Source organism: Melopsittacus undulatus, chromosome 11 (genome assembly GCF_012275295.1).
Source record: "Melopsittacus undulatus isolate bMelUnd1 chromosome 11, bMelUnd1.mat.Z, whole genome shotgun sequence".
NCBI classification, from domain to species: Eukaryota; Metazoa; Chordata; class Aves; order Psittaciformes; family Psittaculidae; genus Melopsittacus; species Melopsittacus undulatus.
The window spans coordinates 18,390,484-18,655,468 of NC_047537.1; the positions used below are offsets into that span (position 1 = coordinate 18,390,484).

The following is a 264,985-nucleotide window of genomic DNA, read 5'->3' on the forward strand; positions in this document are numbered from 1 at the left end:
CCACAGGCCCCGCGATTGGCAGGGCCGCGCCCCCGCCCACACGCTTCCGCCTCCGGATTGGGCGCCGTCCCGGCATGGCGCACCCAGCCCAGCGCCCCTTCCCTTTGTGCGGCCCTGGTGCGGGCGGGCGCTCCGCGGGCCAGGCCCTGACACCGCCGAGCGGTGATGCCGGCGCGGAGCTGATGCCCCCGGTGTGAGCACCTGCGGGGAGGTGGGAGAGGGGCACGAGCACCGCGCACGCCGTGAGCCGGCGCTGCCTCCCCCCAGCCACGCTGGCCCAAAGCCAGGCCCCCCCCCGCGCAGCGCCCAGTCCTCCACGGTACGGGGCGGGGAGCTAGGGCTTGGCCTGGTGCCACTGCACGGGGTCCCGCCTCGGTCTGTGAAGCCCTCCTCCCGTAGAGCGGTTCTGGCGGGCAGGGGTTGGCATCACCCCGGGGCCGGCTCGGGGCGGCCCTGCCCCGGCTCTCATTGGACTGCGGCGAGGAGTAAACTGTCAGCCCATGTGGCGTGGCCGCCGGAGGTGGCGACTGCTTAAATAGCGGCAGGAGCTAGAGGGAGACAGTGAGGAGAGCAGAGCGAGGGCTGTTCGGAGCTGGGTACCGCGCAGCGTCTGTGTACGTCCGCAGAGCCTGCCCCGTAGCAGCTCGGTCCGGAGCTGAAGCCACTCTTCCCAGAACGAAGCCTTCCGCCGCTGTACAGGTACCGGCGGGACAGCAGATATGGTGCGGCCGGGAGAGGGGCAGCCTCCGCGGGCCGTCGCGCCGGGGAGGCTCCATCTTGCCCTCTACTCTGTGTGGGGCTGTGGGCGCGCCTCACCGGGCGTGTGGTGGTGGGCAGCGAGCTCGGCCGGGTGCCGTGGGCCCGACCTACACAACCAGAAGGTTCTGCGCCCTGCGCCTTGGTCTCCGCGTCCCGTTGCGAGGGCCGCTCTCCTGTGGCCCAGCGCGGCCATGCAGAAGAGAGTGCAGAAGAGGGGTTCCCGACCCTCATCCTGCCGCTCCGTCCGGCAAGGCAGCGGGGAGGGACGCTGAGCGGCTGCATTGTGGGGCTGGCCCTCGGCCATCTTGGCGGCGGGCGGGACCATGCCGCCGCTGCGACCCCTCACCGCGGGCCGGGCCCCGCTGGCTGCAGCCCTCACCCCCGTCTGCAGCCTGGAGCCTTCTCGCCGTTCCTCCGAGCCCCCGCGGGCCGTGCCCCGAAGCGGCTGCGAAGGACCGCGCCCGGTGCGGAGCGAGCGCGGCTGAATGGGCCTCTCTGTGCTGGCAGCGGGGGAACGGCGCTGCGCTCTCCCGCGGGCTCTCGGGTTAGAGTAGAGCCCTGGCGTGGCAGGCTGAGGAAGCCGGTAAGGGAGGAGACCCGGCTCTCGCCGTTGCGAAAGGTGCTGGTCAGTAGGTGCTAGGAAGCCATCTCTATGAAGGTGCCGCATATACTGCTGAACTTCTTTTTTCCACTTCTATATGAACCAGCTGGCCACGTGAGATAACCCATTGATCGTACACCAGCCTAGATTTGATGATACGATGCTTTCAGGAACGTGATTATTATTTATCTCTAGCTGTTTCTGCTTCTGTTTGGTTCTTATTCCACCTTCCTTTTCTGACATACGACCCTTTCAGATACTGGATGCATATTTTGGTAGCTAAGAGCTGTGTTTGGATGCTGAAATTGAAACAGGTAGTGTTAAAGCTGTGTATGTTAGCTTGCATGGGCCTTCAGAGAGCAGTGTTGGGTTCTTTGGAACGTATTTTGCCTTAAAAAACAAAAGGGAGGAAAAGCCTCAAGTCTCATGAGCAAAGAATTTACCTGCAGCCTCTAAGCTTCTTGAAATATACAGAAAATACTCGTACATTGTGATGTGATGTGGATGAATTCAGAGGATGCCCTACACAGAGGGCAGTTGTGAGGAGCTATTTTACAAACGTGATACAGTGAGACTGGAGACATAAATTTTTGTACAAATAAATTTGGGAATCGACAGAGCTGTGCTGATTCCATGAGCAAAATCTAACCTGCTTTTCTCAAATACTAGCTTCCTAGTTAAGTTGTATTCCTGCTAAGTAATGCATTCTCAGTATGAAACTCAGTACTGTTTTTCATTTGTCTGTTTCAGTTAAATCGAACCTGTGCCACACACACATTGATGTAGCCAAATGCTAAAAAAAACCCCAAAACAAACCAAAAACCAGAAAATCAGTTCTTGTTTGCTTCTATTTTGTAAAGATTTTGGGTTTTTTTTCTTTTGGAGGCAAGCATTCTAGCGCTTTACAGGTGAAGTTACTATTTAATGACAGGTTTAATTACAAAATTCGTAAATGATAGTCAGAGATTAGGAAACCTGGATTATGATGTAGTCATACTGAAAAACTAAGAAAGCAATACATTTGTCAATATCTGCGCTGAAGGAAGCTTTGGAGGATGGTTCATTTTACAATAATGGGAGCTCCGAAAAAGAGCAAAATTTGGGCTGCCTGGAAACAGGAGCTTTGAGGATTCTGCCCCACCTTGGTAACAGCCATCAAAATAACAGTGAAATAAGCATTGTTCCCTTCTCTAGGAAAGAGACTGCATCAGGCCAAACTAGATTTGGATGTTATTTGTTGTTACTCTGCAGTTTCTTCTTCCCTCCCTCTTCTCCTTTCTTCCTTCCTTAGGTGGATGTTGGTACAACGGAACAAGAAAAGTATTTTCTTCAGCAGTTGGCAAGTCAGCTATTAAGTCGGAGAAGAAATCGAGTTTTACGATGACTTTTATATTTTTCATGTCCTTCTTTTTCTTTCCTCTTCTAAAAGCTTACAAGCTTTTAATGGACAAAGATATATTTTTGTAGGAAAATAGATAAAACTACCGTAAAAAGAAAAAAAGCTGTGCAGCTGCCAGGGATGGTGGAGAATGATGACTAATACTTTTCTTCTTAATTAATTTTTGGTGGTGGATTAGTGAGATACTGAAAAATGTTTTAAATGCAATGGAGAACAGTATTTCAACTTCAGAGTAACATTGGTAATAGGATTAAGCTAACTTGATACCAATAGGTATGCAATACGTAGAGAGCAAGGTTAAGAAGGTGTAACGTGATTGGAGAAAGGAATTGGCATCAATAAACAACAGCCTTGTCAAATGGCTGATGTGGGAGGTGAGCACAGGTATAAAGTGATGAAAGTTGTTACTAGTCAATAATAAAGGGATTGTTAGTTATTACTGGCCACCAACCGAGTGAGTCAGCAACACAATTATCATTGCCAAAAAATATTGTGTAAATCCACTGAGGTGGTAGTTTATGCTTAACTGAGATGTCTGTTGGGCTGATATATTGGGGTGGGTATTTGCTTCTCCCTGCTCTTAAAAATGCAAGCTATCTGGGAAGAATTCACAGAATTCCATTAAAGCAAAACTGTGGCGTAAATGGAGGAGAAAGGGTGTTAGATGTCTGGTTGGATCCAGCAAAATACAGCCTTAAGAAAACAGAGAATCCTGTTTTTTTCCCCTCTTTATCTTCTTTGTCTCCCTTTTTTGACCTGTTGCTTTCAATAGCCTTGCTCATCAAATTCAGTAGGAACAGTCTGTTCTGTATATTTGCTGTAGTCCAATCTCCTTTAAAACAGATTAGAAATAATTTTATTGGTCTTCTACTTAGAAGTCTGCTGGTGTGCCGTGCATAGTCTAAAAATGCACTACAGAAAAAGTCTCTAATACAGTAAAATAGTACAATACACCATTTGTGGGTGATGTCAATCAGCTTTAAAATGGTTTTCCAGCTTATTGTCTGTGAAGAAGGATCAAAAGCATTGTTGGTATCCATAACATAGGCTGGTTTGGGTTGGAAGAGACCTTAAAACTCAGTAGTGCCAATCCCCTGCCATGGACAGGGACATCTTCCATTAGTGCAGGAGGTCCAAGTCCTGTCCAACCTGGCCTTGAACGCTGCCAGGGATGGGGCAGTCAAAGCTTCTCTGGACACCCTGCGCCAGTGCCTCAGCACCCTCACAGGGAAGAGCTTCTGCCTAAGAGCTCATCTGAGTATCCCCTCTACTGATTTAGAGCCATTCACCCTTTTCCCATCACTAGTTGCTTTCATAAATCTACTAGATTCACTGTTTAATCAGGGAGGACTTAATGATTTTTCCTTTTCCTACTGTTGTTTTTCATAGTAAAATATCTCTGTCAGCTGCTAAATCTGTAATTTACACATTATTTTAGATGTAGACATTTGGAACTCTTTGTCAAGTCTAAATCTCTACAGTTCTTGGTGTATAAAAATCCTTAACTTGTGGCTGCTCTTACCCATTCACCCAGCTAAAATTAACTTCTTGGCTCTTCTATACTTTGATGACCACAGCATCTTTTTCTCCACCTTTGACACAGTCTTACTCAACTACATTCATGAGATGTTGGCAAAAATTGCTTTGCTGATAAATTCAGTCATTTCACTCTCTTGGAAGAACATTTTCTCAAGGTTTGCTGTACATGGATGGAGTTTTTCTGATGCTGATACTCCAGGGAAAGAGATGCAGGATGGGAAGGAACAATCCCAGAAGTAATCTAAATCTTTGTCTCTAAATTGGAGAGACATTGATTTGATAGATGGACTACTTGGTGGATAAAGAACTGGCTGGATGGCAGCATGCAGAGTTGTGGTTAATGTCTCAATGTCCAGCTGGACACGATTAATGAATGGTGACCCTCAGGGATTGGTGTTGGGACCGGTCTTGTTCAACATCTTTGTCAGTGACATGGACAGTGGGGTTGAGTGTGCCCTCAGCAAGTTTGCCAATGACATCAAGCTGTGTGGTTCGGTTGATACACTGGAGGGAAGGAATGCCATTCAGAGGGATCTTGACATGGTTATGAGGTGGGCTGATGCCAACCTCATGAAGTTTAACTATGCCAAGTGCAAGGTCCTAAACCTGGATCAGAGCAATCCCAGGCACAGCCACAGGTTGGGTAGAGAAGAGATTCAGAGCAGCCCTGAGGAGAAGGACTTGGGGGTGTTGGTCAATGAGAAGATGAACATGAGCTGGCTTCAGTGTGTGCTTACAGCCCAGAAAGCCAACCGTATCCTGGACCACATCAAAAGAAGCGGTCGGAGGAGATCCTGCCCCTATACTCCGCTCTTGTGAGACCTCACTTGTAGTATTGTGTGCAGTTCTGGTGTCCTCAACATAAAAAGGACATGGAACTGTTGGAACAAGTCCAGAGGAGGCCGCGAGGATGCTCAGGGGCTGGAGCACCTCCCATATGAAGACAGGCTGAGAAAGTTGGGGCTGTTCAGCCTGGAGAAGAGAAGGCTGCGTGGAGAACTCATAGCAGCCTTCCAGTGTCTGAAGGGGGCCAATAGGGATGCTGGGGAGGGACTCTTCATTAGGGACTGTAGTGATAGGACAAGGGGTAATGGGTTGAAACTTAAAACAGCAGAGGTTTAGATTGGATGTAAGGAAGAAATTCTTTACTGTTAGGGTGGTGAGGCACTGGAATGGGTTGCCCAGGGAAGTTGTGAATGCTCCATCCGTGGTGGTGTTCAGGGCCAGGTTGGATGAAGCCTTGGGTGATATGGTTTAGTGTGAGGTGTCCCTGCCCATGGCAGGGGGTTTGGAACTAGATGATCTTAAGGTTCTTTCCAACCCAAACTGTTCTATTATTCTAATGTTTCAGTCCCCTGAAATACGAATCATATTTCTCTCCCTAGAGATCATCATCCAAAGAGCAGAGACATAAAATAGAATCATAATCACATTATCATCTTCCATGTCTCTCTTCTCACACTTAAATTGTAAGTTTTGTGCCTGAGATCCATTATTTCCCTGCCCCTAGTGCCGAACCGCTGTAAGTATAACAGTTGTGGCCCTTGACTGCATTTTCCATTCACAGTGGTAATGCCAGTAACAAAGCTGACTTACTGGACTTACCTGAGTAGAGAAGCTGAGAAGCTTCTCTTCAGAGCAGAGTGAAGTGGGCCTATTACTGCCAACTTCAGTTTTGGGGATTAGTTTCTCAGCAAGAGCCTTTGGCTAATGTTTCTCTCTTTAAATGAACAACCAGAGTGGAATGGAACTTCTTTTGTCTGGATTTTTAGCATAAGACTGAGAAGTCCAAGATGCCCTTTTGGGACCACTTGCCTGCCTCCTCCCAGAAGGGATGGACTGGATGAAGTAATCATCTCTCCTACTTCAGTGTTGCATGTTGCATAATTCAAGTTACTCCGCAGATGTGAATCAAGATAACTGCTGAAGGAAATAGGAAGGTTAAAAGAAATCAGGCAACAACTTCTGTGGTGTTGTGTCCTGGCTCAGCTACACCTCAGCTAACCAGAGGACTTCACTTTCCCTCAGCACACCCCAACCTCTTCCAGCTACAAGAATGTTTTATGCCCGAGCAATGTATGCATAGAAGAGAGGTTTGTTTCTTACTCAGAAGCATTGGGAACTCCTGAAAGAGGCTGCAAAACCATGCCTAAATGAAACGCCTTGGGTTGGAAAAACAACGCTTATTTTAAGAGTACACATTAGTGCTGTTTAGTGAAGACAATCACCAGCAGCACTTAAGCAGAGCCTGCATGGGACTATGGAGCATAATACGAGATGGAAGGCAAATTTTGGGTCTTCTGTAGCTAAGTCTTGTCTTCAAAGTTGTTAAGGCAGACTCTTAGCTACTTGAAGACCCAGTTTTCTTTGCGTTTTTTACTTGTTAAAATCACAGGCTGGTTTGTGTTAGAAGGAACTTAAAGCTCCTCCAGCTCCAACCCCTGCCACAGGCAGGGACCCCTTCCACTGGAGCAGCTGCTCCAAGCCCCTGTGTCCAACCTGGCCTTGAACACTGCCAGGGATGGGGCAGCCACAGCTTCTCTGGGCACCCTGTGCCAGAGCCTCAGCACCCTCACAGGGAAGACCTTCTGCCTAAGAGCTCAGCTCAGTCTCCCCTCGGGCAGGTTAAAGCCATTCCCCTTGGCCTGTCTCTACAGGCCCTTGTCCAAAGCCCCTCTCCTGGTTTCCTGTAGCCCCTTTAGCATTGGGAAATACTCTAAGGTCTCCCTGGAGCCTTCTCTTCTCCTGACTGAAAAAGTCCAGCTCTCAGCCTATCTCTATAGGAGAGGTGTTCCAGCCCACACATAAGCTCTAAAGCATAATTTATGTATACTTACCAGAAGGATTATTTAAGGAAGTACTGTAAATGCTTTCTACTGCTTTTGTTCATGAAACTGCACTTTTATTTATATGTCTATAGGTATAATCTCAATAATCTATATGTACATATATGTATAAAAAGAACCCCCATATATATGGGGCTTCTCCCCTCCCCTTGCCTACTTAGGATGTACCAACTATAGTTTGAACTTAACTGAAACATCAGGTTAACTTGCCTTCTCTCTGCTTAGTTGTTAATATATTTTAAATGTAATAGAAAAGAAATGTGTTAACTGTAATACATGAGCTAGCATTTGATGCTGTGATCTGTATAGGTGGCCTGCTGTGCTATGTGGCATGATGTTTGACATTGGGGTTTTAGAATGCAGTTTTCTTGGGACAACAGCTAAGGTATTTCATCCCATCTGGACTCCGTAGCTATTCTGCCAACTCTTCTTTTTCCTGGTCCTCTAAATGTATGGTAGTGCAGGGTGCAGTTGGAAAATTTTTATATGTAAAACTTGCTTCTTGTTTCAGGTATTTAAAATAATGCTAAGTTGTATTGCAATCTTTGTGGGTTTGTGTGGGTTTTCTCCTCTGTGTGGTAGGGTTTTTGGTGTTTTTTTTTGATTGATTTTGGGGGTGGGGTATGTGCCTGTTCGGTTTTGTGTTTGTGTGGTTTTAGTGTCATGTTGTTGCCTGTCCATCTGTCCCCCCCAACTTTATGATTATTAATTCTTAAGTTAGCATTTAACTTTGTAATGAGTGTAGAACTTGTTTTGCTACCTCTTAGGTTTGCCTTGTAATTATGTATTTTACTGTATGTATTTCATCATTTCTCCACCCACCTCTGCTCCAGCATGTTAATCTTCCTTCTCTGCTGACTTCACAGCGGCTCTGCATATAGTAGAGCCAGACCTGTTAGCTTTGTAGTTGTCGTGTAGAAACTGGTGGTTCTTGGAGCCTGACACTCCTTCAGACTCAGTTTTCTCATCCTCATTGACCCCACATACATTATGGTCTGTTTGATTGTCTTGTTTTTCCTTTCTTTTTGTTTTTGGTTTGGATTTTGGGGGGAGGGGAGAGGGTTGTGGTGCCTTTCTCATCTCAGTAGAGAGTCCATGGGCTGTTCCTGTGTGGGTGTTTCTCCTGCAAATGTGCTTGTTTGTCACAACATGTCAGAAAGGAGAGACACATATACCCTTCTGCTCTGTGTGAAATCTTACTAGTCTTACTGCTTTGTGGATCTCGGCAACAGGGAGAAGTTAAGAGATGGAGGACGTGGTGATTGCAGGCATAGCGGGAAAGCTGCCAGAATCTGAGAACTTGCAAGAGTTTTGGGAGAACCTGCTTAATGGAGTTGATATGGTCACAGAGGATGATCGGAGGTGGAAACCAGGTGAATGCTTATTGTCTCTTCTTTTGGAGCTCTGAGTTCTGACCATTTGAGAGGAATTATCCTATGAAAGGATTTATTGGATGCAAAACCCTCACAGAGTTGAATTCAATTCTGATTTATCAAGAAATCCAGGACCAGAACACTTCCATGAATGTTACATCCCATGCAGTAGCAGCTTATAATATGTAGCTTACTTCCAAATTAAAGAATACTAACAGAGCAGCTAGGCAGCGTTAATCCTGTACCAGTTGTGATTGCTATGGCAGCAAGACAACTCTAATGTTTTTCTGGGCTCAGAAGTAGCACAGGCACTCCAGTCCTGTCATTTGTGGCTTTTTACAAGGTTCTATTTTGTCTTGATTGTCTTTCTGAAGCATTTGGCATATGTCTATCCAATTCAAGCTAGCAATTTGCAGAAGTAAAAGGTAGCTTTTGTTTTATTTCTAACTGGTGACTGACTGGAACCACTGATTTGACTCTGTTCATGTGCTCAGTACAACCTTCCAAACAAAAATGCTTAAACCAGATAAATGTCTTTTGCTGCCATATCCAGGAGAGTCTTAAAAATTACAGTTGTTTTTGTTAATGGAGCATTCTCATTTTCAAATGAGATTGAAAGGTAGGCAGGTACATATTCATGCAGCACTCTGGGTACTGCAACAGGGAAGTGAGGTTTCATGGGCAGTCAAGAATCAGCTGTGGTTATTCTGTACTTTGTCTCAGCTGGTAGCTACTTCAAAACCCATGTATTTGCTTCAAAACTGGTGTGTTCTGTGACTGTGGAATTTTTCTTCTCAGGAATGTATGGACTGCCCAAGAGAAATGGAAAGCTCAAGGACATAAGCAAATTTGATGCATCCTTTTTTGGGGTTCACCCCAAACAAGCTCATACAATGGATCCTCAACTTCGCTTGCTGTTGGAAGTTTCTTATGAAGCTGTTCTGGATGGAGGTAAATAGCTGAGGGGTTGAACTGGGAGAATTGTGCTGTAGTGTCTCTGATCAGCAGGTGCAGACCTGCACCTCTGTGGTGGGGTCTCTTGACAACAGAAAACTGTCACATTAGAGATGAGACCAAAGAACTGATATAGGGATTAGAACAAAGCTGTTTTCTCTGGAACCCTAGCTAGGAAGTCTGTGCTGACTGCCAGTGAATCTGTACCTGCATCATACGGTACAACCAGTATGGCAGAAACACTTAAACAGTCAACAGTGCTCAAGCTTTTATATATTCTGGTCTATTCAAATATTGCATAATAGATCCCTTTGTTAAAAATGTATTTTTAGTGCAAAAGGAAGATGACTTGGCTAGAAATCTGATCCATGGCCTAAGGGAATGGCAGATGGCCTGGTGTATTCCTGTCTATTGGCCATGTTCATAGAAAATTTGTGGTATTTGATTCTGTTCTATGGAAGTTTTGTTGAGGAATTGTACCTTCAGAAATAGGAGCCTCTTGTCTCCATCACTGCTAGTTTCTTGAGCTTCTGAGTCACTTGCCCACTGAGCCGAAAAGATTATTCTTCATGTTAATCAGTTTCACGACTGAACATAAGCATATGGGGAAAAAGTTGGAACCACCTCACTAATACTGACATATTAAAATGAATACTTGCTCCTCTGCTGCTGAGTCTGTCTGGAAGCTTGAACATTCTGCTTGTCTCCAGGACTCCTGAAGTACAGAGAAGAAAGAGCAGAGATCGCTGCAAGTTGAGCTTGCAATGCAGTTTTTTAGAGCAGAATTGCTTCTTGTTCCGCTTTATATGCGGATAGAGATAGATACTCATGTGCTCACATGACATTCCAAGTGCTTTAGTTTTTCTCCCCTTGGACCTGCTTCTTTTTTCTGTACTGTAAGTCAGATGTTAGCCTACCTGATCAGCATTTGTGTCTCTCATAGCCTGTGCACTTTTTTTATACAAGGCTCTAGCAATGCCCAGGTAAGCTGAAAAGCTGCTTCTGGTATGGCAAAAAATCAGTATCAAGGTTCTGGTGGACTCTGCAATAAGACTTGTAAGGTCTGCAGTTGAAACAGGTAAAAGGTAACTATAGGTAAGGGAACAATGCTGTAGAGGACTGTCAGAAAGTTGGATTAAGAAGGTCATGAACAGGCCAGCATACCTGATATCTCCCCAGTTTGCTCCTCGTAAGTTTGTCTGCTGTAATTTACCACCTTCTATCCCTGTAGGCATTAATCCGACCACCCTACGTGGCACAGACACAGGTGTATGGATTGGTGCCAGTGGGTCAGAAGCTGCTGAAGCCTTTAGCCAAGATCCAGAAAAGCTTTTGGGGTACAGCATGACTGGCTGCCAGCGTGCTATGTTAGCCAACAGGATTTCCTACTTTTATGACTTTACAGGTAAGTGCCTCAAGTCTTCAATACTGATCAGCAGTTGTGATTTGAGTGTGATTGTACCACAGTTTTCGTAGAGGGGAATGGATATGATGATGTAGATCCCTTTTGGGATGAGAAAATAGCATTCAACTGTTGTAAGGAGGCACATGAGAAGCAGAAAATATAACTGTAATAAGGCTCATTGTAAGGCTTTTTTTGTAGCTCAGTTGCTTCTGAAGGGTATAGCTAGCATTCATCTGAAAGATGATGTCAGGCGGCCTTCATAAAAAGGCCTAGTTTCTTTCCAGCCTTCAGACTGCTATTTGGTGTGAAACTATGTACAAGTCGGCTGGCCCAGAGACAAACTGAGTGGAAAAGTTGACTCTTCTTGAGTAAAGTTGAAGAAGTGGGAGATCCACCAAAATTAAGTGAGTAAAGGCAGTGGGCATGACTTGAGTCATGTGTGCCATTGAAGAGTGGAGGGATTGGATTTGCTTTTCAGAGCAGCAGAGAACAGAGATAATGGGAAGGGTAGCACCAGGAAGGGTGAGAGATTTTTCTTGGTGGGAATGGGGAAATGGATGAGATCTCTCTGTGAGCCTACAATATCTCTGTTTGATGGAAACAGAGATGCAAGTTTAAAAAATGCCATTAAAGCCATATTGTTTACAAGTTTTTTCCACCTTTCTCATCCCTCGTGACATGATAAGCAGGCAGAGGGTGATGATTCTTGTCTCCCATTTTATCAGCATTACTTGTTGCATTCTGAAGCAACTACTTATTTAATATATTTTGAGTACCTTTCTCTTGTGATGTCATCCTGGAGCATGTGGAGAGCAACTCTATGAAATAGTAAAACCCAGGTTTTTTGTTTTCCCTTTCTGTTCCCTAAGGACCAAGCATAACCATTGACACTGCCTGCTCCTCTAGTCTCATTGCTCTGGAAAATGCATATAAGGCAATTCGTCATGGATGGTGCAGTGCAGCCCTAGTAGGAGGGGTCAATCTTTTGCTGAAACCCAACACTTCTGTGCAGTTTATGAAACTGGGTATGCTTAGTCCTGATGGTGCCTGCAAGGCTTTTGATGCTTCAGGTAAGGCATTAGTACCAAACCTTGTCATGTTGTATGAAAGGAGCTTGCTGTGGAGTCTCTGACCAGATACTCTCATAGTACAGCAAAGAGCTGGCCTTGTAGTTTTTACTAGGTACACTGTTCAGGACATATCCTGGACCTGATCTGGTTGTGTGTTTTTTGAACCTGGAAAACTAATTGTGAGGAAGAAACCTTATGGCTCATTCTTCAGGCATTGGGGATAGCAGATAGCTGTCTCTTGATGGAAAATTCTTACCATTGTTTGTGATGAGCCATGAGCCTTTCTAGGACATTTTGGTTTTTTTTTAAGACATAGGTGTCATGCTCTCAACGTGGTCTGTTGTAAGCAGTAGCTCAGGAATGAGAACCTTATTGCATAGTGCTTTGCAGTGTTTCTTAGAGCATAGCAGAATTAGTGACTTATTGTTCTCTGCTCTCAGGAAATGGATATTGTCGCTCTGAAGCAGCTGTTGTCGTTCTCTTGACCAAGAGATCTATGGCTAAACGCATCTATGCCACTATAGTCAATGCTGGAAGCAACACTGATGGCTTTAAGGAGCAAGGTAGGTCTTGAGCCTCTGATACCTACACAACTGGTCAGGCTAGAGTCTTTGTCATGAAAAATGGGCTGTTGTGGGGTTTGTTGTCTTAGATGTTGGAAGGGGTTTTGTGTTTTGTTTTACGGGGGTCTTTTGTTGTTTGTGGTTTGTTTCGGGTTTGGTTGTTTTTTGGTGTTTTATTTTTTTTTGCTCATGCAGAGTTCAGAACCCTGTTTTGTAAAGAAGGTGAAGGAGACAAGTGGTGATTTCTATGGCAGGAATAACAGGAATGTCCTGTTGCTAGTTTAGCCTTCCCCAAGATACCTCTACACTGATAGAAGAAGTGTGGATGAGGTGCGACTGTAAGGCTCTTTCTCTACTGCTGGCCTACTTGTATGGAGACACCAAATTCCACATGTTCTGCTTGATGTAGACATTTCCTAGTGTTCTATTAAGCAGTATCTTTCCACACTAGTCTTAATTCATTGGTTAAGGTTCATTTCTGGTACCTCTGATCTGCTTCCAAAGAGCCTGAGAGCCTTACTGGGTTTGGTACAAAGGACATTGGTGTAAATCCTGCAAAAGTTTCTCTATGGGTTTTTTGGACCTGGTAGCAGTTGAAAGGGTGCTAAAATCAGCACAAGACACATCTGATACTAGAGGAATTCACAGCAATTTTGGTCCTAGGTGTGACATTCCCATCTGGAGACATGCAGCAGCAGTTGGTCAGATCTTTGTACAAAGAATGCAATATCAGACTTGAAGACGTGGAGTATGTTGAAGCACATGGGACAGGCACCAAGGTCAGCATGGTGCCTTTGGGTTTGGGGTGCTTTCTTCTCCCTTATTTTCTTCCCTTGCATCACTTGCCACACTTCTCCATCAAATTATTATTTATTTTTCCAAAATTAACATATGTCTCCCTTCTGTCAGTTACAAGAATATGTACTGCCTCACCACTTCTGGATCTTAACCTTCCAGATCTCTCTTTTGTGATGTGTCTCAGAAGTGCTAGCTGATAGTTGTCCTGATTCTCTTCCTACTAGGTTGGAGATCCACAGGAAATAAATGGCATTGTAAATATCTTCCATCAATGTAAGAGAAAGCCACTGCTGATTGGATCAACCAAGTCAAACATGGGTCATCCAGAGCCTGCCTCTGGGCTTGCTGCATTAGCCAAGGTAATGGGTGGCTTGAGAAGAAAAATTTGTGGAGGGAAGGAACACAACATTAAGTGGGGGTTTTAATGTTTGTTTGTTTTGAGGAAAATTTGCACTTATCCAGGATAGGATTTTCAATGGTAATGAGAGGAACTCGGCTGATTCTCCTTAATGATCTGCTTGCTTCACCTTCAAATACTTCTAAAAGCTTAGGTTCTGCAAGCTCGACAAAAATGCCTGTGTGGCTCTCTGCTGTGCATCTGCCCCATTCCCCACTTCAGTTCCCCTTTTCTACTGAGTTCTACAGGAGCATAATTATACTCAGAATAAAGGCTTTGGGGTCACTTTATTGATTATACTGTATCTTCAAACAGAACTCTGCTGTAAGTTGTTTGGATTTGAACAGTGTACAGGTAGAGGGATTTAGATATTTGGAGTAGTTGGAAATGACTGAAGATGACAGTCAGTGTGGCCTTTCAGTGCCAAAAGGGTAGCTGATTCTTCTGACCATCTGTCAGGCATGTATCGTCTCTCCCTCTTCTCTCTTACATTGGAAGAAAGTCACATGAATTCTCAGGAATGTGGCTACTAGCTTACTAACTATTGCTGTAGGCAGACAATAACCTATTTACTCTGGCTGTTAAACTGCTTAGCAGAGCGCTAGGTAATAGGCTTATAACCAAGTGTGAACATTAGCAACAGCCTTAGAACCACACAAATTGAAGTCACGTACCTGGCCATTGCTAGGATTTTAGTCTCTTTAAAGTGGTTACTGTGATGTGAATACATAAAACTTGTTATGAATAGACTCCTGTGCAAATCATGGATACAGCAGTGTCTGTGTCTCTGTAGAGGAAAGTTTACTTTAACACCTCTTATCTCCCAGACTGACAACTGAATCGTAAATAAACCTCTCCATCCTCCATCCATACTGTTGCATGTCGTAAACAGTTTGTTTAGTGCAGTTCTGTTGTGATCTGTCAGGACAGGACCATAACTCTGAGATACTGTTTCCCCATCTGTGTTTCTTAGGGGGTGCAGGACTGCAAAGACAAGGACCACAATTTCTTTTTGAAGACTTCTCTGACACCATATTTTCTCGCTTTTTTTCATCAATTTTCTCACTTAACTTTGTATCAAAACTTACAGCTACAGGCAGGAGCCTGTGTGGCACCCATCATGCCTGCTATATCTTTTAGTTATGCATTTTATGAAGTTATGTTTAGGTCTTGTTGCCACATCTGGGATCTTGAAAGCACCTGAAGCTTTGGAGGGATATTGAAAACTGTCTCTCTTGTTGATTGTTTGAAAGTTGGACAGCACTTCCTAGTTTAAAGTTTGACAGTTAAATCAGAATGGCAGATCAGACATCCTTGGGACCAGGCAAGAAACTACACCAAGCCTACTGTCTCTTAATGTCTGCAGTTTCTGTAAATATGCTCTTTTGTAATTCCATAAAACACTCTCATATGTGAGAGGTCAGTTAGGAAAATGGACCTTTAAAGTATCTGATTTCAGACTTGAAGAGAATCCATTAATTACGTGGATAGGTAGGAAAGAAACTAGAGTTTGCCAAGGCCACTTTACTTAAAATTCTGGTAAGGGAGGTGAAAATTCACCTGCACCTTTGAACTACTCAACCTGTTCAATTACTTGCTGTAAAGTAAAAGCCTCTTGGTTGGGTATAGTAGGTACTGCCTCAGTAACATCAGTGCTGCTGTTCTCTGAAGCATTCCTTTATCCAAACACAGAGAGCTGCTTTAGTGTATGCTACATGATCATTTGTACTAAGCCAATAACAACAAATAGATGTTTGTATAAGAAAATATGGAGCACAGAACACTGTTTTTTTTCTTGCAGGTCATTCTTTCTCTGGAACATGGGCTGTGGGCTCCGAATCTTCATTTCAATACCCCAAACCCAGATATTCCTGCCTTACAAGATGGCACTTTGGAGGTTGTTTGTAAACCAACGCCAGTGAAAGGTGGCCTCGTCTGTATCAACTCTTTTGGCTTTGGAGGTGCTAATGCTCATGTCATTCTGAGGCCAAATGAGAACAAACGGCAGCCTCTGGAGACTTTCAGCATTCCAAGACTGGTTCAAATTTGTGGCAGAACTCAGGAAGCTGTGGAAACATTAATTCAGGAAAGCAGGAAACATGGAAGATGCAGCCCATTTTTAAGCATGCTCACTGATATCTCTACAGTTCCTGTATCCTCCATGCCCTACAGGGGCTACACGCTGGTTGACAGTGAGAGTGACATAAAAGAGGTTCAGCAAGTTCAGGCATCAGGTAGACCGCTCTGGTACATCTGCTCAGGTAGGTGTGCTCACTGATGTGCTGCATCCCTCTGTACATCTGAGGCTTGAGCAATGTGATTCTGTGCTCTAATGTTGTCCTCCACTCTAGCATGAGGAAGTTTCTTGCAGCCCTGCAATATGTCTAGGAAACTCACATTTCCTGTATTTTATGTAATCCTTCCAACTTTGCTATCTTCTGCATGATAGCAAAGTCCAGGAAAATAAAAAGCAGTGCCTAATTTAGAGGGTGTACATTGTTTTGCTCTTAAAATTCTTTTGCTGCCAAAGCAAGTGTGTGATGTCTGCTTCTCCTTTTATGGAGCATTACTACAGCTCACTTTTCTCCTTGCCTGTCCTACAGGCATGGGATCGCAGTGGAAAGGTATGGGCCTGAGTCTTATGAAGTTGGACTTGTTTCGCCAGTCTATATTGCGCTCGGATGAGGCTTTGAAGAACACAGGCCTAAAGGTTTCAGACCTGCTTCTGCAAGCTGATGAAAACACTTTTGATGACACTGTCCATGCATTTGTTGGACTAGCTGCTATTCAGGTAAGACTCAAATGACTGGTGGAGGGGCTTATGGACTCAAGCCATATAAGCACACTGTGGTAGTGTTTGACCAATAATACCTTATAGTGGTTAATGGAAGCTTATTTTGTGCTTCTGTTTGAATCCCTGTCTAATAGGAGGGAGTGTCTTGCACCCTTGACGGTTTAGGGCTCTGTCACTTGCAAGATACTTGGACTAATACTGATCTGGACTGATCTGCATGTGTATCTGTGTGTGTGTGTGGGGCAGTTTCTCCTGTTAAGAGACTGTGGGATGTCGGAGCTTTATGTAAACGTTTATGCCAAGGAATGGGCTTCCATTGAATGCCTTCTGAAGTCTGTTCTGCTGATGAGCTAAATGATACTACATGAAGTCTGGTTTAATTCTGAACGTCAGTGTGGGATTAACTGTTTTTTCAAAAACTAGAGGCAGAGCTTCTGAAGTGACCTGGAAAGCTTGTCTTGCCTCTTTGTACAGATATGCTTTTGGCAGACTCCCATTGTTGGAAATAGCTCCTTAGTGGAAAGCTACATGTTGGAGACACCCAAACAGTACTGCAGTTACACAGCAGTTCTTTGGGTTTATTTGAAGTGAGGCTGGAGCTGAAGTTCTTTAAAATAAATAAATAATAAAAAAGAATGCAGCAAGACCAAGAAGAGTATCTGTACCAAAAAGCCATTTTGTAATGCACTCACTACTGCTGTGTGCCTTTGAGTCCTGACACCTGCTTACTCTGGCATGGGATCACTAATCCTACTGTTCTCTGCAGATTGCCCTGATTGATTTGCTGAAGGCTGCAGGTCTGCAACCTGATGGGATTTTGGGCCACTCGGTGGGAGAGCTAGCTTGTGGCTACGCAGATGACTCCTTAAGTCATGAAGAAGTCATTCTTGCAGCTTATTGGCGGGGACGATGTGTTAAAGAGGCCAAATTGCCCCCAGGAGCAATGGCTGCTGTTGGTAGGTATACCCTTACCAAAAGAGTGATACGGGAAAGTACATCTGGTCTCTGTTGCGTGACATTGGGATAAAATAGGGCTTTGAAATGTGTTGGTGAAGACAGTCATGTATGTAAAAGTTTTGCTGCTGTTGCCTCCTCTTTTTCTTCTGATGTAGAACAGGTTATTAAATATTTAAGTTGATATAATGATAGTAATCTCTGACCTGGAATACAGCAGCATTTTGGTATTTCATCTAAAACTTAAGTGGAAATGGAGAGATTTATTGATAAATGACCAATGACAGAAGCCTGATAAATAATCATGTAAAGAGAGGTGAAAATCTGAGGCACCCAGTGGTTTTGGCTTTTATATACATGTGTGTCTGTATATACACACACTTAATTTTCCTTTTTTTCTTAAAGAAAGATAGATACTGTCTGCAAGAGCAATGAGACATGAAACCATTAAGCTACTATTCTGTCATGGGCAACTGGCTAGTGGAACTTAATGCTGTTAGAATTTACCTGGCCCTACTAGAACTTGGGAAGAAGCTTTCTCCTGAATAAGCTTTGCTCAGTGTTTCTGTAAATCGTGTGGTTTTGCCCCACTGTTGGGTGAAATTTTGAGCTTTGGGCCCAGCAGTTTTATTTTGTGGCATGGGTTCATGGTGACTTACATGTTTAAAACCAAATTTTCATCGATAGCATGTTGTGCTGTTTCTTATTATTGGACACAGTGGTAAATAAAAACTGAAACACTTAAAGAGAAAAGTTGTTGCAGGTCTAATGCAGTATGTTTGACTAGATCACTTATGATAATCCCAGACTACTTACTTTAATTAGTGTTAAAAAGGGCTACCTACCTAATTTAGCTTTTTTTCCCTTGATATCAAATACATGACACTGTTATCACAGAACTTATCTCAGAGTGCTGCATCTTACATTTTTAATAATATGCTGTTGAGTTCAAGTTGTTACTCCTGTGACTTGTATCAGTGTACTACAGGACCAGATGCTGCACATCTGGTTATGCTAGTTTAAACTGCTAAGTTTTTCTGTGTCTCTATGAGTCAATCTTGCATATTCTCTCTCCTGTTCTAGCTCAGATTGCTAAAGAACTAATTCTGTAGCTTCTTTGAAAGTGTGTGGGTTCCCACCCCATTCCTTGATGGGATGGTACAAAGATACAGTCCTCTGTTCTTGTGCTCAGTATCACAGTGATAAATGTCATATTAAAGCTATGTCCGCCTTAAGAATCCTTCCCAGTTTTGCAAAATGCTGAGTTAAGTGCAGTGACTGTGCAGTTAAGATTGCCTCCCCTTATGAGGCTCACTGCTAGAAGCACTTGTGTTGTCCTGAGGTCTTCCTTCTACAGGTCTGACATGGGAGGAATGTAAGCAATGCTGTCCTCCAAATGTGGTACCAGCCTGTCACAACTCAGAAGATACTGTTACTGTTTCGGGGCCTCTGGTGAGCAAGGAATTAATACTGTGCACACTGAAGTTGTGGTTGGGACTCTGTGAGGTTCTGGTTTGAAGAAAGATTGAAACTTAGTTAAAGCTCTGCTCCTTACAAAGGAGAGTTGGATTAACACAATGGGAGGGGACATGGTGCTTTGTATAAACTTAAACATGCAAATCTTCTGTGAGAGGAAGTAATGATAGTACCTCAGTAAGCTAGTAATAGAAGATCTCTTTACACTGAATAGTGTTATAGCCATGGGCATGCTGACATTATTGTAAGGCTGAGAAGGGCAATAATCTCATCCCAGATATGGCTTCCCTTAAGTGACAAGTGATGAAGGCCATGAGGGGAGTACAGTGATTCATACAGAGCTCAAATACATTGTGAGCTTTTGTTTTACATCACTTATCTTCTTCTTCGTAGGAGTCTGTGAATGAGTTTGTAGCTAATCTGAAAAAGAAGGGTGTGTTTGCAAAGGAGGTGCGCAGTGCTGGAGTCGCGTATCATTCCTATTACATGGCATCTATTGCACCAGTGCTGCTCAATGCCCTGAAAAAGGTAATGTTGCCGAATTATGGCTCACATAGCTTGCGCTCGTGCATTTGGGTTTGGGTGTACGTGATGCTGAGCTTACGGGGCTTATTTCTTTGGGAGAAGAACAAAATCTCTTGAAAAGCTTGTAGACCTCAGCGAGACCTGAGGTTTGAAGTCCTGTGGCCTCAAGTAGAAGGGTATCCTGAGCAATCAAGCTGGGAAAAGTGGCCTGTGAAAAGGAGGGGCTGCTTGATTTTTGCCTTATTGTCATCCATAACATGTAAGTGTTCCTCCTGTCCCCCTTCCTTGTCTGTCTGTAGGTCATTCCACACCCTAAACCTCGTTCAGCACGATGGATCAGTACGTCTATCCCCGAAAGTCAGTGGCAGAGTGATCTGGCTAGGAGTTGCTCTGCAGAGTATCATGTGAACAACCTAGTGAATCCAGTGCTGTTCCATGAGGGTCTGAAACATATTCCAGAGAATGCTGTTGTAGTAGAGATTGCTCCACATGCTCTTTTACAGGTATTATATTTGTGTTGGTATGATGTTACATTGATACGCTGCTGCAGGAAGGAGATTGAGGGTCTGAGGACTAGGGGATAAAGCCACTTTTCCTCTTCCCCCTCCCCAGTTCTGGGAGCACTTTTTCCATCCAGTACTTTTGAGTGTCTCCCAGTTCTAACATTTTCTTGATGGGGTGTGGGGGTGGGACAATGGTTTATGTTACTATTAGCAAAAAAAATAAATTGTTGCTTTATTCATTGCCATGCATTTCAGATAGTTGATAGTTAGCTCTCTGAAAGGTCCAGTGAGTAAGAAAAGCACTTCCTTGTTTAGATCTAATGGAGAATGTGTGCAAAAATTGGGGTAGGGGAGAGATTAAAGACTAACAGGCCACCTCTCTGCAAAATTTATAATCACTGTCTGTACACTGAATTGGTTTGAGATTCTTGGTTTAGAAGTTGGTGACTGGGAGTAGCATTTTCTCCTATTTTCCAGGCCAAGTAGCCTGAGATTACAGGAGCTTTCTTTCTTCCTAAACTGCTTTCCCCTGATGATTAGATCATTATTCCTTTCTCCTCACACTGTAGGAATTGATCTTTGTGGAATTAGCTTCATAGTAAAGGACACAGAACAGGAGGTGCATTAGGATGCACTTGCTCTACAAGATCAGTGCTGTGATCTTGTGCCTGTCACTTAAGACTTCGGTCTTTTTTATTTGGTATGTGGCATGCAAGAGGACAAAAGTCTTAAGCAGAATCATAGTTGTGAATCAAGTTTTATAGTTATACAGTGCTTCTGAGTTCCAGTCAGGGTATATTTATTATGTCATGTTAGTCTTATTTATGCTTTGAAAGTGACTTGAATGGAGAATCAGAGCAAAGCTTTTAAATTAGGCAGATCTTTTTCTCAATAAAAAGGTTATACACTTCATGTTAAAATGATTATACAGTCTGAACTCTAATGGAAGTGACTAAAGACTACATGAGGTGGGTTTGAGAGTGATCTGGTTTTCCAGATCTCATTGAAACACCATGGTAGCAAATTGAAGAGAAGTTGTAAGTTGGGTCAGATGTTCAAGGCTGCATATTTTTATTTTAATAACTGTCACTTAGACAATGCACTAGAATGTTCCAGACCGCAAGGGGCTGCTGGGATTAAGGGTTTAAGTTGGGGAGGGGGGGAAAGGTGTGAGTGGGAGGCTTGAGGGGATGATCTTGCAGTTCTCAGAGTGCAGATTTTGATTCCACTTGACAATCTGCTTGAGAAAGGGAGATTTGTGTTTTGGCAGAATTTCACTAATGCTGCATAGGTTCTGCTTTACCAGATGCACTACTTTTTGGGGTGCTGGGGGGGGTGTTGTGCTGCCTTCCTCTTCCCTACTAAAATGGTGCACATTCCAGCACCTAGCACACAACTCTTGGCACAGAAACAGAAGTGGTTTGAGAATTATAGAGAAAAAATCAGAAACAAAATAGTAGTGATGCCTTCCCCCAGTGATTATGGACTCTACTTGACCAGGCTATCTTGAGGAGATCTTTGAAACCGACTTGCACCATTCTGCCTTTGATGAAGAAAGACCAAAAAAATAATTTGGAGTTCTTCCTAACACAAGCTGGAAAGATTCATTTAACTGGGTAAGGAGACTAAGGGAGGAGGGTGAGAGGGGTATCAGATAGAGGAGAGACATAAATTCTTTCCTAGCATGCATGTTTTCACAAAGATTGAAATACTCCATTCACAAACTTGGAAAATGGAGTTTACGTTTGTGCTTTACGTGTTTAACGTTCTTGCTTATGAAGTATTGCCTTGGGGTAGAGACTGCGTGGGATGGGAAGATGCCTTTTAAAGAGGAATCCCATCTTAGGGGCCTAGGAACCTGGAACTAGCTTTGGAAATAAGCTTGGCATCTTGCAGACTGTTAGAATTACAAATTTAGCTGCAATAAGCGCTCAGGGTGCTCCTGGCAAAATCTCAGATGTGGAGCCCGAGACCAATTACTGTCTGATCTCTAAAGTACTATGATTGGTTTCTGCACACCCCTGTTCCCCCATACACATTGTCTTGATCCGTTTTGTCTTCCTAGGATAAAGGTTCTTGGAAATAACTTGTTCCCACCTGTGGAATACCCTGTCCCAGTGGGGACACCCCTTATTTCTCCATACATCAAATGGGACCATAGCCAGGACTGGGATGTTCCAAAAGCCGAAGACTTTCCAGCAGGTTCCCAAGGCTCTGCATCTGCTTCAGTCTACAATATTGGTGTGTTTGCCTGTCTGTTTTGTTTTCCTGTTTTTCCCACTTTCCATCTGCAGTTCTTCTGTAAAACTAGGAAAAGGGATACTCATAGCAGCATTTTTAAGCCATCTTCTTAATATTTTGTTTGAATTGAAAAAGACTGGATGTGCTTCTGAAATGGTATGAAAGAATGTGAATAGAGCAGGAAACAGTTATGATTCAGGCTCTCAGTAGTTTTAAGAGCTATGTGTTGCCAGTTAGTTGGGGGAACACTTAGAACCTCTTACAGACATTGAGGGGAAAATATCTCTTTATTAAGGTGCCTTTATTATTTTCATTCTGCTCTTTATTCTTTGCCAGATGTGAGTCCTGACTCTCCTGACCACTACCTGGTTGGTCACTGCATTGATGGTAGAGTCCTGTACCCAGCAACAGGATACCTAGTACTGGCTTGGAAAACTCTGGCACGGTCTGTTGGCATGGCTATGGAGCAAATGGCTGTTATGTTTGAAGACGTCACAATTCACCAGGCAACTATTCTTCCCAAAAAGGGTGAGTGAGGAGTGCTGGTACAACTGCCAAACTGTAATAAAGGTGGTGGCAGGGGGAGAAAAGAAATACAAGGGGAAATTGAAGAGAAACACAGGAAGACTATAGAGAATGTGACATAACTAACCAAATAAATTCACTTCTTTTGTTCAAGTAGCACATGTTAGGGTCATATTTATTACATGTTGTGTGTGTTGAGTCTAGAAATGGTGAAAAAGAAGGTTCTGCTTGAGGTTGGTAGCACTGAATGATCTCATAATCCTGTCTTTTTTTCCATATTTCTTGCAGGATCAGTACAGCTGGAAGTAAGACTCATGCCTGCTTCCCACTCTTTTGAGGTGTCAGGGAATGAGAATTTGACTGTGAGTGGTAAGTCAAAGAAGTGTGAGTGCTCTGTCCTGTTAAAATCCATTATGTATGAACATTTGGTGATTCTTACTCTTGCCACTGTACCCACCAGGGAAGATTTTCCTCCTAGAAAGCACTGCTCTGAAGAACTTCCATAACCAGCTAGGTGACTTTAAGACTCAAGCCAACAGGAGCTCAAAGTCTGGCCTCTTAAAAGACGACATTTATCAAGAGCTGCATCTGCGTGGATATAATTATGGACCAACTTTCCAGGGTGTTCTGGAATGCAATAGTGAAGGTGAATTTACTTTCTGTAGAAGAATGATGAGCATGATTATAGTAATGATGAATATTTGATCTTTTAATTCTGTCAGTTGTCCACCTGACCGTGCGTTGTGTGGTAATTACACTTTGTGTGATGATGGAGAAAAACCAAGAGTTCTGACAGAACACTGGGAAAACTGTTATCTCCAATGTAGAACTGACTGTTGGAGGTTACAGGGGAAGCTGGGTACATACCTCGGACTGTGATAAGCAGTGACTTCTGGCATTTGCTGAGTGATAAAATCACAGTGATGTTTCCCTTTACTCTTCTGCAGCAAACACAGGGAAAGTTCTGTGGAATGGGAACTGGGTGACCTTCCTTGACACCCTGCTACACGTGATGGTCTTAGCTGAGAGGGGGCGCAGTCTGCGCTTACCCACCAGGATTCGCTCGGTGTGTATTGATCCAGTGCTGCATGAAGAGAAGGTGCTCCAATACCAGGACAATGTAGAAGGTAACGTTTCTCATGCTCTAGCTGTTATTAGTTGGTTTGACTGCTGTGTGGATCAGTGTATGACTTCTTAAGAAGCAGGATGTACTTTGAGGGGCACCTCTTGGTTTCCAAGCTGTTCTGCAGCTTCTGTAAAGCCTGACATAGCACTGTTGAATAAAACGCTTGTAGTATTTGGTGCAAACTTATATTTCTTTCTTGTCTTTCAGCTCTTGATGTTGTTCTGGATCCCTGTCTTGGTAGCCTGACAGCAGGAGGTGTTCAGATCAACGGTCTACATGCTTCTGTTGCACCACGGCGACAGCAGGAACGAATCCCTCCCACCCTGGAAAAGTTCTGCTTCGTGCCCTATATCGAGAGTAACTGTTTGTCTTCCAACATCCATCTTCGTGCCTACCTGGAGCACTGCAAAGGTAGAGTGGGATTGTTTTCTTGTCACGCTAGGGGAGACTTCCACCCTGACAAATACATGAACAGCTTCTCTCAGACTAATTCACAATATCCAAGAAATAAAGTGTTGGTCTCTGCTGAAGACTTCAGCGGGAGTCCTATGTCTGTACACTTGCTAGAAGCCAAAAACTACTTCTAGCTGAAGTAGAAGGACAGGGCTTTGAGCAACCTGGTCTAGTGGAAGTTATCTCTACCTGAGGCAGGGGAGTTAGAGCTAGATGATCTTTAAGGTCCCTTTCAACCCCAACCCAAACCATTTTGTGATCTCCAGAATGTGGGTTAGGAGTAAAACTGTGGGGAGGGGTATCCACCCATCTATAACAATCAGTGTGGTGTCAAATGGCACAGCCCCCTCTGTAAGCAGAAGCACACAGATCATCTCTCAGGAGGAGCCCAGCCTAGCTGCTTCAAACACTGACAGGAGAGCCTACTTACTCAAGGCTTTAGCTTGTTTGTTTTGTTTTCCTCTGGGACCAGCTGAGATGCGTAAGCTTACATGTCTGTTCTCATTTAGCTGTGGGTATAACAGCATATCCAAGGAAGGATAAAGTGGTTTAGTGAGGCATGCCAAAAAAAACATTGTTTGCTGCAAGAATGGGATGAACTTAGTCTATTGTGAAACTGGTAGCCTAATACAGTGATCTTTGGATGGGGAGGCATCCACTCAGCTCATCACTTTGACTTTTCATCAAAGGGGAGGAGGGAAGTTACTAATATTTTGGCAGTTTTACTCTAATGATGAATTTTGTTACATCTCGAGACAGCAATGTTGTCATTCTGTATTGGTAAAGTGTCCTCACACTCATCCTTTGATTTGGCAATAAATTTTAAAGATTCCTCTTTTTCTTCAGTGTCCAAATACTGCTCCCAAAGTTCTTTATGTATGCCATAGTGGAATTCTTATTTTCCATATTGCTATTTCTGATCTTGATCAGGATAAGTTCTTTTCTATCTAGTTATAAAGCAAAAAAGCATTTTAGTATTTTTGCTTCTGTGGAAACTTAACAATGTCTTTCCACGACTCCCTAAATCAGAAGTTTACTGTTAGTTGCCTTCTTTGAGTCAGAGTCTCGCCACAGGTAATTTTGTGGTTTATACTGTCTTGCCATAAAGCCTCCTGTCTGGGGCTGAAGCTATTGCATGATACATAATCATATGAATGTTCTAGATCATGCATTGTCTTTGTGATTGGGCTAACGATAGAATATTCTGTGATTTGTGGTGCTGATCAGCTGGTGTAGCAAATGGAGGCAAAGAGGGAAAGAAAAATCTTCAGAAAATTTGATTCTTTGTTTTATTTCCCCTTCTATTCCATAGATCTTATCCAGAACGTACAGGCTAAGGTGGCGGTGCATGGAGTCAAATTAGTCATCCCTGGACTAGAAACTGCAGTAGCTGCTGCAAAGTCCTCACCCGTACAGAAAGGCCTTCAGCATATCCTTGCTGAAATATGCCGTCTGGAACTGAATGGAAATCTCTCTTCTGAGCTGGAACAGATTGTGACTCAAGAGAAAATGCATTTCCAGGATGATCCTCTTCTCAATGGGTTGCTAGATTCTTCAGAGTTGAAGACTTGCCTTGGTGTCGTATTGGAGAACATGACCAGTCACAGAATGAAGATAGTAGAGGTTAGCTGGAAGCCTGGAATGGAATCATAGCTAGTGTTTTCAGGCCTTACTCTATCGTGATCATGTACTTCTATTGTTCCAGTTGTAATTCTGGATATCATTCATGTTTCAACTTGATTTCTCCTTTCTCTTTTCTCACAGGCTTTTGCAGGAAGCGGACATCTCTTCTCTCGCATCAAAAGTATTCTGAATGCTCAGCCCCTGTTGCAGGTGGACTACACTGCCACTGACCGTGTCCTGAAAACTCTTTCAGATAGTGAAACAGAGCTACAAAATGCTGGAGTTTCTGTTAGCCAGTGGGATCCATCTTGCCCTCCCTCTGGAAATCTGGCCAATGCTGACCTGGTGGTATACAATTGCTTAACAACTGTGGTAGGGAACACCACTGAGATTCTCTCTAACCTGGCAGCTGCAGTGAAAGAAGGAGGGTTTGTTTTGCTACACACTCTTCTTAAAGGAGAAACTCTTGGAGAGATTGTCAGTTTCCTTACAAGTCCAGATCTACAGCAGAAACACAGCTTCCCGAGTGAGGTAAGCCTCCTGGTAGGGAGATAATTTCTGTGGATAGTCTGGAGTCTTCTGCTTGCAGATGCTTTTGTGATGAAACTTGAGTAGACATTATCTACATAACTTTCCACTGAGGTCCTCTGCAGAAAATGTAATAAACCCTTCTTCAAAATAGTTGTGAATTTCCACACATTAGGTTGGGAGAGTAAACTGAGCTTAGTCAGGAAAGCTTTTCTTAATGCCTTGAAAATAATTCCTTGTCATTTGTATATCTGTATAATCTATGAAAACACTGGCCAGAACAATTCCTTTATAGCTAAAATAATGTGCAGCATTTTTGGGTGGGGTACAGCTTTATCCCTGTAGGATCCTAAAATCCTCAGTGTCAGAATATCTCTCTTCCTTTTGGTATCACTGCTGGGAATGAGATGTTACAAACCAGTGAAGTTCTAACACTGAAGTGCTCTCACAAAGGAAGGTTTTTCTCATGTTTGGTTTTCTTTGTTTTTTTGGGGGGGAGTTGGGGGTTTTTTGTGGGCTGTTTTTTGTTGTTGGCTTTTTGTTGTTTTTTTTTTTCTTTTTTCACTTCCTTCCTTGCGTTTCTCCCCACTTTATCTGGTCCCATAATGAGATACAGCAAAATAAGCCCTTGGGATGTGGGGGGCAGCTGCATGTCCACTTTGTATCTGTGAACCAGTACATCATGCAGGTGAAGTAATGCCAATGCTGGCACAAGAGAGGAAGGTTGACTGGCTAGGGTAAGGGTAGGAACTGGGACATCACCTTCTCTTGGCAGCTGTTAGATTAAGCAGTAATGGGAAATGGCCCCTCTACGGAACACATGCATTCTTCCCAGTTTGAGAGGCTGTAGCCTCCCATCTCTTAGAATCATAGGTTAGGGTTGGAAAGGACCTTAAGATCATCTAGTTCCAGCCCTCTGCCATGGGCAGAGACACTTCACACTAAACCATGTCACCCAAGGCTCTGTCCCACCTGGCCTTGAACACTGCCAGGGATGGAGCATTCACAGCTTCCTTGGGCAGTCCCTTCCAGTGCCTCACCACTCTCACAGTAAACAATTTCTTCCTTACGTTTAATCTAATCTAAACTTCCCCGGTTTAAGTTTGAACCCTTTTGGAGTAAGAAGAGAGTAGCACTTCTAATAGTTTAACTTTTTTTGCCTATAATTCCGAAGTGTGGTAGTTGGATTTCGAATGTTTCAACTACCTAGTTTTCAGCTGTTCACTATTTGCAAAGGTTTTGAAAAGAAAAGGGTTTCTCAGCTTTGTATCTTACCCAGTGAAGGGTAAAAGGGTAAAAAGAAAATCCTGAGTTGCTACTGAACCTGATAACTTAAAACCTAGATCTGTCGTGTCACTGGTCTCCTATTAGCAGATCCCTTGGATAAGATACATGCAAGTTGAATGCACCTTCTCTAAGGAAAATGATATGACAGAGGCAAGTGAGCAGGACTTAATATAGTTCTTGAAGTTTTCTAAAAGTGACGCTGACCCTAGTCCTTGATACAAGGGATCATGCTGTAAAAACCTGCTGTTTTGTGCCTGGCATATGAAAAGCAAATAGATGCTTTTCTAGGAGCCTGCAGTTGTTCATTCACACAGTGGAGCTTCAGTATTTCTGCATATGCCATATGTGCATTATAATTGTTTTTCTGAAATGCCATTTAGCTTAAGCGTGTTGATGCTTCATGTTTCTTCTGTTACACTTTAGTTTTTCTGTTGCAGACAGGGCTTATGTAACATAAACTGGTAACATCTAAGCTCAGTGTTTCCACTTGTATTATTTTCTGTATTGGAATCTGTGTATTGTGTTTGACTGTGGAGGTGTACCTTACTGCTGGAATTAAATTCTAGGTACATTCAATATCCTATAGGATTTGACAGCATGGTCACCTCTTGGTTTTTTGCACACCCTGGTAGTGTGGTAAAACTAGTCCTCTGACCAGGGCTTCAGGATACTTGTACTACTGCATTCTGAGGATCTTTTAGAGAAGGAGTAGTCTAGACATGAGTAAAATGCTGTTGTGTTAATCAAATATATATTTGTACTGCGACAATACAGAACAGATGCCAAGATTTCACACAAAAGCAAGAAAGATGGATAGTGCCTGTTGTTCCTTATGAAGCCATCTTTGAGGAGACTCAACATGAAGTGTAGGTGTGACTTGTATTGTTAGTTGGCTTTCCTGTTAATTGTTGGTTTACCTGATTTGACAGGCACAGTGGGAGGGCTTATTCAGCAAAGCCTCACTGAATGTGGTTGCTATGAAGAAATCATTCTTTGGCTCAGTTATTTTCCTGTGTCGCCGGCAAGCCCCTGCCAGAACACCCATTTTTCTGCCAGTAGATGAGACCCATTTTACGTGGGTTGAATCCTTAAAGGTAAGAGTTTGTGTCTTGGGTATCTGAATTTCTAAATCATTACATTTCCTAAATAAGGTATTTAGGAATATTTGTGTGTGTTCAGTTATTTTTTTAAAATAGAAGTGACTCATCTCTGCCTTAGGATATGAGGGCTATTTCCTTTCTGTGGTTCCTAGTAAAACAGTTTGGGACTTGTCCTGTAGGAGGTCTTGGCCGACCCATCAGAGAAGCCTGTGTGGTTGACTGCCACCACTTGTGGGAACTCTGGAATCTTGGGAATGGTGAACTGTCTCCGCCTTGAAGCAGAAGGCCACAGAATCAGGTCCGTAAGCATGCCTTTGAGTCTTAGTTGGAGGTGAGCTACTTTGTGTTAGCTTCTTTTTAGTCTATAGCAAAACAAATAAAATGACAACTCTTGACTTCTAGATGTGTGTTTGTTTCCAACTTGAACCCTTCATCATCTGTCCCATCCACGAGTCCCTCTTCCCTGGAGATGCAGAACATTGTTAAGAGGGACCTTGTGATGAATGTGTACCGTGATGGAAAGTGGGGCTCCTTCCGGCATCTCCCATTGGAGCAAGGTAATGCCTTTGAGGTCTGAGGATCACAGAATCACCAAATCCCAAGGGTTGGAAGGGGCCTCGAACAATCATCTAGTCCAACCCCCCTGCAAGAGCAGGGTAACCTAGAGTACATCACACAGGAACTTGTCCAGGCAGGCCTTGAATATCTCCAGCATAGGAGACTCCACAACCCCCTGGGCTACCTGTTCCAGTGCTCTGTCACTCTCACAGTAAGGAAGTTCTTCCTGATGTTCACGTGGAACCTCCTATGCTCCAGTTTACACCCATTTTCCCTTGTCCTACCACTGGATATCACTGAAAAAATCTAGCTCCATCATGCTGACACCCAGAGCCTGAATGAACTTGAAAAGTAGTAGCTACTGTTGCTACAACTATTTTTATTGTTATTTTTAAATGGATAATTTAATCCATTAATTATATATATATAATTATATATTATATATTGATTATATATTAATAATTAATGAGCTGCTCCAGCTCAGAGTGAACAGTAGCATATTCTGGTGCTATCAAGAGGGATGAGCCCTTTAGAGTATGAGTAGTATTGCAGGCTAAGAAAGGGCTTTCTGGAGAGCAAATGGAAGAGGAGGTAGCAGTTATACAAGAATTAACTCATTCTGTAAAGTGTGTGCCTGTATGAATGTGTATAAAGTTCTTATTGTAGAATCATAGAATCAACTAGGTTGGAAAAGACCTTTAAGATCAAGTCCAACCATTACCCCAGGACTGCCAAGGCCACCACAAAACCATATTTCTCAGGGTCTCATCTACATGTTTGTGAGCACTTCCAGGGACAGTGACTCCAGTACTGCCCTGAGCAGCCTGTTCCAATGCCTGAACACTCTCTTGGAGAAAAAAGTTTTCCTAATCTCTATCTAAACCTTCCATAGTGCAGCTTGAGGCTGTTTCCTCCTGTCCTGTCACTTATTACCTGGGAGCAGAGAGTGACCTCACCTCACTACAAGCTCCTTTAAGGTGGCTGTAGAGAGCGATAAGGTCCCCTCAAGCTTTCTCTTTTCTAGACTAAACCACCCCCCCCCAAGTTCCCTCAGCCATTCCTTGTAAGAATAAGACTTATTCCCAAGAATAAGATTTATTCTCCAGACCTATCACCAGCTTTGTTGCCCTTTTCCAGTCCTGAAATTTTTCCTTCTTCTGCAGCACAGCCTCAGGAGCTGACAGAATATGCCTACGTAAATGTGTTGACTCGTGGAGACCTCTCATCTCTTCATTGGATTGTCTCCCCGCTTCAACATTTCCACACAACGAATCCTGATGTTCAACTCTGCAAAGTCTACTATGCGTCTCTCAACTTCCGGGACATTATGCTGGCCACAGGAAAGCTTTCTTCAGATGCTATTCCTGGTGAGTTAAAAATACACTAGAAGAAAATGTGTGTTTCTATTACTCTTCTAAAATTCACATCATCTCCTGAATGTTAGTTATGCACTGTGTAAAATGTCTATCAGGCGTTGTTTAACAGGAAAGCATACTTTTGAAAAGGAAGTATAACTATAACCCTGCTGCAGTATATCCAAAAACTCCTCTAAGTTCTAATTCCAGTTGCAGTCCCGTTTTTTCATGTAGCAATACTAATAAACCTTACTGTGAGGGAACGGTACTAGCCCCATTGCATATAGATACCAAGTGTGATGTGAAACATCTTGGTGGAGGTTCCAGAGAAGGACAAAGTACATATCACAGTGAAAATGTTGAAGTTTTGTGCTGCCATGCTACTGGACATGGTTTGTTTTGGGGGAAAAAAAATGTAAAGTGAAATAATCTCTGGTCTGCAAAATGAAGGTGATAATATCTTGCCTCACTGCAAGTTAAGAATTTATGCAGTGTCTATTAAATGGATTTAAATCTCTGTTTAAAGGAGAGGGGGTTGAATGTGTGCGTTTGGAGATTCTTACGGGTGACTACTAGGGCCTGATATCCTTTCATGACTTGAGATTAGTCTCTGCCTAAAAAGTTAGTGTTTGCAAAAGAATAAGGCATCACAATATATTTTTGCTGTGATCATGCTGTCTAGTTTATGTATCATTTTATTTGGAGGAACAAAATTGCCTCTGAAAAAAGTAGCTTCCATGACTTTTCTCAGATGAAAACTGGAAACTGAAGCCATATCATCAAGGATAAAGAGTAAGATTTAATGAGACCACGTCCTTTTCTGCTACTTTTGTAGTGAGAAATTAATTATGGTGGCTTACAAACTGTGTGTATAGACAAATCCCAGTGCTTTCTGTCAGGGGTTCTAATTTTTGGGGCCCACAGTGGTAGTACATTCTTGACCAAGGGATTTTTAGAAGAGAAATAGCTTTTGTAAAAGATGATAATGTTCTTTCAGGTAACTGGGCTTTGCAGCAGTGCATGCTGGGCATGGAGTTCTCAGGACGGGACCTGGCTGGAAGAAGGGTGATGGGATTGCTGCCAGCCAAGGGGCTGGCTACAGTGGTAGACTGTGACAAGAGGTTTCTATGGGAGGTGCCTAAAAACTGGTAAGTCCACTTCTGTCTTCTGGTGTGTGGTTTAGATTTGCCTTCCTGCCCGAGGCTGATGACAGCCCTAATCAAACCAGAGTAATGCACAGTGGGTACATTCCCCACTGGGAAATGATAACAGAGTTAGTCTCCTGAGCAGCTGTAGGATTTGGCTTAGATTCACTGCAGGAGTTGAGCATTATTTTTTGTACAGTGGCTTGCACAGGTTCTTATCTCCTTCTTTTAGGCCCTTAGATCAAAAAGTGTAAATGTTTCTCAGTCATGCAGCAGACTGCCACAGCTGCCTAGAGTTTCCATTGAAGAAAAGCAAATTTCATCAGAGAATCTAGTAGTCTTCTCCAAGGCTAAAGATATGTTCTGTCTTTCACTTTGCTGCTTAGGACTCTGGAAGAAGCAGCTTCAGTGCCTGTGGTTTATGCCACTGCTTATTATGCTTTGGTGGTTCGAGGTGGTATGAAGAAGGGTGAGAGTGTCCTTATTCACTCTGGCTCAGGAGGTGTTGGCCAAGCAGCCATTGCCATTGCCCTGAGCATGGGCTGCCGTGTCTTCACTACTGTAGGTGAGTACTGAGGGTCCAGTGTCACAGGGGAAAATAAAATAAAATCTATGTATATAAGAAATAATAATACATGAGAGAGGAAATTGTGTGTGTTTATATATAAAAATATGCATTTACATATGTACTTTTCCCTCCAATATGATCTCTATAACTTTGATCTAGTTTCTAGACTGAAAATGGGATACATGGTAAATACAGCTACTGGCTGCTTGAAATTTCAACAGCACAGGCAAATTTATATACCTCTGTACGCTGTATAATGAAAGTGTGGAAGAATATTAAGGCTACTTCATTTTAAATTCAGTAATAGTTGCAAGGCTTGGTCTGTTTCTAGTCCTTGGTCCAGCTCATAAATGAGCAGTAATAACTAGACAGCCTTTGTCCTAAGGTTTGACACCTTGAGAGCATGAGAGCTTTGAAACAAGCGCTTGATGGCTGCTCAGACTTAGTCCTTTGGAAAAGATATGCAGATGAAAATGGGCTCTTTCATCATTAAAAAACCAAACACACACACAAAAATGGTACTGGCATCATTCAGCCTCTCTTGTACTTTCAGGCTCCACTGAGAAACGTGAGTATCTCCAAGCAAGATTCCCACAGCTGGATGCCAATAGTTTTGCCAGCTCCCGAAATACCACCTTTGAGCAACATATACTGCGACTTACTAATGGAAAGGGTAAGAGCAAGGAATATATTTTCCTTCTTTTGTCAGCTATGCCGGATTATGCAGTTGCAGTTTCTAAAGGTAAAATGAGTCACTAAAAAGCAGGTTTAGGCTCTCAGCAGAGTTCAGAGTTGAGTTTATTAAATAGTTGCTTCTCCTTTCATTGCAGGTGTGAACCTTGTGTTAAATTCCTTGGCAGAAGAGAAGCTCCAAGCCAGTTTGCGTTGTCTTGCTCAACATGGGCGCTTTTTGGAAATAGGCAAATTTGATCTGTCTAACAACAGTCAACTTGGTAAGGTGGAGCTTTGGGAAATAGATCTCATTAGGTTTAAAGCAAACATGACAGCACAACCTATATACTATCTTAACACAGACCAGTCTTCAAATTTAGAGAAGCTTTTAGCTGGGATACTTTTATCACTAATGATTTATGTAGTTTTTCAGCAAATACCTTTTGAAGGAGCATAAAACATATAAAATAATTCTCTTCTTCAAAGACTTTGTTTAAAATCAGCGTAGGATGTGTTGCCCACGGTGTTTGAAGAGGAAATTAGGACGAAACAGCATTTATTTCACATGGCACTGTTTACCACTGTGTCTGCTACATTATAGATTTCCTAGATCTGTTTGACTTAAACTTTTTGGGATGTCACATATCCATTTGTGATAGATGAGTGCACTGTAAAACTTAGCAAATGAAGTTCATAGCTCCATAAGCTGCAGTTTTGTCTTCTGTTCTGGGTAAACTTAATTAGTGAAAGTTAATGGAATTTTTGAGATAACTGCAGAGAACCTGATCTTGAGAGAACCTTAATTTATTGTTTCACTATCTATGCCGTTTTGACTAGAATGTGATAGTTCCAGTTGGAAGGGACCTGCACATTTGAGTACCTTCTTATTGTTTCTAAATTGCGGGGCCCAGCACACAGAGCTCTATGTGAGGCTGCACCAACAGTAAATACAGCCGGACAGTCACCTCTTGCCTGGCTGGTTCTGCTGTGTGGCAAACCCCAGGATGCAGTTTGCCCTCTCAGCTGCCAGGGCACACTGCTGGCTCCTATCGAGGCTGCTGCTAACCAGTTCTCCGCAGTCCCTTTCTGCAGAGCTGCTCTCCAGCCAGTCCTCTCCTAACTCGTAATCCTCTCCAATCTTCTCCTAACTTGTGTCTGGCATTATTTGGTCTCAAGTACAGAATCTGGCATTTGTTCTTGATAAAATTCTTGTCATTGATGAATGCCCAATGTTCCAGTCTATCCAGGCCCCTCTGCAAAGCCTCTTGTTTCTCAGGAGAGTCAATAGCACCTCCTAGTTTTTGATGGCATCAGGGGCAAGATTTAACTTGATTTCTCCTGGATGGCAAAACAAATTCAAATGTGCTTAGTGAAAATTGACAAGTATGTTTTTCTGTTGTAGAATGATTGCATATAGCAAGTGTTGACAGTCTCTTTACATTTTGAGAGATCCTAGCATTTTGGAATACTTCCTGTGCGGAAGAATTTCCTGTGGAAATGGACAAGGATGTACATGGGAGTTCTCACTCCTCTGTGACTAACTCAGCTAGACACAAAAATGTCCTTTTCAGTATCAGACTGACCATGTTATAGCTTGTCCTCTTCATACACAATTTTTGTGAGTAGAGTTTTTGTTAAATTGGTCTGCTTGTAAGAGAACAACCCAACTAATACAACATTTAGAGTGTATATGCAAGAATGAGTTTGGGAAATGTAGAATGCTAGCAACTAACTGCTTTACTCCTGAGTCTTACTTTACTGACCTATAAAGAAACGTTTCTGAAGCAGATGACAGACTGTTTTGAAATGTCAGCCAGCATCAGGTCATAACCAAGTTGCTTTTTCTAGGAATGGCTCTCTTCCTCAAGAATGTGGCATTTCATGGGATCCTACTAGATGCAATCTTTGAGGATAATCAACAGTGGGAAGTAGTATCAGAGTTGTTGAAGAAAGGCATAAAAGATGGTGTAGTAAAACCCCTGAGGAGCACAGTCTTTAACAAAGAAGAGGTAGAAGCTGCCTTCAGGTTCATGGCACAAGGAAAACATATTGGCAAAGTTATGATCAAGGTAATGAGATAATGACTCTGATTCTCATCCTCTGTATGTGACTGTATTGGATATTTTGGATCCAGCTCCAGGTGAAGTTGAATAACTGGGACAGCACAGGGTGGTTATTTCTACTGCAGACATTGTAACGGGTGTTCCTGGGGTGGCTGGAGGAGCCCAGCCCAGAGCAGGTGGTTCAGGGGTGACATCTGGGGGCAGCTCATCTGAACTATGTTTTCTCTGCAGGTCCAGGAGGAGGAACTGGAATCTCCTCTGAGAAGGTCTGACCCGGTTAAAATCTCTGCCATCTCCCGAACCTCCTGTCCACCTACCAAGTCTTACATCATCACAGGCGGCCTAGGAGGATTTGGGCTTGAGTTGGCACAATGGCTAGTTGAGAGAGGAGCGCAGAAGCTCGTACTGACATCTCGTTCTGGCATACGAACTGGTAAGCAAAACAGGGAATATGACTGCCTTTCAATAGATCTGAGTTTGTAGTTTCTTTCCATTTTGAAAGTGTCCTATCAGCAACTAATAGTGTCTTGATTTCTTTTTCTTTTCTCTCATGTATGTATTCTCTCACTTAAAACAAGCCCCTTTAGTGCCAAAGGAGGAAGTATCTTTTAACTTCTTTTTCAACTACTTCCTTCCTCTTTTTATTTGTTTGTTTATGCTTCTGAATTCTATCAGCCCATTTTTTCCCTTACCCAGGATTTTTTCTCCAGCCTTACTTTCACCCCCTCTACAAAATGTCTCTTGCTACCTCACTGACTTGTTGCATAGCTGTAGCATGGGAGATCACAGGCCACAAGGAAGAACCACGCAAAACTGTCGCTCAAGTTTTGTGTGGATGTTTACTCTTGCTCCTTCAGATAGCTGATCTGTAAAGATGTGCCCTATTATGTGATAACATCAGGAAGCATTTTTATTCAGTTTTAAGCCATTAGTTTGATTACAGTTGCAGAATTGAGATTTCTTAGTAGTGGTAGCCTTTTCACTCTTTCCTCATACAGATTCAGTCCACATAATCCTCTGTCTCTACAGATTTCTTTCCATTGTTAAGTTCACAATTGTACCACTTGTTCAAACACATAGATCAGCTGTTTCTACTTCATAAGTTCCAGTTGTGCTACTATAATCTGTTGCCTCATTCTAGTTGTTTTGTCCAGTTTTCTGCTTGCAGCTGAATTGGGTATTATTTATCTATTCAGTTCTTATCTAGTCAGAAAAGAGTAAGGAGCAGGTTAACCAAAGCCTTATGGTTTGAATGCTCCATCCCAGGCACTGTTCACCTTTATTTTTATAGGCTATCAGGCTGAACGTGTTAGGCAGTGGAAGGCACTGGGAGTCCAGGTATTGGTATCTACCAGTGATATTGCAACGCTAGAAGGAACACAGCAGTTGATAGAAGAAGCTTTGCAGCTTGGTCCAGTTGGAGGCATCTTTAATTTGGCTGTGGTAAGTGACTTGAAAGGACTTGTAAGAGAGAAAGAGCAGCCATTCAAGTGGCTTTTTTACTGAGGGCAGTCAGGCTTCATACAGTTTTAGATTGCATCTCTGTGTTTCAAACGACACTTTACTTTGGCCTTACCTGGTGACTAAAGGCTTAAGGGTCTGGCCCCTTGACCTGGGAAGCAACTTGTATGTGGCCAGCTATTTCAGTTGACAGATGTTGCCTGAGACCCCTGGGGACAAGAAAAGTCCCACACAGAACTTGACAGCTGAAGGCTGCAGTGACAGTACTGAGAAAAGCAGACTTACCAAAAGCCATGTTGTCCTAGTCATTTTGGGGCATTCAGGGTGCGTCCATACTGTAAAGTTACACAAAAGCATTGTGTAGTGATACCCTCTTGTATCTCGAGCCCTGTGGCCAATTTAAATGGAAAAATGCACTCTGTTTCTTTTTCTCCCTTCCTCCCAGGTCCTGAGAGATGGTATGATTGAAAACCAGACCCCAGAATTATTCTGTGAGGTCAACAAGCCCAAGTATTCAGGCACCCTTCATTTGGATAGGTAAGTGTCTGTAGAAGGGACAAGTATGTACTGCTTTCATGGTCACAGAGCTGATAAAACATAAAGCAGTTTTAAAAGTGAAGTCTTGCCCTAGTCTTCCACAGTGACAGAGTTAGCAAGCTTTTCTGATGAAGCTTCTCTCTCCTGCTCTACTCCAAGGGTGACTCGTAAGAAGTGTCCAGACTTGGACTATTTTGTTGCGTTCTCCTCCGTAAGCTGTGGCAGAGGAAATGCTGGACAAAGTAATTATGGCTTTGCCAATTCTACCATGGAGCGTATCTGTGAGCAGCGGCATCATGATGGACTCCCAGGTAAGATGACTTTACTGATTGCACAGAATCATCTTTCTCTCCAAACATCCAGAGGAGAAACAGCTCACCAGAAATTTGTGCCCTTATCTGGATGTTCAGTGTTGAAGGCTGTTTCCTCTCCTGGCTGTTACCCTGAGTTATTCATGTGTGAATGAATACTGACCATTTAACACAACAAAAGAAATGCAGGCCTTCACTTAGCTGGTTTTTAACTCCCTTTTGTTGCTGCCTCCTGCTTTAGTTAGTTGTCTAGTGTGTTCTTCTGATTTCTTCTCCAGGCCTAGCAATCCAGTGGGGAGCCATTGGCGATGTGGGCATCCTTCTTAAGACAATGGGACACAAAGAGATTGTGGTTGGAGGAACCATTCCACAGCAAATCAGTTCATGCCTGGAAGTGCTTGACATCTTCCTGAATCAGCCTCATCCTGTCATGTCTAGTTTTGTCCTAGCAGAAAAGGTCTCTGTGAAAACTGAAGGAGGCAGTCAGCGGGATCTTGTAGCAGCTGTTGCTCACATTCTGGGTAGGTGCTCTCCGACAAGCACTGCTGGGCAGTGTTTATCATCTCAATGCTTTTGGAAATCAGTGATGCTGCTGCAGATGCTCTAGTCAGCATCTCTTCCTGACTTCCTGTGCTGTGGGGGTGGTGGGGAACTGTTTGTTTCTTTTACACTGCTGCTTCTCTCCAATAATGCATTCATTTCTTGACCTTAGTGTATTTTACAGACACACACACACACCTCACTATCTTGGGTTTTCTTTAGAGTGGACTGGCACCTTTCTCGAAATGGAGAATCAACATGAACAGCCCTGAAGAGCAAAATTCTGGGACAGCACATAATAGAGCAAATACATGACTAACTTTGAGTACTATTGCAGCTTTCAAACATTCACCTTGGGATGTCCTTATGCTGCAAAAAGTAGCTTAGTGTATTCTCTAATCAGCTGTCATTCCATGTGAACATATAGTAACCATAGCTTTACCATGTGTTACAAGAAGTGCCATGTTCTCCTGGCTGTTTTGAACTTTGTGAATTTTACCATTGTCCCCTCTTCTTGTGCTGAAAGTGAATAATCTCGGTCAACTGTTGTCTCTTTTGTGGACAGAAGCATGTACTGCTTCTTTATTTTCTACCAAAAGAGATACTGATACATTAAAGACAGTCTCCTGAGTATTACTGAAGGGACTGTGGGCAGTCAGGCAAGTCTGACTTCTCAGAACAAAAGTGGCTTTCAGAAGTCATGGGAAATCATCTGTACCAGCTATAGTGTTAGTTTGGAAGGAGATTGTGTGAAGATAGAAAAGGGGGAAGCTAGTAAGAAGATTAATGGTGGGAGCATTGCAACATGGGGCACCAGAAGGTGAAGGTGGGGAGGAAGAGCTGTAGATGCAAGTGCTGTTTTGAGAAGACTTTTACAGGTAAGGAAAGGGTAAGAGAGACTTGAACAGTGTGAAAATTGAAGAGGAAAAGGAAATGAAGACTAGAGGAATTGCCTTCTCCAATGTGATAGACATCAAGTGTTGCAATCAGCCATCATTGATGGTTTTGTCTCCTGCTGTAGCTGAGGGTTAGTTGTGTTAGGTGTAGAACTGCAGTTTCAATTAGAGCCTGCAGTAGGTGAAATTCCTCTAGGTGTCTGTCCTGAACTTGGTCTAGAGCTGTAGTGACAAAGTTCACACCTATTTAGCTGGGACTGATGTATCCCCTGTCATCCCTGTCATAAAAGCTGCACACATTTAACATGTACTCTAAAGACAAGATCCTATATGAGTACACTAGGTGTGGGTTGTAGAAGAGGTGACTTGTTGAAAGCATTAGATGATCCTAAAATGTAATTCTCTAGCTGTATTTTATTCAGGTTTCAGGAGAAAGGAGGAGGTTGAGAAGAAAACTGCAAGAGGCCTAACAGCTGAAAAGAAATTGGCTTTTTATTGGTGTGCTCTTTTTTTCCCAGGTGTCCGTGATGTGAGTAGTCTGAATGCTGACAGTACCTTGGCAGACTTGGGCTTGGATTCCTTGATGGGTGTGGAGGTGCGCCAGACGCTGGAGAGAGACTATGACATCATTATGACCATGAGAGAAATCCGACTTCTTACAATCAACAAACTGCATGAACTTTCTTCCAAGTCCGGGACAGCAGAGGGTATAGTGCCTGCATTGGGATTGCTGACAGTCACCTGAATGCAAATAATTAAGCTTCCAATCAGTTTCTTTTGGCTCTAGTGACATAAGCCTCAAATAATGAAATAAGGTTATAGCTGAAAGGCTTTTAAGTGACAGACATGTCACTGAAGTGCACTGGGGTCAGGCCCATCAATTCTGGGGGCAGGGTATAAGAAAGAGTGTGAAATCCACTTTCTTGCCTGGCTTGTATGTGCCTGTATGAGTACTCCTCTGCAACTGTGTGCAGGATGCAATTTGATACCTTTTACCTGTCTAAGGAGTAGACAATGTAATGTCATGCTTACTGTAAGCTAAAAGCATATGCAGTTGCTGAAGATTTCTGTCTGTGCCCTGATGATTTAGCGAGCCAGTGGGCTAATCCAGAGCAGCTTTAAGATTCTCCTTCAGGACTATGAGTGTGTGACCAAGACTGATCCTGAATCTAGTTGTATTTTTCTGGTGTGCTTCCCTTCAAAGAGCTCAAGCCATCCCAGCTGATGAAGACAGGCCCAGGCAAACCTCCAAAACTAGATTTGAACAACTTGTTGGTGAACCCAGAAGCGCCAACAGTCACGCGCCTCAATGATGTTCAGAGCACAGAGCGCCCTCTTTTCCTGGTTCACCCCATTGAAGGATCTGTTGCAGTTTTCCACACTCTCACCTCCAGACTTCATATGCCCTGCTATGGGCTCCAGTGCACAAAAGGTATTTCAGTTCATCATCTTGAATTTGTAAAATAACAGTCTGATTTTTGGTTGCCTTATAGAGATAGCTTTGCTTCTAGAGTCTTAAACTCTGTGGTTAAATTATCAGTACCTATAGCCTGCACAGGGTCATGTCAGACTTCCCCAAATAACAAGAGAAGTACTGGGTTAGATTATGTATGGGCAAATGGAATAATTGGATGTTACAGTCTCTGCCAGCAAATAAACATGCAGGAGAAAAACAAGGCATGGTGTTCTACCTGTCTTTGGAAAGCAGCAACATTACTGTTGTTTGTCTAAAATGTTAAGTTGCTAACCATAATTCAGAAACTGACCTTCAACAAAATAGCTTGTATGTTTCCACCTGTCCGGCAGTGTCTTTCACTGGAGTCTGTTTCTAACTTGCTTCTGTGTTCCAGCTGCTCCCCTGGACAGCATACAGAGCCTGGCAGCCTATTACATTGACTGTATGAAGCAGATACAACCCGAAGGACCTTATCGCATTGCTGGGTATTCCTTTGGTGCCTGTGTAGCCTTTGAAATGTGCTCCCAACTGCAAGACCAACAAAATGCTTCCCATGCACTCAACAGTCTGTTCCTTTTTGATGGGTCTCATTCCTTTGTGGCAGCATACACTCAGGTAAGAGACACAAAGAGAATCTGTTGTCTGGGGATCATCCTGCATCAGGGCTCACATTCTAAGATCCTGCTGCTCTAGATATGAATCATCTGAAAAGCTGACAGATGTCTTGACAGGGGAGTTGGGAGACAGCTGTAGGTAGTGGATGCTTATGAATGGCTGAAGGATGGAAGCATATGGGGGGTGGTCTTCATTAACTGGTGAGGGCTAAGACACAAATGTTGCTCTTGCTATGATGAATTGTAATATTAGTATGTTTCTGGAAGATCCTGGAGCCTTCAAGACAAGATCCTTGTGTTAAGGGTGCTAGGAAACCTTGCTTAAGCATTCCCTTACATTTCCATTGTACTGTCTATAGTATACTAGGCTCTTGGCAGTTGCCACCAGTGGATCTGTCCTCATGGGATCTTTATTTTGCACCCTAAGCTTTTTCCCTTTCTATTTTTTTTCCTCCCTCGCCTTTTCCTGGTTCAAAGCCATTTGTTCTGTAATTGTTTTTTATCATGTTCACATTTTGTTCTTCTCCTACAGAGCTACAGAGCCAAGCTGGCCCAAGGAAACGAGGCTGCATTGGAGACTGAAGCATTGTGTGCCTTTGTTCAGCAATTTACAGGCATTGAATATAATAAGGTGATGTTGGTTTGTTTGTTTTTTTTTGTATCTTTATGTTTCACAAGAGGGCTGTTGTTTTCTGTTTAAACGATGGATTATCAGATACTGAGACTAATGGGAAAAAAATTCATATTTCCAGCTGCTGGAGGTTCTTCTACCCCTGAAAGATCTGGAGGCTCGTGTGAATGCTGCTGCAGACCTCATCACTCAGACACATGCAAACATCAATCGTGAAGCACTCAGCTTTGCTGCTGCTTCCTTTTACCATAAACTGAAGGCTGCTGACAAGTATATACCAGAGTCTAAGTATCATGGGAATGTGACACTGATGCGTGCAAAGTCTCACAGTGAATATGAAGAAGGACTGGGTGGAGACTACAGACTCTCAGAGGTCAGTCTGAGGCCAGCTGATGACTGTTGGGGTTCTCTTGATACTTGAGGGAGAAAAAGAAAAGCATGGAAAAGCACCCTTACTGTGGGAGAAAGGATGAAACCAACCTGAAAGAAATTACAATTCTGCAGCTATTGTGCTCTAACAAGAACTTAAAGTCCCTAGAAGCAAATGAGTTGGCTGGTTCCAGGCATTTTCTCAGGGTAGTGAGGGCAAGAAGGAGGTCTACCCTCTCTATTAGAGAAGTGTTTCTGTAGCTGGTTCCTGCAGCTCTCTGTCTAGACTTCAGATAATAAAGATGTTAAGAGTAACTTGGCAGAAGTAACTTTTAGTCTCCTTCTGTCTCTGTAAACTCCTAAAGTTTGTCTACTGCTTGAGGGCAGACTTCTGAAGAGCAACTGTCAGACTTTTGACAACAGGGGTCTCTCTTCAGCTTTTAGCTTTTGGGGACCACTTTGAAGTTTATATGGGGGTTTCCTGTGAGCCTTTTTCAGCTCATGGTCCAGATAAGGTCAATGGTCTCTAGCCCTGTTCATGTAAAAGGGATTGTATTGTACATTTATTGTACAATATTGTACAGTTATTGTACAATACCAGGGAAAAGGGAGAGAGTTTTGGAACACCTGCTTCTGGTATCTCTTGTCTCTTCATACTTCTAAGTTATACTCATTATTGAGACTAGGTTAACTCATATGTTATTAAGAGGTACATAATGACCTTAAAGATTTTATGGTGGTGGGAGAAAAATTAGACCAAGGGGAAGCTTATTTGATTTTCCTAAGGGCTTGAAGTAGCTATTTTATCATTCTTTGATATTGTAGGTAAATTATTCAGTTAATATCAGGCTGGCTTCTTGCCCAGCTTATATTTGAGTGGGTCACCTGTCAGGCTGTCAAATTATCATGCTTTAAAACTGATTCCAAGAAATGCCCTGCAGCTGACTTATAGAAATGTGTCACAGTAAAACTGGTGCTGTTTTTAATTGAGTTTGACGGAGATAGTGTTGTAAACTGTGAGTGACTTAGAAGACCGCCAAACCCAAACCAACTACCTGATTGTATATGTGACTGTAAAGCTTTTCTTTTCTGTATCTGTGCAGGTATGTGATGGGAAAGTATCTGTCCATGTTATTGAAGGGGATCACCGCACCTTGTTGGAGGGAGATGGCGTTGAATCAATTATTGGGATCATCCACAGCTCACTGGCAGAGCCACGTGTCAGTGTCAGAGAGGGTTAACGTCTGCTTGTTTACCACCAATGGTGAAGAAAATGCCAACAACATTCTTTGTTATGACAGACCCCAAGGAACTCTTCCTGTTGTTCAACATCTCATCTGCTCTGCTGCCAGAACTGGGAAGTCCAGCTGAACTTGATTTCCTTCTCTTGCTCATCTTTTCCTTTCCCAACTTTCATGGGTTCTCTCTCCTTGTTCTCTTTGTATGCTTTGTTTTCCCCTGGTATCCCTGTCTGTTACTCTAGTGCGACAACTCTATCACTGTGCACTGCTGTGAGGGTTGCCCATCTATGGTTGTTCCTACACCCTTGGCAGTATGAAAAACAAATTTAGGAATAGACTTCTTGTGCTCTATATTGTTTTTGTCTTAACAGTATTCCAAAGCATATGTGATAGCACTTGTTGACCAAGCCCAGTGAGCAGGGAGAAGAGCTGCAGCTTATTTCTGAGATACCTTTTTGTCTGTGAAGAATCTGTCTGTGGCTATGTCAGAAAGAGAATTCCATTAAGGCTTTTGTAACTTTTTTTTCATTTGATGTATTCTAAGTATTTATTATGTCAAACCAGAGACTTCTTACTTGGTTTTAATTTATCATGGGTTATAGAAGGAAAGAAACACCCTTTTTGGAGGGGAAAGCTTATTCTACAAGGGGAAGTTGCCTATATGTTAAACCAAAGTGCATCTTTGGAATAGTGTGGTTTCTTTTTCTTCTGTTTTCTTTTTCCTCTTTCTCCCACTGCCCTTCCCAGTTCAGAAAGGAAAAGGTAGTGGTGAGGAAGGCAGGGTTCTTGCCATCATCCGCTTTTTTGGGAGCGGGAGGGGGGAGTGTAGGATGGATGCCACTGTATGGAACAGTCTTAACACTTGGTCTGATAAAAAGAAGGCAAAGCTATCCGTAGGCAGGTACTTATATTTGTGCAAGGTTCTGTGCTCTGCTCTATCAGAACCTTAGTAAAGCATTAAGACTATTGCTTTACCTTTTTCCTTCCCACCTTCAGTCTTGCCACCCAACCAGACATTTGGAGTGGGGGTAAGGGTGGGATAAAGTTCTTCAATGATAACTTAACAAATCATTTTACCCCTGTTCTTCCATAACCAAAGTTCAGGCAAACATACCAGTATGTACCCAGAGCCCCCCTGTATATTTTATTTAGCACAGGGTCTTCCTAAGCCTTGTGTGTTCATTTTCCTCTCAGTAATGAGACTGGAGATCCCACAAAAGTTAGCTAAGTAATCAGTTTGATGGCATGATTTTAAGACATAGTACCTTTTTAAAGGAAACTTGCATAAAATCCAGTAAACTTATTGCCTTTGCTATGCTGAATCTGTCCTTTCCGAAATCAGTAAATCCTTACTACACTGATGATACAGAGGAGATGTGGGTAGCAACAAAGCCCCAACTAGGAGGAGCTATTATGTCTCTCAGAACTGCTATAAGTCCCCAGTTCTCTCCATCTTAATCCCCCAGTGAAGTGTCCTGGTAGTACAGGAGCATTTCAGTGACAGGAATAGATGGCTCTTCACTGCATGTTCTGACCTAGTGTTTTGCTTATGCCACCCTCTGTTGATAGTGGCTGGGTTAACTGGTTTTAGTTTAATAAAGTGTTTCTTCTGTGAAATCTGAAATAAAACCAATATAATGTCACCTTAATTTCCAAAATAAGTCTTGTTCTTTTTTTTTTGTTTTGTTGTTTTTTTTGTTTGTTTGTTTTTTAAATATGTTTTGGTCTTAACAGTGTCCTTTTGGCTTTCCTAGTATTAAACAGAATTGATCACTGGTTGTCTTTTTCTGTTATTCTCTACCACCATTTTTTTAATCCTGTGTTGCATCTACAGTCTCTCATTTCTTGGTATAAAGCAAAACCTCCTTCTGGCACATCAGAGTTGGAGTCTGTAGAAATAATAACAATAATAAAGAAGACTACTTATTCTGGAGCATGGCTTCTTGTTGCCATGATTTCGCACACACCCACGAGATTGAAGTGGAAACTCCCACATTGTAATCCTGACTCCACTACTGTGGTTTTAGAATCATAGAATTATAGAATAGTTAGGGTTGGAAAGGACCTTAAGATCATCCAGTTCCAACCCCCCTGCCATGGGTAGGGACATCTCACACTAAACCATCTCACCCAAGGCTTCATCCAGCCCAGCCTTGAACACTGCCAGGGATGGAGCATTCACAACCTCCCTGGGCAACCCATTCCAGTGCCTCACCACCCTTACAGTAAAGAACTTCTTCCTTAGATCCAGTCTAAACCTCTGCTGTTTAAGTTTCAACCCATTACCTCTTGTCCTATCACTACAGTCCCTAATGAATAGTCCTTCACCAGCATCCCTGTAGGCCCCCTTCAGATACTGGAAGGCTGCTATGAGGTCTCCATGCAACCTTCTCTACTACAGGCTGAACAGCCCCAACTTTCTCAGCCTATCTTCATAGGTAAGGTGCTCCAGCCCCTGGTCATCCTCGTGGCCTCCTCTGGACTTGTTCTAATGGTTCCATGTCCTTTTTATATGGTTCTGCCTGAGTTTCTGCATTTATAAAATGGGACTAATGGCATCTACCTTAAAGTCACTGAGAGTGTTACGTAATGGGTATAAATGCTGTCAAGTTATTAGGTATGACTAGGTGTTAGGCAGTAACAGAAGGAGGGGAAGTGGCTAATATGTGAGGGTGAAGTGCCTTATAGCCACAAAGAATCTAATATTGAAGGGTGGCTGTGGGAACTGGGCATATGTGCATGCTCTGGGACTTCATTATATCTATTGCATATTATCTATGCATATCTTGGCACAGGATACCGTGTAACTGAAAACAAATGTGGTTGGTTGGTTCGTTTTGAATTTTAAGTACTGGCAGTTGAAGTGAGCCTGAACAAAAACAGCGTTGAAAGAATTCTACTTGCCTTGGTTCAATTGAAAAACCTAGAAGGAAAAAGGTTCCAGTATCTGAAGGGGGCCTATAGGGATGCTGGGGAGGGACTCTTCATTAGGGACTGCAGTGATAGGACAAGGGGTAATGGGTTGAAACTGAAACAGCAGAGGTTTAGACTGGATCTAAGGAAGAAATCCTTTACTGTAAGGGTGGTGAGGCACTGGAATGGGTTGCCCAGGGAAGTTGTGAATGCTCCATCCGTGGTGGTGTTCAGGGCCAGGTTGGATGAAGCCTTGGGTGATATGGTTTAGTGTGAGGTGTCCCTGCCCATGGCAGGGGGGTTGGAACTGAACGATCTTAAGGTCCTTTCCAACCCTAACTATTCTATGAGTCTATGATTAAACTTTAAGCAGACAAACTACAATAGTTCTGTGCTAAAATGTTTCAACAAATCTAACAAATGGGAGGGAGCAAGGACTTACACTGTTCCAGCCCTTGGCGTAGGAGGTGGATGAGTGTTCTGTATAAAGATAAAAGTTCATGGTCTCATCTAAGCAAAGCTTGAAGATAACTGGTTTAGTAATAGAAGTTCCTCAAGGATTTTTTTAACAGTCTATATGATCTCAATGTTGCTTTGGTTGTTACTTGAAAAGGTTGGTTTGGGTTTGATTCCCTCCCCCCCCATAATTGTTTAACTGAGCTGCTGTCCTGTAGCACATTCTGTAACTGGCTGCTGAACACAGTGTGCCGAAAAGAAAAACCTTCCTAGTGCTGGCACTGCTTCTTGTTTCTCACCCGTCCATCAGATAGGCAGAGGTGGAACAGTAATACACATCCTGCAAAACTGAAAACTACAGTTGTTTGCCTTGAGAAGGGCAGAAGTCAAGTCCTTCACATCTACCCTTCTATATGCAATTGCAGTGCGGGTTTCTCTTGTCAACTGCTACTCACTTTCCATTCTCCTTTTCAGCTAGCTTCTCATAGGCTTCTCTACACCAGGCTGGGCTTAATCTTGAGACCAAAAAACACAGTGCCCTATTGGCCCTGTAAACTTAGTAGGTTCACAAACACATTGCTGCTCTGAAATCGTGGGCAGTATACCTTAAATCTGCAATATAGCCTTAATCGGAAAAATAGGAAAGCTATTCTTTTGTTTTCTTTTCTACCATTTCCCTGAGGAGAAAGAAATATGCCTGTCTTGCCAAAGACAATGCCTAAAACATGCAAGAACTGGTGACCAAACAGCACGACCAGAGAAGCTTTCCAGTGCTGAGGGGGAAGTCAAGTATAACCCAAAGCATTTAAGGCAGAGCAGTGATACAGGAAGCAGGCGGTTTCCTCCTGCCGTTCGTTACTGTCGCTGAAGATCAGGCCATTGCCAGCAACTCGGCTCAAAAGAAAGGAAGGAAAAAAAGCCAAACCCCAAACAAATTCTGGAGCAGCTGCTTACGAGATGGGGGTGGGTGAAGGGGAATTAGAGAGGCCGCATGTTTAAAATACCAGTATGGGTTGTTTATGCCTCTGGAAGTGAAGGCAATGGAAGATGGTAGCGCGCCCCCCCCGCGCCACACCCCGGCCCTGCGGACGCCCGGACTCTTCAGTGCGCGGCCCCTCCTCGCAGCGCCGCGGTTTCCGGAGGGGACGCCGCCGCAAGCGCACCGCGGAGCCGACCGGAGCGAGATGGCGGTGGCACCGTCCGGCCGGCGCCGTGCCCTGACGGGGCCCCGCGATCGCGCCAGCCCCCGGGCTTCAGGCGGCGGCGAGGGGCGGCAGCAGCCGCAGCCCCGCGGCCGGTGAGAGATGCCGAAGCTGCGCGGAGAGGCCTTCTGGAGGGAGACGTTGCGGAGCGCGCACTACGTGGTGGCGCCCATGGTGGACCAGAGCGAGCTGGCCTGGAGGCTGCTGAGCCGCCGCCACGGAGCCCAGCTCTGCTACACGCCCATGCTGCACGCCCAGGTCTTCCTCAGGGACGCCAACTACCGCCGGGAGAACCTCTACGACGAGGCCTGTCCGGAGGACCGCCCGCTCATCGTGCAGGTGAGTGCGGCCCGGGCAGCCCGGAGCGGCGGCGGGCACTGCCGGGGAGGGCTCCGCGGGGCTCTCCTTGCCGAAAGCAGGTCGGCATGGCCGGATACACCTTTGTCATCCACCCCGTCTGTGCTGACAAATCCAGACGTTTTCCAAGTTCTCATGAGTTCAAGCCGGTCGGTGTTACCTGTATGTGTGTGTATATATATATATACCTGGTTATATGGGATGACAGAAATCTCATTTTCTTCCCCTAAATACTGCTAACAGTGCTTAGCTCATGAAGGTAAGTGTGTTTTTCTGTTTATCCCTTGTGTAGCGAAGGGGATTTGGTATCTTAACCACAGAGGCCTGGTGCACTAGACTTCTCACAGGGTTTCAGACCTCTACCCCTCATCTTTAGACATAAGCTGTAGCTGGTCTTCTGGAGTCAAGGGTTGTTCCAGATGTGACACCATTCAGGGAGGATCACAGAGTTTTGAGTAGTACTCTGAAAAAGTGAGCTCAGTGCATAGCTGTAGAAAAAAGAGGCAAGGAATATAGGACACACTTTAAAGGTTGTGTTGCTTCTGCTTCTTGAATACCTTGTGAGGTACTCACAAAGGAGAGGACTGCAGAGCTGAATGCAGGGAAAGACAGCCAGCATGGGTAGAGGAACTGTGTGGTTTCTACATGTGGAGCAGTTAAATGAATGAGGACTCTTCGCCCTGGAAGAAAAGTGTCTCCCCTGATGAGGGGAGAGATAAGAAAAGTCTGTGAAAGTAAAACTTGAAGATGGATGGGAAACAAATGTTAAATAAAGGTAGTGATAAACTTTGAAAATTATTACCGTGGGATGTAGTGGATGCTGAAAGATTACCTGAGTTTAGAAAGCAAATGAAGGAAAACTCTTGTGTTGAGCAAACACCACTTCTGCTTCCAAAGAAGACGTTTTCTTCCAAAGAACCAGTTTCTGCTGTTCCCTAGTCATCTGTTGTTGACTGTTACCAGAGCAGGATGAGGTGGACCTTTGTTCTGTCTCAGTAAAGCTTTGTGTATTCTCTTTTTCTAAGAGAGGTACTTTCTTTTGCCACAGAAAAAGACAGGTGGCAGAGTTCTAGTCTTAGAAAGCTCTAAGTCTTTTGAACACAGATCTTCAGCTCAGTAAACTGTGTTCAGGGCAGGCCTACCTGAAGAGAGGCAGTTACTGTGAGCTTGCTACATTATCTTTTGCACTGTCCACTATTGAACATAAGGCACAGAGCTGACTAGATCTTCACTTGACCCAGCACAGTAATCCTTACCGAGTTCTGCAGTATTTCTGGGCAGGTTTGGGTTTTGGTCACAGACTCTTGGAAACAGATTGAGCAGAGGTGTTTCTGAGCCCTGCCAGGCCTGTGGGTTGTGGGTTTTACTGTCTAATAATCCTCACTGATGTGGCATGGTTGGAGCTTTTCTACTGTTTTAAACATCTCAGAGAAGGAAATGCCTTTTCTTGTTTTAGTTACATAGTTTACACAGTTCTGTAGCACTTAAGTGACATCTTCTGCTCACATGTGTTTGAGTTGAAATCCATGTTATTTAAAAGCACAGTGACATTGTTTTTTGTTAATAATGAACTTAAAATCAGCTTAAAAGCATGAATGAGAATAATAGTCCATTACTGTTCTGTTCAACAAAGCAGTTTCAAATGAACCTTTTCCTCAATAAATTGATTTTTGCAGTGTTTTACATGTAATATTAATTATATTTAAGACTGAACGTTTGATTATCAGCCCAGTGTGTCTGTTTCACATTCCACACAAACATGAATTCATTTGAGAGGCAGTGGTACTTAGTGGTATATACAAAGTTTGAATTGTCTGAAGACCCAGAGACACCACAGATAACTCTTTCCTTCTGCATGACCTTTATGTATTAAATGCTATAGCATTTTGTTCTGCAGGGGATCTTAAGTGTTCCATCTGTTTCTTGGATATTACATGTCAAATACTCTATAAATATTTCTTTGCCTCTTGAATGCTCATCTTTCTCATGTTTTTATTTGAAGTTTGAGGATCTTTACCAGGTGAATGTCACAGGTTTTGTCTGTGGTGGGTTTTTTTTTGGGAAATGGTGTTTGCTGTTACTAACTGTGCATATTATGCCTGTTTTCTGTAGCAAGTAGATTGCTTCATAACTATGTCTTAATGTGTTGTCAGTACTTCAAGAAAGCTATTGCCTAATTATTCCACTTTTTTTTTGTCTTTCTCAGTTCTGTGCCAATGACCCTGAAGTGTTTGTCCAAGCAGCACTGTTGGCTCAGGATTATTGCGATGCCATAGACCTAAATCTGGGTTGCCCCCAAATGATTGCAAAGAGAGGTACGTGCAGATCTGAGTCCTGCATAAATAGAGAAATGGTACATTTCAAATGTGAATGTTGCTAGTAAAACACCAGGAAGACCAAATGAAACAAATTTTGCAACACTGCCTTTAAAATTATGTTATGCAGGAGCATAGAGTCTCCTGTTTCCTTGATACTTGCACAGAGTTTATTCACATTAGCATATAAAAGAATAACACCTACTGGATCCCTAAGAGGTATTGCAAAGATAGCTGTGTTTGAAAACCAGAACCAGTGTTTGAAAACCAGAACCGGTGTTTGAAAATCTTGAATAAGTTAGGCTGTTGAGAAGAGATTTGTTCAGTAACTGCTCATTCCTCTTCTAAAATGTCTTTCAAGGACTAATAGGAAGTGATCAGTGGTGTACAGAGCAAATAGATCTTTCAGTCTGATTGGGTTTTATCCTGAAGGGAATTTTTATACACCTGATATAAACCCCTGAAAGTTGGACTTTGAGCTGCTAGTGTCAACACAACAGCCTTAGGGAGTAGCAGTGGAAGTAGGTTGTGGGGATTCATTGTTTGTCCTGTAAATCTAGGGTGGCATGGGGGACAGAATGACTCAACTGTTCCAGTTTGGGCAGGGCAGAGCAACTCTGCTTCCAGAGGCATATGAGTGTCTGGATCTTTGTATCTGAATGTTTATGAATCTTGGTCTTCTCTACAAGTCTGTCATGTTATTTGATCATAGGTCACTACGGAGCATTTCTGCAAGAGGAATGGGATCTTCTTCAGAGAATGAGTAAGTCTTTAAAGAGGCCTCACTTTAGAGAGACTTCACTTTGAGTGGGAATAGGATGAACTCATTACTGAGAGGAGGTTTATGGGTTTGGGGGAAAGGAGGTGCAGCATGTTTCTTTGGGGAGGGTTGTGTTTGTGTTTTGCTGGTTTGGTTTGGTTTTGGTTTCTTTTCTTTCTTTCTTTCTTTCTTTCTTTCTTTCTTACTGTATTGCAGTGGCACCCTCAAAATTCTTGATAGTATCCCACTACAGACTTATTCTAGATCTGCTAAAAGACTTTAGTACCTGAAACACTTTAGGTGAAAGTTAGTCAGTGAAGCCCCAGTCTGATGATGGCTTAATGTCTCTCCAGCTCTAGAAACCAGAGTTGGAAATCCTTTATAGACTTTTTTTAGAGTCCAGAAATTCTTCCCTGTGAGGGTGCTGAGGCGCTGGCACAGGGTGCCCAGAGAAGCTGTGGCTGCCTCATCCCTGGCAGTGTTCAAGGCCAGGCTGGACACAGGGGCTTGGAGCAGCTGCTCCAGTGGAAGGTGTCCCTGCCTGTGGCCGGGGGTTGGAAACAGATGATCTTTAAGGTCCCTTCCAGCCCAAACCAGTCTGGGATTCTATGAAACAGCAGAACTCCCAGTGCCATACTTATTAACTTCTAAGTTCTCAGGAGCCAGGAGTTTTTTCTACTTGAAGGTACAGCTGCCCTTTTCTGATCAACTCAGCATACCTTTCTGTCCACACCATAGCAAGTTGTGCTTCTCTTCTAATTTGTGTAGCTTGTTTTCAGACTACTGGTAGCAGTTGTGAACAGTATTGGGGTTTTTTTTTGTTCTCTTTAATACATTCAGAATTGATTTAAAAAGCAAGGTTTTGGTCACTGAGTATAGCTAAGAATGTGCTTTCACCCCACTTCAGAGCAAGTGTCTGAATTCTGTGAAATTAGAGTACTTTAGTTTGTGTTCTCTGTGGTCCAGGGAATCTTGAATGATGTTTGGCACAGACACTGTTGAGACCCTGGAAGGCTAGACAGTGCTTTTCTGCCCAGCATGTAATGTGGTTGTTAGGGCACCTTTCTTAGAAGTGAAAGGTACAAATCAGAACAGCCTCAAGGTGAGAAGAGAACCCAGGTCATCCAGTTGGGTGAGAATCCAGGCTGTCTAGTAAGAGAGTTGTCTTATTAGGCTGTTGTATGAAAAGAGGTCAGAGCTTCCTCTTCCTCCTTCTCCGCCATCCTTTTCTAATATGATGGAGTACTCTTTTCTGCTTATGCCTGTATACACCTTAATTGTTCGTTTGAAAGGGTGATAGAAGCTACCTATCAATAGGGCTCTTAGGATTTGAGTTAGAACACAGCAGGTGGCTGTATTATACATCCAAGCTCTGGAAGTAAAGAGAATTTCAAGCGTGCCATTGCTCAGTGTTTTTCTGTTGGCTTTGTTAGCGATCTTTTCAGTAGTTTTCCCATTTCATGCACTGTGTAAACACTATGGGAGTTTAATATGGTCTAGATTTCATCCTGATTCTGTAACCTACATTTACTATTAAACTGGGTCCACAGTTGTCAAATTCAGTTGATAAGTCTCTGTTGGCCATGGACAAGACTCTACTTGTCATGACTGTTTGTGTGAAGATATGGAAAGAAGCAGAGCATCTCTTGTAGGAAAAGGTGGACAAAAGAGTATTAATGTTACTGGCAGAGTAGGAAGAGTACAATAGCCTGTGATTACAGTAAATTTGTATCAGTGATGAAGATTTGAGGGGATGGTCCTTGAAAGTGTAGGTTTTGATGTGGTGGAAGCATTAGGACTGTTAAATATTGACTATTTTATGCCTTTTTGTTAGAATGCAGATTTTGTGCTTCATATTTTACTATTACTTGATTAACCTGTGCAATAAGGATTGCAGAGGACACTACTGATTGTTTAAGCTGTGATAACTGCCTAGCATTAACTTTTCTGGCTTTTTCCATACCACACCCAGTATCTTGAGGATGTTGAAGAGAGTAGGCACTTTTCATAACATTGTGCAGCCCACTTATGTGTCTTTTCAATCTTCCCCAGTTTTGCTGGCGAATGAGAAGCTCTCTGTTCCCATCACATGCAAAATCCGCGTTTTCCCAGAAATTGACAAGACGGTGAAGTATGCACAGATGCTGGAGAAGGCTGGATGCCAGGTAAGGTAGCAGCTGCTCCCTGTACTCTTGCATTGGACACGCGACTCTTTGTAAAGCATCTTGGATTACGGTAGAGATGAATAGGCTCCATCATTTTACAAAGAGGAAAGATGGGATGCAGAGAGACTTTATATATTTGCAGTTGTAGGCAGCAGGCCAATAGTGTGATATAGAAGACATCACGATTTCAGAGTCTCTCTTGTAATCACTGCTCAGGGTGGCATCCTTCACTGTGGCTGAGCATCTCAGTCTAATGTAGTGCTGCAGGAGGCAGTGTGAGTGCATGAAATCCACAGGGCTATAATAAAAACCTAATATCAAAGATGACTGCCACTAGTGAGGAAATAGGCAGCTTTCTAGGAGTTAACTCCAGTTAAATAGGAAGAGATGCTGTGGTTAGAGCCAGTACTGACAGTATTCAGACCTTCTGCTGAGGAGCAAGCCAGATCAATATACCACAAATTCCAAAGTGAATCACAAATAGGAGCCAATAGAGGAGGAAATCTATAGGTCCTCCTGAGATATGATCTTGTCATGCTGTGGAATAGCAAGCTGAAAGAAGCCTAAGACCACGCCATGGTAGGTGAGCTGCTGACACCTCTCTGTGATACCAAAGTCATTGCGCTGTTGAAATAGCAGTGGGAATTCAGTGGCATCCGTGAAGTGTATGGCGTGAAAGGGAATTTTTGTCAGTTGGTTTGTCCAGTGGTTCATGCACATGAAAAGTAAATGTAACTTTGTGTTCTAGCTGCTGACTGTGCATGGCCGTACTAAAGAACAGAAGGGACCGCTTGCTGGCGTGGCGTCCTGGGAGCACATTCAGGCTGTCAGGTCAGTGAGCAGTGCTCATCTCGCTGGAATTCTGCTAACAGATGATGAAGGTAGATTTTAAGTGGATTGAAGAGCAAACAAGTTTATGTGTGACAGCAGTAGAATTTCTGGGTTGACTCTAATTCTCAATTTTATGCATCTGTTTTATTCACTGGTATAGAAAAGCTGTAAACATTCCTGTATTTGCAAATGGAAACATCCAGTGTCTCAGTGATGTTGAAGAATGTATCCGTAAAACAGGAGTGCATGGTGTCATGAGTGCAGGTAAATAAAATGAATTTTTACTCAGGTGAAAATACAAATACAAACTATTTCTTACTCTCTTAGCAGCCCCATATACATTCATTAAAAGCTTATGTCAGACTGACTTGGTGAACAGCTTTGAATGAAAACTGAGTGGCCATTCGCCCTCTTCTTAGACTGGCTATTTCTTACCAGGACCAGGAATCACTTAAGATATGTAAGAATTGTTATGTTGGACTTCTAGTACCGTTGAGTGGACAGCTCAAATCTAATTACTTGACAAAGGCATGTGGGACTCCTGTTGTCCTGAAATATTTTCATGACATCTGTTAATCAATGCAACAGTTTTTGAATGGATCTTGATGCAGGATGTGCATCTGCTGATTAATATTCCTGGAGATGTTTCATGTTGGGTTGGGACAAGAAAGAACTGACATAGCTTCCTACAGGAAGAGCTAGGACAGACATCAGAAAAAGCTTCCAATCACTTGCACAGTTAATGAATCATTTCTTCTAGTGAGAAGCAGTATCTGTAAGCTTAGGCCACATGAATGTTAAGACAGACATAAGACAGGACATCCGCTGTCCAAATATTTAACAACTGGGCAACAAAAGCAGTGATTTTTCTATTTGTCAATTTTTTTTAACTGTCTTTGTGTTAAGATTGGATGCCTTTCTGGAAAATGTACTTTAATTAGATATGAGCTATTTGGCTCAATTAAGAACTGTAGTCAAATGTAGTATCCTGAGGTCAGACTAGAGTTTTATGTACCCTGTGTTCCTCTTTGAGTACATGGGTGATGTGTCTGTGTCTGGCTGGTGGAATCACAACAGAGCTGATGATGCTCCAGAGCCTAGTTTTTGTTTTCTCATTCAATCCTGAAATAGAAGTTTGAGTATTTCTTTTCATTCCCTAGAAGGTAATCTCCATAACCCAGCTTTGTTTGAGGGCCGAAACCCATTGGTGTGGGAGATGGCTGAGGAGTATCTGGAGATAGTGCAGAAGTACCCTTGTCCATTGTCTTATGTTAGGGCTCATCTCTTCAAGCTCTGGCATCACACGTGAGTATCTCCAGAGAACTCTTCATGTTTTCAGGGCTCATCTTGCTTAGCAAGTATCTGGGTTTTCTAGACAAGGATTTGTTTGGCCAGAATGAGTATGCTGCAAGGTTTTCTTTCCTGGCCCTGGCTGGACAGAATGTGGGCTGAGGCCTTTACCCTTCACTGCACATCTGGAAAACAGGGCATCGAGAATGCACAAGTTGCCACAAGATAACTAGGTTGTGAGCTCACAGTATGTCAACTACCATGTGGTAATTGCCCAGATGCACATATGCACTTTGTGGCAAACACGAGTTAACTAACTCCTTGTTCAGTGTGAGACAAGTTGGCTTGCATTTGTTGTGGAGTAAGAGCATGGCCATGGGCAGTTACTGAGGAGTAGCTGATGCACTGTGTATTCATGTTAGCTTATCTCAAAGTACCTTGGTTGTATGCCAAGTATTTATTTGCAAAAGAGAAGTGGGTAGGTGTGGTTTTCTCTGGACTTACAAGAAAGAAGATAAGCTTCTACCTAAGGCAAGTGCAGAAAGAGAAATCTGTGAAAAGCTGTTATAAATATATTTTCAGTTGATCTCAGTGTAGAAATAATGAATAAAATGACTTGATGTTTGGGATTTGCCTCAGGCTTCAAGTTTACCAGCAACTGCGTGAAGAATTAGCAAAAGTGAAGACTCTAGAGGGCATTGTAGATGTCAACAGGGAGCTGAAACTACGATGCCAGGTACTAAGATGGGTCCTAATCTCCCAGAACACTGTCTGCACTTGGTGGGAACTTACCATGTATGTAATACAGTTGATGTCTGTTAGTCTCTTCATTGAAACTTTGTGGCTTACCAACCTTGATGTTGATAGTTTACTACAGTAGCAGCCCCCAAAGTCTGAACAGTTTTACAAAGGATTTAAGAGTTACAAATCTGCTTCAATTAATATCTCTTAGTAGAAGTTTTTTTGCCTATATTTAACTGTCAGTAACTGTCACTTGAAATTCCAGTTTGTGGTTTCCTGAAGTTTGAAATATTATTTAAGAGTGTTGCCTGAGAACGTCAGGGAAACTGACTGTAACTCTATACTGCAGGAAGAAATAGCTAATCAGAAAGAAGGAGAAAAGCCAAAAGAAGGGTTACCTTTCTTCCACTGGATCTGTCAGCCATACATCAGGCCGGGGTAAGTTAGTTATTTTAACATGGACAGAGACCCATAGGCCTTTCCCACCTATCCTGTCATCAGTACAGAGCCACCCAAGTCTGTTCTAGAAGCTTATATTTGAAAATAAATGAAGACTTTGGGTTGGTTTTGTTCTCATTTCTTTTTTTCTGGATTGTTGCTTTGTTCATGGGGATATTGCTCATTGTATGCATCTTCTCCTCTGCAGAGCAGAAAGAGAACCTGATGAGCAACAAATACGCTACCTGACAGTGCTTTATCATTATATCGTTATATGTAACATGGATGTTGCAGATAACTGCCAGGGTAGCAAAGATGAGAACTAAACTGTATTCTATAAAGGATGCTTTTGTTGTATGGACAGACTTTTCACATAACTTACTCCCTTCCTGTAGTGAAAATTGTGCTGAAGACAGTGTGTCTGGTACTAATTGCCAATGATAACAAAAAAGTTCACTTCTTCTGTTCCACTTCTATGGGCAGTGACACTTTCCCGTAATTTTGCCATAATTATAGAATAGTTAGGGTTGGAAAGGACCTTAAGATCATCCAGTTCCAACCCCCCTGCCATGGGCAGGGACACCTCACACTAAACCATATCACCCAAGGCTCCATCCAGCCCGGCCCTGAACACCACCAGGGATGGAGCATTCACAACCTCCCTGGGCAACCCATTCCAGTGCCTCACCACCCTAACAGTAAAGAATTTCTTCCTTATATCCAATCTAAACCTCAGCTGTTTAAGTTTCAACCCATTACCCCTTGTTCTGTCACTACAGTCCTAATGAAGGGTCCCTCCCCAGCATCTCTGTAGGCCCCCTTCAGATACTGGAAGGCTGCTCTGAGGTCTCCATGCAGCCTTCTCTTCTCCAGGCTGAACAGCCCCAACTTTCTCAGCCTAATCACAGAATCCCAAGGGTTGGAAGGGACCTCAAAAGATCATCTAGTCCAACCCCCCTGCAAGAGCAGGGTAACCTAGAGTACATCACACAGGAACAGAAAAGTTTAGAGTTTACCCAATTTCAGTAAACCAGAACAGCATCTGGGGATCACCTGCTTGTTAACTGCAGCCAATTTATGGTGATGTTCACTGTTTCAGGCCAAAGGAGAGATGCAAGGAGAACGGAGCCAGTGAAAAAGGTGTGCGAGGAAAACGTGCTTTGGAAGAGGAGGAAGATGGAAATGCTGAGCTTCTGTCAAAGAATAAACAAAAAAAGAAGCTGAGAAACCCAAATAAAAGCTTTGATCCATCTTTAAAACGTAAGTTCCATTTATTGGGTTAATGCTTGGAAAGGTGCTGATATCCCATTTGACATAAATAGCCACTGCTTATTTTCCTTGTTCATGTAGTTGTAGAAATTCCTTTAAATAGGGAGGATTACTGGGAAATTTTGGTAGTAGGAAATGTGATTCAGTTTATGTTCATTACTAAAGAAAACAAGGATTAAAGGTCACTGATCCACTATAACCATCTTTTTTAAGATCAGAATGCTTTTACAGACTAAATTTTAGCTGTCACTGGTATCTGAATTTGCCTGGGCATTTAAAGCAGTTGTCCTCCTCTCTTACACTTGACTTGAGAATTACAATTTTCCGTGTTTGGATTTAGGTTAGAGGCACTTAAAAAGTCCTTGACCTTTGCACTGTTCTTTGAAGTACTGTATTTTAATTTAAAGAAGTCTCTCTCGCTAGGGAAGTGTCAAGCTGATGCTGCTTTGTTTGGGTTGGTTTACTTTCTTCCACATAAAAATACCATTGCTGAAATCCTCTCTCTTTTTCTAGCCAAATATGCAAAATGTGATCAATGTGGAAACCCTAAGGTAAGTCAATGCCAGTGGTCCATTAGAGCATTTCTGTTAAATGGAAATTAAATGACCATGAAGTGGTCAATGGCTCAGTGTCCAAATGGAGAACAGTGATGAGTGGCATTCCACAGGGGTCCACACTGGGACCAGTACTGTTTAATATCTTCAACAGTGACATAAGACTGTGGGATAGAGGGCAACCTCAGCAGGTTCACAGATGACATGAAGCTGAGTGGTATGGTTGACACTTGTGAGGGAAGGGATGCCCTGCAGAGGGACCTGGGCAAACTCAAGAACTGGGCCTATGTGAACCTCATGAAGCTGAACAAGGCCAAATGCAAGTTCCTGCACCTGGGCTAGGGCAGCCCCTGGTATCAATACAGGCTGGGGCTGAGAGGATTAGGAGCAGCCCTGAGGAGAAGGACTTGGCTGGTGGATGAAGAGCTGGACATGAGCAGGCAATGTGCACTTGCAGCCCAGAAGGCAAATTGTATCTTGGGCTGCATCCAGAGGCACAGGGCCGCAGGTCAAGGGAAGTGATTCTGCCCCTCTGCTCTAGTGAGTCCTCACCTGAAGTACTGCATCCAGGTCTGGAGTCCTCAGCACAGGAAAGACATGGACTTGTTGCAGCAAGCCTAGAGGGGGGCTACAGAAGTGGTAGAGGATTGGAGCATCTCTATGCGGAAAACCTGAGAGAGTTGGGGTTGTTCAGCCTAGAGAAGACTTTGAGGAGACCTTATTGTAACCTTTCAGTACTGAAAGGAGACTTACAAGAAAGGTGGTGACAGGCTTTTTAGTAGGGCCTGTTACAATAGAACAAGAGGTCATGGGTTTACACTAAAAGAGGGCAGATTCACATTAGATATATGGAAGTAATTTTTTACCATGAGGGTGGAGAAACACTGACACAGCTTGCCCAGAGAGGTGGTATATGGCCCATTCCAGGAAGGATCAGGTTGGACAGGGCTCTGAGCAACCTGATCTAGAGAAAGATGTCCCTGTTCACTGCAGGGTCCCTTCCAACCCAAACTATTCTGTGATTCTGAATCCTGAGATAGGTGCATGACAGTGTTCAGTAATGCACACCTACCAAGTCCTGCTGATACATAGGGGAAAAAAGTTCATACTTGGGCAAAAGCCTCTTAACGATAAGCAGAGGTAAAGGTGCTGCACAAAACCCACTACCATAAGTAGGGTCTTTGAGATCATTTGTCTTCCTTTCCAAAAAAGTACAGTTTTACTGCTGAGGATATTTATCACTAAGAGAGTTGAGTGCATCAGATGAACTTCCCAAGATCTCCTGGAAACAAATCTCCAGACTCCCAGTAATTACACGTATATATTATACTGTGAAATTAAAAACCAACCCCCTTTTACTAGGGTTAGTGGTGGGTGGTGTTTTTCTGCAAGGATCAAGAATTTGCATAACTGGTGTAGTTACTGATGTACTAATGCAAATACTGTCAGTGTCATGGCAGTATAGCCTGTAGTAAGTGTCAGGCAGCAATCTGTTGCTTTTGCATCTATGCCCTTAATCAGAACAAGAATGAGCAGCTCATTTTTCTCAGCTGTTTTTGCTAGCAGATTCTCATCAACTTTCACCATTAGCAATGTTAAACAAATTGTTTTCCAGGTTGTGTACAGCATATGTATTTTTGAAACTTGAAATATTTTATATGTGAAAAGAGTTCGTTTGGGTCATGTTTGGTTGGGGTTTTTTTGTTTATTTCCTCCTGGGGACTATAGGTATTTCCGTGACAGGGAGATGTTGCTGTGTGAGCAGAGTATATTTATTGCTGCTAATATACCCGTGCATACAAGGGATAGTAGCAAGCATTATAAAATGCAAGCAATAATTTTGTGTTCTAGCTGAAAAGTAGCATTACAGCATGTGGTGTTGTTCCCTTTTGCAACAGTTGTAGCACCTTAAAACCAGCAGCTAGGGCTCAGTTTGGAGCTGCAGCTACAAGAGACAGTGTATTTCTTGCTGTGTGCATTGCTGGGAGAACACTGAGCACTCAGCTGGCCTGCTTTCATAAGCCACCCTGTTTAATTGCTAATCCAGCTGACACTGCTTGGTCCATCAACAGACCTGTCTGAAGCTGGGCTTAGTCTCATTTTTGTTTTGCTCGTACATCACTGTAATGGTGCAGACAGCCCTTGAAATCTTGTGACCCAGTCTATTTTATTTCCCTCCCCAAGATCATGTGTTTCTAAGCTGTGTCATGGAATTAGGGGAGAACAAAACAAAGTGTGAACCAAAGCACTGTAGCCACCCAGATTGCTAAATGCAAGTGTCAGCTTTCCAAGACTCAACTGCTGCTGTCCCCTAAGGGTCATACATTATATTTTAATATATACTCAGGTCCATTTTTACACTGCAGGTAGGGAAATAATTCCTGTGGTAACATTTGCTTTAGGCATAGCTATAGATGGTAAGAAGCATGTCAGGCACCATGCTTCACATCTACTTTTGGAGAGAACTACAAGAAGCTCACATGCAACAAATGTCAGTGCTGTTCCAAAGCACTGACGGCACTTACCTGCTTGTATTGTGCAGCTCAGGCTGCCCAGTACATTACAGATGCTGTGGAAGTTGAGTCTGGAATTTTTCTGTTTGTCTTGGTTTTAGGTAATTGTTTTTGGCTTTGGTTTTTGTTCTCTATATACAGTTGAGAGCTGGGGCTCCCCCTCATATGACATCAGCTCTGTCATCTTCATTAGACTGAGGTGTGACTGCCTAATACACAAGTTCATGGTATTTTTCCAAGGTCTGAATGGGCAGAGCTGTATTGTTGCTTATTGTTGTAAGTTGCTTATTGTAGTAAGCACTAATAATTTTATTTTGACTGATCCTAACTTCTTTATCCCCCACCCCAGGGCAATAAATGTGTGTTTAACATGTGCCGAGGCTGCTGTAAGAAAAGTGCATTCAAAGCAACAGCAGACTGCCCAGGTAAGTGCAGCCTCCTTCAAGTCACTGAGCAAATGTCTCATTTCCACGTATGTTCATTGCTTTAAGCTTTTTCTTTTGGGGGGGGGGGGGGGGGGGGGGGGAAGAGGAGGGGAGGAGCTGTTGGTGTTAAAATCTACAGCCTTGGGATGCACAGTGTCCAGACTATGAGAACCCATTCTTTGCAACTGTAAGGAATGAGCTGTTCTGTTTACCAGTGCAGTCATCTCATTTTGGGTTTGTTCGTTTGTTTTTCCCCATTCTTGCTTCTTCAGGTCATGGCTTACTTTTTAAGACCAAATATGAAAAATCCCTTTTATGGCAGAGTAGTCAAAGAGTAATTCAAAACCCAGAGGTCAGTCGGAGAGGAGACGTAGATGTGGGGGAGACTGCTGTACTGAAGGAGGCTTGTGACAGTGCAGTGTTGAAGCTTTGACAATGCCCAGTTAAAGAGCTCTGCCAGACCTCTGCTTCCCTGGGCCAAGGAACACGCCATCTCCAGCTCACCGTCAGCTGTGCAAACTTGTTCCTCAGATTTACTTTAAGTAAGTTCTTGAAAAGTTTTAAGTAAAATGCTGCTTACTCAGGGAATTACCCTGCATTTGAAATAAAAAGGGTACAATTAAATTTCTCATGCTGTGTTTTAAAGAATGAAAATGCTGCTTTTTTTGGGTGGGGGCAACCTATATAAGCTGCCATCACAATCTGCCTCTTGTATGTTCATTAACCCTTCACCTCCTGTTTTTAATATTGGGGAATAAATTTCTTGTATTAGACCAGCCTTCTGGTGTGCTAAAAACAGTAATGTCAATGACTTCTTCACTAGCAGAAAATGTGTCACGTTTGTCTGAGCTTCCACAGGCCACATTTTCAAATGCAAAAAAGAATCTAGCTGTACTTTGAAAATGTGAATGTAAAAGTACAAGATGCTGCTGTAATGAGATTGTATATTAACAATTATTAGTTTCCTACAGTACAAAACTTAACTGTCTCACATGATCCGAAGGCTGGCACAAAATGAAATCTGTAACAGAGAGGGTTGTCAGAAACTGTCAGAACCAACTTTATGAACCTTTCCCTGCTCAAGGTCTCAAACTTAAATATATGATCATTCTTTCCCTTTCCCACTGGATAAGTTTAGCCACCCAGCAGACCTGGCCTACAAACTTGGGCCCCATGTTCAAGACACCCAAACCCTTGACTATGACACCACCCTTGTAACCATTTATTAACCTGTCCAATCCTCCTTGCCTTTGGAAGGTCCTCCCCTGTGTCCTGGAGAATTGTCGGAAAGACTGAGCTCCAGAACCCCTGACCACTTCTCCCAGAGCTCTGTAGTCCTTCTTTATACTCCTCAGGCTACTACTATCTATATCCCTAGCACCCACAGTGATCACTAGAAGCGGGTAATAGTCCATGGGACTTACAAGAGCAGGCAGCCTCTCTGTAACATCCCTGATCTGTGCCCCAGGTAGGCAACACACCTCCCTTGTGACCGGCTCAGGCTGACAGATGAGCGCTTCTGTCCCTTTCAAGGCAGAGTCCCCTGCTTCTACCACCCGCCGCTTTTTGCTGGCAGCACCAGTAGAGATCTTCTGTACCAGTGCACCAACCGACTGTTCCTGGTGCAAGTGCATTTCCTCATCAGCTCCCGTGTCTGTGAGATCAAGGGCAACGACATTACCTGGCCTGGTCTACAGATTTTCAGAGCTTTCCACTTGAATTCTTGTTTGAATTAGACCATTTTTTGCTAATGCAGCTACCCTTCAGGCTGTGGCTTTTTGTAAGTCTACTGAAGCCTAAGCTGAAATTATTTCTTTGCTGTCAAGAAACTCATCAGGCAATATGAATTATGAATTTACTCATTATGCATTATGAATTTACCAAACTTCTAACTATGCAATCTCATTCATTTCTCAGAGAGAGTTTTCCCATGATAAATGGAAGACATTTAACCAAAGACCTTACAGGAACTATTGCTTCCATTTTCAGCACCTAAGTCACGAAAAGCCCAGAAAGCCAGAGGGAGAGAGCACTGCTGCGATTGAGCAGCTGTGCTAATGCAGTCCAGGAGTTCTGCAACCAGAACATTCTCTCAAGTTGTACTTTCCTCACAGTTCATCCAAACTACATCTCGAATCAGATCGGAAATGACAATACACCAGCCTACAAAACATCATCAAGCTTAGCAAAAAAGGAATAGCTTGAGACCAAACCCCAACTTTAACACAAAACTCCAAATACTCACAAGCTTTTTAATCCTGTTCTTTAATGCACAAGATAGAACAACTCATTAAAAAAAAAAAGAAAAAAAAGAGGAAAAGCATGAACACAGTAACAGGAACATCTGGAGTCAGCTGAGGCAGTTGCCAGACCAGTCAGGGCTGGATCAAAATTCTTAGCTTGCCTTATGGATCAGCTGAATGCAAAGCTGCAGTGACTTCAGAAAATTCAGTGCATATCTCCTTTTATTAACACAGAACACACACACCTGGGCTGCCACCTTTAATCCCTTTATAAAAGGAAAAGCAGAATAAATGCACCTGGAGAGCAGGCACCTAAATTGACTGTTTTCAGCTCTTCCCCAGGACTTGAGTGGTATTTTATGGCATTTATCCATGCTACCAGAAGCAACTGTTGCACATGTTGGGAAACCATCACACACTATGGCAGTAAGACTCGACGAGCAGCAGTACTTGCATGAAGTAAGAAATTTACTGCTATGGTAACACTAGACCCCAAAGCCAGGTCACACACAGGTGGGAAAAACATTAGCAAACAGGTCTTTGAAAACAGAGTCCAAAGAGAAAAAACCTGCATCCAGGTAAACGTAACACCCTAAAATAAAGGCCTGTGACTGAATACATGGAAGCAGTGCTGTGCTTTCTAGTGTAGGTGAAAAAGTCATTAAGAGTTTCTCAGAGGAAGTCTCCTCTCCCAACAGAACTCTATCTCCATAACTGCAAGCAATGGAAATTTATCTGGAATAAACTGAAAGCTCGGCACTGCTCAAAATCAAGGCAAAACTTCCAGGCCAGTGAAATTCATCTTAGATCACACATGTCCATTCAACTTAACACTATTTTTGCAGCTTTGAACCATGAAAACTAGTAGCAGCTGAAAAACTCTTAAATCAGCATCTGTGTGAATAACCTGACAACTCTTTATGGAGTGGTGGAGAAGGAAAATGAAGGAAGATGTTCTACCAAAACTGAAATGATGACCCATTGCAGGGATGCTGTTTTTAGAAAGAATTTCTTTTCAAGGAAAATTGAAGTTATAGGAATATTCATTATTATCCACCGTCAGCCCTGACCCTCTCAATCTGAGCAAGAAGTGAAGGAGACAGGGACAGTTGGTGAAGCTCAGCAGTTAGTGGGTGAGACAATGGGTACAGTCCTGGAGGGACCATTTCTTTTGGTAGTACACAAAGTTTTTCACATGTTGGTGCTCATCCTGGACTGGCTGTTTGCTGGAGTAAGATCCCCTTGGCCGCCTTCTCTCGGAGGAGACTGCAACAAGACCAACACACATCCTAGTTAGTGATGTGTAAATACCCTGCAGGGTGCTTCCTGAGAGACCACATGAAGCACAGGTGAACAACAGCAGGATTAACAGCAGCAGGAGAGCACATCCCCAACTCAAATAACGATGGCTTTCAAAAGCTTTGTCTTTACAACTTCTACAGTTACAGTTCACAACAACTGTTCCTAAAAAAGTAAAATCAGAACTCTTATTTACTGCGTACAAGTTGCTGTTGGCCCTGAAAGTTGAATCCTATCTGCCATTTAGTCATCATAGAGATTAATATACTATAGAATTTTACATGTTCTGTGGCAGATGGCCTATCTTCCCTGAGGGCGTTCTTTTGGGACTGCATCCTGGAAGGTATACTCCAAGCAATTCATGCATTTTTTACTTCCTCTGCCAAAAAATTACCTAAACCAATCTTTGTTTTGATAAAAGATATGTAACGAGTAAGCTAGAATCAACCCAAGCATGTGAACTTCAAAGGACATTTTGCATTGTATAAGCAGGTGAATGTGTTGGCCAGAAACATCTGTTCCTTATATATTTATATTTACTACTGTGAAAATCTGTCCAATCATAAGCACAATAAATCCACTTCCCCCCAGAATCTTCAATTCACCAATTTTGACAGTTTCAGTTAAAAAAAACTTAACATGTTTACATTGTCCCGAAGTCCACATTTAACACGCCCCTACCTTCACATGTATTTGGTTGCGCAAGACCGCAGCACGCAGGATCATGGCTTTGGCACGGCGCTGAAACTCTTTGCCCATTAGTAAAGACTTCTCAAAAGTTGTGCTACGCTGATCTACATCTCGAGCGTAAAGAATCTGTAACCAATACAGAGAACTGTACACAAGAGCTATGACAGGGTTCCACAGCAGGAAGTCCTTTCTGCACAAGGGAACAAACCCAAGGTATCATGGACTCTGAGTTTACACACAGCTCAGCACTGCTGAACGTACCGGTCACAACAGATGAATGCAACTTCACAGTGTTCCAGAATGGAGAGTTTCTAATCTTAGTACAGCTGTTCAGTGGCTCGGATACACTCACCTTACTGTGTGAGTCTATTCTGGCATTGATCAGTCCCTCCAGGATCAGCTGTGTAAGTTCATCTTCCAGAGCAGCCACTGTAGTATTAAAAGCAGTGGCCATCTTGTGCATATCTGCTGACACATAGGGGCTGAAGTACTAGGAAGAAGAAAATACACAGTTACCAACTGTACTCCCTGCCCTCTGGAAAACCATGGGAAAAGCAATTACAAAGATATGGCCTTTCTTACTGTTCATCCAACACTGAGGATTACAGGAACAATTACCTGAATAAGGGCACGATTTCGAATCTGGGTATAAAGTGTCCTGACATGAGGTGCAAGGTACATGTCCAGCAGCAGATTGTCCTGTGCAAACAAACAGAAACACAAGCAAAAGAAAAACAGACATCCAAATATTATTCTTATGTTCTGAAACAAATATGTGTATATAGCTACACCTTGAGGGTATTACACTACAGCAAGGCAATACCATAAAACAAGAATGAATAAATATAGCAAGCTATTTAAAAAAACTTGCTAAACTACTCCCAATTTCCATCTGCCTTATCACAAGACAGAAGACACGGAAGAGCTGAACACTCTTAGTAGCTACTTTTAACAGTCTCTGCTTCTCACTAAAGGCAGGTGAAGGGTCTGGTTCTGCACTGTTACCCTGCAACTCACCTTCATCTCATCCAGCATCTTCAGGCATGAAGCATATTTGGATTCATAAAACTTGAAGATGATGTCACGAACCTGCGGCTCCAGCTCCAAAAACAATTTGAAGGAGCTACAGGTAAAGGTGACAGTGATAAGACATTGGAACCCACCACTTAAATACCCCACAAACCCATCACTCCAAGTTGCAAGGTTACAAACGCTCACTAAGATTTGAAAATGCCAAGATTTTACTCTCTAACAGACCACACAAACCATTTTCAACAGGGCTGGGAGCCTGGAACACAAAGAAATGCAGCGCAGCATCAGAGCTATGGTGAAGGAAGGCAAGAGACTTTTGACAAACCAAGCAGTACAAGTGTTTGTCAATGCAAAACAAACTTTTAGTGGGAATAGATCAAAATGAGGACACACCACCAGAAAAAATAGGCCATGTTTGTGCAGGCACTGTGGTCTGCGCTAGCCAGCTTTTGTGTTCCCTTTCAAACTGCAGCCTTCACCAGGGACAGCATGGCCTAGGCAGGTTGAGCAAGCAACTGTCTTAGGAAAATAACCTATCATTAAGTGTGGGAAATCTTTGGGACACACACTCTTTCTCAGCACCCTCCCAGTTCTCCATCACAGATCTCAAACCCTGGAATCTCAACCTGTGAATCAGCCAATAAAATAGCAGTGTAACAACCCTTTTCTCACATCAGTTTAAAATTATTGCTTCCATGCAGTTGGCTGACAGGAATTCAGTATCACTGCAATTCAATCTGTGACACATAAATATCCATTTTCTTCCCAAGGCTGTAATTCTCTTAACCTCGTATACATCATAGTTAAATTACACCGCAAGTTGCATTAAGAATTATTAAACTGTATTAATACAACTAATGTACACCAGAACAACTGATAACATGATGGCAAATTATCTTACAGCTGCCCCTGTAGGGTTCTGCACCTCTGATTTAATATCTGATATGCACCAGTGATGGAGAGAGAAAACTGGGCTATGCATATGCTGGATTTGACATGGGCTGGAAACTGACATTGTAATAGGACAATTAACTACTGTGGTTTAGACAGTGAAATGGCACTTAATGCCAAACTGAGGCGCTGTGATTCTTTTTTCTCCTATATAAGAAAGCTATTACTCCTGAGAGAATCCACTCTCAATTCCCCTGTCCCAAAAGATGTCCAGTACATACAAACTCCTCTCAAGGCATCACTTACCTGCTGGAGATAACATTTCGTTGCAGTTCCTGACGGTCAAAGGTAGCAAGGGCACAGAGACCACCATACACAGCCACATTGCTGGGAGATAACAGCTGGAAAGAGGGCAGGGAGAGAGACAGGAAGCTGTCACTGACTACTAAAATGGCAGAAGGATGGAATTAAGTATTCTGCCCCAGGCCTCCCCTTCACACAGTGACAAGATTAGGCCCTGTTAAATGCAGTGGAACCACTCAGCACACTCTCAGGCATTCACCCAGAGCCTGAGTGACTGTCCACTGCTAGGAGAGCAGAAGCCGATTCCAATAGACAGTCTACTGATTGAACTACAGATACATAGATCTGAGATGTGAGATACACAAATCTCACAGGTAGTTCCCATGTGATCTAGAGTATATAATTTAGAGAACCCACAAACTGAGACTAAAAAAAACTCAAAACTGAAAGCCCAAGAAACCAACACAATTCACAGCACCACTAAACTACACAGGAGTGCTGTGAGAATAACTACAGCATCTGAATTTTACAGCCTAATACTTGGATGAATTACAACCCCTTTAAGACCTGCACACACCTCCCTCTTGGTCCTCACCTCAGGGAAATCACAGTGATCAAATGATGCCAGTAAGAAGCACTTTGCTGCCTGTTTGTACTTCCGAGCAGCTAGTTCAGCCAAGCCTAGGAACCAGGAAAGGTTAGTTTATGACAGCGTACAAATGAGGAGAAACTGCAAAATCCAGAGAGTCCAACAAGCCCCCAGCATGGTTGCTAGTGCCTTCAATACTGAAATGAGACCCTCAGGCAGTATCTAGTGTCCCTTGAACTACCCTGACTCACACTACCATCCTCTCTGAAGAAATTTAGGGAGAAGAAAGAAGCAGCAAAAACAAGTCAGCAGTTACATCTCATCAGCTCTATCAAATCTGCATTTCTGGTGAGAAAGTCTGACAAATCAGAGAGAAAAAATAAACCAAGTGTACACTGCCATCAAAGAACCCTCTGGACAGCTAACAGGCAGAATGATGGGGAGACAATACAGGAAGCTAAAGGATTCACTCACCTGCTGCACATTTCAGTTTGGTGAGAATTGCTTGTGTCTGGCTGTCTCTTTCTCCTCTTTGCTAAAGGTTAAGAAAAAGCAGTAGTGAGCAAATGGTATGAAAACCATTTTGATCACAACTGTCCTTGAGATAATTCATACTAATAATTAATGTGCAAATCTCAGCACCAAGATAACTTCATCTTATTTGTCTTGGGAAATATAGCAAGAACTGAGGATAGGAAGTCTGGTTTTACCATAAGTCACATTTCCTACGAACAAATCATGGGAGAAAAGCAACAACAGAAAAGAAATAGTACAGCAGCCAAGGAGACTGAATTAGAGAACAAATAGTCTGTAAGATGAAAGGAGTCTTACAGAGAGCAAGTAATGAAGGGGAAAAGGAATAAATAGTTTTACAAATTTTGGAGACAGAAAACAAAGGGAATACTCATGCAAGTTAAAAAGCAGGACCTTACTTCTGCAATTTCTGGTGTAGACTCAGCCTTGCTTACATAGCTCAGAACATGAGACCAATTCTGGAGGTAGACACTGACCTGTAGAGAGCCAGAAACAGTGTAGAACAGGCATGGATAAATGGTGTTACTTTAGATAAGAAGTATCATTACAGACATGAGAAATGTAACCAGAGCAAAGTACAGGTGGACTACATAGCAGATATCAGAAAGACACCAAGTACCACTTCCTGCAAGCCCTCCTACCTTGATGACATTGAGGCACATGTTGATAACATGTTTAGCACTGGTGCAATAATCACGGGCTCGTGAGTAACACTTGAGAGCGTTGCTGAGGTCCCCACAGTCAAGGTAATGATCCCCCAAGTCATCATGGCCTCTCCTGGAGCACAGAAATTAAAATACCAATGAACTGCGTGCTCAGAAAGGGACACAGTTAGTTTGTTCCAAACAAGTAACTCAACACACTGACCTAAGGCACTGAATGCAGTTGACATCCTGTGTTAGGTGCCTGGAGGAGCAAAATGCTCTTCCTTGCTCCAGCAGAGCCTTCTGTATCTCACCTGATACTCTCCTTGATGGAGTTTCCTTTGTAATTTTTCAGATCTGTGTCGAGTTTCTCCAGTTTAAGAAGAGCTTTTTTGCGTGTAGCTTCAACCCAAGCTGAGTCAAGAGGAGGGGGTTCAATTCCACTGTCAGGGACAGCATCAGGTGTGTTCTGCAGTTCTCTGAAAGGAAAGAGTTCGAATGGGGCTATTACGTTGCAAACTTTTCAAAACAGAGGTCTGCTAAGTTGCCCTGCTATCCTAACAGCTCTGCACACATAGAGCAGACCAAAGAGAAAACAAGGGGGGGTGGCACCAAGATCTCCAGTGAAAACAGTAACATCTATCATGAAAGCACCACAGATGTTTACAAATTCTTCTCCAAGTTATCCTGCTGATCTTTTGCAGATATTTTATTGACAAGCAAGTCATTGGTAATTTTACAGAAACAACCTTCTCTATAAAACAACTGAAAGCAAGTTAGTAACAGCGATGCAATGGAAATATTTAATGACTCTAAAGAGTCACTGAATCAAATCAAACATCTCTATATGGGACACAAGGTGCAAGTGTTTATGAGCTTTCTCCCCAGTGATACTGCAATGGCTACACTATACAGATACTATCCAACTTCTTTTTCCATCCAGCTCAGATCAACAATACTGGCACTGAACTCACATGCCAGCATTTTAAACATTCTGAGTTTTTTGGGTGGAGTTCTCTGGGTGTTTTTGCCAACAGTCCTTTTTACAGACTGCAATGAACATACTGTCACACATACATGGTAAAGACTCCCAGGGCAAAATAGAAATCAATATGCATAGGAACAAAAATAATGCAAAGACAGGGAGTGTGGATGGCCAAGTGATGTATCAAAGGCTACCCTCAACCAGCAAACTTGCTGGGGGAGGGGGACAAAACAAAAGAAGACAAACAGACATGGTTTTAATTTCTGAACACCAGAGCATCTAGAAGAGGCTTCATCTCGAAAATCTACTAAGAAAAGACAACTGTGCTCACTAATATTTGAAGCAGTTGCAAGGACTAAACTCTCCTCAATATTTACCTGTAGCCTTTTAAAATACTGAGACGTCAGAAAGAGATTATGTCATTTGTGTTAATCTTTTTAAAAAGCATGAGACCTTAGGCCTGAACACAGATATTTCACTGCTATCAAATTCTAAGGGTAAAGACAATTTCCATAAGGAACATGCTATTATTACATGCAAAGTCCCAAACTGTGGCCCACCGGTCTTAAATAAAAAAGTTCCCCAGTTTCCCATGATCTTGTAGTACCTGGTGGCCTCAGACAACTTTCTGTGTATTTCTTCATACACATCAACATTGAAAGTTCTCTGGACAAATGACAGAGCCATCTTGAGAGCTTCCACCCGCAGCTGAGGGCAGTGATCAGCAATGAACTGCAGTCGCTCAATTCTCATCAGCCCACTGTAGCTCGAGGCATACTGCTCCAAATCCTGCAAACAAGACCTGCTCTTAAAAGGTGAAGATGCAACACAAAATCAGGCTACTACTCTGTGACCTGCACAGGTTTGCCTGCAGCCCTGACCCCTCTATGGAGGGCAACATGACTCAGACAAATGAAATATCAGGCAAGCTTATTCCATTTCTGTTGTCTTCAAAGGTTAGTAATTTCCTCAGAAACATGCAGTACATCACAATTTCCCTTTCTTTATTTCAGGTGTGATGCTGTCCATAAGACATCAGCTCCCCCATTGTAAGCATCAGCTGAATCACCTTGCTAATTTATCAAGTTTCCATCATTTGAGCTGAAGTTTCCTAAACCAGACAACCATTCCAAATGTAGTTCTTCCTTGAAAAATAATTAAAAATAGTTTCCATATGACAGTTTGCATTCTTTTTTCCCCATTAATTTCTTAAAATATCTCCTCTAAGAACAAATAGTATCTTTTACTCTTGAGGAAGAATTTGAGTTTTAGATTCTGAACACTTAACAGATTTTAAGCCTTGGGGTGGAAGGGAGAAGAAAAGTACAAAATGACTAGTAAAGATACGATACAGCATGGCAGGGAGATTGCCTGAAGACAGAAGTTCACATGCAAGCAACTACAGCAGAGTGTTCAGGGCAAAGTCAAGCATTCAGGCAGTAGGAAACACCCAATGCAGGTTGCCTGCCCACATCTAATACACATCCTGTCATGTCTGACCCCCTTACCCCTGCTTGTCTAAATTAAGATACCATTACAGACGTCACGGTAGCATTTTCTAACATGAATGACCTTGCTCTGAGATTTAAACACCACCTTGTGCACTGAAAATTTGTATTTAGGATTCCTGCTTTATTTGCCTCATAACTTCAAAAATACGACACCAGCATTCTTTCTTCCACAATTTCATGCCTGATGGCATACAATACTCCTGAAATCCCCAAGTAATTTCACTTCACTCCTCAGCTCTTTGAATGTCAAAGGGTAATTATGGTCCTTCACATCAGTTACAGTGAAAAGAAAATTGCTAAGTTTTGTGGCACACTAGATCTATAGCAACAGCAAAGACAAAGGTCACAACATAATTGCTTCATCACTCTACCTTCAGAACAGACTTGAAATGCAACGAAATCAAACAAAGTATCAGGTCATAGGCTAAAAACCAAACCAAACAACAAACAAAAAAGACAAAGCTAACAAACCAAGCAAAAAAAAAGCACTAAAAAAGAGAGCTGTGCAGTACACAGTGAGTAATCATGTAACTTGTTAATGACGCACAGGGACAAGAAGAACCATTTAGCTCCAGAAGTTATGTGAGATCCAAAGCTTCCTAACTAAATGCTTTCTTTTGCAACTTTAACATCGCTTTAACTTCGTCCAGTCGAGATTTTTGTTCTCTTCTGCAACAACCATCTCTCACTGTTACAGAGCTAATACATAAAAATTGCTCAAAGTATCAAACAATCAACTAAAAATTGAAGAAAATATGAGCAAATACAGCCTTCTATAACTCTGCAGTTCTGTGGGCTTTAGTCTCCAGAGGATCAGAAAATGGAAGAACTCAATCCTGATTTATATACTTAAAGCACCTGAGCCTTGCTCCTCGAAGACCAAGCCTCAAAATACAGGAATTACGCATCTCTAAGTAATCAGAGAGGGACTAAACTATCTCAGAATGGAAACTGTCTCAAACAGGCAGCAAGCAGGAAGACACAAAGCAGCAATTCCTCCTTCATCTCAGAAAGTTCAGTAAAGGTGGGTATGTGACTAGGAGCTACAGAAGAGATCATGGCTATTCTTACCCCACCTTGCTTTGAAGAGAATCCATTAATCTCTACGTAACAATTTGATAAGGAGCAAAATGAGGGTTTTTCCAAAACCTCAAAGGAAGAGTCAATGCCCAAGAATTGTAATCCACTAGCCCACAACCAGCACATACCAGAGTGGGGTTCTCCACCACATAGTTGATATCAGGTGCATTTTGCTGATCTTCTTGTGGATCTACGTCAATCTGCATGGGTTCTACTGCACCCTAGAATTGCAAAATGAGGTGAAGAGTAGTTTGTTACATTTGGGCACAAAAAAAAAGTTATGCAATTCAATCTATTAAGAACTTGCTTAAATATACATTCATTTTTTTAAATGAAAAAACACTCCTCAGTCTTTGGACATGGTTAGGATTTTTCTCTAGCAATACCACTACTCAGCACCATGCTTTGTCTCAAACCAGCAGCACTAAGGCTCAGCATTCCCACAAAACATTTTATTTTGTTTGGTAGATTATTAGGCAAGACAGTGAAGGGGTCAATAAATCTGGTTCTACAAAGTATCTCAGGCATGCACACTAAATGCCATATGATATTGCGTTTCATTTCCTTGAACAAGTGCAGGCATTAACACTCAGCTCAAGAAGTTCCAGAAGTACCCCAAAAATCACAGGAACCTTCCAAAGGTGCTTTACTCGGTGCTTAAAAGTAGTTGTTGGGCTTTTTCGGGGGGGGAACAAAAAAAAAGATGACAACTGTTACACTTTTAAGAGTATTAAAAAAATGTAAGGAACAGAATGCAGAATGATAATTCCAGAGATCCTAACAAATACTGGGGAAAAAATTATTATCAGTTGAACTACCCAACTATCTGAGCCCAACTGGTCACACAGACTGTCTTTTGCAGAACAGCAGAATTTTTTTTCTCCCAGTACATCTGGCACTGCTTTGCACCAGTTCAGTGACATCAGCACAACTACATCAAGACAATGCCTGCAGGTCTTCCCATTTAAGAAGTAACCTGGTTAGCACTTGGATGGGAGACCACCTGGGAATACTGGCTGGGGTTAACCATGACAAAGACCAATTTACTATACAGTCCCACAAACAAAACCAGCATGCTAGCATGAAATGCTCTTCCTTCTCCTAGTCAAAAGTGTGCTGAACATTCACCCCACGTATTATGATTTTAACCCAGGAAAAACAAGCTGAATGTCTTCTTATAACATGCTGAATATGTGCAGATATTGCCATAAGCAACACCTGATTTGAAGCAAATTGTACAAGTGGGCCTTAGAAAAGACAAAAACACTTTGTCCCCACCAACACCAAATTATTTCCATGGTTTAACCGATTTTGTTGTCTGTTAAGAAATAAATTATTAAAGGGATTTGGGGTTGGGTTGGGGTGTGTGTGAGGAGGAACAGGGCAGCTCCAGATTTCAGAGCTCTAAGATTTGATCCATCTTGTATTCCCCCACAGCCTGCTCATTCTTTCAGACTGGTATGTACCAAACAGGCACATATCTCAGCACTGATGTGGGTCTCCCATAATATAAAGTAAAGCATATAGATGTCTGTTTCCTAGGTTGGTATTCTCTGCATGAAAGAAAGGGAGAAGGATGCAAAGGAGAGTTTGACTGTTCAGATCACCACCCAGGAAAACCGTGCATATGAACATTTAAGGCATCGTACATTGAGACCATTACTTTTTCCATTTTTATCTACCTTCTATCTTTTCTTATATCAGAAACACTAAGTGTCAGGGTTGGTTTTTTTAGGATGTGTTTGCCTACCATAGTAAAAACCTGATACGGGCTCCTAATCAGCATTACAGAAATTAACAGTAACTCCAGCTGGTGGAACAGAACCATTTGTGTCCTGCTGCGCTGGTAGGCTGTACTCTGCATTTCTCTTTTAACTCCCAGATAAGGAAAAACACAAGTGGGCTGGAAGTCCCACTAGGACAGACAAACTCAGACATTTTCAAGCTAACTCTTTATTTTGGAAGATGCAAAGGTCAATTAAGAGCGACTCAAGCCAATAAAATAAGGCTCTTTCCCCAAGATTTCCTAAGCCCAGCAGGGCAGCCAGTTGGAAAGCTCCTCACAAGGCCTCATACAGGCCGATTCTCCAGCGCTCCCCTGAAGTCTCCGACTGTACTCAGGAAAAGGTGTGACCTACTGCGGGGGGTGCAGTCCAGACCTGCCACTGATGAAGAAGCTGAGCTGGATGCTGAACTATCCCTCATTCTGTCCTGACTTCCTGCAACCCTGCGCCCTGACAGAGAACTTGCTAGCTGCTAAAGGAAAGAGAGACCGTTAACTCGCAAAGGGATCACCTGTTCTGTTACTGAAGGTCCAGGCTCTGTACACCGACCCTCTCTGGGCTCCTGCGGCTTTCTCCCTGTACTGCCGACTCTCAGCTCCTCTTCCAGCGCCACTACCCAGGCCCTACCTACGGCACATACAACGCGAAAATCAAGCAAGGGGGCCGCTGCAGCGGCGAGGAACGCCGCGGGCACCGGAAGACTCTAGGCTGGGCGCTGCTCACTGCGATCGGCAGCGGAAGCAACACAATGGACCCGGCGGAAGGGCGAACGAGGGCCTAGGGCCGGCCGAGAGCGGCTCCCCTTCCCGTGAGGCAGCCACGGGCGCGGAGTCCAAGGGGAAGGCCGCACGCGCCACCCCGAGGCCGCGGCAGAGCCAGGCCGCACCGCGCCACCCGGAGCCGCGGCAGGGCCAGGCCGCACCGCGCCACCGAGCACCGCGCGGGGGCAGGAACGGCCGCGGAGGTCCCGGCGGCTGCCCCGTACCTGCAAGTTAAAGACCTGGACGGGCAACGGCATCCTTCCCCTCACGGCTACCACTTCCGGTTGACCTCCCCGCCTCTCCTCCGCTTCTGCTTCCACTTCCGGCCCGCGCGGCGCCGCCAAACCGCATCCGACAGGTGAAGCCCTTAAAGGGGCCGCGGCCCTTCTCGCCTCTCCCCCCGGCGCCCCGGGCGGCGGTGTGGGAGCGGCGGGGCTGCGTGCGGCTCTCGTCGTTGTGGGGCCCGGCCGCGCTCGACGGCTCCCGCCGCCCGGGACGGCCGCCCCCGCCGGTCAGAGTGGCCCGGGCTGCCCGGACGCTGCCCTCTGTCGGCCGCAGACACCGCCCGGCCGGGACCGGGCGCTGCTGGGGAGAGCGGGAGGCGCGGCCGGGCTCCCGGCGCCGGCCCGCCCGGACCCGACGCCTGCCTGCGGGGCCATGAGGCGGCCGCGCAGCGAGGCGCGGGCCCGCGGGGCTGCAGCATGAGCCCCTGCTTGGGGCTCCGCAAGGCCTGCTTCCTGCTGTCCGTTACCGCTGCCGCCCTCGTCCTGCTCCTGCTGCCGCGGGGGCAGCCCCCCGCCGCGCCCCGCCGCCGCCCGGCGCCCGCAGCCGGGCCGAGCAGGCCCCCTCCGCAGCGGCCGGTGCCCGGGAGCAGCGCTGTGTCCGGTACGCGGACGAGCTCCCGCGGGGAGCCGGGGGCCGGGGCCGGAGGCCTCGCCAGCAGCTCGCAGCTCGTGCGGAAGAGCCGCCCTGGGACCGCGGGGGGCTCGGGCAGAGAAAGCCTGGAGCTGAAGGACATCTTCATTGCGGTGAAGACCACGAGGAAGTACCACAGGAGTCGGCTGGACCTGCTGCTTCAGACCTGGATCTCCCAGGCCAGGGGACAGGTGAGCCGGGGCAGGTGGCCAGGGCCTCACCCCGCGGTGTTCCCGAGCGGCGGCTGCGTTTTCTCCTTATGTGTGTTAAAAACCTCTTTCCTAGGGAGATTGAGGAAGGTCTCAGCCTACCTCCAAAGGGTTCATCGTTGTTTGAGGTAGTTACATGCAAGCTGGGGTCAGTGCTCCAAGCAGAAGCAGTTTGCTGAGTTTTGTATGACTGGAAAATGCTACAGGATAATGAAAGATGCTGGGTGCTGGCACATCTAAGCCCAAGTTTTGTCTAAGTAGTTCAGCGACTTAGGATTTCCATAGAATAATGTAGAATTTGTTCCCTTGTTTGGGAATTTCAGGCCATTCAAGTGTGTTAATGCTTTGCTCAGCAGCTGGAACAAGACTATGATCACCAGGACCTTTCCACCCTTTCTTTCTTTTAGCTTGCTTAACACCTGAGGATGACTCTTAGCCAGAGAGGGCAGGAAGTTGCAGAGGGAGGGAGGTATTACCAAAAAAGACAGTCATTTGTATATGGAAATGAGCTGTCTGTAGCCTTAACTGAGGGAAATAAAATCTTGGATGCTGAAATGGATTATTATTTTACTGAAATGAGACTCTTCTGTTTGCAGTGTAAAAGCTTATCAAATAAGGCAGGGGCTAAAGTTGCTGGGGTTCTCCCCACCCTGCTTCTGATGGCTACTGTGAAGTAAAATAACCAGAGAAACCTTCAGACTTCTCACTGCAGATGACAAAAGCTGGAACTAGTTTCTGAAATTCTTGAATGCGGACAAACCATTTTTGTCTTCCACAGACATTTATATTCACGGACTGGGAGGATCGGGAGCTACGTCTGAAGGCAGGTAAGCTGTGTAGTGTAGGTGCATGCTGTCTGCTAGAGCTGAGTGTTGTCTCTGTTGTACCTGCCCTAGTAGCTGTTCTTTCATGCTGTGCAAGCAATTAGGGAAGTTAAGATAGAGAAACCTTCTCCTTTCACAGGAGAATATGCTGCTCCTTCTTACAACCTGGACAAGATGCCTGGAACTTCCTGAATACTGGTTTCCCCTTTGCACCCACTTTCTTCTTGTTAGTAAGGTTAAGTCTATCTGTTCCAAAGTTATATTAGCTGTTTCCTTTGCATACGGTCTCGTGGCACATATCCTGTGCTCACATTTTTATGTTCTCTACAGCCCACATGCCATATGCATAACCCATAAGACCTGTCCTGCAGTTTACTCTCCATTTGTGTACCATATGCACTGAAGATGTAGTGTATTTGTGCCAAATGTGCCCTGCTTTTGTAGTCTTTTCTGGACTACATATGCTTCTCAAACCTGAAAGAGCTGATCTCTGATTTTCTAGGGGATCATATGATCAACACCAACTGTTCTGCTGTCCATACCCGGCAAGCTCTCTGCTGCAAGATGTCTGTGGAATATGATAAGTTCCTGGAATCTGGGCAAAAGTAGGTGAAACACATTGTTCTGATTGACTTCGTTTCTTCCAGTTCTGTATTCACAGGAAGCCTGAATAACCTTCTCCGGTCCAGTAAGAAGTGCAGTGTTAGCTAGAATGTGGTAATGAGCAGAGGGAAGAAGCACAGTATGAAGCTGTGTTTGTAAACCATCATTATCTGAAACATGGAAAAGATGATAATCTAAAGAGGGTTATTCATTTCAGCCTCTTTCCAGAATTAGAATCTGTGGGTGCTTTCATCTTGCAAAGTTTGTCATTCAGGACAATGGGAAATACTTTTCTGCTCCAACCATGGAAGACTAAGACTCAGCTGTTAAACCTATAACTCATTTCTTTGCTCTGCATAACTTTCTTATTTTATTTTATTTAAAGATGGTTTTGCCATGTAGATGATGACAACTACGTGAACCCTCGGACTCTCCTGCATCTCTTATCTGCCTTCTCACACAGCCAGGATGTCTACGTGGGGCGACCAAGCCTGGACCATCCAATTGAAGCAGCTGATCATGTCCAAAGTGATGGATCAGTAAGCAAACTTTGCAGTTAGTCTGAAAGACATCCTGACCTTCTAAGCTTTTAAAACCTTGAGAGTTTGTAGGATTCCCTGATAAAAACAAGTTATATAATCTGCAAGCAACAAACCTGGTGGTTTTTCAGAGGTAGGGTGCTGGGTTAAATGAATCTTCAGTCTGACCTCCTGTACATATGTACAATAGGTTTGTTTCCTGGGTGGATGTCTGTTTCTCTCCTTTACTCAGGTATGTTGATGATCTCCAACAGTATGTGATATCCAATAGAGCCTTGGGTTTCCTTCCCTGTTCAGTCAAATGGGAAAAGCTGATCATCAGTAACTACTGTGTGTTTTTCTTATTCTTCTTCAGAAGACAACCGTGAAATTCTGGTTTGCCACAGGTGGAGCAGGATTCTGTATCAGCAGAGGTCTTGCCCTGAAGATGAGTCCCTGGGCCAGGTAAGCACTGTTCCTAGCTGACTTCCATCAATATGTGTATGTTAGGTTTTAAAGCATACTTCATCTCTTGTGCTCCATCTCACAGCTTGGGTAATTTCATCAGTACTGCAGAGAGGGTGCGTCTTCCTGACGACTGCACTATTGGCTACATCATTGAAGGGCTGCTGGAGGTAAAGCTGCTGCATAGCCCATTGTTCCATTCCCATCTGGAAAATCTGCAAAGACTGCAAGGTGAATCTGTGCTGCAACAGGTAGGGAAGCCTCATGTTCTGTTCTTATAATTACATCTCAGTCTGATCAGAAAGAGTACTCTCCACAGACTTAGCACTCTTCAGCAAAGAAGGATGTCTGCAGACTTGCTCTGTGCCATGGGAGCTGTGTCCCATCCAGTTCATTCAGTTAGGTAAAAAGCACACTTTCAGCTTAGCCAATTAGGTCATACAGCAGTGCCCTCCTTTGGGGATATATTCTGCTACATTGAGTCCTGATATGATGGTTTCTATCTCATTCTGAACTGTGGCTTTCCATGAGTCACAATAGAAGCAAGTATAGAAGGGGGCAGGATTTAGTTTGCCTGCTATAAAAGAAAGTATTTGTGTCTTTGCCTAACAAAATCTCAGTTTTAATTCATGCTGTTCAAAACGACTAGTGTAGCAGCTGTAGCAAGTACCTCTTCAACAACTAAGACATAGTGAAATGTCTGATAATTTTTAAGAATAATTTGTCTGAATCTCAAAAAACAGAATCAATGTTTCAAGAAAAAAAAAGTATTTTTAATTGCTTGGATACCTTTGTACTCATGGGCAGTAGATGGAGCTGTAAGGCTATTCAGAGGTTTTGCCTTTTGCTGTTTGGCACCCTGAACAAACAGGAGTGTGGTTTTGCCCCTGCAAGCTGCTTGGCTACATTTTCCTGGGAATTGTATTAGGCAGCAGAAGCATACACTTAGGGCCAAATTCCAGCAGCATGTAATCTCCTTCACACTAGTGAATTTAACTGTAGGCTGAGTACAGCCTTGCATTGATGACCATTGTTCCCCTGAGACTGTAACAGCTGACCCAAAATCCAGAAAATTTGCAATCAGAAAGAAACTGTAAGTCATCGTGTATCTGGCACCTGAAGATTTCTTAATGCAGTGCTTCTGTGGTAGAATAGCACCAAATTGGAGTTTGAGTTCTAAATGTTGCTGCCAGGTTTGTCACGTGGCAGTCCTTCGCGTGCCATTTAACAGCCAAATGTTTCTGTTTTCCCTCTGTACTAAGACACTACTGTTGCAGATTTCAGGCAATGGCCAGTGAGGATGGACATATGTTACTTAGTAAATATACAGATATTAGTGGGATTAATGCCCTTAGAAAGCTGCTTATAACTCATCTTGGCCTTCAGAACAATGCAACTTTCAGCTCCTTTGTTTATTCTTCCACGTTGCCTTAAGTGAGCAGTGGTCCATTTGATAGCTACTGTTCAGTGCCAGTATTGCTTTTATTAAAACTAAACACTGTTTTTCAGATGTAATCAATAATTCAGACTAGACAGGATCCTTGGAGTCTTTCCTTATACCTCATGAATAATCCTACTGGCCCCACTGTTCTCTGCAGCAGTGTTAAAATCTTGACATTTTATTTGCTTTTACAGGTAACCCTAAGTTATGGAGACCCTGAGAACAAACACAATGTTGTGAGTGTGGGAGGAGTGTTTGGCCTTCAGCAAGATCCAACACGGTGAGTGTCCACTTCCAAAACAAGTTCTCCCTACCTTGTTCACATTTATCAACTGTAAGATGTTCAGACCCACTTCTGGGGTTATTTTCTCATGTCAGCTCTTGTTGTGCCAGAGGCAGATAGACCCAGTCTCTCTGCTCAGACTGCTGCACATTCAATGTTAGTATGCTCCCTGTATGGCGAATTCCAATCTAATTTTTTTCCCCTCTCTTCATAGATTCAAATCTGTCCATTGTCTACTCTATCCTGACACTATTTGGTGCCCTGCTAAGAAGATGTCATAATTCTTGTCCAGTCATTGACACCTGTATCTTACATAGTTTGCATAAGACGGGAGTTGTGGTGGACTTTCTGTGGTGGTTTTTCTTCTTCTGGAAGACAACCGGGGGTATCTACAATGGAGGTAGACAGACTTTATTTCCAAAAGCAAGGTGTTCAGCTGCAGCCTGGGACATTCCAAGAAGAATCCTTGTTCTTTTGTCTAGCGGCTCTTTGCATAATGACTACAGTCATAAGTGTTTGAGGCACTTCACACTTCCGTCTGATGTCATGTGAATCTGTGCTTGGACACACGCTAGGCAAATGCAGTACTTGCAATGTTAGCATTCTTACTGCTGCTAGGGGCTTTTAGAGGCCACTGTCTTGAAGCTGGAGTGCTATAGCAGACTGTAGTCCCCATGGTGACAAGAGGGGAAGTTTACACTCATCTTTCTTGGGAACAGAATTATTTAAGAGCTTCTATGGCCTGACATATTAAAACTCCAACTGTGGGCCAGAACAGGGTCTGTAAACACCAGAAATCCTGGAATCACTAGGGTAAAAAGGGCTGAAAGCTTTAGTCATGGGAAAACTTGTGTAAGGGTAAGCTTACTCAGAACTGGGTAAGAGTTGCTTGCATGCATGTTTTCCCCTGTAGTCCATGTGTACCTCCCATGGAGGTGATTGTCAGACTCATCTCTTACCAGCTGAATTGCAGTGGTTGTTGATTATGATGGTGGTCTGCCAGATCCAAGCCTATTCCCTTGATATTTGATCCTGAAGTATTTGCCAGACTACATGGTAATCATCTCTCCTGTGTTGCCCACAGCCCATGGTATGAGCTAGAGCACGCTCACTGGCTGAGGAGACGCCTTGTTTCTGATGCTGTGTAGTGTCTTCTGCTGTCTGTGAGGGAGGTGGAATGCTCAATAGCAATTAATGCCCTGAGGAAGTTTTTGATGGTATCATTTGAGGACCTTTAATTGTATGACTGTGATTACTCTAGTTTGTTCAGATAATCTGTTGATTACCCTAAGGTCTAGATCAGTGTTTATTCAATGTTTCAATAAACAGTTCATGCCGGCCCTAACAGGAGACTGTACAAGCACAAAGGTGGAAGATCAGTGCTGCTGCTTTTTAAATTAAGTAACCTTAGTTTAGAAAGTGGAAGAAATTGAGCTACATTTGTTTCCTTTGCTGTTAGCCCAAACTTCAGCCGTGTCAATCCTACCTGACATGAAGAACGGTATAGAAAATGACTCTGCAAAACCTCTATTTATTCGCACAAACTCTTCAGAAAATACTTGCTAGATTAGTGCTAGAGTCCTGAGGCTAAGTTAATGGGTGAATAATAGAATGGCACTGTGCAAACTGGAACTGTGGTCAGGGCTAGAATGTGGACCTAGCAACAGTTTCAGATTTCTGAGCAGCTGAGCTGTGGACTTCAGCTCATTGCTTTATGTGCTGCCATCTGAAAAGTGGTGTCATGTAGGCAGAGGCCTGCAGTGGATCCAGGTATGAAACTGAGCAGTGGTGGCAGTGCCCTGCCACACACTGCTCCCCACACTCTGTTTTTAACAGAAACTTGTCAGTGCCTACCTGGGTACAGTGTCCTCTCTGCATGATTTTAGTTAATTCCACTGAGGAGCAAACAAGATGATGCTACTTGCTCCAGTCCTGCAGCTTATGCTTAAATTTCTCCTTCATGTCAACTAAGGTGACCATGAGGTATTGGAACAAGAATGCTGCAGGGAATTGGCTCCAAGTCCAGCTTAGTATGGTGGCTGTTCCAGAACAGTTACACCTGTAACTCTAACAGCCTGTTCAGAGGAGGACCTGTGGAAGGCATTCCAGGTTGTGGAATGTTCTACCTCATTATTATGTCTTCTGCTCACTAGAATTGAGGTGTCCTGTGGTTTTAATGATTTGTTGTTAATGGCTCTGGAGATTCCTGGTATCTGCAGAAACTTTTTCCTTTTCCTAAGCCTTGTCTTCAACAATGTTTGCAACAATTCTTGTTTTCAGTCTCCTGTAGCAGAAAGCCATGAAACTTCGTGAGTTCTTGATAAGGTTTTGCCTTCAAACACTGATTCTGCACTCTTCTGTTGGAGCCTTTCTTTCTCTTCCACTGGTAGCAGCTCTTGTAAGGTATCACAGCCAGCATGGACTAGGTAGTGACTATGGCAAACTTGAGTTCAAAAATGACTCTATGTGGATGACAGCAGAACTGAATAGTACAAGTTGCAAGCTGTAGTCACTGGTCACCCTGATATACCTAGTTCAAAGAGCTGCCATACTCTAAGCTGGTAGGGTGTTTCTTAAACACAGAAATGACCATGTTCTCCGGCATGGCAATACAGAACTGTTCAATCTGTCAAACTTCTAAGGTTTCTTGTGTTGACAATGCCTTAGGCTGTGTGGATACATTTGGGTACAGCTTTTTAATCAAACTACTGTCTCATACATAAAGTGATTCTGCAAAATAAATATTTAAATATGTCAAAGGCTGTTTTGTGATATTTCTTTACATATTCTCTATTCCAAAAGAGGACCATAAACCCTGTAATCCAGAAAGCTACATCCTCCTGCCAGGCTCTTGTGATGCCAAATGGCCAAAAACTGTGTGAGTTACATGACTTGGATGTGCACAGGAACAAATATGGATGAGAAGAATCTTGGCACAATCCAATGATTAACAGAGTAAAGTAAAAGAATTCAAATAAGAACTAAGTTAAATTGTAAACTTGCCTCTGCACTTTCCTATTCTGCTTCTGCACTTACTAAACACGTTGCAGGAGCTCGTAAGAGTCCTCAGAAAGCAATGACTGGATTGGGTAGTATTACAGACCTGTCTGATTGCATTGTGTAATTGTGCTCCTCTGCAGTTACACAATGCCAGCTCTACATCAGGCGCTGCCACTGCCATGCTATCATTGGAAATAGACCGTGGGGCAGTAGTTTATCTGTGACCTCTTGGCTAGCTGTAGCCTGTTTGTCTGTTGTGCCCCCTAGCACGTTGCTGTTGTCACGCAGGTGCTGCATGAGAAGTCATGCATCCCCAGATCCTCGGGCACACAGAGCCAGTGTACTTAGCGCTGATGTTCTAGGCTGCAACTCGAAGTGGGCAGAGAAGTCCTCTGGTAAAACGTCTGTTTTTCTGCGGTATCCCAATGGCAATCAGAGCCTAGAGCGCTGACCCCTGCACCGCCACCTCCTGCTGGGCGGGCGCAGGAACGGCTTCTTCCTGCGTCCTCCGGGAGCTGCACCAGAGCGGAGCCGCGTTCTGTCCCTCCCAGTACGGGGGGCAGCGCCCGGCACAGCAGGGCCTCCCCGTCCGGCCAAAGCTGGACCGTGGGGGCCGGGCCTATCAGGCTTCTGAGCTCTCGGGCCCCGCCTCGGGCTGGCGGGCCCGCCCCGGCCGCAGTCCGCTCTCGTTCCGCAGCATGGAGCCGCAGCTCGGCTTCCGCGGGCGCCGGGCCCTGGTCACTGGAGCTGGGAAAGGTGACGGGGGCCGGGGCCGGGGCTGGGGCCGGGGCTGGGGCCGGGGCCGTTTCCCGCAGGGATTCGGGGCTGACGCCGTTTCCCCGCAGGGATCGGGCGCGCCGTGGCCGTGGCGCTGAGCAAAGCTGGGGCCCGCGTGACAGCGCTGAGCCGCACAGCGGCGGACCTGGAGAGCCTCGGCCAGGAGGTACCGGCCGCCCCCGCCCGGGGACCTCCCGGGACCCGTCCAGGGCCTTCCCCTGACGCGACACGGCCCCAGCCCCTGTAACCTGGCTGGGCCCCGCCGCGCCTCCCGCTGCCCTGTGGCCGCCCGGCTCACGGGGGCCGCCCTCGCCGCAGTGCCCGGGCATCGAGCCCCTGTGCCTGGACCTGGCCGACTGGGACGCCACGGAGGCGGCGGTGGGCGCGGCGGGGCCCTTCGAGCTGCTGGTGAACAACGCGGCCGTGGCGGTGCTGCAGCCGTTCCTGGACGTGACGCGGGAGGCTCTGGAGCGGTGAGTGCCGCGGGGTCCGGCCAAGCCTCAGCCAAACCCGAGCGCCAGAATATGGCAACGCTGTGCAGAAACTGGTGTCTCCTAGAAAGAAAGCAGCTGTGCAACGGCACCAGACACACACACGTTTAGAAATGCTGGCGTTCCCCTGCGGGATGAAGCCGTCTGGTCGCTACTGCTTGTGTCTCTTTTTCTTTACTGTATTTCACACTTCTCAAAATCACCTTGCTCCCTGTAAACATTAAAAGGAAACCAAGTAAAGCACTGCCTAGTCCAGCTACTGAATAGCCAGAGCCTGTACTTTGATCCTATAGAAGGTGGTGTGTGCACACCATCCAGCCTGCAGGGGACACAGGAGCACCTTTTGCTGTTAATCAAGCTCAGAGCTTCCAGTCTAGCTGCAACCCAACCTCTGCTAAACCGAAAGGCAGTTGTTAAGATAATTCAGATATAGAGAAGACAGAGCCAGGTAACAAGAGTATAAAACTGTTATGGTGTGAAATTAAATTTGCTTGCTGCAATAACATGGTATCTGTTTCTCAAAAGACCCATAGTTCCAGTCAGGGGGCTAAGCTTTAGGATACAGGATGTGGTGAGTCTGCTTCCTTCTGAGAAGATGGGTCGTGCTTTGTCCCTGTTGCAGGTCTGTAATCAAGGATTCATTTGTGACTAGACTATAAAATGTATGTATTTCACTGACTGCTCTGCAGAACTAGCAGATAAAAACCTGACCAAGGAAGGCCCGTGTGACCCGTCCTACAGATTTTAATGCTCTATGAAGGGTTTGATTGACCTAGGAAGAATCGTTGGCTGAGGACCAGAGCTCCCAGTTTAAGCTTCAATAGAGGAACTACATCAGGCTGCTCAAGACCAGAGTCTGCTGGACTAGCGCACTTCCCGCTGCATCCGGTGAACATTTTGCTGCTGGGAGCTGCACTTTCTTGCTGGCCGCTCAGCTGTCATTCCTGCCCCTGTTCTAGAGTACCACCAGTGTTTCCAGGACAGCAGCAGCACTTGGTCTCTGCTGCCTTCCAGAACAACTCCTCTCTGACCTGCAACCACTCTGCAACTTTTCAATTTGATTTATTTGTAGGTCTTTTGATGTGAATCTTCATGCTGTGCTTCACGTTTCCCAGGTGAGAAAGAACTGTCGCTGCAAGTGTTTCCATGAATAGCAGTGACTAAGCTGTTCTACATAGCGGGGATAAGTGTCCTCTGTGGGGACTAAAGGGACTGTAATCCAAAGTTAACCCAACAATTTGCCCTTTGCTCTTGCTTAGACTCTCTCTTTTAAGTGGAAGGCAGGGAGGACTTACTTCCTCCAGATGTTTTTGCTCTTTTGGCTACCATAGTAGCCAGCAAGATTCCTCCTGAATGAAATAATGATTTCTCCTGTTATGATTCTAGCATCTCTGTTTTCTCCCCCTGCTTCCAGATTGTGGCTCGGCAGATGATTGCACAGGGGGTGGCAGGTGCTATTGTGAATGTCTCGAGCCAGGCGTCTCAGCGTGCTCTGCGGGATCATGCTGTGTACTGTACGTACATGTGGTTTAGCAGCACCCCTCATATTTCTGGCTGAGCTGGAGCCCCACGGCCACCAAGCTGCTGGCTGCCAGCTCTGGGTGGCGAAATACTTGTGTGTGTTCCAAACCAAGTGCTATGCACTTAAATGCCTTGTGTTCTTCCCTTCTCTTGAAGGTTCCACAAAAAGTGCTTTGGATATGCTGAGCAAGGTAATGGCAATGGAACTAGGACCCCACAAGGTAGGATTCCTTCTGAGACAAAGAAAAGTGTGAAAGCTGAACCTGAGCTCTTCAGAGCAGCCTGGTTAGATTGTTGCTCTTGCTTGATCCCAGATTCGGGTTAACACTGTGAACCCCACAGTGGTTATGACTGACATGGGGAGAATTAATTGGAGCGACCCTCAGAAATCTGCTGCCATGATTAATCGAATTCCACTGGGAAAATTTGCAGGTCAGTGGTATAATCTGTTGTATCCAAGCCTTCCCTCTAATTGACATCACAGCCATAAGTAACTTGCTTTTGTGGGAAAAGCTGCAGCTCTGCTGGATGGCTGTGGCTGAATTCCTGAAGCAGTTGATGAGGACAGGATGAGAATCAACCTTATCTCCTCTCCTCTAGAGCCCTCTTATGTTAGGAGAAGTAAAATGCACAGTATGACTGGGAGGGGAGCATAAGCACTTGCTTTGAACTAAGTACACTTGATCACAAGAAGGACTTCTTGATGTCCAGCTCTCAGCCACACTGCCCTGTATGCTGTGTCAAGCAAAGGCTGGGGGTGCAGATATTTGCCTGCTCCCATTATGCCTAGAGGCCAAAGCATAATTTTGGGGATGTTTGTTTCTCTAGTACAGTTTGAGGGGTGCATCAGATGTTCTCTGTGTTTGATTCCAGAGGTGGATGATGTAGTGAACAGCATTCTCTTCCTGCTGAGTGACAAGAGCGCTATGACAACTGGCAGCTCACTGATGGTTGATGGGGGATTTCTTGTGTCCTAAGATGACACCTGCATTTCACACCTGGCCTTAATTTCCATACTAGTACTTCATAGATGTAAACTGCATAGGAAACAATGACACAGACCCAGTCTTCCTGGAGAAGAGGGGCAGCAGGCTGGAAGCTTTATGAGAAGGGTGGCAGAAAACTACCTTTAGAAGATGGCTGTATAATAAAGATCACGTACACCGTCATGGAGAATGTTTATTGCACCAAATAAGGTTTTATCTTGTCACTCTACATGATGATTAGAAATTGGACCTGTCTTTCTTCCAACCCTATTCCCCCAAAACAACCCTTGAGAAGCTCTCCCTGTTCCATCCAACTCCATAGAGCTGGCCTGCATTTTCAATGGGAAGGGAAAGAAGAAGCTAGCAGACTCCTCATTGTTTCCTTTGCTGTCTTTAGTAGAAAAAAAAATAAAACAGAGGCAACAACCACAGCCCTGCTCTGCAGAGACTGGATTAAGAGGGGGGAGGCCCTGCTAAAGACTGATGGGGGGGGAGCAGCACCATGCTCTCCCAGTGTGTATACACACAGAAAGGCAAGTACATCGATTGCACGGAGCTGTTTCATTCAGTGAGTTTAGCTAGTACCCAATAAAGCACCTAATGGTTAGTTCTTCAGCTTCGTATCTCATTTACTTCGACTCCTTCCCAGGCTGGTTGTGATTTCTTTAACAGTCTCAGGCACGTATCTGCTAGAGCACCTATTTGTTACCTGTTGAATACAGCAGGCTGGGCAAAGAGAGACCCTACCACTCTCCCAGCTGCTCTTATCATACAGCACCATCATATCAGCTTCCTCCCCACTCCCACAAGGATCTTCACCACCTGTTTCACCTGCAGGTTGTAGCCAGGTGTTTCCAGGACAGGATAGATGTCTCAGCCCTTTTAGCTTGGGGGTTCAGGAGAGCCAAAACAGCCTATTGCCCCAAGAAGCTACTTTGCCTTCCCCACTGTTCCTCCCCTGGGGGCTGTACAGCCCCAGCTAGTCTCCTGCCCCCACTGCCCCTTCACATCAACACTGACGTTAAATCAAAGAGACATTTAAAAAACACTGACTTCGTACATGATGAAGGGCCCTACACATCCCAGCCCCCTCCAGAAACACCCAGCTAATATGCAATCTGTCAGAGGACAGCAACATGCTGAGCCAGCACCTCGGCCACAGCCCTCAGAACACAGTACACTTCTTGCCAGGCTTCTTCACAGGCGGTGGGCAGAGCACAGCCCGGATGGCTTCATCAAACACTGTCTTCAAGCCCCGCTGCGTCAGGGCAGAGCACTCCAGGTACTTTACTGACCCTATGGGGAAGAACAAGAGCTGCAGCTCAGCCACTCCAGTCTGACCAGGACGTACTGTCCCTCAGACACTCCAAAGTAAAAGCTCAATGCACAACTATCTGCCAGCGCATAAGACTCACCAATCTCCCGAGCCATGGCCAAACCTTGGGGGTAGGTGATGGGGGCCAGTTTCTTATCACGTAACCTTTCAATGGTGTCTTTATCATCCCTCAAGTCCAGCTTGGTGCCCACCAGGATGATAGGTGTATTTGGGCAATGGTGTCGGACCTCAGGGTACCACTGAAACAAGAGAGGCATGGTAAGAAAAGTAGCTGTAGTGGTAGCTGCAACAATGAGGATGCATTTAGGATTAGGAATGAGGTTTTTGCTACTATCTGACACAGTGGCAACACCTGAACAGGATACTTGGATACTTCTGCCTACAGTTCTGAGCACGTTCTGCAGGAAAAGACTGGTGTAGATGTAATTATGAAGGCGCTGCCAGTCAACTCTGCACAGAGTTCTTCCCCTAACTGCATTTTAGTTTCCAGGACACCCTGCATCTTCTTTAAGATGCAAATTCAAAAAGGCTAAAAATCATCCAAAGAAGTAATGAATAAGAAGTAGACCTCTCTTAAAGCCTGCAGACTATGACCTTTCCTTATCAAAACACAACTGCCAGAAATTTTGGGCTGGTACATGTGGAGGGGTAGGGGACTCAACTGATCTTTCCGTTCCCCTGTTTCACCCAGAAGTGGAATACTTTACCTTGGCTCTGACATTCTCAAAGGAGGCTGGACTCACAAGGGAGAAGCAGATCAAGAAAACATCCTGTGTGGAAACAAGATGGTCAGCCACGTAGAAAGAAACAGCTAAAGATTATGAAGGGAGGATGGACAGAAAGCCCAATAGATGACAACCTCCTCCCATAAGCAAGGGTTGTGGCTATAAGAAATTCTTCCCCATTAAGGGTGATAAACTAATTAAGAGAGGAAGAGAATGGACTTTTGTGAGTGTATGATTTCATCTTCTTTTACAATATTGGGCCTTGCATGTTAAGCACCTGTGGCCACAAATACCTTAACGCTGCTACAGGCCTCATCCCTGGTAGGGGAGGCAGGGAAACACTACTACTGCAGCCCAACAGTGAGCTGTGCCACTGAGAGAATAGGAGTATGGCTTGACTGCACAGCAGCCCCACACTGTTCCTTTCACATGAGCCTTCCTATGGCATGCATAACTTCAAATACCATCATGAAGCAAGGACTAGAATACGACAATCTCTTAGGAGAAATTCAGCTGTGATACTCCTTAAACAACCAGAATGAAGGCTGCAAAGGAAAGAAGCCTGCCTGTTCTTGGGAACCTCCCTGACTCCAAGAGGGAGCAGTTAAAAGCCAGTCCAAGCTCAGCACTCACCGTCTGTGGATAGGAAAGAGGCCGCAGTCGGTCATAATCCTCTTGCCCTGCTGTATCCCAGAGGCCCAGATTCACTGGCTTTCCATCTACCATGACATTGGCAGAATAGTTATCAAACCTGCCGAGGAAGAGACCCCATCAGTGACAGTCTGGTTGTCACTCACACATCTCCTTACGTAAGATCCAAGGGGGCAGTGAATCAGGAGAGGACACTGCAGTGTAGTTGCAGTGGGGCTTGTCTGCCTTCTTCACATACACAGCCACCCTACCAGCACCCTCCTTGTGTTAGAAGTTCACAATCTGATTTGGGACAGCCTCCCCCCACCTACAAAACCAACTTCTACACACCTCTGCATGCAGAGCAGAAAACAACTGAAGCCCAAGGCCATTACTCACACAGTAGGGATGTATTCCCCAGGAAAGGCATTTGTGGTGTAACTGATCAGCAAGCAGGTCTTCCCTACAGCTCTGCAGGGGGCAAGAGCGACAAACATTAAGAAGGACACAGCAGGAAGCCCTGCAGCAGCAAAACTCATCTTCCCCCATCCAAAAAGAGATTAAGTATGTAAAAAGTTACTGAGAAAACAAAGTTACCATGTAAGAAAACAAAGCTCTAACAGTCTGGAGCTGTCAGGGACTAGGCCTAAACTCGAACTGTGCATCTTGCCTGGGCCCTGTGCTCTCCCCCTCTTTTTCCCACCAGCCTCAGAACATCAAGCAAAAATTGCTCCGAGAAGCAAAAGAGTGGGAATAAATTAGGGTTCTGTGCTAAGCTCAACACATGCATAATAATCTATCAAAATGGGTGAACAGTGAGGTGAAAAAACATGTACCACCACAATTATTCAAGTTCCTCAGATACAGGAATTCTATGACAATAAATACAAGGGGAAAAATGAGTATCCATAAGCAAAACAGGCTTTAAAATTGACCGCTGTCAGTTTGGAAAGAGATCAGTGTAGATCATTGCAAACAACAGCACAGGGCTTTGCTGAAGGCTGGTGGGATTGATAAGCATGAGTTTTCCTTGGCCGTGTAGCATCCGGGAAAAGCTTAGTTACAGGAACAGAGGAGTCCCATGAGCATAAACAACCTACTTATTACTGTGAAAGCTGTGAAGTGCAGACAACCTTCCGGAGAAACAGATCACAGTGCCAGTGACAGGGAATGCTGTCTCTTCAATGGCCAAGTGAGGCTGAACAGCCAACAGAGATGGGTGTCCTCTACCCACCTCTGTGGCTGGAGTGGCATAAGAGTCCAGGGGTAAGCGAGACCCTAGTGAACCCCATAGTCCCACACCAGGATGACACAAAGCACAGTGAGAACCACCAGAGCAATCCACCCAGCCTCTCCCTGGCACCAGGTCCCATCTCTTGGAGAACAGGGAGGTTGCATAAGGAAATGCTGCACTGACTTCCCTCCTGAACCCTGACCTCTCTCCCACCAGTCAGGAAAGGCTCATGATTCACAAACCCCACACATACCCGTGACTGAAGTGTTTTGCTATCTGAGTTAATATAGTGTCTGCCCTGTCAAGATGCTCTTAAAGCAAAACTCTGGACTGCAAGCCTTCAGCTGAAGTCCAGTTCCATCACGGTGTGCTGCTGCTCTCCCCTCCACAAGGCTGGGCTCTTTTGCCCAGTGGCTTTTTCTCCTGCCCCCCTCCCTTTTGCCCTGCAGACTGGAACCTGACAGGACCAGCTCAAATGTGCCTTTGAGAGGGTTACATGCATGGGAAGCTAGAACGACCAGTCCCTGCATAAGACCAGTTCCCATTTAGCTCTCCATATCTCAGCTCTGTGCTTGGCATGGTGATCAGGAAAGCAAATAGGAATTATGAGGAAAAATAGGCAGGACAAACTAGGAAAAGTTAGGAAGCAGCATTAATCTATTGTGTGCCTTAAAAATGCATACAGGTGTGTTCTCAAAAAAAAGGCATATAAGAAAAGCCTAAAGAGCAAGGATGATGTGAGGCACATGGTGAAATCAGAGACAGTGTCGTATTTCACCTTAAAACACAAACAACAAAAGGAGGTAAGAGAGAAACCTCCTAACATCAAGATTTTTAGTGAGGACTTTGTGATGAATCAAGTGTGCACGATGAAAAAGGCAAAATGAGGGCACCAAACAACACAACGAGGAGACAGATTTAAACCCCATGGAAAGGTGTCTGTGTCCAGGCAAACCGCGAGGCGTGACCCTGAGCAGGGCTTGGGGACGAAGGCCCAAGTTTCTGAACTGAACCGGGAGAGGGACACGTGGGGAAGAACGGCAGCGGCCGCCGCGGCAGCAAGGCCCCAGTCTCGCTTCCGCTCGGCCTCTGCTCCCCGCTCCGACACCCGCGGCTGCCGGTGGGCGAGCGCAGCGCAGGGCCGCAGGAGCCGCCTGCAGCGCCGCTCCCCAGGTGCGGGGCTACGGCGAGGCCAGGCGGCCGCGGACGGGCTGGTGCAGCCCCGCCGGGCACCGGGCCGGGCCTCGCCGCCGCGCCTCCCGCTGGCGGAGCCGGCTCCCCGGTGCCGCGGGGCGGAGCCGGCCCGGGTCCTCCCTCCCTCCTTCCCTCCCTCCCGGCGCCGCCAGCCCCGGCCCGCGGAGGGTCGAGCCGCGGCCCCGCGCACTCACCCGTCGCCCACCACCACACACTTGATCGCCTGCATCTGCCCGCGATGGCGGCGACTCCGCCGCAGTGACAGCCGCGCGTGCGGGGCGGGACCGAGCGCGCCGAGCCCTGCGCCGGGGGCGGGGCCTCCCGCGGGGGGCGGAGCGGCCGCGCGTGACCCGCGCTGCCCGCACCGCCCGCGGCGGCACCGTCCCGGAAGCACGTGCTGTGCTCCCCCGTGACCTGCGGGCCTGTGCCGGTGCCCAGCACCGCAGAGCTCCCAGCACCGCAGAGCGCCCAGCACCGCAGAGCTCCCAGCACCGCAGAGCTCCCAGCACCGCAGAGCGCCCAGCACCGCAGAGCGCCCAGTACCGCAGAGCTCCCAGCACCGCAGAGCTCCCAGCACCGCAGAGCGCCCAGTACCGCAGAGCTCCCAGCACCGCAGAGCTCCCAGCACCGCAGAGCTCCCAGCACCGCAGAGCGCCCAGCATCGCAGAGCTCCCAGCCTGAGCCACCGGCTCCTCCCTCCCTGGGAGCTACTTCCACCTCGGGTCAGAACCAGGACCTGCAGCCACACTTGGCTTACCCGCCTGCAACAGCTTCTAGCCCCAGGCCAGACTAGCAGGTTCTTCATCACAGTAACACAGCAGAAGGGGCCTCCCTCCACATCAGCCAAGCATCAGTTCACCCCTGTCCAGTTACAGCAAAATGCAAAAGCTCTTTATTAAAAACAAAACAAAAAAAAAGGCAAAACCTAGTATGAAAAATCATAAACACAAACCAACCAGTCCACACAGCTTCACCCACCCCTTGCCTCTCAAAACACATACACCAAGTTCATTTCTCCCACCACAGACTCACTAGAGAAACGAAGAGAAGGCTCTCACACTGCTGCTTTGACAGAGGTCTCCACTTTCTCTGATTCAGGTCCTCCCACCCCTCCCCTTTCTCCACACCACATGAGGACATGTTGACAGGAAAAGGAAGCACCTTCTCCCAGTTGTGCTCTGAGAGCAACACCCCAGTGAGTTGGAAGCATCACTCCTCTGCAGGGCACAGCCCAGAGAACAGCTCTCAGTTCCACGGCCCAGAGAACAGCTCTCAGTTCCACGATCCCAGGAAGCCAGCAGGACAGTTCTGGTATTTGCCACAGTGGAATGAAATCCCTGATGCATTTTGGCTGAGGACTCCAGCCAGGGGCTGCAGCTCACAGCAAGGAAGCACAGATGCTGGCCCTGACCATGCCAGGTGGTGTGTAGAGGCTTACACAAGCCAAAGCCCAGCTGCCCAATAAGGATACGGACAGCCACTGCACAGTACCCCCTCGGCACAGCTGGTTACGTACAGTGAATACCTACTGCACTCCACTACCACCAGAGCCATGAGGGGTGGGGTAAAAGGGCCAACATGAGCCCTGCCAGCCACTGCACATGTGGGCAAGATTTGGTGTTTCCAGCAGCGTTGGGACTCCATGAGCAAGGTTCCACTTACAGGGAACTGTAAATGCTGCTTGCTGCCTGTCATTTACCAGGTTTCATTGTGAACAGCCTTGGCATCCAAACAAATGCTTCAGAAGGACCACTGCCCAGGGAACACAGCCTCTGGTAACCAGAGTGTGCCAACTACTGGTGCTGTACAAAAGGACACAGAAACTACTTCAAACAGTGCAGCAGTGCAGAGGAAGGGCTCCACATCAACTTGGACCCATGAGCCTCCATCCCAGCCCCAGACAGCTGTTTGCTCCTCTCCTTTATGTGGTCAGGAGGAAGATTTCTGAAGAGCAAGAGAAATTTTCTCTTTGCAGGCCTTTGTGTCACCCCACTCTGCCAAATCTGTTTCACTGAGAAAGAAGAGGCTGTACCTGAGTTGCTCACCTTCTTCCTGACAGCAGGTATCTGGAATTTTTAAGCAATGCTCTCATTTCCTAGAACTGTGGGTTCCCAAAGGGGAGCCCTGCACATACGCCATGATGGCATTCTGCAAGAAACTTGCTCTTTGGGCCTCTTCTTCCCTCATCCTGGAGATGTCAGCCTCTTTCATTCTCAGCTTCTCCAGCAGCACCGAAATTTCACCTTCTTTGTCCAGCACTGCCTCACGGTGACTACTTGATAGGGCTGCAAAAGAGCAGCAGTATTAGTAAAGAAAATTAGGGTGTCCCTAGAAATAACAGGAACAACATGCTACAGCCACAGCCAAAGGCAATGGAAACAGGATGATCAACAGGCAAATGTGAGAAGCTGCATGGGACACTGCAAGAGGGTTTGCACAGACAAGATGTTACAATTCACTGTGCAGGAAATCCAAATATTTTGCTTGATGTGCAAGCTTTGAGTAGTTACGTGAGTCTCAGTCTCTATAAAATGAAGACAAAAATCCCTGCAAGTATGTCAGGATGGAGGGTAAAATTCCCTGTTGTGCACACAGGCAGGAAGCGCCATTGTCGCTACCTGTAAGTGGAGCTAAGCTCTAGGCCCACTGTAGGGTAACTCAGCATTACCACTTGAGAAGCATGAAAGGATTCATCACCTTTCAGCTGTCTCTCCAGGGCTGCAATCTTCTCTCTCAGCCCGTCCTGTGCTGCGCGTTCAGCCTGCAGGTGTCCAATCTGCTCCTGTAATTCCACTTTCACTTTATTCACCTCTGTCACTTTCTCTTCTTCCTTACTGTTCAGGTCCTGACACAGAAAGACAAATACATTACTAACCAAACAACTTTGGCAACATGCTGTGCCCCTGTGGTGAGAATCTCTCTACTCCAGTCCGAATTACCTGCTGAAGCTCTTCTAGCCGCCTTCTGAGCCCATCAGCCTGCAGGCTCAACTGACTGGCTTTAGCTTGGGCCTCAGCAACCATCTGTTTTTGCTTAAGGCAGCAGTTCTGAGCTTCATTCCGTGACTCAGTCATCAGCCGCAGCTTCTCCTCCAGGTGTTCTAGTCGTTGCTGCTGTAAGACACAAACCAAAATGAAAATACATTTGTCCCATTCCATTCCTGCAAAGGGATTATCCCCTTTTTGTTCCCAACACAGTGAATCCTTGGTTGAGTCAACTGGCACTGAAGAACAAGCACATAACAGACTCAGCACTTCTCCCCTGCATTTAGAGGTGAATCCAAGCTGCTTTCTCTTGCCCTGGAAAACATTCTGATGGCAATGCTGCAATGCCCAGCTCGTGCCTGAGAGACACAGCCATGTCCTTGGCAGAAGCACCAACACCAGTGGCAGTGTTCACAACTAATGCTTTAGCATCATTCCCTCCATATCCTAAATGGCTCTAAACATCTGTAGGCAGCTAAGCAAGTTCTGTGCCCCACCACAAACACACATAGCAGCTTTTATTTGTTTGTAAACACAGTAAAGCCTTTTTCTTTAGGTGATGTTACACTAAGTAAATATTCTAATAGTTTTGGAGTATTTTCCTTATCCCTTGTTCTCTTTCATGGGGTGTTGACTTCACTGCCATTTTCACAAAGTTCAATTGTACAGTGACTTTTTCTATCCAGCAGCAGTAGCCACTTGCAGAAATTTCTCTGAATCCAGAGAAAGAGGAGCAGCCCATGAATGCTGCTGTAAAACAGAAGGATCGACATCTGGCTGTTAGCTTCAAACATCAAACGAAATCTGCTATGACAATATCCACATCAATTCTGTTACTACTGAAAAGCACAGAGCAGGTGGGGATGGTGGTTACATTCTGCAGACAATTCAAAGCAGATTTTTCATTACTCCTTCCTCAGAAATCACACCATTCGCAGGCCAGTGAAACCCAGGGCAGGAAGTTACTCAGCAGTTCCCCAAGACAAAAACACAGAGTAGGCAGCCAAATCACTCCCTCCCACAGACAGGTCTTGTCTTTACCTCCTCCAACCGTGCCCAATTCCGGACTTTTATTAACTCCTCCTCTGCCTGGCCTCGCTCAGTGTGTGCAGCTGCTTTGGTCTGGCTCAGCTCCTAGCACAGAAACATGACAGACAGAGAAGCTGCATCACTGCAACACTCACCAGAAAACATGAGCAGCTTCCCATCACAGGCTACAACACAACACAGCAGTCTCCCTCACTCAGGGACAGGACAAACAACTCCAGATTACATACACAGTTTCATATCCCATGATTGCCATCTAAATTCAATGAGAATTTCAGTCACATGAAGCTATGTAATGGGTGAAACTTTGTGAAGACAGCGGAATAGGAGGGGGCAGCATTGTATCTAGCTGGAGGAACAGGTAAGAAGAAATATGCTACCCTACTTGGAACTAGATGGGAAACCTGAGAAGTTAAATCCTGGTAAGAAACTAATCACTTTCAATAGAATCTTTATTTTTGTTCTATCACAATGTAAAGGTTTCCCCTTGGAACCTTCTCCTTTCTTAGTCCAAAGTAGTAAAAGTACTGAAGTAAAATTTTAGTTGGTAAACTGCCACTTTCTGTTCCTCCCAAAAGCACATGACAATTTTTATGTAAGTTAGCAACAGAAGACTCCACAGAGCTCCCCTGGCAGCCTTCTGCTGCCACCACTACCTAAGCATTCCATTGCACCTGGAATATCCATTCTCACCTCCTCCAGAGCTATCCTGATGGCCTCCAGCTTCTGGATCCTCTCCTGCATGGAATGTTCACTGGCCTCCATGTGCTGTGTCAAATGATTCACCTGTAAAGCAGAAGAAACCATTTAAGTAAGTGCCAGAAAACCACTTCTATCTCCAGGCATAGCAGCACGGCTATTTGGCACGAGAAAAACCATCCTTTCATTGACCCATCTACCACTGAAGAAAAATTTATCTCCATCAGAGCTCCACTAGGACACCGCAATATAGACAGACTCTGCCATCTGGAAACTGGGAATATTAAACAGAGATCCCTTCCAGGCCAAGATGAAAGATGGAGTCTGAGCTCTTATCTTCAAGAGGTACAAAAGGCCAAATGTTCATTTTCTACTTGTAACACAGCTAAAATCTTCCTGTCCTGTGTGTTTTCTTACAAGGCTTCAAAATCTTCATTCTATTGGTGTAATTTTATTTTTGAGACATTTCACACCTCAGTAACACTCCAAAGAGAACCTGTCACAGCCTCTTGTCCTGTCCACTCAGACAGAATCTCCCTGAAACATAACTGAGAAGGATCTAGTAAGCTGACTCCCCTTCAAGGCATCTTTATTTCAGTGAGCATGATGAGACTGCTTATTCATAACTACCTTTGTGCAAGACTGACACAAGAACCAGTCTCCAAGGCTCTAGTAGAATCACATACCACTCTGGGCTGTACTCTTGCAAGCTACAAAATCTTACTTGCTGGTAGAATGTGCTGTGAGCTCTTCAGCCAGGCTTTGCTTGCAGAAATGGCCTGTTATTCCCAAAGAAGTCTGAGGCCACTAATTTTTAAGAGCAGCTGATAACAATGACCTCCAGCAGTGCCTGTTTATCAGGAGCAAAGTGAGACTAACCTCAGGATGCTGCAGAAACCCCATTCTTACCTCCTTAACCCGAAGGGATTCCAAGTCTTCAAGGCTTTGTTTAAATCTTCTCTTCTCTGTCTCCAGGCGCTCTGCAGAACACAAGCAGGCATATCACAATTCTGGCATTATTTATACTCTATCACAAACTCTTCCACCCTGCCTCCTTGGTTGCCTTACCCACTAACTCATGGGCAATAATACCAACCCATAGGTGTCCACGAGCTCTTTCTGCTCCTCCACCTACCCTCAGCCTGCATGGCCCGCAGCTTCAGCTCTGCTGTTGTGTTGGTCAAGTCTTGTTTCACCTGGAACAGCTGATCCTGCTGAATTTTGCACTTCTTTTCCAACTCATCCACCTACAAGGAAATTATCACCACAAAGGATTTTCTTCTCCTGTTAGCAGAGAAATTTGCTGTATAGAAAAATCAGCAGAGACACAAACAAGGATCCAAGTAGAAGCATATATACACAGCAGAACTGAACAACATCCAAATCCTGCTCCTCAGCCTTGTACTTGCTCTCCTACCTGGTTTCTTAGAAGCAGATTTTTGTCTCCGGCCACAGACAAGTCACGCAACAGCTTCGCTTCCCGATCAGCAACTTCCTGCAAACAGAATCCTAATTACAGAATAGAATCGTAGAACAGTTAGGGTTGGAAAGGACCTTAAGATCATCCAGTTCCAACCCCCTGCTATGGGCAGGGACACCTCCCACTAAACCATGCCACCCAAGGCTCCGTCCATTATGAACCTGTTTTCATCATAATTCTTGCACTGATCTACACCTGCCAAATCCAACCTACCCCCTGACCACGGCTCCTCTCCGTGCCCAGCACTCACCTCTCTAACTTATCTGTCAATTTTTGTCACAGCAGCTGTCATTAACCCACTAGTATTAAAACATCACGCTCGCCTACCCCATCCAGGCTCCTCCAAATCTACACAAACCACATGTGACCTGGAACCCTGCTCTCAAACCTAAATACAAAACCAGGACTTATCCAGCTCACCTGTTTTTGCTGCTGGAGCTCCTTCAAGTGGCACTCAGCCATGCTGGTTTGTTCCTGCCTCATGGCATTCAGTAGCTCTCCCAAGTTGTGCACCTTCTGCTCAGACAGAGCCAGGGCAGCTTCAGTCATCTGCAGTCTAGACAGAGAAACACTTTCCAGAGTCCTTTCCAAAGGAGACACTTTCAGTGATCTCTCTACACCACATGGTAAAAATGTTAACACATCTTTGGCAGCAGATGAAATCTAGCTAGCTAAATCTGCACAAGGGACATGTCCACACTGACACACAACAAACTGAAATTATCTAAGACTAACTGAACAAGCCAGGCTTATCAGATTGAAGTCCAACCACCGTCATGTGGATACAGCTCTATACAATCTAACAGTGCTTTCAGGCAGCTCCACCTCATTGTTCCTGAGCACACAATCTTGCTGGTCAGGTTCCTCCCTATCTGCAGCAGTCCTCAGAGAACACTACCAAATGCCGGGGAAGCAGGTACAGGCTCTTGCCACGCTGTAAACTGTGCAAGCAACATGCCCCCATCCCAACCCCACAATCCTTTTCTTCTTTTCACCCTCTGTAATTCACTTGCTCTTACACAAATGCACTGTAATTTTACTTAAAAGCAGGCTAAATATCTAGCATGGCAAACACAATGGCCTGGGTAATTTCTGGATACTTCTGCAGAACTAAGTGACACTGTAAGCCAGCAACTTTGAAAGATTATCCCCCTTCTTAGCAGCTCTGCCCAGGACATCCCAGACAGCACAGAACAGTGGGAAGACAAAGGTTCTCCTCCTCCATACTTGGCTTTCAGTGAACTCATAATAGAGTGCTGCTCATTCAATGCTTCCTGCAGCTGGCTGACTCGTGCTGCAGACATCCTGCATGTGGGGGGAAAGCAAAGAAAAGAAAAAAGGTGGTGATTTCTGCCAGGAAATGGAGAGGGCCCAATTCTGGTATCAAAGAGTAGTAAGCATCCAAAAATACAGCTCACCTGTCACTCCTGGCTATTTCTTCTTTCTGTTTATCTATAGTGTCCATCAAATCCAAGAACTGTGAACAAGGCAAACATCAGCAAGGAAATGAAACTGCAGTAGTTTCATTTCCATTTCTCATCTTTCTCATCCTAGTGGCAGCTGAAGACAGGTCAAGTCACTCTACTGAAAGCAAGCAAACTGGACATTTGATGGGTTCATCAACACATCAGACTGAGGTCACCAAGTGTAGGGACTCTGCACCATTAGGTGTCAGAAGGAAGAGACTCATATTTCTAAGGTTTTGCACTTGGAAAATATCAAACCAGTTGCAAAAGAACCACCAAAAGCATAAATATGAGTGAAAAGAACACCAAAACTCCTCCAGAATGAATATGTTCAGAAGGGCATGGGGCATGTGTCCACACCCATACTGCCCTGGATCTGACCCCTGGGTATCCTAGCTCAAAAAAAGGACCCAATTTGCTAAACCATGCTGTCTGCTTGCCCATAAAGATGCACATGCAACTTCAGATGCACAATAATCCTGTCACTGTTTCATAAGGACACTAAGGGAAAGCATAGAATTCTAGGTGCCCCACTGGAACTGCCAACATGTAAGACTGCTGACCTGCTTGGTCTTCTCATCCTTCAGACTCAAAACCTCCTTGCTGAGTATGGATGTTCGGTTCTGGATCTCACTGAGGATACTCTGACGGTCTTGGTTGTGATTCATGGCTTGCTCTGATGCAGAGAGAGCAGATCATGCACGTTTTAATGCAACAGCATAGCAAGCACTGCTGGTACAGAGAGCACTCGGGTGAACCCCCTGGCTATCAGAAGCATCAGGATAGTAGCACTTCTCATGCTGGCCCACAGGTTGGGGTGGCATCAAAGACAGCAGCATATATAGGGTAATTAACAGCCCAGCCACAGGAAGCTATTCAACTCCAGTGATGACAACAGATGTGCTGTGCTGGCTACATCAAAACTTGGCTACTCAGAGGCAAAGAGAGTCTCAAGTTCTCCTGCATTCACACGCAACAATAATCATCAATTCAACCCTAACTCTTATTTTTCCTCTTGCTGGTGACACCTCCAACTTGGCCAGCCCCCCCGGAGGACATGAGGAAGCGGTGTAGGGCACTGTGTAAGCGCTGTTGAGAAAGGGAGGGGAGTCAGGATAGCTCTCTTCTGGAGCACTAACTGCCCTATATCCCTCAAGTGTTGAAATGGGAAAGTATTCATTTTTTTCCAGTGTAACAAGTAATACTTACCCACAGCTTTTAGGATATCACTAGGAACGTTGTTCCCAGCCAGTTCCAACCTCTTCAGGGTCTTATTGCTGCGCAGGGAGTTCAGCAAAGCTCGGCCACCCAGAAGCCCAATATTATTCCAACGCAAATCTATACAGAAAGTAAATTTTCAGCCCAGTAGTCACAAATCTGCTTAAAAACACAGGCTTCAAGAGAAACCATGCCCCTTACACATCTACAAGCATGGCCAATAATCCCAGATGGTCCCAGTACAAACACAGGGGAATACTGTCTCCCGTCTCAAGACGAACAAGAGAGGGGGAAAATGACAGCCAAAGCAGACAAGGCAAGAATGAACCTTCAGTGCAGTGAAGGGCAAGAAGCCATTACAATTCAAAAGGGATACAGATGTGTCTCTCACATTTTCATCTCATAAGCCTTCTTTTCACAACCAGAATCTGTGGATGAGGAAGAACTGGCACTAACAGCCACATGTTCCTGCAGGAAATTCTGGCAAAATTCCTTACTTAGGGCAAAGCAAGTGTGAAGTAAGTCTTAGTGTCTGGCATGAGCCATACCAACAGCATCCACAGATGGGAAGGCACCCACTCCTCCCTTTGCTAGGGGCTATTCTGCCCCAAGCACACAATTCTTCATCTCCAGAATTTGGTTCCAGAAATTCCAATTACAGCTCTCACTCTCCAAAGGCCATGGCACCATGAGCTCTACTCCCTGCACAAAGCCTGCAAAGCACTACAGACTGATGCAGATTAGGAATGATGTTTAACCAGCTGGCAGAGATCAGGGCAGACTGCAACAAAACTGAAGATATATGTGTGTGGGTTTGCAAATACAAGGGCAAACACAGAACTATCGCTCTTACCTAGCACCTGGAGGCTGGCATTTTGTTTCAGTGCCATGGCCAGTTCTCCAGCACCTTGATGGTTGATCTGGTTGCTGCGCAGATCCAGCCGCTGGAGAAAGCTGTTTGCTCCCAGTCCCTGGCAGAAAGACGAGAAGCCCTCCTCCCACATGCCAAGGTTGTTCCATTCCAATATTAGGCTAGGGAAAATCAGGCAGGATTGGAGTTCATTAAATAAAAGGAGAGTTGCAAGAGCTTGAATTACACCAGAATCACGGTACCCATTAAAACACCCATCTCTGCTCATAGACTCAAGTTTCAGAAAGCAGGATGCTGCTAGAATCCTGCATCCTCCAAAAGGGTTCCTCTAGTTCTCACTCATTCACCAGTCCCATCCCTCATGAGAAACTGCACTTGACATTTCTCCTACCTCAATCAAATGCATTCCCATCCTTTTTCTTATGCTGTGTGCCATCTAGCAGGACTAAAAGAGAGGTAGAAACAGGCTTTTACCTCCTGATGGATCTGTTTTGCCTCAGAAGTTTTCCCAAAGCCTCAGCTCCCATGGTTCGCAGGTTATTTCCCTGAAACAGAAGCCCCAGGTGATCAGCAGGCTATGACCCAGCTACCCCATAAACACCACCAGGCACACCCGCTGTAATGAGGATGTCAGTCTGTCAAAGTTGGGCTGAGTAACATTTGTCTCACACATCAGCCAGCTTTCCAGAAGAGGAAAGAATGGGAGAGGAGCAGGGGACACACGCACTGCTAGGATCACACAGGACCAGTGGTGGGGTATAAAACGCTGATTCGAGAACGTTTTAACATACTTCATTCAAAAGGGCTCGACTGGCACCAGCACAGGGGAGGAGAAAGGTACGATGTAGTTTAGGACTGTGGATTCAAGGGAACAGCTCTGCCAAAGGACTACAGACAGAAAGTCAGTCTCACAGGAGAGTGATAATCACATCTGAAGTTCCAAGCCCAGGCCAGCTGAAAGACACGGGCAAGTTGGATAAACTCTACAGAAGCACAAGTCAAACAACTAGTAACTCACTGATTAATACAGCAGCCCCAAGAAAAGCCTACATATGCCTCATCTGACCAAGCAGCAATCCATAAAAGATACACAGCAGTAACTTCCTATCAAAACTGAATAAAAATAGACAAAGATGAACTACAAAGTAACTTGGGAGAGTTGTGGCATTGTGTTAAGGAGGCAAGGACTGAGTCACCTGAGAACAAGGACTTCATGGAAATACATATCTTGTAGAACAACCGGGACTGTCTATTTCTAATTCTGATTAATCTTACACTCCTGCTGCCTTCCCCACCTTTTGATCTTAATCTTATTTTAACAGACTCACCTTCAAATCCAACAGTTTGACCGTGGTGTTGGAGCAAAGACCATGCAACAGAAGACTTACACCTGAGCAGAAAAAGACAACATTTATTTCAGAGGTGTAACCCTCTGCCTAAGCGGAAGGGGAACCATCCTTCCTAACAGCTGGCTCAGGAGTCAAAGCTCTGATTGAACACCAGATTGGTGAACGGCCACTGCTGCAGGAAAGTGCGAGTCTGAACTTTCAGGACAGGCTTTTTAGGTATTCTCAAAAAGAAGTGACCAAGTGAAGAGCTGCCGGTCCCACTACGCATCCCCCTCCGTCCCACCGCAGCTCTGAATGTAGCCCATGTCCAAATGGGCCGTTCAGACAAGACTCTAGATGGCTCACCGAACCCTGCTGCTCCCAGCAGAGACCCAGGAGAGACGTATTTCACCTCCTGCAGGATCCCATCCAATGCTTACCACCTTTAACGACCTAGCGATCAGATCTAGCAATGGCAGCTGAACCCCTGGTACCGGCACCCGCCGCCGAGCCAAGACCAACAGCAGCAGACATGCAGCCGAGGGCTCGGGACCAGCCCGAACCACGCTGCCGCCCGGCCCCAGTCAGCAGAGCCCGTCCGGGACCCGCTGCCAGCTCCAGCCCCGCCGCGGTGCCGGTGCCGCCACGAGGACCCAGCGGGGCGCAGGGACGGGCACCCCCACGGGGCCAACGTGAAGGGACGCGCGGCCCCGCTGACAAGAGCCGCTCGCTGCGGGGCCGGCTCCGGCGCAGGGAGACCCCCGCGGGCCGCCGCTCACCTTCCTCGCTGAGGCCGCAGTCACCGAGCGCCACCTCGGTGAAGGCCGCAGCACCGGGCAACAGCCGGCCCAGCGCCCTGCACGTCTCCAGCGACAAGCTCTGGGCCGTCAAGTCCAGACGGCCACGACCCGGCTCCTCGCCGCGCTCCCGCAGCCGCCGCAGCACGGACTCCTGCGGCTCCGCGCACAGCTGCTCGTAGGCCCGGCGGAACTCCTCCATGGCCGCGGCGCAGCCCCGCCCGCAGGGGACACGCACTTCCGGGGGCGGAGCCGGCGGGGCCATGGAGCGGGAGGAGAAGGCCGTCGGGTTCCGGAAGGTGTGGCGGGTGAGGCTGTCGGTACCGGGGGCTCCCGTCCCCAATCCCCGCTAACCCTCTCCTCTCCCTGCAGGAGACCGTGGGCCGGCTGCTCCACCTCCACTTCCGGGACGGGAGGACGCGAGGTACCGGGATGGCTGCGGGCAGTACCGGTGGGGGGAGGCGGGCGGTGTGGGTGGGCCCTCACCCTCCGCTTTGTCGTTGCAGTTAACGGCGACGCGCAGCTGCTGATGATGGAGATGCTGAACGTCTTTGTCCGAGGTGAGCTGCCGGTACCGGGCCCACGGTCAGCCCGAGCCGTGGTGGAGCCCCGTTCACCCGAGCTATCACAGTCCTAGAGTCCCCGAGCCCTCGGCGCTCTCCTTTCTCCCTTCCTCTGCAGAAACGGCGGCAAGAGCTGCGCGGCAGGCACAGGCCGAGGACCTGGGGAAGGTGGATGTGGAGCACGTGGAGAAGGTGCTGCCGCAGCTGGTACGTACCGGCCGAAGGACGCAGACTGCAGCTCAGCGTTCTTCTATGGGCAGTGTTCCAGGGACCCAGCAGCGCTGCACAGGTTTGCTGCTCTCTCCTTACAGCTTCTGGATTTCTAGAGGTCCCTGAAGCATCTGTCCTGCCAGCAGAAGATCTTGGTCTGACTGCATGTCTGGCTCGTCCCTGGCATCCAGCTCTAGGAAGAACAGTCTCAACTTCTTTCCCTGCCATTTCGCTTGTTTCTTCTCTTCTTTACCAACAAAGCCCTAGGCTACTGTGCAGTCAGATGCTGGGTTTGAAAGGAGGCTGCCGCGAGGTTCATTTGGTCAGTTGAGGCACTGGCTTCCATCTTGCTCCTTTAGCAGGAACCTGCTCTGCACAGCACAAGAAGATGCTGTTGCTTTCCCAGCTAACGTGAGAAACAGGTGCTGCTTCAGAGAGATGCAAAGAAAGACTTAATGGGTGGAAATATCAACCAAACTTCAGGCTCTCATCACCTCAGCAGGCAGCTGTGGCAGAAACTTTAGGGCCAGCTCCAAGCCTGTCTAATGAATAGGTCATTAACAGGAGCTAAGGCACAGGCTCTTGCCAAAAGCAGGTAACTGATCTTTATTTTATAAATAAACAGTGTTTGTTCCTCACTACTTTCCAGAATTTCTGCAGGGCTGTGACATCAAAGAATGCTTGGAACCTTTTAACCATTTGATATTCTCCTCAAGCTGCTTCCTCTCTGCTATAAATTTGTTCTCACAAAGAAACATCAATAAATTAAAACTGAGTCCCCCTCCCTCGTGTAGACTTCTTTGCTGCAATTAATCATCGAAAGTCAAGTTGCTTCAAAGACTTGCAAAGTTTCCCCCTCACCCACCCTCTTCTCCGAATCTTTGTAGGACGAAAGGAAAAAGGACAGAATAACAAACAGCATGTGTGAGAATCCCACATCATGGGCCAGCCTGGCCCCACAGGCAGCGGGGGGGAGCTGGGAAATAAGAAACCTTACACATGGAGACAGGACCCATGGAACTGAACTGCCTTTGTTGGGAAATCCGCAGCCGGCTGCAGGAAAGGCAGCTGACACCAACATGCCTGAAGGGTGCACAGTGCTGGCAGCTTGCTCTGTGATTAGCAACCGCCAGCACTTCATGCACTGACAGCTGGAGCCAGGGGAGGCTCTGCAGGTCACTGGACTCTTTCAGCCAAGAGCTATCAAGGTTACTGCTCAGGACATCAGAGTCTGGGAGACTTCAACTAAACCCACGATTTAATACACTTACATGCTCTTTCTGATGACAGTACCAGCTTCAGCAATGCCCCATCCCTCAGCACTGCAGCCTCTTTGCCAAGACAACTGTTTGTGCAGCTGTACAATGAAACCAATGAAGGAACCAACCTAGTTCAGCCTTCAGCCCCACAATCATATGGTGAAAAAAAAAGCAATAGCAAAAAATGCACGTACTACTACCTCTGAATGTCCCAAAACACCAGGGATTATTTCCGTTACGGTGAAGTGATACTGAAGCAAATCCAGCACATCAGGTATTTGCATGTATTGTTCTGTAGCAGGGTAGGAATCCTTATAGCAGCTACCTCGGTGAAAAGCCTGCAGTTTTAAACATCTGGGCATCTTGTACCCCATATAGAATTAACTCCTACCTTCTTGCCTCTTCCAGATTTCAAATCTTTCCCCCAGTTCTGACTCCTACTAACATGAAGGTCTCTAAATGCTGCTGCCCTAAATAGGCTCAAATTCACTTCTCTGACATACCTAGTCCATGTACAGCATTCTTGACCAAAGAGGATTGCTGATGTTAATAGTAAAGCAGTATTTTAATCGCAGCAGCTAAAACTAACTCTAGGAAAAGAGGAACATAAGACTTCTGGTCTAGCTGTTGAAGGTACCAATTTTTCATCCTCCTGAAAGAGAAATAGATTAAATTCCATTTGATACATGGCTGAGTTACACAGGGACAAGCACGGGCAGAACTGACTGAGGTACTGCACGTGGTTAGCGATATGAAGTCTCCTAATCCTCACCCCTGTACGTCACCTATGAAACTGACCCAGTAATGATATTGTTGCTTGTGTCCCTAAACTTTTCCTCTGTCCTCCCATATCAGGTACTTACAGATGATATTACAGGTGATAGTTATGGTGCTCCCTCTTTGTCAAAACTGGTGGAATCAGAATAGCAACATCAAATCAGCAGTACTACCTGATGTTGTCTTTGCTCTTCAAAAATAAGACTAGTTCATCAGAAAGCACAATACAACTTCCTACCAACTAGACTTCTGTTTATTCTAACCCCATCAATCTAAACCACCAGCACAAGTATCTCCACCTATCTTTAGTTATGGCTGTTAGCTGCCCCCTGATATATCCTGCATAAATTCAGCAAAGCAGCTCTAGCTACAGTCTACCTCCAGCCTGGCATAACACCTGAACAAATAGTCCTAGGTATAGGCTCAGCCCACACTTAATTCACCAAAGTAATAAACCTTAAGCATTATTTCAGTATTTTTGGTTTGCTGCAGTATGTCTCTTATAGCCTGTCGAGCGCCAGAAGGTCTTGGTTTCCACAGGAAGGATTCAGAGTAGCAGCTGTATACGGTGCTCTCGCATTCCCTGCTGCCAGTGGCCGCACACATTCCCTGTTTATGTTTGGGTGTCATAGAAGACATCAATCAACATTTTTTGCTAAAGCATTTTGCTCCCTCCCCTTTGAGCCTCCTTCTTCATCTTCCACCTTTCTTTCATGCCTCCCCCTCCCTCTGAGTTTCTTCAAAGCATCTGGGAGCATTTGGAAGTAATTAGACCTGAAGGGAAATGTTGGCCAAGCTGGGAGACAATGACAAGTGCCAGGAACCCTGGGTGCCCTTTCTAGCCACTTTGAAGTTCATTCAGATGGTACAAAGCTCCAGTTTGCTTTGTTGGAGGAAAAAAAAAAGGGAGGAAGGGAATGAGGCATGACAGGCCCATTGAAAAGGGAGCAGGTTCCTGTGAACTGACAGAGGAACTGAGTACTCGGGGAAGAAACATTATCAAAGAGACCGACAAAAAGGCCTCCTATGGCCACTCTGCTTTATTACATTTACAAATTGTGCAGATGCACATGCAGTTCAGGGAACAATTGTCTATGGTAGGGAAAATGGAAAACATATTACAGTAACATGGAACCCCAGCCTCCCAGTATGGATCACTGATCCATGGAGACAACTTCAAATAAAACACAGCACCCTTGCTACTGTGGCACTACACAGTTCACCTCCAGAGTAAGTGCAATTCTAACCAACAGTATTAAGCTCCACACATCTGCAGGAGGCAAAGACCTGGACTAGTGCTTCCCCTTGTACCTGAATAGCACTGCAGAGAACAGAAACTCTGCTGAGAAACAGTCGGACCATGGAAGGCCATAGATCAAATGTCACATGAAGAGACCCTTTTACTGGATGTTTTTTTCCCTGTCACTTTTTATTCCATTAACAGATATCTGTGTTCTTTGTCAACAAGCTTCTGGCAACTGAAAACAATAGGGGTGCAGCAGAAGAAGAGGGTCACACGAAAAGCCGATCTGACCTGTTGGAAGTCACCCAAGTACTTCCTCTTTGCTCACTTTCCAGCCATCTATACCCAGAATTAGCAGCAGCACTAACACCAACCAGCAAAAAGCAGAGAGGCCTTATTCTAGACAGCACTTAAGTATAGGTAAAACTGAATGGGACTGTATCTTGCTGCTAGAATTCAGACAGCATGAGTCAAGTTATCTCTGAAGGCAGAACTGGGAAGATTTAAAAATATGCATAGAAACAAAGTCCTTCACAGAAAGTATATAGGCATTATTTCCCTCTTAATTCTCTATTCATATTATTTGCATGCAAAAGAAGCCTTAAACCTTCCACCTTGCTTCTGTGATAATGAAGACTACAAATAGGCCTTCTACTCCTCCAAATGGTACAACTGCCATCTGAAATAGCAATTTTCTATTTATTATTAATGTTCATACAGATTAGACCTCTCCAGGGTCACCAACAATTTCTTACACATTCTGAGTAATTTCCTCAGGGAAGGGGCACAGCTGACACTGATCCAGCAGCCCAGAATGTTTCATCTCTTTCCACCTACAAAACAAACATAAGAGCATTAGAACACTTAACTGGGTAATTTGCACTGTATTGTTTCTCAATAACATGATCAGGCCAGGTTGGATGGGGCTTGGAGCAACCTGCTCTAGTATAAAGTGTTCCTGCCTGTGGCAGAGGGTTGGAATCGGATGAGCTTTAAGGTCCCTTCCAACCCAAACCAGTCTGTGATGCTATCTGGTTGCTAAGGGTCCTATACAAAGCTGTACTTGGGCAATAGTTGGATAGTACGTAGGAGTGCTTCTACAGGAGATGGAATGGTGAACGCATCATAACGTTCAGATCAGGGAACTTCATTCTATATGTTATTAACATGCATGTTGGAGCATGTTACCTTTCATACCAGATATTGACAGGTAACCTGCACAAGTGAGATATTATTTTGTACTTTATCCAGATAATCTTTACTTGGGAAAGAAAGTTCTACTCTTAAGTGGAATGCTTCAAGTATACTGAAAATAGGGAATGGTAAGGATACAGTTTCCAAAATGATCTGCATCAGTATCCCAGTACCAGTCTAAAGCAGACAAGCCACAGCAGGGAAAGACACCAACCTACTGTGTGCAGCCTTCCAGCAATCATTTCACACCTCACACTGTGCTTGCTGGAGTTGATGGCTCCACAGTATCCTCCAGAATCAAACTCTTAAAATTCTCATTCAAGAACTTATTTGCCACTACTAGCCAGGGAATTCCATATAGTTCTTCCTAGTTTTATTGACATTAACAGGACTGACTGTCTTCCTTCCACCTCCTTTGCCACTGCACCAAAAAATGAATACTGCCCATTGTTTAAATTCCGGAATCCTTCATATTTTGTATAAATTGCCATATAAAAACCACATATAAGTTATTGGTTCTGGGACTAAAATCAAGGTTGCAGTTTTCTGCAATAAAAATTCTTAATGGAAACTTGGCTGCAACCTTAACTATGCAAAACCACTACTGTTGTGCAGGGAAGATTGAAAACAGAAAGACCAACTCAAAAAATAAAGAGAAAAGTACTAAACCAGATTCTAACAGCAAAGGAAGAATGAGAAGAACTCTCCTCTGATTTCATGATACCTGGCAGCTTCAGCCATTTGGGTATTTTCCCAGGGGCCCTCCTCAGCACCGGTGGAGCTTCACGCACACTTGCTGGCTCTGGCTGCTCATCGGTCTTCTTGTCTCTTCCCACTTCTGGCTCAGACAGGGATGGAACTGTTGATTGTAAAGATGATGAAGCAGAAGAAACTAATGATTTGGACAAACATCTGAGGAAAAAAACCAAGCAAATAGAATTAATCTTTTCGTAATAGCTCCTTGTACCACCACCACCTCTAAACTTTTGAAGTCAGATTGAAAAGCTTCTTTTTCATCATAAAAGGATTTACTTGATGTAGTCACTGAAATCCTACTTTGCAAAGATGGACTCACAAAGCTGTGAAGTCAAGTATGCCAGTATGACTGCTTCAGGAGAAAATGAAGTCCTAGTATCTTCAGAGCACATTTCTTTGTATTAAGATGGGCTCATTTCATGCTTCCCATTTCTGAAATACCCATCTACAACTCTATTCAGTCACAACGTACCTGGCTACTAATACATCAGCTGCAGAAGGGGAAACAGCAGAGCTCAGCAGGTCTGACTTCAGGTAACAGTCTGTTTAAAAATGAAATCCAAACACTTGTTTGGTAACAGAGAGACTTCAATCACCACAGAATCCCATAGCTCTCGCTCAGAAAATACTTGCTGTATACTACAGTAAATCTCCATCATTTTCCCCCAGCTGGCACAGGACACTTCTAAACTGTGACAATTTCTCTCACAAGTTGAATTTCCTCATTCAGACCTCAAGATCCTGACATGTTCTTTCAGTGCTCTCTGCATCTCAAACTTTTCTGTGAAGCCAGAGCTTTAATCTGGGAGAAAAAGATTCTAAGCATAACATGGAGGTATCAAAGAATCAAAGATTCAAATCTGTTCGCCCATCTACAGCCATGTAGTATCTAATCCACTATAATAGGAGGTCTGTAAAAGTCTTTCAGTATCATCTATCTAGTTAACATTTTGAATAGCAGAATTTCCTTCTATAGACTTGTTCTTCTATCATTCTTGTCTCCATAGCAGACAATGCTCACTCCACAGCCTAAGAAATCTCACAGGAAAGGTGCTGTGTTTACATGTACGATAAAACTAACTGACCAAGCTACTTCAGAGAGCTTAAGCCATTCCCAACAGGAACATTTGCCAGCACTCGCAGGGACTGCATTATCTTTTATCAGAAGAACTCTAAACATAAGGATGTAATTCTGGATCTACTACAGGAGCTATACAGATAAACAAGAGAGGAAATTTACTCACCCCTGCACTCCTCTGATCCAAAATGTATGACAGCAGTTGGAAAGAGTTTAGCCTGCAGCAAAAAGGGAAGAGATCACTGTACACACTTTCACAGGTCACTGTGAACATTAGAGACAGGTTAGACAGCTACAGACAAATTCAGAGTTCAAGCTGAGGGCACTGAGCCATCTATAATTTGGAAAAGGCTCAACGTGTGTAGAGCACAAGGTGCTCAGGGAGAGATCATAAGACATGATCTATTCTTCTACACACAAGTGTACAGCATGTGCTCGTAGGACTGATGACCTGCCATTTGTCCTCCTCTGTCCCCGTATTTCAGGCCATTTATATTTCACCCACATTCTCCACTGCTGAGCAGACAATGTGAATATGATTAAGAATCTTCCAAGACCCGAGTGACTGATAGTAAGAGAAGGAAAATCAAGCTATGCCCTCAGAAATCTACTCTAGATGATATGATTACATTTACACCTTGTTTCTAATTGGAATTTGTCTAGTTTTCACAGCTTCCCAGGCTACAGTCTACCCTTTTATAAATCCAGCCTGAATTCCAAGTTCCTACTTGTCAGAATAACTCTGCCATACTCAAACATTTTTTTCATCCACTGAGCTCATCGAGTGACCCAGATAACTGCAGGACTGCATGCTCATTGCTTTCCACACTCAGTCCTTTCCATCGTGGCTCAGTAGCTTTACTCAACTACCTCTGCATAAATATATACTGAATAATTCAATACAAAATTTGAATTAAGTTTGACATACACAGAAACAATAACACTGTATTTCTCACCTTGATCCAATAAATAAAGAAATAGATAAAAGCAAGCAACTGCCCCTCTTCATATCATTAATGGATACGCAGGAATTGTGCAGGGCAGACTGCCTGCTCTTGAGTTTTCTTGAGCCTCTGTTGCCACCATCAGCACAGTCAGGATACTGGAATAAGGGTCCTTGGACCCAATCCAGCACAGCAATTACCAGAACTCAAAGGTTCTGTGCATTCATTCTGTGGATTGCTACCTAATACTTAGACTAAAAAACTGTGTTAACCAGAGGCAAAATGAAACATCGTCACCTCTCTTCCTGACTACAACCTTTAAATGAGTACATTGTATTACAAATTATTAACCAAAGGCTGTAGACTTCCACATACAGCATGGCCTACATCATGTTAAACTGAAGCAGGAGACTACTCCAAGTCTCCAATCAGTCGACTCCAAGTCTCAGCTCCTGCTACAGCAGCCAGGCATCTCCACATCGCTGAACTGCCATCTTAGCAGAAATCATTATTTATTAGGTCTTTTACCATTGCAGTGCTCAGCCGGCAGGGCCGGGGGTGCTGCTCCAGCCACAGAGACGGCTCGCCATAAACTTTCTTAATTAAAAAGTACCAGACACGGTTTAGAAACCCCAGAGAAAACTCTTGCAAGAGCTTTGATGTTTCCGCTGCATTCGTCTGAAGGGATCCCTCTATTTAGGAAATGGGTGCCTTAAAAAGCTCCCCCCCACACACACACATACACTCAAGCCTTTTACACACAACATCCTTTTCATGCCAGCTGCAAGTTGGAAAATGAGGGTTTTGTAGTGTGTCAGTGTTGGAATTTTTTAATAACCTCCCCTCTCTTTTTTCCCCTCCTGACCAATTATCTTGGTAAATAATTAACATTCTGAAGGAGATAAGTAAGCACAGCATCTCAGAGCTCAAAGCCCTTTAGTTCAAAGCCCTGCCCTTTTCTCTTGCTGCCGCCACCAAAACTTCCTTGTCAATCAAGCTCTGGGCACACACATCAAAGCTTCATGTAGGAATGGCCCCAAGGGGTCAGAGAAAATTCATGGCAGGGCCTGCATAAGGCAGAAAAAGAGTGAGAAACACAGACCAAGAGCTAGACAGATACACTCAATCACACAAACACACAGAATGTGCCCCAATATAAACCTCTACCCTATTTACTCACAGGTTCACAAATAACCATAGTTCTAAGTTTCAGGATCCATGTCCACAACCATTTCCCACTGCTGGCAGCACATCAGTCCAGAAGTTTCAGTTCAAAACCTTTTAATTGAAAGAAACTTAAAGGAACCTGACAGCAGCTCCCAGCTATATACAGAATCCTTCCCATGGCTCATTTCCCTGCATCCCTATCCTTTCCTAGGGGTCAGCCAACACGGCATCCCCTTCTTGCCAAATCTACATCCAATAAGTTCCTCACTTTAGATAGATGATTGGCTCATTCATACAACCCTTTACCTAGTTTTCTCTGGGCAGGATTCTCTGGTACCATCCCCATTCCAGCACTTCCTGAGGGTGCAGCACACAAGGCAGGTAGCTACATCTCACCAGGATTCAGCCAGGCCCTGACAGGACATTAACGCTGTCTGAGGGGGTTTGTAACAAAAAGGTATCTGAGCCAGTGGAATGATCCCACTGGCCAAGGCATGTCTTGGCATAAAGATGAGAAGGGCTTTGCTAGCTGCAGTCCAGGAAAATATACAAACCCAAAGCTGGAGCCTTTAGTATTCTCTAACACTGCTAAGGATGCAAGCATTACCTGAAAACTATATTCTCAAGTGAGCTGGTATTCCCTCATTTGTAGTTGTTCTAATGCATACATCCATGTCTCTAGAACTCTGCAGTTCTTCAGCTGCACAGGATTCTTATCCAAACCTGTGCATCAACACGTAGAAATCTCTTAGAGTCAACCTGAGCCTGTCAGATTGACCAAGAGATCATAGGCTGATTGAAACAACTATTCAAAAATCTCCATTTGGTTGTATGTGAAGAGTTACTACAGTATGAATGAGTCAACAGCTAGTTACTATACTCAAATATCCATCATTTATCTTTTTTTCTGCTTTGATTTCCAGCCAAAGATACAATGCCACTCTGACTGGGAAAACAGATTACCTTAATCTGTTGAATTATAATGTTCAAATCACACTGTGCAAGGCATATTTACAAAATGCAGTTTGATTATTAATTTGATTGCAACAGCATCTAGAAACCCAAGTGAAAATGGTGTCTTTGTGCAATTATATACATGTAATGAGCAGCAACGTGCAGTATACATAAAAATGTAAGAAAGCATGAGGGCTTGGGATTTTGTTTTGGTTTGTTGGGTTTTGGGGTTGTTGTTTTGTGGGGTTTTTTTTTTTTTGTTAGTTGAGGTTTTTTTGGTACAAATGAGAAAATGAGACATTAAATAACTTAAGGTCACACAGGATGGCAAGTAGCAGAAATGAAAACTAAGTGTGTAAGTCTCCAGAGTCCTATCCAAGGCCTTAATCACAGGACAGCTTCCTTCTGAAGGGATCAGAAAGTCACTGAGGAGGCAAGAAGTTGAGGAATCCAATGTCCTGCTTACTGTCCTCCCCATTCAAGGAGTACCATTCCAACCAAACAGCTCCTCAGGTTTTAAAGGTCTGAATAACACAGCATCACTGCATTACTTACAGTTGCAGAAGTTTAAATGAGAGCTTTCCGTTTCAGAAACCTGGAGACCAGCCTGCTTCTCATAAAGCCACATTTAGTCTAAAAGCATGTAGCCAAGTAACTCTGAGCTTTACTTCAGCCCAGCCAGGCACAGTTGATCAGACACCACAGTGGTGAGCGTGGTTTAGGAATGCAGGGTACCCTGCCTGCGGGGTGGTACTGGGGCTACTGCATCTTGCATTCCGTGTTAAAAATATCTACACTAGAACAACATTCCTCTGTGAATCCATCTGCAATACACAAAAGGAACATTGCTGCTTTGTTTTACTGCACCTCCTGGTAACTTGTTCTCTAGGGCACAGAAAAGATTTCAGGCAGACCCTTCCCAAATAACATCTCAACACTTCCTCCTTCACCAGGTACCTCCAGACATACACATTCAAAAACCCCTAGAACACAGCGTTGCAAGCCACATCCATCAGTACCGTGCAGTTACTCTGCTCGCTGACAGAGCGATGCTTTCAGACCAAGCAGAGACTGCTGTCTAAGGGGAACTCGCAGCTGCCAGTGAGAAGCATTCTTTCCATTAACATGATCTGAAAAGATTAGAGTGCCACAGGTCTGCTGTTAGTTTGATGTTAAAAGAAAATAAGCACTTCAAAGGAACACGCGCATGGAAGGAGAAACCCAAGCTACCAACATGAAATACTGCATAGTACACACACCCCAAACACATAAACTAGCTCTTGGAAAATTCAACTGGAAAGCCGGTGGATCAAAAGCTTTTCCAGCAAGACTGCAAAGCATTGCTGAAACAGAAATAAACACTCCAGTCATGGTCAAAGGGGGAAACTGACAAAGTGGTTGGTGTTTATAACCTGGGAACAAAGCTGCTCAATGTGGACTGCAACTGCCAAAGAAGATGGATATTTTGCAGCCAGTACAGAAGAGGTCTGATCCAGTTAGAGCAAGGGACCTTCAACATTCATAAGGCAAAGATAAGATTTGAAAGCACTACTCTGAGAAGGCTCCTTCAAAAGGAATCCATGTATAAAGAGCATTGAGACCTTGAGTTGAGCTCTGGGAGAGCTGGCCTTCACAACCAACTGCAGGAGAGGACATCTGGGCAGAATTACCCCTCCAACACTCGGTCCTACAGAAGGCCCTCACTGGGATGGAAGTGACTTGCTGGAAGTCAGCATCAGGGGCAAGGATGGACAGTGAGCAAAACAGACCGCACCAGACAAGCTACCAAAATCTGGCCAGATGGGAAAATCCTGAACGAGTAAGCAAAGGGCCAAGACTGCACACAGGAAGGTGAATGTCGTCCTCTGGGCTGGATGGATTTCACTATTAATTGCAATTTTCTTTGCTGCCGCTGGCAATACCTCCAACAGACTAACTCTGATGAAGGAATTGTTTCTGAAGTTGCATTCAGGCTCATGCCAAAAGCAGAGAAGGCTCCACACTGCTCAGATCGCAGTCGGCTTCACTGGACAAGCAAGCCAGACTTATTGCCCAAGCTGGCATTAACAAACAGGATATGGAAACAGAACCAAAGGCAAAAAAAGGAACAAACAGCTCCTCTAGATGTCTGCCCCATGGTACACGCCAGAGGAAACACTCAGCACGCTCTAAGATCTGATTAGAAGATCTAAATATTTATGTGGAAGCCTGTGATTCCTTCAGCTCCTCTGAAGACAGATGATGGCCTCCTGCCCTCTTTGCTGCCTTGACTTTTCCAGTGGCTGGCATTCTTACCTTCTACTAACTCTTTCCTAGCATTAACACAGTAATCAATGATTTTTTTCCACTAACCCACCCCAGATGTGCACTCCACAAGTGCATTTCTGGAAGGAGAAAGAAGCTAAGAAACAACTCTGAAAAGCTTGGCTAGCCTAGAAAAACACAAACAAGCAACAAGAGTTATATGGAACCCGATGCCAAGTGCTACAACAGGGATGCCTGCAGTTGATCAGTTCTAGAGAGCAGAACATTATAAAACACTTCAAGGGACATGAGGATAAGGCAGCCAGCAAAAATAGCAATAACAAAAAATCAAAGCAATGCCTTGAAGTCTTTATGGGTTCAAAAAACTTCACATTGCTGCCAATCTGTGAGCTCATTATACTGTAAATACACACATATTTTGGGAGAATTCACTTCAGACAGCTTTTTCAGCCCAAGTATCTTGGCAAACAAGCTGACAATATTTGTCTTTTTCCCCAGTTTTGCTTGCAGAGTAAAGGTTCTCCCTTCATGGGAAGTCATCATATTTAATGAATGTGGTTCCAACCTTACCAGCTTGAATGGAGTGAGAGGGCGGAGAGAGAGCAGAAGTGTTGATAATATGGTACTCCACCATCTGCAGTGACTCCTGCTATTAGCTACAGCACAAATTTCAGTCATGTCTAAATACTGAAAGTTCAAACGTGCTCACATTGCTGCCTCGGACACCATCACTTGTTCTCATTGCCTGTACCAAGGCTGTCTGCAGAATGCAGGACAACCTACCACTAACTTAGGACAGGGAAAGCCAGGCACAAGTCCATGATTCATGTCTGACACTGGACAAACAATCCCAAACAGCCAAGTCCCAGTCATATCACAGAAGCAACTCTGCCCTCTACCCTAGCAGTGATACCCTCAGGAATCATACAGGCTCCTTGACAGTAAGTTGCTGAAACAGCCAGGCTGGCAGTGATCAGTGCCCAGGACACTGTGCCTGGGCTCAAGCAGGCTCTGCCTCTGTCTCAGAAAAAGACCATAAGTTTCTAGAAAATCCTTCTGAAGTTCATCAAGAGAATTCCATACCCTTGAAGGATGCCATTGGAATTCTCTATGTACCAAGGCACTTCTCAAAGGAGAAAACAGAAGGCAATTAATTAACCTATGACTAAACTGAAGGGAATAAATAATTGGATGTTTCTCTGCCACAGTCTCACTTAAAAGTAACAAGAGTGGTCCACTTGTGCTTAGACATGACAAAGCAACCCAGAAAACCAAGGATGGACCATGCAGAAGCCACTAGCCAACCTCTATTCCCTCACTCTTTGGTTTTCTTTACTAGTTCTCATTTCTCTCAAGAGCTCCAGCACTGTATTTGGAGAACAGGAATTCAACAAGTCCCCAAGAGCAAACGCAAAAGAAACCACATTAAAAAAAAAAAAAAGAAAAAAAAAAGAAAAAAAAGGAGCAGCATTCCTGGGGCAGGGTAAGGACAAATCGCATCTGGAAGTCAGGAACAGGAATTCTAAGGTTCATACAACTTCAATTATGGCTCACAGTTACCGCTCACATACCTAGATGCAGTGCAATCTGCCCTACGATGCCTTTGTAAAACCGGACCAGAAAGGGAGCTCTGACTAAAGCACAAAGGTTTCCCTTCCACAGACCACAGGATGCCTGAAAGGGGCGAAGCCCTCACCCATGCAGAGCCCGACACCACCCAGCACAGCATCAGGACCGCAGCGCTGCGAGGTTGGGCACTAACCAGCACGACCTTCTCCTCACACTGAAGAGTTCATGGCTTGGAAGGCAACACTACAGAGCAAGTGAGAAGGGTGAGCAAGGCCTGTCCCCAGCACTGCCTCACCTGGCCCAGTACCACAAATGTCACCTCTCCTGCTCTGCCCCACTGTGATTTCTCCTGGAGCGCTGAGGCTCAGGCAAAGCAGCCTGATTAGCAACAGCCACCCGCAAAAAGGGCATCCAACAATAACACAGCTGCCAGGGACACGAAAGGCAGAGCAACTTCCGCACCCGTTTCTTCCCTGCAAAGAAAGGCCACTTCAGCCCCTGCCAAGCACTCGGATCTGCCACAGCAGAGGGAAAGCCTATCTGAGCAGAAGACATCACAGTACAGGCCCTTCACTGGCAGAAGTTAGAGATGAGAAAGGATTTACACCATTAACAGAGAGCAAAGCTTCACCCAGAACCAGCCAACCTAAACTGGGATAAGGCACCATCCTCCCAAGTCAGAGCCCTGTGGTCTCTGACAAGCAGTAGGGTAACCACAATGGTATGACAAGCTCCTGGCAGGAATTGTTTTTTTCCTGTTTGATGCTTCATCCAAATAAAATGCTTATAAACACACAAAATCATTCTTGCCATAACAGGACATGACCTGAAAGGGACGAAAGGCCCCAGGCAAGGGACAGAATGCTGCATGGCCACTGTCACTAAACACAGCTCTTCCAGTCCGCAAACCCACTTTACATAATGGCCATTTTACAACCCAGCTGCATCAAACAACTCCTTTCACACATGCTCATCTGCCTGGCCCCCAGCACACATTCCAGCAGCACAGGGGCAACTGCCCCAAAATCTCAAGCTCTAAACAGACTGTGGAGCCCAACCCCATCCAGGCACAGCATTTATTTCCCCTCCCTCTCTTCATCCCATTTTATCCTTCCAAGTTGCCTCAGCCCTTTGCAGTCTTCTCCCACCTCATCCTGAACATACATGAATTTCTCTGCTCCTCTAACAAAATAATTCCCCTGCGGTTTCTTGCCAATCCAGTGACAAATCTTCCCTTATTGCTAAACCTCTACTCTGCTCACCTCATTGGTGCACTGTTGCCAGCCTCAAGCATTTGGGTCAAACCATGCACTCATTTCCAGTGCCCAGGGCCCCATAGCCAAGGCTAAAGTCTCCCTGAATAGAACTTGATATTTTTAAAGAACAGCTCAATTACAACAATGCTTTCCTGCTCCTTGCACCATGAACTCTATTTTGCAAGTCAGCTCTGATGAACTGGGTGGGTTTTCCTAATTCTGGGGATAAGCACACAAGAGCATTTTGAAATCTCACAGTGAATGTGCATAGGTGAATAGAGGTGAATGCCTACAGCTGTGTACACATTTCCAACCATCTGAGGCTTCTGCACCAAATGGACTAAGGCAACAAACTGCACCACGAGCAGAAACTTTGCACAGTTCATATACTTAACTGCAGAAGGAGATAAAGTGAGTTCCTTAAAATCACTATGAACTTTAGCAAGGCCCCCTGGAGGAAAAGTTTACTTGGGTCCATTGGCATAACTGCATTAGCCAACTCTCAGAACTAAGTGATGTGTGTGAGCAAAACATTTACTTTCACAAAGCTGAAATTTTATGTGTCATTTCATGTGTATTAGTCCATTACCATTCAATCTATAGGATAGTTGAGTCAATATAGGAAGTGCTATTGGGTCAGGTAAGTTGCAAAGTAGCCCACTTTCAGCAGTACACAAGGATGTCAAGAACAAATGCATGCAGGCCACAGGTTCACTCAGTCCAGCCAGTATCCTGTTTCCAACAGCAACCAAAACAACCCTCAAAAACCAGATGCACAGAGGAGTATCCCTGCTCTTTGATTCTATGTGATACTTTCCCCTAATACTATTAGCTAGTAACAATTTTCAGTTCAGAAGCTTCCTGACATGGCTCAAGAGAGGTTCAAGAGAGACTCACAGTAGATATCTTCCTTGCACTTGTACAAATTTCTCTGGAACCTGTACATACTTGTAGTATGTAGTAGCCTGTGACAAGAAATTCTACATTGGTGTTCTGTTGCATGAACAGCTACGTTCTTCTATCACCTTGATGCCACACACTCCTGTCCTGGACAGAGCAAGAAATAAACCCCTTCCAGCTTCTCCTTGATATGTCATTTCTTTCCCAATCACATCTTCTGCAGACTGACAAGCCCTAGCCTACTCAGTCTTTCTCTATGCAGGAGCCATTCTACACCTCTGATGATCCCCATTTCCCTCTACTGCACCCTTCCCAGTTCCTTTTTAAGATGAGACCAGATCTGCAAATATTATTCAAGATGCAAGCAAACCCTAGTTTCATCCAGTGATGCTCTTCATTTTGTTATCTACTTTGTTCTGAATACTTTGGATTTGGAAAGAAGGTCATTTCAACTTTGACTATTCAATGATGAGCTGATGATTCATCACTGCACTCCATGGCAATGAGAATCAACCTGACAGGTCACTGAGATGCATATGAAGTTCAAATTATTTTTCCCAGCACATGCATCACTGCATTTACATACACTGAACCATGTGGCTAAGAAAAAAATGCCAAGTCATGCAACTGCTGGGAAATGTAGTAACCTCTCAAAATGTCACATTAAAATCCCTAACAAATGTGAAGCACGAGGTTTGTCTTTGCACATTTTACAAATAATTGTAATGATCCTGTATGCTTAGATTATGTTTAAAAAATCCACTTTTCTTCAAGCATACCCAAATTCTCAACACAAGCACTTTTTACACACAGTTTAGTCAGACTGCACTGGGACTGCAAGTTGCATGGAAAAAAATAATTCTTAAATCAAGTTTGGATTTGCCACCCTTTGTCTCAATCAGATGCTGCTGTTGTTCTGTGTTCACACAGAGGAAGTGGGAAAAGAGAAAAATTATTCCTTAAACCAGTCGATTTGCAGGAGAATGCCCAGCCTTCGAGCTCTGTACCTTGGACAGTCAGTTCTGTCCTAACATCAGCTCTGCACCTCTGCTGTGCAACACGACAAACACTTCAGTCTCAGGACAGACACCACACATGGAGGATGCTTGACAAGAAAACTGACCAGGTTCTCCATCAGGTTGTGATTTCTAAAGGAATCTGGAAGACTGAAAGTCTGAAAGACACCTCCGGGTCTCTACAGAGCACTAATGTAACACATGTGTATGTCTTGGTGAGCTGCTGCAAAGAATGAATTCCATACTACATGTCACAACTAGGAAACTGAGAACTTGCCACAAGTGTAATAAGCACAAGTAACAGTGCCAGGTACAGAACAAAGGCTTTAACACAGCAAATGAAGCACAACTCCTGCCATGAAGTTTCAAAGACAGGGACATGTAATTATTTCTGTGGTGTTCCACTGAACAAGTTATGTTTCAGAAGACACCCAGAGAAACATTGAATGTCTGCTGAAAAAGAGAAAAGAACAGTATTGGGATGAGGGAGGAGACAAGGGGCAAATATAGGTGAGCAGATTTTGAACTTTATTTGGAAGACAGACCAAAGCTAAGGACTAACAAGGACCGGAAACAGCATCAGAGGCTGGATGAATAGGAGGCACATACAGGTCAGCAAAGAAGGTGCCACATTCAAGTTCATTGAACAGGGAGACACACACCCTTTTCCTTGTGGAATGAGTATGGTTTGCAAAGGATTTAGAAGCTAACTAAAAAAGAAGAGGAAGACAACAGTCACAGGAGATCTCAAGGTAGTATGGACAGGCACGTGAGCAGACAGGGTATTTCCCACCAGTGACAGAGACAATGGAAGAAAGCTGCATCAGAAAAGTAATACATTGAATTCAAAGGAACAACAAAAGATCCAATAGAAAATGAACTGAGAATAGGATAAAGGTTGATTACAGAGGCAGATTGTGAGTCTTCAGCATCTAGGATGTACTTAACAACAAAAAAAAAAGGAAAGCCTGTCTTAAAGGAAAAATAAATAGTGTCAAAACTTGAAATCCATGACATTCTAGAGGAAAATATAGCATATTGGGTGGGGGACAACATCACTTCCTATAGAGACACTGAAAAGAACACCAGATATTTTGTAGGGGCACAAGTCCTAAGGCTAAAGCAGGAAATACAGAAACACATACCAGCCAAATCTTAGAAAAAGACAGAAAAAAAACAACCCATTTCATTCAGGAAACCTGTTGGTGAGAGATGTAGAGAGAACATGCTTTGGAAAGGTGAAATAAGCATTCCAAAGAGCATGTTAGAAAACATGTAAATGAACTCTAGGTGAGGGATGCGCTCAGATATGACAGCTCAGGACCAAAAGAAGAGACTGAGACAGAAGAAGGCTGTGAGTAGTGTGGTGTGTCAGAGCAGTCTGTGCTAGTCCCAGCTCCCAGGCTGCTTCCTTTGCCTCAGAACTGCTAACGAGTGCAGACCATTTTTCATTATCTGCTGTTCCTCTGAAAGTTTTCCAAATGCACCATTAGCACTGCAGCCACAGCAGCTTCCCCTTCGTGGGATTTCTCAGAATCTGAACACAAGATTTGTCCTTTGCTTTTCCCATCATGGTTACCATGTGTGCCTTGAGAGAGTGTTTTGGGTGGCAGATGTGGGTGAGATGGCTCAAATCAGAGGAAACTGGAGAACTGCCTTCATGTCCGAATGGTAAAATCTTCCGGCTCAAAGATACAAAGTGCTTTCCACTGGCATTTTCATTATTAATTAAAATATACAAAATGGCTTTGAAAAAAAAATCGTTGTTCTCCCCACCCACAGTGATATTGTCTTACCAACACAACCACAATCCCATTCCTGTTGGTGGGAGCACATCCATGCACTGCCCATTCAAACAGAGGCCATGGTCATGTAGAGCACGGGGAGGCTGGTAAAAGCAGAGAGCCCTTGGGCTGTGAAGCTGGATGGAGGCCAAAAGCAACTCCACAGCAATTCCTGAGCCACAGAACCAGAGGGCTGAGATCCCCAAGAGGCTCCAGGTTCCCTAGGAAGCTAAACCTGTCACGGGCATGGTGATAATACAAAGAACTCCAGCATCAACAAAACCACTCCCAAAACTTCAAATTTCATGAAATAATTCTTAGCAGGGTATTAGGAAGGGGAGACACTTCCCACTGTGAACACAGAGATCCACACTTTGCTTTCCTGAATATTCAGTAGTCTAAAAGCAGCTGCACATGTATCTCTTCCAAATGACCTGGTCAGGAAGTTGTGGAATTTTGAAAGCTCCATTAAAAACAACTTCAGAGGCATGCTAATCCCTACCTGATTCACCATGCTGCCTGACAAGTGCTTTCTCTGTCCCTCTCCGGCCCTACCCCTTCTGCTTCCTCAGGAAGCATCTCACTGCTGTCTGCCTGGCCCTGTCCCCTGCAGCCATCTCCACTGCCTCTTCACAAACTCCATGTTATTCTGAATAACAGCACATTAGAAAAGGGTGAGGCTGGGGCAAAGTCACTGGCCAAAATTACTCCATCAGTCTCTTAACACGTGTGATTACATAGCCAAGGGTCTCTGGCCAGAGACTTCAAGTCCACCTTATTTGATATTTGCAAAAACCCTTCAAGAATCTGGATGTTTAAAACAGAATTTGAGCCTTGGAGAAGAGTTACACACAGAGAGTATGTGTTCATGCGTGAGGTGCCTTAAAATAAATTCTCAACAATTAACAAAAAGCTCAGATTTTTGTCTAATATGGCCTCTAACTGCTGCTACAGAAATTGAAAACAGTTACACATCCAAATCCTGTCTCCCATCTCTTACTATACTAAGATACAATTGAGTATCCTAAGTTATATATATATATAAGAATACTAAGTGTGTAAGTATACTAAGTGTGTAAGTATACTAAGTGTGTAAGAATACTAAGTGTGTAAGAATACTAAGTATATATATATATAAGTAATACTAAGTATACTATACCAAGCCCTAACTAAGGTGAGTTTGCTGTATCCAACTAAGACCTTACCTTAGCTCAGCTCTTGTAATAATGTTTCAAGGTTAAACACAGTTCAGAATGCGCAAGGCAATAGCATTTGTATGGAACAATGTGACCCTCCCCAACACTGACACAATATGCCAAAGCATAGTGTTGCACAAGGTGGACCTCTTCTGGTGAGGAGCTTGTGCTCCAAAACACCTGGTTCCATTAGCCCTGGCTAAGCAGAAGCCTACAGGGATCACAACATGATACAGTTTTGTTTCAAGGTAACTAAGCACATGCAGGGGAGCAGCAAGTCATAGAGAAACACACACAGGGAGCGCTTACCTCCAAGAGCGTCAAACTTTCATCCTTCAAAATGGTTCTGGGAGGTGCAATAACTGAAGTTAAAAAACAAGTTACAAAACAGGACCACCCAAGAAGCAAAACAATAAATACAGCAGCTATGGGAGGGATTGCTGCTTATTAAAGCAGTGACGCATTCACACTGCCCACACAGGCTTCTTGCTAGGCAGAAGCACAACGTGCCTGAGTGAGCAGGTTACACCTTTGCACTCTGAGGCTGTATTTAGGGAAGAAATTCTTCCCCGGGTGCCTCAAGGCATCAAAAGATCCCATATACACCACAGCTAGGAACAGGCTTTGTAAAGTAAGGCCAAATATTACCAACAGCACACTCACACAAGTAAAATGGCAACTCTGCATCTGCAAGATGGCTTCTTACAAAGGCTCTCAAAATGCCAACTGTGGAAAAAAGAAAGAAAGGTTTGCTGAACTTCTTCAGATGCAGGGAAAAGAGGATACCCTGTAACAGCCTCTACAATGGCTGCTGACTGCCTTTTCCTTAAAAGAACACTTTTACTACTACAAATATCCTGAACAAAAAAAACACCAAAACCCCCCAAAACCTCCCAAACAAAGCTGGACTGGTTGCTCCCTAGGCAAAATTTAAGGATGCCAGTGAAGTTCTCCTAGGAAATCCAACAGCAGCTGTAAAATTTGCAGAGCTCAGCCAGGTGAGACTCTGCTAACTAATTATTAGTTCTTGTTCCATGCAAAAGTACTAAAAACAACCCCCCTCACTGTGGGTAAGCATCAATGCCAGCAGAGAACAAGGGGATCTCCACCACAATAGGAAGAGCTACTTGGTGTATGGTCTGGCCACCTTTTGTGAACTGATAGAGGCAGAAAGGTTCATCTCATTATTACAGTAGGTAAAGCTTCTTTTTCTTCTTCCTGGTTTGGGGGTTTATTTCAGATCGGGACAAGGGAGTGGCACTGGTTTCATAGAGGAAGTGTTCAAACTCATCTCAGTAACACACCATTCGACACAAGCAACAAGATATCAGGGGGGACAGTTTCCTAACTGCAAGTATTTTCCCATCAGGTGGGCTGACAGTCTCAGCCAAGTAGCCCTGGAAATAAACTCCCCTTAGTTAAGTTAATCCCTCCAGACTCCTCATCCCATTCAGGAACCCTGTAAGGATAGTGTAACCAGCTACTGCTGCTTTTCCAGAGCAGTATTACTTCCCTGGACAGCAGAAAAATCTGTTCAGAGCCATGCTCTTCTATCATGATCAGTGGTGAGGTGTTAGCTGCAGCTACATAGACTGGAGACTGAAGACTGCTCTTACCAGTTTCACTAGGATGGAAGAACCCCTGTAGAACATAACGGTCTGGAAAACGGACTCTCAGCACCACCTAAATCAAAGGCAAAGCACATCAGGTGAATTATTATGGCGGTTCTGTAACATCTCTGCTTGGCTTAGAAATTGTAAGGATTTTGAAACATCTGGAACAAAATCAAAGGAGATAGATTGCCCGCACCCACCCGTGTCACTACAGGACAGCTGATTTTATGTGGCACAACTGTTGTGCAAATCCCACAAGCAATGAACAGGGACAGAAATTTGAAGTGTCTTCCTGTAAGTAGCTCAAGGTCCTGTTATCACAACTGATTCCCAAAGTTACTCAGCCCCTGAGCCTGGACTAGCCAGAGGGACTGGGAAAGAACAAAGGCTACCTTTGGGTAACGCTCTAACTTTTCCTTTAGCTGAGCCTCCCTCAAGGATTTTGTCATCAGTGGAGCTTCTTCCAGGCGTTTCCTAGATACATGGGAAGAAGACAAGCTGTCACTTCTGTAACCAGCAGGGTTGATGAGAATGCTCAACTGTTCCATGTCTCCCTCTCAGCATTTTCCCAACCTTCTATTCCAGAATCTCATATATAGAACTACTGAGCATCAGCCACGATACTATATAACATTAATGTACAAGTTTAAAAATAAGTTCACTAGAGCAGATGCCAGAGAAGTTATTAAGAAAAGCACAGGAATGTTTGCTTACAGTACCCAAGAAGAGATGGAATTATTAATTACTCCAGGGAGCAAGAAGAGCTACTGAAGCTGTAAAACAATGTTAGCAGAAGAAATTAATGGGTATTAGCTAGTAACAGGGAAACAAGAAGAGAAGTTTCAGATCATTCAAGAACTGGCAGTGCAGACTGATGTCTTAAAAGGAGTAGTGGGTGAAAACAAAATTTAAGATGAAACAACGAGTTCAAGAAAACAATTATATATTTTCCTGTAAGTGAAGAAATAAGCTTAGACCAAACAGATTCCATGCTCAGCTTTAGTCTTTCTTCCTTGCTCACACTTAATTCTGAATAATCAATTTATGAGGCTAGATTCTGGTGAAACATTTGATCTTGTAATTCTGCACAACCATTTACAAGTTAATATCTTACACATATACAATTCGAAGTATCTTGGGAATAGCTGCTGAACAAAACAAGTATAGACTTAACCAAGCATGCCCAGACTGTCAGCTGGTACAGCATATCCCAAGATGCTCTGGAAGTGCTAGCTCCATTCCCTCTTTGTGTACCAAATGCTGATCCACATAAATTCCCAGCTCTTCATAAAGTCAGAATTAAATTCTAATTGCATTTAAAATACTGCACTGTGTCCAGCCAGTTTTTGCTAAGACTCACTAGCTGAGATCAGAAGCCAACTGGTATCAGATTCATGTGTAACTTGCTTTTATTTTTACCTTTGTCTGTGAGTGGCATATGCATTACAAGCATCAGCAAATTTGGAAATTAGGTCTTTTTTGGGTTTTTTTTTTTCAGGGTGCTGTATTCCAGTAACCCCCAACCAAATGATCCCACCTTTGTACCACTAAATACTCTAGACCTACACATCACGGAATTTTCAGGCCAATCTGTGATTTCATGTGGATTTCAACAGCCTTTAGGGAAAAAAAATCAGCTCTAAGTATGAAGCTTAACTCAGACTTGGTTAGAGTGTGAAGCAGGACTGTCCCATAGTCTCAGAGATTGCTTGTAATGTTTAAAGGAATGTTATGACCTACTTGAAATCACATACATTCATGAAATTGATTTCGTCAGGAAAATACAGACAGCAAAATGCTGCTGTGATGGGGAGGCTAGTTTATCTTAATCAGAGTTTTTAGCTCAGAAGTGGAATAAGAGTAAAATCAAGAAAATTTGACAGCAAGCTACTTGAACAGTGAGATGCGTAGTTAGTCCAGCTTCCTATACTTCTTCCCCTTCTTTGTGTGTGTTCCAAACATTCTCATGTCACTAAATTTCATTTCACTTTATTTACATTTAAGTAATGTCTCAAAGTTGGTCTTTTCTGTTAAAATATAAGGTACTTCTTAATGGCTGAAAATGCTACTAGTTACTACTGTAGTCACTGAGAGTTATTCCTATGAAGCTGGATTATTGTATTATTTTTTTTGGCCATCAAAAGTTACAATTTCTATTCATTTCATTCTTAATAAAGTTAATGTAAAGTCAGTTCAAAACAGATAGCATGAGCTCGCTGCCACTTTGGGCCTCTAGCAAGAGTACATCTCACTATAAAGCCAGTGGCTTCTCTTTCAGAAGAACAGAGAAGGAAAGAAGTAAAATATGGTGGGGTGTTAAATGGCTTTGAGTAACTCCCTGAAATGCAAAACACAGGAAAGAATTTTTCTTCTAATCCTTTCTCAGTGGGAGCCCACCCTCATTTGCCTGCGGTTCTCTGATAAACACATCAGACCCACAGACACTTTGTGATGGAAATTTCAACATCCACATGAAAACGTTATCACATGCACAAGTGCTCAACTGATTCACACAAAAACATAGGTCCTATCACAGCAACAGAACATAGCCCTTAAACTCAAACGGCATAAAAGGCAGAGATTTGCAGTGCTGATCATTAATTCATTAATTCCACACCCAGTAACTTATCTACAAGCATTTACTCAGAGATCACAGCCAGCTATAGGCACACAGTGTCACTCTGCTCAACAAAAGCAAATGGAGCAGTCTCAACTAGGCAGCAGGATGGGAACTTGCCTCTCACTCTGCAGCTGTGCCAAGCGTTTCCGCACATCATCCACTGTGACTTCAAAAAACTCATCAGGAAGCTCTTCTGGGGCAGCAGGAAGTGGTTCTAGAAGGTCCAGGTGACATACAAGTGGTTCTCGGTCTACAAGCTACAAAATAAAAATGAGTTTCAATTAGTTTCAAACGCATGGCTGTGCTTATGCTGTAAGGATCCTGGAAAAAAGGGAAAAGGCCAATATTTGTAAACTGGTGTGGAAAGCACGTCAGTAGGATCAGACTAATGATACAGAGGTTGGCAGTGTTGTCATTCTTTATTGTTGATAAAGCATGGGGCACAACTCCTCCCAGCAGGCAGCAGCAACCTATTGTCAGAGGAGTCACAGCCCAGCAGCGAGCTGCTCTCCATCATCAGTGTAGGAAGCCTAGAGTAGTACCCTCAGCAGTCATCTAATGTAAGAAGAGATAACTCCCTTCCAGGTAGTGCCTGTAGAATCCCTTCACTTACAATACAGTATTTTGCAGCTGAACCATATTCCTAGCTAGTTACAAGCTCATTACAAGTACTCAGGAATCACTCCTGTCCCAAAATCATAAGCTCTCTTTGCTCTACTCCAAAAATTTTCTCAGTACATAACCACTTCCTGACCATTCTACAACTTACAGAGGTGTCATACTTCATACTACAGAATATAAGCTGCCCAACTTTTTACCTGCCGTGCACTCCTGTCTCACATTGTATCTTCTGTTCTCTTTGCTTCACATCCTCTTTCCACAGAATCAATGGCACTAGTTCCCAACCAGGGTTTACTCCATTTCATCTCACTCTGGAGAGCAATGCTGTGTTTTGGTTAAGGCAGTTTCTGACCTGAGTTCTCTGAACTGAGTCACTGCAGGGTTTCATTGTACATGTTGCAAACTTTTAACTTGGCTTCCAGACTGCAGGAAGCTCCCCTGGATGGTGAAACGCCTTTTGCTTTGTACTTACAAAGTACTTAGCACTGAAATCAGCTGTTGATGCAGGCAAAGTGAGCAGATGGGAGGAACAGTTCACTGAATGTATTAGCTACAATAAAGGCACTTAATCCATTCCTCAGCAATTTTCCCTATGCTGCAGGTGCCGAGCAAAGGCCGCTGGAGCAGCACACAGCCTTCAGCCAGCCAAGATACCTCTTACCAGTGCTGCCCTGCCCAGCTCCCCCTTCCAGAGCCCCGCATGTCGCAGTGGGCATTGTGAGGGCAAACCCTAAGGACAGGGTCCTGGCTTAGGATTGTGGTCACACTTATTAAAAAAAACAACAAAACCCAACACCAAGACCCACAACCCCTGCAAACCCCAAGCCAAAACCCCCCTCCACCCTCCCACCCTAGGAGACAAACAGCATCTGCAGTCTCTGAAGGGAGAACATTATGTGTCCCTCCCAGTTTAGAAGAGATTTGAGACTGGCTACTATCCCTTACATCAAAAGCAGCACCTGTGTCAGTATGTGAATGTAAACCACTACCAGAGTCGAATACACAAGAGGTAGTTACACCTATTGGCTCTTGAACAATTCAAGCTCTTTAAATCACATTTAAGCACACAGCACTTGAAAAACAAGCAGCAGGAGCACTGCGGCTGCAGCCGCTGCAGGGAAGCAGCCCATGGTGGAAGAGCCCCACAAGCACAAATACTCTGACAGTTAATACAGCACTCCCACGGAGTCAGCTGCCAGCCTAACCCCAGGCTCTATGAACAAACCTGATGCTCATTTCTTCTCCCTTTATTCCCTCATATATTCTTTCAAGTCTCCCACATGTTCCATCCACTCTCCCTTCCCCCAGGCACAGGCCCCTTGGGAACAGGAGTCTCCCTCAGTTGTCAAAGGGACAACACAAATTACAAGGCAATGTTCACTCTGCTGTGGGCACTAAAGGGTAATTTGAGAAATTAAAAGAGGAGGTTGTGTGGGTGGGACCAGGGCTACTTTTAGAAAGTTGAGCAGGGTCAGCTCTAACCAGCGGGTGAAGGAGCCTTATTGCAGCTTTCCTGGGGCCGGGGGGATGCCCAGCGCTGCGGGAGGGATCCTGAGCACACAGAGCCTCCCCCTGGGAAAGGGGCTGTTGCACATTGGTCACAGCTGCTGCCCACAGCTGCTCCAGTAAGGCCAGAGGAGAATCAGTTGGGGCTCCCCAGGACTCAGGAGTACTTCAATCTCCTCAAATAGGCTGAAGTTTCATTTCATTCTGAACAGACAGACTGAAAATAGACAAAAACCAAACAGACTGAGCAAGACTTATCCTATGATCCTATGGCATGTTGTGAAGGGTGCTGGGATACAATGGAGAGAATTTCAGTGTCTGCATTAGCAAATCCTAAACTTAGCATTTAGTATTGGCTCTAGCAGGCACTTTAGCTAATCCTAACAGCAGCAGGATTCCACAGGAAAAGCATCAGTCACTGCCCAAACCACAGTAGTAGCTAAAGACTTCAGCCAAGACATCAGAAATCACGAGATAGCCAAAGATAGACATACATTCCAGTCCTAAGCATTCACCCCTCTTCCTTGCTGCGGGTGTACTGCTCCAGACCACTGCACTGTTACAAGTGTCACTCAAGCCTCACTTTCCACACACTATCATTCACCAGATGGGTCTCCTTTGCCAAAAAGGTACTAAAATGGGCAGTCAGGAACCCTCCCTCTACAGCCATTCCCCAGCCAAACAGAACTACCTAAGTGACATGATACAAAATCCACTACTTCCCAGACGTAAACACTCATTCCTGACTCCAGCTTACATCCAGCCAGATGTCCCCATACATCCCCTGCAGCCTACCTGTGCTGGCCCTGCACAGACACACACTCCTTGAGCTCCAAGTGTGTTACTTTATTCGCTTTCCCAGCCAACACCAAATGCTGGTATCGTAATTTCCAGACCAAGACAGGCTACCTATCAACTATTTAACATGAAGAAACATACTTTCCTGTATAGAAGGAGCAGATCTGTCCATGTCTAACCACACCACAAAAAAACCCAAACCATCACAATTAAGAGTAAGAATTTCCTAACATTAAATGTTCAGCTAACCCCCAGGATCAGAGTGAGAATTCTGCAGACAGCTTTAATGAGTGAGGGTTTGGGAAGATAATTCAGGTATTTTGAGATTGTTTTTCAGAGTTTCTGCAACTCAATTACAAAAGTACACAATGGGGTCTGATCAGAGAAGGGCAGCACAGTGTCTACTAAGCACTGCTTAGCACCCAAAAGATCTCTGATCTGAGGATGCAGAGGCTGCCACATCATATCACCATCATATCTCTTCTGCCATGTATTTGCACCCCATGTAATTTGCATCCTACATCCTTACAGATATAAGAAACACTCTTCAGAGAGAAAAAGGAACCCATCCATTCCTACTGCTTTACCAGTGTCTCCTTCCCTGGAGTCCAGCCATCACCCTGTTTCTTTTTCTTCATCCATTACCATTTGCTAGCTGAGGTATTCCAATTAGGCCTTTCTCAATCTGAACCTTCTTTTAATGTGTCACCAACAATCTTAAAGCACAGGCAGAACCTGAAAACTACCTTCCCATGGCGATTACAAAAAGGAGGCTCTAGGTGCACCACCCTGATTTCCAGCCCACATCCCGGCTTTCTGCAGCCACGGCCAAAGGTAACCACCTCCTGTCACAAACAGCAGTTTCTACCTCCCATTACTTAACTCTGGAGGAAAGCAAGCTCTGCATTTTGCTGGCATGTTTCTGTCAGAGATACCTTTCAGGAGCCAAAGATGCTGCGTAACAGTTTGTTCTTCATTGTTCAAAGTCTCTACCTCTATTACCAAGGTTGAGATGCAAGGTACTTTCTACCAGCAGGCTGAAGCCATCTATTCACACCAGTGTCTACCAGGCAGTCTAAGTAACTGCAGCCTCTGTGATAAAGCAAGTGCCAGGAGGAATGCAGCTCACTGGATGGTCACCACCCCAGACCTAGGGAAGCAGGGAAGCTGAGGAAAATGTCCATGTGAGTTTAAGTGAAGCAGTGGCAACTGTGTGTTCCACAGCAGCAAGCTCTCGCTGGAGACCCACCTCCTACCCACTACCTCAGGGAACTCTAATCTCATGGGGAATCTGGTGTAAAGTTACCTTCTAATAATTAATGTCCTGACATCAAAGTCAGCACGCAGCTGTCTGTAAACCATCTTTAGCCCAAGAAACGAAGGGACGCCAGCACAGATTTTATCCAGCCTCTCTCTTCAGCTTCAAAAACCACACACAGGCAAAGCATTAATGGGAAGATTCTTTTACAAAAATGGACCTTTGATGTTTAAAAATAATTTGTTTTGTTTTGGGTTTTTTCCTCAGGACTGAAAAGGGACAAAAAGCAGATGCCATGTGGCCAGCCCTGCTCTGCTGTAGCTGCTGAGAGCAAGGAGAGTGGAGGATGGCAGGAACAGAGGAGGGAACAAAATGTAATCAATCAGCAGCAAAAGCACCAGAGATCAAAGGGCTTGAAAGCAGCCGTCAAAATCACATGCTGTTTAACACAAGGGCAGAGCCCCCCCAACAGAATCCGCAGCTGCTTCCAAAGCTGCTCTCACACTGGAAGGGAGGCTGGCTCCAGAAGTGCCTCCGAGTGGTTTGAACTGGACTGCAACCCCCAGGCAGATGCTGGATTATAACAGTCCTCAGGCCACCACTGTACAGCTCTGTGCCCAACAAGCTGTAGCCAGTAAAATGATGAAATGAGTTCTGTCTCTCCTGCCAACATACGAAGAAGTACAGACAACAGGACCAGTAAAGAATCCCAGCACAAACCCTTTCACTGCTTCTTTTCAGACACAACTGAAACTCCTCCTTTCCTCCCCATAGGCAAGAGTGCAACTGAAGCAAGCAACACATTAGACTGGACAAACCACCCAGCCTACCATTCAGGGCTCCATGCGCAGGGTCTGTTCCCAAAGGTTCAGCAACACTGATGAGGTGGACCCAAACGTGTTTCTAATACACAACAATTTTCACCACTGGGTTGGCAAAGCTTCCTCCTGCTACATTTGTAACTGCTCCAGAGTCCTTCCAGGGCCTGGCTTCTGCTCCTGAACAATTCAGAAACTCATCAAGAATGAACTGCCACCACAAAGAAATCAACCAAGGCAGAATCTCCACATCAACATGAGAATATACACAAGAGTCTTGCTAAATTCCTCCTGGATCAAGGTCCCTTTGAACCTCATCAGGCACTCTTTCTTTCTACCTAAGGCTTTCCATTGTTAAATCCCAAGGCTGTATCAGAACCAGAGATAAACACAAAACTCTGATTCTAGGAGGTCCTAAAGAGTGGGAAAACATGAAGGGGATCTCTGAATGCTAAAGCCAACCATAGTGATGATATGTACAGTGAACGGACAAGAGAAAGAGCTGCTCACAGAGAAACCAGGACATGAAATTCCCAATGCACAACAATGTGGAGTAAGGTACAAATTTAAAGCCTCCTGTAGCTCATTTTATGCTGCCTGCCAGACATCCCCAACCTTGCTGAAGGCATTCAATTCCATATGGCTGCCCTAGAGAAAGCCTACTTAACAGCATTAAAACGCAATCCTGTGCTGGCATCACAGCACTCTTAAGCCATCAGTTCTGGTATCTCTACATTGGCTAAAGCATTTTTAAACAATACAGTTTTACTTCACAGACACCAACAATGAAACGAGATGTTCAACTGTCTTGCTGGAAAAAGGGTCAGAAAGAGGTAGACTTTATTTAAGCAGCAGGATATTTAAAGCAAGACAGAAAAGACTTTTATATGCAAGCAGAAATACAGAAGGAAAAGGATGGAAGCTTTCTGCTTCATCTGCAATACTATGAAAATTAGACACACAGAAGGGATGGGACTGGACTAAAAGAAAATGGTCTAGGCCTGTTTGTTTGGGATTTTTTTTCCAAGTATTGAACTCTTAGCAAGTGAGATGCAACCACAGCTGAAAAATTATATTCCTAGCTCTATACCCCTTTCATTCTACCACGTGTCACTGAAAGAGTTAAAAGGTAAGTCAGAGTGACCACAGGCAGAAGGAACTCTGAGGAAGCAGATGTTAACAACTGTCAGCATGGGATAATGCTTTTACAGTGGCTTTACTATGGATTTCTGTGTTCCACAGAAAGGCTCAGATGAGAAATCAGAGCACACCTTACAACCTACATGAATCTCTGAACATGTTTTCAGATCTTCAAAGTCATGGAATGAAGTTGCAACAACCCTATTAAGACCACTTCTGCTCCTAGGACAATCCTACAACAAGCTACAAATGTTATCCCTTTCCAGATATAAAACTAGCAAGCTTGTACCTTCCATGTGATCTGGGAGTTCAGTCAGTTACGATAAGCAGTAAGCACCTTCAGAGTATTACAAAACACAAGTCTGGTGACATCTAGTTCTGCCAAGACATCTAACTCCATATTATAGGGAAAAAGCCTTAAGTATGGAAACATCTTTTTCCTTGTAGGGGTTCAGCCTCAAGCAAGGCAGGATAAAAAAAGCCCTCATTGCAAACAAGTTTTCCCTTACCTGTTCTTGCTCCTTTTGCAGTTCTTGGCTGTTCTTAGACTTCTTTGGCTTAGAAGGGCCTCCAGGGCTAGAAGTTGTTGTTGGCAACACTGAAGATGACGTATCTAACCCAAGAAATGGTGCAGCTATAGAAGAGTCCCCCAGACGCTGTCCATCTCCAGAAAAAGGGACAAATGGGGTCGACTCAGGCTCTGAGGAAGGCCACAGCTCCTCCAAGGTGGTAGGAGATTCTCTAATTGAGTCTTGCTTGTCTGTGCAGCTGTTTAAAGACATGGCCACATCCCCATGGTCCAAGTCCTTTGGGAATGTGTTTGCTTGAGGTAGGGGAACATCCTCTGCTCCTTCACTTGAGTCTTGCCTCACTGTCAACTCATTACACTGCACCGTGGCACCCACAGCTTCCTCCTGACCAGATGAACTGCATTTCTTCATGACAACTCTTAGAGAAGACATGAAAATGAATAAATACGAATCCATTTATCCTAACAGTACTTCCCTCCCCATTCCCAACATGACCATGGCATAAAGACAGCTAGACTGAAATATCCCCTAATATAATGATCTGCTGCTTCCAGACACTCACAAAGAACAAGCTCTAGTTGCTCTGAAGTTAAGGGTGGGGGACAGGGGTTTGCGCAAAAAAAAAACCCACCAGAACAGGAACTACCAACTCCACAGGAAGAACTCTGGCTTCCAGGAAAAAGCAGCAGTGAGTCATAAAGCACAGCTTCCAATCGCTCCTGCCTCCGGGATATAAAGCAAAGAACTGGCTAGATCACAGAAAGGCTGTCATTGTCCCCTACCTCACCCTCCCAGTCAGCAGGAGGCATTGCAGGGACTGGGAGGCAGGGAAGAATGAAGTGGTAGGCAACTGCCCTCTCAGAAAGATTTTTCACTTTGAATTGTCTGTTCCACTCACAGGAAAGAAGAAAAAATAAATAAATAAAGAGGAAGAAAGAAACAAACAAGCTCCTTTAATGTGCACATGAGGGTCAGTGGCAGCGGCTGCAGCTGCGGGGAGCACATCTGGGCAGCAGTTTCTGATAAAAAGCAAATGCAACAATCCAGAGCTGTGTGACTGTCATTCCTGAGCGCTGTTTGGTTGTCACTGCTGAGCTGTCTGTTTTCACTCTGAGCTCTTTCTCTTGGGGTCCCCCCCCCAGCCTTCCTTTTTTTTTGTTTGTTTTTTTTTATTTTAAATAAAACAAATTCACCCCCAGAGTAAAAAGATAAAAATAGAGCTCAAACTTTGCTCCTCCCAACCTGACGATGGCGCTGCCTCCAGTCAGGCCAAGTGACTTCAGCGTTGTCTTCTCTAGGGCGTTTTTTCCTGCGATCTGCAACAAAACCAGAGGGAAGTAATTGTGGCAGCTGCCTCCCGGAGAGGGTGTGTAAAGTGCTCTTTCTAGAACGAAGCCTGTATCCAAACAAACATCACACAGCACCAGAAACAGCACAAAACACACTCTGCAGCTGGAAATGAGATCAGAATGCATCTGTATTCACCTGTACTGCTGTACCAAATTAACTGCTTATTAAATGATGTGAAGGGAAGACGACCTACATATTCTTTCATCCCATACATCCATCCCACTCAGATCCAACCTCAGCAAAGCATTATTTTCATGTCAGAAGTTAAATCACTGGCAACATCTCAGAGCTGACAGACAGACAATTTCATTACGTACACCTCCCATGTTTGTAACGACCTGTTCCAGAATAAAGATGATCTGTTCACAGAGGTCAGTGGGAAGTGAAGGGACAGCTAGGGAGAGCAAATTCCATAATATACACACACAAAATATTAAACAAAACATTAATAGCAAAAGATCAAAACACAGAGAAAAGCAAATATTTATTAAAATGAAGCCACTGTTTTGATTCAAGCTTTAAAAGAAGTTGGAAAGAAAAACACAAACAGGTCATTGAGCTCATTTTATGGGCTCAGAGGTCTAAACAGCCCAGTGTTACGTTCCAAGAGAGCTTTTTTCCATACAGACACGTCATGCTTTGAAAAGACCAACATTTTTCTACTTCCCCTCTCAAGAAAGTTCAAAAGAAACACTTTCCAGGTTGGAAAGCAGAGCTGAGGTTTCTTTATTTTTTAGGGACAGAAGGAGGAGAGACAGTTAAGATGACTTTGCTGACTTACCTCATCTCTCATGTAAACACAGACCGGAGAGAATTCACCATGTTGTTCCATAAACTCCCTGCAGTAAAAAGCAAAATACTGCAGCACCTGTAGACCAGCCTACTGCCCCCAAAACCAATGCACAGTAATAGCAAGAAGTGCTGTTAGCTAGCAGCCCTCTCCTCCACGTCCCATGACCCACAACCGTCACACAGAATCAGTACTAGACATTATGTAAAGAACTTGCTCCAATGCATTCACTGTTCCTTAAATGCAGCCCTGAAAGCTTAAAACCCAAGTAGAAATAATTAAAGTTAGCTCTGAAATTAGCTGCTCCTACCAGATAAATTTGAGCACATCATTCTTCATGTGCTTTAATACCCATTCTGGATCACAATTCAGTAATACTTGCTCTTTTTAATCCATTCTCTAAGTTAAGAGTTACCAGACTTTAGACTGTACTTGTCTTGAGGACAGGTCAGTTTCTTTCCATGTGTGCATCACAACAAACAGAATGAAATACTGTGAATTGAATGAAATGAAGCAAATCAGAGAAATGAAAGCTTGAACCTCAAGTTGCCTGTCTATCAGGAAAGGTGGATGATTACCATTTACGAGGAGAGAACCAAGGTAAAATGGAACACACGTGCTCATCACGCAGACCCATAAGAGACGAAACCACTTTGACTTCCACAACCTAGTTTAATTTACCTTCCAAAACTGCTTTCTGCTTCAATCCAAAAAACAATTTGGATTGAAGAGTCTTCTAAAAATTTATTGAAAATATCTGACCTTAATGAATGATACCACAAAGCAGCAAAGAGACACAGTCATTGTCAAAACTGTCTTCAAGTGTCCAAATTGCAACTGCTTCTATATAGAACAGCCTCAGAGCTGCTGAAGCTGCCAGCCAGGCAAGAGTGGGAGACAGAAAAGCAACAGTTCTCCCAGGCCTCCTGCTAAAAGGGTATACAATGCTTGTGCCCTCAACCAGTCTCTGCAGAACAGACTCCAAGCAAAGATCCCCCAGAGACTTATTTTTCTATAACTCTTGGAAGCCAGCAGGCTCCTCCTCCAGCTGCTGTTAATCCGTTACATGCATTCACTGAGGCAAGCACACACATCAAACACACTGTCATTTCTTTGATGTGATGTTCTTCAGAAGGGGAACGGCAAGCAGATTAGATTCCTTCATGTAGTGATCTGACAGGGCCTGTAAACATCTTGTGCAAGGACTGCCACACGCTGAGAGGAGGAGCAGCCTTACAATAGCTTCCAGACCTTCTCCATACCCAATTAGCCAAGATGGACGCTGAAAACCCGGGGGAAATTCCAGTGGATTTAGAATACTTCCCCTCACGCACTTAGAGCAGCTGAGTATTCCAGGAAAAGGTCTCCAGTTGGAAAGTCAAAGGAAGGACTCAGCAAAAGGCAGCAACTAGCTGACTAGTTAGTCAACTGAGTCAATACGCTGAAAAGCAGCTCAGCCCAAGAAATCTATATGAATGGCTACAGATCCAGGTGGTTTGTGACTGTCTGAGGCAGCATCTTTGCTGCTTGCTGAACTTAATCAAAAGTTTGCAAAGTCCATCCAAACATCTGAGCTTCCAGGGGGCAGGGAAGAACAGCTGTGTCTTATGAGCTGAAGCTAATAATGCTTAGCATACTGCAGCACTTAAGAAGCTTAAAAAGAGCAGCATGTACATCAGCTATTAGTATTACAATAATCTGTACCAAAAAATAAACAAAAATCAACAAAAAAACCTCCAAAGGAGCAAAACTATATAAAAAGCTCAAAATCTTAATTTTATAATTCTATATAAATGCTTATAATTTTATTATTGAGAAATAAGCAGCAAATGCGTGAGAAAGCCACACAAAGGCTATTTGCCACTGTTCATAACTGCCACCCCCACCAATCTAGCAGTTCCTGAACTGCAATGAGCAGAGAGCACAAAGTAGGTAGTAAAGTACAAGAGGGCCCCTAAACACCTAGAAAAATTGTACCTCCTTTTTTTCTACCTCTTTCCTCAATCAAAAGAAAAATCATTGTCTTCTCTCTAGTATTTACACCAAGACTGTCCCTTTTGACTTGGGTAAATGTCACAGGGTAGATGAGGTCCCTGACCATTAAAGACAAAGCGAATGGTAAGTAAGGCTCATTTGTACCACTTTAGTCAGTAGACTGCCTCATGCATTACCCCAAACTATGGTTTGATGCAACAACACGCTGAGTACAAAAACTGACATGCACCACTCCTACCCACCTGCTGCTTCCTCTTTTGGACCCTTGTTTCCAGACATGCTACACTTCCTGTCATAACTGCCTATGAGAGACAACCCTTAACTGGGTTAGAAAATTTAGCTATCTGAAAGATAATGTAGGGACAATAATATTTTTCAGCTGCATCAGCTATTTAAGCCAATTCCCTACAAAGCTGCAGAAACAATTTGAAGGGAGTTAGACAGGAGGGCAGGAGGTGAGCACTATCTCTTCAATCCCTTACTGCTATACAGAAGATGTTCCTGATCCAAACTCCCTCCCTTGGGCCAGCAGCACTAGTCATTCCTTTGACCTTGTTACAGGCAAGTCCTACTAAGCTAGCAAGAAAGGAACAGCACATCAATGGGAGGTTGGAAGAATTAGCTGCTTTACTGTGGAAACAGCTCCAGAGCAACTCCAGCCACACTATGCAAGCCTAACTTGATGAGCTAATGTCAGCCAGCTCAGCCCAGAACCATGGGTTTATGCTTCTTAGGATATTTCAATTGCAGTGTAGAACAAACAACTTTAAGTTTTCAGTTAAAGCAATTTATGCTAGTACACGTTTGTCTAGTACTAACACACACTCATCACCAGTCAATTACTACAGCTGCCAATCCAGTATTTTGCATCCTGTACCATAAAGATTGTGCTGATCTGAACCATACTGCACCATCAGCTTTACTATTGACCACTCATTTCACAGCTCTTCCAGCACCACAGCCTTGCAGACTTCCGAAGTTTTGACACAGAAAGCCACTGCCTCTTTATATGAGTATTTAATTGGTTGGAGAAACTAACAAAAATAGTTCCTATTTGCACAATAGCATAGCACAGCATTTGTACAAATGAGCAAGAGATTAAAATGCAACACAACAATTACTGGAAGGTGAGGAATGTAAGAGAAAGAACAAGCTAAAAATATAAAATCTAGGGGGGGAAAAGAACATTATCAAGAGAAAGGCAAAGCCAACTACCATAGACAAAAATGAAATTTGGAAATTCTGTCCAGAATAGAATGGCTGTCACAGCTTCAAGGCTTCATCTGCCAAGCCATGACAAAAATAAGAGAACTGTCTTTGGAGAAGAGTTTATTAGCTCTACATTTCAAAACAAAACAATACTTTTAAGTCAAACTAATGTAGACTGGACTCAAATAATAAGATTTATAACACCTGCATATATTCAACAATGTAAGACCAGAAATTCTTCCATTTAAACAGGACTTAATCAATCTTCTGAAGATTCCACATTAGCCTGCTGAAAGCTCCATATTTTCTTGAATAATCATAGAATCACGGAACAGTTCAGATTTGAAAGGACTTTAAAGCTCATCCAGTTCCAACCCCCTGCCATGGGCAGGAACACCTTCCACTAGAGCAGGCTGCTCCAAAGCTCGTCCAAACTGGCACTGAGCACTGCCAGGGATGGGGCATCATAATATATAAGTATAGTTTCTTCCTGGCCTTAGCAGTCCGTTACCAGTTCATGCCCTGAACAAGGAGTGCTACTCCAATACTAAAAAATAATGAAACTATGGAGTGTCAAATCTAAAAGAGCAAGGAAAAGGCAAACCTCTTGTGTGGTACATGAAAAACCACAGTCAAATAAATGCAATTTCTACAAATCCGCAGGACTTATCTGGATCACTGTAACTACAACTAAATACTGTCATGCAGAGTTACACCTAAATATGTATTTTCTCACTGTGTTGCTCACCTAATCTTTGCAAAATGGTTGAGAAGTTCCCACAAAGTCTGTTCACAGAGAAAGGTGTCTTGTAAACGGGAGCCATCATCCAACTGCAATGCGATCCGAACCTGTGGGAAAACACACTGAATTTATCTGAAAACTAAATGTAAACTTCCTTATCTTTACAACTTGTTTAGGTATTTCAGTGATCTGTAGAACCTGCTATCCAAAAAAACATGACCTCCTTCTAAACACTTCCTCCAGGGGATTACACTATTAAAAATGAAGAAGTGTATTCAAATGATTACTTTAGGAGTCTGGCATTTTTACCTGACTTCCCATTGGAATGGACAGCTCCTGAGCATGGAAAAGGCAATCCTTGACTATTAACCAGCTTTCCTGCACCTTCTTCCCTGACACATCCTGAACTGAAATGTATTCTGAGACAGGCCAATGCAAACGTCCCATTCAGTGTTTCTATGTGTCCCTACCAACAGTGTCAGTGCATCCTCTCACTCTGTGAGAGTGAGTGACACATGGGAACGCATGAGGGGGAGAGCAAGAGTGCAATGGGAAAAAACAGGCACCACACACTCCAGTGATCAACTGTGATTTCCTTGGTGGAATATGTTTGTCATCTGCCTCAGCTCCTACCAGTCCTTACAGGACTGCAAACTGTCATCTGCTGGAGACAGGAGTTTTTCTACATAAAGGGAACAGTGACATCATCAACAACTAGCCAACAGAACTAGTTGTTGTCATCCCACCATTAACACAACCTCCTGGTTTCTCCTATGCTGGAGACAAGTATTACATTATTCTCAGCTAGAGCAGAGTGATGACAGCTGACATCACCATTCTATAAGAATCCAGCCCAGAAATTCAGACTACCAGTTGCATCAGTTTCTGGGCAACAGTTCAAAGCTAAGCATGTCACGAAAGCCCTATTCAGTCAACTAGAAGTCTTTTTGCAAATCCCAGGCTCTATAAATAAGAGACCAATGCCAATTATCTTTTAAGTTTACAAACACATAAACAGAAGGTTAACAACTTTAACACTAGAACTGTAGTGATGGTACCCCTATATCACCCACCACCACAAAGGAGAATTTGTTCAACCTGTCACTAAAGAACTGTCTTATGGGAATTAATGATTTTTACATGTGAAAGAAATCCATCTACTTTAAAAAATATCAGGTTTGCTGAACAAACTCACAATTTATCCAAACCAGTGTTCTGGCTCTAGAGGTAAGACTGCTGCCAGTGACCACAGGAAAGCACACCTACTTCCATGCAAGTTATCTCAATAAAGAGACAATAACAAAAGGCACAGAACCAAATTCATCCCAACATTACTGCAGCCAGCCTGCATGATCAAGCCTACATCTCAGCTGCCATTGTATCAGGGCATAATACCAATGCCACCAGAGTCAGCTCTCATCACAGTTAACTGGCTGTTTTTAACTCCCTACAGTATTTGACATTCCCTGTAGCAGTGAATTCTTTTGGTCAGTTGTTCTGTACAAAGTGTTTTCTTATACTGTCTGTAAAATCCTTCCAAGTAGAATCTCTGCTCTTATTTTATGGGACAGCAACTCTGTTTAGACTTTACTCTTCACAAGCATATTTACTATATCTTCTCAGCTCCATAGAACAGCAACAAGCACTCCAAGGGAAACCTTGGAGTCACTTCTGTAGACTGTTCTGCTGAAATACAACTAAACCATAATAAGTTAAACTTTCATTGGCTCTTCTCCTTTGTGATCTAAAGCAGTGATCCCATGTTATAAACCTTCTCCTACAATGCACAGTCCTTCTCACCCCTTTCACAACTTTTTTAACTGAAAATTTTAAGCAGATGCTACCAGCTTGTGGTATTTTTTTAATGAAATATGTCATATGGAGCACAAACTTCTTTCTAAAACAAAGTTAGAACAAAACATTAGCACCAAAACAAAGTCCATGGAGGTTTTACAGAGAAAAATACAGACATTTGTGACTCCCCAAACTGCACTGCACACCCACAGTGAACTACAGCAGAGACTGCAAAACCTTTGTGCACTACAGAGTTCTCTACAGTGTTCATCAGTGTGTCTATGTGACAGGTACAGCAATTGCCTATGACAAAATACCACTAACACAATTTGACAGAGACATTGAGAGAGTAGCACTAATAGACCTGAAACTTCCTCAAAAAATGAGAAACTCCACCTGAGGAAGTCTGTAAGAAGAGAGATGACTGTCAGTGACAGACAGATTTTCATTCCCAGGCCACTTAAGTAAGACCATACACCATTTGTAGCACATTCAATGTTTATACTCATTAACACCTATGCATCATTTCAAAACTCATGTCTCCAGCTGTAAGAACGACATGCATCAAAGATTTTTAAACCTCCTAAACATGATAGTAATTCCTGCAGAACACAGCATCCAGAAGCTGTTTGCAAGTTGTACAAAGCAGGGACATTTGGCAACCCCTAAACACAATGCATGTCACAAAACATTCTAAAGCTGTGTGAATACACCATGAAGAGCAGTGCTGGGAAAGAAGCAAAAGAGAATCTTGTAAGAATGTGAGATTTAGTCAAAATCCAGAGGCAGACAACAGCAACAGAAATAGAAATTAGAAAATTTAACTGAGTTAGTAACTGAACTGCTGAGCAAAGTCATCAATGATGTTTAACTTCCTACACATTTATGACTACTAGTTTTTCATGTGCCCCAAAAGATCTCCCTATCCTCCACTTGCAGCTGGAACTCCATCAGCATGCAAACTGTAAGCAAAGACTTCCAGCTACTGAATTACCACTTTCCACCACACCTCAACCAGTCTTTGGGTGGTCTTCCACTCAAGCATTGGCCAAGTCTAACCATGCTCTTGCTCATGAGATCTGACATGATCACGTTCAGCAAAAGTGACAACTGAACTAATCGAGCACACTGCGAAAACCAACATACCATGTTTCCAGTTCCCACTCTATTAGAGACTGGCACCATCTCCAGCTTGGCATTGTTGGGCAGCCTGGCAAATCTCCACTGTAAAGAGAGATCCAACACGCTCCTCTGAAACCTAAACAAGAACAGAGCCCATGAAAACACCAGGAACCATCCTGTGTAACCTTCAGATCACTTCAGGGACTGACAACAACGAAAAGTCCAATTATTGAGCAAGATAATTCCTTGCAGGCTGATTAGGAGCCATAGAGCAGCATTCAGCAATGCAGAACTGGTAACTCAGAAAACAGTCCACAAAAAATTATTCTGCATATCAAAAAGCTGCAGTTTGTAGAGATCACAAATAAGATACTCAAATTTATGTTTCTCCTCAGGCTTTAAGAGAGAAACAGAACTGAATAGTCAAGCCTGGTGCTCAGTGTTAAATAAAAAGGTACTCTTTTTACTGCCACTCAAATAGCCTCTTGCTTATGATACCGTAAAAGATCAAGCCACAGGGTGCGACTGGAGCCCTGTCAGTCAGTGAGCTACAACTGCGGATGTGGGAAGACACCTCTGTGGAACTTACACAGCATCTCGGTATCTATTCAAGGAGCAAAGGGAACTTGGCACGGGGAAACCGGGAGAGGTTACCTGAACAAAATCCCTTTGCTGGAGAACAGCAGCCCACGGACCCTCTCTCCCCATGACTATGAGCATCCCCCTGAGCTCGGGGCCCGCAACCCCGGGCACCCCCCGTGGCAGCCCCCGCCCGGCAGCGCGCCGGGCCACGGGCAGGCCTTCGGCACCGGCTCGGCCCCTTGCCAAGGGCGCGGAGGGCGACTTCGACACCGCCGGGCCCGACCCTGTCCGGGTGCGCAGCCGCGGACCCACGCTGGGCCTCTGCCACCGGCGGCGCGGAGCAGCCCTCACTAGGGCCCGGGCAGAGCTGCCGCCGGCCCCGCTGTGACACTCACTTGAGGCCGTACTCCCCGGGGCTGCCGCCCTGCTTCCTACAGACCTCCTCGAGGATCTGCGGAGAGAACAGAGGCGTTACGGGCCGGGCCGGGCCTGCCGCCGCCGCGCCGCCGCCCCCCGGACCCACCTGAAGCAGCACCGTGCCGGGCCCCACCCGTACTGTGACCCGCCGCCCGCTGGGGGCCAGCACCGACACCGCGGCACCCCCCCCGCCCGCCGCCGCCATCTTCCCTCCCTCCGAGGCGCCGGCCCCGCGCGGTTGGGGCGGAGCTGGGCCCCGGGGCCGCCCCTGTTGCAGACCGCGCCCCGCCCCGTCGAGGAGCCGAGGCACCGGTCAGGCGGCCGCGGCGGGCGAGTCCCGGGCTGAGGGGGCCGGCCGGGGACTTCCGGGGCCTGGGCCTGGTTAAGGGTCAGGGCAGAGCCGGAGGTCGAGGGTCAGGGTTGGGGCCTGTGCCCGGGTGACCGAGGTGGGAGGTCGCGGTACCGGCGCTCGGAGCAGGGCACCGGGCACACGCTGTCCGCTCGGCCGAGGGAGAGAGCAGTGGAGCGGGGGGAACCGGAGCCAGGGCTGAGCGGTTCCCGGCGGGTTTGCAGTGTTAGCATCGGTCACACAACCCTGAAGACACAAAACGTTTCTTCGCTGTGCCTGGGCAGCGGAGCGGGCGCGCTGCACATCGAGGCACCTCAAATCTCTCTGGTCTTTACCAAGCGGCGATGGCTGCGGCCGGCTGCGGGTACCGGAGCGGTGCTCCTGGGCAAAGCACAACAGCTCCTGACGGCGACAGCCACGTTGCAGGGAGCGCTCCCCCTGCCACACAGGTGCCGCAGTCAGGACACCGCGGGTGAAGGCAAACCACAGCCCCCCGTGGCCTCCGAAGGCCATTCCTGGTCAAAACAGCAACCAACCCAAGATGTGGATTGTGCATCTCAGGGTTAGTGTTGCAAACTCAGTCGTTCAGACAAGGGCACTGCAGCTGCAGGGAGCTGAGATTATCTAATATACAACATTTCATAACCTTTCACTCTCGGCACCACCTTTTCAGTGTCGAAGGCACTCTCAGAGATTCAACTCTTTTGTTTGCTATCATAAGGAAAAAAAACCCAACCCTTAGTTTGGGTAACCACTGGAATTTATTTAGCCTAAGTTGTAACCACATGGCAAATACTTTCTCTACTTCTTCTATATTTGTCATATATGTTGAGCTTAAGTCCCCACTGCCACCCCCAGCGCCCACAAAAATGTCTGCTCTGTTTGGCTTATAAAGGAAAAATATCCTTTTAAGGGAAAGACACTTTAGTAAAAGATAACGCTTGTTTTTACCTTATCAGCAGTGTGAGAGAAAGGAGAAAAAGAGTGGAGGGGAATTCTAGTGATGGAGAGACATCCACTTGCTTATACATGTGAATTCCTGAGTCCTCCCAACACCATAGCTACTCAATTAAGTTGTATTAATAGTAACAAAGGGTGTCCTGATGTATAATGTGTTCTTTAAAAATAACACCTAAGCATGCCTTTACACTTGTTCTTTCCATTCTGTTGGGAAGTATCATCATATTACCTACACAGCTACAGCACTCAGGATATTGGCATCCCAGGCCATGTTTGTAAATCCTAAACACATTAAAATGGTTGAAGTCGGTGTATTTCACTTTCAGAGCTGGGATGGACAAGAGGTGTATAGCCAGTTACCACAGAACAGCACAATAACTCGTCAGTCATCTGTCAATACCCTGAAGTTGTCTGTGTGCACTTGTTTTTACTATTTTAGCTAAGCAGCTGTGCAGCTTTCTGAATATAAACACAACAGCTGTATACAGAGGTATTGCCACCATCCTTTCACTTGTCAGTTCTCAGCTTATGTAGTGAAGAACTTTGTTCATACTCTCAAAGTCAGTATTGTGCAGGGAGGTTCTGACCATCCTCTCACGATTCTCTTTCATAGGAGAGAGGCCCCACACTGTAGAAGAGTTTCTCCCTCAGAACAGCTCACACCAAGGTAATGACAGCACTGCCTCTGACAGCAGCTGGGAACAGCAGCAGAACAGCAGACTGCCATTATATTTTCCCCAGTATTAACTTCCAGTTTTCACCAGACCGCATCTTGTAGACATCCCAAGTCAGAGGTGTGTCTTTACATCTAATCTGATGGATTTCCCCTACATGAATTTGCCCAGCCACATTTTGAGCCCACCTGCAGTTTTGGCACCCGCAGGACCTGGGGCAGTGGATGCCACAGTCAAATTGTGTGGTACGACAGAAGTACCTAACTTTGATTTAGAGTTTCTTCCTTGGTGTTCCACAGCTTTTATCAAGAAACAATCACTAATCATTCTCTGTTTCCATCTCTGTAACACTCACAAGTCTAGAGACATGCTTCTTATCATTCTCTACCTTTTTAATTGCCTTTGCTGTAAAATATGTGAAGAACCCTTCACATATATGAGGCCTTAAGGGCAAGACTGTTCTGAAAGTTGACAGATATTTGCCTATGAAGGGTGCAACAAATATCTATGGTGTGCAAATTCATCTAAGTCTTTAAAATAAGGTTCAGACCCAAAGCTCTGCAAGTATCTCACACAGAGTGAAGACATCTTGTCCTTCCACTCATCAGTACCTTCAGAGAAGGTAAGAAGAAGCAATTCTAATGGACATGTTAACACCAGTGATTGTTCATCTGCTGAGGTGGAGCAGACATGGGATTCTAAAAGATACATTTTGAGTTACACGGAGCCCCCTGAACTGGTCTTGTTTCTGTAGGGGGGTAGCTCCTATTTGATGTCTGAAACAGGCAGCTGTTTTCTATTTTGCATTTGGAAGTGACACATCCCTTAAAGAAACGTTGCTCCTGTTAAAAAGACAACAATGTAATTTGAGCTGGACATTTCCAAGTTGTGGGATTGGAGAGATTAATCTGTTTTTTAATGACATGTCATAATCAGAAAGTCGCATGGAGGTTAAGGGTCATATTTCATACCCACAGCCACTTCTAATCTCAAATATTTATCTGAAATTAGAAGCATTGGGAGAGAAAGAAGGGGGGAGGTAACTACAACCTGGAGTTCATTAAAGTGCTACAAAGAAAGAAGAACTCATTAGGGAATAGTTAAAAATACCCTTAACAACTTGGTTTTCTGCCACTGTCAGGACCAAGTGATGCCTACAAGTCTGCCAGGTGGGCAAAACGTATGCCATGCCAAGACCTCCTCAGAACCTGCATTTCATTTGTGGTTACAGTGAACAAGCTGCAGAATGACCTTTCCCTAAAATCACCTTCCCTTCCTGGCAGCTAGTGCTTTGCTTTAGACCTGTACCCCTGGCACGATGCAAGTTTGCATTGCCACAGCCACACAGAGAATCATGCATAGATTTGCTTAATGATAAAGCATAGAATCCTCCCCCCCCCTTTTTAATTTCTTTTAAATTGATAGGAATTTAACTATGACCATCTAGAAACATGTTGTCACCAGTTCCAAACTATAATACAGAACAATAGTTACTTACCACAGTAATGACCATTCCAAAAAGATTTCCTCCCATCTGTACCAACAGTATGTGCTGCCAATTACCAGAGTCCTGGGGATGTTCAAGAGTGTTGTTCCCTACCAGAGCATTGCACAGCACATTGTGTCGTGCTTTTAATCAACACAAGACCCAAGAAACAAGTCAGGGGAGTTCAGCTGAGCCAGGGCTGCAAGAGCTGCCTACACCAGGTATGAGAGCTGGCTACAGAGGGGAAAGGTACTCAAGGCATAAGTGCTGGCCAGGACTTGGGGTATCATCCTCTCAGCTTCTGAGAGGCAAGTCCTAGAGCTGCCCTGGTCCTGACAGAACTGTAGGGAATCTCAGAACTGTCTAATTTCATTATACAATAGTATATCACAGTCCAATACATTTCAACACATATGAGGACATAATGGAACATCCTGCAGGATATTTCATTTTGAAAAGCATTAAATAGTAACAGCATCTCCCTTAACATTATTCCCAATCATTAAGAATCTCTTGCTGGCCTCCTGCAAGCCTTACCCCCACCCATAAAAATGCCCAATCTCCAGTGCCTGGAGCAGGAGTCCAATTCCTCCACAGTTTTCTTTGAGCTTCTTTCCATACCAAGCCCAAGCCATTCAATGTAGGGTGTTTCTTTTAAAAGCCTAAAACTTAGCAAACCTCTCCTTCTGAAGAACAAAATTCTTTGAAACCTATGTGCACTTGGATGTTCTCTCAAGTTCAGCATGTCAAACTGTACTGGATTTAAATATCTAGAAGAGAGCAGTCTCTCATGCCATAACCTCACATACTGTGTAATCTACACTCTTTGTAACAGCCCCTTGCTCCTTTGTGACAGGTAACACAAAAATTATGAGTGCTCTGAAGGAAATCCTGTTACCAGTGCCAGAAGTAAGGCCAAGACAGACACAATTTAAATGTCTTTGCTTCAACACTTTGGACAAAGGCCCAAAGATCTGCAACTTTAACTTTGCCCTATGGTTCTTCAGTGGTGAATCACACTCAGTTACCACTTCACACACCAACTGGTACAATGTGTTACAAGGTTCAGTAACTGCAGAACCCCCCAGTCCGTCCTGTTTTCTTGCTGCAACAAGTGGAATACAAGGTCCTGGAGTTGTTTATACCACCTGTTCCATGATCCTGGAGGACTTTGTGGTTCATCTGGTCACTTTTTGCAAACTAACCAGTTTCCAGCTGCACCTCTGCTCAGGCAGCCAGGCATGGTCTCTAACTGGCAATAACTATTGCTAGTGATGGATTGCTCATATCTGACAGCCAGTGAGGAAGGCACGTTTAGGCCAGTGTAGAAAAAGATAACAGACTTGTCCTGGGACCAAAACTGTACTGAGGAGATGTAGTGTGTGTGTGGAGTGTGTTCAGTTCAGTGGCTTTTCCTGGCTTAAAGATACTATTGGTACTATCAGCACTTAAATAAAAGAAAACATTTGGAGATAAATATCTGCCCGAGGACAGAGCTGAGATCGAGATTACGTGAGAGTAACTGAAAGATTAAGAAAAACATAACATGGCAAGCAACTTGCAAACCCCTGTGCTCTGTATGGTGGAAATTTAGAGCTAATGATACACTTAATAAAGTCCAAAGGTAAGAAGCACACTTGCAGCAGCCAGACAGCCTTAACTCCTGCTCTGCAAAATCTCTCCACTTACAATTTTAAGATGATACTATTTTCACCTTTTCTAGTCCCAGATAGATTGCATTTCCCGGTGAAGACAGCCGGGTTCCTGCTCCTCTCTGGAGGGTTGTCGAGGGGATGAGCTGCCCGTCCTGGTATCTAAAGGAAGATGGAATTATTCAGGGTGGAGCATTTTCTCTGGTTTTCCTCGTTTTTTAACACCGAGGCCTGCGATACAGACATAACTTCCCTGATGTGCCAGTTCTCACAAATGACACCGTGGAAGCTGGCCACTTAACGTGGCTTTTTCTCCAGGGTTCTTCTTGCAGCCACCTGGAATGTGCTAGCCCGGGCAGTAAACAGGGAGAGCTGCTGGGGGGGAATCCCGGAATGGGGCTAAGCACCCGGGCGCAGCCCCGGCGGCGCGGTCCATGGCCAGGGGCTAGAGCCGAGGCGAGGACCCGCCGCCCGCGCGGAGGCTGCCCCCGCGACGGGGAATGTTCCCGGTCTCCCCCAAACGTGGCCGGTAGCGCCCCCGTCACCTGCGGGGCTACCGGCTCCCCGCCGAGCCCTGCGGGCCGGGGCTGCCTCCCGCACCGACGGCGGAGGGGAGATGGGGGGGGGAGGGGGCACGTCCGCCCACGCGGAGCCGGGGAGGAGCCGCCGTCGGGGCCGCCAAAGGGGGGCATCGGGGGAGGCGGCGCGGGCCGGGGGTGCCGCCGCGGGGGCTGCCACGTGCGGGTCCTCGCGCCCGCGCGGCCCGACCCCCCCTCCCCGGCCCCCGAGAGGCCGCCGCGCGCCTCCGCCGCCCTGCGGGCGAGGCTGGCGGGCGCCACCGGCCGCGGCCGCGGTCGCGGCGCCATCAAGGGTGGCGATGGCGGCGCCGGAGGCGGGGGGCTCGGGGTGCGCCCCGACGGAGCGGGCCGCCGTGCCGGTGCGGCGCGGCTCAGACCCCCCACTCCCTCCGCCTCGCTCCGAGGGGGCGGAGGGCAGGGCAGGGCGGGGGCTGGCCGGCTGCTGCCCCACGCGGCGCCCGGGCTGGCGGCGCCCCCGGCGCGCTCCCCGCGCACTCCGTGCCCCTCTGTCATGCTCGCCGCCTGGGAGCGGGCGGCGGGCTCCTGCGCCGGCAGCCGCGCCGCTAAGCCCGCGCCTGCGGTGCTGTCCTCGCTGCCCTCGCCGCCCGCCGCCGACCCCCGACCCCGCGGGCGGCGCGGCGGGGCGCGGCGGAGCGCGGGCGGCGCTGCCCGCCGCCGGGGGCTGGCTGCTGCTGCCGCCGCGGCGAGCGGCGGGTGGCGGCGGGCGGCGATGGGCACGGCAGCCGTGCACCTCCTGCTGCTGCTCGGGCTGCTGAACGCCGGGCCCGGCGGCGAGGGCAGGAAGGGCTGGCGGCGGCGGGGCCCGGCGGCCCGCGAGCGCGGCGAGGCGGCGGCGGCGGCGGCTGAGAGCTTCCCGCTGGACTTCACGGCCGTGGAGGGCAACATGGACAGCTTCATGGCGCAGGTCAAGAGCCTGGCGCAGTCGCTGTACCCCTGCTCAGCCCAGGCGCTGCCGCACGACCTGCGCCTGCATCTCCTGCACAACGCCTCGGTCACCTGCAACGACGGCAGCCCGGCCGGGTGAGTCCCCGCGCGTCGCCGCCGCCCGCCGCGGCCGCCCGCGCCGCGCGCCCCGGCCCCGCCGCTCCCCGCCCGGCCCCGAGGGCTGTGGCGCCACCTTGCGGCGGCGCGCGGGGCGGCGGCGACAGGTGCAGCAGCGCTCCCGGGAGGCGGCGGCGCCGGTCCCGGCGGGCGCGCGCTCTGCCCCGGCTCCCGGTAACGGCGCCGCCGCCTCTGTCTGTCCGCAGCTACTACCTCAAGGAGTCCAAGGGCAGCCGGCGGTGGCTGCTGTTCCTGGAAGGTGAGCGACGGCGACCGCTGCCCTCGTGCCCTGGAGCGGGGCCGCTGTGCCTCGGCAGCTCCGGCCCCGGGCGGCTGACCCCTCTCTCCCCTGACAGGAGGGTGGTACTGCTTCAACCGGGAGAACTGCGACACCCGCTATGACACCATGCGGAGGCTCATGAGCTCCCGGGAGTGGCCCGCGACCCGTGTGGGTGAGTCGTCCCGAGGAAACAGTGCCCGAGGAACGGGACCGAATGGGGCAGCCGCGCGTGGGTCAGCATCGCCCAGCATCCCCCGGCACCCGTGCGTGTCCCTGCGCCGTGGCTGCTCCCACCCTGTGCCACGGCACGGACAGGCTCTTGTGCCACACAGGTGCTGCTGCACAGCTGCTTGGTGCGTGGTTGCAGGAGCCCGTGCATGGTGTGGTGTTAAACACGGGCACGTCCTCACAGACCTGCTGGGATCTTCAGAGCTGGGTTCAGTTTTCTGGTTGTTAAAGAGACTTTGTGTGCTTGTCACTCCTATTGGATGAGCTCGGGCCTTGGTCAGACACACGCACTTTCTCCCGTGCATATTTCCTGCCACGGGACCAGGCTTGTGATGTGGGAAGGAATTGGGTCTACTGCATGGGTTTCACCTGCAGCTGCCTGGTTCCACCTTTCCCCATATATAGCTGTGTAAACTCATGCAACCAGCTGCAGGCACTCTGTGTGAAAGCAAAAGTTTGGTGCATGTGTAAAGTATTTGTAGCATCTTCCATTATCAGATGTAGGGAGGAATTAGTGCTCAGATACCTCTGCTCCGGACCAGCAGGCTCCTGAGGTAGCAATGAGATGCTGTAAATGAACACCAAAACCTCTCCCATCACACAGATCTGTACTTGCATGTACTGGCATTCACCTGCTATGATTTGGGTTTGGGGAAAGGGCTAAATCTTAGGTGTGTGTCACTGGTTCTTTTCTGTGCTACAAGAGGCCTCTAGACCAGCTTCATACCCAGCATGAATCAGATTCTGAAAGTCACGTCTGCCTAAGGTTCAGAAACATCCTTCCACTGCCCTTAACAGTGTTTCTGCCTGGATGTTTGCTTTCTGTGTGGTAAGAGGTGCTGCATGAAGTCACAGCCTGTCAGCAGTGCCTTTCTTTTCTCTTTGTGCCCACCTGCAGGAACTGGGATCCTGTCGTCACAGCCAGAAGAGAATCCCCACTGGTGGAACGCCAACATGGTGTAAGGAGAGAATGGAGGGCAACAGGGGGATACTTAAACAGCATCTCCTGCCTTCTAGGCTGGCAAGAATGCTACAAAGACAGATTAAGACCAACACTTGTGGGAGGAAATTGCATGTTTCCTCGTTTGTTTCAGCTCAGCTCCCTAACAAGCAGCACTGGCAAAAGCTGGAGAGATTTCAGTCCAGGCTCCTTGGAGTTGTGGGGTGATCTAATGAAGAAAAACTGGGGCTAGCTTAGAGAGCCTTCTCAAATACTGCTGTGAGTGGTGGGCTGAGAGCTCAAAGAAGGGAGAAATGAGAAAGACACTAGTTTAAATAGGCATCTGTTTAGGGAGGAAGAGCAGAGGAGGGTGCTGTTATCTGGCATTCTGCAAGCTGGAGACAAGAAAAGGAAGATAATTCCTGCAAAAACCTCCAGTGGTTGCAGTCAGCATTTACACCACATTGAGAAGGTCTTCTCATTTTTCATGTGAGAAACTGAGACACAGAGAGTTTCCCTGTGGCAGGCCATCCATTGTATCAGTGGGACAGCTAAGAGCAGTCTTGGTCATTGTTCTGTCCACTGAGCTCAGTGCTTCAATTAGGTTGATAGAAGACAGAGTGTTTGTTGATTTAACTCAGTAAAACTACCAGTGTTCAGGAGAAAAGACAGTTCTGACTGTCACTAGGTGTGCCAGAAGGTAAAGTGTCTGATGGGGAGAGAAACTTCCCTTTTTCCCTCACCAGGGATCAATTTTCTGCCAGTCACCTGCCCCTTCCTCACCCCTCCTGGGATATCAATGGAACATCAGTGCTCACACAGCTCTCTCTTGCAGATTCATCCCTTACTGCTCAAGTGATGTTTGGAGTGGTGCCTCTTCCAAGTCTGAGAAAAGTGAGTGTTACTGATGGGCTGTTGCTGCCCCAGACGTCACACATTAAAGGATATGGCCAGACTTCTGTGAAGTTACATGAATGAATAACAGGCTTTTTCTTGCTGAAGGGCAGGAAAGGATATCAAGCCACTTCCAGATAAAACATCCTGATCTCTTTAGCTTGGGTTGTTTTGACATAGTTCAGAGCTGCTGCTTTCAGAGATGTTGCATCGGTGCAGTTTGTGAGGATTAGAGGAATAAAATTCCTTTTAGATGAATCTCCGGGTTCCAGCACACAGCAAAATAAGTGGTGTAGCTGAGGAACCATGGTGCGTCGCATGCAACTTTGGCTTTGCTGATCTGAGAGGCAAGTGCGGTAAATTTAGTTTCAGACTTGTATCAGGAGGATATTTGGCCTTTGAAATGAGCTGTCCTGTGTCAGGCTGTGTGCAGATTGCTCTGGGGAACAGGAACAGTTCATTTTAATACATGCAGTGCCATCAGCTGTCATTCTGATGATGATGGAACTCAAAGTCTGCTCAGAGGAGTCCTGAATTAAGCTGGGCTTCCTGCAGGTGGATTGTGCTACCTCAAGTATTTCTCTGTGTTTCCCAACTTAAGCAGGATTGGTGTCTGGGTGCAGGGATGCCTGTAAAAACACCAGGGGCTTAGTTCTCCTCTTGTTTCTTCATGAAGAATTTTCTTTGGCCAGAATGAAATTAATGTTACGCAGTGCTGTTGATGCTGTGAACAACAGGATTTGGCCCAGGCTGCCCCGTGCTGTGGCATTGAAAAGGCAGAAGGTTAACACTTCTCTTTGAGCTGGTCTGTGAGTTCCAGCCTTAAATCAGACACTGTCACTCTGTGTCTGTGGTCACTAATGCTTGCACTGGGAAGCTGACTGCTCGTGAATACCACGGATACACATTTCATCACCATAAGGGAGCTTTTTGCTCCACTGATTCTTTTAACTGTCCCTGTGAAGCAGCTGCTCTCCAGCAGACATGGTTGCCTCTTGGTGCAGCCCATGTAGGTGTAACGTTTGTGAAGCACTGCTTGACTGAAGTGGCTTTATGAGCTGGGGAGAAAGGAAGACAGGACTTTGGAACTGAGATTCCAGGTGGTAGGAAGGTGTCTGTGTTCCTTGTGTACAGAGGAAGGCACCCAGCACCCACCTTCTTGTTCTCTACATGTACCAATTCCTACGTGCTGCTGTTGGAGGGTGTGCTTGTGCTGCTCTGTATGCTCCTCACTTTCTTCAGAGAAGCAGGGGGGGAGTGTCCTTCGTTAGATGTACCTGAGATGGGTGGAGAAAATGGGCCTGGTTTTAGATTGATAACCTCTTCATAAGGTTCTTAAGCATTCATGGGGAGGAAGCAAAAGTCTTAAGCTGGGCAAGAAACAGTTCTGTTGACACTGAGCTATCTCTTCCAGATGAATATGCCTTCATGGGAGCACTGATCATTCAGGAGGTTATAAAGGAGCTGGTGGGAAAAGGCCTTGGCACTGCCAAAGTGTTGCTGCTAGCAGGGAGCAGGTAGGTTTCCTATGGTGAAGACAGGAGATTTCCACAGCAGAAGGCTGTTAGGGAGCAGGTCTCAGCAGCAAACCCTGTGTCTCTTCTCAGTTTTCTTCTTTATATGGTAAAACCAGGGATATATAAGATCAAGGTGAAAGATTTGCAGGAGGGAGGGAATGTTTCGTTCTTCCTTGCATCAAGTATGCTGGCTCCTGTCGGCCCACACCAGGAGATGTGTGCCGCTGGGGAATGGGCTTTGGACATGTGAATGGAAACATCAGACTTGTCTGACTGTGTGCTCTGAATCGTGCTGTGCTGCACAGAGCTATGGGCTGCTCAGCAGATGCTACATGGGTGGAATATAGAAGTTTGCAAAGGGGGAGTTTGTCTCACTTCAGATTCTTTCAGTTTCTGAGCAGCCAAACCTGACTGATACAAAGCACATAAATCTCCCAGAAGAATGAATAAGAAGAGATCTGGTTTCTGAGGTATCACAGTTGTTACTCAGCACTGGCTTTATTACTGAGTGGTTTGAAAAGCAAAGGAATAACTTAGTGACTACCAAGTTTGTGGTGCATTGCTGTGTAGATAGATGAAGTTGTCCATAGGGTGTCACTGCTGTGAGAGGGTATATGTGCTAGGCTGTAGCTGTGTGCGCTTCATGACTGCAGTATTACTGTTGCTGTTGCAGTGCTGGAGGGACTGGAGTGCTCCTGAATGTGGATCGAGTGGCAGAGCAGCTGGAGGAGATGGGTTATCCAGGAATTCAGGTTCGAGGCTTGGCAGACTCCGGATGGTTCCTGGATAATAAACAGTATCGCAGAACTGACTGTATTGATACTATCACATGTGCTCCAACTGAAGCCATCAGAAGAGGCATAAGGTACAATCAGGTGCTCTAAAGGGCTTTTGCAAGTGGTTAGGGTGTGGAGAAGATGTCCTCCTCCTCTATTTTCCTCCAATTTGATACTTAAAGAGTATTTATCACCTACATTAGTATTTTTTCAATTATTTTATTGGAGAAGACAGTAACTTAAAATCTAGACATGGAAAAGATTGTGTGCAATTGTGGCTGCTCTAAAATGTGATTGATGGGACAATATAGCCAAGATAGAATGGAAAGGCTGTTGTTAAGATTGCACTATGCCTTTAATTCTGTTACTGCCTTGTCTTTTAGGTATTGGAATGGGATTGTTCCCGAACGCTGCAAGCTGCAGTTTAAAGAGGGAGAGGAATGGAACTGCTTTTTTGGATATAAGATTTACCCCACTCTTCGATGTAAGTATGAGAGGAGAGATATCAAATGGATTCCAGGGTTTCCTCTGTATCTGCAACTAACTTAGAGCAATCCTTTTTCCAAATCTTTTGTCTTCCCAGGTCCAGTCTTCGTTGTCCAATGGCTCTTTGATGAGGCCCAGCTTACTGTAGACAATGTTCACCTCACTGGCCAGCCTGTTCAGGAGGGGCAGTGGCTCTACATCCAGAATCTGGGTAGGGAGCTAAGAAACACCTTGAAGGATGTGACGTAAGTATTCCATTGAGGAAAACCTGGCACATTTCTTTCTAAGAGACATTTTAATCCAGTGTTCTAGCAGCATTTCTCAGATCTCTGCAGAGTTGTGTGTTGTGAATTTGGTGGCTGTTAGTTCGTCTACAGCAATGATCTTGCTTTTTTTATTTCTGGGTATGTGTGAAGTAACTTCCAGCTTCACAACTATCAGCTGCCTTTGTTATCAATAGGAGCATGTTTTTTCTTTCCTGCCTCCAAGGCAAGGTCAGACTCCTTGCCACCATGCAGCCATTTACCTCACAGGGATGTTTTGAAAATCATAAAACATCCAAAGAGGTGATGAGACAACAGAGGAGGAACTGCTAATGTGCCCTACTTGCTTCACATGAGAGCAGGTACTCAGGAGCCCTGTTACAGATGTATGCTGTTAGGCAGGAAGTGACCCCTTTTCTTCTGGATGCTTTCCAGTCCAGACAGGGTTTATATCAGATAGTCATGGCTGTTCCTAAAATTCTTGCCAGGGACAGCAAAAACTCCACCTTCTCCTGAGTCTGGAAGGTTCTGTTCAGTAGGAGTGAGTTTGTCCTTCCAAGACCTAATCCATGTTTCCTTTCTTCCCTCAGTGCTAGCTTTGCTCCTGCCTGTTTGTCTCATGAGATCATTACACGCAAGTGAGTGCTTTTGCAGATCCCATGAGTGGGCAGCGGGGGGGATGTGCTGGTTCCCACAGCCTGATGCGGGCTCTGCCCTTTGTCGTTTCAGTCACTGGACGGACATCCAGGTGAAGGGGACGTCGCTCCCCCGTGCCCTGCACTGCTGGGATCGGAGCCTGCACGAGAGCAATAAAAATGGGAAGGCCCCTCTGAAAGGCTGCCCAATTCATCTGATCGACAGCTGTCCATGGCCTCACTGCAACCCCTCGTGTCCCACCATCAGGGACCAGTTCACAGGGCAGGAGATGAATGTGATCCAGTTCCTCATGCACATGGGTTTTGATGTTCAGAAGATGGCACAGCAGCAGGGCCTGGAGCCCAGTAAACTCCTGGGGATGCTCAGCAGTGGTAACTAAGAAGGGCTCTGCAGAGGGGCGGAGGTTAGATCAGGAGGAGACTCTGAGCCCTTCTCCCACACTTCCTAATTTTCCTTATGCTCATGCAGGCAGCCGCACGCTCACACCCATGCATGCTCAGACGTGTACACACCACGTGCTCCCACACTCTTGCACACTTAGGATGTGTCCAGCAAAACAAGAAAGGCAATTTCTTGCTTACACCATTTGACCAGAATGTTTTACCTCCAAACTCCAGGGCTCAGTTTCAGCCATTCACATCCTTTTCCTGTGTTACACAAGGCAATCTGATACAGGGAGTAGCAAAGCCATAAATAGCAGCAATGAGAATCTTCCCCAGGTCTAGGACTCTTCCCTTGCCATGAATTTTACATCATAGACTTGATACAAGTGGTGAACAAAGCAAGCACTGGATTTCTTGTGTCCAACTAGGAGTGAAGGAACAATAACCCGACTGCCTGGAGGTCAGCATCTCGCGATGCGTCATCACGTACAAGCCCAGGACACGTGCTAGGGATGGACACTCTTGTACTCAATTTACTTTCATATTATTTTATAAAATGACTTTTTTATTACTTTTTTTTAAACTAAGCAAGAAATATAAATGATATTGTTTTGTAACATATTTTTTTTAAATAACGAAGAAACCTCTTGCTACTTGGGCAATGTGGACATATTTATTTTAATATGTAAAACGCTATTTATAAGGGCTGACCAGAGAACCGTACATACGTCTTTGTAAAGTTGTATATGCTGCTCGTTTGGATGGGTTATTCTTATGATCACTTGTGCGTGGGAGAGGGCTGAGGGTGGTGTTGGTCTTCTGTATTAATTAGACTTCTGTGTTCCCCTTGCAGTATGCTTTGTCATTGTTTCTCCTATGAAGAGGTTGTAATATGGGGTCTAAGTACAGAGATTTTCACCCAGCATCTGATGTTTGCATACTTGCACAGCACTTTCAGCTTGACTCTGATTTGGCAGGTATTCCAGGCCATTGCATTTGAAGATGCAGGGACTTCTGGTTTTGCAGCAAAAGCCTCTGTTCTACTGAGAGCCATGTCTGATGAGCCCGTCTGGCCTGCCTTAAAATGGGGAGCATTTGGAACATAAAAGGCAGAGAACACAAGGCAAGCACCAACATATTTCTATTATTTTAGTCATTTGTGAACACACCCACCTTAGAACACAAAGAATCCCCTTTGATGGTAATGGGAGGAGAACAAGGGAGGGATCAGGAATGTGTGTTGGAGCTGGAAAGAAGAGAGACCATTCCTTAGGGGAAAAAGCACACGGGCAGAAGCAAGAAAGCAGAAAAGCTCTGTCCTGCAGCACGCTGCAGCTGGTACAGGCAAACCTGCAGAAGCAGCATCGGTTACATCCTCTTGGGAGAAGTTCCTGGTACCAGTGTGGTGTTGGCTGCACCCGTGTGTGGCCACAGGAAACTGGGGCCCAGTTTTACAAAGCACATCCCACACCAGTTGTCGGTTGGGAGCACCAAGAGAAGCTGCTGGGAGCACCAGTTGTTTGCAGGATGACTGTACACAAGATGATGCAACCCCAAATACAGCGCCTGCCCTGCGCTGCATCCAGTGATGTACTCTTAGGGAACAGTAAAGTTTAAACACTGGTGCTGCAGCTGGGAATACTTTCTGCAGAGCCAGTTACCTGTATATCCAAAACGTTAACTCCAGAGTTCATTTCTAAAACGCAAAGACTTTTTGGAGGAGAAATTTTCCTTGCATGTGCAGCTCCTGTGGTACAGGACATTCCACAGCACAGACGGTAACAACTGCTGCTAGAATGAAGGATTAACATCACAGAGAGTCAGGAAGGACGAGACCTGAGGATGAGAGCCCATTCACCTGGAGCTCCTGGGCTCCCTCATTGCATTTCCTGGTTGTTGTGATGTTAATTGCGCAGCTTCCACCCCAGATGAATGCAGGTTTTCTACATTTAGCACCGGAGGTCTTTTAAGGAAGATGGGAGGGGTTTTCATGAAAGAGACGCTGCGGTTACAGGATGGTGACCACACTGAGGGGAAGGCACGTTTTATCTTCTCATTCACAAAATCTGTGCTGTTCTCACACAAGTCATTCTGTAAGTTATCCCTGGCCTATGTGTGAGCCGCTGGAGTGCTGCAGTTACTGCTTTTCACCACGAGCAATCCTGGAACCTGTGTCTGTCTCCATTTGTCTCTTGTCTTAAGCCACAGCTGGATCACAAGTGATGCTGCAAAGCAGCGATTCCAGCTTAAACAGCTCCTGTCCAACCCCCCGGTCCTGGCTGCTCTGTCAATGCCACTGCTGTGTGGGGCGAACCGTGTGCATCTGCAGCACGACTCAGACCGGTGACAACTCCTGGTTAAAAGCAATCCCTGCCAGGCTCAGGTTTCCTGTTCGGTCTGTGAATCCGAGGCCAGTGTCCTGTGCAGGAGCAAGAGCCAGGGAGCAGGGTGGGGACACGCAGCTGGACACTGGATGTGCTGCATCATCTCCAAAGCCCATTCTGCTCAAGCAGAGGCTGCCGGTGCTGCAGTCACGGTCCCGTGTGGTGGTGCTGAGAGCAGCCACCCTCCCAGGGGAGCTGATAGCTTCCAGCTCTCTGCGTCCCAGGCACAGCTCAGCAAAGTGTCCTGGGAGAAGAGGGGGCAGCGTCGTTCCCACGGGCAAACCCAGGCTGCCCCAGAACTGCAGCGAGGGGCATGAATTCAAGCAGACCCTCTTTCATCAGCCCTTTACAGTATCTAGCACTGCGTGTGGCCATTCACTGGGGGTGTCACATCATCACATTCACATACAAGTATGGAAGACATTAAGCCACTATTACCGTTACCAAGCACAGGGGTCAATTCTAGTTCCCAGCTAGGAAGTTAGAGCTGGAAGCAGCACAGCTGATGGGCATCTCAAATCATTCAGAACGGGTTTAAGGCTCTGGGCCTGGCCTGGCCATACTGATCTCCCCACCAGTGCTGAGCTCTGGGGATGATCCCACTTCCACCCTGGGACTAGCACAGGGGGAGCCAGGCTGCAGGTGTGGAGTCAGAGGTGCTGCCACCAGGCAAGTGAGGGGTTTTTGTACTGTGTTGTGATTTTCATTTTCCCCATTTGGAGAATGCATCAGGATTTTTCTTTGGAGCTTTTAGAGTTAGAATTAAGAGGCTTTTGGGTAAAGACCAAGTCTGGGGAAATGTGTACCAAAATCAGCTACCTGGAAGCCTTGATGCACAAGGAGGGAGGGTTTGACACTGTGCATTGAAACCTGTGCTCCAAACCTGAGTGCAGGACAACAAAGCAATTCTATTGTTTTGTCTTGGGTTTTTTGTTTGGTTGTTTTGTTGGTTGTCTATAATCATCTTTAGTTTTGGCACTCAAGAAGAACTGGTTCCCATGTAAGAAAAACAGGGAAGAGTGTGAGGAGCTCGTGAGGATTGGTGCTCAGAACCTCCTCAGCACCATGCCCTTGCTAATGCTCAGAGCACAGCAGCGCCTTTCACAGCAGGTAAATCTATCACTGCTGCGGATCAAACAGACCAAAGTGAGTCAGCTTTTCTTGTAGCTTCTGGCTGAAATCCTTTCACAGGGCTTGTAATGCTTCCGGGCTCATGTCCCCAATCAGGGGTTGCTGAGTTCCTGCTTCTGCAGGATCACATCCCCCTTCCCCAGGGTCCCTCCACGGTGCGGAGCAGCTGCAGAACCGCCGTGTTCTGGTGACCCGGCAGTTCTGGTGACCCGGCCTTGCCGGAGGAATCACAGGAGAATGACAAGCCCCTGACGGAGCTCAGAGCTTCAGTGTTAACTAACACGGGCTCGCCGTGGCTGAGCGGGGCAGGACTCATTCCAGAACTATTAATATAGCCCCTATTTATACTTGCGAGTCCCTGCAAGCAGCACAGCAGAGCTACAGCTGCAGAGCTAAAATGGAATCAATGTCAGCCCCCAAGGAGAAAGTGATTCTCTCGGCCATTGTGAGGGGAAGGAGACAGTGAAAGGACAGAACGAGGGAGGTTTCAGACCTGAGAGTGGGGTGAGCTGCTCGCGGCACCCTGAGATCCCAGCTGGCGGCAGAGTCAGCCGGAAACCTCCCTTCAGCCGGTAAGTCTGTGCTGAGGCTGCCAGAAACGCAGCAGAAACGCTGCCCAGCGTCAGCACAGCACCCACAGCGCCGGTGGAGACAAGGCGGGGACTGGAGCTGCTGCTGCACTCATCCTGTATCTGGTGTGACTCAGGACAAAGGAGCAGAAGCCTAAAAAGAGGTTTAGGGAGGGCTTTGAGTGCACTGTCTGCTGGGCTGGAGCCATGATGGAAAGCACAGGAGGGCCATATCTGAACACTGCTGCAGTGACATCCCCTGTGGGAATAGCTCGCTTGCTGCAGATGATGTTTGGATGCACCACATTCAGCCTGGTAGCCCACAAAGGTGGCTTCAGCGCCGCGTATGGCACTTTCTGCATGTTTGTCTGGACCTTCTGTTTCGCCATCACCGTCTTCATCATCACCTGTGAATTCACACACCTCCACAGCTGCCTCACCATCTCCTGGGGAAACTTCACTGCTGCTTTCGCCATGCTCGCCACGCTCATGTCCGTCACGGCTGCGGTGATCTACCCGCTCTACTTTGTCCAGCTTGACTGTTACCCCATCAGCTGTGAGGTGAGAGACTTCCGCATTGCTGCCAGCGTCTTTGCAGGCCTCCTGTTCCTTGTGTACGCTGCCGAGGTGTTCTTAACCCGGGCAAAACCAGGGCAAGTCACCAGCTACATGGCCACGGTCTCTGGGCTCCTGAAAATCGTGCAGGCCTTTGTGGCCTGCATCATCTTTGGGGCGCTGGTGAACGACAGCCAGTATGGCAAATACGTGGCGACGCAGTGGTGTGTGGCCGTCTACAGCTTCTGCTTCGTGGTGACGGTGGTGGTTGTGGCCTTCAGTGTTACAGGTAAGACCAGCTTGCTGTGGTTCCCCTTCGAGCGCTCCGTGGTCATCTACACCCTGGCGGCCGTGCTGCTGTACGTGAGCGCAGCCGTCATCTGGCCCGTGTTCTGCTTTGACAGCAAGTACGGCTCCGCGCAGCGCCCCGCCTCCTGCGCCAAGGGCCGGTGCCCATGGGACAGCCAGCTGGTCATTGCCATCTTCACCTATGTGAACCTGCTGCTCTACATCGTGGACCTGGCGTATTCCCAGCGCATCCGCTTTGTCTCACACCTCTGAAGCGCGGCGCTGGTGCCGGCAGCAGCCAGGGGTGAGCAGGAGGTGGGCTGCAGGAGGAGGCGCTGATCAGGCACAGGAGCCACAAACTGAACTTCAAGGTCAGGACTGACCTGGCCAGCAAATGAATGAGCTGTCACGGGTGGGCTGGGAAAAGCCCATCTCCCCATCACCCAGCATCTGCCCAGCGCCTGGTGCCACAGCAAGGAATGGCACAGCCCAAAGTATGTGAAATGGCCTTTTGCCTCCAGGCAGCAGAAATGCCTCCTGCAGCAGCAGTGGGTCTGCAGGCTGCTGCATCCCAGAGCCAAATATTAGGAAAGGCACCAAAGATTTTGAAACTGTTACCAGCGCTTAACCGTAATCAAGTGACTGTCCAGGAAGTGGGAAAGTTAAAAGTTGCATCAAGGAACACCAGTTCTGGAGATGAAAAACAATCCCTCAGAGTTTGGGTTAGTCTGGGCTGTGTGGTGAGACATGAAATGATTGCGAGTTTGGGAAATTCCAGTCAGGATGTTTCTGAGAACATTGTAGCTGCAATAGTGTTTTGAAGATTGCCAGACCTTTCCTTTCCTCTGCTCTCCTCTGCTGTTTAGCACAGAAAAAGAATATCTTCAAGCATGCACCTTGGGGGGGCTGGAGGGGGGAAACGCGGGATATTCCTATTTAGCCAACACTGAGTCATTAGAGAGATTAATGTTTGTGAAATTTGGGCTCTGCTGCCAAGAAATGGTGCAGAACAGAGCCAGGCTGCACAGTGTCCATGTGTATATCGCATCCCTGTTGAGGGTGGTACTGGGGGTACCTTGGCGCATGCTCCCTCTGCTCAGCTGCCACCATTCCTTTATCCCCATGGCACAATCACATTTTCTTTACTGGGAGCTTAAAGGCGAATTCTGGGGGTGGGCAGGGGGAGATGAATGGATCTCACAGTGCTGCAGGAAGAGCAAACCTGGGGGCGGCAGCTGGGAAGGGAGAGAACCTGGATGCAACAGGAGCAAGTGGGGTTGCTCTTGGGCTGATGAAGCTCTGGGGCTCCTCAACTCCTTGTGTCACCAATGAGCAGCATTTCTCCAACCCACCCCTGACAGAACACAGCTCTAAGCCCCATGCTGCACAGTGCAGACCTTGAGCTTCATTTCTGACCCAGCTAGAACCAGAGTGGTCCCAGTTCCTATGCAGGCCTGGTTCAAGTTTCATGTAGCTGCGTGTCAGAGCAAGCTTTAGTTCTTAACCAAGCTAAAATAAAGCTGGATGGCAGATGGGTACCACACCTCCCGAGATCTGTGTGCGTCATCCTGCTCTCACACAGCTTTTCTTCCACCAGCGGTGCCCCTTCTGCTCCGTGCTGAAACCACAGCTCCGTTCATTTTGCTGTATGGAGCCTGAACACAGCCCCAGGAGTATCCACACAAGACAGGCGAGGGCTCTGCCTGCTGCTGTCTGTAGCAGTCACTCAGGAGGAAGGCCGACAGCTTCCCTCAGATCAGTGCCCTGCATGGGGCTTGACAAGCAAAGGAAAAATTTGGACAGGTTGTGCTGGGTAATTCTGCCCCCAATAAGAACCATCCTGGAGCAGTGGGAAATATCCCCTGAAAAGGGTCAAGAATCAGTATCCAGAATGAAGGGAATGCACTAAATGCCCTTTCAAGGGAGTTTTTCTCTTCTGTGATCCCCATTAAGGGCAGGAAGTCTGGAACATAATGGTCAGGGCACGACCCAAGACTATGTACTGCAGATATGCACCAGGGTGTTAGAGAGCTTTAGCTTTTGCCACCAAAGCAAACGGGGGGCTGTACAATTAGGAAATGATAGCTTGGGAAAATGAATCCCTCTGTACAGGAGGAGGCAGCTCCCAAAGAGCCACTGCCCACACCGGGAGCCTGGAGCAGTTACCATGTAGTCGGTTGAAAATACTTATTTGTTATTACTGCAGAGTGCTTGGAACCAGGCAGGTGATTGCGGCTCCTGCGGCACTGCCAGTCCTTGGGGCAGCAGAGCCTGTGTGGAGCTCCTCAGCCGGCAACATCTTTTCCAGCTGTGGATTCACTTGCTTTTTGCTGTGAAGATTCTATGCCAAGTAGGGATGACCAGCAGGGATATGACAGAATCTACTATTGACACAGGTTGATGCGAATTCCACGGTGCCGGGGACTTAAAGGTCCAAGAGAAACAGGGAAGTGGAGAATGATGGGGGTAAAATTTAGTGTCTTCACAATAAGGAGGAAATAGAATTTAACATGGAAATCATGATACCACTGACTGGAGGAGTGGAAAGACAAGTCATTGCCAAGAACAGTGTGTTCAGATTTAGCTTTCTCATCTGCCAGCCAAAGGCTGAGCAAAAAATGTTAGCATGGTCAAAATGGCAAAAAAAATAATTGTGTGGACAGCAATCCACTCTCTTAGGAGAAAAAACTACCAAAAAAATCAAAACCTCATGCTCCAGTGGTTAAAACACTCACTAACCATTGGAAACTATGAGATTACCCAACCCAGCACAGAGACAGCCGCTATCTGCTTAATGTGATTTTCACAATCAACCTTGTCACGATTCAGTTCATTAAAAAACCCTTTATTTTCAGAGCTTCTCTTCTCCCTTAACGACTCCTGACCAGGTAAGCGGCTACACAAGGGCCTCCACAGACACCCGTCCCCTCACCTGGTTTGTAAACTAATGTCAGAAGTATGTGCACTCATTTGGGATTACGGACTTGGGTCCGCATCCGATTTAGATGACTCCTAAAGCATCCGAACCTGAAATAGCGATTATATAATATAAACCTGATACTTTCACGGGTTGTGGGTTGGTGGTTCGGTTTCCCCTTGTTTTCATGTAGACTGGGATGCAGTGTCCCCAGAGCACAACGCTCAGGGATGCTCATCCACAGGAGGTGCGCTGAGATTTTGTTGTCAATAAAGGAGCAACAAAGCTGAAGGAGATCAAGGTCCCAACCGGAGCAGTGCGGTCAGGTCACCGCCTGCCAGGTGCCCGGCTCTGGCAGGGGCTGTGCCGAGATGACCGGGTCCCCTCAGCCAGGCCCTGAGAGCGGGCGCAGCACCGCGCGGTGCGTGACTGCGGTCACGGGGAACCGCTTCCCTCGGGACATCCGCGGGCAGCGGGACCGATGCTGTACAGCAGGAATGGCAGCAGCGCTTCACGGCCCCGTTACCGGGGAGTCAGGGGTACCGGCCGGGCACCCACAAGGGGCGGCCGCGGGGGTCGGACATCGAGAGCCGCCCGTGCACCTGCCTCGCCCGGTGAGCACCGGGACAAGGCCGCGCTCACCGCGCGAGGCTGGAGCAGCCCAGGAATGTCCGGGGCGGTGGCTGGGGAGGGGCCGGGCCCGCCCCGCCCGAGGCCCGCGCTGGCGCCACGCCGGAGGCGGAGGGAGGCGGCCCCCGCCCCGCCGGGACACCCCCGAGCACAGCCCTCACGGCGGCGGCCCCGGGCAAGCGGCGGCGCCCGAAGCTTCCAGAAGGCCGCACGCCACCGGCCGGCGGCTGCTGCGGGAGGACAGCGCCTCCTGACGGCGCGGCTGGGCGCACGGCCCCGCGCGGCCCCGGTAGGCGCTGAATGATGCAACACCCCGCGCCGGTTGCACCAATTGCTGGCGAGGGCAGCGCCGGAGGTCCCGCCCCTCGCTCGTGAGTGGCGGAGGGGTGGACAGGCCCCGCCCCACAGCCTCCCGATTCGCTTCGCGTCCAGGCCCCGCCCATCACCCTCCCGGCCTGCGCGGAGCGCGGCCACGTGTACGGCGGCGGGGTCCGGTTCCCGCGGCGCTGCCATGAGCGTCGGCTTCATTGGCGCGGGGCAGCTCGCGTTCGCCCTGGCCAGGGGCTTCACGGCGGCAGGTGCACGGGGCGGGGCGGGCGTGTGGTGCCGGTGCCGGGGCTGCGGCGGTGCCGGTGCCGGGGCTGCGGCGGTACCGGGGCTGCCGCGGTGCCGGGGCTGCCGCTGCGCCGGGGCTGACGCGGTGCCGTTCGCAGGGGTCCTGGCCGCGCACAAGATCACGGCGAGCTCCCCGGACACCGACCTGCCCACCGTGAGCGGGCTGCGGGTGAGTGGGGCGGCGGGCGCTGTGTGTGCCTCCCCCGGCGGGGCCCCTCGGTGACAGCGGGCCCGTTTCTCCCAAACCGCTGTAGAAAATGGGCGTGAACTTCACGGTGAGCAACAAGGACACGGTGAAGAACAGCGATGTTCTCTTCCTGGCCGTGAAGCCCCCGATCATCCCCTTCATCCTGGAGGAAGTGGGCCCCGATATCGAGGCCCATCACATCGTGGTCTCCTGCGCGGCCGGGGTCACCATCAGCTCCATCGAGAAGGTGAGCAGGCATGGGGAGGGCCGGGGTACCCCGGCAGGAGCCATAGCAGACACCCAGTGCTCAGGAACTGACCTTGCACTGGTCCCACTCCTCCGGCCCCCAGGAGTGTGTGCGAAGGACGGGAGATGCTCGTGCTTCCCAGGGCTAAACTGGTGCTGCAGCCAGGTGATTGATTGCTTTGGGTCCCCACCAGAAGATGCTGTAGGAGCTTTGTGCCAGCTCCTCTGTCACACGAGGTATATCAGGCCTTTCCCCCAGCAGAGGTGGGTCATGGCTGTGGGTTAAAGCAGGGGATTTGGGATACAGGAGTGTCTCTTTTCTCTCTGCTTGTGGTGTTCTTGCCAGGGGAGAGTCCCTCCCTAGATAGCTTTGGTGTGCCAAATATGCACTGAACCTCATTTTTCTCCTTTCTTTCTTTTCTTCTTTCTTTCTTTCTTTCTATCTCTAATGATTTTCTGTCCTAAGAAACTCTCTACCTTCTGCCCCACACCAAAAGTGATCAGGTGCATGACCAACACCCCTGTCATTGTCCGGGAAGGCGCTACAGTCTATGCCACTGGGACTCACGCGGATGTGGAGGATGGGAAGCTCTTGGAACAGCTGATGGCCAGCGTAGGCTTCTGCACCGAGGTGGAAGAGGACCTGATTGATGCTGTAACAGGGCTCAGTGGCAGTGGCCCTGCTTATGTATGTGCTCCTTCATCAACTTGGGGCAGGCCTGGGGATAGTAGTGGGCTTTGCTTGTGGGGAAGGTCCATGCAGCTTCGATTTGTGGTTCCTTGTTTTCCTCATTGCTCACGTTCATGATGAAACATGTAATCCAGGTGTCCGGTTTATAACCAGCTCAGGTCAACAACAGAAATCTGTTACCAGTTGGATAAGTCTGAAGTCCGCAGCCAGTGTGCAGTGTCCATGTTGCAAAACATGGACCTGCAGTTAGTGTGATACAGGAGCTGAATGTCTCCCATTCCCCCACTCCAGAGCGGGAAGCAGTGGGAGGGAGTCCTGGCGTGGCACCCAGGCAGTGAAGGGGAGGTTGTGAAGACAGTGAAGTCTGTAAGCAACAGGAGTCACAGCATGATCCTGGAGCCCTGGATTCTCTCCTGCCTGAGACACTCTTGAAGTAGAGACATTCACTCACTTTCTTCCTCTGTCTGGTCTCAGGCATTCACTGCCCTGGATGCTCTGGCGGATGGGGGAGTGAAAATGGGTCTTCCCCGCAGGCTGGCTGTTCGGCTTGGAGCACAGGCTTTGCTGGTCAGTATTCCCTCTCCAGAACACGTTTGAGTCTTTGTGCACATCATGGGTTTGAAGTGGTTTCAGTCCTTTTAACATATCTACTGTAAAGCCCATGTTTGGTTTGCCTGCACACAGGTTCCCAGTGAGGGGACATAGGAAGGGTCTGTAGCACTCTGCTGGTGTGTGGTATTGTGGGAGCTAGGGCCTGGGGAGCCCTGACTCATCTGCAGGCTTTTTCAGCTCTGAAAAGTGTTTTGGCAGCCTGCTAATGGCTGTCAGGGGAGCTCTGTTTGTCCCTGTGAGTGCTGGGTGCTGCTCTCCACAGTGGAGGAGTATTTGATGGTGGGTTTCTCGGTCAGCTCTAGCAACTGTTTTCCTTGCCACAGGGTGCTGCCAAAATGCTGTTGGAATCTGAGCAGCATCCCGGGCAGCTGAAGGACAATGTCTGCTCCCCTGGGGGAGCCACCATCCATGCCCTGCACTTCCTGGAGAGCGGTGGCTTCCGCTCACTCCTAATCAATGCTGTGGAGGCTTCCTGCATCCGGACAAGGTCAGCACTAGGGAGGTCCTACAGGGCCTCCTACAGAAAGCCTTGCCCTGTGCTCTCCCCATCTCTTGCTATGTCTTAACTCTCCCATCACCCCATTGCAGGGAGCTGCAGCATCTGGCAGACCAAGAGAAGATCTCCCCAGCAGCCATAAAGAAGACTCTGCTGGATAAGGTGAAGCTGGAGTCTCCTTCTGTGTCACTGGCATCTGCCAGCAAAGTCAGTCTGTTCAACAATAAGCACCCTGGCAGCAAGAAGAACTGAACAGGCTGCTATAGTCTGGCTGTGCTGAATATCAGTCTCCTCCGTGCCCTTTCTTTTTGTCTAAGGAGAACACTCGCTCTGAATGCTGGTGTCCACCATGCCTGGCTCTTGTCAGCTGTGGGACAGTGCAATGCTGTAGAAGAGGGTCTTTAACTTGTAGTGGGGTTGATGCAAACTGTCCCTGGCATTTCTGATCTCTGTTGGGCAGGGGTGATGCCATCTTCAGAGCTTCATCAAGGGCACTGCATTTGTCCGGAAGCCTTGGGTACTTGTCAGACCCGGGCAGTGTTCAAGGTGTCCCGTGCAGGGATGGCTTCTAATTGGATTTTTAAAGAGGTTTCAGAATGTCTTTCTGTTTCCAAGGCCCTATCTTGCATTTGCTGTCTGAGCCTGTGTCTTCTTACTGTCTTTATTATCTAGAGCAGATGCTGCCATGCAGATTCAGTGCTGTGCACTATGTTAGAGGCTTGGCCCTAAAGCACCTCTCAGAAGGGACCAAAGTGCCTCTGCCCCATCTTCCATCCACCTTGACTTTGAGACAGATGGTGTGAACTTCTGGACACACCCTGTTTCTGGCACTGCTCCTTCTCTCTGTCCTGGTGTGGGGAGCTCTGAGCTGCTCTCACTGTCCCTCCTCTGGTGCTAGCATTGCTTGGGTGGTTGGGCAGAGGAGAGGTAGTGAGGGCTCCCTTTTTGCTCGGTCGCTGAAACTTCTTCACCCAGGTGATGCAGGAAAAGCATTTTGGTATTGATGCAGAAGCTGCCAAAGGTGCTGGTAATGCTAAAGTCATTTTATTGCTAGGCTTTGAGCTGGTAGCGAAAGTTTGACCCTGTAGGCATGACAGATGGTACTCCTCTTCCCTCTAAACATAATAAACTGCTGCTCCAACAGAGCTGTGGCTGTCCCCAGCTGTTTGGACTGGGTGTATTTCTTGCCTCTGGCAGTGCCCACTGGGTCCTGGCTGCCCAAGGTGTGCTGCCAACCTGACTGGATGGTTTGCCCAGGGGTGGGCAGGGGAGCACACACCCCATTGTTTGTCACCAGTGCTTCCTGAGTAACAGCCCAACAGCTGCTCTGGGGTCCTGTGCTCACAGTTTTCAGGGATTTGAGAGAAGGGAAGGAGGAAATGCAGAGTATCCCAACCCCTGAGGTTTTCTAGAGGTGCCACTGCACACAGGATTCCATGGAGGCAAGTGGGTGCTGCACGTTTCTCCATTCCTCTCTCAGAAGCTGAAAATGAAGAGGAGCAGTGCAGAAAGTTTCCATTTGGCTGATAAAGTGTGATGCAGAATAAAAGGTGGGATGGCCACCCCTCTGCAGAGAGGCTTCTGGGCTGCCCCTGTGTACCCCCAGAGCGGCAGAGCTATAGATGAACTTCCTAGATGCTGTAGAGCCACAACTGAGCTGGTCAGCAGCTGGGGGACTCCAGCCGAGGGAGGACTAGGAGGGAGCCCTCAGGGCTCGCTCACATGCCCTGAGCACAGCAGGAAACAGCGGTGCCGCTCTGAATGCCCAGGGCCGGGCCTATTGATGTGGCCTTAACTCCCAGTTTCATTGCTGATGTTCCACTTGTCCTTCACTGCTGTACTCATCTTGCCTGCGCTGCTTTGTTCTAGCACAGCAGTTCAGCTGGCAGCGGTATTCCTGCGTTATGAACCCACCGTTATGGGTGCAGAGCTGGGATCACCCTGAGCAGCTGGTCCTGACTCCGGGGAGCAGGAGCCAGCGCCGGTGTTAGCGCTGCTCAGCCCGGGGCTGCTGCAAAGCACGGGGCTTGCTCAGTGCCTCCGCTGGTGCCTGGCTGCTGCTCCGGCAGGTTCAGCAGCTCCAGGATGCTGCGGGTGCAGCCGAGGAGCCGCTTCCCCCGCGGAAGACCGGAGGCTGCACCAGAGGGGCCGGGAGGTTCACCGGGGCCTTGGCGGGGGGAGCCTGCACCGGCCAAGCCGTAAACCTCCCGCCTGTCCCCGTCGCCGCCGCCCCTTTAAGGCGCGGCCCCCTTAAGGCCCGGGGCGGTTGCGTCGGGCGCTTCATGAATGGAGCCACGTGACCCAAATATCACGTGACGCGTCCGTGAGCGGCGGCAGCGGCGGCTCGCGGCGTCCCGGTCCCACCCAGCGCGGCCTCCCCGCCCGGCCCCCGCGGCCCCGTGAGGAGGTGAGAGCGGCGGGCGCGGCCCTCGGCCCGGGTTGGGTGTCTGCTCGGTCCCCGGGGCCGGGCCGGGCCGGGGCGGGGCGGTCGCGGCGGGCCCGGGATGGCGGCCGGGCCGCCGCCGGCGGCGGGTGTACCGCGGGGCCGCCGCCGCTGACTCACGGCCGGGTTCCGGGGCCGTGGCCGCCCGGCGCTGCCCGCCCCTGTCAGCCGCCCCGCCCGGTTCCCCGCCCCGCGGGCGAGCAACAGGTGCGTGGGGCCGACAGCAAGCACCTCGGGCGCGCCCCGCCCTTCCCGGTCCCGTGCACTCTGCGGACCGGCGGGTCCCCGGCGGGGCTTCCTCAGTCACCGGCTTCCTCGCCCGGCCGCGCCGCTGGCTTCCCTCTGGTTGGGTGCCCGTCTGCGAGGTGGGCAGGCAAAGGAGGGTCTGGAGAGGGTGGCGACTCACTGAGGTGTTCAGCTCCTTTCCCTGCGCAGGGGCTTGGTCCCAGGACATGCTCCATCACTCCAGCACCCATCAAGCTGATGCCGCCTGGGAGAGGGCTGGTGGCTGAGGGGATGGTGTTCCGAGGTTCTGGCCCACACCCTGCCAGAGGCTACGGTGGGTGCAGGGAACGGGCTGGGGCTGTGGGTCTGCTCGGTGCAGCCTCCTTGGAGCTGAGCAGATCCCCTGCGTGGTGGGAAGCAAAGCCCCTTTGGTGGGACTGCAGAGCAGGGTTTGGCGCCAGACTGACACAGAGTGTCAGTGTGTGCAGGGGGTCTTGCTCTCCAGAGCTGGGGATGTCTCTGATCACGGTATGTGATGTTTGAGCTGTGCGGTTAGAGGAGGGCACTGCCAAAGGCTGGAAGGGCTCTCCGGGAGCCAGCTCTTTTATGTGTGTAAGTAGTTAAATCCGGTTGGGTGGGCACATTCCTTGATGCAGAGTGGCTGTCCGAAATGCCCTGGGTCGGATGTGAGCTCACCAGGGACTCCTGGGGGGCACACGGGGCAGGCCCAGCCCTGGCTGTGTGTGTAACGGGGGGAGTCATCCAACCCGCTTGGGTTACCGGGGAGCTGCGGGCGCTGCCGTCCATGAACAGCAGACGCGCACCGGGAGAGCCGCGGCAGTCCCGGGCACACCGCGCTCGGAGCGCCCCGCGGCGGGGCCTCCCTCCCGCCAGCGCCGTGCGCCGAAGCGGGTGACGTCAGCGTGTTTACACGGGGCTCGTGGCGGGGCTCTGACGCCGGGGATGTGGGGAACGGCGCCGGCTCATGCGCGGTGCCGGCAGCGCCGAGCGGGGCCGGGGAGCGGAGGCTGAGCCTCTGCTGAGCTCGGGCCTTTGGAGCCCTGGGGATGCCTCGAGGCTGCGTTTCCTTCGTTGCCGTCCGGCGCTTTCAGCAGGGTCTTTCTTTGGGAAGCCCTCGGGAGCTTTGCCATGAGCACTCCCAAGAGTGAGGACAAGTTTGCTCTCTCGGCTTGGTGCCAGCTCTCTGGGTGTCCTGTCTGTGAGCTGCCCGGCAGCCCTGTCCGGTGCAGCACCTCTGTCTCCTTGTTTGGTTTATTTCAGCTTTGCTGTAGTGAAGGATGTTGAGTTGCTTGCCAAGCACCTGGAAATTCCTTAGTGCCACAAGGCAAGTGCCCTGCCCTGTGTTAGCCTCCTCACTGCAGCTACCTCCTCTGGATGGCAAAGTGACCCTTCCTGTGCCAGCACTGTCAGGTTCTAGCATACATCTCATATCAAGGAGCATTGTCCTTTGAGTATAAATAGCCTGCGTCCAGGAAGGCTGGAGGCTTTGAGAATAGCTCTGCCGATGTCCTGAGGAATGCTGACCCCTTTCACCTCTAATAGGTGGTAAATGCACTGCGGGAGTCTGTGCCATAGCTGCTGGAAGAGCACACATCCGTATTTGCTGACTAGTGCATCTGTTGTTTTGGCTATAACTGTATATAAGTGCCTCCTACACTTAGCAAAGCAGTGGCAAACTAAATTGTTGTTGACTGTTGGGCATTGAAGAGACAAAAGGGACAGAGGTGTTTGTAGGCTGTGCTTGCACAGGAGCCCTTGCTTCTCTTAAGGAGCTGTGCTGTTCTGGCTGCCTGAGGCACAGCCATGTTGGTTGTGCAGTGTCTGAGGGATTCATTCATTGGGCAGTGCAGTAGCCCTCTGAACTACAGCCTGAGGGGAGCAGGAATGCAGGGACAGAAACCAGAGCTTGTTTGGAGTTACTGTGTGAACAGGCCTGGGGATTGCTGTCACTGGCTCTGAAGTCCTGGAGCAGTGAAGGCGTCTGCTCTCTGGTTTTGGCTGCCCCTAATCCTTGCTTCCTTATGAGCTTACCTTGGCTCTGAAGCTAATGGAAGGAGAAGGTGGTTGTGGGCCCTTGAATTGCCTGGGACCAAGAGGGACTTTCTTGCAGAAGAGACCAACAGCTGCAGTCAGTTTTGTGTGAGTGGGAGAGGGGAATGCTGCTGCTGCACTGGCCCAAGACTGGTGGGATTCCAGTGTGCCCAAGTCCTCCTTTGTGCTGCAGTGTCAGGTGGTTCTGTTCCTTGGGAAATGTTGGGTCCATAACTGTGACTGGAACCTGGATGTGCTGGCTTTCCTGGGAAGCACAAGATGTTTGGAGAGCTGTGAGCACAGCAGTGGTGTACCCCCATCCCACAGGATGCCCAGTGAGCTGTGCTGGGGAGGCAAAGGCTTCCCCTGTGCTCCTTGCTGAACTGCGCTGGCTGTGTCCCTGGGGGCACCTATGGGCTGATGGGACTCGTGTCCTGGAGTGGGTCTGGAGCTGGAAGGGGCAGCAGAGCACCAGGGCTGCGGCTGGGAGCGGGAGGCTGCGGAGCTGGTGACGCTGAGTCAGCGTGACTGGCCCTGAGCAGCCGAGCCCGGACCCGGCTGCTGCTGCCAGGCTATTTTTAGATACACATGTCTTCCGTGTACTCAGCTCATCCTCGTGTTTTAGTTTCCCCCACCCCAAGGGAGAAACCAGCATTGCCCAAAGCCTCTGTGGGAGGGGGCTGGAAGGGCAGCGGCTCCTGCTTAGGGACAGAACCTGCCGCTTTGAGTCCGGCTCAGGGGGGTGCTTGTTGAGGCTGTTCCGGGGAGCGGTGCGGGATGTGCAGCAGTGCCGGGTGCTGCCCTGCCACAGACTCTGCTGCGGCCCCAGGGGCTAACCTGACCTTCTTCCCTTCCAGCATCTGCTTGACAAGGCTGTCGTGTTATGACGACCCCCAACAAAGGAAACAAGGCCTTGAAGGTAAGGCAGGTGGATAAAGGGCTAAAGGTGGTGGGTGCATCTGCTCCAGGCTTCACAAGTATGTGCCACCATCTCTTCCAGGTGAAGCGGGAGCCAGGTGAGAATGGGACCAGCTTGACAGATGAGGAGCTGGTGACCATGTCTGTGCGGGAGCTGAACCAGCATCTGCGGGGCCTGTCAAAGGAGGAGATCATCCAGCTGAAGCAGCGCCGGCGCACGCTGAAGAACCGGGGCTATGCAGCCAGCTGCAGAGTCAAGCGTGTTACCCAGAAGGAGGAACTGGAGAAGCAGAAGGCAGAGCTGCAGCAAGAAGTAGAGAAGCTGGCATCAGAGAACGCCAGCATGAAAATGGAACTCGATGCTCTCCGCTCCAAATATGAGGCTCTCCAGAACTTCGCCAGAACCGTGGCCCGGAGCCCTGTGACCCCTGCACGGGGGCCTCTCACCTCCAGTATGGGTCCCCTCATCCCTGGCAAGGTCGCTACTACCAGTGTCATCACGATAGTGAAATCCAAAACGGACGCTCGGTCTTAGTGAAGCGAGAGTTGCCTCAGCTTGTCTGTGCAGGGCAGTTAGGCACAAAACCAGCTTGGAACCCCCAAAGCACAAACCCTCCCCAGATGGGTCCGGGTTCCTTCTACTTGGCCCAGGACTGGCCTGCTGATCACTCCAGTTTTGTTTTGTTGTGTCCAGATTGGTATGAGCAGTGGTGATGCGTCCCTTGTCCTGTGCAGACAGAGCCTCCCGCCCAGTGATCTGCAGCCCTCGGGCGCCCTTGGGACAAGCTGCGAGATCTTGGGTTTGTAGCCAAGGAACGTCTGTGCAGTGACTGAGGGCAGGCGATGGGAAGGCTGGGGAAGGTCTGGAGGGAGGCTTTCTTCCCAGGGCTGGGAACCCTAGTTTTCAGTCACTTCCAAAGGTTTTATTTCATTACTCTTCCTGGTGGTGCATTGCGGTGCCTGACTGCCAGGCGCCTGAACCTGCTGCTTTTGTCTCCTTTGGTACCTGTAGTTGCAGTTGGGGTGTTCTGTGTAGTAGGTTTGTATTCCTTTCTCAGTGTGCCTCTGTGCCCTGACAGTGGGTTTCCCTCAGATGTCCGTGGCGTTAGCTGTGTGAACTAGCAGTGGTGGACAGGAAGATGCTGCTGTGCCCCTGCCTCTGCCCCAGCGCTGGGCCAGAGCACCCCAGGGGAGGGAGGGACGGAAGGTACCATGTCGACTGCAGGCCGGTTTTGTGCCTAATGTCTTGCACTGAACAAGACCAAACTCACTAGTTGTTCCCGTGTTTTGAGGGTATCAAGTGTCTCTAGTGTGATGGTTTACACAACCAGTTTATGTGGTTAAATAGCCCTTTATTTAAAGAGAGAAACATCATTTTAAGAGTTATTAAATTATCTAAGTTTAAAATTAAAATCAGACAGAAAAGAGAGCGTATTTATAGTCAGCTTTTTTATCTGAGAGGGCGAGAATATTTGGCCATCTGAATGGGGAAATATTCTCGGAGACTTTGCTAGTAAAAAGTTAATAAAGAAATAATTTTAAAGTTTCTCATGAACCTCCCGCACCCGTGGCTCTGAGGTTAGTTTTTATAAAGAGTTATCAGACTTTATTTATAAAACTTAGAAAAAGACAAAAAAAGAGGCAAGTCCTGTTTGATATCTTTTTGCAGTTGTACCAAAAGTGACTTATTCTTGACCTCGTTGGCTTCCGTCGTGTCCCCTCGTGTTGCGCTCTCTGTTCTCTGAGCTCGCTGTGCTGTGCTGGTGCCAGTGCCTGCCTTCGCCATGTGCTGTTGCTTTCTCGCTGCCGTTGTTTTCCCTAAACTCAACTGAGAGATGGAGTTGGCATCTCTGCATTCTCCGGGAGGATTTTGGCACACTGGCAAAGGGGCTGCTGTTCTTGAGGGCAGGAGTGGACGGCTGGTGCAGCTATTGGTGCTGCCTGTCCAGAAACACGTCTCTGCAGAGGTGTGCTGCACGAGCAGCCGGCACCGGGGCACTGTTACCTGAATGGGGAAACTGTGCTCTCCTCTCTCCAGCAGAGCTGGCAGAGGAGTAATATAAGGGAGCACTGTCCAAGTTTAGGAAGAGGCTGATGGGATTTGACTGTGGAATTGGATCCTGTGGTCAGAGCTTGTGTTGCTCTTGGGGCTTTTCTGACAGGGGACAGTGCTGGTTCTGAGTGTCTGTAGTGCTGGAAATGGAGCTGTGGCCTGGTTGCTGCCCGGCCTGGTACAGCTCCTGCTTGTGGGTGTTGGAGGAGCCCTCAAGAGCTGTGTGACACAGCTGAGGAGCTGTTTGTGGCCAGGCTCTGTTTCCTCAAACACTTTGATCCCCCCTGCCCTCCCCAAAGCTTTGAGCTGATTACTGAGTAGCTGCAGAGAAGCAGGACGTGGGGGTGAAGTCCATGTGAGCTCCTGGCTGCCCAAAGTCTCCTGAGTGGAGGGGACGGGCCAGGATGGGACAAGTGATGCTGCAGCCTTGCGGGAGGCGGTTTACTGTACTTGGTGGGTTTGATGCATTGCTCATGTAGCTGATCTGGTACTGTTGTCCTCGGGGCTGAGCAGCAGGTAAGCTGCAATGTGGCAGTAGAGGAGCAGATAGTTGGTGGGGATTTCCTGCTGGAGGAGGAGGTCAGCTTTGCTCTGACTGGTTGGGAGTTTAGGGAGAGCTGTTTTGAAAGGTTTTCCCAGTCCCAGAACTTTCTGAACGGGGAGCAGGTTAGAACATTGCCTCCAGGTTTCCCTCTCCCAGCTGAAGCATGCTGCTTCCCAGCTGTTGACTGGCTGGGCACTGAGCAGCGCTTGGAGCTCTGGGTCTAACCTTTGTCTTCCAGCTGGTGATGTGCCGGGAAGAGGTGAGACCTTCCAAAACACGATGACCTCCAGTTGCTTGGGTGTCAGTCCCAGCCCTGTCCCTCCTGGTGCCAGCCTGAGGTCAGACCTGTCCAGAGCTGAGTTCTGAACCCAGCTGGAGGCCTGGTCCTGCCCTGCTGCTGGTGAGACTGCTGCTCTGGAGGGAGACCCAGAGCCAGGAGGGCAGAGCCGGCGGCAGCGCTGCTCCCCCCCCCGTTGTTAGCGCTGCCGCTCTGGGAGCCGGTGCGGGGCCGGGTGCGGAGGGGACACGGATTCCTCGCGGGTGGCTCTGTCCGGGGAGATGTGCGGGACCCAGTGATGTCTGTGCCGGCGGTGCCCGGGGCCGTCCCGCGGCCTCTCGTGTACAGTGTTCCTGCGTGTGGCGGTTCTTGTCCAGGGGTGCTCGTCCGTTTGGTTCCCTGCTGTGAAGGTGTCGTGTTTCCTTTCTCCCGCCCCGGGGGCCGGGGGGGGGCCGTGCCGCGGGCCCCCGGCGGTTGTGTATCGTGTGGTGACTTGTGTACGGGCGCCGCTGCCCGGCGGAGCGGGCGGTATTTATTGGTAAGTTATTGCCCGGCGCGGCCGGCCGGGCGCTATTTATTGCTGTACATAGAGCCCGGCCGCCGCCGCCCTTTTGTACGTGACAATAAAACCGCTTTCAAACAGCCGCCGCCTCGCGCTTCCTTCGGCCGCCGTCCGCCGCGCCGCTGGGGGGCGCTGCCGCGCTCGAGGGGGGGGTCGGGGCTGAGGGCGGGCGGAAGCGGCCTCGCTGCCGGGCGCTGGTGCCGGAAGCGGGGCGCTTCCGGGGGGATGGCGGCCGGCGGCAGCGCGAGCCGCGCGGAGCGGAAGGCGGCGGCGCGAGCCGAGCTCCTGCAGCAGGAGGAGCAGCGGGACCGGCGGAGACAGGTACGGCCCGGCCCCCCCCCCCCCCCCCGGCCTGCCCGGCCCGCGGCCGCCCTGACCCCCTGTGCCCCGCAGGTGTCCCGCATCTGGAGGAAGCCGCCGGCGGAGCGGAGCCCCGAGGAGTGCCAGGTGCTGGGCGAGAGCGACGATATCGTCCGCGAGCTGGAGCGGCGCCGCAAGCGGCGAGAGCGGCTGCGCCGGCGGCAGGAGGAGGTGCGCGGCGGGGCCGGCGCGGGGGCGATGGAGCAGCGCGGGCCGCGGGAGGGGCTCCTGTGCCGCGTTACCGGGAAAGGCTCTGGTCCGCTCGCGGTTCACTCCCTCTGGGGGCTCGGGACTGGAGAGGGATCCCCGTGTGCTGCGAGCCTCCACCCATGACACCCTTGGGCAGCAACGTGTTCTTTGTAACATGGAAAAGACGGGGGGTGATGGGCACAAGTTATTCCCGGGGAGATCCTGGCTGGGCACAAAAGGGAAGTTTCTCAGGAGGAGAACCTCCGGTCATTGGAATGATCTCCACAGGGAAGTGGTGGATTCCCCAGCACTGGACACTTAAGATCTGGGTGGACAGGGTGCTGGGGCAGCTAGCCTAGGTCATGCTTCCCTAGGTCATGCTTAGCCTAGGTCATGCTTTGCCTGGGAAGTTTGGACCTGATGATCCATAAAGTCACTTCCAACCTAAGGTTTTGGGATTCTGTGCTTGTTTTCTCTGGAAGTCACTTCTGGTAATGGCCTGTGTCAAGCGTGCAGAGAGTGCTCTGCTCCCCACAGTTCACTGTATCCCAGAAACACGGGAACTTGCTCAGCTGTGTTTTCCAGGTATGTGACGAACCAGAGGAGTTAAGGAGAAAGGCAGTTGAGCTGGCTGCTGCCATCTGCAGTGCCAAGCACCTCGTCATCTACACGGGAGCAGGGATCAGTACGGTAGGTTTCTTTGGGGTGAGTGACGGGAGGTGTGGGAGCTTCTGCAGGGCTGTTGCGGTGTTGTTTGGGCTATTTTTGTGGTTTCTGAATGACTGCATGATGTGTGCTAGGAGCCTGGGATGTGGTGGGAGCGCACACACCATGATGAGGGAAATGGTTAGTTTGCATCCTGGGCTCAGGACTCCTGCCCAGGAGATTTTGAGGCTGCATCACCTCTGTGAGCATGTGAGGAACGTGCTGCTAAACGGGAAGATCGTCAGTCTGGCTCCATTCTTGAGCATCTTCAACTGTGTTTGGTGTAAAACCTAAAACCAAATTGACTCATTAACCTTGTCTGTGCTAATGGACAAGCAGGAGTAGCTGGTGCTACTGTAACTTAGAAATGACACTTCAAGAAATGCTCTGATAGCCTCTGGGAAAGTGGAAATCTGGGACAGAAGTGGCTCTTCTAACATGATGTATCCCCTTTACTGATACCTGAGATGGGAACCTGACTTTCTGTCCCTTTTCTACAGTCTGTGCTGATATAGGGCACGATTCTGGGCAGGGTGTACAATGTTATGAGTATTTGTGCTGAGTGAGCTGCCAGAAATTGGTCTCATGAAAGTAAGGACAGATTCAAGAATTAAATTCTGTGTAAGGAATGGTGAGTACCAAGGGTCAAAAAGAATTCTGGAGGGACTCCAGAATGGTAAAATTGGAGAAAATAAATACTGGGGGTGAAAATGGGAGCTGTAGGGTAGAACTGATGCTAAAGATAGAACATAAAAATAAGGTTTAACTACAATTAGGGAACCACTGCTCTAGAAAACTTGGAGTGAATTAAAAAGCCCCTGTCAGCGAGGAGTGTCTGGAGGCCCTGGGTGCGATCGGGTTGATGTGTTTGTGGACAAGGGTGTGAAACTCTTGCCAGGCCTCAGTTTTTCTCTCCTGATGACACAGGCAGCTTCGATCCCAGACTACAGAGGCCCTAATGGCATATGGACATTGCTGCAGAAGGGCAGGAGCATCAGGTAAAGAGACACATTCCGAGCTGTGTGGCAGAAAGCTGAGATTGAAGGAGACATTAATGGCAATTCAACTGTATTTTTTTCCTTGCTCCTTGTCAGGGCCACAGATCTGAGTGAGGCAGAGCCCACGCTCACCCACATGAGCATCGCCTGCCTACACAAGCACAACCTGGTAAGATGCTTTTGCTGCACCTCACTTTTGTTCCTCTGTGTATGGTAAATAAAGCTCACCAGGAGAAAAAAGCTTTTCATGAGGCTGCCTAACTCCTGTCTTCATGCAGGTGGCTACACGTCCACATGTATAAATCACATGTGCTCACATACCACTGAGTGTCCCTCAGGCTTGCTCGAGGCTGTAGCCCTGGCAGCTTTTCCCCTTGTGCCTTTTCTTTCACACTGTGTGCTTGCCTCTTGTGAGGCTGGGCTGGCCACAGCGTCAGCAGCACTGGCAGCTCACTGATGCTGCTGTCTGGCAGGAGGAGCTCTCATAAAGCTCTGTTCTCCAGGCTGCCTTACTTCCCATCAGTGGTGCACAGGGTGATCTGTCGTGTGTTGAGACACCTCATTTGAGTAACACAGTCAGTGCTGTGTGTGTGGTAACTGGCTCAGTGTGTTGCTCTCCTCAAGGTGCAGCATGTGGTGTCTCAAAACTGTGATGGGCTGCACCTGCGGAGTGGGTTGCCCCGAGCAGCAATATCTGAGCTTCATGGAAACATGTACATAGAGGTGAGTGGCCAGAATAGGGTGAAGTTACTGCCTGGGGGCTTCACAGGGAAATAATACAAACTATTTTATCTATCACTAGCTCAAGAAGAACTAGGAAAAGGGCTGCTCTTTGCTTAGTTAAGGCCATCAGGTTTGGGATGAACAAGCTAGCATGCACAAGCTGAAGCATTCTGTACGACTCTTGCTGTACTTGCTAGAGCTTTCTGCTTCTGTCTGCTCTTCTGCAGGCCTCCTCTGAAATCCCTCCTACGGCAAAGCTCACAGACTCCCTGTAATTCCACTTGCTGGCTGAGGTTTTCCAGATTTTCCCTAGTTAGCATCTGATCCCTGATGATCCCTTCTAGCACTTCCACTTTATTGTCCCCAAAAAGTGCTTTTCTCCTGAGAGCAGTGGCTGATTCCTGGACTCCCACAGGCTGATGGTGTAACAGGGTTTTGCTTTCGTCCTGTGCCAGGTCTGCACTTCGTGTACACCCAACAGAGAGTATGTGCGAGTATTCGACGTGACGGAGCGCACAGCCCTGCACAGGCATCACACTGGCAGGATGTGCCACAAGTGTGGGGCACAGTTGAGAGATACAATCGTCCACTTTGGGGAGAAGGGGACGTTGAGGCAGCCTCTGAACTGGGAAGCAGCAACAGAAGCTGCAAGCAAAGCAGATGTGATTCTTTGTCTGGGTTCCAGCTTAAAGGTAACTTTAGAGACTCGGTGAAGATTGTTAGCAGCATTCCCTCTTGGTGCTACACCTTGGTGCTGAGCAGTCTCCTCCCAAACAGACAACTGTAAACTCTGGTGTCAGGATTCGCCCACCATCTGTGATAGTCTCTCTTCCTCCCTCTTTCCCCTCCTGGTAATACATTCCTTTTCCTCTCGCCGATACGGGTCGCTGTTCCGCGGCCGTTGGCTGTACTCAGCACTTCTCTTTTGTGACAGGTCCTGAAAAAATACCCCCACCTTTGGTGCATGAGCAAGCCGCCGCCCCGGCGTCCCAAGCTGTACATCGTGAACCTGCAGGTGAGAGCCCTTGGCACAGAGTGGGAAGGGTGAGGGACAGACCGGCTCCGGTGTGCGGTCAGCCCGGGGGTGTGCGGGAGGTGCTGCAGCCGCGGCTCTGCTGTCGCCTCTGCAGTGGACCCCCAAGGACGACCTGGCCGCCCTGAAGCTGCACGGCCGCTGCGACGACGTGATGCGGCTGGTGATGGCGGAGCTGGGGCTGGACATCCCTCGCTATGACCGGTGAGCACCCGAGCCCTGCCCCTCACCGGCGGTGCCCGCGGGGGCCGCCGGCAGCTGCCCCACGGCCGCGCTCTCTCCGCAGGGCCCGGGACCCCATCTTCGCGCTGGCGGAGCCGCTGCGGCCTGGCGAGGAGGGGACGCACTCGCGGAAGGCGGTGGCGCCGCCGGCGGGCACCGAGGAGCAGCCGCGGAGCGAGGACGGGCAGCGGGAGCAGCCGGGGCTGGCGGGGGGGTGGCTGGGCCGCGGCTGCGCCAAGGGCTCCCGGCGCAGGAAGAGCTGAGGCGGGCGGGGCCGCGCCCCAAGATGGCGGCGGGGCGGGCGCGGGGCGGGGCGGGAGGCGGCGGCTCCGGTGGCTCTGCCGCGGGCGCGCGGTGCTGCCGGTGACAGCGCGGCCATGCTGCGCAACGGGGCGGCGGGCGGCGGCTCCGCGGCGGGCGGCAGGGCTGCGGCGCGGCCGGTGCGCGTCTGGTGCGACGGATGGTGAGTGGGGCGGGCGCGGGGCAGGGCTGTCGAGGAGAAATAAACAGTGTTGGCTGCGCTGGTGCCTCCGGCTCCTCTGTGACCGCGGCCGGGCCCGGCGCTGGGCCCCGAACGGGACCGGCCTCCCGCGGGGTGTGTGCGGCGGCGGGAGGGGAGCCCCCTGCGGGCCGTGCCCTGGTTCGCCCGGGGCTGGGTGCAGCGGGACCGGGTGCAGTGGGACCGGGCGCTGTGGCTGCCCCGGGGAGCCCGGTGCGGTCTGGCAGCGCTGCCCCGTGCGGAGACGGTGAACCCCGGCCCGCGGGACGGCTGACCCGGCCGCTGTGTTTGCAGCTACGACATGGTGCACTACGGGCACTCGAACCAGCTGCGCCAGGCGCGGGCCATGGGCGATTACCTGATCGTCGGTGTCCACACGGACGGTAAGAGCTTGGGCCCCCGCGCCGCCCCTCGAGTCGCGCAGCGGCTTCAGCCCGGCACAGAGCGGGCGGCCCTCACCTCGAGGAGCAGCAGCCTCCAGAGAGCGTCTGTTCCCTGGGCAAGCGGCTTCCCCCTTTCCCACTTCTGGAGCGAGGGTTCAGTAGCTGAGAGCTTTTGGAGTTTGTCTGAGGTGTCACCCGTGTCCTGTGCTGCAAAACCAACTGCACCTGCTGAAAATCAGTCTGGGTTTGCTGGTGCACACTGTAGAGCTGATACTCTCAGGCACATCAGTGTGTGGAGAGAACTCGTTGTAGCCCATTGGGAAGTGTTCAGAACTAGTTCTTGTGTGTGAAGACGGATTTTAAATTGGTTTATGGATGCATATTTTCTAGCATGAAGCTGTTGTTTAACAGGGGAATTTTCCCCTGGGGCTGCCAGGCTGTCCAGGTACCTCCAGGTAGGCAAGCATCTGTGTGCAGGGAGGCACCGGGTCCTTCTGCCTTCCCAGGGTATTCCAGGGCCCTTGTTACATGCTTAGGAAATGCAACTGAATTAAAATCTTTTCTGATCTAGCTGAGGCTTCCTCCTCTATCACAAACCAGCTCCAAACTGAATATAAGCCCATGATGCAGTTCACGCACCCGTGAGATGAGTGAGGCTCTTGTAGGAGAACATCTTCATAGCTGTAGTACATGCTTCTAATGGTGCTTTTCTGTTTCTTGCTCAGAGGAGATTGCCAAGCACAAGGGCCCCCCTGTCTTTACACAGGAGGAGAGGTACAAAATGGTGCAAGCCATCAAGTGGGTGGATGAGATTGCTCCAGGAGCTCCCTATGTCACCACACTGGAAACTCTGGACAAATACAACTGTGACTTCTGTGTGCACGGTGGTGAGTGATATTTTGAGGTGTTCCATTAACACAGACCCTGTGGGGCTCGTGTGCTGCAGGCTGAGGAATGTGCTGGCCAGTGGGTACCTCGTGTGCAGGGATCTGCTTCCTGGCTCCTGACCTGCTGTGGTGGGGAAACGGCTGTGTGCCAGGCTGAGCGTGCTGGGCACCCCAGGGGTGGCCACATCCCTGGGCTATAAGCAGCCCTCTCACTGGCAGAGGGGATGTGCTGTCTGACAGCTGTCCTGAGGTTGCCCTCAGCACTAGCAGAAATCTGTGCAGACCTTAACATGAAAAATGCTGTTAAAAGGTAAGTGCAGAAATGCAGTCGTGTTTATATCTACTTATCCTGGGATGAGATCAGACATGGAAAGCTTCTCTCCCTTTATCCAGCTGATAAGCTGTTCAGGGGCTTAGCTGACCATGTAGTCAGAGACCCAGTTCCTATTGGGAACACTTTTCAGTTTACAGTCACTGAAGAGCACCTGTGTTCTGGGAAACATCCTTGCCCTTGCACTCTGTCCCTTCCTGGGCCTGCTGCTTGGATTCATGCAGCCTCAGCCCTTCCCCAGCCCCTCTGGAGATGTTCTCTTGGTTTGATCAGGAGGAGTCTTTGCACTCATGTCATGGATCTTCCTCATCTGATCCCAGCGTCTGCCGTCGATAAGCCAAGTATTTCATTAAGTGTACATAAATCATTAATCCCGTGTGAGACAGATAGGCTTTTTCACGTGGACAAGCTGATTATCAAATTGTTTGTTAACTTAGTTACATGTCCTGAACACGTTTGGGGTGCGTGACCCTTCCTAGGCTCAATGAGGATTATGGCAGCAGAGCTACACTCGTGGCCTTTGCTCTGATTGCCCTGTGCTTATCCCCTCTGCCAAGTCACTCTGTACTTGCACCTGGGTGATGCCCTCATGCTGTAGTTTTGCCAGGTTGTGTTGATGCAAAGATAAGTTTTGCAATAGCTCAGCTTAATTGGGAGGGTGACAGGCACAAACCCACTGTTTGTGCCCTCTCCTGGTGCGCAGAGTTGCACTTGCAGCATGTCCTTGTGCCCCGACGTGAGGGTGTGGGGTTTAGGACTCTTGTCACCCATGAGCTGCCAGCACCTGCTGTGAACGGTCTGTTCTGCCAAATGAGAATGGGTTTTCACTTGAGAAGACTGCACTGTCACTGAGAGTGAGAGGTGGTTTTGTAGAGTGAGTTGTGAACTGTGGCAAAGACAAACCAGAGTTAACTCTGAGGAAGGTTAGCTTGATGTGGCTGTACAAGTGTCATCACTCTGGGAAGGAACCGGCTGTTGGAGGGCTGTTAAATTGCCTGGAAAGGTTGTAACATGAGCCAACAGCCAAAAGCAGTCCTGGGGATGTGAAGGTTGAGGAGCTTTTTGATAGGCTGCTGGGAGCTGTTCGTTGTCATTCAGGCAGTAATTCAGTCCTGGCTGCTGCTGGTGTCACTGCAAGGGAACCGGCTCTCATTTTCTGGGCTACCTACAGAACAGTGGGTTGGATGGCTAATGGTGATCAGCATGCAGGAATATGCTTGTCTCCACAGATGGGGTAGTCTTGCAACCATGGGATGCAGCATGTATCCCCTGTGTACACACAGGGGTTCAGTGCAGGAGTTGTGGTCTGGCTGATGTGCTGAACCTGTTCAGCTCCTGCCATCAGAGCAGCTTCTGTGCAGCAGGGTTTGGGTGCAGTTCTGAGCCTTTTCTCTCTCTGCAGACGACATCACCCTCACGATAGATGGCAAGGATACCTATGAGGAAGTGAAGGCTTCAGGGCGATACAGGTAACCTGCAGCTGCTCCCCTTCCTCCCCTGCTTTGGGCAGAGTTTCTGGGAGTTTGTGCCCTGAAGGGGATCAGATAAACCACAGCTGTCCCCAGGTTACACTTGAATTTAGCTCTGACGTGTGCCAGAGCTTGGGTTGGTTCTACCATTGTGGCTCTGGGAAGTGTTGCAGCCTGGCAGCTCGTGGGGCCTGCCTGGCAGAAGCTAGTTATGGCCTCAAAGCTTCCCTGGGGTTGGCTGTTCTGGGGAGCCTGTGCAAGGTAAGCTCTGCTTGTGTGAGCAGTTGCTGTGGAGTGAAGAAGATGCAGAGGCTCAGTGAATGGAGGCTGTACTTTATATCAAGAGCAGGTAGAAGCATAGCCCCTCATTTGGGTTTGTCAGGTGTTGTGTGGTAATGGTGGGAAATGAGGAGGAACATGTTCCTGTGGCTTCTGCTTTATCTTTGCTTGTCTCCCTGCAGGGAATGCAAACGCACCCAAGGTGTGTCCACCACTGACCTCGTTGGCCGCATGCTGCTCATGACTAAGGCTCACCACAGCAACATAGTGAGTCACAGGGCTTCGGGTGGGAGTTCAGAGTCCAGGGCATTTGCCAGGTCTTTCCTTTTGCTGTCCCAAATGGCAATGGAGCTCTTGGGCCTGGCTCCTGGCTGCAGGGAGAACTGGCAAGCTGATTATGGGCAGTGGCAGCAAAGCAACCTGCTTATGTTTGCTTAAGCCTGCCTGAGATCGCAGCGATCGCAGTCTGTGCTGCTTTGGAGAAGGGGGAGGTTGAGGGGTGGTGAAAACTTCAGTCCTTGGTGACTGGTGTGGGAATCTGGGAATGTTCCGGGCACTACAGGCCAACCTGTGGCTTCCCAGGGGTGAAGCTGCACCCTGCTGCCATGTTGATCCGTCAGCACAGTGCTGCCAGAATTGGAAAGTCCTCTTCCTTCCCACTGAGCTGCATGCTTCTGCCTTCTGCTGTCTCTAGTCTGATCAGACCTTCCTTGAGTCTTTTCAGCTCACTATGTGCTAGGTAGCTGATGTCGCCAAAGGAAAGTAAAGGAAGTAGTCACATGGTGGTTAATGAGTGGAATCTCCTATATAACAGCAGGGACAAGACAAAGGACCAGTTCAGGGATCAGGAGAGATCTAGTGTGCTGAGCTGTTAGATTGGCTTAGCTGGAATTCCAAAGCTCTCCCCATGCCATGGTGCAGTGCTTTGGCTGGCCGCAGGGATCTGAGCCCACCTCCAGTGGAGTGTCTTTGGAAGGAGGAGGGACACCGTCCTCTTAGGGGCTTGCGTTGTTGTGGGAGGATGTAGGTTTGAAATGCTATCAGGTCTGCAGGTTGGGCAAGAGCCACTGTCACTGTGTGGTGCCAGGTGGGGATCAGATGAGGACACGATTCATCTGACTCATGCTGGGACATGACTCTGGATATGAGCTGGTTTGTCAGTGTTCAGAGCCAGGGATCTGATGTGCAGCCTGAGCCACCCACAGCCATGTTCCTGGTCACGTGAGCTATGTGAGTGCTTCAACATTGTGACTCTTTATCTCCCTTCAGGATGAGGACCTAGACTATCGGAAGCACACTGACAACTTTGGGAAGGTAATGTGAGTTCTGGTCATGGATGTCTGGTTGTTGTCCTGTCCGAGAAGGATTCCAAATGTGCCTCTGTTGCAGGCTTGTTTCCCCCCCACATTTAGTAGTAACCTCAGTGTTTGCTGCTCGATAAAGGACCTGCCGTAGTTGGTGAAATAGGTGTGGCCGTGCAGGGCCAGAGGGTGAAGTGTCCTTCAGCGATGCCGTGGAGCTGCTGCACCCATTGAGCCTTTGCTGGTTTTCTGGCTTGCTTGTACGTTCTTAACCACTGCTCTTCTGGGGCCCAGGTGCCTGCAGGGATGGCCCTGGGAGAGCCTCTGTGGATGCTGCTTTCAGTGCTCATGTTCTAAAGGTGTTGCATCAGGTCTGGGATGTCTGTAGCAAGCACGTGGCTGGCATGAGTGTGCTGCAGGAATCGCGTGCCTGGTGGAGCCGTCCTGGGTCCGGCTCAGGCTGGTGCTGCCTCTCAAGAGCTGTCAGCCCCCCTCTGTCCCTGCGTGTTGGACTATGCCCGATTAACAAGCACTGGTTCTTAAAGCTCGAGCAAGGCTTTTACTCACAGGGGGTTTGCTGGTTGGGCTGAGTCATTCTCTTTGTTCCCCACCACGTTGGGGTGTTTGAGCGGCGTGAGGGGCCCGTTGCTGCAGCATGGCTGTTCCCTGGTGCTTGGATCACCAGGTTCCTGCATGGCCCTGCCACTGAGCCCCCTTTGCATGCTGTGTGTGCCTGGCTTGCCCGCTCTTGCCAGGGTTGTCTTTGTTCTTGCCAGTCTCGTAGAGCCCAAGCTTTAGGGGTCAGGCAGGTGCCCAAGAGGGTGACCCAGTGCCTGTTCCCAAATCTGATGTGTGGGAGGCTAAAACTCCACCCTCGGTTTCCTGGTGCTGGTATCGGCTCCTGCTGGAGCCAGGGGGAGGCTACTGGAGGCTGGAGAGGAGCAGAGGGTAGGTTATGTGTTACTGAGCCTTGTCTCTCCTGGCAATCCAAACCTGCCCTGTTGCTTTCCTCCTTCTTGAGCTTTCTTCTCAGCATCTCCTGAGCTGGCTGTCAGGGACGATTTGCACCGTGTTTGACAGAGCAAAAAGGGCTTTTGAGATTGCTGAACTCTGGTGCCAGGAGTGTGGGAAGTCTGAGCTGCTGAGAATTGTGATACTTGCAAATTGCCTGTGGCTGTGTCTGTGTTGTCCAAACCCCTCCTGGAGCCTGGAAAGGAGACATGTGTGGGGTGTGTTTTCCCAGGGACCAAAGGGTCACAGTCCTTGGACGGGCGTCTCGCAGTTCCTACAGACATCTCAGAAGATCATCCAGTTTGCATCAGGGAAGGAACCGCAGCCTGGAGACACCATCATCTACGTGGCTGGAGCCTTCGACCTGTTCCGTATCCTGGACTTTGTTTTGTCAGGAGAGCAGCACTGCTCTTTCAGTTTCATGTTCTCATGTTCTGAGGAGCCAGACCACGATTTTTGTCTCTTTTCCTTTTGCTTTCTTTCTCTCTCTGTAGCTGTGCAAGTTGGGGGGAGGCAGGATTCTCACTGCCTTAGTTGCAGGACACTGAGAAAGGAGCTGTAGTTGTTCTCTAGAGAGGTTTGTGGCTGTTGGAGGATGGCAGGGAGACAGGCGGATGCTCTCCCTGCTCTAGTGATCACACTCCAGGCCCCCCTGAGGCCCAAGTGCCTGCCCAGGCCACCTGGAGCAGTCTCAGAGGCACTGAGCCAGAACAGCCAAATCAGGTAGAAATCTGGACAGAGGCAAAGTTGAGTCCATGTGAGGTGGAGATGTCTGGTTTTTGCCCAGGACCTGTGGAGGAAGGAGGCGGCTGGATATGGGCAATGAATAACACAGAAATCAAATCCATAGGATTTATGTCTCCCACTGTGGTTTGTCAGTGCATCTGTTTCTGTCTCCCTTTCCCAATTTCCTGTGTTAGTTTCAGTTCCTTAAAGTGTTCTACAGATATTGGGCATGTAGATTTCCTGGAGAAGGTTCACCAGCTGGCAGAGAAACCCTACATCATCATTGGGCTACACTTTGATCAGGTCAGTGTATAATGTTGTCCAAAGACAGAGCGTCTTGGCCCCTGTTCTTTCTGTGCTTGGGAAGCTGGGAGCGGGATGTGTTGGCAAAACGGGTTTTATGCTGGGAGAAAGCGAGAGGGAAAGGGGTTGCTTTGTCTCTCTTTAACTGTGCCTGGTGCTTTATTTAGGAAGTAAATCGCTACAAAGGGAAGAACTATCCCATCATGAACATCCATGAGAGAACACTCAGTGTGTTGGCCTGCAGGGTAAGTGCCTCTTGGGTTGGTGTCTGTACCATTCCATAACTTGCCTGGAGCTCCGTGGTGGTCTCCTGTAGCCAACAGCCTCACACAGGTTCTTTGGCGTGTGCTGGGGAAGCAGAGACGGGTCACTTCAGACTGCCAGAGGAGCTGGTGTGCTCTTAGGAGGAGTCCCCTGGGCTCCTCTGTTGTTCTGGCTAACCTGAGCTATTGAACTCCCCACCTCTGGTTCAGCAAAGGCAGCAGGGAAGAAAATTCCTGGGAAAGAAATATGGGGAGGCCCAGAAGAGTGTTCCCTGAGCTATAAACTTCTGGATTTGCTATATATACTTTACCAGAAATCATGTTCTGTAGTGGAACTAAAAGATGCTGTGTGACAAGCGGTGGCTGCTGAACCTGCTTCCGTGTTCCTTTGCTTGAGTTCCTACCTCTCTAACTGGCTGACCTGCTTAAGGGTGTTCAGGAAGCAGGCTGGCTCCTGGTTTGGGGGTATTGGTTTGTGGTTTTGGGGTGAATGTGTTTGTTTTTCCCAAATCTGGACTCTTTACCTTGTTTTTCCTCTAGTACGTCTCAGAAGTGGTGATTGGAGCCCCCTATGCTGTCACTGCTGACCTGCTGGATCACTTCAAGGTGAGTCTCTGTATATAGATGGATGTGAAGATGTTGGGTGTGATGTACTTGGGGAACTGAAGTGGTGCAGTAAAACATAGGGGTGTAGAGGGGAGAAGGTCCAGCTCAGCAGAGTTACTGGGAGCGCCAGATGCACCACAAAGGCTGGTACAGGAGGGGTGGCACTGCTGATCTCCAGGCTGTGCTGCAGCAGGCGCAGTGGCAAGAAAGGTCCTTGTGCATGTTTTGGGTCTTATCAACAATTTTGTATCCTTCTCCAGGTAACACTTGTGTGTCATGGGATGACGGAGGTGGTGCCAGACAAGGATGGTTCTGACCCGTATGAGGTAAGGCACCAGCTGCTGTTGGCCGTGCTGCTTTGTCTGCATTGGATAGATGCAGCGTGGCTTCGTGTTCCCGAGCTGGGAACTTGTACTGCAGAGGATGCTCCCAAGTGAGTGCAGCACAGGTGAGCCTGGTTTTCATCCACCCTTGAGGGTGGCTGCTTGGAGCAAAGGTGTAAACAGCTCTATTCTTGCAGTCCCTCTTTGGTTTGCCTGTTTCTGATGCCTTCATGGCAGAGTGAAAAATCCTGTAGCCCTTGCTAGTCCTGGGCAGCTCCCACAGACATAAAGCTTTGCTTTCAGCAAGTATTTATCCTGCCTCCTAGGAATCATTTTGTGTTGTGCCTGGCTGGGTGCCCTAGGACCTGCCACGGCTTCTGCTCAACACTCCCTGCTGAGCTGTAACCCCGAGGGCCTGCGTGTCTCCCCAGCTCAGTCTGCTGTGTCTGTCCACAGGAACCGAAGAGACGTGGCATTTTCCAGCTTGTGGACAGTGGCAGCAACCTCACCACAGATCTCATTGTGCAGAGGATCATCAAGAACAGGTTGGTTTTCTTTATCTCCCAGTTCTGTCACATACTGTACTGACCAGCTTGCGTGGGGACTAATGAATGAGATCAAACAGGGAGAGGAGTGGTTACCTAAAGGCACAGAGTCAATAACTGGTCCTTCATCTTCCATAGCTTGGGGAGGCTGCTTAGATGTGGATGTACTGAACTGCACAGGGAAAGGAACAGCTGAACCCTGCTGTGTCAGTGTGTGTCACAGTGTGTTTTACTGTTCTTTCTCTGTCAATGATAAAATTCCCTTGCCCTATTCCCAAGGGGAAGGAGCAGGTTGCTTCTTTCAGTGCTTTGCTCTTTTAGGCCTCAGCCCTTTGCCTTCAGTAACCTTGGCTCAGTCAGTGGTAAATTTGGTGTTGGTATTATTAAGTGGTCTGTTCCAGGACAGGCCAAGCATGGAGCAGCAGTGTCTGCTGCTGGGGCAGAAACAAGCGGTGTCTGCCCAGTGTGGGGGCCTGCAAAGTGGTGGGAACAGCTGTGGGAAGCTCTAGGTGTTAGCTCTTGAAGGCAGTTGGAAGGTTACTGGTGGTTTCTGAAGCGCTTTTGGAGCAGAGTAGCAGGAGCTATGGTGCTCCCCTGCTCCAGGTGAGATAGGGATGGATGAGAATCTTACGGCATTTTGTGATTGATGCAGGCTGGAGTTTGAAGCTAGGAACCAGAAGAAGGAAGCAAAAGAGCTGGCAGTGCTGGAGGCCATGAGGAGACTGGAAGAGGAGAAGCACTAGGCCAGCACAGAGCTGGTGTGTGGGTCACAGATCGCTGCAGCCTCACCCCTTGAGAGCAGACAAGCTCTTGGAGAGGACCCCTGAATGGGACCCCGCTGCTGGTGTGCAGGGTGTGCTGTCTGCCCTCTCCTGGCCTAGCTCCTCCTCCAGTAACTGCAGCCAGTGAGGCCGGAGCCCGCTGCTGCTGCCTGGTTTCTCCTCCATCAGCCCCTTCCCAGGGGAGAGATGACAGGGGGAAAAAAAAAGTTTTAAAGGTTTTAATTCTAACCCATGTTTTAACCCCTTGATGTGCTTTTACTGCTGCCAGGTCTGGCTTTTAGCAAGAGGGAAAAGGAGCAGCTGCCCAGGCCCCAGGTTTGGCTGGAGCCTGTGCTCCTGAGCAGCCTGGGGGTGGTGGTGGGGATGGGCTGGTGTGAACTGTCACCCCAGGGACGGCCGCGGCTCTTCCTGTGCTCCGGCAGGGGCTGCACAGACACCAGCCCCAGAGCTGCTGCAGCCCCAGTTGGATCTGCTGTGCCCAGGGCCTCAGGAAGAGGCAGCAGCAGCACAAGGGGCAGGGGCACAGGCACCCCCAGGGGCTTCCTCCAAGCCCTGGTGCTGTACAGACCTGCTCAGAGCCTGGAGTCCCCCTTGTGCCCAAGGGCTTCCCAAAGGGAGGGAGCAGAATTTCAGCTGAACCCAGGGCTGTTTGTAATGTGCAGCGAGTCCCTGCACAGGGGTGCAGGGCCTGAGGAGGATGGGTGCTGAGCCCCTTCCTGCCTCTTACATTCCAGCGTGCAGCAGCAGGTGCCCTGGGCCCCATGGTCCTTCCACGCCAGTTCTGTTGTCCTCTCGGTTGTAAACTTTTGTTGCTGATCATTAATAAAACAATAGAGTTCTGTGGTATCTTTGGGCCCAATGTGGGGTCGCAGAAAGGGGCCAAGTCCTGGGCTGGAGCATCCCTGCTACAGCGGCTGGTTCTGGAGCTGTGGTGGGAGCCGGGGCGAGGCTGCTGCAGCAGCACCAGCTCTTTGCCCTAGGGCAACGCAGCCGGGGTGCTGGGCACGTTGGGGTTGCCCCGGCGCGGGGGCAGCTCTGGCAGGAGCCGTTTGCTCTCCCTGCGGGAGGTTTTTGCTGAACTCACTAGAAATGGAAGCAAACCGAGTGAGCGGTCCTGGCTTTGATGTTCTGGGCTGTCCGGACAATGGGGATACAGCATCTGCACTGGGAGGGGGTTCCGGCGGTTCGGTGGGCAGGTAACCACCGAGCGGCGGCGGGGCCCGGCTCTCCTGAGCCGGCAGAGTCGCTTCTCCAACCACCAACCCCCCGTCCCCCGCAGGTGGGCTCCGCGGCGCAGTCGTTTCACACCCCTCCCCCCCCCACCAATTCCCGTCCCCAGAATGGCACCGGGCACCGGAGGGGCGCGAGGCAGCCGCACGTTTATTGAGGGCAGAGCAGGGCCCGGGGGGGGGGGGGGGGGGGGGCGCGCCCCGCTCGGTGTACCGGCGCCACCGTCACTCCTTGAACTTCCACTCCTGGCGGCACATGGGGCAGTGCTGCTGGACCTGCTGCGAGTTCAGCCACTTGAGGATGCAGTGCATGTGGAAGCAGTGCGAGCACTGTCCCCACACCAGCGGGCAGTCGTCCCCGGGCACCTTGCCTGCGGCGCGGAGAGCGCGTCAGCACGGTACGGTACGGTACGGTACGGTGCGGCCCGGCCCCCCCCCCCCCCCCCCCCCCCCCCCCCCCCCCCCCCGTGCACTCACAGTCGGGGCAGCAGCCGTTAAAGGCCATCCGGCAGATCCCGCAGTTCTCGTCGTTCGCCACCCACAGCCAGGACGCGACCCCGTGCCAGCTCCGCACGCGCACCCGCATCGCCACCGCCGGGGCCGCGCCTCCGCCCCTCAAACACCGCCTCTTCCGCTCCCGGCGGCGGCGCAGCGCGGCCGGAAGTGCAGGCCCCGGAGCGGAGCCGCCATCATGGCCGACAAGATGGACATGTCGCTGGACGATATCATTAAGCTCAACCGCAGCCAGCGCGGGGCCGGCCGGGGTGGCGGCCGGGGCGGCCGAGGCCGGGGCGGCGCCACCCGCGGGGGTGGGCCCGGCCGGGGCGGCGTGGGAGCCGTGCGAGCGGGAGGCGGCGGCCCCGTGCGGAACAGGCCGGTGATGGCCCGGGGCGGCGGCAGGAACCGGCCCGCGCCCTACAGTCGGGTACGGGACACGGCGGAGGCTGTGGGCGGCAGCGCGGCCGCCTGCGGGGCTCGGCGGCGGCGCGGGACGGGGAACCGGGCTGGGCCGTTGGCGAGGCGGGATGGGGCGGGCGGACAGCCCTTTGTCCGCTCCGTGCGGGGCGGGCAGCGGGGCCTGTGCCCGGCGGTGCCCCGGCGCCGGTCAGCGAGTACCGGTCTCTTTGCAGCCCAAGCAGCTCCCCGAGAAGTGGCAGCACGACCTGTTCGACAGCGGCTTCGGGGCGGGGGCCGGCGTGGAGACCGGCGGGAAGCTGCTCGTCTCGAATCTGGACTTCGGCGTCTCGGATGCGGACATCCAGGTGGGGGCTCGGGAGCGGCCCCGCGGGGGGTGTTCATGGGGGGTTTCATTCATAGCCTCGGGTTAGGGCACACCAGGCACCAGCGAGAGCGCCGCAGGTCCTGCCCCCTCCCTGCCCGGACAGGAGACCCCCGGGTGAGTTAATTCTGCATCGGTGGTGAGGTTTGTGCCACCAGCCCCCGTCCTGCAGCGGCTCTGGTGATCCTGAGGGGGTGTAGTTCAGAACAGCCGTTGTTGCCTGCAGGGCACTCATGGTGTTGTAGGGTCTCTGCCATGGCACAGGGGGGAAGGTGCTGCTGTTTTGCTGAATCCAGCCACAGTGGGAGAATTGACTATAAACTGTTCAAACTCGAGGTCTGTGTAGCTGCAGCGCTGCCAGAACTGTGCTGTGTGTACAGCCGCATGCTCCGGGTGTACAGGTCCTGGTTGTGTAGCTCTGCTGAGTGTTGAGGTGTTCCATGGGTGTACCTGGGAGGAGTTACCTGTGAGGGGGTACCTGTGATACCCACTGCGTTATCTTCTAGCCAAGTAACGTGCTGTGGTCGTGTCCCTTGTTTCAGCTGTGCTTTGGGTAAGAACCTGCTGGATTCTCCTGTGCTCTGTCTCCATACCATGGCATGGGGCTCCCCTGGTGGGGAGGGCACCGGCACCAGCAACACCCGCAAATACCGGGGCTATACTGGCTCCGTCATGCTGTGAAGCAGTTTCTTTTGGAATGGTTTCTGGTCCTCACATCCTGACCAGGGAAAGCAAGCAACTGCAACGGGCAGCTGCCTTTGTTGTCAGTTAATTCATTCGGTTGCTCTGTGTGCCAGTCTGGCTGTGCCTGGGGGATCAGAAGGGAGCTTTTTGAAGTCACCTCGTTAGTGGGTAATGCACTTAAAACCTGCCCTTTACCCCTGTATGTGCAGATTTGGTTTCCATAAGTGTGTTGCTCTGTGAAGTCACCTCAGTGTGACCAGCTCCTGCGCTTCCTGCAGCCGTTGAGATCTGCTTTTTCTGCCGCTGGCTCTGGCTGATGTGTGGATGAATTTCCACTTGGGGTTCTTTAGCAGCAAAGTTGATTTAATAGCTTTGCACCTATTTGTTGTTACTCATCCTATAACGGAGCCCTGCCTCAGGTGTATGATGGCTTGCTTTGTTCCTGTGTTAGTCATGTCAGTAACATGGTTCAGCAGGTGTACAGCAGGCAGGGGTGGCTGGAAGGAGCCTCAAATGTGCGGAGCTGTGCAGTTCAGACTGAACATGGCTCTGGGAAGCTGCTGACGAGTGCTGTGAAATGTTCACCTCTGGTGCATGAGCACAGGGAGGAACAGGCCCACAGCCCTGCTGGGCATGGTGTGCTGGGGAGGTGAAGGGCGTGTGGTGCTGCCGTGGTGGCTCCACAGTGGGTCCCACAGGAGGTGACTGCTCTGTTTGGGCCGTAACGGGACAGATATTGAGCTTTTAAGGCATGGGGTGCAGCGGAACCTTGCAGAGGTGACATGTCGCGTTGACATCTCAATGTAGCACCTGCAAAACAAAATCGATGGCTCCTTTGCTGTCTCTTCATTTCCATCCTTTGGGACAGCAAATGACATAGAAGTACAGACTGGTTTGGGTTGGAAGGGACCTTAAAGCTCATCCAGTTCCAGCCCCCTACCACAGGCAGGGACACCTTCCACTAGAGCAGGTTGCTCCAAGCCCCTGTGTCCAGCCTGGCCTTGAACACTGGGCACCCTGTGCCAGCACCTCAGCACCCTCATAGGGAAGAGCTTCTGCCTAAGAGTTCATCTCAGTCTCCCTTCTGTCAGTTTAAAACCATTCCCCTTATCCTGTCAGTACATGCTCTTATAAAATGAGATTTAGTTCAGTAGAGTATGTTCTTAATCTTAAATTTTGGGGTATATTCCTATGGGCTGTGCTTTTAAATTGCACCTGATCTGGTGAAGATTTAGACGGGGGAAGGAACTTCAGCACAATGAAACTGTGGCCATCTCTGTATGTGTTCATAGGCTTTTTTTCCTCTGTGACATGGGTCTGGATTATTTTTTTAGTCATCCTTTGAGTCAGCCTCTACTAAAGGAACCACCTTTCCCTTGGATCAGTGTCCCTTGAGCCTGCTCTGCTGCTGTGAACATGTGCCTCACACATGGTGAACTTGAAGTCCCTCTTGGCTTTGCCGCCTGTGGCACCTCCCTGGTGGGCTCATGCTCCCTCTTTCACTGGTGCTTTGCCTGAGTTGTCCATAATGATTTGAAAGGCACCTCTGGTGGTGTGTGTAGGGATGGGCTGGCACCATCCTGGGCTGCGCAGTGTTCGTGGCACTGACGGATGTCTCTGCTCTTCCCCTCTTTCTCAGGAGCTCTTTGCAGAGTTTGGAACCTTGAAAAAGGCAGCTGTGCACTATGACAGGTCTGGCCGCAGCCTTGGGACAGCGGACGTGCATTTCGAGAGGAAGGCAGATGCACTGAAGGCGATGAAGCAGTACAACGGTGTCCCCTTGGATGGTGAGTGCATGGCCGTGGCACCTGCCAGCATCTGCATCCCTCCTGCACGCCTCCTGCGTCCCTCCTGTACCCCCACACCCCACTCATATGCAGCCCCTGGGCCGCTCTTCCTGCAGGGCGCCCCATGAACATACAGCTGGTCACATCACAGATTGACACACAGAGAAGACCAGCACAGAGGTGAGTCTTGAGCACCCAGTGCAGGGCAGGAACCTTCCTGGGCCCTCTCCTGTGGAATCTCTGTGGGTTAACCACCACCCACTAAATCAGCTGCTTTTGAAAACTGGCAGTGTAAACAGAGGTGGCATGACCAGGAACCGCGGGGGTTCAGGATTTGGTGGTGGTGGCGGTAGCAGGCGAGGCACTCGTGGTGGAACCAGAGGGAGAGGCAGAGGAGCTGGAAGAACTTCCAAACAGCAGCTCTCCGCAGAGGAACTAGATGCACAGCTGGATGCTTACAATGCCAGGGTAAGTGCTTCCCACAGCATCTCCTCCTGGGAAATGTGGCAGCCCAGAGCTGGCAGGATGAGGTTTTCATAGAATCCCAGCCTAGTTTGTGTTGGAAGTGACATTACAGCTTATCCAGTTTCAACCCCCTGCCATAGGCAGGAATACCTTCCACTGGAGCAGCTTGCTCCAAGCCCCGTCCAGCCTGGCCTTGAATACTGCCACGGATGGAGTAGCCACAGCTTCTCTGGGCAGAGAACATTTTCCAGGTCCTGGGACTAAGACTAGCTCCCTCTAAAGCCAGGCAGTGCCTCGGTGCAGTTTTAGGCTCTCCTCTCCATAGCACTTGGGCAGCTGCTGTTGCTGGCAGCTGGGAAGCTGTTTGCAGGACAGCTGCAGTGAGCAGTAGCTGCAAACGAAACCCCCAGGGATAATGGGCTGTGAAAAGGGAAAGCAAAAGGCAAAAACAGATGAGTCTCTGCCTTGTGGGTGAATGTAGAGAACTGGGGTCGTGTGTGTGGTGTGGGAACTGGTGAAGTCCCCTTGAGAGTGCAGAGTGGGATGAGTGGAATTGCAGATGGTGGCTGGGAGGGGGAGGAGCAGCGCAGCAGCTCCCACTTGTGCCCTTCTGTTGTGGGGCAGCTGCTCCCTGGAGCTGCTGGTGCTGCCGTGCAGCAGCGCTGGGAGCTCCAGGGCCGGCAGGGATATGGGAGCTGCCTGTGCCCGCGGTGACGGCTGCTCTCATCTCCTCTCTTCCAGATGGACACCAGCTAAAGCGGCAGGCGCAGGGAGGATGTGGCTGTGGCTCCTGGCTCCCGGCGGGGCTGTGGCCACCACCTGGGGATGGGATTTGTTTTATTTTCGTTCTGGGATAGGTTTTAAACTCCTGTAAAGGTTTTTTTTAATTCCGAGCAGACCTGTTTTGTACCGAGTTATTTTTGGGATAAATTTTACTGTTGCTGTTGGGCCGAAGTGGCTTTTTCACCTCGGCCGCAATAAACTAGAACCGTGTCTAGAGCTGTGGCTGCGGCCCCCGCGCGCCTTCCCGCGCCCCGCCCCTTGCGCGTAGGCCCCGCCCCTTCCGTCCCGCGCGCCTTCCCGCGCCCCGCCCCGCGGCGCTCTGCTCCTCCGCCCCAACTCTATGGTCGGTCCTGCCGGCGCGCGCCAATTCCCCCGGGCCAATCAACGCGCCGGGCCGTGGCCGGAAGTGAGGCGAGGGGCTTGTATAACGGGAAGTGACGGGCGTGTCCCGGAAGTGCGGGGGCGCGCGGGCGGCTGGGCGGATCCCGCGGCGGTGTCAGCGCAGCGCGGTCGAGCGGTGCCGGTAGGACGGGGTGGGGAGGGGCGGGGCGGGGGATACCGGTACCGGGGAGGGGGGAGGGATCAGGCCGTGGGGCAGCGCCTCCGCCGCGTGGGATCGGGTGGGGCCGGGCTGGGCTGGGCTGGGCCGGGCAGCACCCGCTGTCCCGGCGGCGCGCAGGGTGCGGGCCCGGGGTCCCCAGTGCCCTTGTGCGACCTTCCGAGCGCCGCGGGAAGGCGCTGTCCCGGCTGGGCCGCTCCGGGGCGGGGCTCTTGGGGAGCGGGGCCGGGATGGGGAGTCGCGGCCCCGCGGGAGCAGGGTCTGCTCCGGGCCGCCCCCCGGGGTTCCGCTGCTGGGCGGGGGGAGCCGGGACGCGGACGTTCGTTTGCCTTGAACAGGTTTTCCATAAATAGTTTGTAGTCATAAAATGAGGAACTCGGGAGGTTCCTTCCGTTCCTTCCGTGCCCGGGCAATGAGCCCGTTTGTCCCCGCGGTGCCGCAGGTTAAAGCAGCGGGAGCAGCCCCGTGCTCGGTTCCTCCTGGGGGAATCGGCCTCTCCGGCCTCCGCAGCCGGGCCAGGACGGCGGCGGCTGCTGCGGCCCCGCGGCCGCTTCGCAGCAGGTCTGGAAGTTGTAACTTCCTTTCACTGAGAGAGGAGCTCCCAGTCACGTGAAGGGGACGAATTGTTGCCTTGAGGGTTCGGGCAGTGGCCGCCCTGCTGCTGCTCTGCCCGCCCCGGTGCTCCTGTTCTCCCTTAGCGGAGATGGTTTCGCTGCCGTGCTCCGTTGTACAGACGGGCCACGAGCCGGTGGTGTCCGCGCTGCAGCCGTTACCCCGGTGCGTGTTTGCACCCTGGGGACAGGGATGGAGCATTCACACGGGGAACTCTCTGCTCAGTCTGGTGTTGCTCTTGACAGCTCCTGCCTTGCAGGTGCACTGCGGAGCAGGGCTCTGCCACCAGCAAAAGGGAAAACTAAACCAAAGCACTACATGTCCCAGCTGCTGAGTGCCCGGGGGGCAGCAGCCGGTCCCAGCATCCTTTACCCCAGTGCTGGGAGGGGATTCAGGAGTTCCACAGGATGCTCCCACACAGTGACTGGTGCAGCGGTGTTATCTGCGTGTCCTCTTGGAGCACAGATTCCTGGGTGGTGTCAGAGGCAGCGCTCACCTTGGGAAGCGTCAGCAGGTCCCACCCAGCTCCTCACCTGCTGCTGCTTTGAGGGTATCTGAGCCCCATTTATTCCTGGTCCCTCCTCCATGTTGCCGCTGTGTGCAGGGTGGCAGCGCAGCCTGGGCTGGGTTCCACAGCTCGGGCTGCTTGACCCTGCAGTGCCACAACGGCTGGGATAAGCAAACAGATCGGGTGCAATCCACTGGAAATGAACAGAAACGGCTCTGCACTGAATTCCAGCCGAGCAGCTGCCTGAGCTTCCCCTGCGCTGCGGGAAGGAGGAAGGCTGGGATGCGGGATTGGCACTTCTTGTGTCCGAGGCTGCCCCGTGGCCTGCGGACATCCGGAGCCATTGGCTCATGAGGAGGCTCGGACTGACCCGGCTCCCAGCGGTGGTGCGGGCTCTGGTCCTGGGCTGAGGCCGCTGTTCATGGCTGCAGAGAGGCAGGGCTGGTCCCCGCAGTTTTCCTCTTGGGCAGGAGATGGGGCTCTCGCATTCGCTGCTGCCGGCTCCTGGCTCCTGCGCCGTAATGCCGAGAGAATCCGTGAGGAACGGCTGGGCTGCCAGAAGCGGCGGAGGCAGGGGCGATTCGGCCTCTTGCTGTCTTCCGCAGGCTTCTGTGGCACCCGGCTCAGCTCAGAGGTGCCTCTTGCAGAGCACCAGAGGCACCAGCTCCAATGTTCAGCCACTTGGCCGAGCCTCAGGAGCCAGAGAACCACCATGCAGGGCCCCTGAGCGTCTCCTTGGTGTCAGGAGGAGCTGGCGAGGAATATCCTTCCAAACACGCTGAGGCTTGAGGCTGAGGTCCAAGAGCCAGCAGGGCCTGGGGCAGGTCAGCAGCATGTGGAAAGGCTTTCCCTAAGGAGCTGAGCTCTTGGCAGGGCTGTGGGGCACATCCCTCTCTTCCATGTTGGTGCCCTTGTGGGGCAGTTCTGTTCTCTCCCAGCAGTGCAGTGGCTGCTCGTTCACCCCCACAGGCTCTGGTTTGCTGACCTGAGCTGTAATAACAGCTTTGTCCCAGAGGCTGAAGGTTGAGGCCAAGGCCCTGATGATGGTTGTGATGTGCTGAGTTCTCTGCCATCTCAGAGCTGGTTCCCACCATTGCTGCTCCTGAGGAAGCATGATGGAAGAGCCAGACTGGTGTTCCTGTCTCCAGGGCTTCCTCAGGGAGCTGCACCCTGGCCTGGCCTGAGCTGCTGTTGATACAGGGCTTTGTGTTGGTCTGAAGGGCTGTTTTCTGTCCCTAATGGGTTTCCATTGTCTTAGATATCCTGTGAGGACCTGGGTGGTTATTGAGGAACCCATGGAGGGGGGTGGTTGTGTCTTGAGCTCTGGATCACAGGGTGAAGGCTGGAGGTGCAGGAATGCAACCAAAGAGCTGGGCCCGTGGGGTGTTGGGTTTGGGGGTTGTTCTGTGCCCTTTGTGGCACGGTTATTGCTAAATACCTGTGGTGGGAGGGGTTACCCCAACGGAGCTGCTGTGCAGGAGGAAGCTGTTGCTGGACTGTTACACCCGAGGTTGGTTATGGATGAGCAGTGGTTCTGGGTGAGACCAAAGTGTGCATTTCTCAGCCCCGCAGGGCAGGACACTGGAGCTGCTCTTTCAGCTGCCAGAAAGCAGCACTCACGCCATGGCTGCTCCTGTGTGAGCATCATCCAGACTTGTGCCAAGCCCCTGTGATGACCCCATGATGTGTCACACCAGCCCCCACCTTTGGTGATAAACCTTACTCAAGCTTTAATACCCAGAAATACCAGTTGCATCCATTGCAAGTGTCCTGCCCCCAGACACACCAGGAGGCTGCCAGCCCAGGACAAGCCTGTTCTCAGGTCTAACAGTGGGCAAGGGGCAGGAAAGGAGCCCCAGGAGCTGGGATGTGCCTCACCCCAGAACTGGAGAATTTGGATCTTTTCAGTTGGAAAAGACCTTTAGGACCATCAAGTCCAACCATTAACCGGCAGTGCCAAGGCCACCACTAAACCTTGTCCCGAAGTGCCACATCTACACATCTTTCAAATACTTTCAGGGATGGTGACTCAACCACTTCCCCGGGCAGCCTGTTCAGTGCTTGATAACACTTTTAGGGAAGAAGTATTTCCCAATACCAGCCCTAAACCTCCCCTGGTGCAACTTGAGGCCATTTCCTCTTGTTCTGTCACTTGTTACTTGGGAGAAGAGACCAACCCCACCTCCCTACAACCTCCTTTTTGGTAGTTGTAGGAATGAGAAGGTCCCCCTGAGCACCTCAATGTCTCTCTTTTAGTGAGGAGCCCAGAGCTGAACACAGGATTCAAGGTGCAGCCTCACCAGTGCCCAGCACAGAGGGACAGTCCCTGCCCTGGCCCTGCTTGCACTGGTGCTGACACAGGCCAGGATGCTTGTGGCCTTTCTGGCCACCCAGGCACGAGCTGGCTCTTACTCAGCTGCTGTTGACCAGCACTGCCAGGCCCTTTCCAGTGGGCAGCTTTGCAGCTGCTGTTCCCCAAGCCTGGAATTGTGTGGGGCTGTTGTGACCCAAGTGCAGGACCCAGCACTGAGCCTTGCTGCCCTCAGCCCCTCAATCCAACATCCTGGCAGATGGGCTGGTCCCAGTTCTCCCACTGCCTTTCCTTTCTCCTGTGTTTGCTGACACATCAGCTGTAGCCTTCTCTTCTGCAGAGATGTGCAGAATTTCACCTCCTGTGGCTCATTCCCTCCTTTGCCATCCCCAGCAAAACAGGCAGGATATTTATGGCAAAACAAGCGAGTGGGGTCGGGGAGCAGCTCCGGTGTGACAGTCACTGCAGGTGCGGGGAGAGGCGGCTGTGCCTGGGGTGTAGGTCACACATCTGCCTGTGTTCAGGTGCACTCTGTGTGTTGTGCTCATACCAAATGTTGCAGTTCTTGATCCGTGTGGAGGCCAGATGCTGCAGCAGCAGGTGCAGCCCTGTGGTCTGTTGTGAGTTGTTTGTTGGCACGTTGCTCCAGGCAGGAATACTGAACGGGTGCGGGAATGCCAGATAATGGCAGAAACACCTGGATCTGTCAGCAGGTCACTGGTTTTGTTTGCACAGGCTCCAAAACTGTCACTGGAAGTGTTTTAAGACTTCCGAGGGTCCAGGCTGACATTTGCTGTTGGTGCCGCTGGGCTCAGAGCCCGCGGGAGCACCAGGAACCTCCATGGGTGCCGCTGCCTTGTGCAGTTCTTTACCTGGGTGCTGGCATTGCCCCCGGCACCCGCAGCCGGTGATTCCTGGTGGGAGCCTCCACAGCCGAGCCAAGCACTGCGGTTTCGATGTGTTCCCTGCTCCATTGGAGACACGGAGCTTCGGGAAGGGCCGAGCGGGGGATGCGCCGGGCAGGAGCCTCTCGCTGCTGCCTTGGCACCCAGCTTGGAGCAGCTCCGAGGCACAAGCTGTGAGCTCCGGGCTGCAGCAGAGGCTCCCAGCACTTGTGCCAGTGTTGGGGCAGGGCTGTTCCCAGCTGGAATTGTACGTTGTAAAGAGCAGAACTGAACTGGAGTTGTTCTGGGCTCAGGTTTGCTACGAGATTACCTGCTTATCTCGTGGAGCAGCGCATCTTCTCTACGGCTTTGCGTGTTTACTTGTTCCAGCTCATGAGTAAAGCATCGAGGTTGAATTTTCCCCTCTCTCTGTGGGCTGAACATGGGCTGAACATGAGCCCTGGACTGGAGGAGCCTGCAGCGGCTGCACCAGGGCCCTTGGCAGGGCTATGTCCCTGCAGTCACGGTGCTGAGGAGGCCTGGCTGGAGCAGGTGGGTGCAGTTTCACTTCTCCTCCCCACTGCAGTGTACGTGGTGTGTGTGAGGATGGCAGAGCAGGAGCCCACAGCCGAGCAGCTGGCCCAGATCGCAGCTGAAAACGAGGAGGACGAACACTCTGTCAACTACAAGCCCCCTGCCCAGAAGAGCATCCAGGAGATCCAGGAGCTGGACAAGGATGACGAGAGCCTGCGCAAGTACAAGGAGGCGCTGCTTGGTGCCGTCACTGTGAGCGCAGGTGAGCCGAGGATGTGGCTGTGCCTCGCTCAAGCTGCAGCTCCATCAGTCACCTCCTGCCTCTTCCCTGCTCCCAGCCAGGAGCATAAAGATGTGTCCGTGCTCCCTGGGCTGATCTCCAGCCCTTGGAATAAGGTGCAGGAACTGCAGGTGTCACACTGCCCTTAGAGGGGGCTGCTCATGGGGCACTGTGGGCTGGCCCCACACAGTGGGGACCCTGGCCAAGGGGGACATTCTTCTCACTGGTTTTCCTGCTCTTTCTAGAAGAGCCCTGGTGGAAAAGGGTTTGTGTTGGCTGGTTTTAAGGAAGGGTGTTTAACAGCCTTTGCACTTGTCTTCTAGATCCCAATGCTCCAAATGTAGTGGTGACCAAACTGACTCTGGTCTGCACGACTGCCCCGGGCCCTCTGGAGCTGGACCTGACAGGTGAGCCAGGGAAGAATTCCAGCCCTTCCCACGGGAGAGCCACTTGGAGCAGAGCCTGCGGAAGCCACTCCCTGTCAGGAATGCCTGTGCTGCAGGCATGAAGGGTTTGTTCCACAAGGCCAGGCTGGGGCCTCCGCAGCCTTGTGCTGAGCAGCCATCCCACACCAAGGGCCATTGCCTGCTCCTGCAGATACTGTCCTCAACACCCCATAGCTCAATACAGAAGTACCCTGAGCAACCCTCTCCCTTCTCTGTAGGTGACCTGGAGAGCTACAGGAGGCAAGCATTTGTGCTGAAGGAGGGTGTGGAATACCGGATAAAAATCTCCTTTCGGGTAAGAGCTGAGGTCTGAGAACAGAAGAATGAATGAACGCTGGGATGCTGCAATCCCAGAGGGATTGTCTGACCCCCCAAAAAGGGGGTGATGGGAGAAGCAGTCTCCTGCTGTGGTGGGGTGGGCCATGTGCTGAGGAGGACTGAGCCTCCATCTTAGTGGAAGATGTCGCTGCCTGGGGCAAGGGGTTGGAACTGGATGAGCTTTAAGGTCCCTTCCAACCCAGACCAGGCTGGGGTTCTGTGGATGTCTGCACAGTCCTTGCTTGTCTCCCTGCAGGTTAACAGGGAGATCGTGTCAGGGTTGAAGTACATTCAGCACACGTTCCGGAAAGGAGTGAAGAGTAAGTGCTGCTCCGAGGCGGGTGCTGCTCATGAGGGGTTCTGCTCCGTCTGCTGGGGGGGCAGCCAGTCCCAGGCACCACAGGGTGATGTGTGAATGCTCCCGGTCTGTGCGGGGCAGCAGCACCCACAGCACCCGGTTGGACACGCTCCTGCCCGGGGAGCAGCTTGGTGCTGGCGGAGGGGGTCGCTCCCTGCAGCAGGAGCTGTTCCTGGAGCAGAGCTATGGATGTGGGTGACTCTTCAGTCCTCACAGCTTCGCTATGGCCTGTAGCTGTGACAGGCCTTGCATCTGCTTTAGCCTTGCCCCAGGTGCAGGGGAGGCTCTAAACCAGGCGCTGTGCTCCACTCTTGTCTTCCTGTAGTTGACAAGACCGAATACATGGTTGGCAGCTATGGCCCTCGAGCAGAGGAATACGAGTTTCTGACCCCCATGGAAGAAGCCCCTAAGGGCATGCTGGCCCGGGGCAACTACAATGTCAAATCCAAGTTCACAGATGATGATAAGACTGACCACCTGTCCTGGGAGTGGAACCTGACCATCAAGAAGGAGTGGAAGGACTAGCCCTTCCTGAGGCCAAACCCCAGAGCGCGTGAATCAGACAGTGGCTACCGTAGAAATTCCCCCCTGTACCAAAGTGCTGACATTGGATCCCTCCTCCCTTCCCCCCACCCCGTTATGATTTGACCAGAGCTCAGTTTTGTATTGTGCCCCCTCCCCAGAGAATCACTGAGTGCATTGACCAAACCCTGCTGTCTGCATCTGGTCTCCAGCTGCCCGGCCTGGGCCGTGCTGCTGGGGCAGGGCTGGCCCCCTTCCTGCTTCCCACCTGCCCATATCCCAGTAGGTGCTGGAGGGGAGACACCTGTGCCCTCATAGCTCCTGTGCTTGGCCTCCTGTGCACAGCTCAGGGTAGCTACTGCCTCCAGTAGCTGAAGGACTTTGATGCCAGGCCGCTCCTGACCCTGTGTGTTGGCTCAAGTCATGCCCAGCCTGCCCCTCCACCCTGCTGGTGGCTGGGAGCTCTGGCAGCTTCATTTGTGGATGTTCCCTGTAACCATGATGCCTTAATGTGTAACATGGATCCTCTAGGGAGGGGGCCCTGCCCCTGTTACACTTTTAATCATGTCCCCTGGTTTTGGCATGGCGCTCATCTCGGTCACGCCCCTCATGGGTTATTAGGTAAGAGTCACAACTTCCCGCTTTGCTGCTGGTCCTTCCTCACTCGAGATGGGACATCTCCAGAGGGAGGGTGGTGGGTGACAAGGGCACGGGAGGCACCGGCTCTGCCATCACTCGCATCCCTTCCCGTCCCCTCACACCCCGGCAGCCGCAGCAACTGCGAGCACTGAGGTTCCAGGCCAACGCCCACCCTCCTGCCGGCTCTGGGCTGGGGATGGACTCGGCTGTTTCTGCAGCTGCTCCTGACACGATCAACCAAGAGCTTGTGATGGACAAGCTCCAAAGCGGTTAATGCCTTATGTATCTGTTCTGCCTTTACAACGTGTGCCTGGCCTGGCGGCAGTTATTGCCTTCACACTCCGATGCCGCAGTGGTGCCCGGGGCTGCGCTGCCAGTGCCTGGGGCAGAGGAGCCCTTTGGGACCCCTGGGCTGGACAGGCCCGTTCCCGCTCTGCAGCCACCTCTTGGGATCCAACCACACTGAGGCTGTATTAGAACCGGGACCAAGTACATGTGGCTTTCTCGTAGCTACGTCTCTGCCTCTAACTCCCCCCTGCCCTGCCCCTAGAGAGGTTTTTGTTCATTTGATTTGGTGCAATTGTCTGTAAGTCCTAGACCCGGGTTAACAGGTTTGGAATCATCGTCTGCTTCTCCTTTTATGACAGTTAAATAAAACCTTTGAACTGACTGCCCACCATGCTCTGCTTCTGCTCTGGGGCTGGGGGTGGGATTCTGCCAATGCCCAGGGCAGGAGATGGTCCTGGAGATGGGCTTGGGGAGTGTGAAACGGGACCAGGGAGAGGCCCTGCTGTGGCACGAGGAGGGCGTGGGGCAGCGGCACCTCCGGGGCGGTGTGTGCTGAGCCCCGGCTCCCGGGACATTCCTGCACGCCCCAAGGAACGGAGTGACCGGAGCGGGAGGCAAAAGTCCGCAGGTGTTTGCGGTCGGGATAAGGGAAGTGCAGGCAGGAAAAGCTCTTTATGAGCCCTGCAGCGCTCGGAGGAAGCGGCCGCTGCTTGTGCGAGCCTCGGGGCCGGCCCCGGGAGAGCAGCTGCAGCCGAAGGGCACGGCCCGGGCCGGGAGCCGCGGCAGGGCCGAGGCACGGCCGGAGCGGACCGGATGTACCGGTACCGCGCACAGAGCGCGCCCCCGTCCCGGCCCCGCCCCCGCCGCAGCGGGGCCCGCGCGCTCCCGGTGGGTCCGGCCCCGCCCCCCGCGCGCCGTGACGCGCCCCGCGGCGGCACGTGCCGCGCGGCTTTCCCGCAGGAAGCGCCGCCTTTCACTTCCGGGTCGGGTCAACCGGCGGCGGCCTCGGGCCAGTCAGAATCCACCACGCGCGCCTGGCTGTGCGCAGGCGCAGTGCGCGTCGCGGGGCCGCCCCAGTGCCACGTTCGAGGGCGCACGGCCGCGCGAGGCGGCAGCGCCGACCAACCGCGGGTGACGCAGCGCGGGCAGCAGCCAATGGCGGCTCGTGGGCGGGGAGCGCGGCCGGCAGCCAACCCGCGGCGGCGGGCGGGGGGCGTGTCCAGCAGGCCGACCAATAGGAGCCGCGCAACGGCCGGATCTGGCGCGCTGGGCCAATGGCGGGCGGCGGCGGCCGGGGAGGTGGCTTTATAAGGCGGAGGCGGTGCCGCGAGCGCACGTCCTGGCCCGGCCCGTTCCGACCCCGCCGCCGCCATCAGCGCCATGGCGCGGCTGTGTGCGCTCGCGGCCCTGCTCTGCCTCCTGCCGCCGTGTGCCCGCTCCGCTGCCCCCGAGGAGGAGGACGGGGTCCTCGTGCTGCGCGCGGACAGCTTCGAGCAGGCGCTGGCGGAGCACCGGTACCTGCTCGTCGAGTTCTGTGAGCGCTGGGACGGGGGGGGGGGGCACTGCCCGGGCGGGGGCTCTGGGGCCGCATTGTCCGGGTTGGAGGAGGGGCCTGGGTGGGGGGGCCGCGGGGAGCGGGGGGACCCTTCCCCGGAGCGGGACCCGCCGGCGCTGACGCCGCGTCCCGCAGACGCGCCGTGGTGCGGGCACTGCAAAGCGCTGGCGCCCGAGTACGCGAAAGCGGCGGCGAAGCTGAAGGAGGAGGGCTCGGAGATCCGGCTGGCCAAGGTGGACGCCACGGAGGAGGCGGAGCTGGCGCAGCAGTTCGGCGTGCGCGGGTACCCCACCATCAAGTTCTTCAGGAACGGCGACAAGGCCGCTCCCAAGGAGTACACGGGTGAGCCGGGAGCAGAGGGCAGCAACGTGGCGCTGGGTCCGTGTCCCGGCCCCGTGCCCCCAAGAGCACTGCTGTGCCCAGATAAGGTCCACTGGGGCTGAGCGGTGGCCGTGCTCAGCAGGTGCTGTTCTGGGGCGGTGGGAATGGGGCTGCTGCTGCAGGCTCCTGTGCTGGGGCTGGGGATATCCCTCATGTGAGGTGCAGCAGATGGATAAGCTTTGTGTAGGAAAGCGGAGCAACCCAAGCCTGGGTTGTGGCTTAGTTTGGCTTTACTTAAACAATGAAGCTTCCAGAACTGCAACAAAAGCTCAAGTGGTTGGGAAAAGGAACCAGGGATGTAAACTAGAGGTGTGAGGAAGATCAAGAGCAGCAGAATCCAGCTAAACCAAACCTTGTGCTCAGCCATGAGCTGACACCTGAGTACTGGTTTGGAAAGGGAAAGGTGAACCACTCACATGGAAAGCCTGCTCCTGTTGGAGTGTGGTCATACTGGTCAAAGTTTAAGAGCATGCTTGGCCTGGAAGCAAGGGAAGGATGGATTCCAGGGGGCCCCTTGTACTTTGCCTTACCTGCTGGGGATCAGCATAATCGCTCTGGGAGTGAAAGGGAGAAAGTGGTGTAAACGCTGCCTTGGTTCTGCTGATGCCGGGGTGGGGGTCAGAGAGAGCCGGGTGGTGCAGAAGTGAGCGGGTGCTCCTGTCCCCACAGCTGGCCGGGAAGCCGATGACATCGTCAGTTGGCTGAAGAAACGCACGGGCCCGGCCGCAGCCACACTGAGCGATGCTGCTGCCGCTGAGGCGCTGGTGGAGTCCAGTGACGTGGTTGTGATCGGCTTCTTCAAGGTAGGGTTTGTGCTTCCATCCGGGAAGCTATTGCCTGGGCCCCAGAGCGGAGGGAGGCTCTCCCTGTGCTGTGCTGCCCTGCCCTACTTGATCTTCCAGTTCTCTGGCAGGTGAGCCCTGGGATCTCTGTGCTGTGCTTTGGTGTGTCCCATGTGAAACACCTCTCTCTGTTCTCCAGGATTCAGCATCAGAGGCTGCAAAGGAGTTCTTGCTGGCAGCTGAGGCTGTGGATGACATTCCTTTTGGGATTTCCTCCAGTGCTGATGTCTTCACCAAGTATGAGCTTAGCAAGGATGGCGTGGTCCTCTTCAAGAAGGTACTGGTTGGTGCAGAGTAGGAGCACCACTCTTGAGTCTTCTGCCTCTTCTTACCTTCTCTAATTAGTCAGATGAATCCATATCAGTCTGGCTGTTTCCAAGCCTCAGAGCTGGGCAGGGGCAGAGGAGTGGAGCCTTCAGTCAGCAGAGAGAAGCCTCAGCAGCTCCTGGCCTTCCTGAAGCTGCTGGGCTCTGGGTCCAAGCTGTTGCTTCACTCGAGCCGTTGTTTCTCGGCTGTGGCTGCAGTGCAGTAAGAGCACAATCTTTAGAATACTGGTGGCTGTAGGCAGTGGTCTCCAGCAGAACAGCACTGAGCTGCTCCATGTTCACCTGTGGCTTAGCAAAGCTGCTTTAAGTTGTACTCGAGATCGACCTCTGCTGTAGGCAGTCGAAGCTGCATCCAGGAGTTCTGTGTCTGGCAGCGCTGTGGGTTCTGTGGGAAGTGAGTGATTCCAATGGAGTTCCTAAGAGGATTTACAGCTCCAGCTGACTTAGGCTGGGGCGGTTGGATTACGTGCAGGGGGATCTGGCCATCTATAGAGTCAGAAATAAACTTACTCATGCCTTTTACTATCAAAATCCAAACCACTTGGATGAATTTCTAGCTTGGAGAAGACAAGTAGATGTTTCTTAGACTTTGTGGTACCACGCACATGGCTGCAGTGGGCAGGGTAAAGCTGCTTTGGCTTCAGACTTAATAAATCTCATCAGGCATTGTTCTGACCAGTTTGATGTAAGACAGGCTGAAGAGTTGAATAAATTCCTGTCACTCTTTGTTCAGCTAAAGTAGCATGCTTGATTCCAATACACCTGAATTTGCACTTATGGTGCTAGAAGCTTGCAGACTTCAGCTCTCAGACAGGGGCCCCTAAGATTAGTGTGGCTGAGGGGGCAAGTGAATGACCTGCTGTGGGGTTCAGAACACCAGGGCTTTGCAGCTCAGAGAGTTGGGGTGAAGGGAACAGCATTTGGTTCCTGGCTGACTCACTGCCTTTATCATGCTCTTACGTGTAGCTTTCTGTAAGTGACCTCCCTGCATGCTCCATTCATGGCCAGCACTGGGCTGAGACTGCTGCTTGCAGAGCTTCTCATCCTTGGCTTGCAGGTGCATTTGGAATGAAAAGCAGTTCTGTACCTGGCATCTCTGTCAGGTGTGTGGGGAGTGGGAGGACCTGTGGTCCAAAGGGCAGTTCAGGAGCTGCTGGGTCACTGCAGGAGTGCTCTGCTCAGTGTGGAGAAGATGAGATGTGGATGCTGCCTCCCTGGTCCTGTTTTGGTGCCATGTCATGAGAACTGTCAGATAAGTCTGTCACATTAAAGGGGTCTTTACCCCAGTAAGGGGTATTCCACCCCAAACGAAGGTGGAAACGAGCACCAATTCTGACAATACCAGGGCATAAGAAATAGTTATTCTGCCTCCAGTTCTGTGTTTGGACTCTGGCAGCTGGTCACGTTTGGATTGGCATTCTCCTCTTGCTCCCTGTGGAAGCTGTGCAGACTTGCAAAGACCCTTGAACAAGTGCTGAATGTCGCCTTAGCACCTTCAGAATACTCTGAAGTGTTTACAGAGTTGATCTCCAGTGTGGAGGGTGTTGTTCAGCCTCAGCTGACACTGCTCTGCTTCCTCCAGCAGGAGGTTACCTGAGCCCAGGCTCTCACTGTGCCAGTACCTCAGTGCTGCCCAGGCACGGGACTGCCCAGGCACGGGACTACCCTGTCCCTGCACATCCTCCTTAACCTTGATGGGCCTTCACAGCTGCTCCCTGTTTGGGCTGCCAGGGAGCTTCCGAGAACCCTACCCAGGGCTGCAGGTGATGTCCTGCTCTAACCTGGGCCCTGGCACCTCTCCTGGCCCGTGTTAAACAGGTGTCCTTGTCTCTAACAGCAGACTGGAACAACCCTGCAGAGCTGAGTCAGTGCTGCTCTGGGCAGTGACCATGGGCTCAGCTGTCACACTTCCCATAGCACTGGTTCAAATGTGTGTCTGCTCTGGCATGGCTGATTCCTGCTGCAGAAGCTGCCTGTGCTCTGGGAGCTGCTCACTGTGGAGCATCTACCTGATGTCTTCACAAAGCTGAGGCTCAAGTCCTTGGACCTGTTTCAGATGTTGCTGCGTGACTGTGCAGAACAGCGCCAAGATTAAGCTGTCTTGTAGCTGCTCACTTTCTGCTGCTGGGGGGTGGTCTAAGGCTTTGCTTGACAGCAAGATTTATACTGTGATCCAGATGTTATGTGAACATGTGGTGATCTTGTTAAGAGCCAGAAGTCTGCTCTGAGCAAGTGCAGCTGAGATCTGCTGGGGCAGTGACTCTGGTGTGATCCGTGTTGGATCTGAAGTGTTCTAATGCAAGAATTTCTGGTTTTGCAGTTTGATGAAGGCCGCAACAACTTTGAAGGGGATCTCACGAAAGATAATTTGCTGAACTTCATCAAGTCCAATTCATTGCCTCTGGTCATAGAGTTCACTGAACAGGTTGGTCTCTAGATACATGGTAAGGCCTCTTCCCATTGCTACCATGTGAACATACCAAAGCTTAAATTGCAGATTGTGTCGTATCTTGGAGCTGACACTAGTCTGGGGTTATGGAGGAGTGTGGAGAACACAAGGGAGTGGAGTCAAAGCTTCTGTTCAAAGTCTTCCTTTAATCTGGAGGCTCCTATGGCCTGGTCAGAATAGCAGAGCCAAGCTGGTCTTGACACCAGTTTGCCTCTTCCAGAAATAAAGTTTGTTTTCTGTTCCTCAGACTGCTCCTAAAATCTTTGGAGGGGAGATCAAGACTCACATCCTGCTGTTCCTGCCAAAAAGTGTGTCTGACTATCAGGAGAAGCTTGACAACTTCAAGAGTGCAGCTGGGAACTTCAAAGGGAAGGTAAGATGGGTTTCTTGCATTATGAGTAAAGCTGCCACCTCCTGCAGAGGAGTGCAGCACTGTCTGTTGCTATCTGTTTCACAGTTGTGGAGCAGGACTTGTAGCAGCTCTCACTCTACCTGTGCCTCATGGTGAAGGTGACTGAGTCAGTGGCTTGCACAACTGCTGAGGCAATAGCAATCAAATCTAGACTTTTCTTCTCATGGATGTAAATCAGACCCAGCCCTTAAATCAGGGCCAGGCTTTGCCCATACTGCAGCTCCAATGTTTGCTCTGGCAGGGTGCCCTCTTCATGGGCTTGGAGAAGAAAGAGGGGCCAGTTCAGCCACTACCTGTAGGAGTGTGTGTGTACTGTGTTGTTAGCCAAGAGGTGCTCGTCTTCACCAACTGCCTTTGACTTTTTCCTCCAAAGATCCTCTTCATCTTCATAGACAGTGACCACAGCGACAACCAGAGGATTTTGGAGTTCTTTGGCCTGAAGAAGGAAGAATGTCCAGCTGTGCGCCTGATCACCCTGGAGGAGGAGATGACCAAATACAAACCCGACTCAGATGACCTCACAGCTGACAAGATCAGAGAGTTCTGCAATAAGTTCCTGGAGGGCAAAATCAAGGTAAGGAAGAGAAGTGCTGCTGGCAAAACTACCAGGGCATGAAGGCTGCAGGACAGGGAGCTGGCACCCGAGTGCAGTCAGAGCTGCCAGCAGTCTGGAAGGTGTGAACTTGTGCAGTCCAGTTCAGAGCTTTCAGCTCTCATCTCCGGAAGAGGCTTTGTGCAGCTCATGCCAGAGGTGACTGGTGAAACTCGGTCCTGTGGGAATGGCAGCAATATTCCTTCCTTCCTATGGAGCTCAGTGGCAGTTCTCTGCACAGCAGCACCTGATATTCCCACTGGCTCAGGATGGGGAGGAGACTTTATGTAAGAGAAGAGGAAGTGACTGCTTCAGTGCTTGCTCACAGCCTGTGATTGGGGTGCTTAGGTGGGTGGTTAAGCTCCGGGTTGCCAGGATGATTGCGTGTGCATTCCGGTAGCTGTGTGGCTATCTCTGAATTTCACTTCTTATTCCAGCCGCACCTGATGAGTCAGGATCTTCCTGATGACTGGGACAAGCAGCCTGTCAAAGTTCTAGTTGGGAAGAACTTTGAAGAAGTTGCTTTTGATGAGAATAAGAATGTCTTTGTGGAGTTCTGTGAGTATCTTTCAGCAGCTGATTCCAAGTAACTGGCATGAAAGGAGTGCCAAAATTCCCCATGACCAGGATTAGGGAGGAAGCACCCTACAGGATCTAAGCCACAAAGGGGGTGCCCTGGCTGAAAAGATATGTGTGAACTGTGTGGGCACTTGGGGGGGCTGGTGGTCACTCATTAGGCTGCTGGTGCTAACTGGGTTTCTGTAATTAACAGATGCCCCCTGGTGTGGTCACTGTAAGCAGCTGGCTCCGATCTGGGACAAGCTGGGAGAGACCTACAGGGATCATGAGAACATTGTCATTGCCAAGATGGATTCAACAGCCAATGAAGTGGAGGCAGTGAAAATCCACAGCTTCCCCACACTCAAGTTCTTCCCTGCAGGCTCTGGCAGAAATGTAAGGAGGCAGCTGACCAGGGTGGTGTAATGAGGGAGCACCAGGAATGCTTAGCTGCCTGCTGGAGCTGGCTTGGATGAGCCTTTGGGAGGCCTCTTCACTCTGTCAGGATAGAACACATCAAGTCTACAGGACGTCAGAGACCCTGTGTGGGAGCTGGGCTGTAGGAAGGAGTTTGGTGAGGGTGGGAATGGGGAAAAGAGGGAGCATAGAGGATGGTGTGCTCATCTGCAGGCTATTCTTTCCTCGCAGTGATCTCTGAAGTCTAGTGCCTGAGCTGTTTTCCTTCGTCTCATATGGGTGAAGGTGAATTTTTAAATTCCCTTTTGCTTGGCATGTTGACTTTTGCTCAGAGAGAGAATTCTCCTCCCCAGGGCTGTGGTTCTGTAGGTGCCCATAACCATTATCCTGATGTTTTTCCCTGTGTAGGTAATTGACTACAATGGGGAGAGGACGCTGGAAGGCTTCAAGAAATTCTTGGAGAGTGGAGGTCAGGATGGGGCAGCAGCTGATGATGTGAGTAATGTGAATGTGGTGGTAATTCCTGGCCTTCAGAACAGGGATTGTTGGTCAGACCTGGTGCTGGGCTTCTGTCCTCTGTCCCAGATAAGGTTCTGGGTGGTTCTGTGGCAGGAAAGTTATTGTTAGTTATCACCTGCATCAGATTTTCAGTTGTAGCCTGGCTGTCAGTGGCTCGTAAATGACACCTCTCATTGGCAGCACTTCAGTTGGGTGTGAAATAAATGCTTTTCAGAAGCCTAAACAAATGTGTGGAAACAGTTGGTAAAGCTGTAAATGTTCACAGGCTGTCCCTGGCTGTTGTGCAAACTGCTGGACTACTTCGGGGACTTGTTCTTTACTGCGAAGTCCTGGTCAGCACTTGAAACTTGAGCAGTAGGATGCACATTACATGTCCTGTGTATCTAGGGTTGAGGCTGTTACAAGTGAGCTACCAGCTTCCAGGGGGTTCTAATACTTAATGTCCCAAATTCAGAGCTCTTGGTGGAAGTCTCTGGGTGTTTAACATGGCAGCAGAGAACAGTGAACAGAGCAGATGTACTGTTCTAGGATCTGCCTAGTGCACCAGAAACCAGCAGCTGTCTGTTACCTGTTACAGGATCTGGAGGACCTGGAGACGGATGAAGAAACAGACCTTGAAGAAGGTGATGATGAAGAGCAGAAAATGCAGAAGGATGAATTGTAAACAGAAGACTGATCGACATCACCCAAAAAATCAGACACTAAATTGGCTGCTATTATGCAGCCCAGCGAGTCAGAACCATTGAGATTTAAAGCAGAAGGTGAATGACTGAAAATCCAGGGATTGGCTTTTAAAGTAACACTTTCCCCTCACTTGTCTGTACACTTGACTCTTTTCTGTTTGGCTTTTGAGAAGGGATCTGTCACCAGGGAGCCAGCCCTGCTGTGCTCCTCCTTAGTGGGATGTACTTTTTTGTACACAGCTTTTGCTTGAAGTATTCTTCTGGGTAGAAGCTGATTGAAGCCGCAGCACGAGCTCAGTGGCTCAGCATCCTGGAGCTTTGCCACTAACATCTCCCAGGAAAGCTTTTTTTTCCTTTCCTCTTGTTTCTTTTAAAACTACAGCCTGCAGCTGATTTCTGCACCTGGCAGGGTCCTTAATGCTCTCAGCAGCTCTTCCCTGGAATTGGCCTTCAGTGTAGGTAGGCAAGAGGCAGTAGGCTGATGGCAGCCTGGTGAGAGGTGTATATGCAGGTGCTTCTCTTCATGCTGGCCAGATGTTTCCTTTCCCTTCTGCTTTAAGACACTTGGAGATGACTATTCTGATCACCTGGAAGGGTGGAATACTGTGCACTGGCTGTGGCAGGCTCTGGGGTGGAGGTGAGTGCTCGCCAGTGCAGGCGAGACCTGGTTCTGTTGCCATCCTTTGATCAAATGCAAGACTTTGCAATTACTTTCCATGCATTACTTGGAGGGGGTCGACAGGTGGGTGGTGTGGGAGGGTCTGATGAGCCAGATCAAACAGGACACTTGCAATTATTGGGGTTTGGGGAGGAACTTGAATAGGGGAGAGCCTCAGAGGCCTGAGCTGCATCAGGCTGGTTCTTAGCGTTCTGCTACAATAACATTGGAATTCAATTTGTTGGCCAAATAAAGTTGAGATTTTAATACTACTCTGTCTTGTTTGGAATATGGCATGAGTGTTACCTGAGCTTGCCCTATAGGAGGATCAGATCCTTGAGGGACTCTGCCTGAGCAGTGTGAGGCTGTTTGCTTTCTCAAAACTCTACCCATGGTTTTGAGAGAAAGGGCACTTCCAAACACTTCCAGTGTTGCAGGTGCCTTCTGGTGACAACCTAAAGCCACTTGTATTGTGTCATCTGTAAAGGGGAAAAGCTTCAGGCTGGCCATGTCCTGTCCAGGTTAGACCTGTTCTATTAGCAGTGATCAGACAGGGGCTTGGGCCAGCTGGCCCTCACTGCTCCTGAGCAGTTACTCAAGGACTCTGCCTATGGGGGGACCTGGGGCTGCCTGCAGCAGTGCTGCTCAGGCTCACATGACCCGTGAGCTGCGCTGCTATTTCCAAGCCAGTCACTTACTGCTGGAAATATTTTTGTATGGAAATATGCTATAAATGTCAGAGGGGAGGGCAGGGTGAGGCTGGAGGGCAACACGTGAGGATACTGGTGTGTGCCACTGAAGGTGGGTACTTGGGGTGATAGGAGTATGTTCCATGTGTGTCTGCAGCTGCAGCCTTCTGTGGCTTCCTGGAGCAGGGCCCTGGCATGGTCTGCAAAGGCCTTTGGCACAGCAGAACCAGGGCTGGGGCTGAGGAGGGGCTCTTCTCATGCACTGAGGCCTCTCTTGGTAGAGCAGGACTTTGTCAGTCACCTTGTGTACACAGCTAATTGCTGTTCCAAGAAAGGAGACTAAAAGCAGTTCGCTCAGTCTGTTAGTGTTCTGTCTACAGTAACCTTGAGCAGGGATGCTCAGCGCAGAGATCGATGCGTTCACCAGCAGATAAACAAGTGCAGGCAGTTCTCTGGTGTGTGCCTGAGCTGCTGCAGTGCCAGAATGGGAGCTCTGGCACTCCTGACACACCTGCCTGGACAAGCCCATCGGCACAAACCAGAGCACCATGTGCTTGTGTATCTGAAATGACCAAACTGTGATGGGGAAAAGCACAGGAGAGCAGTTGCTTGAACCCTTGGTGGATCTGAAAGACTCTGTGATAGATGCCTTAGACAGCTACAGCTGGAGGGTAACGAATGCAGAAGTGTCTGGTGGTGGTGCTGTTCTTCAGCTATTTTCAGGCAGTACTACAGCAGCCTGCCCTCGTATTAAGTAGGACATTGAATGCTGTGGACTGCCATCATGGGCTTCTGGTTCTGCACCTGCATCAGGAGTACTGTCAGCACTGCTGTGCTCCAACATGCTGGTGTTGATCCTTGGTAGCTGTATGCTGCCTCACTGCCGTGCTCGGCAGCACAGCTCATTCTACTCCTTTTGACATGTCTGACGCAACTACAGGAAAGTGACTTAGCTCTGAATGTATTTGGCACCACAGCTTTGACACGTCCACTGGTTCCCCTCATTTGTGCTTGTGCCTTTTCTCTGGCACACGTGTCTGTGGGTGAGGGCTTTCTGCTGGGAAGTTCTGGTTTTGGGCCCTTGGTGCCTCCTCGGAGAAGCTTTCCATGCAAAAGCCAGAGCAGGTCTGACCCCTTGGATGGGGACATGGACAGGTGGGTGGTAAGATGAGACACCCACTTCTGCCGAAACACGACTGCTGGCCCGGGCAGCTCGATTACAAAGTGTGGCAAAGAGCATGAGCTGTATGTCCTCAAAATAGCTTGTGGGAGCCTTTATAACACAGCACTGGGGCAGAAACATCAGTCCTGGGCCAAGGGCCTGTGGGAAGCGCATGTGCTTACTGCTGCCTCCTGCATCCTGCATGGGAGCATAGGGAGAGCCTCACAACAAGGGAGACCCAACCCACTGGGGACACGAGACGCGTGTGAGGGACCACAGCAGTGCAGCTGCCATCACATCACTGGTGAGGAGGGACCCAACGCAGAAGAGGAAAAGCAGCACTTGGAGGGCAGCGAGCGGCAGGACCAAGCACTGAGCAACGTGCACCTCCTCTCCCTCCACAGTGCCTGAAGGCTGCTGCCAGCATGAAGGACTATTACCCTGTGTCAATGCCGCGGTACAGTCGGTATAGGCAGAGACTGAGAGCCGCACGCACTGTGCACTTCCCCAATGACATCGTCTTTCAGGACCACATCAGGGAGGGGGACCTGGAGCAGGTGGGCAGGTTCATACGTGCCAGGAAGGTGACACTGGACACGATCTACCCCTCCGGTGAGTGCTGCCAGGGCTGGCAGAGCTGGAATGTGCAGTGGCACATAGGGAGCTGTGTGGCTAAAGCTAGGATGTGGCCACCATCAGCAGGGTGATGGGTTGGAACTGAGTTGTTTTCCTCCCCAGTAAGGAGCAGTGCCTCAACATTGCTAAGCAGGGCCCAAGAGAGGCCCATGCTAGTGCCCAAAAATCCTACCCAGCAGCATGGCCATTCCCTGAGGGAAGGGGGGAGTTCAACCCCTGTGTCCCTTTAAGGAATGCTAGGGACCTACAGTGTGGTGGGACCTAGGCAAGCAGCAGTGGGCACAGGCTTGTCTGAGGAGCCCTACATGGGACCATGGGGCTCCTGCCTTCCATCCTCTCTGGAGCATGTGTTCCTGCTCTGTTTCTCACAAACACCATCCTTTCTACACATGTGGGTCTGTGGACTCGCAGCAGGTCTGTCTGTGGGAAGGCATTGTGCTGTGTTTGCACCCAGCCTCACTAGCAACTGTTCATGGCATACTGTGATCCACAATGCATGGTCCAGAACGCAGGTTTGTCCCTTTCTTGTGCTTGGCTTTGGCTTCTGCTGTCACATGGCCATGGAGATAGGGTCTCAAATGACCTCGAGCTTCCTCCTGTCCATGCTGATTGCTTCAGCACTTGCTCCATGAGAAGCTTCCAAAACTTGGACAGCACAGAACCCTACACACATCCCATGTTCAGTGTGAGTCCCGGCCGGAACCTGGGGCTGGTTGCTGGCCTGGGGCTTCTGCAGGAAGGGGCATTTCCTCCTCCCTGGATCTGTCCTACCTGCCCCAGTGCAGAGGTGGGTGCTACCCCAGCTTGGGTAGGGCGTTCATGCTGTGGAAGGGGAACAGGAACCAGTGACAGCTCCTCCTGCTTCCCCAGTCTCTTTCTTTCCCCAGAGTCACCTCCTTGATAACACAGGTTTGCTGCCCCAGACCTTCCCGAGCTATGGACACTTGTAAGCTCAGCACTAAGCCTCCTGCCCCGGTCCAGGGCTAACAAACCCTCTCCTTCCAGGCATGGCAGCCCTCCACGAAGCTGTGCTCACCGGGAACCTGGCCTGTGTCAAGCTCCTGGTTAAATACGGCGCCGACATCCACCAGAGAGACGAGAACGGGTGGACGCCCCTGCACATGGCCTGCAGCGACGGCTACGCCGACATCGCCAGGTGAGGAGGGAGCTCCTCGCTGGGCCCGGCACAGCCTCGGGCACCAGACCGGCAGCGGCGGAGCTGCAGTGAGCTCCGGCGCCTCCTCCTGGGGGCTGTCCGGTGTCGGCGCTGCACAGGGGCCTGCCGGGGCCCTCGGGATGGCCCCGGGCTCAGACCCCGTCTCCTGCAGGTACCTCATCTCTCTCGGGGCCAGCCCGGAGGCCACGACCCACAGCGGCGAGAAGCCCTCGGACCTCATCGACCCCGAGTACCAGGACCTGGTGGAGCTCTTCGGGGCCACCACGATGGGCTGAGGCGGAGCAGAGCGGGGCTGCGCCGGGGCCGGGCCCGGGCTGGGCCTGGGCGGGCGGGCAGGGGCTCGCTGGGAGCTGCGCCCCGGGAAACACTTTGTACTTTTCCAATAAACCAGTGCCGGAACCGCCGGGTCCGTGCGAGGGGAGGGGGGGGACCGAGTGGGGTAGGACCGGGGGGGGGCGGAACCGGGAGGGGGCGGAACCGGGGCGGGGAGGGACCGAACGGGGCGGGGCGGGACCGCGCGTGCGCGCTGCGGCGCTTCCGTGGCGGCCGGAGGGCGAGCGGAGGCGGGAGCCGGGCCCAGGTGAGGGGCGCGCGTTGCCATGGTGACGGGCGGGGGGCGGCCCGCGGCCTAGCCCCGGCCTGGCCGCCCTCTCCTTTCTCCCCGCAGCCGCCGAGCCGAGCCGCCGCCGCCGCCGCACCGCCGCCATGGCCAGGTGAGCCCCGCCCGGCCCCGGGCCCAGCCGCGGCTTGGGCCCGGCTCAGCCTCGCGCTTCGCTTTCAGCTCCCCCGTGTCCCGCGTGGTGTACAACGGGAAGCGGAGCGGCGGCCCCCGCTCCCCCGGCGCCGGCACCGAGATCTTCACGCCGGCCCACGAGGAGAACGTGCGCTTCATCTACGAGGGTGAGCGGGGCGGCGGCGGGGGCAGGGCCCGGCGGCGGCGGCGGGCGGCCTCTCACCCCTGTCCCCGCAGCCTGGCAGTGCGTGGAGCGCGACCTGCGCAGCCAGATGGGCTCCGAGCGCGGCCTGGTCGAGGAGTACGTGGAGAAGATGCCGAACCCCAGCCTGAAAGGTGAGCGGGGCCGGGGACTCCCCGCGGCTCCTGCCGGCCCCGGCCCGGCGGCGCTGCCCCGCGGCCTCTGCCGCCAAAGCCCCTCCTGTCTCCCTGCAGCGTTCAAACCTGTCGACCTGGGTGATCTGAAGAGGAGGAACACACAGGACGCGAAGAAGTCCTAAGGCGAGTCCCCGCACATCATCTGTGCTCCAAGGGCCTCAAGCAGATTTCATTTGAGATTTTGTGTTGATTTCCTCCTCTGGTCTGTGCTCCCAAAAGCCTACGGGAGAGCCAGTCAGCTCCGGGGCTGGCTCGGAAGCTACCTGAAATCAAAGGTGCTCGCTGAGGATGCCCAGAGCCTGTTGCAAAGGGTTCCAGTCCCCCACTCATAGCTTTCTCTGGCCTCAAGCTGTCCTTCTCCTCTTCATGCTGGGCTCACAGGTCTCCTGTTCTCCTTCCATCTCTGCCCCTGTGCATTGTGTGTGTGGGCTCCCTGGGCTCTGGTGTGTGGCAGGGCTCAGGGCAGAGCAGACCGGCCACGTTGTCAGCAGAGGCAGCGCTAGTTCTCTGCGCCCTTCTGTGCACTGAGGATCTACCACTGCTGGGGAAGAAGGAGGGAGCATCAGTTCCATCCTTGTGCCTCGGGACAGCAGCCCCAGTTCAACACCCCTTGTGCTGCACCAGTTGCACCCTGGTCATTCTTCCTGGCTTCCATAGAGTGTAATTTCCACTGGGGCTGCTGGTGTTTGGGGCTGGTCAGCGCTGTCAGAGCTGTTGGGCCTGTGTCCGAGGCTTGATTTACTTTGTGCTTAGATTGGGCTGGTCCCTGTGGAGCTGAAGGTGGAGAGCACTGGGGTGTCAGCCTGGCCCCTGCCCTGAACACCTGTGGGGTGCCTGGAGAGGGGTTTGGTCCCCTCACCTCAGAGCTCTGCAGCTCCAGAGCAGGCAGCAGCAGGGGTGGCCGGTTCTGACTGTTGCCACCCCTCCCAGAGCAGCGCTGTATTGTGTTACACCAACACCACTTCCAGATGTGCACCCGTGGATGAGATCCGGCCTCCACAGCTGGCAGGTGTGTCACTGGGGGGGCAGCTGTAGTCAGTGTAACTCACACCTGGGGGGCTTTCTTCAGCCCCTCACTCCAGGCAAGGCTCATCATTGGTTCTAAGGGCAGGGACTGCTGGGGCTCTGGCCAGCACCATTGGGTTTGGGGGGTGCAGGGGACCTGTGGCTGCCATTCCCTTTCCTCTCTTGAGTCACTGAGCTAGACTGTTCTTTTTTTTTTCTATTTTTTCTGTTGTCTGTCACTTGAGGCGTGTTGTAAATAAAAGCTGGTGTCCTTTTGGGTCTGCCTTGGTGTGGTGCTGCCCACTGCAGCCCTGCTGCCTTGCCTGGGCACAGGGCTGTGTGCTTTGGAGCAGTGGGATGCTGCCTGGTGCTGCCACAGCCCGGGGCAGGGCTGTGTGGCTGTGCCATTCCGGTGCACCATTCCCTCTTGATTCCCCCATCCCTCCGCTGCACTGTGGGTGCTGCAGCCATGCTGGGGCAGGGCCCTTGTTGTTCTGCTTTCTAGGCTTACAAACCATTCCTGTTAGAGGAGCCCTGTGTTTCCCATTTCAGACCTCAGCACTGACCATTAACGGCCTGATCAAGTCCTCAGGAGCAGTCACAGGGCACAGAAGCTGCTGCACACTTTTATTTATTGTTTCCAGAAGGAATCTTGCCCTTTCTCTGGGCTCCTCATTCCACCACAGGCCTGTATGACCTGGCGCTGCTGGTAGCACAGTGCCCTTGGGCACTGGCAGCCCTCCTGCGAGCCAGCATCCCAGGGGCTGTCACTGGACTAGACATCTAAATGTTGAGACTATTAATACACCCGGATCCTCTTCCCTCCCCTGCTTCGATGGCATTTAAACTATACTTAGCATTGCTAGAATTTCTCCTCAAGTGCATCTTTACACTTAGGCATGACCCTGTTTCCCTCCCATCACCAAAACATTCTCAGGGTGCACTGCCTGGTTCTGGCACAGAGGGGCAGTGCTGGAGCCACCCTGGGTTGGAACCCTGCAACCCATGGGGTGCAGAGGCAGGAGGTGACAGTTGTCACTGTCACTGCCCTTTTCCTTTGACTTCTCCTGCAGGATGGGCCTTGTGGTGTGTCTGGGAGCGTGGCAGACACATATGGCTGCCCTGGCTCGAAGCATGGCCAAAGCTGTGTGTCGTGAGGGGTGGGAAGGGGCTGGACCCTGCACCTCATGAATGCTGTGAGGGGAGCAGGATGAGGCTGCCCCATCACACGAGGAGCTGACACTGCTGGGGTGCAGCAGCTCATCCATGGGTCCTGTCCCCCATGCTCCGGTGCAGTGAGCTGCCAAAGACTGACTCCAATGCCCAGCCAGGGTCACAGCTGCTGCAGAATGGGCTCTGTGCGGTGCCCACTCCTCTTCCTCCCCTGGCCAGTCATTGCCACAGAGCCCAGCTCTGCTCCCTGCGCCTGGGGCTGCAGCTGTGTCCCCAGGGCATAACTGGGGGTCCTGCAGCCCAGCCCTGCTGGCCCCTGCCTTGTTTGTGTCTTGGCTTGGGCCCTGTGCAGCCAGAGGTGAAGTTGCTCCAACCCTAATGCAATGTACAAAACCCACCAGATCACCAGGGCATGTTTATAAAGACGAATACCACACTGGGGTGAGGAGGGCAGCGGGGGGGAGGCAGGTGGGAGGCCTGTGAGGAGCTGAGGCCGCAGGCACAGAAATGAGGCTGTTTACCTCTAAAAATCGAATCCAGTGAGGGTTTATTTTCCCTATGACTCGGATACGGTGCTTGTCATTAGATTAACTGGTGGGAGGAGGAGAGGTATGTGTTGTATCATTGCATTAGCAGTGCGAAGAGTGGCCGGCAGCAGGCAGGATCTACTTAGAACACCAATTTGCGGTGCTCAATTCTGTTGATAAAGTGGGAGTTCTCATGCGAGGCGCTGCTGCAGCCTCAGGGGTGCTGCTGCCCTGGTCACCGTGATGGCTCCAGCCCTGTTCCACACCTTTGGTTCCCAGAGGTGGGACTGCAGCAGCCTGGGCTCTGCCCCAGCACCACTGGGGAAGAAACTGTTCATGCTGAGGGTGCTGAGGCGCTGGCACAGGGAGCCCAGAGAAGCTGTGGCTGCCCCATCCCTGGCAGTGCTCAAGGCCAGGTTGGACACGGGCTTGGAGCACCCTCCTCCAGTGGAAGGGGTCCCTGCCTGTGGCAGGGATTGGAACTGGATGAGCTTTATGGTCCAACCCAAACCAGTCTGGGATTCTCTGCCTGGGTTGTGCAGGCTGGTGTGGCAGCACCTTTACTCCATCAGGCACTGGGAATGGTGGCTGCTGATGGGCAGCCAAGGGCTGTGTGTGTGTCTGTGGTGTACAGGTTGTGCTGCCTGAGATGCACTGTGGGATGCTGGATGCAGGCTGTGCTGCTGAGACCTGCACCCTGGGGTGCTGCCAGGGTGCACATGGCAGTGCCAGGCCATTGTGCTGGATGCAGGCTGTAGGGACATGCACAAAGCTCCCCACCACCAGCAGGTACAGCCCTGCTCAGGGTGCCACCAGCCCTGAGCCCCAGCCAGCCCTTGCCATATGCCTTGGCCCCCAGGAGTGGGGGTCAGGACTCAGCCACTCTGACACAGGCCTCTTAGGGTGCTGGATGCAGCCAGCCGGGGGGCAGGACACAACAAGGGGCTGTGGGGCAGTGCCATAGACATTGCCACAGAGATACCACAAGGGCTGGTGCTAGCTTAGTCTCTCTGTCATGGTGTGCAGAGAGGGGCCCTGGGCAGGGTCTGGGGGTGCTGCTGGCTCTGTGGGGCCATTGCAGAGGTGAAAATGGGGTGTTTCCATGGCAATGCTGGAGCAACAGCCCCGTGCTGCAGTGCCCATATTTACCTTCCCAGAAACAGCTCCCTGCTTCAGCAATTTGCCTCAATTAGGCCCGTTACCACGTCAGAAGGCCGCAGTGACGCAGCGGCCGTGGGGCCAGCAGCTCTGTGGGGGCTGCCGGCTCCAACCCCGCGGCTCTGCACGGGGTCTGTCCTGTCCCCCTCCATGACCCCATCCCTATCCCTGCATCCTGCCCAGACAGACTCTGGTCCCTCATTCCCCTCCCCTTTGCCCACTCAGCCCCACAGCATGGATCCATCACGGGTGACCTCCCCACGGCACCGCTGCGCTGACCCATCCACTGCCACAGGCACCGCGGCACAGACCCCTCTGCCCCACGTCCCCACTGCTGGTGCTGCGCTGGCCCCAAAGCTGAGTCCTGCTCGGCTGCGGCAGACAGAAAATTGTCGAGTAAACAGAGGAAAAGTACTGGGTGTCGGGAGCCAGGCACAGAGCAGCGGGGCCGGAGCTGCGGCTGTGCCCTCCCTCCAGCCGGGGACCCAGGGCCCCAGGCAGCCAGCATGGACCCCACCAGCCCTGGTGCAGGGTATTGCGGTGCGAGGACAGGGTAGATGTGGCCGGACCAGCCGGGGCTCAGCTCCAGCCCCCTATGTGTGGGGTGCACCCCAGGAGCCATCATATGCTGAGGGCCCGGTGCTGGGGGACGGGCAGTGCCCCGGGCAGCAGGGTCACATCAGGATGCTGTGCATCCCACCAGCGCCCCTTGGGGCAGGGTGCCCCTGGCCAGAGGTCCGTCTGCCTAATCCCTGCACACCAGGCAATTGTGGTGCCCAAAGCCTCGGCATCCGGGTTTAGCGCTCATGTGCACAGCACAAGCCTCTTACGGTGCCGGTGCCCCACGTTCCCTCCGTGCCACCGGCACAGAGGGACACGGCTCTGCACCCCACGGCGCTGCTCACGGTGCCGGCACTGGTGCTGGCTGCTGCCCGGTGTATCTGGGCCGGCTCCCAGGAGAGCGGGGTGCCGGCAGGCAGAGCCAAATGATTTAATTAAGGGCTGCTGGCAGCGGGAGCTCAGACCCGATTAGCAGCCAGAGCAGCGCGCAGCGGGAGCTGGAGGCCCGGACAGCAGCACCGCAGCGGCTGCTGCCTCCTGGCTGCAGCTTGCATAGGGCTATGGGGTTGTGGGGCAGGCAGTGGGGCTGTGGGACTGTCTTCTGGTGCAGCCCATCCATGCTTGGGTGGCCCAGCTCCCCATCCATGGCTGTATGCATCACCCCATGGTGCCCATGGTATCCCCCGTCCCCACAGCCTGGACAGAGAGAACGCAGGCAGAGCTGGCCCTGCAGCCCGGCACGGGCACACACCTATTTACAGTTACAACACATAAATTACAGCACCGCATGAAGGGTCTCAAGGGCGCACACAGGCAGCACCACAGGATGAACACCAGCCCCACACACGGATCCCCCCACCCCCCCCATCCCTCCCCACACGGTCTGGGTCCTGTTCTCAGTGTCTCTCTGCAGCCAGCCCCGCCAGGACAGCCTGGTCTCGGCAGGGCAGGGTCCCGCAGGGAGCACGGGGCCGGGCCCGGCTCAGAAGTGGCTCTCGGCCGTGGTCTCGGGGAACTCGTAGCAGTGGTGCCGCTCGCCCAGGGCCAGGTGCTCGGCGGCGGCTCCGCGGCCGCTCCCGTCCGGGCGCTCCGCGCTGCGGCCCAGCCCGTTGGCGCAGCCGCTCACCAGCTGGTGCTTCTCGCCGCAGCCGCCGGCGCCGTTGCGGGCGCTGGGCGCGTGGCTGTACGTGTGCTTGTACTCCTCGGCCAGGTCCTTCCCCAGCTTCCAGCGCTGCCACCTCTTCAGCAGCTCTGCCTGCACCTGCGGGCAGCGCCGTCACCGTGGCCTCGGGTCCCCGGCTGCCCCCCCCGACTGCCCCCCCCCCCCCGTCCGCTCACCTCCTTGTTGACGAAGCAGTAGAGAATGGCCACCAGCATCCCCTGGAAGAGCAGCGTGAGGGGCACGGCCGGGACCCAACCCCAGCCCTGAGCTGGCCATTCCCAGGATGGGGATTCCCAGCGGCTTGGGACTCACCTGGAAGGAGCTCAGGAAGAGGTCGAAGAAGAGCTTGACGTAGCGCAGGGTGCCCTGTGCGTGCTCGTCTGTCACGAAGGCAAAGACCACTTCGTGGATGCCCAGCAGCGGGATCAGCGTCAGCGTGGACTTGGCCAGTCTGTGCAGAGGGGGGTCACGGGGCAGTGCACACACAGATATGTGCACATCAGCATGTGCACCATGGGCCTGTGGGGCTGGGACCTCACTCACCTGAACTTGTAGTCAGTGTAGCGCATCTGGTGTGCGCGGAGCTTGGAGACCAGGATCTGAATGATGCGGATGAAGATGAAGAAGTTGATCTGCAGAAGAGCGGAGTGAACCATGAGGGGCAGGGGCAGGGAAAGGCAGGGCAGCTCCATCCCCTGCCCAGGGCATCCCCTCTCACAGACACTGAGCGTGGGGCTGTGATGGCCAGAGCCACAGGCTCGGACTCACCAGGATGGCAAGGAACACGGGAAAGCGAAGGATCCACCAGAAGCCCATGTTGTTATTGGTGGTCCAGCACCTGCACAGGGGAGGGACAAGGACGGGGACCAGCCAGCTGCTAGAGCCTGGTGCAGCATCAGCAGCCTCAGCTGAGCAAGCACCATGGCCAAGCACTCTACTTGCATGGGGTAATGATGTGGGGCTTCTCCACGATCACCAAACCATCCCCACCATCCCTCCGTGTGTCCTACGTGTGCCTGATCATACCCCCCACACCCACAAGCTGCTGCAGCGGCTGGTACTCACTGGATGTTTTCGTAGAGGAACTTCACAATGACCCAGGGGATGAGGAAGAGCACGGGTGCTCCTAGAGGGGAGGCAGCAGGGGCAGATGAGGCACAGCAAGGGATGGGAATGGCGCTGGGGCACCAGCCACCTGCACTCACCCCAGCCGATGCAAAGGTAGAGGGTGAAGTAGCTCCGCTCAGAGAAGACGGCCACCACCAGGAGGTTGTGCAGGTAGATGCCTTCCACCAGCAGCCAGCAGTAGTTAGCCACGATGCCGTACTGCATGAAGACTGTGGCTGCACGGCAGCCCGCAGCTGCCTGTGGCAGGGGTCAGTGGTGTGCTGCTGCCTGAACGAACCCCCAGCCCCCAGCCCCACACTCACCTCGTCACTCAGCCAGATGTGCACGTTGTAGTCGTCAATCTTATCGCTGTAGTGGGTCTTGAGCAGGGCATCAATGACCAGCACGGAGACACCCTTCAGGATGAAGGAGGCGAAGAGGTTCATGTGGATGTAGTTCCTCATGCAGTGCAGTTTGCTGCAGAAGTGGGGAGCTGCGGTCAGTGCTCACACCCAGCCCCTGGTACAGCCCCAGCCTACCCTCATCTCCTGCCCCAGCCCCCAGCATGGGTGGCCATGACCATGCCCCCTACCTGAAGCCCAGCAGCAGGGCCAGGGCGAGCAGCAGCGCACACAGGGACACCGAGTACCCCACTGTGTACATCACCTTGAAGCTGCCGTAGGTCTTGGCAAACTTCTCCTGGTGCAGGCAGGAGCGGGTGAGGTTGGGGAAGGGTCAGGGGGTGAGCAGGGGACAAGGGTGGGCTCCCTGCACCTCTGCCCCCTTCTGCCCACCTGCGCCGCCAGGTCCTCAGCATCCTGCTTGCACTGTGTGGCATCGCGCAGGGACTGTCCCCTGGGGCCCGTCACCCACTGACCATCTGCCCCACAGGTCTTGAAGACGTATCCGTGCTTCACTGCACAGAGCGGAGGGGACAATGGGGTGTGCTGGGCCCCCTGTGACTGCCCAGACCTGCGTGTGCACACACACAACACATGTGCACACACGTGCACCCTCCAGCCGTTACCTTTCTGGTGCCAGGGCAGGAACCAGGGGCAGGGGACGCTGGCAGTACTGTTGGGCAGCGTGTCAGGCCAGCAGGAGAACTTGTCGAAGGTGCGGTTACAGACCAGCTCTGTGGGGGATGGATGTGGAGGTCCCTTGGCCTCACCTGTGCAGGGTCCGGTCACCGGCCCCACGCTGGCTCCTGTCCCAGGTGCCCATCCCACCGGGACCCCCGCAGCTCTCACCGGTGGGCGCGGGCAGGCGGCTCATGTTGCGGTGGCATTCCTCACGATATGCCTTCCAGCTCTCCAGCAGGAAATCTGTGATCTGGGCGCAGGGGCCCTGGGGGCAGCGGAGAGCTCTTTTCACCCTTGTCACCCACACCCATGCAGGAGATAGCCATGGGTGAGCACGGGCTATCACACTGTGCCATGCTGTGCCATGTGGCTGGCAGGGCTGGCAGGAGAGGGCAGCGAGCGCTGCAGTGCTGCAGTGAGGGGCAGCTTGGGCACAGGCAGCACACTGGTGTAGGTTATCCCGTCCTTACCTGGCAGCAGAGCAGCAGCAGCAGGAGGCTGAGGACACGTGGCTGGAACATCCCTCCGCATGAGGAGCAGCTCTGGTCCTACCGGCCCTCAGCACCTCCTCTGCCCTGGTGACGAGGTCCCTGGCGTGTGGGTGACCCTGCACGAGATGCTGGGTCACAGGGAGCTGCTATGGTCATGACCCCACTATCCTGCCCCATCCTTGCCCCCCTGGCTGTAGCATTCAGCTGATTGGTGTGTGTTCTCCAGTGAGGCTGCAGAGCTGCTCTGTACCTGCCATCTCCTCCACAGGACAGCATCAGAACTGTGGCCATGACACCCCTCTGCCCACCAAGCCAAGTTCCCCAGCTCCTGTGTGGCCAGAGCTCCAGACATCAGCCCTGCACAGGGCACACCTTGGCATCTCCCCAGTGGCTGCCTACAGAGCCCCTGTGCACAGACACAGATGGGGCCACCCCACACCCTGGCCCTGAGAGCCCAGGACCTCTCTTCATGTTTGAGCATCTTCCCAGAGCAGGTGCCCCACTGCTTCCCCTCCCTCTCACCTCCCCACTGCTGCCTCTGCCCCAGCAGCACCAGCTCCAGACCTGCTTCCAGCAGTGGAGGTGGCCAAGCCCCCAGACACCCACACAGGGTGACCCTGGCCCTGAAGGTGCCGTTGGTGGGATGGAGATAGGCCAGGAGCCGATGGCCACCAGCCCCAGGGCATTAACCAGTAACCTGCAGGGATCCCGGCTCTGCTCTGCTCTTGGGACCAGCTTGTCCCTGCCGTGCCACTGCACTTCCATTGCCCCCAGCTCAGGCAAGTGACGAGGTGCCTCGTCCGACACCCAGCACCACGTGCACAAAGCCCAGCTCACGCGGCCCTGTAATTCCCTCCATCCCCCTAAGCCGGTTATGGGGCTCCTGAGGGGGATTTCAGCTCTTCCAAGAAGGGGCTGTTCTGACGGCAGCCCCATGGTGCTGTGGGGTGAGGGGCTGCAGTGCTGGTGCCACTGCAGACACTACAGCATCACGGTGGGGGCAGTGGCTGCGCTCCCAGGGCTCCCTGCTCTGCCTGAGCCTATTTTTATCCCTGGGAAAGTCGCGTCTCGTCCGTGCAGACCCACTATCCGTGTCGCAAGTGCAGCTGCTCAAGGAGCTCATTAATCAGCGTGCGGGGCTCGGGAGCAGCTCCTGCCGGCGCCACCGTATTTAGACAGTCCCGGGGCAGAAGGAACCGTCTCCAGGGACAGTCCTCCTGGGTGGGCTCTGGGAACAGGGACCTTTGGTGGGTGCCCACTGGCCACCAGCCCCACACCACCATATCTGTCCTCACCCCCCTCGCCAGCCCCAGCCCAGCTTCTCTGTCCTCATCTCTTTGTCAGCGCCATGTCACATCCCTGTCCTTGTGCCCCCATCAGCCCCATGCCACATCCCCAATTGCTCCATCCCACCACTACCCATGGCCCAGCTCCATGAGAACTTCTTGGTGCCCGGCCCCTGCCGAGCATCCCTGCCCTGGGAGGAAACCCTCCTCCCGGCACCGCAGCCAGCCCCACTCGCTGCCAGCCCCACTCCGGCCCGGGGGGGGGCAGCTCTGGGCCAGAGGTGTCTCTATTTTTAGCCCCTGCACTGGGATTTAGCGGAGGGGAGGCCTCTGCCCCGGAGTGTCCCGGCCCTGGGGTGCAGCTGTGGCCAAGCTGGGCAGACTGCACTGGGTGAGGGGTCCTGGCTCCCCCTCGAGCCCTGCCCAGGCTCTTTGCCCCATCTCCCGCGGTGCGGCGCAGCCACGCTCTGTGTGTCCCCACGGGGCGAGGGGTCCAGGAGCTCAGCCCCCCCATGGGCTGCTCCGAGAGCCCCGGGATGTTTCTATCAGACACGTTTAGAGCAGCCATGGAGCAGCTGACCCTGGCTTGGTGGAGATGGACAGTGCAGGGAGGGAGCAGAGGACCCGTGTGGCTGGTACAGGGGTCTGGGCTGCTTGGACCTGCCCGATGTCGGTACTAAGAGCAGCGCTCACTGCAGGCTGGATGTGCCATGGCCACCAGTGCTGGGAGCCCCTCAGCCAGGCAGCACCATAGGAGGGACCCTGCTCCACCTCCCTTCACTGAGCCCATCTGGCTCCCAGTGCCATGGTTCCCAGCCCTTCACCCCTGGCCAGGACCAGGCTTTGGGGTCACCTGGCTGTGCTGACCATGGGCACTGTTGGAGGTTCCCAGCACACAGTGGGTGCACTGGGCTGCAATGGGCACAGGGGACTTTTGGCCCATGCTGACACTGGCCAATATGGCGTGTTCCTGTGTCGCAGTTCTGTGGCTGCTGACCCCACAGAGGCCACATACAGCTAACACTGCCTATGACAGGAGGGGGGGGAAGAGGAACCAGCCCCAGGATGGTAGCACCCACATGGGGAAAGGTCAGTGCCAGTGCTGGGGGGGCTGGAGGTGGCAGACTTTGGCTCCATCATCCACCCCTGTGGTGGGGAGAGTGGAACCATCATCACCAGCGTCTGCATTCATGTGCTGAGCCCCTCCTGAGTGCCAACTCCTGCAGCACTGGGGGCAAAACAGAAACCCTCAAAGCTCCTCAACCAGCTTCCCTGTGCCCCCAGACCTGCAGCTCATGGTCCCAGGGTGTGTTGGCTGGTGGGGCTGGGGTGTGCAGCCTGGGGAGGGAATGGGGAGAACCAGAATGCTGCACTGCCAGGCTGCTGCCACTGCTGTGGCACTGCAGCAACCAAGAGGGGATGGATGGTGCTGCCCTGCAGCAGCTCTGTGCCCCTGCAGGTTCCCATTGCCAGCTGAGCACCAAGCAGCCCTGCCTGGGGTCAAACTCCCTCTTCCTCACATCCCAGCCAGCTTCCCGCAGGGATTTTGCTGCTCAGCTCTGGCTGTCACCACACGTGTGAGGGAACGAGCTCCACATCTGGGAGTGCTGGAGCCGATTGCCACATAGATCAGTGGCTTGGTGCAGCCTCCACGGGGACACTCATGGGCATCTGCAACGTGACCTGGGAGCTCCCTGGGACAGCCATGGCCCCGCACAAGCACCAAGGGGCTGGTACAGCCTGGCACAGACTGAGCCGTCCATGGCCCTCCCCACAGCACAGCCCCATGCCCAGCTGCTGGCTTGGTGGGTGAGGGGGGAGGCTGCACTCTCCGGACACAGGGATTAGCCCCCAGCGTGCTAATGCGGTGCTTTCCATGGCTGGCTTGGCTGGGAGCTCGGAGCTCCACGCCAGCACGGCAGGGGCTTCAGCATTTGGCAGATGAGGAATGGTGTAAGGCCAGGGCTGATGCAATGCCAGCACAAGCCTGGCCCTGCAGATGCTGCTCCACTTTCTGCCCAGGACCATGGCAAAGCAGGACAAGCCGTGGGGGAGACAGTGGCAGTGGGGAGTCTCGGGGGGTCTGTCCCTGTTCCTGTCTCTGCCCTGAGCTCGGGAATGCCACCCCCTCCCCACCTGCAACCCACAGTGACTCCAGTCCTCGCCGGGGAAGCAAGTACCATGGACTCTGGCAGCGGAGGCAGAGCTGAACTGCCCATAGCAGCCCTCACGACAGCAACTGGTTTGCACAGAGCTACAGGACTGTGGGAGCACTGAGCAGCAGCACACAGAGAGAGGCACCCACGATGATGGATTCTGAGTCACTTTGGACCAAGCAAACCTAAACCAACCCTGACAGCTTTTTCGTCAACAGCAACACAAGATGCAAACAGGACAAAAGCTCTTTGCATCACCTCCAAGACTGCCCTGCCACCAAAAGAGCATCTTCCATAGCTGCCTGATACCAGTCACCAGCACCACACTGCCCAGTACCGTGTGTGCTCTGCCAGCACAGCTGGGCAGCCAGACAGTGCTTGAATAACCCCCTTGCCTAGCAGGCTCTGGCGAGGGGATGCTGAGCACCTCAGCATTGTGTGAGGGGCTCACAGTGAGCCCTTGAGCCCCATTTTTCAGGGAGATGAAAGCTTGCACTTCTCTGTGAGCCACACATGGGATGCTGAGCATCCTGGTCATGGCTCAGTGAAATTTCGTGTTCATCACATCACTTGAAAGCCCATGAAACACAGGAGGATGGCACGAGAAACACAGTGTGACACACGTGGTTGGCATGTCACAAGGGAAGCAAAGGGCTGGGAAAAATCTGGGAAAAGGTCAGTACAGAGCTGTTTGTACACATGCCTGTGCTGGGAGCTCAGCACCCGTTCGTGTCACGAATGGACACCGTGGTCATCAGGGAGCTGAGGACGAGCTCCCAGTGCCTCACTGAAGAGTGAACTCAAAGCCTGCCCTGTCCATGTGGGCACTGCACACAGCAGCCATCCTAGAAGGGTCTCGCAGAGCCCCTGCCTGTCCCGAATCACCCACTGCACCAGGGCATAGCCAGAAACCAGCCACCAGCAGCCCGGAGACCAGAGGTGCTGCAGGCTGGCGGAGCCCAGATGTAGTCCCCAGACTCACTGGGCTGGGACACACAGACAGGGACAGGGCAGTGGCCACGGGGGACAAGGACAAGACAGGATGCAAAGGAGGAGCACAGAGGCACGGAGCAGAGCGGCTGCCCCGTCTCCCCTGCCTCCGGCTGCCACTGCCCGGCACAGCACAGGGCATGGAACAGCGCTGGGTGCGTGGTCTCAGCCCTGTGCTGCTGATCAGTGCTTGCAGCCACATTTTTTCATTAACTATTTTGAATGCACATTTTGCCTCTTCTCCTTTCAGCCTTTTCTCTTTTTCCCTCTCCAGGCAACAGAGCACAAAAAATCCTGCACCGCGGCTGGTGGAGCGGAGCAGGATTGGTGGGAAGGACCCGAGCTGGCAGCTGGGGCGGCACTAACGCGCTGAGGAGGGGTCCTGTGGGCCCTGAATTTTCCTGCTGATGCACAGATGAAGCTGAGGAAATCCCAGGGGCAGCCACTGGATTTGCCATGGGTCAGGACACCCACAGCAGGGCTGGGCTGCCTGCGAGGGAGCAGCACGTCGGGAAGCGCAGCGCCGGGCATGGGGGCATCTCAGCGGCTGCTTTGGAGATGCGCTTGCGGTCAGGAGGACGGCAAGGTCACATACCCAACATGTCCTGATTAAACAAAGCCATTTACCAACGCCGTGTTGACATAGCAGAGCTTGGGACAGAGTCACAAAGGGCACTCGCGATGGCCCCTGCAGCACCCGGGAGGCTGGGGCGCTGGGAGGGTGGAAAAGTGTCCCCTGCTTGCGCCCCTCGGCTGGGGAGTGCAAACACCGCAGTGCCCACGGCGGGAGACCCGGCGGCACCACCCGGTGATGCTCCCGTTGAGGTTCACGGCAGCGCCCGGGGTGCCGGTGCCGGAGAGCCGGCGGCAGAGCCGCTTCCCGTGTGCCAGCGGCAGCGGCGCGGGCTGGGAGCAGGAGCAGTTCCGCCGGGAGCCCCTGGCCCAGGACACCCTTCCCGAGGTGTTCAGACCCGCCGGGACCGGCGCCCAGCACCGGGGCGGCTCCGGGAGCTGCTGCTCCGGACTCCTGCGGCTCGACCCCGGGGATGCGCAGCCGCCACCCGACCCCTCACTCCCCCGCCGGGACCGGCGGCATCCCGCTGGACGGGGAGCCCCGAGACCACGGGGACGGGCGCTCCTCTCCCTCCTCACCCGCGCTCCTCGTACCTGTCAGGGCTGGGCTCGCAGCAGCTCCCCGGTGCATCTCTGTGCTGGGGGGGACTGGGACCGGAACCGGAGCGCTCGTCCGCTCCGGCGAAAAGTTTTGCCGGAGCCGCGGCGGCGGCGGCTGTGGCGGCCCAGGGGGGAGGGACCGGCGCCGGGGGAGGGACCGCGAGCGAGGAGCCGCGTCCCGCTGCCCCGCTCCTCCCGTCCTCACGGGTGGGGCGCAGCCCGATGCCCCCCGCCCCGCCCGGCCCCGCATCACCGGCGGCCGCACTGCAGAGCAGCCGGGGGCGTAGGCGTTTGTCGTCCCCATTCCCCCCCTCCCCGGCTCCTCCGCCCCTCTCCTGGGAACCGGCTCTGCTCGGCGGGGGCAGCGGGACGGCTCCGGCCCCCGGCGGAGAGGGACAGGAGTGTCCCGGGCTCCGGTGCAGCCCCCGCGGGCTCCCCCGGGAAGGTGTCTCCGGCCCCGCTGAGGCGGCCCCGCTCGGGGCCCGGGCAAAGCTCACCTGGGCGGCAGGAGCCGCTCTGACCCCCGCTCTGGCCGGCTGCCGCTGGCGGGGCCGGTCTGTGCTCACCATCCCGCTGCAGCAGCTGGTGACCGGGCACACACCGGGGCTTGTGGATCCACTGCTGCTGCCCCAAAGACAGCCCCAGCACCATGCGGGCATGAGGAGCCCTGTGGGATCCCCAGGTAGCGGGGCCAGGGCATGGGGCGCTACCGGGGGCTTGTAGAGGACAGGATGGGGCCAGGGGGATCTGGATAGGAACAGCAAGTTCAGGTGCTTCTGGCAAGGGCCTGGTGCCAGGCCGGAGGCCTCTCCGATGTCAGTAAATAGTGCTCCTACAAGTGCCAGGCTCTGGCATGTGTCTGGCCATCGGCCAGTGAGGCTGCGGTGAGACTGCTGTAAGGGACATGGGAAGAGGAAAGGTGGGTGCTGTGGCCCAGGGCTGGAGCAGATGGTGGCACCACGGCTGCTGCTGGCTGGCACCAGTCTGTGCCGCTGAAGGGCAGTGGGGTTGGGACGGGCCCCACAGCCCCACCACTCTCCTGCTCCAGCAGAGCCTGGGTGTGGGTGCAGAGCAGCACCCACCAGTGGGGCTGGCGGGTTAGAGCCAGGGGTTGGGCTTGCCCCACACTCACCTCACCATGGCTCTTACCCGGGGCCAGGCACAGGAACAAAGTGGTGATACCAGCCAGCATCATTAGGCTTCGTTAAGGTGATGAGCTTTCAGTGCTCTGCCTGCCCAGGCTGGCTCTGTTCCACCTGCTGCAACCCAATTAGTGACACATCCAGGAGGCAGCTCCCGCAGTGAAGCAGAGGCTGGCGGGTGCCCTTGGCATGGCTGAGGCTGGGCACAACTTGGCACAGGGCTGGCCCAGGGCACTCAGCCCACAGCTCCCCACTGCATGGGGCTGGGGCAGGTAACAGGGCATAGATCCCCGCAAGCATGAAGTGAGCCCTGCTCTGCTCCCTGCACTTGGCTCCCAAACTGACCCCTGCAGCAGGAGGGGGCACAGCATTCCCCAGCCCCTGAGGCAGGACACCAGGCCCTGAGCTTGTTTCACCTTTTATTACATATGAAAGTCACAGCTATTCCAGTTCTTTGATCCATTGGGACCATCTCACACAGGGGTACACATGGCCAGAGGCTGCAGCCCCCATGCAGGGTGATGCAGAGTGAGGGGGGCACAGGACAGCCCGGATCCTCCAGCCTGGGCCAGGGCTGGTGCAGGACATGTGGCAGGTCCTGGAGCACCCCCTGCCAGGCCTGGGGCCATGCCCTGGGTGAGGAGGGGCCAGGAGAGAGGGACTCCCACTGGCAGTGGAGCAGAGGGACAGGGGCTGGGCAGTTCCCCCCTCCCCAGGGTCCGATCTCCCATCATTGGTATGAGGCACAATCCCTGAAGAACACAGCAGCCACCGGCGCTGGTGAGTTTTGGCCAAGCAGGAGCAGCAGGGGTGTGTGGGGACAGAGGCTGTGCTGGGGCCAGGGGAGCAGCACAGGAACCACAGGCACTCTGGGACGATGGGGCTGTGCTAAATCTGCACCTCCCCGTGCTGCTTGCCAGCACCACCTGTGCCCTGACACAGGCCTTGCTGAAGGATGGGCTCCAGCCCCCAACCCCACAGGCAGGAGTGATGGGGCTGAGGGGGGCATGGACAGGACTTGTGGGCAGTGGGAAGACACAAAAAACACCAGACAAACAGTGCAGAGGGGAAAAGGGGCGCAGGATAGCCCAGAGGTAACAGAAATACTGAGAACAGGGGTGAGAGGAAGGGGAACGCTGGGACTGGCCAGGCACAGCGCTGGCAAGGCACAGGAGCAGGGGTGAGGGCCAGGGGACTGGCACTGGCTCAGGTAGTGGAGAGGTCCTGGGGTCTCAGTGGTGACCCCGCGCTCACCCTGGGGTGAGGCAGGGCCTGTTCCTCCTTCTCAGGTGCTCACTTTGATCCCAAAGTATTTGCGTAGCTGTTCCAGGAAGACAAAGGTGAGGATGGTGTGAGGAATGAGCCGGACGGCAGCGGGAATGAAGCCCTGGAAGAGGACAGGGAGAAGGGGGAGAGTCAGCTTGTGTCTGGACCTGGGTCTCACCATCATGGCCAAGGTGCCCTGCAGCACCCTGCGTGGTGCAAGGCTGCGGGCACAGGGCAGCGTGAGCCCCAGGGAGCTGGCACCTTGGTGACAGGCAGGGACTGTCACAGCAGTAAGGGAGGCACCGCAGCCATCGCTGTGCACTCAGATCTGTGCCCCACTCCACCAGCCCATCCCATGCGACCCCAGGTAGGTACCTTGTAGAAGGCGAGGGGTCCAAGCTTGGCAGTTTCCATGGCACAGTGGGTAACACCCTGGAACAAGAGGGACAGACATGAGGAGGTGGCAGGAGGCAGGGGCCAGTGTGCAGAGAGGACAGGATGGGCTGTACTCACCCGGTACTCGCCCTGGGAGTTCATGAGGCGGGTCTTGAGCACATCCAGGGGCTGGCACAGGAATGTGGCACATCCGCCCTGGGGAGAGTGAGCGGGTCAGCAGCTCATGGTGCCAGCAAAGGCCAGGGCACCAGAGAGACACATAGCTTTGTGCCTGGCCCTGCTCAGCAGCTCCGGCAGCCCTGCCTGCCAGCAAACCCCATCCCAGTCCTGCCTCCCCTCATCAACCCTGCTCACAGCGATGAAACTGGCCAGGAAGTGAGTGAAGATGTTGTCTGACAGCAGCCCAGTGGAGAGAACCAGCTGCTTGGCCTGGTCATAACAGGAGAGCTGTGGAGACACAGCCCATTACTGGCACATCCACCCTCCTCACCACACCAGGGACAGCCCCTGTCCCTACCTGGGCACTGACTGCCCTGCAGAGCTGTCCTACCTGCCCAACAGTGACCAGGGCCCCTCGGCTGGATGCCATTGTGGCTCCAGAGAAGAGTTTCTTCAGGCCCTCTGCAGACAGACAGATTGGGATCAGCACAGTCCTGGGACGTCACCCACGCTCCCTTCCCTGCCCAGCCCGTGTCCCAGACTCCTCACACAACAGTGCTTGAAGCACTACAGCAAATACGCTGCAGAAAGCAGAAGCTTTGGGCACTGCCTCCTTCCTGCTGCCCTTCATTCCCCTTCCCACCCGCTCCACCCCCTCGTGCTTTTCCCAGCAGCTCTCCCGTTCACACCGGAGCACGGGCGGGTGTCCCGGCCCTGCCTGGCCCAGCCCCAGCCAGATGCTGCAGTGATGCTCTCCGGCCACCTTCCATCCCCTCTGCCTGCCCCAGCTGAGCGAGCACACGCGGCAGCTCCAGACACAGCTCCCGGCCCCATTCATCTAACCGGCAACCGCGTATTCCCGGTGCCTGCGAGGACAGCCCGGGCAGGCTCACCCTACCCGGCTGGCACGGCCTCACCTTCCCGGAGGACGCGGTACATGCCGTCCAGGGCATGGGAATAGCTGGAAGGAGCGAGAGGGGAAGGTGTCAGGGTCCGAGGCTTCTCGCAGGCCGCGCAGGCGGCTGCAGCTCCGGGGCTGTGCTCCCGCAGCCCCAGCCCCGCCGGCCCCCGTAAAGGAACGGCCCCAGCCGCCGGTCCGGTGCTGCCCCCCCGCGGCCACAGGGACCCCCGCTCTCCACCCGAGCCCTCACTCACTTGCGCCGCTGAGAGGGCGGCTGCTTCATGTCGTTCTGCATCCTGGAAGGCAACGCAGGGCGGGGTGAGGCGGGGCCGGGGACCCGCTGTGCACCCCCAGCCTCAGGGACCCGCCTGGGCAGCGGGCAGAGGCCCAGCAGACGCTTGTGTCGCTCGACTGCAGCGGGACAGGAAAGGTGTCTGCAGCCCCACACCGCCCGGAGGCCGCACAAGGGGCTGGGGCTGTCACACCGACCACAACAGCTCCAGTCCTGGCACAGAGCCTCCCATCGGCACCAACCTCCAACCGCAGCACGGCTGGTCGGGAGCCAGGCCAGGAGCAGGGGAGCACCCACCACCCCGACTGCTGTTACACACCAGCCACGAGCTGCCCCCAGCAGCACCAGGACGTGGCAGCACCGACCTGACGTTCACCAGGTCTGCCGGTGTCCCCACGAGCCCGCCGGTGAAACCTGCGGCAAAGAGCTGGGGTCAGGGGCTCCTGCGGCCTGAGGCAGCAAAGGGTGAGGGTTCCTCTGCCCCACTCACCTCCCACTGCACCCAGCAGCACTTTCTGGTAGAAGGGGGGAGGCCCCTGGCTGCCCCGGCCTAAGTGCTCTCGCGCTGTCTCGTAGATGCCGAAGCGAGTCAAGGAATATGTCATCTGGAGGAGAGGAGGAAGAGCTGCTGTGTCCTGCTGGGCAGCCTGTCAGCCCCAGCCCTGCTGCCAGACAGCGAGGGCAGTGCTGCGGCAGGAGCTCCATGGGGGACCAGACACACTGAGGCATGGTGGCACTCACCTGCCGGCACAAGGAGGCGCTGAGCCCGTTGTACAGGGCCAGGAAGCCGTCGTTGCGGATCACATGCATGGCCATCCCCATCATCCGCATCTTCACCTCCTGCTGCGTCTGTAGGTGGACCTGAGGCAGAGCCAGCAGTGTCAGTGCACAGAGTGGTGCTGGGTGCAGGGAGTGCAGGGACAGCTGCTCTGAGTCTTGCCAGGGTAACTTGTGAGCACTGGAGCAACAGCTCCAGGCTCCCTGCACCTCAGCAGCACTTGGAACCTGTCCCGAGCAGCCTCAGAGGGAGGAGGCTGGCGGGAGGAGGGGAAGTGGTGGAGCACCTGACCCAGCCCTTCCCAGGCACTGCCCTGCCCCATGCCTCAGGATGAGGTGCCAGCATCTGCTCCCCCGAGGAAGGTGCTGGGCCAGAAACACACGAATGAGCAACCGGCATGAATTTGCTCTGAGGAACCACACTGGGGCCATGAATTCATGACCTCCCACTGCCTGCACCCTTGCCACACGTAGCGGCCATGGCCTCCATAAGTCATTTTCCCTCCTTCCCAGCCACAGGAATCACAGAGGCAGGAGCACAGCCCCACTCACGTGCTCCATGCCATGATCAGGCACAGCCTGGGAATGAGGGTGCTCTGCTCCCAGCCTCGGCAGTGGGGCACGGGGCTGGCCAGGACAGAGCAGCATGTCCTGAGCACCCCAACACCACAAACATCACGTGTGGGTCAAGGGGCCAGCAGATAAAATAAAGACGAGCAAAGGGCCGCTGGCAGGGAACCAGGCCTGGCTCCCGTTACAGAAGCGCCGGATCGGCCGGAGCGTGGGACACGCCACAGGACGCTGGGAACAGCCTCTGTCTGTGCGAGGCCGCAGTGGGGCTGCGGGGCAGGGACCTGCCCCCGGGCCCGGCAGGCGGAGTCCGGACACAGGGGCCGGAGCTCGGCTGTGCCGGGGCGGGTGCGGGCAGCCCGGGCAGAGGCACGGGGCAGGCAGGTAGGGAGGGCACCGCCGCACCAGGAAGAACGCTGCTGCCTCCCTTCCCAGGGCCGCGGGCGGGCAGGGGAGGAGCCGGGCAGCGCTGCGGTCACTGCCGGGACAGGCAGCCCCGGGGGCGGCCGGTGGCTGCCCACAGCTGGTTCCAGTGATCCGGCGGTGCCACGGGCTGGCTCCCACCAGGTTAAGGTCCAAAGGTGCGGTGAAGCACCCTTCACCCCCTACCCTGCAGGCCCTGGGCCCCTCGTGGTTCCCCAGGCCTGCACCAGCCCCAGAGCAGATGAACTCTGGGCCAAAGGCAGGTCCGTGATCAATATCCAGGTATAGACCTGCTGGCAAACCCAGCCCAGGGTGCTCTGCTGCAGAGCACACAGCGGCTGCCTTGTGGGGACACAGCCCAAAAGTCACACCCGTCACTGGCTCAGAGGCAGACCTGGAGGCATGTGCCAGACAAATTCCCTTTCTTGGCACCTCACCAGGGCATCCTCCAAGCCCCCGTGGGCTGCCAGCCAGGGCCAGCCATGCACAGCAACAGGCCGAGCGCCGGGGAAGTGGCATCCCCCTGCCAGTGCCGGTTCCTCTCCTGGGCCGGTGCCTGCCACATCCTCTCCTCTCTCCAGGCACAGGGTGCAGGGGTGCCTGTCCCAGGCTGTGCCCTCCCGCTCCCCCTGCGGCCCGGGACGGCTTGGCACAAGGCTCGGGTCAGCGCTGGCACTCACCCCACCATGGGTGCTGGCAGTGCAGGGCTGCGCGCGGCTCGCTTTGTGCGGGAGCAGGGATGCCAGCCCGGCCAGGACGCCTCGGTGACACCTTGGCCTGAGGACACGGAGTCCAGTGGGCCCCCGTCCAGCGCTGTGAGCCCCGGAGGCGCTGCCGTACCCGGGCAGGGCTGCCCAGGGCGTCCTCCACGGCCTCTCACCCCCCCCCGGGCCGGCACCCCGAGCTCCCCGGAGCCCCCACCCCACACACCGCGTCCCCACAGATGCTCCTGGGCAAGGCCCGCGTCCCCTCAGCCCTGTCCCTGTCTCCTGCGTCCCTGTCGGTCCCCCGAGCTCAGGGCCGCGTCTCAGAGCGCTCGGTGCCCTCACCGCTACGAACCAGTCCCTCAGAACCGGCTTCCTGCAGCCGTTCACCGGTCCTCCGCAGCCGTTCACCAGTCCTCCGCCGCCGTTAAGCGACCCCCCCGAGCCATTAAACATCCCCTTGCGGCCGCTCCCCATTGCCTCCGATCCCGTCCCGGCCCCCGGAGCCGTCTCCATCCCCTCACCTTGAGCAGGTCCAACGGGTGCGTGCAGCAGGCGGCGCCGCACGACGCGAGGCCGCCGAAGTACCAGCGCGATACTCGCCGCTCCGCCATCGGCGCCTCGCAGTGGGGAACACACGCCCCCAGCCGAGGCCACGCCCCCCCAGCAGCATGGCCACGCCCCTCGAGTAATCCACGCCCCCTTCGGGGGCAACGGCACAGCCCCCACCTGCAGCACCGGGGGTGGAGAACCGGGGCGATAATGACTGGGAGGGGGAACAGAGGGGGCCCAGAAGTGGGGCTGCCATAACAAGCCCGGGGTTGTGGCGGGATCCCCCCTGCGCCGCATCTGCCACAGTCCCGGGCTCCAGAGCCACGGTTCCCACTCGCCACCCGGTTAACGGGAAGAGATGAACCATTTCTGAGGGTTTTTCGGCTATTTATGAAGTAGAGTTCATTGCAGTGCTGGGACCAGATGGCAGCCCCACCAAACCGTACAGCATTCTTGCACAGGGCCCCTTCCAGAGAGCATTCCCACTGCACTCAGAAGCACCCAGACCATGGTGCAGGGGATGGTGGCAGTGGGGCTGGCTGCCATTGTGCCAGTCCCTCCGTGGTGAGACATGGATGTCTACTCCAGAACCACAGTCCCTCCTGCTGCCTCCAGTGCTGCTTTGATCTTCTCCGCTTCCTCCTTGGAGACATTGGCTTTGATGTCCTGTGGAAGGGACTCCACCAGCTTCTTTGCCTGCGGGCGGGAAAGAAGTGTGAGATTGGAGATTGGCTTTCACTAACTGGATTAACAGATTTAGAGCCATGAGACTGACCTCAGCATAAACCCAAGGTCTGAAGCCCAAGACTTTCACTTGAGCTACAGCACATCAAACCAGGGGCTGTTTAAATCCAACTGCAAGTGATGGCGCATCCTCTTCAGCTCTGGAAGACCTTTATCAGTGAGTAACTGCTCTTCAATTCCTCCCACCACATGCACGGTGCCGCTGACATGCAGCCCCAGTGCCTGGGCCGCACCACAGGGCAGCTCCTGGCCTTTCCAAGTGTGACTGTTTTGGTTCACATGTTTCTGCCAGCAGGGAGGAGGCTGCAGGGTTCAGCTGTGCAAGAACACACTGTACGGGGTAAAAGAACTCCAGTATCAACAACACAATCTTGCTATTTGTAGGACTTTTTACCCAAACCACTGCTACTCTGCAGTTCCTCAGTGGTTAAGACAGGCTGAAAAGCTGCTGAGCTCATTTAAAGGGAGTTCTTGCAGGGCTGCTGTGAAGAAAGGACAGGAACCCAGAGGATAAACCCTGGCTCAGTTAGATGCTCTTCCTCTCACCACAAGCAGCATAACAAAGGCCCCTCAGGTCCTTAAAACAGAGCTCGGGAGGTTCCTGTGGCACAGGGCTGCTGCCAGCTCTCTGCCATGTGGCTCTGCAGGTACTGTACTGAGCACCAAGAGCCTGACTAGTGCCAACAGAAAGGGTTTGTGGTTTTGATTCCAGCTGGGGGCAGTGATGATGAACCCACAGTGGCAGAAAAAGCCTGGTTTTGCCAGGGATGAGGAGGGGTTGTGGCACAGGCAGAGCGTGGCAGAGCAGGATCGGGACAGGAGCCCATTCTGGCTGGCTGGGATGAGGACAGGGAACAGTCAAGGTTATCTCCAGTTGAAACCCTTCTTGCCAATGCTTAACCACTGCTCTAAAGCAGCCCTGGTCAGAGCAGCTGTTCGTGGTGCCCTGCAGCAGGTCCCAAGCTGGTCTTGCACAGGAATGGCTGTTCCAGCCCCAGCCAGAGTACAAGGAGACAGGAGGTGAGTGTGATTCTGTGGAGCTGGCTCAGAACACATTTCCTGAGGTGCAGACTACAGCCCAGCTTGTGCTGATGACACCCCCGTCTCATTGAGCTGTTCCTGGGGGACTGACCTGAGTTCCATCAGTGCCCAACACCAGAGGTTCTCCCAGCAATTCTGGCTTCCAAGTCATGGACAGCCCTACAGGCAGGAGGGATCCCTGCGAGGCTTGTTAGAACATCCCAACCAGATGGAAGCAAAACTGACAGTACAACTGCACCAGCCACGCTCTGAACACAATCTCACAAACAGAACCAGCAGCAAAAGCAATGGTTTTGTGTCTGGGTGTGCTTGAATCAAAGCACCAGCTTGGATAGGTCACACCTGGTAAAGTTTGCCTGCATCTACCAACCTCGGACCTGCACTGGACCTGAAACTGGCTTGTTTGGCAGGTTCCATTCACTAAGACAAGTTGTTCAGCTTGAGTTCTCCAGAGAGCTGCTAATTACCCACTGGTTCTGTCTATTACTGGGTTTGGTGTTTTAACATTCACATGAGACCCATCAGCTGGACCAGCCAAGCTGACAGTCACTCAACCCAGCAGCCAGTGACACAGCTCTGCCACTGAGCTCCTCTGTTACTGAACTGTTTGCTTTGGGACTGATCAACACAAACAGGTCAGAAGATTTTCTAGAAATCCTCTAAACCCCTAAGAGCAGGATTTCCTCCCTGCAGCCGTGTGAATAGAAAGGGCTACTGCTAACCCCAAGGCACAAAAGCATCACCTGTAGAGGACTGAAGCACGTCAAACACTTCCCCAGTAACGGTTCTATCCCATTCTTTGTTCTATGTTGTGGCTCAAGGGCATGAGCTCAGGCCCTCACAGGACCCTGAAAAGCCCATCTCCTCCAAGGAAAAAGGAGGAGGCACCATATATGACAAGAGCAGCTCTGGAAAGGGCCAGAAATGTGGGTTACAAGATGTGTGAACTGGAGAAACTTGTTTAAATTCAGAAATACGATGGCCTTGACCAAGGAGGGAGGGATCCAGCAAACCCAGTGAGCTGGGACCCCAGCTGCTCCCAGCTCTGCATGAAAGCTCACAGCAGCTCTTGGATTTGAGGCTGGCACAGAAGAATTTGAGGTGTTTGCTCTGAGCCTCCTTCTTCATCCCCTTGCTCCTGCCAGGGGCTCTGCTGTTGGCCACGCAGCAGAGGTGGGAGGGAAGACCCTTCCCTAAATATGCCAGATGCATGGATGCAACCGACTCCTGCCCCAACATCATCTGCTCCCCTGCACTGGGAACTGTTCTCCCAGGCCTCCAGCCTCCAGCCCCAGGGCACTGCAGCCCCCTCCTCACCTGCACAAGGTTCACTCCTGGCACAAAGTTCTTCACCTCCTTGATCAGTTTCACCTTGTCGGTCGCCTTCAAGTCCGTCAGCCGCACGGTGAAATGTGTCTTCTCCTTCTTCATCGGCACCTCCTCCTCCTCCTGCTGGAGCCACCGGGGAGTGGTGAGCAACGGGTGTAAGCTCAGGCCTGGGGTCCGGGCCCGGCTCGGTGCCCCCAGCCCACAGTCCCCTCCGCATGGGGACCCGCGGAGCCCAACTCCCGTCCCCTCTCCGGATAGCCCAGTACCTGAGGAGCCGCCTGGGAGGGCAGGAGGGTGGCAGCCGCCGCGGGCATCACCCCCACGTCCGGGATCTTCAGCGTCTCCTGCGGGAAGAGCGGCGGTGAGGCGCAAGCGGGCCGAGCTGAGCCGGGCCGAGCCGAGCCAGGCCGGGCCGGACTGAGCCGAGCCAGGCCGGGCCGCGCCGTCCTCGCCACCCACCTTGAGCAGCGCGTTGAGGTCGGCGACCTCGAGCAGCGTGAGCCCCGCGATGTCCCGCACGAGCTGCTGCACCTTGGGCGAGTACCGCTTGGCAGCCGTGTCCAGCGGCGCCTCAGCCAACGCCTCCGAGCGCCGCGCGCGGCCCGTGCCCAGCGCCCGCGGCCCCGGGCAGCGCCAGGCGGGCGGCAGGCGGCGGGGCAGGCGCGGCGGCAGCGCGCGGGCGGCGGGCAGCATGGCGGCCGCAGAGGACACGGCGGCGCTCTGCCCCGCGCTCGATGGTTCCGGCGGCCCCCGCGCCGCCACTCGATGGTGAGGCGGGGCGGACGCTCTAGCCGCCGGGTCCGCCAACACTCGCTCGCCCCCGTCGCCGCCCCGCCCACCGCAGCACACGGGGCGCGGATCGTTCCCAGCTCTTTATTAGCGCCGGTAGCGCTCGGTCTCCCCCACGGGGATGGGCTCGGGCCCGGGGAGGGGTCCCGGTGGGAGGGGGGGGGATGATGGGGAACTGGGCTCGGCGGGAGGGCGCGAGGCTGCTCCTCGGGTACCGGGTACGGTCCCGGGGCCGCGCTCCCGCTGCTGGGCCCCGCGGAGCCCCGTCCCCGGGAGGGCAGGACGAGGAGCGGGAGAGGGGACGCGGTTCCGGAGGTCCAGCAGTGTCTCAGGCAGCGCCGCGCCGGGGTCAGTCGAAGGAGATGAGCTGAGCCTCGCTGCTGCCCTGCGGCGGCTGCGCCGGGGCTGGCGGGGGCTGCTGCGGCGGCGGCTGCTGCGGGGTCCCTCCCGCTGGTGCCATCTGCAAGAGGCGAGGACCCTCCGTTAGAGGCGGCCCCGGCAGCACGCACCCCCCGCACCCAGCCCCGGCACTCACCTGCTGGTAGAGGGGCTGCTGCCCGGGCAGGTAGGACTGCTGAGCTGGCAGGGAGCTCAGTGCCGCTTCCTGGCCCGGCAGGGCAGACATGAGACCCTGAGAGAGCGAGGGGCAGCTGTCAGAGGGGCTGAGGGATACACAGTGGGGCACAGGCCAAAGACCCCATCTCCACCTGGCCACCAGCACCACAGGTCCAGGGCTGTTCCATGCGCTGGAGCCCACCCTGCAGCCAAGCAGGAGTCAGTGGGACAAGGGGTGCTCACCTGCATGCTGTAGGGCTGGTAGCCCATGGAGACCGACTGGGTGCCCATGTAACCCATGGCACCCGACTGGGGGGCTTGGGAGATGGCCGGGATGCTCTGTGACTGTGAGGCTGCGCTCTGGGGAGGAGAGGTTGGTGAGAAGCGGTACCAGCTCAACTCAAACCAGCACTCCAGGAGCAGCAACACTCCCCACGAGCCACTGGAGACAGCACAGCATCTTCCCTCTGTGCCATGGGGAGCCCAAACCAGCCCTGACTCCAACCCACTCCCACTGTGAGAGCTAAAGCAGATCCAGAGATGGGACCAACTAGCCCATCCTCCCTCCTGAAGATCCCATTGCCAAATCCCCGAGCCCTGCAGAAAGCCCCAGCCCTCACTTGCCTGGTAGCCCTGTGTTGAGGTCGGCTGGTAGGAAGAATATGCAGGGGTGGTGGTGGGCACCGCGGGGCCCTGCTGCACTGCCTGCCCACTGCCTGCCCCTGCCTGGTACATGTAGGCATTCACCATGCTGGGATCTGGGGCAGAGAGGCAGAGACTGAAGCTACCACCTTGCCCTCAGCCTCCACCCTCAGTGGGCTCAGCTGGCCACATACCTGTCCCTGCAACAGGCATGGCTGTGTACGGCCCAGTGCTCCCCTGTGCTGCCTGGTTCATGTACACGCCATGCATGGGAGAGCCCTCCACCGAGCCAGCTGGGCTGAAGGTGCCAGGGAAGCTGCTGGGCCCAGAGGGCTGGTAAATCACCCCACCGGCGGCAGGCATGGCCTGGAGCTGTTGAGGGAAGAAAAACAGCTCTAGCCCACACCCCCTGGGACTGGGCAGGAGGGTCTCTGGCCCTGCAGACGTACTTGGGCATAAGGCAGGGAGAAGGCTGGCATCTGGGCTCGCATCTGGATGGTCTGCTTCTGCTGTTCCAGGCGCATCTGCCTCTCTTTCTCCTGCTCCTGCAGTCGCTGGATGGCCAACTGACGCTGCATCTCCAGGTATTCCTGCAGGAACAGGGCCATGATGGCTGCAAGCCAGTATGTTGCAGCATCTGCCCCTGCCAGGTCAGCCCTGGGGCAGAGGAGCCAGCAGGCCTGTGGGTTGATGTGCCCCACATACCCTGGAAACACTTCCCTGCCTCACCTGCTTCTTCTGCCTCATGATCTCCAGTTTCTGAGCCAGCTGGATCTGGCGCTGGCGCTCTGCCTCCTCTGCTGCACGGCGCAGCTTCTCCTGGTGCTCCTCCCGCAGCGCATTCAGGGCTCCACGTGCATCCCGGATCTGGGCCAATTTGTCTTGCAGACCCTCATAGTACACTGGGGAGGGAAGAGACACCTCAGGGACCTGCCTGGGGCAGAGCACTCCAATCGCCTCGTGCACCACACTGCCTGCTCTCCAGAGAGGCTGCATCCTGGCAATGCCAACCCTGGTGTTGGGAAAGCCCCAGCAGCCACCCCATGGTCCCACGGCCACACAGGTCCCACGTACGCCTGCGCTCATCCAGCTGGTTGAGCAGCTCCAGCAGCTGGGGGTGCATGTTGTTGATAGACTGGAAAAGGGACAGGACGGCAGAGTCGTTGGTGATGCTGCGGCCCCGCATGTGGTTGCTCTTCATGCGGTTGACAAATGTAGTGACTGCGTTCTGCAGTGCCTTCAGGAACTGCTCGTGGTTCTCCTCAGACTCGCCATTCTGGTACTGCTGCTGGAAGGACAGGGCAGCCCCTCAGCTCTCCAGTGACAATAGTCAACTGCAAGCCTGCAGTGCTCTGGGGCCAGGCTGCACCAAGGAGCTGGGTGCTCCTTGCCCCTCAGAAGCTACCTGGCACAGGTCCAGGCCCCCTCTTACCTCCACAACACTGAGCGGGGCAGGGTGGGCCTCCCCGGGCTGGGCAGCTGGCTCTGCAAGGGACAGGGGTGCTGAGGGCGTGGGGCTCTTGCGAACCTCCTCTTGCTTCTTCTCCCAGTAGTTGCGGTTCAGGTACCGAGCCAGCTGCCAGGGACAGAAGGAAGATCAGCATCATGCTCCACAGGGAGTGAGCATGTGCCATGGAGCAGCAGTGCCTGGCTCCTTACCTCTGGGTCAACGTCCTCAGCCAAGGGAGCAGAGGAATTCTGTAAAGCAACAAACAGGGAAATGTGATTCAGAGAAACAGGAGACTTTCAGCTCCCACAAAACATCCTGCTTGAACCTGGCCATGGACAACCCAGTCCTGAGCACAGGCAAGAGCCTGGAAGGGGACAACCACCTCCTCCTGAGTGCAGACCTTGCTGACAACACAGCAGTGCTGTGACAGAGCAAGGGGCTGAATGGGGCAAACCTCTCAGAGCAGGGATACAGCCTGACACAGCCAGGGCAGACTCAGGACAAGGACAAGGCCTGTGTCCACCTGAAACATGTTCAGAGGCTCCCACAAACGTACCACGGGCGGGGAGTAGAGCGTGCTGACCGGGGGAGCCGAGGATGTAACGGGAGTGGGCTCAGCCTTCGGGTACATGGAGTAGGTTGTTTTCTGCCTCTGCAAAACAGGAAGAACAGTTGGCTCAGGGACTGCCCAGGCTCTGGTCAGCAGCAGACTGGGCACACCGGGGGGGTGAGTTCCTGGTGATGGCCAAAGGCGGCAGACCCAGCCTTACACTCCACACAGTTCCCACAGGCCAGTGTGCCCCTGGCTTCACAGCCCGGGCACAGCCTGCTTCCAGGATCTGGGACTGCAGCACAGCACAGGCCTGGCTCCACTGTCACCCCCTCATTCCACAGGCCCTGTGACTTGCTCTGTGTCTTGTGACACCAGGACACGCCCAGGATCTGTCACAGCACAGGTGGGAGATGCCCAGCACATCACCCCCAGCAGGGCACAAACCATTCTCTCCTTCTCCTCCGCCTCTGACTGAGACAAGGCAATTGCGAGCTGCAGCTCCTCCTCCTCTTGCAGCGCTGTCTCATCACGCTTTGGAGGCAGCTGTGAGCAGGAGGAAGAGGTGGTCAGTAAATGGACACCAAATAGGTCAGTGTATAATACAGCACCTATAGGCAGCCACTCACTTGGGACTGCTGAGAGAGGGGACTGGTCAGGTATTCGGGGGGCAGCTCAGAGGTGGCAGCAGCTTTACCCTCAGCTTTCCTGTAGTCAGAAAGACATGACAGTGCAGGCTGAATGCTTCTTCCTCCGCACCAGAGCCTCAGCACTGCACAGCACTGCAGCTGAAAACCCCATTCCCAAGAGGATGGGAACCCAGCCCAGTGTGGAGCTCTGCTCTGCTCAAAGCTCCTCCCTCACAGCCCCAGCTGCTGCAGGCAAAGAAATACACCACAAAGGTACTGACTTGTTGAGATGCTCGTAGCAGGGCTCACAGACTCTCACTTCCTTCTCAATCCCAAACTTTGGGATGGTGGAATACTTGGAAGAACACTTCCCACAGAAGATCTGCCCACAGGCCCTGCAATGATGCTGCAAAGGATGGGAGACATCAGTGTGGCAGCAACATGCTCCTTCACCATTAGACACCACCACGCAGGCACTCCTAGCACTTCCCTGCCAGCAGCCAGGGAACACTGCCCAGGCCCAGCACTTCCCAGCAGGCTCAAGGAGTCCTGCAAGTCTCCGGAGACCGTGCAGGATGAGGGAACCCGGAGGAGCAGGAGCAGCACCCACCTTCCGTGTCACAACCCCAAACTGCACTCGACATCTGTGGCATTCCTCAGCATCCACCCAATCTGGAGCCTGTCCAGGATAAGGAGAATTGGGTCAAAGAGGGCAACAGCTTCAAGGCAAACACCTCCACAGAGCTCCTCAGGAGCTAACCAAGGTGCTCTCATGAATGGGGATACTGGAAGCATTTGCAGCTCAACAGGAATTACTGATCCCCACATCATCCCCTCTCATGTTCCTAGAGACTGGGATGCTTTGGGCAGCAGTGATGCTGGGAGCCGCCAAGCAGGGCAAGATGAAACCAGCTCCCTGTCCTGGTCACTCTCCCCTCCATTGGGTAGTTCTGTACAGGAGCCCAGAACTGCCAGCGCAGCACCGGGAGCATTGTTCCCCCACCCTGGGCTCTAATCTGCACAGAATTAGAATGGAAGAGTGCAGGAGCCGAAGGTTCAGTAGAAGGGGACGGGACAGTGAGGTCTGTCCCACAGCACCAACTCCCTCCCCAGCAGCACAACTCACCCGTTCTGCCGCAAACATGGCATCACTCTCCTTGAACTCTGGGAACACGTGCCCTGGGGGGAAGAGAGTGGGAGCATGGACCTGTCCTGGAAGCACTAAGGAAAGCCTGCAAAGATGGAACTGCAGAGCCCTTTGCAAAGGACACTGACTTCAGGCCAGTTTCCTGAAGCAGTGTCTCACTGCCAACCCTTAGCTGCCAGCTGGGCTGATCCAGGGGCAGCAGGGTTGTTCTCTCTTTGCAGTGGGATTCAGTCACCTCAAAAGGTTCATTTGGTATCAAGACAGTGAGAAAAAGCTCAGTATTGCAAGTGCAGACTTTGCTAACACCAGACAGGGCCCTAACAGCCCTTCCTTCTGCAAAGCTCCTCCACAGCAGAGCTGCTTGGCCAACTGTCCACCCACCTTTGCCCACAGAGTCCTCACCTTCAACCTTCATTATCTGATAGGTGTCCTGCACCACCTTGTACTTGGGCTCATTGCGGAAGGCATGAGCCCAGGCCTGGATAAGGTACAGGATCTTACTGCGGACACTGGTCTCCACTTGCCTCTGCACAGAAAGGGAAGAGAAAACAAATCTGAGAATAAGGCCCTGAAACCTGAAGGCTGGTGTGAATCTGCTGGAAGCCAGAAATACCAGTCAGATATTTCAGAGAGACTTTAGAGCACTTGTGCAAGGTGAGAGCTGTCAGAAAGCCACAGGAAGGACAATTTACAGCAAGGACTGCCTGCTCCTTCAGCACAAACATGAACACATCCTTCAGAGCAGCTTGGAACAACCTGACAATGGGTTAGGATGCTTCTAGAAAACACCCACAGAGCCTGGTGTGAGCACTGCCCTGCTCAGCTCCGCTCACCTCCCACAGGAGCTGCTTGTCCTGCACTCAGAACATCAGGGCACCTACAGTCACGGAGTGGGGCAGAGCAGCAGCAAGCGCCTCAACCAGCGCTGCTGGGGTTCCAGGAACTGGCACTGGAGGGTGCTGGGCTGTCAGCACCTCCAGCCCCAATGCTCCTGCCCAGGAACACTCGAAGCTGCCTAAGGCAGGATCAGCAGGGTAGGTGCCCTTTGGAGGCAGGGGTTGTGTCACAGTTCAACTTGGCAAGCCTGTTCCTGCCCCAGCCTCCGGAGCAGCCTGTCATCAGCTGTCCACATGACCGGCTGCTCCAGAGGCAGAGGAGCACTGTCCAACTCTGACTTCAGCTCAGCTCAGCCCACACAGTGTGACTTACTGACCATTCCAAAAATCCTGCATTCCACACGTGTCACAGCCCTCAACCTCCTCAGAGCTGAGACCATTTTACCAGCACTGGGCATTCTCAAGCAGCAGAGCATAGGAGAACGGGTCTGCAGCAGTTACAGAACCACAGAGGCAGAGGTGGACTGGAGAGAACCACAGAACCTCCTGATCTTATCTCCTCAGCAGGAGTGGCTGTGCTACTACCCCTGGCCATGACATTGCGTCACTGTTCCTGGCTCAGCAGAGCCTGCACAGAGACTGAGTCAGCCCTAGCAGCAAGGTGACAGGAGACACCCTGGTACCACGTGCGAGGAGACGGGACCTGCACAGCTCATTCACCAATTATCTGGGTCATCCGGTCGCCTGTTTCTGGTGAACACAGAGTCTGTAAGGAAGGAAAAACTACGCCTTGCCTGGGCATTGTGCTTTGGGAGGGGAGCCAGAGACAGCAGTTCCCAGTTCCCCTTCACCTGTGGAAGTCTCCACTCCAGGGACATGCAGAGCTCCTGCAGATATCACGTTATATCAAACTGGCAAGTGACAGCTTGTGTCAACAGCCCACCAGTGAAAACAGCCAGGTTTACATCCTGCAAAGCTCCTCAAATGATTCCACAGGCCAACAGAATAGCCCCAGTAAAGAAGCTTCTGCCAGTTCTCCCCTTGCTCTTTACCCTCCTGCATACCTCACGCTGTACTGTGAAGGGAACCACTCAGTCCTCGATGAACTGCCAGAACATCCCCTGGTTCCCTTTGCTGCCTCCTGCCAAGCAAAGCATTGCACCTACCATGAAAGGGTCAAGGCCTCTGCAACATGTCTCTCCCCTCTCACATTACAGCCCGACATCACCTCTGCTCTCAAAACATCACCTCTCCTGAGCTCTCTACACACCACACCATGGTGCCCGTTTCTTAAATGCATTTCCAGCCAGTTTCACTTCTGTTCCTTACACAAAGGGAACAGAAGCAAGGACACACACACAGCTCCTGCTGCTGCTGCTTTTCCAACCTCATTCCAAAATGACAGTAAACCCAGCTGTATTTACCTTGAGTATTTCCTTCAGTTCCTCCATAGTCTGTTTATTGGCCACCTCGTCATGGACTGTTTGCCCACAGTTTTTAACCACTGACTCCATGACCTGCAGGGGCAGAGGACAGCATTAGCTTGACACATTCTTCCCTTTCTGCAGCCTGTGAAGAAACCCAGCACACAGAGACACAGCACTATGTGAGCAATGGGTCACACTGGGGCAGCATCAGTAAAGCCATACTGGAGCCTGAGCTCCCCTTCTCCTTCCTGGGGGCCTCTGCACTGCTGCTGTGTAAAGACAGCCTGTAAAGACAGTCTTAAATCTCACTTAGCCTGTCTCTAAAGCTGAGATGGGATTAAAGACAGAAATCTTCACACTGATCAGTCACAGAACTCCTGTACGAGAGCTGGGAGGAGGCTCCAAGCTGTGACCCGATGCTGCGTGCAGCCTGTGCAGCACAGAAGGCTTGGGAAAACTGGGATGTTCCCTGGCCAGTGCCATGGTTTGGTCTGGCGTTACCTCCAGTGCGTAGAGAGCCACATGGGGATTCTTGTCATTGACTTTCTTCTTGATTGCGTTGACAGCATATTTTGCTCTGGGTAAGGAGAGAGAGAACATGTCCTCAGGGAGTGAGGAATCCGAGGGGAGATTCCACCTGCTGCTGGTAACCTCCCAACCTCCACTCAAACAACAGAGCCTACACACTTAGAATCACAGAATGGTTAGGGATGGAAGAGACCTTAAGATCACCCAGTTCCAATCCACTTCCCCCAGGGCAAACTGGGAGGAGAAGGAAAAAACACGCTCAAGCCCGAGTGCCTCTGAGGGTTTCAGGCCAGAGATGACCTGTGCCTGCCGAGGCCGGGGGGATGGCAGCACCTCAGGGTGGGAGTGCTGCGCTGTGAGGGAGTAACGGAGCCGCGCTCCCAGTGCGGCGGAGCCCGGGAGCACTTACTGCGTGTCTCCCTGCCGGATCATGTCGCAGATCTGCAGGATGGATTCCCAGTCCGTCTCCAGCAGCAGCTGGCTCGTTGCCTTATCTGCAGGGAACAAACCCACGGGGCTGCTCCAGCGGCTCTGCTCCCCCAGCCCCGCTCTGCGCACCCCCCTCCCCCGCCGGCGGTGCTCCGGGGCCAGGAACGACCGGGTTGTCCTGGATCGCGCCGGCGCTTCCCCTCCAGACCCCGGGAACCCTCCCGGTACCGAGCACAAACCCCGGGCCCCCCCTGGCTCCCGAGGCCGCGCACTGCGCCCCGGGAAGGCCGCGTCCCGTACCGAGGAGCCGCTCGAAGGTGCCGCCGCCGCGCCCCATCGCGTCCACCGGCGCAGGCCAGCCCCGTCCCACCGCCCCTCCGCGGCGCTTCCGCTTCCGGCTTCCGGGGGCGGGGCTCCTTCCGGGGGCGGGGCTCCTTCCGGGGGCGGGGCCCCGCGTCAATGGCGGGCGTGGAGCGGCCGGTGCCTACGTGCCTGGTGCTGGGGGTGGCCGGCGGCGGGAAGAGCCTGTTGGCACGGCGGCTGCGTCATATCCGGCGGGGCGGGACAGCGGAGGGGGTGGTACCGGGGGGGGGGGCACCGGGATGGTCCCGGGGGGTGGGGGTCCCCTCCCGTCCCCTCCCCCGGGATCGGTCCTTAACCCGCGGCACAGCTGAACACCGAGGAGGGGTCTGCGGAGCTGGGCGAGCCCCCGGCCACGCTGCCCACGGTAGGCAGGGCCCGGAGGGGCGGGAGCCGGCGGCGGGGCCCCGGTGCACGCAGCCCAGGCGCCTGTCCCCGCAGGTGGGCACCAACCTGACCGACCTGCGGCTGCCGCGGACCGTGACGCTGCGGGAGCTGGGCGGCTGCATGGGCCCCATCTGGCACAGCTACTACGGCGAGTGCAGCGCTCTGCTGGTGAGCGGCAGCCGAGCGTGTCCTGAGCCACGTCCTCGAGTGAAGGACTGGGCTGGGGGCACATGGGCACGGGGGGGGCAACCCCGGCACCCGCAGCAGCACCTTCCCTTGTCTCCTCCAGTTTGTGGTTGATGCTGCCGACCCGACCCAGGTCTCCTCGTCCTGCGTCCAGCTCCTGTCCGTGCTCTCTGCAGCACCGCTCGCAGCAGTGCCCGTGCTCATCCTCTTCAACAAGATGTGAGGAGGGGGCACCCGGAGGGTAGGGGCACAGGGCACTGAGGGGCTGCGATAGCTTCTGTGTCCCTCCCATCGGGTGGTGGACACGTAAGGAAGCCACATGTCCTGGGGGGTGGCAGCAGCCTTTTGGTATATTGCCCAGGCTGGCTTGGGTTGTGGAGACCCCCGAGCCAGGGGCTGGGCTGGCAGGAGAGCTGGCATTGTGGCCTAATGCAGACCCTCCTGCTGGTGCAGTGACCTGCCCTGCTACATGTCCGTGATGGAGATGAAGTCACTGTTCCGCATGCAGGACATCGTGTCCTGTGCCACACAGCCCATCACGATTCTGGAGACCAGTGCCCGTGATGGCACCGGGCTGGCTGAGGTCCTGCAGTGGCTTCGGGCCACCCTCGGAGACCAGCGGTGACACTGACCCTGCCCGTTGCCTGCAGAGACCCTGCTGGGAGAGGTGCCACAGAGTGGTTGTGGGCAGGACCCTGCGGGCCTTCACAGTAAAGCTTGCACTGTATTGACCAGGCTGGCGGCTGCCCTGTACTCTGGTGCAAATCCCTCCTCCTGGGGAAGGGACCAGCAGGAGACAGGCCATGCAGCTATGGGGCTGTGCTGGCACCTGTGGGATGGAGGAGGTTGTGGGCAGTGGGACTGGGGCTGTGGAGGTGCCTGGACTGGGCTGGGCAGGGCAAGCAGCACCTCCTAGGTTAGAGGCTGAGGGCACCTGAGGCTCTGGCAGCAGCTTTGGTTTTGCCATACAGGACACAGTGAGGTGAGCTGGGTGGGTGTCAGGAGCTGGGGCTGCCCCAGTTGGGGACATCCCATGAGCTGAAGGGAGCACCAGCCTGCGGCTGCTCTCGCACTTGGGATCAGACAAGAGTTGGGTCAGTGCAGAGAACCCAGTCTATGCCAGCAGGGATAACCTGCAGCATGGGCAGAGCCTGATGGGCAGGTGATGCTGAGGAGCCTGAGCAGCCCCTGAGTCACTAGTGCTGGGGAACATCAACACCCAAAACCCGCCCGCTCCCAGCCCAGCAGGTCCAGACACGGGCTGGGAGCCCCACACACAGCTGTGTTTAATGGACAGCTCAGTCTGAAGTGGGGAAGCCAGAGCCCCTGGTTCCTCTGCCCAGCCCTCAGCACCAAGGTGGGTTTCTGAGCATGTTGTGCGGGCAGGCGCAGGATGACTGGCTCGGGGGAACGCAGACGGCCTTGTACGTGGGGAAGGTATTGTCCAGCTCCTCTCCTCCTGGTGGGACATGGGGCTGGAGCTGTTCTGGGGAGTGCAGTGGGGCTGCAGGTTGTGTCCAGCCAGTGTCACTGTCCCCAGAGGCTTCTGAAAACAGCCCCAAAACTGTCCTGGGGCACTCAGGAGGGAGCATTATTCTTTGCTGACTGTATCCACCCATGGAGACAACCCCAGCCCAGGTAGCGCTGTGCCCTATGGTCCTGCTGCATCCCCAGCAGCTCTGGGCAGTGGGAACACCCACATCCCTGTGCTCCAATAGGTCCTTGACTGCTGTAGCCCAGAGGATCCTCCACAGCACCCCATGGTCCTGCTGCTTCCGGTGTTGCAATGGCTTGGAAAGCCGGTGAGATCCATCCTGACTGCAAACAGAGTCCTGTCCCATCCTGCTCCTCCTGGGGTGTCTGACACTAAGAGGACAGATAGAGACCCTGAGACACTGAGTGTCTGCTGCCCCATTCTGCCCCACTCTAAATGTCCTCAGCCACCTCCTGTTCCCTGCCCCAGTCCTATCCTGATCCTGGCTCTGCTGTCAGCCAGAGCCATCCTCAGGCAGCAGCAGCACCAGGGATCAAGCATCCCCTGGGACACACACTGGGTACCGGAGCAGCCTGAGTGCCTCCCGAGCAGGCTCAGCCCTGCATCCCTGGCTGCCTGTGCCGGCAGAGCCAGTGGACATGGAAAGCTGGGCTCAGCCCAGCACCTCCTGCACATTCCTGCTCCCCAGCAAGCAGTGGGGCTGGCCCTCATCATGCTACTCCCACCATTCCAGCACAGAGCAGAGCAATGCCCGTGTGCCCAGCTGAGAGCCCTGGCAGTCCCTGTCCTGCACATGCAGCGCTCACCCAGGGCTCAGGTGCGTCTCCCCTTCTGCTCGTACACGGAGTGAAGCTTCTGAATGAGAAACACTTTATCTTCCCCTTCCTGCAGTGAGAGACATCGCAGTGAGCAGCTGCAGGATGTGCTCTGGGATGTCTGAGGTGGCATCGGGCAAGAGCCCGATTGTGGCCACATTGGGGCTGCAGCAGCCGGGCTGGGCTCACGCACGTTGGCGATCTGCTCCTTCAGCAGATGGATGATCCTGCGCTGGCCTCTCAGCACCTGGATGTTGAAGTAGATCCCAGCTCTGCAATGACAGTGAGGTGGGATGGCAGCATCCAGGACACCGCGCCCTGGAGTGAGCCCAGCTCCAGCCCCACTCGTGGCCATGACAGCGCACCCCAAAGCACATCCCCGGGGGCAGCCTCAGGTCCATACTCACAACAGGACTCCGGAGACAAAGAAGGGGAGGAATGGGTTTTCCACCAGGTGCTGGTGGGCCCAGGTGAACCAGGTGATGTTGGGGTTGGACTTCTCCAGCACTTGCCCCCAGGTCTGCCAGGACTTGTAGATGGTTTCCAGCCCCTGGAAGGGGCCACAGGTTTCTGACGGCTGCACCCTGAGCACACAGACCGATGGGGCCGGTCAGAGCCATGGGCAGCCCATGGCCCAGAGCACTGCCCAGCCTCAGAGCTGCAACCCTCCAGGGACCAGCCTGCCCAACCATCCCCCTTGTCCTGCATCAGGAACAGCTGGGAGCAGCGGTCACAGTCCAGCTGCTGCTGTGCTGTGTGCAGTGACCAGCAGCTGAGCAGCATCTCCCTGCCCAGGGCAGCGATGCACAGCCCTGTGCCAGGCTGAAGTGCTCCATGTGCCATCAGGGCTGGAGGCACCATCTCCTTCAGCAGGCAGCAGCAGTTCTGTGCCCAAGCCGTGGTCCGGCACATACTCACGACCAGATGGTGTACAAGAGGAAGACGGCTGCACCCAGGAAAGATGGGAAGCAGAGCAGGGTGATGAACACGGTGTTCATGTGAGACGCTTGCCAGGGCTTGCTAGGGGACTGGCAGTTGTGCACCAGGCTGGTCTGCAGGCAGGGAGCACAGTCTTGGGCTCAGGGAAGCAGCCACAGGAACAGGAGCAGGACAGATGCTGTCCCATCCATGCCCTCCACTGAGCAAGCCTGGAGACACCCTGTCCTTGCACAGTCACGGACGGGGGCAGCTCTCACCTTTTTGATGTAGAACAGCAGCAGCAGCTTCAGGACCTGCACGGCCGGCAGGAGCGGCGCAAAGAGAACACCCAGCCTGGGAGAGGGGGACCATGCCCTGAGCCGGGTCCGAGCCCCAGGGAGGCAGTGGCGCAGCACCCACATCAGCTCTGGTCAGGCTTCTGCACAGCCAAGAGCTGGCACATGCGCCCCTGCCTGATTTGATTTGTTGCCCTCGTCCAACCCGTGCGGGGCTGGGGGCTCCCCCATGACCCCACTGAGTTCCCAGTGCCTGGTCCCAGCCAGCCCTGGTGCTTGCAGGGGCCCCAGAGGGCAGCAGAGGAAGGAGCTGTGCCAGGAGGGATGCACCTCACCAGGTCAGGGTCTGCCCGTAGATCAGCTCCAGCACGTTCCGTGCGATGTCAAACTCGGGCTTCTGGTTCCTCTTCAGCCTCTTCTCCAAGACGAGCCTGGGCAGGGGCAGAGCTCTGCTCCCACTCTGCTGCTGGGGCTATGGCAGCAGAGCTGGGGCCAGGCTGGGGCTGTCACCACCGGGGGACACCTCCCAGGGCAGTTACCTCCACACCAGCTCCCCAAGGAGTGTGTCCAGCAGCGTGAATACAAAGTCCATCACCATAAAGCGATACAGGTCCTGCCCCACACACGTCTCCCAGCACTGGGGAAACAGAGAGGCACAGACCCATTGGCAGTGCACACTGCCGGCTCATGCCGAGCCTCTCATCATCCCAAGCCTTTCCTCAGCGCTGCTCCCAAACCATTCTTCACCCAGCCTGTATCTGTGCTTGGGACTGCCCCAGCACACATGCAGGACTTGCACTTGAACCCCATGAGGCTCCCACTGCCACACCTCTCCACCATGTCAAGACATCAAGATGGCAATAAGGCTCCTCCTTCTTGACCTTCCCGTGGCTGTGAGGGGCTGTGGGACCTTTTCCTCCCTTGCACCCCTTTCACAGCCACCCCAAATTTGGAAAGCCCCTGTCTGGCTGTTGTCCCCCTCTCCCTGGCAAAGGAGCAGATAGTGCTTGCAGTGCAGAGCCCTGCTGCAGCCTTGGCTTTGCTCTGTGCTCCCTGGGCAAGGGACAGTCCAGATGCTGTGTTCCAGGGGGTTCACATGGGCACTGGGTGCCCCCTGCACTGACCCACACAGAGTCCGACCCTTCACGGCAGCACTGACCTCCTCCATTGAGCAGACAACCCTTCGGCTGAGCCACTGGTAGCAGAGAAGACCAAGCAGGACCATCTTCAGAATGAGGTTCCTGGGGAGCAGGAGCAGGGCCAGGAGCCCCTGAGCCCTTGGGTTGGGAGGGCTGAGCCCCATTGACAGAGTGCCCGGCCCCAAAGCCTCCCCACATCGCAGGTGGGATGCAGGATGCTCCCACCCACCCTACCTGCAGATGGCCACATAGACCTGAGCCCCGGGGTAGTCCTGCCTCTCCCACGCTGCCAGCAGGTTGTACAGATGGGGCATCACCGCGTTGAGCCCAGACACCACAAGTGGCAGGGCCAGCAGGAGGGTTTCCTGCTGCCACTGCCCCCCGCCCTGTGCCCGGTGGTCCTGCTGGACCTGGTGAGCAGCACCTCGGTGAGGACACAGGGAACAATGCTGTGGGGCTGCCCCTCTCTCCAGGGCTGCTTCACCATGTCCCCAGTACCCAGCCCAGCACCAGAGCAAGGGGCAGCACTCACCATGTGCATGTGCTGCGAGAAGTGGTGCACAGCCACGGCACAGCCCAGCACCGTGCTCAGCGACAGCAGCCAGGCCAGGAGCAGCACCACAGTGCGGCCCAGGCGCTGGCAGAGGCTCCGGGAGCAGGAGCGGGATCGCTGCTCTGCCAGCAGCTCCTGTAGAGCAGAGCCAGTGCTGCCCAACCTGCTCGGACCTGCACCCAGGTGGGACCCAGAGGGTGCAGGACCAAGCCCAGTGCTCACCTTCAGCTGGGTGCAGATGTTCTCACACTGCAGCTTCACTGAGCGCCTCTGGACCACCTTGAAGTCCCAGGCACAGAACACTTTGACAGGCAGGTCCCGGGAGGAGCTGCCTACACGGTAGCTCTCCCCAAAGGAGCGGGACATGCTGCAGCGAGAGGAAGGTGTCAGAGCACCAGTGCTGGGTGAAGGCAGCAGTGCCCAAGGTGCTGCCAACCCACCTGTACACCAGCAGGACACAGGTGATGAGGAAGGAGACCCCAACACTGGACATGTAGGCCAGGGGCATGTTGTATGGGAGCCGGGGGGCTGCAATGGGGCACGTGCCGGGGCTGGAGGCACAAGGGCTGTTGAGGGTGGTGTTGCTGTAGTAGCCGTAGTAGAGAAGCGAGTAGGTGAAGTAGCCCTGTGGAAAGGCACGATGGGGCCCACGACTCCCTGCCCAGGCTGGCACATCTGGGCCAGCCTGTGGGGAGAGAGCCCTGGGATGGGGCAGCACCAGGGTCCCTTTCTGCACCCCCAGCACTGATGGTCCCAGTGCCCTGGCTGAGCAAGGGGAAGGACTGTGGCATCACTGTGGTGGGGATGCAAGAATGCAGGACAAGGATGGGGCATTGCTTAGGATCAGGGGGATGGAGGGCTGAACCCCAGGCTGGGAGCAGCTCCTGGCCTAGGGATGCACTGGCAGTGATGCAGGGCTTACCGCTCCTGTGAGGAGCTCAAGGCCAGTGAAGGGCTGGGGGTTGGCTGAGGCAGGGGGATACGCAGCCTGCAGGGCCACCACAAAGACCAGAAGGATGAGGAACGAGATGATGTTGAAGTAAACGAGTGTCTTGAGGAAGAGGAAGTAGGAAAGGACACTGGAGCCGAAGCGGCCACCAATCTGCTTCAGTGCGTAGTGCCAGGGCTGTGCGGTGGGAAGCAGGGACAGGAGCCTGTACCAGAGCCTGCGGCAGCACTGCAGGAACAGCACAGGGAGAGCACTGGGGTCAGACCCTGCACCAGAGCCCCCAGTGCTGCTCCGCACACCGGTGCCCTGGACTTACGAGGATGATGTGGTCCTTGGACCCTCCGCAGGGAGAGGGCTCCTGGTGCTGGGCACGGTGCCTTAGGGGGCCCCTGTGCCCACTCAGCTCCTGCCTGCCCAGCAGAGAGGGGTGTTAGAGAGGGTGTGGGCCCCAGGACAGCTCTGGCTGTGGGAGCCCTGTGGGGTGGGTAGGACCGGACGTACCGGAGGGCGCGTTTCTCTGCCAGGCAGAGGGGCACAGTGAGCAGCATGTGGCTGCGGTGGCTGGGCGAGAGGCTCAGCAGCTCATTCACCAGCAGGCTCCGCTTGTCTGGGGGCACAAGGAGATCAGCAGGATGCAGCCATCAGGACGGTGCCTGTCCCAAATCTGCTGCGGGGACAGTGCCTGGTGATACTCACCCTGCAGTGTGGCAGTGGCAGGGTCGGTCTCCAGGTCGTACAGCCGCAGGCTGGGCCGTGCTGCACGGCAGAGCTGCTGCAAGGGCGGGCGGCTGCTCCGGCGCCGCAGCTGTGCCGTGCGGTTGTAGTACTGGGATATGATGGCCCCGCGGCTGCGCCCTGCAAGTGACAGTGGGCACAGGGTGGGTGGCCACAGGACAGCAAGGGGACAGGAGAGCTCCTGGGTCTGGGGCTGCCAGGTGGCACCTACCGATGGTGCGGCTGGGCATGCTGGCAAGGATCCGCAGGGAAGCAGAGGAGTACCTGGGGTGCTGCTCGCCCTGCCTGGGCTCTGGCCAGGCTGTGGCACCGGTGTCTGGGGTAGTCTGGCAGGCCAAAGGCTCTGGGAGAGGGAGGGCAGGACATAGAGCAGTGAGAGCCAAAGCACCTGTGGCTTTAGTCCCTGCGGCTCTGCTGCCCTGCTCTGGCACTAAAGCCAGGCACCTGCCCCAGTGTGTGCTCCCTCTGGCACATCCCCTTCTCCAGGGCCACTCTCCATGTCCCCAAAGGCAGGTCTGTCCTGCTGCCTGCACTGGCAAATGATCAGCAGGCTCATGCACATGCTTTGGTTGCAGCTGGCCCAGGCAGAGCTCAGGCTCACACACTAGCTCTGTTCCACCCTGACTGTGGCGTTACCTCTGCCCCTATCCTGCATCTCCAGCTCCAGACCCGCCTCCATCAAGCTGCTCTGCTCCTGGATGAGCTGGTGGAAGGAGGTGTGCAAGGCTCCTTCATTGTCTGGGCTCAGCTCCTCGCTGTGGGGACACAGACCTGCTCTCCTAGGGCTATGGCAGGCTCCAGGGCCTGGAGCCATGGCAGAGCCCCAGTGCCAACCGAAAGCCAGGCCATGCTGCCACATGGCACAGACACCCAGAGCCTGCTGGGGGGGTAGGATGCTGGTGGCACCGCTCGTACACACCCATCACTCCTGGTGTCCTCAGAGATGTGGAGGGCAAAGGAGGGTGGCTGGGACATCCTGCAGGGCCGAGGGGTCTTGGTGGCACTGCACTCCCTGTAGTATGCGCCCTGCCACGGTGAGCAGACAGGGGTCAGCAGACCTCGTGCACCCGATTTCCTCAGCTGCCAGGGGGTGCTGGCCGTCGGGACGGGGATGGAGCGGGTGCCGGGGCGAGCCGGGTCTGCGGGGCTAAACCCGCATCTAAACCCGTGAGGAGCACAGGGTCAGCCCTGCCCGAGGCCAGCGGGTGGGACCTGCGGAGGGGCAGGAAGGAAGGGCAGCGGCGCAGGTTCCGCGGAGCAGGTCCCGCCGCGCGGGGCGCTCGCACCGGCCCCGGGCTGCGCCGGGGGAGCCCCTGCGGGGGTCTGCGCTTCCGACCGGCACCCGCAGTCCCGGGGAGGGGAGGACGCCCCTTCTCCTGACCCACAGGGTTCGCACTGGCCCTGTGAGCTCGAGCTGCTCTCTCCCCCCGAGCAGAGCCGTGCCTGCCCCCCCGCCAGTGCCCTCTCGGGACCCGAGAGCTGTTCCGCCGGGGCCCCGCCGCTCGCTTCCCACTGCCCCCGACTGCCGGAGCCCCAGCGCCGTCTCCTTCCTCCTGTCCCTCCTCCCCCCTCCAACACCCCAAGCCTCGGTAGCCCTCCCAGAGCGGACTAAGGCTGCTCCGGGCTGGCGGTAGCCCCCGCGAAGCTCCAGGCCCGATCCCCGGCTCCCCCGACAGCACCCGCCCGCTCTGGTACTAGGAACCGGCGTCTCGGCGCGGGAGCGAAGCCGCCCCGTCCAGCTAACTCCCCGGGGCAGCCCAGCTCCCCGGTGCCGGCGAGGGGCGATCCCCCAGCGAAGCACCCTGCTCCCCACCGGCCGCGCTCACCGAGACCGGGCCCGGGCCCGGGCCTGTCCCGCAGCACAAAGTACGTCGAGAGGTGCCGAGCGCTCCCCCACCGCAGACCGCGTGTAGCTACCGTGGG

General features: G+C 50.7%; 27 protein-coding genes across 42 annotated transcripts in view; 17 read left to right on the forward strand and 10 right to left on the reverse strand.

Moving 5' to 3' along the window:
* Nucleotides 1-8,371: 8,371 nt before the first annotated feature.
* Nucleotides 8,372-43,782, forward strand: FASN (fatty acid synthase). The gene is made up of 42 exons (XM_005144210.3): nt 8,372-8,517; nt 9,316-9,468; nt 10,703-10,876; nt 11,746-11,946; nt 12,387-12,509; nt 13,173-13,288; nt 13,532-13,666; nt 15,506-15,965; nt 16,308-16,495; nt 17,265-17,454; nt 18,810-18,904; nt 19,322-19,456; nt 19,753-19,956; nt 21,457-21,572; nt 22,022-22,197; nt 22,534-22,725; nt 23,011-23,091; nt 23,183-23,368; nt 23,670-23,849; nt 24,056-24,259; nt 25,614-25,924; nt 26,066-26,455; nt 28,669-28,833; nt 29,019-29,137; nt 29,242-29,396; nt 30,561-30,764; nt 31,750-31,900; nt 32,284-32,462; nt 33,019-33,138; nt 33,296-33,418; nt 34,986-35,206; nt 35,432-35,633; nt 36,492-36,643; nt 37,107-37,198; nt 37,358-37,509; nt 37,788-38,030; nt 39,464-39,652; nt 40,150-40,377; nt 40,796-41,016; nt 41,548-41,646; nt 41,768-42,019; nt 43,119-43,782. Exons 1-42 carry the CDS (start codon nt 8,391-8,393, stop codon nt 43,254-43,256), a joined length of 7,542 nt encoding a protein of 2,513 aa, XP_005144267.2. The 5' UTR covers nt 8,372-8,390; the 3' UTR covers nt 43,257-43,782.
* Nucleotides 43,783-47,808: 4,026 nt separating this feature from the next.
* On the forward strand, nt 47,809-62,261 carry DUS1L (dihydrouridine synthase 1 like). Its single transcript, XM_005144209.3, has 13 exons — nt 47,809-48,166; nt 50,391-50,499; nt 51,212-51,262; nt 53,312-53,424; nt 54,173-54,255; nt 54,416-54,519; nt 55,416-55,560; nt 56,185-56,281; nt 56,636-56,724; nt 57,824-57,984; nt 58,507-58,544; nt 61,410-61,485; nt 61,758-62,261. The coding sequence occupies exons 1-13, from the start codon at nt 47,930-47,932 to the stop codon at nt 61,916-61,918; spliced, it is 1,464 nt and encodes a 487-aa protein (XP_005144266.2). The 5' UTR covers nt 47,809-47,929; the 3' UTR covers nt 61,919-62,261.
* Nucleotides 62,262-63,731: 1,470 nt separating this feature from the next.
* GPS1 (G protein pathway suppressor 1) lies at nt 63,732-76,120 on the reverse strand. 2 transcript variants are annotated; one of them, XM_034067936.1, is made up of 15 exons: nt 76,056-76,120; nt 75,582-75,697; nt 73,415-73,507; nt 71,303-71,484; nt 70,025-70,189; nt 69,708-69,843; nt 69,465-69,542; nt 69,007-69,067; nt 68,539-68,624; nt 67,947-68,041; nt 66,735-66,840; nt 66,336-66,416; nt 66,070-66,207; nt 65,709-65,843; nt 64,754-64,994 (listed from the first exon to the last, which is right to left on the reverse strand). In XM_034067936.1, exons 3-15 carry the CDS (start codon nt 73,490-73,492, stop codon nt 64,920-64,922), a joined length of 1,416 nt encoding a protein of 471 aa, XP_033923827.1. In that variant the 5' UTR covers nt 73,493-73,507; nt 75,582-75,697; nt 76,056-76,120; the 3' UTR covers nt 64,754-64,919. The 2 variants fall into 2 exon arrangements, with proteins under 2 accessions (XP_033923826.1, XP_033923827.1); XM_034067935.1 differs by lacking the exon at nt 75,582-75,697 and having other exon boundaries at nt 63,732-64,994; nt 76,056-76,107.
* On the forward strand, nt 76,120-83,848 carry RFNG (RFNG O-fucosylpeptide 3-beta-N-acetylglucosaminyltransferase). The gene is made up of 8 exons (XM_005144292.3): nt 76,120-76,937; nt 77,734-77,782; nt 78,282-78,384; nt 78,768-78,921; nt 79,277-79,365; nt 79,451-79,616; nt 81,001-81,086; nt 81,304-83,848. Exons 1-8 carry the CDS (start codon nt 76,533-76,535, stop codon nt 81,368-81,370), a joined length of 1,119 nt encoding a protein of 372 aa, XP_005144349.3. The 5' UTR covers nt 76,120-76,532; the 3' UTR covers nt 81,371-83,848.
* An 878-nt stretch (nt 83,849-84,726) lies between these two features.
* Nucleotides 84,727-88,479, forward strand: DCXR (dicarbonyl and L-xylulose reductase). The gene is made up of 8 exons (XM_034067982.1): nt 84,727-84,845; nt 84,935-85,032; nt 85,185-85,339; nt 86,430-86,472; nt 86,772-86,871; nt 87,035-87,099; nt 87,193-87,310; nt 87,752-88,479. Exons 1-8 carry the CDS (start codon nt 84,788-84,790, stop codon nt 87,853-87,855), a joined length of 741 nt encoding a protein of 246 aa, XP_033923873.1. The 5' UTR covers nt 84,727-84,787; the 3' UTR covers nt 87,856-88,479.
* RAC3 (Rac family small GTPase 3) lies at nt 88,040-95,159 on the reverse strand. 4 transcript variants are annotated; one of them, XM_031044883.2, is made up of 6 exons: nt 95,029-95,159; nt 90,955-91,026; nt 90,559-90,676; nt 89,908-89,970; nt 89,280-89,439; nt 88,040-89,160 (listed from the first exon to the last, which is right to left on the reverse strand). In XM_031044883.2, the coding sequence occupies exons 1-6, from the start codon at nt 95,073-95,075 to the stop codon at nt 89,030-89,032; spliced, it is 591 nt and encodes a 196-aa protein (XP_030900743.1). In that variant the 5' UTR covers nt 95,076-95,159; the 3' UTR covers nt 88,040-89,029. The 4 variants fall into 4 exon arrangements, with proteins under 4 accessions (XP_030900743.1, XP_033923874.1, XP_005144263.3 ...); XM_034067983.1 differs by lacking the exon at nt 95,029-95,159 and adding an exon at nt 93,178-93,295; XM_034067985.1 differs by lacking the exon at nt 95,029-95,159 and adding an exon at nt 93,178-93,277 and having other exon boundaries at nt 89,100-89,160; nt 89,276-89,439.
* On the reverse strand, nt 95,035-109,758 carry LRRC45 (leucine rich repeat containing 45). 3 transcript variants are annotated; one of them, XM_031044881.2, is made up of 17 exons: nt 109,681-109,758; nt 104,077-104,138; nt 103,223-103,293; nt 102,731-102,909; nt 101,869-101,997; nt 101,223-101,335; nt 100,612-100,670; nt 100,421-100,498; nt 99,614-99,749; nt 99,131-99,208; nt 98,849-98,960; nt 98,623-98,693; nt 97,708-97,800; nt 97,009-97,101; nt 95,923-96,096; nt 95,681-95,828; nt 95,035-95,268 (listed from the first exon to the last, which is right to left on the reverse strand). In XM_031044881.2, exons 1-17 carry the CDS (start codon nt 109,682-109,684, stop codon nt 95,072-95,074), a joined length of 1,797 nt encoding a protein of 598 aa, XP_030900741.2. In that variant the 5' UTR covers nt 109,685-109,758; the 3' UTR covers nt 95,035-95,071. The 3 variants fall into 3 exon arrangements, with proteins under 3 accessions (XP_030900741.2, XP_005144262.3, XP_033923872.1); XM_005144205.3 differs by lacking the exon at nt 109,681-109,758 and adding an exon at nt 104,856-105,986; XM_034067981.1 differs by lacking the exon at nt 109,681-109,758 and adding an exon at nt 103,540-103,702 and having other exon boundaries at nt 104,077-104,317.
* CENPX (centromere protein X) lies at nt 105,090-106,430 on the forward strand. Of its 2 annotated transcripts, none has more exons than XM_034067986.1 (5): nt 105,090-105,172; nt 105,246-105,297; nt 105,380-105,433; nt 105,555-105,643; nt 105,748-106,430. In XM_034067986.1, exons 1-5 carry the CDS (start codon nt 105,137-105,139, stop codon nt 105,760-105,762), a joined length of 246 nt encoding a protein of 81 aa, XP_033923877.1. In that variant the 5' UTR covers nt 105,090-105,136; the 3' UTR covers nt 105,763-106,430. The 2 variants fall into 2 exon arrangements, with proteins under 2 accessions (XP_033923877.1, XP_030900744.1); XM_031044884.2 differs by having other exon boundaries at nt 105,111-105,148.
* On the reverse strand, nt 108,705-146,114 carry ASPSCR1 (ASPSCR1 tether for SLC2A4, UBX domain containing). Of its 2 annotated transcripts, XM_005144204.3 has the most exons (16): nt 146,016-146,114; nt 145,888-145,943; nt 144,935-145,046; nt 142,001-142,101; nt 138,040-138,097; nt 137,151-137,224; nt 135,888-136,326; nt 129,355-129,494; nt 127,010-127,091; nt 126,621-126,687; nt 125,668-125,730; nt 125,314-125,366; nt 112,120-112,171; nt 111,348-111,417; nt 110,844-111,031; nt 108,705-109,758 (listed from the first exon to the last, which is right to left on the reverse strand). In XM_005144204.3, the coding sequence occupies exons 1-16, from the start codon at nt 146,112-146,114 to the stop codon at nt 109,745-109,747; spliced, it is 1,668 nt and encodes a 555-aa protein (XP_005144261.2). In that variant the 3' UTR covers nt 108,705-109,744. The 2 variants fall into 2 exon arrangements, with proteins under 2 accessions (XP_005144261.2, XP_030900742.2); XM_031044882.2 differs by lacking the exon at nt 145,888-145,943 and having other exon boundaries at nt 146,016-146,074.
* A 6,209-nt stretch (nt 146,115-152,323) lies between these two features.
* NOTUM (notum, palmitoleoyl-protein carboxylesterase) lies at nt 152,324-160,019 on the forward strand. Its single transcript, XM_034067842.1, has 11 exons — nt 152,324-152,649; nt 152,877-152,929; nt 153,027-153,122; nt 154,077-154,137; nt 154,954-155,012; nt 156,427-156,529; nt 157,203-157,394; nt 157,689-157,789; nt 157,889-158,036; nt 158,645-158,692; nt 158,784-160,019. The coding sequence occupies exons 1-11, from the start codon at nt 152,339-152,341 to the stop codon at nt 159,088-159,090; spliced, it is 1,479 nt and encodes a 492-aa protein (XP_033923733.1). The 5' UTR covers nt 152,324-152,338; the 3' UTR covers nt 159,091-160,019.
* Nucleotides 160,020-162,836: 2,817 nt separating this feature from the next.
* Nucleotides 162,837-166,896, forward strand: MYADML2 (myeloid associated differentiation marker like 2). Of its 2 annotated transcripts, XM_031044887.2 has the most exons (2): nt 162,837-164,022; nt 164,138-166,896. In XM_031044887.2, exons 1-2 carry the CDS (start codon nt 163,386-163,388, stop codon nt 164,227-164,229), a joined length of 729 nt encoding a protein of 242 aa, XP_030900747.2. In that variant the 5' UTR covers nt 162,837-163,385; the 3' UTR covers nt 164,230-166,896. The 2 variants fall into 2 exon arrangements, with proteins under 2 accessions (XP_030900747.2, XP_030900746.2); XM_031044886.2 differs by having other exon boundaries at nt 162,837-166,896.
* A 1,091-nt stretch (nt 166,897-167,987) lies between these two features.
* Nucleotides 167,988-171,576, forward strand: PYCR1 (pyrroline-5-carboxylate reductase 1). The gene is made up of 7 exons (XM_034067830.1): nt 167,988-168,146; nt 168,282-168,352; nt 168,438-168,617; nt 169,083-169,304; nt 169,782-169,874; nt 170,243-170,406; nt 170,508-171,576. The coding sequence occupies exons 1-7, from the start codon at nt 168,080-168,082 to the stop codon at nt 170,665-170,667; spliced, it is 957 nt and encodes a 318-aa protein (XP_033923721.1). The 5' UTR covers nt 167,988-168,079; the 3' UTR covers nt 170,668-171,576.
* A 1,194-nt stretch (nt 171,577-172,770) lies between these two features.
* MAFG (MAF bZIP transcription factor G) lies at nt 172,771-179,569 on the forward strand. Of its 3 annotated transcripts, none has more exons than XM_034067895.1 (3): nt 172,771-172,822; nt 175,993-176,054; nt 176,136-179,569. In XM_034067895.1, the coding sequence occupies exons 2-3, from the start codon at nt 176,019-176,021 to the stop codon at nt 176,586-176,588; spliced, it is 489 nt and encodes a 162-aa protein (XP_033923786.1). In that variant the 5' UTR covers nt 172,771-172,822; nt 175,993-176,018; the 3' UTR covers nt 176,589-179,569. The 3 variants fall into 3 exon arrangements, with proteins under 3 accessions (XP_033923786.1, XP_033923788.1, XP_033923787.1); XM_034067897.1 differs by lacking the exon at nt 172,771-172,822 and adding an exon at nt 173,204-173,223; XM_034067896.1 differs by lacking the exon at nt 172,771-172,822 and adding an exon at nt 173,255-173,417.
* Nucleotides 179,570-179,694: 125 nt separating this feature from the next.
* SIRT7 (sirtuin 7) lies at nt 179,695-183,992 on the forward strand. The gene is made up of 10 exons (XM_034067343.1): nt 179,695-179,810; nt 179,883-180,020; nt 180,624-180,728; nt 181,671-181,741; nt 181,838-181,910; nt 182,366-182,464; nt 182,920-183,156; nt 183,399-183,479; nt 183,595-183,701; nt 183,784-183,992. Exons 1-10 carry the CDS (start codon nt 179,715-179,717, stop codon nt 183,980-183,982), a joined length of 1,206 nt encoding a protein of 401 aa, XP_033923234.1. The 5' UTR covers nt 179,695-179,714; the 3' UTR covers nt 183,983-183,992.
* A 79-nt stretch (nt 183,993-184,071) lies between these two features.
* Nucleotides 184,072-194,273, forward strand: PCYT2 (phosphate cytidylyltransferase 2, ethanolamine). Of its 2 annotated transcripts, XM_034067344.1 has the most exons (13): nt 184,072-184,182; nt 184,513-184,601; nt 185,327-185,488; nt 187,222-187,288; nt 187,750-187,834; nt 188,837-188,881; nt 190,112-190,250; nt 190,826-190,908; nt 191,076-191,153; nt 191,712-191,777; nt 192,038-192,103; nt 192,557-192,645; nt 193,298-194,273. In XM_034067344.1, exons 1-13 carry the CDS (start codon nt 184,097-184,099, stop codon nt 193,386-193,388), a joined length of 1,146 nt encoding a protein of 381 aa, XP_033923235.1. In that variant the 5' UTR covers nt 184,072-184,096; the 3' UTR covers nt 193,389-194,273. The 2 variants fall into 2 exon arrangements, with proteins under 2 accessions (XP_033923235.1, XP_033923236.1); XM_034067345.1 differs by lacking the exon at nt 188,837-188,881 and having other exon boundaries at nt 184,076-184,182.
* Nucleotides 194,274-194,846: 573 nt separating this feature from the next.
* Nucleotides 194,847-195,276, reverse strand: ANAPC11 (anaphase promoting complex subunit 11). Its single transcript, XM_034067927.1, has 2 exons — nt 195,134-195,276; nt 194,847-195,027 (listed from the first exon to the last, which is right to left on the reverse strand). Exons 1-2 carry the CDS (start codon nt 195,240-195,242, stop codon nt 194,882-194,884), a joined length of 255 nt encoding a protein of 84 aa, XP_033923818.1. The 5' UTR covers nt 195,243-195,276; the 3' UTR covers nt 194,847-194,881.
* Nucleotides 195,277-195,306: 30 nt separating this feature from the next.
* On the forward strand, nt 195,307-199,871 carry ALYREF (Aly/REF export factor). The gene is made up of 6 exons (XM_034067926.1): nt 195,307-195,581; nt 195,787-195,918; nt 198,259-198,406; nt 198,523-198,586; nt 198,697-198,874; nt 199,613-199,871. The coding sequence occupies exons 1-6, from the start codon at nt 195,348-195,350 to the stop codon at nt 199,625-199,627; spliced, it is 771 nt and encodes a 256-aa protein (XP_033923817.1). The 5' UTR covers nt 195,307-195,347; the 3' UTR covers nt 199,628-199,871.
* A 155-nt stretch (nt 199,872-200,026) lies between these two features.
* Nucleotides 200,027-208,299, forward strand: ARHGDIA (Rho GDP dissociation inhibitor alpha). Its single transcript, XM_034067489.1, has 6 exons — nt 200,027-200,177; nt 205,115-205,324; nt 205,666-205,749; nt 206,007-206,083; nt 206,363-206,426; nt 206,790-208,299. Exons 2-6 carry the CDS (start codon nt 205,135-205,137, stop codon nt 206,987-206,989), a joined length of 615 nt encoding a protein of 204 aa, XP_033923380.1. The 5' UTR covers nt 200,027-200,177; nt 205,115-205,134; the 3' UTR covers nt 206,990-208,299.
* Nucleotides 208,300-209,242: 943 nt separating this feature from the next.
* P4HB (prolyl 4-hydroxylase subunit beta) lies at nt 209,243-217,577 on the forward strand. Its single transcript, XM_034067490.1, has 11 exons — nt 209,243-209,447; nt 209,604-209,810; nt 210,519-210,652; nt 210,831-210,968; nt 213,338-213,442; nt 213,714-213,839; nt 214,252-214,452; nt 214,908-215,028; nt 215,243-215,424; nt 215,854-215,940; nt 216,542-217,577. Exons 1-11 carry the CDS (start codon nt 209,294-209,296, stop codon nt 216,626-216,628), a joined length of 1,542 nt encoding a protein of 513 aa, XP_033923381.1. The 5' UTR covers nt 209,243-209,293; the 3' UTR covers nt 216,629-217,577.
* Nucleotides 217,578-219,581: 2,004 nt separating this feature from the next.
* Nucleotides 219,582-221,255, forward strand: PPP1R27 (protein phosphatase 1 regulatory subunit 27). The gene is made up of 3 exons (XM_034067862.1): nt 219,582-219,768; nt 220,798-220,948; nt 221,121-221,255. Exons 1-3 carry the CDS (start codon nt 219,582-219,584, stop codon nt 221,242-221,244), a joined length of 462 nt encoding a protein of 153 aa, XP_033923753.1. The 3' UTR covers nt 221,245-221,255.
* Nucleotides 221,256-221,509: 254 nt separating this feature from the next.
* MCRIP1 (MAPK regulated corepressor interacting protein 1) lies at nt 221,510-223,366 on the forward strand. The gene is made up of 5 exons (XM_034067976.1): nt 221,510-221,549; nt 221,637-221,682; nt 221,751-221,869; nt 221,940-222,038; nt 222,138-223,366. Exons 2-5 carry the CDS (start codon nt 221,675-221,677, stop codon nt 222,200-222,202), a joined length of 291 nt encoding a protein of 96 aa, XP_033923867.1. The 5' UTR covers nt 221,510-221,549; nt 221,637-221,674; the 3' UTR covers nt 222,203-223,366.
* Nucleotides 223,367-227,486: 4,120 nt separating this feature from the next.
* GCGR (glucagon receptor) lies at nt 227,487-230,444 on the reverse strand. Its single transcript, XM_034067619.1, has 13 exons — nt 230,326-230,444; nt 230,024-230,120; nt 229,801-229,908; nt 229,568-229,689; nt 229,366-229,472; nt 229,097-229,250; nt 228,872-229,031; nt 228,732-228,792; nt 228,435-228,504; nt 228,210-228,298; nt 227,979-228,117; nt 227,843-227,884; nt 227,487-227,765 (listed from the first exon to the last, which is right to left on the reverse strand). The coding sequence occupies exons 1-13, from the start codon at nt 230,374-230,376 to the stop codon at nt 227,487-227,489; spliced, it is 1,479 nt and encodes a 492-aa protein (XP_033923510.1). The 5' UTR covers nt 230,377-230,444.
* A 7,055-nt stretch (nt 230,445-237,499) lies between these two features.
* SLC25A10 (solute carrier family 25 member 10) lies at nt 237,500-243,210 on the reverse strand. Of its 3 annotated transcripts, XM_034067528.1 has the most exons (11): nt 243,106-243,210; nt 240,849-240,968; nt 240,598-240,712; nt 240,473-240,521; nt 240,070-240,111; nt 239,832-239,875; nt 239,306-239,376; nt 239,110-239,202; nt 238,873-238,950; nt 238,735-238,791; nt 237,500-238,480 (listed from the first exon to the last, which is right to left on the reverse strand). In XM_034067528.1, the coding sequence occupies exons 1-11, from the start codon at nt 243,193-243,195 to the stop codon at nt 238,379-238,381; spliced, it is 861 nt and encodes a 286-aa protein (XP_033923419.1). In that variant the 5' UTR covers nt 243,196-243,210; the 3' UTR covers nt 237,500-238,378. The 3 variants fall into 3 exon arrangements, with proteins under 3 accessions (XP_033923419.1, XP_033923420.1, XP_033923421.1); XM_034067529.1 differs by lacking the exon at nt 239,110-239,202; XM_034067530.1 differs by lacking the exons at nt 239,110-239,202; nt 239,306-239,376.
* A 293-nt stretch (nt 243,211-243,503) lies between these two features.
* Nucleotides 243,504-246,952, reverse strand: MRPL12 (mitochondrial ribosomal protein L12). Its single transcript, XM_034067598.1, has 4 exons — nt 246,707-246,952; nt 246,514-246,591; nt 246,236-246,370; nt 243,504-243,829 (listed from the first exon to the last, which is right to left on the reverse strand). Exons 1-4 carry the CDS (start codon nt 246,938-246,940, stop codon nt 243,713-243,715), a joined length of 564 nt encoding a protein of 187 aa, XP_033923489.1. The 5' UTR covers nt 246,941-246,952; the 3' UTR covers nt 243,504-243,712.
* Nucleotides 246,953-247,106: 154 nt separating this feature from the next.
* Nucleotides 247,107-255,629, reverse strand: HGS (hepatocyte growth factor-regulated tyrosine kinase substrate). The gene is made up of 21 exons (XM_034067735.1): nt 255,530-255,629; nt 255,210-255,294; nt 254,774-254,849; nt 254,270-254,362; nt 252,412-252,535; nt 251,989-252,041; nt 251,473-251,541; nt 251,144-251,268; nt 250,863-250,941; nt 250,681-250,779; nt 250,240-250,335; nt 249,893-249,931; nt 249,666-249,809; nt 249,308-249,521; nt 248,963-249,135; nt 248,683-248,823; nt 248,428-248,605; nt 248,216-248,349; nt 247,835-247,951; nt 247,572-247,667; nt 247,107-247,496 (listed from the first exon to the last, which is right to left on the reverse strand). The coding sequence occupies exons 1-21, from the start codon at nt 255,564-255,566 to the stop codon at nt 247,386-247,388; spliced, it is 2,283 nt and encodes a 760-aa protein (XP_033923626.1). The 5' UTR covers nt 255,567-255,629; the 3' UTR covers nt 247,107-247,385.
* Nucleotides 255,630-255,661: 32 nt separating this feature from the next.
* Nucleotides 255,662-256,898, forward strand: ARL16 (ARF like GTPase 16). The gene is made up of 5 exons (XM_034067736.1): nt 255,662-255,776; nt 255,898-255,956; nt 256,031-256,144; nt 256,266-256,381; nt 256,616-256,898. Exons 1-5 carry the CDS (start codon nt 255,689-255,691, stop codon nt 256,785-256,787), a joined length of 549 nt encoding a protein of 182 aa, XP_033923627.1. The 5' UTR covers nt 255,662-255,688; the 3' UTR covers nt 256,788-256,898.
* A 745-nt stretch (nt 256,899-257,643) lies between these two features.
* TMC6 (transmembrane channel like 6) overlaps nt 257,644-264,985 on the reverse strand; it is a 7,465-nt gene continuing 123 nt past the window's right edge. Inside the window, exons 1-21 of one of the 2 annotated variants that reach the window (XM_034067686.1) lie at nt 264,889-264,985; nt 263,982-264,088; nt 263,699-263,817; nt 263,274-263,405; nt 263,024-263,182; nt 262,829-262,934; nt 262,644-262,737; nt 262,301-262,555; nt 261,819-262,003; nt 261,601-261,745; nt 261,358-261,513; nt 261,060-261,235; nt 260,846-260,927; nt 260,226-260,323; nt 260,022-260,117; nt 259,669-259,744; nt 259,391-259,524; nt 258,880-259,056; nt 258,666-258,744; nt 258,464-258,542; nt 257,644-258,028 (exon numbers count right to left, since the gene is read on the reverse strand). The exon at nt 264,889-264,985 is cut by the window's right edge and continues 123 nt beyond it. In XM_034067686.1, the coding sequence (XP_033923577.1) occupies nt 258,471-258,542; nt 258,666-258,744; nt 258,880-259,056; nt 259,391-259,524; nt 259,669-259,744; nt 260,022-260,117; nt 260,226-260,323; nt 260,846-260,927; nt 261,060-261,235; nt 261,358-261,513; nt 261,601-261,745; nt 261,819-262,003; nt 262,301-262,555; nt 262,644-262,737; nt 262,829-262,934; nt 263,024-263,182; nt 263,274-263,405; nt 263,699-263,817; nt 263,982-264,037 (2,397 nt within the window). In that variant the 5' untranslated portion in view covers nt 264,038-264,088; nt 264,889-264,985 and the 3' untranslated portion in view covers nt 257,644-258,028; nt 258,464-258,470. The remainder of the gene's footprint in view (nt 258,029-258,463; nt 258,543-258,665; nt 258,745-258,879; nt 259,057-259,390; nt 259,525-259,668; nt 259,745-260,021; nt 260,118-260,225; nt 260,324-260,845; nt 260,928-261,059; nt 261,236-261,357; nt 261,514-261,600; nt 261,746-261,818; nt 262,004-262,300; nt 262,556-262,643; nt 262,738-262,828; nt 262,935-263,023; nt 263,183-263,273; nt 263,406-263,698; nt 263,818-263,981; nt 264,089-264,888) is intronic. The other variant, XM_034067687.1, reaches the window with a different exon arrangement.

Excerpts from the sequence above, each read along its gene's own strand:
- CENPX (XM_034067986.1), top strand. The coding sequence starts at position 105,137 with ATGGAGCGGGAGGAGAAGGCCGTCGGGTTCCGGAAG. Across the intron at positions 105,173-105,245 it reads AGGCCGTCGGGTTCCGGAAG|GAGACCGTGGGCCGGCTGCT; the intron begins GTGTGGCGGGTG and ends CTCTCCCTGCAG. Across the intron at positions 105,434-105,554 it reads GCTGAACGTCTTTGTCCGAG|AAACGGCGGCAAGAGCTGCG; the intron begins GTGAGCTGCCGG and ends CTTCCTCTGCAG.
- ARHGDIA (XM_034067489.1), top strand. The coding sequence starts at position 205,135 with ATGGCAGAGCAGGAGCCCACAGCCGAGCAGCTGGCCCAGATCGCAGCT. Across the intron at positions 205,750-206,006 it reads TCTGGAGCTGGACCTGACAG|GTGACCTGGAGAGCTACAGG; the intron begins GTGAGCCAGGGA and ends CCTTCTCTGTAG. Across the intron at positions 206,427-206,789 it reads GTTCCGGAAAGGAGTGAAGA|TTGACAAGACCGAATACATG; the intron begins GTAAGTGCTGCT and ends GTCTTCCTGTAG.
- PYCR1 (XM_034067830.1), top strand. The coding sequence starts at position 168,080 with ATGAGCGTCGGCTTCATTGGCGCGGGGCAGCTCGCGTTCGCCCTGGCC. Across the intron at positions 168,353-168,437 it reads CCACCGTGAGCGGGCTGCGG|AAAATGGGCGTGAACTTCAC; the intron begins GTGAGTGGGGCG and ends AAACCGCTGTAG. Across the intron at positions 169,305-169,781 it reads GTGGCAGTGGCCCTGCTTAT|GCATTCACTGCCCTGGATGC; the intron begins GTATGTGCTCCT and ends GTCTGGTCTCAG.
- DCXR (XM_034067982.1), top strand. The coding sequence starts at position 84,788 with ATGGAGCCGCAGCTCGGCTTCCGCGGGCGCCGGGCCCTGGTCACTGGA. Across the intron at positions 84,846-84,934 it reads GGTCACTGGAGCTGGGAAAG|GGATCGGGCGCGCCGTGGCC; the intron begins GTGACGGGGGCC and ends GTTTCCCCGCAG. Across the intron at positions 85,340-86,429 it reads ACGCGGGAGGCTCTGGAGCG|GTCTTTTGATGTGAATCTTC; the intron begins GTGAGTGCCGCG and ends ATTTATTTGTAG.
- MYADML2 (XM_031044886.2), top strand. The coding sequence starts at position 163,386 with ATGATGGAAAGCACAGGAGGGCCATATCTGAACACTGCTGCAGTGACA.
- ANAPC11 (XM_034067927.1), bottom strand. The coding sequence starts at position 195,242 with ATGCGGGTGCGCGTGCGGAGCTGGCACGGGGTCGCGTCCTGGCTGTGG. Across the intron at positions 195,028-195,133 it reads TAACGGCTGCTGCCCCGACT|GCAAGGTGCCCGGGGACGAC; the intron begins GTGAGTGCACGG and ends TCCGCGCCGCAG.
- PPP1R27 (XM_034067862.1), top strand. The coding sequence starts at position 219,582 with ATGAAGGACTATTACCCTGTGTCAATGCCGCGGTACAGTCGGTATAGG. Across the intron at positions 219,769-220,797 it reads GGACACGATCTACCCCTCCG|GCATGGCAGCCCTCCACGAA; the intron begins GTGAGTGCTGCC and ends CTCTCCTTCCAG. Across the intron at positions 220,949-221,120 it reads GGCTACGCCGACATCGCCAG|GTACCTCATCTCTCTCGGGG; the intron begins GTGAGGAGGGAG and ends CGTCTCCTGCAG.
- RAC3 (XM_005144206.3), bottom strand. The coding sequence starts at position 91,094 with ATGAGTTTTGCTGCTGCAGGGCTTCCTGCTGTGTCCTTCTTAATGTTT. Across the intron at positions 89,440-89,907 it reads TTGAGAATGTCAGAGCCAAG|TGGTACCCTGAGGTCCGACA; the intron begins GTAAAGTATTCC and ends CTCTTGTTTCAG. Across the intron at positions 89,161-89,279 it reads GGCCATGGCTCGGGAGATTG|GGTCAGTAAAGTACCTGGAG; the intron begins GTGAGTCTTATG and ends TCTTCCCCATAG.
- ARL16 (XM_034067736.1), top strand. The coding sequence starts at position 255,689 with ATGGCGGGCGTGGAGCGGCCGGTGCCTACGTGCCTGGTGCTGGGGGTG. Across the intron at positions 255,777-255,897 it reads GTTGGCACGGCGGCTGCGTC|AGCTGAACACCGAGGAGGGG; the intron begins ATATCCGGCGGG and ends AACCCGCGGCAC. Across the intron at positions 255,957-256,030 it reads CCCCGGCCACGCTGCCCACG|GTGGGCACCAACCTGACCGA; the intron begins GTAGGCAGGGCC and ends CTGTCCCCGCAG.
- LRRC45 (XM_005144205.3), bottom strand. The coding sequence starts at position 105,138 with ATGGCCCCGCCGGCTCCGCCCCCGGAAGTGCGTGTCCCCTGCGGGCGG. Across the intron at positions 100,671-101,222 it reads AGGATGAGAAGACCAAGCAG|TTCTTGGATTTGATGGACAC; the intron begins GTCAGCAGTCTT and ends CCTTGTTCACAG. Across the intron at positions 98,694-98,848 it reads GCGGGCCATGCAGGCTGAGG|AGCGCCTGGAGACAGAGAAG; the intron begins GTAGGTGGAGGA and ends TGTGTTCTGCAG.
- PCYT2 (XM_034067344.1), top strand. The coding sequence starts at position 184,097 with ATGCTGCGCAACGGGGCGGCGGGCGGCGGCTCCGCGGCGGGCGGCAGG. Across the intron at positions 184,602-185,326 it reads CGTCGGTGTCCACACGGACG|AGGAGATTGCCAAGCACAAG; the intron begins GTAAGAGCTTGG and ends TTTCTTGCTCAG. Across the intron at positions 187,289-187,749 it reads AAGGCTTCAGGGCGATACAG|GGAATGCAAACGCACCCAAG; the intron begins GTAACCTGCAGC and ends GTCTCCCTGCAG.
- MCRIP1 (XM_034067976.1), top strand. Across the intron at positions 221,870-221,939 it reads CGTGCGCTTCATCTACGAGG|CCTGGCAGTGCGTGGAGCGC; the intron begins GTGAGCGGGGCG and ends CTGTCCCCGCAG. Across the intron at positions 222,039-222,137 it reads GCCGAACCCCAGCCTGAAAG|CGTTCAAACCTGTCGACCTG; the intron begins GTGAGCGGGGCC and ends GTCTCCCTGCAG.
- RFNG (XM_005144292.3), top strand. The coding sequence starts at position 76,533 with ATGAGCCCCTGCTTGGGGCTCCGCAAGGCCTGCTTCCTGCTGTCCGTT. Across the intron at positions 79,617-81,000 it reads GTGAATCTGTGCTGCAACAG|GTAACCCTAAGTTATGGAGA; the intron begins GTAGGGAAGCCT and ends TTGCTTTTACAG. Across the intron at positions 81,087-81,303 it reads CTTCAGCAAGATCCAACACG|ATTCAAATCTGTCCATTGTC; the intron begins GTGAGTGTCCAC and ends CTCTCTTCATAG.
- SLC25A10 (XM_034067528.1), bottom strand. The coding sequence starts at position 243,195 with ATGGCGGAGCGGCGAGTATCGCGCTGGTACTTCGGCGGCCTCGCGTCG. Across the intron at positions 238,951-239,109 it reads TCCTGGCCAGTTTCATCGCT|GGCGGATGTGCCACATTCCT; the intron begins GTGAGCAGGGTT and ends CACTCTCCCCAG. Across the intron at positions 238,792-238,872 it reads ACTCCCAGGGCGAGTACCGG|GGTGTTACCCACTGTGCCAT; the intron begins GTGAGTACAGCC and ends CTCTTGTTCCAG.
- MAFG (XM_034067895.1), top strand. The coding sequence starts at position 176,019 with ATGACGACCCCCAACAAAGGAAACAAGGCCTTGAAG. Across the intron at positions 176,055-176,135 it reads AAGGAAACAAGGCCTTGAAG|GTGAAGCGGGAGCCAGGTGA; the intron begins GTAAGGCAGGTG and ends CATCTCTTCCAG.
- ALYREF (XM_034067926.1), top strand. The coding sequence starts at position 195,348 with ATGGCCGACAAGATGGACATGTCGCTGGACGATATCATTAAGCTCAAC. Across the intron at positions 198,407-198,522 it reads CAACGGTGTCCCCTTGGATG|GGCGCCCCATGAACATACAG; the intron begins GTGAGTGCATGG and ends CTCTTCCTGCAG. Across the intron at positions 198,587-198,696 it reads CAGAGAAGACCAGCACAGAG|TGTAAACAGAGGTGGCATGA; the intron begins GTGAGTCTTGAG and ends GAAAACTGGCAG.
- HGS (XM_034067735.1), bottom strand. The coding sequence starts at position 255,566 with ATGGGGCGCGGCGGCGGCACCTTCGAGCGGCTCCTCG. Across the intron at positions 249,932-250,239 it reads CGCTCTACTCCCCGCCCGTG|AATTCCTCTGCTCCCTTGGC; the intron begins GTACGTTTGTGG and ends GTTGCTTTACAG. Across the intron at positions 247,952-248,215 it reads CCTCAACACAGGGCTACCAG|AGCGCAGCCTCACAGTCACA; the intron begins GCAAGTGAGGGC and ends TCTCCTCCCCAG.
- ASPSCR1 (XM_005144204.3), bottom strand. The coding sequence starts at position 146,114 with ATGGCGGCGGCGGGCGGGGGGGGTGCCGCGGTGTCGGTGCTGGCCCCC. Across the intron at positions 138,098-142,000 it reads AACCATTTTGCAAAGATTAG|GGAGTTTATGGAACAACATG; the intron begins GTGAGCAACACA and ends TTTTTACTGCAG. Across the intron at positions 111,418-112,119 it reads TGGATCAGAGGAGTGCAGGG|ACTGTTACCTGAAGTCAGAC; the intron begins GTGAGTAAATTT and ends ATTTTTAAACAG.
- SIRT7 (XM_034067343.1), top strand. The coding sequence starts at position 179,715 with ATGGCGGCCGGCGGCAGCGCGAGCCGCGCGGAGCGGAAGGCGGCGGCG. Across the intron at positions 180,729-181,670 it reads CGGGAGCAGGGATCAGTACG|GCAGCTTCGATCCCAGACTA; the intron begins GTAGGTTTCTTT and ends CTGATGACACAG. Across the intron at positions 183,157-183,398 it reads GTCTGGGTTCCAGCTTAAAG|GTCCTGAAAAAATACCCCCA; the intron begins GTAACTTTAGAG and ends CTTTTGTGACAG.
- P4HB (XM_034067490.1), top strand. The coding sequence starts at position 209,294 with ATGGCGCGGCTGTGTGCGCTCGCGGCCCTGCTCTGCCTCCTGCCGCCG. Across the intron at positions 209,811-210,518 it reads CGCTCCCAAGGAGTACACGG|CTGGCCGGGAAGCCGATGAC; the intron begins GTGAGCCGGGAG and ends CTGTCCCCACAG. Across the intron at positions 210,969-213,337 it reads GCGTGGTCCTCTTCAAGAAG|TTTGATGAAGGCCGCAACAA; the intron begins GTACTGGTTGGT and ends CTGGTTTTGCAG.
- FASN (XM_005144210.3), top strand. The coding sequence starts at position 8,391 with ATGGAGGACGTGGTGATTGCAGGCATAGCGGGAAAGCTGCCAGAATCT. Across the intron at positions 19,957-21,456 it reads CTCCACATGCTCTTTTACAG|GCTATCTTGAGGAGATCTTT; the intron begins GTATTATATTTG and ends CTACTTGACCAG. Across the intron at positions 23,850-24,055 it reads ATACCAGGACAATGTAGAAG|CTCTTGATGTTGTTCTGGAT; the intron begins GTAACGTTTCTC and ends CTTGTCTTTCAG.
- DUS1L (XM_005144209.3), top strand. The coding sequence starts at position 47,930 with ATGCCGAAGCTGCGCGGAGAGGCCTTCTGGAGGGAGACGTTGCGGAGC. Across the intron at positions 53,425-54,172 it reads TGGAGAAGGCTGGATGCCAG|CTGCTGACTGTGCATGGCCG; the intron begins GTAAGGTAGCAG and ends TTTGTGTTCTAG. Across the intron at positions 54,256-54,415 it reads GAGCACATTCAGGCTGTCAG|AAAAGCTGTAAACATTCCTG; the intron begins GTCAGTGAGCAG and ends TCACTGGTATAG.
- NOTUM (XM_034067842.1), top strand. The coding sequence starts at position 152,339 with ATGGGCACGGCAGCCGTGCACCTCCTGCTGCTGCTCGGGCTGCTGAAC. Across the intron at positions 153,123-154,076 it reads GTGGCCCGCGACCCGTGTGG|GAACTGGGATCCTGTCGTCA; the intron begins GTGAGTCGTCCC and ends GCCCACCTGCAG. Across the intron at positions 158,693-158,783 it reads CATGAGATCATTACACGCAA|TCACTGGACGGACATCCAGG; the intron begins GTGAGTGCTTTT and ends TTGTCGTTTCAG.
- GCGR (XM_034067619.1), bottom strand. The coding sequence starts at position 230,376 with ATGTTCCAGCCACGTGTCCTCAGCCTCCTGCTGCTGCTGCTCTGCTGC. Across the intron at positions 229,909-230,023 it reads CCGCCTGCCCGCGCCCACCG|AGCTGGTCTGTAACCGCACC; the intron begins GTGAGAGCTGCG and ends CATCCCCCACAG. Across the intron at positions 229,032-229,096 it reads ACATCTGGCTGAGTGACGAG|GCAGCTGCGGGCTGCCGTGC; the intron begins GTGAGTGTGGGG and ends CCCCTGCCACAG.
- MRPL12 (XM_034067598.1), bottom strand. The coding sequence starts at position 246,940 with ATGCTGCCCGCCGCCCGCGCGCTGCCGCCGCGCCTGCCCCGCCGCCTG. Across the intron at positions 246,592-246,706 it reads ACCTCAACGCGCTGCTCAAG|GAGACGCTGAAGATCCCGGA; the intron begins GTGGGTGGCGAG and ends CTCTTCCCGCAG. Across the intron at positions 243,830-246,235 it reads CAGGAGTGAACCTTGTGCAG|GCAAAGAAGCTGGTGGAGTC; the intron begins GTGAGGAGGGGG and ends TCCCGCCCGCAG.
- GPS1 (XM_034067935.1), bottom strand. The coding sequence starts at position 76,088 with ATGCCGTTGCCCGTCCAGGTCTTTAACTTGCAG. Across the intron at positions 71,485-73,414 it reads TGGTGGAGAACCCCACTCTG|GATTTGGAGCAGTATGCCTC; the intron begins GTATGTGCTGGT and ends TCTTGTTTGCAG. Across the intron at positions 68,042-68,538 it reads ATCACTGTGATTTCCCTGAG|CTGTTATCTCCCAGCAATGT; the intron begins GTGAGGACCAAG and ends CCCTCTTTCCAG.